At 46.9% G+C, this 251742-nt stretch overlaps 3 protein-coding genes and 1 long non-coding RNA gene across 6 annotated transcripts; 1 reads left to right on the top strand and 3 right to left on the bottom strand.

Annotated features, from left to right (window-relative positions):
- Nucleotides 1-23472: 23472 nt before the first annotated feature.
- Nucleotides 23473-24834, top strand: Ddit4 (DNA damage inducible transcript 4). Its single transcript, XM_051153095.1, has 3 exons — nucleotides 23473-23625; nucleotides 23750-23999; nucleotides 24266-24834. Exons 2-3 carry the CDS (start codon nucleotides 23810-23812, stop codon nucleotides 24757-24759), a joined length of 684 nt encoding a protein of 227 aa, XP_051009052.1. The 5' UTR covers nucleotides 23473-23625; nucleotides 23750-23809; the 3' UTR covers nucleotides 24760-24834.
- Nucleotides 24835-76860: 52026 nt separating this feature from the next.
- On the bottom strand, nucleotides 76861-97717 carry Dnajb12 (DnaJ heat shock protein family (Hsp40) member B12). 3 transcript variants are annotated; one of them, XM_051153094.1, is made up of 9 exons: nucleotides 97493-97717; nucleotides 86451-86631; nucleotides 85177-85322; nucleotides 83341-83526; nucleotides 83180-83259; nucleotides 81417-81526; nucleotides 80025-80197; nucleotides 79215-79312; nucleotides 76861-78137 (listed from the first exon to the last, which is right to left on the bottom strand). In XM_051153094.1, the coding sequence occupies exons 1-9, from the start codon at nucleotides 97623-97625 to the stop codon at nucleotides 78108-78110; spliced, it is 1137 nt and encodes a 378-aa protein (XP_051009051.1). In that variant the 5' UTR covers nucleotides 97626-97717; the 3' UTR covers nucleotides 76861-78107. The 3 variants fall into 3 exon arrangements, with proteins under 3 accessions (XP_051009051.1, XP_051009049.1, XP_051009050.1); XM_051153092.1 differs by having other exon boundaries at nucleotides 79161-79312; nucleotides 97493-97712; XM_051153093.1 differs by having other exon boundaries at nucleotides 79167-79312; nucleotides 97493-97712.
- A 5179-nt stretch (nucleotides 97718-102896) lies between these two features.
- Micu1 (mitochondrial calcium uptake 1) lies at nucleotides 102897-230094 on the bottom strand. The gene is made up of 11 exons (XM_051153089.1): nucleotides 229934-230094; nucleotides 222390-222564; nucleotides 217433-217595; nucleotides 209517-209560; nucleotides 190408-190522; nucleotides 174463-174545; nucleotides 173238-173435; nucleotides 137819-137956; nucleotides 123595-123703; nucleotides 104577-104666; nucleotides 102897-103054 (listed from the first exon to the last, which is right to left on the bottom strand). The coding sequence occupies exons 1-11, from the start codon at nucleotides 230092-230094 to the stop codon at nucleotides 102897-102899; spliced, it is 1434 nt and encodes a 477-aa protein (XP_051009046.1).
- On the bottom strand, nucleotides 133192-133605 carry LOC127195600 (uncharacterized). The gene is made up of 3 exons (XR_007831386.1): nucleotides 133530-133605; nucleotides 133317-133349; nucleotides 133192-133283 (listed from the first exon to the last, which is right to left on the bottom strand). It is a non-coding gene; the product is annotated as an uncharacterized LOC127195600 (long non-coding RNA).
- Nucleotides 230095-251742: the final 21648 nt, after the last annotated feature.

Genomic DNA, 251742 nt, shown 5'->3' with positions numbered 1-251742 from the left:
CCAACAGAGGTTGTGTGCAGTTCTCTTCTTCAGGGTTTCCTGTGGGCGAGCTGAGAACATCGTGTTCTGGCTCTGAACTTAGCCTGTGGGGGCTGCTCCCTTCTCAGCTTCTGGGTCCTAGTGCTGTACCTCACCAGGCCTCAGCCTTGGCATCCCAGCAGAGCTATTTGTCCTGTCACCCGCTATGGAGTGTGGTCCCCAGCCAACTCCATAGCATCTTCCTGGTTATGGTGCTGTCACACAGGAGCACTTCATAACAAACTGTCCTTGAAGTGACAGGGTTGAAGTTCAAGGAAGAGGGTAGAACTCACCACCATCTACATGTTTTCTTGTCTTCTGGATGCTGGGAGCTAATACAGCCTTTTAAATGGTTTGGGCTTTTTTGTTTGTTTGTTTGTTTGTTTGTTCATTTTTGTTTGTTTTCTCTATCTTGGCAATGCTGCAGATAGAATGCAAGACCTTACACGCCCCCAAACAAACTCCACTACTGAATTATACCCCTAACCTCAACAGACATTTTGTTCATTTGTGACAGTTTCATCTGGCCCAGGCTGACCTAGAACTCTAGACAGTCCTTCTGCCTTCGTTTCCGAAGTGCTGCGATCACAGGCACGAGCCACCAGGCCTGGCAATAGGTGCTTTCTTTCCTCTTTCATTTTTATTGTGTGTGTTTAGTGTGTGTGTATGTGTGCACACCACAGTGTGCATGTAGAAGACATGCATGGGAGCCTCTTCTCTCTTTCCACCACAGGTTGCACAGCTCAAACTCTAGTCATCAGGTGTCCTCCTTGGTCACTCCCTTATTCCTTTGAGACAGAGTCTCTTTGAAGCTGTGCTGTGGGTGTCCTTCATACTAGGCTGGTGGTCAACATGTCCAGTGATCCTCTTGTTTCTGTACCACCCCACCAGCACTGGGGTGCACCCAAAACCACACTCAGCTGTCTACATGGATACTGGGGATTTGAACTTAGGTCCTTGTGTTTGCAGAGCAATTGTTCTCACCCACTGAACCATCTCCCAGCCCTAGTAAATTGTAAGGTTTTATTTGTTTGCTTAGATTTGTTTTATTTGTGTGTGTGTGTGTGTGTGTGTGTGTGTGTGTGTGTGTGTGTGTGTAATGCTTGTCTAGCACCCATGGAGGTCAGAAGAAGATGACAGATTCCCATGGAACTGTAGGTACAGATGGTTGTGAGGCCCCATGTGGGTGCTGGGAACTGAACATTTGTCCTTGGCAAGAGCAACAAGTGATCTTACCCCATCAAGCCATCTCCCCAGCCCCAACTTAGTTTTTTGGGTTTAGTTTGGTTTGGTTTGGTTTGGTTTGGTTTGGTTTGGGTTTTTGACACACAACCTCATGTATCCCTTAATGACTTCAAATTGGGTGTGAGGTTGAGGGTAACCTTGAACTTCTGATCCTCCTGCCTTCACTTTACAAGTGCTGGGATTACAGGTGAGTGCCAGCATGCCTGATCTGTGTGTTACTGAGGGTTGAACCCAAGGCCTCCTGCATATAAGGCAAAGTCTACCAACTGAGGCCAACGCCCTACCCAGGCTTTTTAAGTCTAAGCAGCCTACCACCTTATGAACTAAGCTTCCAGGACACAGACTTTAGAAGGCATGCATTAGCCACATCCAAATCACAGCAGAGGCTCTCTAGGTCAGGGAGGGTTTTGCCACTTTTCAGCCTCAGTTCTGGGTTAGAGATTTCTCTCTTAAGATTGTCCCTTGGAGAAATGGCTCAGCAGTTAAGAGCACTGGCTGTTCTTCCAGAGGATCCGGGTTCAATTCCCAGCACCCACATGGCAGCTCACGACTGTCTGTAATTCCAGTTCCATGGGATCTGGCACCCTCATACAGACATACATGCAGGCAAAATACCAATGCACATAAAAATAAATAAACCATTTTTTAAAAAAGATTGAACACCTCCCTTTCAAGTTATTATGTTGTATCTGATCATACCCTCAGCCTTCTGCATGCAGTCTTTAAGATCTCTCACTGGAAGCCCTTTCCTCCAGGCAAGGGGCCAGCTGAGGACTGACTGCACACTGAACACCTGCTCTGCACCAAGCTAGAACAATGGTCATGCAACTGCCAAAGTCAAGTACACAACAGAGAAACACAGCCTTGGACTCTGCCCCTCTGAGACAACACAGTCTGGAAATACAGACATGCAATAAAAAAAAAAAAACCAACAATCCCCGAGGTTCCTGGTGTGCCTGAGGCAGTGGTTCTCAACCTGCGGGTCACAATCCCTTGGGACATCAAACGACCCTTTCACAGGGCTTGCATATCAGATATCCCGAATACCATAGAATTCATAACAGTAGCAAAAGCACAGTTATGAAGTAGCAATGAAAAGACTTTTATGGTTCATTCAGGTCAGCACAACTTGAGGAACTGTATTAAAGGGTCACAGCATTAGGAAGGTTGAGAACCACTGTCCCAAGGGTGCCCAGGGGGTCTGGGGGTGTGCACAGACCTAACACCAGAGGCCCAAGAGCATCTCCTTAAGGAGTCTGTAAACTGCAATCCAAACAGGAAGTAAGAAGTGGTAAAGAGGGATGAACAGAGCATGGCTAAGGGGCCCACGGGGTACAGCTGCTTGGGGGGAATGAAGCCAACATCCTAAGACAAGTAGGGTAACTATGCGTGGCAAAAGCTAATTGCACGTTTCAGAATAACCAGTAGACAGCCAGGCGTGGTAGCCCATGTCTGTAATCCTAGCACAGCACCCGGGAGGCTGAGGAAGGAGGACCTCTCAAGTTCAAGGCAGGCCTGATTATGCAACAAAACAACAGTCTCACAGCACGCTGGCCCAGCATGCATGAGAGCCCAGCACTTCAGAAACTGGGCAAGGTGACCTGTACCTGCAATCCAAGAGTGCAGAAGGTGAAGGCAGAGGGGTCAGGAGTTCAAAGTCATCCTCAGCTACTTCCAAGGCTAGCCTGGGATATGTAAGGCCTTGTCTTTTGTTTGTTTGTTTGTTTTTCTTGGTTTTTTGACACAGGGTCTCTTACATAGCCCTGGCTGTCTTGGAACTCACTACATAGACCAGGATCACTCTGAACTCATCCACCAGACTCTGCCTCCTGAGTGCTGGCATTACTGGCCCTGGTCTTTGTTTATTTAAAAAAAAAAAAAAAATCTAGCTAGACACTGGTGGCACATGCCTTTAATCCCAACATTTGGGAGGCAGAGGCAGGCGGATCGCTGTGAGTTGGAGGCCAGCCTGGTCTACAAAGTAAGTCCAGGAAAGTCAAGGCAACACAGAAAATCCCTGCCTTGAAAAAAAAATCTACTAGAAAGTATATTAAATGTTCTTAATACACACACACACACACACACACACACACACACACACATACACACACACACGGTAAATGTTTAAGGAAACAGATACCTAATTACCCTGATTGAATCAACATACACTGTACAAAGTATTGGAACATAACACTGTATTTCATAAATTATGCACTGATTAAACTTTTAAAGCTTAGGTGGCATACTTTAAAAATGCAGTTTATTATGTCAATTATTTTCTCAATTAAATTGCCTAGCAATGCATTTTTAAGAAAAGAGAATGCCATGTCTGTAATTGTAGCACTGAAAACTAGAGGCAAGGAGATCAGAGATTCAAGGTTAGCCTTGGCTTTTTGAGTTTGAAGTCAGCCTGGACTACATAAGGACCCTGTGTCAAATAGATAAAATGACAAGAGGCAGAAGAAGGAGGCAGAGAAAGGGGTCAAGCTGAGCTGGCATGCTTGTAAGGACCCAAGGGCAGGTACTCCCTGAAGGAACTAGGACAAGTCTGTAATCTTTCAGAACTCCAGCATCAGAAAGGCCTAACCTCATCCTAGGGGGCAACCCAGGCATTGTTACCGCCAGCAAGAAAGGAACCCATAGCCCTTCCCCAATCCCACTCCAGTCTAGGGAAAAAAGAAACTCATAAGAGATGGCGGGGGCACGCTGAGGAAGGCAGTGGATCGCTGGGAGCAGTAGGTTCTAGCTAGATACTGGAACCCTGCAAGAAGACACTCGGCAAATTCTTGCCTCTAGTGAGACTTCAGTTTTCATACTTATAATAGCTACTCAAAATTTAGTCCTATTCCTGCCTTCTTGAACACATAAATGACTCATTTCCAGCTATAAAAAGATTCAGTCTTGCTGGGAGGTGGTGGCGCACTCCTTTAATCCGGCACTCAGGAGGCGGAGGCAGGTGGATCTCTGAATTCAAGGCCAGCCTAGTCTACAGAGTGAGTTTCAAGAAAGCCAGGGCTACGCAGAGAAGAAAAAAAAAAAAAAGAAGAAGAAGCATTACTTTTAGGGGCTGGAGAGATGGGTCAGTGGTTAAGAGTACTTGTGTTCAAAAAATAAAAATAAAAATAAATAAATTTTAAAAGAGTACTTGTGCTCAAACTGGGCATGGTGGCGCACGCCTTTAATCCCAGCACTCTGGGAGGCAGAGGCGGGCAGATCGCTGTGAGTTCGAGGCCAGCCTGGTCTACAAAGGGAGTTGAGGACAGCCAAGGCTACACAGAGAGACCCTGTCTCAAAAAAACAAAAAAGAATAGCCGGGCATGGGAGCGCACGCCTTTAATCCCAGCACTCGGGAGGCAGAGGCAGGCGGATCGCTGTGAGTTCAAAGCCAGCCTGGTCTACAAAGTGAGTCCAGGATGGCCAAGGCTACACAGAGAAACCCTGTCTCGAAAAACCAAAAAAAAAAAAAAAAAAAAAAAGAGTACTTGCGCTCTTCCGGAGGACCGAAGTTCTGTTCCCAGTACCCATATGGGGCAGTTCACAACTACTCCAGCCTACAGGCTCTGATGCTCTCTTCTGGCCTCCATGGACTCTACACACACACACACACACACACACACACACACACACACACACACACTTCTCCTACTTTTAAAACTCTGCGACCCACAATTGCTCTGGCTTAGGATTTTGTGAAGCTCCATGAAAAGAATGAGTCCTGTGGGGGCTGGAGAGACGGTTCTGTGGCTGAGAGCACTTGCTCTTACAGCGTACCGGGTTTGATTCCCAGCACCCACGTAGTAGCTCACAACCATCTGTAACTCCAGTTCCTGGGGCTCTGGTGTGCATAGATACATGCAGGCAAGATATTCACATATGAACTAAATCTTTAAAAAGAAGGAAGGCCAGGCGTGGTGGCGCACGCCTTTAATCCCAGCACTTGGGAGGCAGAGGCAGGCAGATAGCTGTGAGTTCGAGGCCAACCTGGTCCACAAAATTAGTCCAGGACAGCCAAGGCTACACAGAGAAACCCTGTCTCAAAAAACAGAAAGAAGAAGAAGAAGAAGAAGAAGAAGAAGAAGAAGAAGAAGAAGAAGAAGAAGAAGAAGAAGAAGAAGAAGAAGAAGAAGAAAAGAAAGAAAGAAAAAAGACAGACAGACAGAAAGAAAGAAGAGTACACGTGCAGAGCACACTCGGGGCAGATGCTTGCTGAATGAACAGTTGCATGAAGTCTCGGTAAAGGCCTGCCTCACTTTGTGCTTCTCATGGCCGTGTCCCATCATCACCTCTCCTAACGCCACCCGAATGCCTCTCGGCTGTCGACACTGCCTCCGGTTAGTGGTGGAAGTGAACCCTAGATCCTGATGGATCCTTACAGACCCTGATGGAGTAGAGGGCTAGGAGAGAGATAGCAAGGCGGGGTGACACACCCCTGTGGTCTCAAGACGAGGGAGGTAGAGGCTGGAGGATCAGGAATTCTAGATTATCCTCATTACATAGAGAATTTGAGGCCAGCCTAGACTACATGAGACCCTCTCTCCAAAAGGATGAACCCAGAGAGAGAGAGAGAAGAGAACACTTAAGATTTCCCTAGTGAAAACTAACACATGATCTCACAAGGCACTCTGTATCTTAGTTGTTTGTTTGGTTTGGTTTGTGAGACAGGGTTTCTCTGTGTAGTCCTGGCTGTTCTGGAACTCACTCTGTAGACCAGGCTGGCCTCGAACTCAGAGATCCACCTGCCTCTACTGGGATTAAATGTGTGTGCCACTCCAAATCTTAGAATCAGCCTGCTAGGGGTCCTGCCACACACACCCAAAAACACTAGCTAGAACCCACCGTGTCTGAAAACTGCCCTCTCAGTCCTTGGCTTCCCTGAGCCAGGCAGCTCTGCTGAGGGCAAAAGTTCTTGGGCGGGCACACCCTCCCGTGCTTTTGCACTCTCCTGTGGCTTTCCAGGCTGGCCCACAGAAGCCTGATTCATCCACAACCGCACTGAAACATAAAATTAATTCGGCTACAGCCTGGGTGAACTTGGCCACTGCGGTAGCCACACCACTCCTCACAGCACTGTTTTCATGGGAAAATGTGTCCTGAGCTCCAAGAAGCCAAATTATAACAGGATGAAGGCACACCCAAATTCATATCCAAGTCTCTACACTTCCTAACAGGCAGGTCCTGGGCAGGGCACCGTGTTCCCCAGCCTCAGCTCTTTTGCTTTGTAAGAACACCTTCTTTAGAAGGTTCTGGTGCAGACCAGACACCTGTGAGCATGCTTCAGCTGCTCCCAGAAGCTCGGAGACCTTGGAGAGAAAACTGTAAGCATAGTCGCGGGAGCAGCAGCTCCTAATCCACATCCTCCCGGCAGCGACAGCTCTGGGCTCAGAGCAAGTGTTTACGAGATAAATGGGCTGCTGTCTTCGAAATCACAGAACATCCCCCTATCTTTGACCTTCTGCAGGCTCTTACTAGCTTATCTGAGACAAACCCCTCTCCACCCCCACTCAGCCGCCTCCTCCCCCCACCTCCCTTCCCCACCCCCCACCTCCTGCCCCAGCTCTCTGTGCACTGCATTGTTCTGGCTTCCTTTACTCCAGGCCTCCAGCAACAGCGGCCTTTCACCCAGGGCTTGGATGGGAGCCTAGGGCTGCTCCAGCAGGCGGGAGGGGGTGGGGGCTGCATCATCAAGGGTAAAGAAGGCAGACCTCCACTCCAGGCTTGGCTTCTGGCCCCTCCTCGATCTGTTTGTTTCTCTGGAGCAGCAGGGAACGCTCTGTACCCAAGGACTTGCTGCTGACAGCCAGGGAATCCGTAGGGTCCTAAAGGTCGACCTGCTCCCTTTCCTCGCTAGTCTTCCCCCAAATGTCAGCGCTTGCTAGCCTTGGACACAAGCATGCAGGCTCCAGCCCAGGGTAACTAGCCCCTCAGACACTTCAAATGAGCCTCCTCTACCTGCCCTCAAGTGTCACTGTCCCCATAGCCTTTCACTCTTAGGTGTCCCTTCTCTGCAATACTTCACCAACCTCAGCCCACCTCAATCCTGCCACAGTAGGAATGTTCTGGTAAGCTGGGCATGTAGATCTGTGGTAAGAGTACTTGTCCAAGGAGCTGGAGGCCCTGGAGAATGTGCCCAGCACCAAAACAAAAAACAAACAAAAAAACAAACAAAAAAACCAGAGAACAATAAAGAAAATAAACTGTGAGACTAATATGGGCTTGGTGGGGGTCCATGGCTGTGATCACAGCATCCAGGAGAGGGAGATCCCATCCCTAAGAAGAATGAAGCTGGAGAAATGGGTCAGTGGGTAAGAGAGATGGGTCAGTGGGTGAAAAATATGGGTCAGTGGGTAGGAGCGATGGGTCAGTGGTTAACAGCACACTCTTCTAGAAGACCTGAGTTCGATTCCCAGCCTGCACAATGGGTGGTTCCCAATTGCCTGTAATTCCAGCTTCAGGGGCTCCAACACCCTCTCCTGGTTCTTAAGGTATACACAGTATACACATGGTCTACACTTGCATAGACACACGCATGCACATAAGAAAAATACACATCTTAGAAAAGAAGCCGGAGGCAGAAGGAAATGGGGAGGGGAGGAAAGGAGAATAAGAAAAAAGTAGTATTGTTCATGGTGAAACTCCAGCATTGGGAAGGATGGAGAATAAGGGGCCATAGCCCCTCCCTCAGAGATAACGGTCTCTCTGCTTCTTATGTGTTTGTGCAACGTGGGTGGGAATATGTGTGGGAGTTTCAAGGCAATCTAAACTACATACAGTGTGCCAGGCTAGCCTGGGCTATGACCTATTTTTTAAGTGTGTGTGTATGTGTGTGCGCGCGTGAGCATGCAACCCCTTTTCCTCTAAAAGTGTAGCATGGACACCTTTCTCAAATAGACCTTCCCTTTTTGTTGTAATTGCAGTGCTGAGGATGCACCAAGAGCCTTGCCCATGTTAGGTCAGCCCTCTGGCACTGAGCTACATCCCTCTCAACCTTCCCTTTCTTTTTTTTTTCTTTCTTTCTTTTCTTTTTTCTTTTTTGGTTTTTCGGGACAGAGTCTCTCTGTGTAGCCTTGACTGTCCTGGACTCACTTTGTAGACCAAGCTGGCCTCAAACTCACAGCGATCCACCTGCCTCTGTCTCCCAACTGCTGGGATTAAAGGCATGTACCACCACCACCACCTGGCTTTTTTTTGGGGGGGGGGGTCCGAGTGCGGGGATTAAAGGTGCGCGCCACCACGCCCGACTGACCTTTCCTTTCTTAACATCCTTGAGGTTCCCCATCACTTGGACACACTGTACTTTATTGAACAATTCCTCTACAACAAACATTGGGGTGAGTTTCCATTATCACACTCAATAGCTAATTAAACCCACCTCGGGGGTTCTCAAACACCCAATCTGCCATTCACACCCACAAGTCCATCTCCCATCTGGTGTGTCTTTTCAAGCTTTCCCATCTTCCCAGCCTCGGTGGTGTCTTATCTCCCCTTGTACCTTAAGCTCTTCTGGCCAGGGTGTGGCCTTGGAGCTCCTGGCAAGGTGCCCTATAGGCCAGTCAACTCAGCAGTTTTTGAGCCAGCTTTGGGGCGGGCTGCTTTAGAGAAACATTCTCAGGACAATGGATGCTCATGTGTTCTTTCTTTTCCTGCTTATTGCTTGGGTAACTCTGGGCACTGGACGATCAAGAATAAAACAGATGCAGACCCTTGCCTCCTAGAGCTTGCGGTTTGACCAGACAAGCACGCAGGGGCCACTGACCAATAAATACATTTGTAATTATGAATGGAATGGGTGCTTCGAGGTTGGGGTGCATTCTCTGAAGAGGTGGCAGCTGCAACAGAGAGACCATGGGATCTGGTTCCCTGTTCTGTGTTCTTGGGACACTTCCCTTTTAGTGTCCTCAAGTTTAGAAGAGAAATCCCCCTTCCAGTTTGAACTTTCTGTGACTGTAATAAATGCTATCCAAGTTCAAAGGAAGCAGAATTCCCTACTGCTGGGGAGAGGTCACAGAAGAATTCTTGCTGGTTCCACATTGGCCATGATGTGTGGGTGGGCTCTGGCTCCATTAAATAGTGACTGCATGAATATATACTGCATGTATTCAACATGGACAGGTGGTATTAAAGAGAGCTGGGGAGCTGTTAAGGTGTTAAATATTTCAAATCTGTGAGTTCAGGCTGGAGACATAGCCTAGCATTCCATCTCCAGTGGCACAAATATAAATAGGCAAAATACACTTAATCTGGGGCTACTGAAGAGATGGCCTGGTGGTTAAGAGTGCTTGTTGCTCTTGCAGAGGACCACGAGTTTGGTTCCCAGTACTCATGTCAGGCAGCTCACAACCACCTCAAACTGCAGTTTCAGGAAACCTGACGCCCTCTTCTGGCCTTCACAGGCACCTGCACACACGTGCACCTGCACAAGCACACACACATAAATTGTTAAAAACTAAATACATACATAAGCTCTGAAGAAGTTAACACTGGCTCTGGCCTAGGGCAGGGTCATCTCAGTATAAGCTGTAGACTAAGCTTTGGCTCCAAGGCAAACAGGCCTGCCCCACTCTCTCTGCCCTGCTCTCCCCAGTACTGGAATAAATCTGTCTGAGAAAGGCCTCTTGCAAGTATGCCTGGTTCAAGACAAGCTGGGTCGAAGCTATTCCATAAAAAGGACCTCTGGAAAGAACACAACCATTCCTTGGTATCCAGAGGGAGGAAAGTTGTGGCTTCCTCATTTTGCCCCTGCCAACATTCACTGATGCTTAACAACTCTCTTACAACTATAAGATTGCACTTGCATGTCTCTCACGCCTAGCCTCTGAGGCTCTTTATCTCTAGATTGCTCCATCAAAGGCATGGCTACACAGGCTGACTAGCTGATGGGAAAGGAAGAGCTGGCTGCAGAAGAATTGCGATCACAGAGCAACAGATGCCATTGCACAAGGCACAGAAGGTCCTGACAAAGTCAATTATAACACCGATGAACCAAAAAAATCCAACTAAAGGTCGAAATGGCTCAGTGGGTAAGGGTGCTTGCTGGACAAACTCAAAGACCTGAGCTTGCTGCCTGGAAGTCACATAAAGGTGGAAAGGTGAGAACAGAATCAACTCCACAAAGTTGTCACCTGACCTCCACAAGGTGCACTGTGGCATGCAACTCGAGCACACGCGCGTGCGTGCACACACACACACACACACACACACACACACACACACGGAAGAGGTGGGAGAAAACTCAGAATGAAAAAAGAACAATGCTTGCAAATCCTCCCCTACTCCATCCACTCTTCTCAGGGACCAAAAATTTCGTGGGGTCCGGGGAGGTAGCAGATGAGAGAAGACAGAAACCTGCTGTTGCCCAGCTAAGTCTCAGGTCTGATTAAAAATACTGTAATTTATATCCTTGCACTTGGTGTTCCCTTTATGATCCATCTTAGTGGCTGTATTTTTTTTTTTTTTAACATCCACATTACTGTGCAAAGCTATGTGCACAAAGCCATGCATACTGTACTTTATGGAAAATTTAAGAGCGTTTCAGAAGTAATTGGAACCATATGTGCTTTTCCCCTCCTGGGCTCTGGGAGGGAGGTAATCTCCAGATAGGCAAGGGTTTGCCCTGGAGGTTTGCTAGGCTGAGGTAAGGAGCTAGACGTGCTCTCAAGACCAGAAGGAGCTATTAAAAGGTTTGGAGATGGAGGCTTTAAGTGAGGCCGAACAAAGGTAAACAGAGTTGCAGGGGGATGGGGGTGCATGTCCACACTTAAAAGCAATAAATCCTAAACCAGTTTTACCCACAACTCATCTCTGGGCCTCACTTCCTCATCTATAAAAGAAAGCCACAGTTCAGGGCTGCAGACCATAGGGTCACCCTGCCAAGGAACCAGACCCACCACTTTAGGCTGGCAGAGGAAATAAATACCAGTGACACTATTTGTCCAATCTGAACCCGGTTCTCTGCCTGCAGGGCTGGTACAACACGGTCGAGGGGAGAGCTTGGGGAAGCTTCTTTAGGCCCATGGATGCCTTTCTTTTCAGCCCAGACTCTCTTAAAACTTCTGGGCCAGTGAGACAGTGCCTAGTGCTTCACTGTGCAGCCTTCAGCAAACACCATGGCCCCACAGAGTCCTACAGAGAAGCTCCCATAATAACCACGCAATAATAAAAAGATAAAGAGGCAAATAGGTATGTAGGGCAGCTCAAAAATAGCCACCCACCCACTTAGCCTGGGTAACCATTGGTGCCAGGTGAAGACAAAGAGCTGCGCAGCTGACCTGCTCTGTTCTTCTCAAGGTCGCCTGAAAAAGTTAAAATCCCTGTCTGATGGTAGACTGCAGGCCCCAGCTCCTCCCTGCACCCCCACCCCCATCACCCCATCACCAAGTTAATCCTAGGTCAGAGAGCACAGAGGTTGGCCTCTCTGAGGTAAATTATTGGGGCTAAGTGAGGGTTTAGGTGGTGACTCACACAAATCCCCACCCCCACCATCCTTTAGGTTGTGCATGCAGTGTACGCGAGGCTCCCCACCCCCACCGCCACCCCTCATCCCTACAGAGCCCGCTTTGTTAGCACGACCCCACCCTAACAGCCTCAGGGTTGTGAGGGCCTCTTTGGCCTTTCCCTACTTTTCGATCCTTCCCAGACCCTCTCCAGAAAAGCGCAGGCTGTCGTGGCCCGCCCCCCCCAACCCCACCCACCCCCAGCTGCAGCCAGAGTGCTGAGCTCAGCACCTTAGCCGCTTATGCGGTGGGCGGAGCCTGGAAGGCCCCGCCTGTCTCCTGCTCTCTGTCACCAGTCCCCCACCACTACCAGAGGCACGTTCTCTGAGTCACGTCCTCGTTTTTCTCCTCTGTAGGGGGTCGGTGGGGAAAGAGTCCCTATTCCAAGTCAGCTGCTCTGCATCTGTCACCTCCATAGCCTGGGAGCACCTCATGTGTGGGAGAAGGGAGAGTGAACGAGCAGCAACTCCCCTCCACCCCTGCCCCCCCCACACACCCTCACCTCCCCCCTATCGCCTGCGTCCCAAAGTCTGGGCCACTGCACACTTTTGGGAAGTTACGTGTTTGTGGGTGTACCAATATGCAGAGCAGATCCTGTAAGTCTTTGTGTTTCTCTGCGTTTGTTACTTTCTAATTTTTTTTTTACTTTTTTTGAGACATAGTCTCCAGTACCTCAGGCTGGCCTTGAACTCACTCTATAGCACTCACTCTGCAGCTGAGGATAAGCATAAACTTCTTTCTGCCTCACCTGTCACCTGCCAGTTGCTGAGATTATAGGCATGTGCCATCTTGCCTGGTTTATGCAATGCTGAGTTTTGAACCCAGGGCCTTTGGCATGCTGTGCAAGCTCTCTACTAAGTGAGCTACAGCCCCAGCCCTGAGACTGCTTTTTAAATCAAAATTCTTCTTCTTCTTTTTTTTTAATTCTTTCTTGTTTTTTGGCTTTTTTGAGACAGGATTTCTCTGTGTAGCTTTGGCTGTCCTGGACTCACGTTGTAGATCAGGCTAGCCTCAAACTCAGATCTATCTGCCTGTCTCTGCCTTCTGGGTGCTGGGATTAAAGGTGTGTGCCACCAAGCACAGCTTTATTTTATTTTATTTTTATTTAATTAATTTATTTATTTTTGGTTTTTCGAGACAGGGTCTCTATGTGTAGCCTTGGCTGTCCTGGACTCGCTTTGTAGACATGGCTGGCCTCGAACTCACAGCGATCCGCCTACCTCTGCCTCCCGCTTTTGGGATGGGATTAAGGCGTGCGCCACCACTCCCAGCTCACGCCCTGCTTTAAATCAAAGTTCAACTGTGGTTCTTGGGGGTGTATGCCAAATTCTGTCCCTTTGTTACTGAACAACCAGGAAGACCCTCCCCCTTCTCTCTCTCTTTTTTTTTTTTTTTAACTTTCTTTTTCTTTTTCTTTTTTTATTAATTTATTCTTGTTACATCTCAATGGTTATCCCATCCCTTGTATCCTCCCATTCTTCCCTCCCTGCCATTTTCCCCTTACTCCCCTCCCCTATGACTGTTCCTGAGGGGGATTACCTCCCCCTGTATATGCTCATAGGGTATCAAGTCTCTTCTTGGCAACCTGCTGTCCTTCCTCTGAGTGCCACCAGGTCTCCCCCTCCAGGGGACATGGTCAAATGTGAGGCACCAGAGTACGTGAGGAAGTCATACCCCACTCTCCACTCAGCTGTGGAGACTGTTCTGCCCATTGGCTAGATCTGGGTAGGGGCTTAAACCCTCCCCCTTCTCATACACCGCTTTTAGGAGGACATCAGAGCTTTGGGTGGGATGGAAGGAGGAAGTGGACTCCAAATGGGAGATGTGGAGACAGAGTCACTATCATTTCTGGGACTCAGAATGTCCTGCGCAGGGAACCAGCTTGGGTGTCAGCCTGCTTTTCTCACCATTTTGTCAGGACAGCAGTGTGAGGGCCCTGCTGAAGTTGGAAGGAGGAAGAAGCTGATCAGATAGCACAGAGGTGTCTTATGTCAAGAACTCCATGGCTTGCAGGTGCTCACTCCAGCTGTTCTGGGCCCCAGCGGTGCCCCACCCCACCAGCCTCCGCATTCTCCTTTGGCTCACAGCTGAGAGTATTTGGGGCCTAGCATCCAGGACATATCTAGAATCATGATTCCAATCTGTTCACGGTGCAACCGTAGGCTGTCAGTCCACCTAGCTGAACTCCCATTTTCTAAACCCAAACCCTGCCTACGATATTGGTGTGTGTGTGCATTTGTGTGTGTATACGTGCGCGTGTGCGCACACGCGCATGCATATAAGGCTCGAATGTCAACCAACCTCTAGTATTATTTCTCAGAATCTGTTCACCTTGTCTTTTTGGGAAGGGGTCTCTTGATAATCTGAAGCTTGCTAATTAGTCTAGAATTGCTGGTTAGAGCCCTGGGCATACACCTGCCTCAACCTCCCCAGCACTGAAATACCCTGTGCCTGGTTTTTTGGTTTTTTGGTTTTTTACTTAGATGCTTGGGGTTGAACTCAGGTTACCCTGTTTGTGAGCCAAGTACTCTATTGACCAAGCAATCTTCCTAGCCCTGTACTGATGACTTTAATTGACAGATATATAAACACAGCACCGTTGGCTGCTAAAGCCATTGGAGATAAAGACAGACATTTTAGCTGAGCCTTGTGGAACACCCCGGAATTCAGCACTAGGGAAACAGAGGCAGGAGAATTATCTAAGAGTTTGAGACCAGCCTGATCTGTATAGCAAATTCCAGCCCAGCCAAGGCTACAATAACAAGATCTATTTAAGAAATATAAAATAAGCTGGGTGTGGTAGCACATGCCTTTAATCCCAGCACTTGGGAGGCAGAGGCAGGTGGATCTCTGTGAGTTCCAGGCCAGCCTGGTCTACAAAGTGAGTCCAGGACAGCCAAGGCTACAAAGAGAAAACCTATTTCGAAAAACCAAAAAATTAAAAAAGAAGATGCTAGAGAGAGAGATGGCCCACTAGTTAGAAGCACTTGATGTTCCCCCAGGGTCTTGAGTTCAATTCTTGACACCCATGAGCCCCACCCCACCCGGACCCCATCCCCCTCACATTTTGGGAATCCAACACCGCCAATGCTGGCTTCCAGCCTTCTCAGGTATCTGTGCTCATATGTGTGCAGACACACATACACATACGATTTTCTTTTTCTTTTTCTTTTTCTTTTCAAAACGGGGCTTCTCTGTGTAGCCCTGGGAGTCCTGGAACTACCTCTGTTTTTTGGGCTGGTCTCTAATGCAGAGATTTAGCTGCCTCTGTCTCCTGAGTGCTGGGATTAAGGGCAGGCATGACCACCACCTGGCAACATGCATTTTTTTTGTGGTTTTTTTGTTTTTTGTTTTTCAAGACCCTGTCTCAAAAATAAATAAATAAATAAAGTTTATCTTTTTAAAAGAAGATTTATTTATTTATTGCATATGAGTGCCTTATCTATGGAAGATGGCATCAGATCACATTATAGATGGTTTTGAGCCACCATGTGGTTGCTGGGAATTGAACTCAGGACCTCTGGAAGAGCAGGTGGCGCTCTTAACCACTGAGCCATCTCTCCAGCCCCCAAATTTATCTTTTTAAAAAGAAAAGAAAAGGGGGCTGGAGAGATGACTTCCAGGTTAAGAGCCCTGGCTGCTCTTCCAGAGGACCCAGGTTCAACTCCCATCACTGAGCTGGCAGCACATGATAACTCCAGTTCCAGAGGATCAAAAACCCAATGCACATAAGATAAAAATAAATCATTAAGAAAGAAAGAAAGAAGGAAAACTCTGAGCTTGCTCTGCTATGTGGGCAGGTGGTGATCTTTAGACCTCCAGCACGAACAACCTTCTTATTTCCTGTTCACAGTCTCCTGTGTGAGGAACAAGTCCCACCCTGTCCCTGCTCCCACAGATGGGACGTGGCTAGTGGCTGTGGCTGCGATGGCTGTGGCCTCCGCCGCACTGAGACCCTCTATAGGCCAGGCCCCATTTTCTGGCCTGGGATTTTGGGAAAGCAGCTCCTGGCAGTTTGTTATTCCACCTACCCCCAGGCCCACCCCCTTGTGAGATTAAAAACATTGTTGAAAGTCTCTACTTCTGAGTTTTCAGAACAGGCCTCTGAAAATGTCACTCGCATAAAGCAACAGAATAAACAATGGGTGTCTTTGTTTTATTTATTTAATCTCATTTATTCTTTTGTGTACATGGGGTGATTTGCCTGTATGTCTGCACACCATGTGCATGGTACCCTGGTAATCCGGGGGACCAACAAAAGGCCGCTAGATGTCCTGGAACTGGAGCTACCGACAGTTAAGAGCTGCCCTGTAAGTGCTGGGAATCAAACCTGGGTCCCCTGGAAGAGCAGCCAGTGCTCTTAACTGCTGAGCCATCATGCATCTCTTTTGTTTGTTTGTTTAGCTCTTGTTTTTTTGAGCTAGGGTTTCTCTGTCTAGCCTTGACTCTCCTGGACTCACTTTATAGACCAGGCTGGCCTCAGACTCACAGTGATCTGCCTGCCTCTGCCTCCGAGTGCTGGGATTACAGGTGTGGGCCATGCCCCCCCCACCCAACCCCCTGTGGGTGTCTCTATTTTTATTAAAGGACTTTTTTTTTCCTTTGTAAAGCTGAGCATGGCAGCACACACCCCAGTGATCCTTTAACATGGGAGGGAGAAGCAAGAAGATCATGAGTTCAAAATCATTCTCATCAACACAGAGAGTTCAAGGCCAGCCTGAGCTACATGAGAAAAAAATAAACAAAAACATGGGCTAGTGAGATAGCTTACCACTAAGCCTGCTGACCTGAGTTTGACTCTGGGGGTCTACATGATGAAAGGAGAGAACCAACTCCAGAGAGGTGTCCTTTGGCCTCTATAAGCTAACGAACGCATGCACGCGTGCGCGCACACACACACACACACACACACACACACACACACACACACACACACACAAGATTTAAGCAGAGCCAGGTATGATGGTGCATGCCTGAAACCCCAGCACTCTGGCAGGCAGTGGCAGGTGGATCGCTGTGAGTTTGAAGCCAGCCTGGTCTACAAAGTGAGTCTAGGACAGCCAAGGCTACACAGAGAAACTATGTCTAAAACAAACAAACAAACAAAAAGACTTAAGCAATGCTTAAATAATATAGTGAGCAAATTTTATTACTTATATTAACACAGATCAACTATATAACAGAATGCGATGTCGTATGATCTATAACAAAGTCATATGCCTCCTGCAATCTGTACTAGGGGAATAGCCCAGAACAACTTTCACCATCTTTAGCATCCAAACAGCCTTGAAACCAGGGTAGTTGGATTCCTGGTCCTTTAAGGCCCTCCACTAGCTGCAGGAAATAAAAAGCTATTTAGCCTGTCTTTAGGGACTAAGTAGGGAAGGGGCTGCCTAGCCCTCCCCAATTCTATCATTTTCTTTCTGCGTCAGTGTTCAGACCCAGGATGTGAGAGGAGTCCTACGAAACTGGTAGAAGATTAGATGATGAGAGGCCATTGGCATGGGTGGGTGAGGGAGAAAAGAGCCGGTGACCTGGCGTTCCAAGTCTGGCTGGATCCCTAAACTGATGGATCCCTGGGAGCACTCCAGCTTGGTGCGAAATGAAAAGATGGGTGGGCACACACACCAAGGCTGGCAGGCTGTCTGGGTCTTTGCTTCTGTTGGGATAAATGGTTTGGCAGCATCCTGCGCCTGCCCTCCCAGCGCTCAAGATCTCTCTGGCTCTCAACAGGAGTGGGTTTATCAGACCAGCCCTTTGTGGGGGTTCCTATCGCCTCTGCCCTGTCCCCAGAGGAAATGACATCTTGTGAAACTCAGGACCCTGGCAGAACTGGCCATCTGTGAGATCACTGTGGTCACATGTATGCCTTGTCTTTGCAGCTGTGTGCACTCACCCACCCCTGGCACAGCACCCTGCCCCCACAGGGAGGTTTGGATTAGCTGAGAAGCCAGCCTAGCCTCCATCCTTGGCCCTGACCTTTTTCCTGAGATGTCAGCAGATTTGCAGAAATGAGCACAGAATTCCATGGGGTTGCTCGTACAAAAGGACCCCATCTGGACTCACTCCCGCCGAACCTGGGTTTTGAGAGAGGGGCACCTTTATGCTGCAAGTCCCCTCCCTGGAAAACAATCTTTTCTGTTGTTTTGTGTGTGGTGCTGGGATTGAGGCCAAAACGTGGGGCATGCTAAATACTTGCTATATCTCTGAGCTACACCCCCAGCACCTAATGCCAATATTTAATCAGATTCAAAAGCCCCTTGGGGATGGAAAGATTAATGGGCTCTTGGGCATGGGGGCTTTTTCTTTGGGGTGTCTTTTCCAGATAAGATTTTTTTTTTTAAACCTGCTTTCAAAAGCTGTGCTAAATTGTGTTGTCAGTATTTCCATTTCAAAAAGCAGCTTCATTTGCAAAAAGCCTCCCACTGGGTTTTTAACTCTGCCTTTAGAACAATCAAAATCCCACTTGAAGTCTTGAGTTGTGAGCTGTCAACAGCTTTTCACAACCCTCCAGTGGGCCAGGTGCGCCTCCAATCTTGCTATTCTGACCAAGCTGTTTGTTGTTGTTTTAAGCAAAGGAGCCAGAGAAGTCCTAGGGAACACATTTGCAGGGTTATTGCCTCCTCCTCCTGTTCCCCGCTCCACCCTGTCCCTCACCACCCCAGTGCTCCGTGTTTTTTAGCCACCTCCAAGTTAGCATCACCCTGAAGTTACCAGAGCACCGAGGAAGCCTTATTTACTAGCACAGAAGTAAAGGCAACCTGGCTGGTCTTCAGGGATTTTTCATCTCCAATGCTGGGGTTCCCAGACTCACACACCCCCAACCCCAAGATCTGGTTTAACTTCCCAAACCCGATTGGGGCGGCTTGCCAGACTGAGTGAGGCCCTGGGAACCAGTGCTCAGGACAGGCACCGCCTGCAGAGGGAGGAGCAGGTGGCCCGGAGTTGGTGCTCAGGGACTTTAAATTGCAGGCTCTGGTGGGTCCCACGGGAACAGAGCACAACCAAGGGCGAGGCATCATCTATTCTGCATGGTCAGGGCTCTGGCCACAGAGACTAGGGTGTGCGTGGGGCCTGATTGCCAACTCTAGAGGGGCAGGTCACCCAAGATGTGACATTAACCCACCTCCAACTAGAAGTCAAGCCATTTGTGCACTAGGGTCTTCTCTATGTAGGGTGCATGTCGCACAGTGTGTGTGTGTGTGTGTGTGTGTGTGTGTGTGTGTGTGTGTGTGTGACCTGTCCCCTGGAGCAGGACCCCTCCATGCAAAAGGAAGATACTGATGGGAATGACACTTCCATGGCTGGACAAAGGGGCCCACCCTGTTTGCTCTCACTGACAAGGATGCTAAGCCGCCCCGAAAGTGTTCTGAAGGGAGTGCTGGATGGTACCTTGTCTCCTTTGGGGTGGTAGAGACGTTTTGAAACAAGTGGAGGAGGTAGTTGGCAACATTTTGCACCTACTATTTGTTCACCTTGAAAGGATAAGTTTTCAATAAGAATCTCACCTCAGTTTTAAAAACATTTTACTCTGGGGGTGTATGTTAGTGGTGAGAGCGCTTGCCTAGCAGGTGCAAGGCTGTGGGATCCCTTCCCAGCTCCAACATAAAGAAAAATAAAATAAAATACTGTCAGTATTTTCAGGTACTTAAAGGGAAAACACTGCTTTTCAAGACTCCCTAGAAGGGCTCTGGGAACAGGGGTGATTGGTTGCCGGTTGTCTAGGGAAGCTGCATTGCGGCTGGAAGAAGTGGGATGTCCTTGGGTGGTGCTCCCAGCCTCCCTCCTCCCCCCACCCCCACCTGAGGAAGGAGCCTATTCGGCTTTGTGTCCAGCTCAAGTTGCAAAGGGGCAGAAAGGGAGCATGGAAGGTTTCTGAAGCGCCAGTCTGCACGCCCAGCAAGATTTAAAGATTCTAGTTATACCTCTGTGTAGTTCTGGGAACACTGTCTTTTTGTTTCACGTAGCTGATCCCGTCAAAACATTCATTCTCGGGCAGGGGGAACTTCCTGGGACTCTCCTGTGGAGATAGGGCAGTGCTGACTAAAGGATTTAGAAAGATGGGCAGAACATTCTTCCTCAAGCTTTGAGGTGGGAGGATGAAAGGGGAGGACGGAACCTAAGGGCTGGGGTGGGGGTGAGGGTGCAGGGGAAACTTGTCCAGGCAAGCCCACCTGGAAGGCAGCCTTAGCCAAGGGCACTGGGGGAAGGAGGAGTGAATACTGAATGCAAAGTTACAGCTTCTTAAGGGGTTCTGGTTCCGAAGCCAGCAGACAGGGCTGTCCCTTCACATGGGGTCTCTCCAGTTCCCCAGAGAAGCCAGTGGTCTGGAAACTCCCCATTTCTAGGTCCAAATGTTCTCTAAGCAAGTGACGATAGGTCTCGGTCCCTGTCATATCAAGTAGCTATCACACAGTAAGCCAGGCCCCCCTATCACACAGTAAGCCAGGCCCCCCCCATCACACAGTGAGCCAGGCCCCCCTATCACACAGTGAGCCAGGCCCCCCTATCACACAGTAAGCCAGGGCCCCCACTCCAGGCCTCTGTCAGGCCTCCTTGTAGGATAGTCCTCTATCCACCCTCTCCTAATCTGAAAAAAGATCACCAGGGCTAGATTACTAGTTTTTTGGCTTTCTTTCTATCCCTTTTTTTTGGGGGGGGGGCGGTTGAGACAGGGTCTCCCTGTGTAGCCTTGGCTGTCCTAGACTCACTTTGTAGGCCACGCTGGCCTTGAACTCACAGGGATCCCTCTGCCTCTGCCTCCCAAGTGCTGGGATTAAAGCATGCACCACCACACCCAGCCTACTTTTTTTTTTTTTTTTAAGAGAGACTTATAACTGATATTATGGTTTAGTGGAGTACTTGCCTAGCATGTGTGAAGCCCTGGGCTCAATCCTTAGTGCAAAAGAAAAAAACAAATAGCGAACAAAACTCCCAACAAAAACTAAAGATATATGCCGGGCGGTGGTGGCGCACGCCTTTAATCCCAGCACTCGGGAGGCAGAGGCAGGCGGATCGCTGTGAGTTCGAGGCCAGCCTGGTCTACAAAGTGAGTCCAGGATAGCCAAGGCTACACAGAGAAACCCTGTCTCGAAAAACCAAAAAAAAAAAAAAACAACAAAAAAAACTAAGGATATCTCGGGGCTGTTGAGATGGCTCAGTGGCAAAAAAATATTTGCTGCCAAACCCAAGAGCCCGAGTCCCATCTATCTCTGGCACACACACATAGTGGAGAAGGAAGAGGACTGACTCCCATACGCTGTCCTTTGACCTCCACACAGGCGGGCGGAGGGCGGTCTCTCCCACTTGTGCTCCCTCCCTCCCTCCCTCCCTCTCTCTCTCTCTGCACAGAATAGGGAGTGGGGGCTGTCAACCTGCCCCCAGCACAGCACAAACCAGGCTTCCTGGTGCAGGTTTGTAATCCCAGCACTTGGTGAAATTCAAGAGGTCATATCAAGTTCTAGGCCAGCCTGGGATACATGAGACCCTGTCTCAAAAATACACACACACCGGGAAAGGTGGTTACATAGCCCAAGATGGTGTCTGTCGGTTGAATGAGTAAATTCTAGTAAACTCCTTTCCAAACTGGTCAGGGATTCTTTTGCTTATTGATGTTTGCTTTAAAGAAAAACTATTTTGGGGGGCCATTACATCATATTTTTCTGAAGTAATCCTTTTTTTTTTTTTTTCCTATCAAAAATGTAAAAGAAGAAGAGAGGGAAAGGGGGAGAAAGGGCAGCTTTAGCTTAGTGGCATGCCTGAAATACTGGGTTCATCCCCGGGGGTGGGGTGGGGGGGGGTAACAGAAAAGCCTAGTAGGAAGAATGGGCACCCTACTGGTCAGTTGGTCTTTCTCCTTTCTCCCTGGCAGCGGGAAGATTCACTCCTACAGGCTCCCTCCCTTCACCTCTTCGAAAGGAATTATAAGATGATGTCACCTACTCTCGCTGAAGCACTTCATCTCACTATCCTATCCCAGCAAGTGGCAGATCTAAATGTCAGGAAAGGATGCTACCATGGGCCTGGGAGTGCCAGAGGCAAACGCAGTACTCTATTCTGTAGCTGTCTCTAACTGTGGCTCCTAATCTGAGCCCACCGGTCCCCCTTGAGGGGCTTTTCCACCATGAATGTGTTTTAAGGAATGGTTCTCCCACCTGTAAAATGAGAGTGTGGGACATTTTGGACTTTGGTCCTTTTGCAGTTCTAGGACCTGGCTGTTCTAAAAGTCAGGCTTTTAATTTTAATTTTTAAAATATCGGTGGTAGGAGCTATGCTGTGTGGCTCATGCCTTTAATCCCCGTTCTAGGAAGGCAACGGCAGGGTGAGAGTTCAAGGCCAACCTAATCTATATAGTGAATTCCAGCCGGGCCAGCCGTGAGACTCTGTCAAAAAGATGAACCTGAGGTGTGGGGGGTTGGGCGGGAAAGGACGGTGGCCTGACTTCCCCGGCAAGTGTCAGGTGTCACAAGCAAAACTGCCCTGTAGCTAGCTATGCGATGCTCGCCTGTCTGATCTGGTTTGGTTCCTGCCCGCAGGGTAGAGTGTCTGATGTAAGTTTGGTCTTTTCTTCCATCAGGGTCCCAGTGTCCTACATTGATAAAGCTTAAAAAAAAAAAAAAAAAAAAAAGGCCGTCTGAATCTCCTACCCTAAGTAATCGCTCTCTGCCCTCGAGCAACGCTGCCAGGCTAGATTTCCTGTTGCCTCGTTCGCTTGAATGATGAAACCCCGGATGGCTATTGCATTCCGGCTTTTCCAAAGATCTCGGTCCTGAATTCTCCTGGTTTTTTGTTTTGTTTTGTTTTGTTTTGTTTTAACACAAAGCTTCAGAGGAGTTCTAGGACCCCGCGGACGCCAGGGGCTCTGCCGCAGCGGGTTGAGTAGGGACTAGCCCCGCAGTGTTCTATTCCTAAGGCTTGCGGGTGGGTCAGTGTGTCGGTTTCCTGTGAGTCTTAGTTCACTGGTCATGGACCCGGAGCTGTGAGTCTCAGTCAGTGAACTCTAACCCCTACCCAAACCCTCTCGTGGGAGACAACCTCGCACAGGAGATTACTGATGTCCTTATGAACCACCCCCCGGGGGGAGTTGGCTGTAGAGAAATAGGAAGACTGATGGGAGGACGTGGGAGCCATCAGGCCTGGGTTGCCTTGTCTTTAGACCTATTACCAAACGTGCATCGCGTGTCGCCAGCACAGACTGCGTAAGATTGATGCTCGCGGGACAGCGGGGTAACGTCTGTCGCCGCGCCACGGTCCCACGGACATCCCCTTGTGCGTCCGGTAGTGCCCTTAGCCCTCGGGCTCTCAGATTCTGGGGGTACCTGCCTCCCCTGCTCAATGCCTCTCCAGGTCCCCCAACTCTTCGTTCCAGTGCAGTCATGGGCTGTCCCCTCCCCCAGCAACACGACCCTATAATAAACAAGTCTTTCCTTGATCCTCCCCTGCCGCGAGCGCCCTCAGGGACCTTGGCAGCTGCTGAAAGCCGCCTCGGATCCCTTCCAGAAAGGGGGTGTGGCCGCGGCTAAGCTAGGGAGAGGGGTTTGGCCAGGAGCGTTCTGGGGCTCCGTGGGGGCGGGGCCAGTCCGCTGTCACCAGGCAGGAGAGAACGTTGCGAACGTGCGCCCGGAGCCCATTGGCTGAGGAGGGCCACACTCCCGGGTCTGGATTGGGCCTCGACGTGGAGGGGGCGTGGCCTCTCCGGGAGAGCCCTTATAGGCTCCTGCGCTGTGCTGCTAGGGATCGCAGCAGGCAGGGGGGAGGTGCGAGAGGGTTCGAAGGGACAGGCCCGGGCAGCGATCGGGGGTTGGCACCAGTTCGCTTACCTTTCGAGAGGCAGGGCGCGCTTGTCCACAGTCCTCGCTGACCGCACTAGCTGGTGAGTGTCCTTTCTGGGTGTGCATATCTTGGAGGGGGGCGACCTTAGCTGTTGAGTCCCCAGCGCCCTGAGTCCTGTGCAACGCCGACACTGACGCGGGATCCCTGTCCTTCTTGTCTTTCAGCGGCTTCTGTTCTCCTTTACCCGAAGCCCAGTAGCCAGAGCCCTGGCGTCTGACCCCGCCATGCCTAGCCTTTGGGATCGTTTCTCGTCTTCCTCTTCGTCCTCGTCCCGAACTCCAGCCACTGATCGGTCGCCGCGCTCCGCCTGGGGATCTGCGGCCAGAGAAGAGGGCCTTGACCGCTGCGCGAGCCTGGAGAGCTCGGACTGCGAGTCCCTGGACAGCAGCAATAGTGGCTTCGGACCGGAGGAAGGTGAGCAGTCAGCCGGTGCCTAAACAGGACTCCAGGGACCCAGGAGGGGGGACAAACCGAGCTGAACCAGATCAAAATCACCTTGGCCTCCCACCCCAGCACGAAAACCAGATTATCCCGGGATTAGAGGGCACGAGTGGGGAGGGGGGAAACTGAGGCACAGAGTGGGAAGGCACGCTGTTTTCTTAGCAAAACTTGCACCTCCCCCGCCCGTACAGCTCCTGTGGAAGCCGCTCTAATATCCTTCCCTGTGTTCTTTCTTCCAGACTCCTCATACCTGGATGGGGTATCCCTGCCCGACTTTGAGCTGCTCAATGACCCGGAGGATGAGCACCTGTGTGCCAACCTGATGCAGCTGCTGCAGGAGAGCCTGTCCCAGGCGCGATTGGGCTCGCGGCGCCCTGCCCGCCTGCTGATGCCGAGCCAGCTGGTGAGCCAGGTGGGCAAGGAACTCCTGCGCCTGGCTTACAGCGAGCCGTGCGGCCTGCGGGGGGCACTGCTGGACGTCTGTGTGGAGCAAGGCAAGAGCTGCCACAGCGTGGCTCAGCTGGCTCTCGACCCCAGTCTAGTGCCCACCTTTCAGTTGACCCTGGTGCTGCGTCTGGACTCTCGCCTCTGGCCCAAGATCCAGGGGCTGTTGAGTTCTGCCAACTCGTCCTTGGTCCCTGGCTACAGCCAGTCCCTGACGCTGAGCACCGGCTTCCGAGTCATCAAGAAGAAACTGTACAGCTCGGAGCAGCTGCTCATCGAAGAGTGCTGAACTTCCGTCCTGGAGTGGGGGTGGGGAGCGCACTGCCCCCAAAGTGGAGACTAGGAACCAGCAGGCAAGGACTGAAGGGGACTGTGTTAGGAAACTGACAATGGCCACCTGAAGGGGGGGGGTGCAGGGCCAGGTGGGAGAAGGAAGATCTCTAGGTTGTGTGCAGGTGGCTCCTTGTTGGGGGACATACCCCTCAGTACTGTAGCATGAAACAAAGGCTTAGGGGCCACACAGGCTTCTGGCTGGATGTGTATGTAGCATGTACCTTATTATTTTTTTGTATTACTGACAGTTACAACAGTAGTGTGACAGCCAAAAGGGCAGCTGGTCTGCACTGACCTCTACCAGGGGTGTGTGCTATTGAGGAGGGGGTGGGGTGGGGTGTTCTCCAAGATAGTTTGTGTATCTCATGGTCTGAAAGGACCAAGTGTGTTTGTCATTTGTTTTGTATCTTTTGTTTTTGGGGATCGGAGCTTCACTACTGACCTGTTCCAGGCAGCTATCTTACAGACATATGAATGTAAGAGCAGGAAGGGGGTGGGTGTGAGGATCATTTGGGATCTTTGACACTTGAAAACAAACAAACAACAACACCACCCGGGAGCTGCTGCGTCCAGCTCATCCCCCTGCCCTGTGTGGAGGATTGAACTGTGAGGGGATGGGGCTGAGGGGGGATGGGGGCTGGAACCCCTCCCCCAGAGGAGTGCCACCTGGGTCTTCCATCTAGAACTGTTTACATGAAGATACGGTTCGTGAATACACTTGATGTTCAAGTATTAAGACCTATGCAATATTTTTACTTTTCTAATAAACATGTTTGTTAAAACACTTGAGTCTCATCAGTGTCCTGAATTAAAAAGGAGAGGGGTGGGCTGGTGCTGTTTAAGACAAGTTTCATCAGATTCTAGGGGCTACTACCTGGCAACCTGGTAACATGGGGACTGCCAGCAGGGCTGAGAACCCAGGCTCTCTCAGCTGGCTACAGCTACTGGGGGAATGTGCTGGAAAGCACCCCAAGGTGAAGGGTGAGTCAGACCTCCCTGGAAGGCAGAGTCTCCCATAAAGAGGGTTACCTGGCTCTCCTTAGCCTGAGGCCTTGTCCTCTGAGGAAAGTCTAAGTTGTTCTGGGTATAAAAAGGTTTTGGAAAGGACAACTCAAGTCAAACTTCTCGCTACACAAGGAACCTAGACTCAGGAGACTGGCCCAGGCAGGCGCTGAGTCAACACAACTGCTGCAGAGGGATGACTAGGGTGACCCTTGGCTTCCTTACCGGAGAAAGGGCCCAGTCAGACAATGGGCTGCATTTGAGTTCCTTATCAGAAATGTTGGAGTTGAGCCAAGAAGGCCAAGGCCTGCCTTTCTCACTTCTCCCTGACTCCAGGGTCCACCCACACCGACTGGCCTTTTGGAGAGCTGCTGCCTCCTCTGTTTCTCTTCCTGATTGCAGACTGCCTTTGTGTGCCCAAGACAGTAAAGTGGTTCTTTACTTTGCATCCTTTTGGAGGACTTGGTTAGAACAGATCCCTCAGGCTGAGAATATAACGCAGCAGAGAGCACGTGCCAAGCATGTAAGAGGCCATACATTGGATCTCCACAGCCCATAAACCACAAAGGAAAACCAGATCCCTTCAGTAAGTTGAAGGCAGCAATGAAAAAACAAAACAAAACAAAAACAAAAACAAAAACTATTTTCCTCAGGGGCGTTATCCAGGGCCTGGAGTAACTCAGGAGACACACATCTCTTTCATAGACCCCTCAGAACTTACTCCCTGGAATGAATAAACCCGCGTTAGAAGTCAGGCATGGCAGTCAGTGCACAACTGAATCCCAGTACTTGGGAGGCAGAGGCAAGAAAACTGCCATGACTTCAAGGCCAGGCCAGTCTACATAGGGAGTTTAAGGCCAGCCTGCGCTCTACAGTGAATTCTAGACTTGCCTGGGCTACGTAATGAGTTTTTGAGAACAGCTATAGCAACACAGATTCTACTTCTCTCTCAAAATACAGCAAACTAAAATAAAGTAACGAGAGAGAGAGAGAGAGAGAGAGAGAGAGAGAGAGAGAGAGAGAGAGAGAGAGAGAGAAAGGGGGGCGGGGGAGGCAGGCTCAGGAAGGCCCTCACCTCTCTTAGTGTTCCTCTTAGTAGTCACCCTGGGCAGGGTGGGTAAGGTAGGGGTGTTCTGTAATGTTTTACATATGGAGAATGACCATCTCCTCAGACGAAGGCTGACCCATGCTCACTCAGCCTGAGGGTGCAGCGCAGCCCAGCCCTCCCTCTTAGCTGACAGACACTGCTCAAGAAACTGAGGCTGTGCCATCGCTTGGTCTTCTGTGTTCCTGGTCTTCGAGCAGGAGCAAGGAAAGCCATGGCCAGCCCCTCCCCTGCCTTGGTATCTACAGCCCTGAGTGGGATGGTTCAGTAGGCCCTTCCTTTTTAAAGCTGGTCAGGTGGAGGAAGGACTGGTTCCTCAGAACCACTGCGACCATCCAAGATGCCTTCTTCTAAAAGCCGACTCAAGGCCCGGCGTGGTGGCGCACGCCTCTAATCCCAGTACTCGGGAGGCAGAGGCAGGCAGGTCGCTGTGAGTTCAAGGCCAGCCTGGTCTACAAAGCAAGTCTAGGACAGCCAAAAAACCCTGTCTCAAAAAGCCAAAAAAAAAAAAAAAAAAAAATCCAGGCCGGGCGTGGTGGCGCACGCCTTTAATCCCAGCACTCGGGAGGCAGAGGCAGGTGGATCGCTATGAGTTCGAGGCCAGCCTGGTCTACAAAGTGAGTCAAGGATGGCCAAGGCTACACAGAGAAACTCTGCCTCGAAAAACCAAAAAAAAAAAAAAAAAAAAAAAAAATCCAGTTCAGTCCAGGCTCTGCTCTTTCTAGAGGCTTCTGCCAGGGACGTGGCCACCCTCTGCCTTTCCTTTAAAGCTCAGGGAAAAGTATAGGCCTTTCAAGGCTCTCCTCTGCCTACCCCACCCCCACCTTTCACAATGACCATGTTGAAATCTTGGCAGTCACGAGCCGGGCGTGGTGGCGCACGCCTTTAATCCCAGCACTCATGAGGCCGAGGCAGGTGGATCACTGTGAGTTTGAGGCCAGCCTGGTCTACAAAGCGAGTCCAGGACAGCCAAGGCTAACACAGAGATACCCTGTCTCAAAAAAAAAAAAAATCTCGGCAGCCCTAGATGTCACTGTATCTGTTTGCTCTGTATCCTGACAGCCCTATGGGGGTGCTCTTAGGTTTCCCTGCTGTACAGGTCAGAGTCTTCAGCTACCCACTCCCCCTAGACTCAGAGAATACTAAGTCCTTCCAACCTCCGCCTTGTGAGGAGAAAGTGTAGAGACACTTAATTGTTCAGTACGACTACTAGCTAGCTTAGGGAACTATTTCCGGTTAAAGTCTTTTGTGCTGAGGATTGAAATATGTGCAAGACAGTTGTTCTACCAGCTGAGCCTAATTCCCAGCCCCTTAAAGGCTTGAGGCCTCTGAGGACGTATGTCTTTGTGGCTAGGGCCACATGATTTAGAATTGATGCGATCTGGATTCAGACCCTGACTCAGACATTTTGTAGCAGATAAACTAGAACAAGTCACTTGATCTTTGTGATCTGTAAAGAGGTGATAATATTGGGAAATGACTCTACAGAGGACGTCACCAGGGTCTGTGGTGGACAGAGGCAGAGCCAGCTCTGGCTTTGAGCAGTACTGGGACTGGCTGTAGAGCAAGCGTCCCTTCACAGCGGCTCCTTGGCTCTCTTCTCTGCTCTTGCTTTCCTCTAACATCGTTTCAAAAGTCAGTATTTTATTTTATTTTATTATTATCATTTTTATTTTTTATTTTTATTTTTGGTTTTTCGAGACAGGGTCTCTCTGTGTTAGACTTGGCTGTCCTGGACTCTCTTTGTAGACCAGGCTGGCCTCGAACTCAGAGATCCGCCTGCCTCTGCCTCCCTCCCGAGTGCTGGGATTAAAGGCGTGCGCCACCATGCCCGGCTTAAAAGTCAGTATTTTAAAAGCAGTCTGAAATAGTAGTGTGTTTGAAGCTGGGCAGCGGTGGCGCATGCCTTTAATCCCAGCACGTGGGAGGCAGAGGTTGGCAGATCCCTGAGTTTGAGGCCAGCCTGCTCTATAGAGCTAGTTCCAGGCTAGTCACGGTTACACAGAGAAACCCTGTCTTGAAAAACCAAAAATATATAAATAATAATAAAGTGAACCGGGCGTGGTAGCACACACCTATAATGCCAGCACTCAGGGAAGTAAATAACAACAACAATAATAATAATATGTTGGTCTTTTGATGTTGGGTGTTTTATTTACTTGTTTATTGCTATGATAAAAAACCATGACCAAGGCAAGTTAGAAAACATTTGTTTTGTTGTGTTGTTTTGTTTTTGTTTTTTGAGACAGGGTTTCTCTGTGTAGCCTTGGCTGTCCCAGACTCACTTTGTAGACCTGGGGATTGAACCCAGGCTCCCACATGTGCTAAGCATACGCTTTATCACTGAGCTACTCCCCCCTCAGCCCAACCTTAATAAGTTCTCACAGAAAACACCATCTGCCCAGCTCATCTTCTGAGTTAGGCACATAACTCCCCTTTCATTTTACCATGTGGTTCAGAAGGAAATATTGAAGTCCAAGGTGGTTCAGGGAGCATGTGTTAGGGTTCTCCAACCTTCTGGGCTTTCCATGTACCCCACACTCTCCAGGCTTTCCAGCTCAGGTGACCTTAGGTAGGCTGCGTCTGGCCTTTGGGAGGATCCAGGGAAAGGCCAAGGAAGCATCAGCACAGACACCAGAATCCTACAGGGTGTGGCAATAATCCCCAAGGAAGGGATTTTGTTTTTTTCCAAAACAAGGGTTCTCTGTGTAGCCTTGGCTGTCCTAGACTCACTATGTAGTCTTCCTCAAGCACCCGCACTTATGCACATGTCCATTCTGAGGCATGCAAACACACACACACACACACACACACACACACACACACATACACACACACACACGCTGGCCTCGAACTCACAGCGATCCACCTACCTCTGCCTCCCTAGTGCTGGTATTAAAGGCGTGCACTGTCACCACCCAGCAGGAAGGGATTCTTATAACAGAGTCACAGATTAGACAGCAGGACCACTCTATACCTGGACCGGATGAGGAGTCTTCATGTCCATGCCAATCAGGGCAGCTCACGAAGATATCTGGGGCAGCTGGTAGCCACATGGTGGTGGCTGTGAAGATGGAAGCTGCTGGATTGTTGTTTCATTATAGATCTCACTTATTCAACCAGTGTGTGGAGCTGTGGGGAGCATCATGGAAAAGAAGACAAAGGGAGCAGGAATCCTTAGTGGATGACAGCGTAGGCTTCTTCTGCATTCCCCAACCCTGTTTCTTTCACACACATACATTTACAGACAAAAACGATAGGTAGGGCACAAAGAAGACAAAATGGTACACCCTGAATGAACTCTCTCTATGCCTAAGTGCCTAAGAAAAAACATTCCAAAAGTGTAGAGTGATTAAAGGTTTATAAACTGGGGCTGGAGAGAAAGCTCAGACCAAGCTCAATTCTCAGCACCTTCATCAGGTAGTTCACAACTAACAATAAGTCTAGCCACAGAAGGATCCCAAGACTTTGACTTCCTCAAGCACCCGCACTTATGCACATGTCCATTCTGAGGCATGCAAACACACACACACACACACACACACACACACACACACACACACACACTGGTTTTTCTTTTTTTTAAATATTTATTTATTTATTATATACACAATGTACATCTGCAGGCCAGAAAGGAGGGCATCAGATCACATTATTGATGGGTGTGAGGTACCATGTGGTTGCTGGGAATTGAACTCATGACCTCTGGAAGAGCAGTCAGTGCTCTTAACCGCTGAGCCATCACTTCAGCCCCTACACATTGGTTTTTCAAGACACGGTTTCTCTGTGTAATAGCCCTGGCTGTCCTGGACTAACTCACTCTGCAGACCAGGCTGGCCTCAAACTCACAGAGATCCCCCTGCCTCTGCCTCCTGAGTGCTAGGATTAAAGGCATGTGCTACCAAGCATAGCTATCGTATATAATTTTTAATTTTGTTTGTTTGTTTTTGTTTTTCAAGACAGGGTCTCTTCTGTGTTAGCCTTGGCTGTCCTAGACTCACATTGTAAACCAGGTTGGCTTCAAACTCACAGCAATCTGCCTGCAATCTGCCTCCTGAGTGCTGGGATTAAAGGCATGTGCCATCATGCCCAGCTCATATAATTTTGTTTGTTTGTTTGTTTGTTTTTCGGGACAGGGTTTCTCTGTGTAGCCTTGGCTGTCCTGGACTCCCTTTGTAGACCAGGCTGGCCTTGAACTCACAGAGATCTGCCTGCCTCTGCCTTCCGAGTGCTGGGATTAAAGGCATGCACCACCATGCCCAGCCTTAATTTTTATTTATTTATTTATTTATTTATTTATTTATTATTTTTTTTAAAGATTTATTTATTGTGTATACAATATTTTGCCTGCATGTGTGCCTGCACTCCAGAAGAAAGCACCAGAACTCATTATAGATGGTTGTGAGCCACCATGTGGTTGCTGGGAATTGAACTCAGGACCTTTTGAAGAACAGCCAGTGCTCTTAACCTCTGAGCCAACTCCCCAGTCCCCAGCCTTAATTTTTAAAATAACAAAATGTAAACCTTTTAAAAAAGTATATAGGCTTCAAGATAGCCATCCTGGTCTACAAAGTCTAGGATACCTGAGAACTTGTCTCAGACAAAACAAACAACAACAAATGAACAAAAAGCCAAGCAAACAAAAAAATCCAGAAAGAACATGAGTTCCAGGACAGCCCGGGCTACATAGAGAAATCTTGTCTGAAGAAAACAAAACCAAGCCAGGCACAGTGGTGCATGCCTGTAATCCTAGCACTCAGGAGGCCAGCCTGTTCTATAAAGTGAGTCCAGGACAGCCAAGGCTATGCAGAGAAACTCTGTCTTGAAAAAAACAAACAATGCTGGGTGTGGTGGTGCACACCTTTAATCCCAGCACTCGGGAGGCAGAAGCAGGTGGATCACTTTGAGTTCGAGGCCAGCCTGGTCTACAAAGTGAGTCTAGGACAGCCAGGGATACACAGAGAAACCCTGTCTCAAAAAAACAAAACAAAACTAAACAAAAAAACCCCACATTGTTTAATTTTTAAAAAAGATTTATTTGTTTATTTATATATTTTTCTCTTTTTAAAAAATTAATTTATTCTTGTTACATCTCAATGGTTATCCCATCCCTTGTATCCTACCATTCTTCCCTCCCTCCCATTTTCCCCTTACTCCCCTCCCCTATGACTGTGACTGAGGGGGACTTCCTCCCCCTTTATATGCTCATAGGGTATCAAGTCTCTTCTTGGTATTCTTTATTTATTTCATGTATATGAGTGCCCTATCTACATGCCAGATGAGGGCATAAGACCATATTATAGATGGTTGTGAGCCACCATGTGGTTGTGGGGAAATGAACTCAGACCTCTGGAAAAGCAGACAGTGCTCCTACCATCTTTCCACCCTCAAAATTTCAATTCAAAGTACACTATAGGGGGCGGGAGAGATGGCTCAGTGGTTAAAAGCACTGCCTGCTCTTCCAAAGGACCCGGGTTCAATTCCCAGCACCCACATGGCAGCTCACAACTGTCTGTAACTCCAAGGTCTGACACCCTCACACCAACACAGATAAATTAAAATTAAATAAAATATTAAAAAAAAAAAACCAAAAACAAAAACAAAGTACACTATAGGCCTAAATAGAAGCAAACTGTATAGAACCCTTAGAAGAAAACATAGAGGCAGATTGTCCTGAGCTTGGGTTGGCCTTTTTTTTTTTTAAATGAGTGAGTGGTTGCTTACCCATAAGTATATGCACCAAAATAGAAAGACAAATTAGACTTTGCCACAGTCTAACAGACAGCTACTTGAATGGAGCAAGATGAAGCAAGCCTGTATCCCCACACTTGGGAAGCTGAGGCAGAAGTATTTCAAATTCAAACCCTGGGTTACATAGCCTCAGGCCCAGCCTTAAAAACAAAACAAAACAAACAAACAAAAACCCAAGGGCTAAATCAGACTCAGTGATGCACACCTGTCATTTCAGCACTCTGGGAGGCAGAGGCAGGCAGATCTCTGTGAGATCAAGACCAGCCTAGTCTACAAGGTGAATCCAGGATAGCCAAGGCTACACAAAGAAAGCTTGTCTCAAAAACAAAAAAAAAAAACAAAACCAAAAAACCAAAAAAAAAAAAAAAAAAAAAAAAAAAAAAAAACGAAACAAACAAAAAAAAGAAAGAAAAAAGAAAAAACCCACCACCACCACCACCACCACCACCAACAACAACAAAAAAAAAAAAAAAAAAAAAAAAGAGAGAGGGCTGGCGCTATAACTCAATGGTCAAGCAAGCACACATAAGTCCAAGGGTTCCCTTCCCAGCACCACAAAATAAAAATAAACAGACATTTTTGAAAAATGCAGCTACAACTGGCTGCGATAGTGCACACCTTTAATCTCAGGAGGCAGAGGCAGGCAGATCCCTGTGAATTTGATTCTAGCCTTGTCTACATAGTGAGCTCTAGGCCTGCCAGGGATACACAGTGAGACCATGTCTAAAACAACATCAACAACAAAATGGCAGCTACTCAGAAGGCAGAGTCAGGAGGATGACAGCATGAAGGGTGTGTGCGTGCGTGCGTGCGTGTGTGTGTGTGTGTGTGTGTGTGTGTGTGTGTTTGTCGGGGTGGTAATGGTGGTGGTGATGGTGGTGGTGTCAAGTTCAGCCTGGGCAGCACTTGTTTCAAAACAATTACAAAAAGAGAAAGTGCTAGGGACACAGTCTAAAGTGAGCTGGGGGACAGGCCCCATGGAGACCGAGATTGGGAACTGGGCATTCTGCCAGCCATGGAGTGACGAAGCAAGCTCAGCCTGCAGAGGCTAGATCACTCATATTTACCAGCCACTTGATAGTCAAATTACATCATCAGCCCTACAAGGCTGTTGCTGCAACTCTTATCTCCAGTTTACAGGTGAGGAAAACCAAAAACACGGCAGCAGAAGGAGTGGACCCGCAGAGGAGTGACCTGTGGCTTGTGTGATTTCATCAGTGTCCGTGTTTCATCATTTCTGAACGTAGAGGATGGATGACATCCCAAAGTGACTCTGAGGCAGGGCTGGATTGTCAGCTGCCCTAGGTGTTCCTTTTCCCCATCTCTCCTCCAGTGCCTATCCTTCCCCCACTTACCATCCCGCCCCCCGCCCCACCCCCTACCCCGAGTCTGGGGTGGAGGTGGAGAGGAAGAGCTGGAGCCAACCTCACAGGTCACAGAGCAAATGTTTGACTGCTTTCTGGAGAGCGTCCAAGTCGGGAACGACTTCCCGAAGAAGAAATTTCCACGGCCCTTCCCCCCACCCCCCCGCAAGGAGGGATTTTTCCACTCTGCCTAGGCGGACATGCCTCTCAGAGTCCCCAGAGTTTGGCGGCAGCAAGCCTTAGGTCTTGTTGAATAGCTTAGCCCAGCACTGGAGCGGGTGGAAGAGAGGGGCAAGATTGCTGGGGAGGCAGAACTGACCTAGAAAGAGGGAAAGGAACTGGGGGAGGGGAGGGGCGGGTGAAAAATAGTCTTCTAAAAGAATCCCAGCCAGAGACCACAGGGATCCAAGCATCAGGGGAAACGTCCTAGAAGAGGGCGGGAAGCAAAGGAGGAGAGAGATCTGGTGGGCGGACTGGATGAGAGGGGGGACAGCTCGGGGGCTGTTTGACAAGGTTTCCGTGAAGGCGGGCACCATGCAGTGGTAAGCAGTACTAGATGCAAAGAAAGAAAAATTCTGATGCAGCGGATGGTGGACCGTGGAGGATATGCTGCCGGTGCAGGGCTGACTGGGTAGCCTCAGTATCAGCTGTTCCTGCTGCCTGGACACCTCTCCCTCAGAGCTGCACCTGGCTGGCCCCTGAACCGGCAGGTGCAGTTCAACAGCTCTCTGTCCCCCAGAGAAGTGTTCCCCGGCTGTCCCAGCTAAAGCCTCCTTGTTTCTCTTTCTCTCTCTCCTGACTTAGCCAGAGTTTTTTTATTTTTTATTTTTTATTAAAGCAATGGCCTCCCTTCCCACTGGAGAGTGGGAGTACTCTGAAAATCAAGATGTTATTAAGCTTACTCTCCACCAAGTCCTCAGGGCACCCCCTCACACAGCAGGCTCGCAAGATACTGCTGAGATCTACTGGACTGCACTTTAGAGTGTCCAAGTAAAATCTCAACTATAACCATTTTTTCCGTGAGTGCTTACTGCATGCCGGGCACCATGTGGACTCTCTACAGACAATCTTACTTGTTCCTTGATCAGCCCCACCAGGGAGGAACCACCTGTCCTTTCCCCTTCCTGAGAGCTGGCTACATAACTCCTGGGCACACAAGATCTAAACCTTAATGCTTGCCCTTCCAGCAAGTCCCATCCAATTGGAATATAATGTAAGCCATATACGTAAATTAAACTTTTTTCCCCCCAGTGGCCACATTCAAGTGTAGAATCAAATGAAATTAATAATTAATGTGTTTGCTTGATAGAGGGGCTCACTCTGTGGCCCACCTTTTTTCTTTTGTTTTTCGAGACAGGGTTTCTCTGTGTAGCCTTGGCTGTCCTGGGTTCGCTGTGTAGACCAAGGTGGCCTCCAACTCGAAGAAATCCGCCGGCCTCTGCCTCCCGAGTGCTGGGATTGAAGGCGTGCACCACCATGCCTGGCCTATAGCCCAAATTTATGGCAATCATCCTACTTCTGCCTCCAAGATGCTGCAATTAAAGGAATGAACCACCATACCTGGCTCAGGCAAATCAACCTTAATAATATATTTTACTTAATCTGACATATAAACTAGCATTGTCACCGTGGGTCAATAAAAATATTAATGAGATCATTTACATTTTCTTCTTTAAGATTTACTTATTTATTATTATGTGTACACTGCTCTGCCTGCACGTATACCTGCATTCCCGAAGAGGGCATCAGATCACATTATAGACCATTGTCAGCCACCATGTGGGTGCTGGGAATTGAACTCGGGACTTGTGGAAGAGCAGTCAGTGCTCTTAATCTCTAAGCCATTTCTCCAGCCCCATTTACATTTTCTTAGATTAATTAAGCCTTTTTAGTCTAGTACTTTCTTCATGCTTAACAACATTTGTTCATAGACTGGGCTAGTCTCCAACTCAGAGATCTGCCTGCCTCTGCCTCCCAGAGTGCTGGGATTATAGGTGCCTGGCCACTTGTTAAAATTTTATTAAAATCTGGGTGTGGCCGGGTGTGGTAGCACACGCCTTTAATCCCGGCACTCAGGAGGCAGAGGCAGGCAGATTGCTGTGAGTTTAAGGCCAGCCTGCTCTACAAAGTGAGTCCAGGACAGCCAAGGCTACACAGAGAAACCCTGTCTCGAAAAACAAAACAAACAAACAAACAAACAAACAGAAAAAGATAATCTGAAGCTAGGTCCACCTATAATCCCATTTCATAGGAAACTAAGGCAGAAGGCTAGAATTTCAGGCCATCCTGAGCTACATATAAAAAACATTGTCTAGAAATATAAACAAACATAAAAAATAAATGAGTTTATTTTTAGATTTTTAAAATTATAGTTTAAAAAAAGTAGATTCAGGTGGTGACACATGCCTCTAATCCCAGAACCATGAGGCAGGAAAAGGAGGATCTCCCAGTTTGAGAGCAGCCTGGTCTACAGAGCTTCAGGACAGCCAGGGCTACACAGAGAAACAGCGGGGCATGGTGGTATGTACCTGTCATCCCAGTAGGAGTTAGACACAAGAGGACCATGAGTTTGAGGCCAGCCTGGACTACATAAAACCTTGTTTCTTTTTTATTTTATTTATTTATTTATTTATTTATTTTTATAAAACCTTGTTTCAAACAAACAAAAACAGAAAAATGAGGGGTCTAGAGAGATGGCTCAGTGGTTAAGAGCTTTTGTTGCTCTTTAGAGTTCAGTTCCTGGCACCCTCATTGGGGAAATCATCATAACCATAACCACTAATAACTAGATCCAAGGGAGCCAACGCCCTTTTCTGGTCTCTGTGGACACTGTACTCACATAACAGATACCCAGGACATACATGTACACATAAATAAAAATAAGTCTTAAGCCTGGCGTGGTGGCTCACGTCTTTAATCCCAGCACTCGGGAGGCAGAGGCAGGTGGATCTCGAGTTCAAGGCTAGCCTGGTCTACACAGTGAGCCCAGGACAGCCAAGGCTACACAGAGAAACCCTGTCTCGGGAAAAAAAAAAAAGAAAGAAAGAAAAAGAAAAAGTCTTTAAAAAAGGAAAGGGGCCTGGAGAGGTAGCTCAGAGGTTAAAAGCACTGCCTGCTCTTCCACAGGTCCTGAGTTCAGTTCTCAGTAATCACATGGTGGCTCACAACCATCTATAATGAAATCTGGTGCCCTCTTCTGGTCTGCAGGTGTACATGCAGGCAGAACACTGTATACATAAATCTTTTTTTTTTTTTTTAAAGGAAAGAGCCGGGCATGGTGGCACATGCCTTTAATCCCTGTACTCGGGAGGCAGAGACAGGAGGATCGCTGTGAGTTCGAGGACAGCCTGGCCTACAAAGTGAGTCTAGGACAACCAAGTTTACATAGAGAAATCCTGTCTCAAAAAGCCGGGGGGGGGGGGGGAGATGTATGCCTAAGTTTGTCTAAATACAATAAGTTTTCCAATAATTGACTTGTATGTCACTTTTTTTTTGTTGATTTTTTTTTTTTGAGAAGGAGTCTTATGATGTAGCTCTGGCTGGTTTGGAACTCACTTTGTAGACCAAGAAACTACAGCGATCCTCCCACCTAACCCTCCTGAGACTGAAGACATGTTCTGCTATGCCTGGCTGCATAGCTTTTTACAACTCACATGCAAATTAATTGGAACTAAATTAAATGTAAAATTCAGAGTCTCGGCCGGGCGTGGTGGCGCACGCCTCTAATCCCAGCACTTGGGAGGCAGAGGCAGGCGGATCGCTGTGAGTTTGAGGCCAGCCTGGTCTATAAAGTGAGTCCAGGATGGCCAAGGCTACACAGAGAAACCCTGTCTCGAAAAAAACAAACAAACAAACAAACAAACAAACAAACAAACAATTCAGTGTCTCGGCTCACTCTCTCTTTTCAAGAGCTCCGCAATTGTGAGTGGGTGGCTAGCACAGAGCTCCAGCCTTACCTGCCAGAAAGGCTGGTTAGCAGAAGATGGAGACTGGTGCGCAGCAAGAGGAAAGGAATCCTGGTGTGTGTGTGTGTGTGTGTGTGTGTGTGTGTGTGTGTGTGTGTGTGTGTGTGTGCAGGGCAGCTGGGGAATCCTACAGAGCAAGGATAGGTTGTAAAAGGAAGGCTGTGGAGAGAGTGAGAATCTCACAAGACAGCACAGGTTTGGTCCTCATCAGAGGAGGCCAGCTGGCTTTCCCCACAACTTAAGGTCCTGTCTACTAAGGAAATGACAATCCTGAGTCTCTTGTGTAGGACAACTAACAAATGGTGGCTGTTCTGAAGTGTGAGTCCCGTCCAAGGCCAGCACAGAGCAAAAGAGCTGCGGTTCTGGCTGGATTTGAATGGGCCTGGGTTCTGTGGGCAGGGAGGCCTCTCTCTTCACTTCCTGACCCAAGAGGTTAGGTGTGCAATCTCATCAAATATTTCCGCAGTTAGAGCCTCCGGTTCCAGCCCCACCTCTGTCAACTTCTTGCCATGTGTCCTTGAAGAAGCCAAGTTTTGAGTGGTGGATGCAACTCAGGAGGGCTTGCTTTTTGCACAGGAGATCTTGGGCTACATTTTCAGCACTTAAAAAGAAAAAAAAAATCCTTTCTTTAAGGTCAGTTTTCTCCTGTGGAAAGTGAAAAAAAAAAAAAAAAAAAAAGAAGAAAAAGAAGAAGAAGGGCGTGTCATGAGGTCTGTGAAGTGATGTATATGGCCCTGCTAAGTGCCCCCCACCCCAGGTCAGGCCTTTTTTCTATTAGAAATGGGGCATGTTAGGATCATTACTGAGTTATGGGAGTGAATTATTCTGAGTGGCCAGGGTCTCCTGCGTGACATCCAGCTGGTTTGACAGAGGAAGTCATGATGGGGACCTGACACTCCCCAAGATGCTGGTGCAGGAAGTAAGGTGACTCAATCTGAATCAAGATCAGGTGAGGTCACCCTGGTCCCTGGGGTTACTCAGAGGGACACTGGCACACACCTGGCAGGAGTGATGGGTGAATCCAGCTCCAGGAAAGTGGGTGGGGCTGGAAAACACCTAGGCTATGGAAACTGCAGACAGGCAGGGCACTGAGAGCATGAGGCGGGGCCGGGAAGTCACCTGGACAGATGGAGCAGTGCGGAGGGTCAGCAGCTCTGACTTCTCCTTTGAGTCAGCACACAGAGCCAGGCACACTGAGGTCAGGGACCCAGGCTTCCTCATTTCCGATCTGTACTCAGTCCTTTGCTAGGATGGATCCTTCACTGTGGGAGCCAAGGCAGAGCCTGCTCTGCACCACCAAGTCGGCTGACTCTAGTCATTATGACCATCTAACCCAGTGGTTCTCGATCTGTGGCTTGTGACCCCTTTGAGTGACCCTCTCACAGGGATCACTTAGGACCACTGGAAAACATAGGTATTTGCATTACATAATGACTCCTAACAGTAGCAAAGTAGCATTAAGCAGCCTTAAGAAGGTTGAGAACCACTGACCTGAACCTTCCTCCCCATGTGTCACCTCCTCCCTGTGGGGATTGTATTCCTAGAGGTAAGACAGACCTCTCCTGGTCACTGCTATCTCTTAGGTTCATCTTAGCTTATGGCATGCCATGAGGGCTTGGTTGACTCTGTGTGGGGTTAGGGTGAGTCCCAGTTACTTGGGACTAAGGTGAGATAATTGCTTGAATCTAAGGGTTCAAGACCAGCAAGGGTGACAGAGCAAGATTCCATCTCAAAAATAAAATAAAATAAGGCAAGACACAGAGGCAGAAGGATTGTGGGTTTGAGGTTAGCTTGTATTGCACAGATCTGATCTCAAAGGGGGTGGTTGGTGATGGTTTGGTGTAGCATCTTGGTGGATAATAACTTGGGTTTGGCTCCTGGAACCCACGGTGGAAGGAGAGAACCAGCTTCCTAAAAGTTGTCCTCAGCCATAGCATGTGTATAACATTCCCCATACCAATAAATTAATGTAATTAAAAAAATAAAATAAAATTTAGCTGGATGTGGTAGTACACACCTTTAATCCCAGCACTCGGGAGGCAGAGGTAGGTGGATCTCTTTAAATTCAAGGTTAGCCTGGTCTACAAAGTGAGTCCAGATAGCCAAGGCTACACAGAGAAACCCTATCTCAGAAAAAAAAATTGGACTTGTTGGGTGTTGGCTTATGACTATAAATATAGCATTTAAGAGTTGAAATAGGGTGGGGTGGGGTCAGGGGTTCATAGTTTTTTTTGCTTTACAGTGAGCTCAACACTAGCTTGGGGTACAAGAGACCTTACCTCAGAAAGAAGAAAATAATAATAAAAACACCTGAATGGGTACCCCCTCCTCCTATGTGTGGTATGCATACACACATATATGTGTGGGTGCATGTGTGTATGTCTGTGTGTGGAGGGCCAGGGTGGATGCAAGGTATCCCTACTGGTCATTTTTCCACTCTATCTATAAAAACAGAGTCTCTCAATGCACTCAAAGCTCACTAGTTCCAGCTAGTCTAGCTAGCTGGCTTGCCTCAGGGAAGCTTCTGTTTCTGCCTGCTGAGTTTATATGGGATCTGAGGATCTGAACTCTGGCTCTTATGCTCTTTTTTTTCCCCCTGAGACAGGGTCTCTCTATGTAGCTTTAGCTGTCCTGGACTCGATTTGTAGATCAGGCTGGCCTCGATCTCACAGCAATCTGCCTGCCTCTGCCTCCCGAGTGCTGGGATTAAAGGCGTGCGCCACCACACCAAGCTGGCCCTTAGGCTTTTATGGCAAGTGCTTCATCATGAAGCCATCCCACCAGGCCCTGAGTGGGTCCTTGATGTATTTTTTCAAGACAGGTTTTCTCTGTGTAGTCTTGGCTATCCTGGACTGGCCTCAAACTCACAGAGAGCCACCTGCCTTTGCCTCCCAGACTGCTGGGATTACAGGCATGCGCCACCAGGCAAGTTCTTGGGCCTTTTCTATGCTTCTGCAAACTAGGAAACACACTTGCAGTAAAGATCCAGGAAGAACCCTGTGAGAAATCAGGAAGGCTAGACATTTAGTTGACCCTAAGGCGTTTCCCACAGATAACCTTCAGGGACAGCTTGGTGACTGGTCAATTCACAGGGGAGGAAACTGGGGCCCAGGAAAGTCATTTAGAGATATCCTAGGAGACCTTTCAGAGATATCCTAGGAGACCTTTCAAACATTTAGCCCCTTTCTTACTCTGCCCTGTTATCAATTGCTTAAGGGGTTTCCAGGCACAGGTCCTCAAGTCAGACGGCGTGTTCCTGCCCTAAGGGGTGGCCTTCCACCCCCCCTCATTTCCTGCTGGGATGGCTTGGTTCCTGGTGGTGGAAAAGAGCTGGGAGACTGAAAGTTTGGCTGCCTGAGTCAAAGAGTTAGAGGCGCTGTGTGTGTTTGTGTGTGGCACTTGTGTCTCTGTGTGTGCACACACATCAACTCAGAAAGACCTACTGGGCATCTCTAGCTAAAGGTCACCAGCCTGGTGGTGAGAGGCTGAGCTCTGAAGTGAAGTTGGAATTGGCTTTGGGTTGACCTTGGGTCTGTCTCTCTCAGTCTCCTATGGAAGAAATGAAAGGCTTTAAACAGCTATGGACTCAGAACTCAACATAGGCCCCACCCCCCAGACACTCATAAACAGAAACCGGGGCTGGGGTGGTGATCCCAGACCCTTACATAGTCTAGACAATTGCTATACTGCCACTGAGTTACATTCCAACTTGGTTGTTGAGGGACAGTCGGCTCTCTGGGAAGATATCTGCTCTGGTCTTCCTGGGTTCTTTCCTTACTGGGTTCTTAGTGGCTACATTGATGTGTGGAAGGAAGGAGAAGAGAAGAGAAAGTTGGGAGAAGAAACAAGATGAAGGAAGGTGAAAGCCACCATGCTACCCCTGTCTCTGGGACCCACTGAGCCAACTCTGGTCTCTGGTCAGGCTGATCTGATCTGAGCTGGCATTGTTGGGGTGAAATCCTGAAGCTGTCACTCACCAGCCATCCAAGTTTAGCCACCTCTACAGTCTCCACTGTACAATGGGGTGGCCCTAGCAGCCAGCTGCGTGAGCAGGTGTCCTTGCTTACATGAGTATACTAAACAGTCATCAGGGCTAGAGAGATGGCTCAGAGGTTAAGAGCACTGGCTGCTCTTCCAAAGGTCCTGAGTTCAACTCCCAGCAACCACATGGTGGCTCACAACCATCCATAATGAGATCCAGTGCCCTCTTCTGTTGTGCACAATACTGTATAAATAATAGATATTTTTTAAAAAAAAGTCATCAATGCCTTGTATAGTCAGCATACAAAACAGTGACAGACTGTAGGAACTGGAACCAGACTTCCTGCCTTACTGTCACTGCTCTGCTGCTTGGAGACCTTTGGCAAACTCCTTAGCCTCCCCAGGCCTGTTTTCTGCTCTGTAAGACAAGGAAAATAAAAGTATATCTCTCAGGGGCTGTGAGAATTAAATGAGGTGATACACGAGGAGCGTTTAAGGGCTAGTGACAGCACACACCACATGCAGACTCATGGGGGAGGGCTTGAACAAGTGCAAGACAGAGTGAAACGATAAACGGAGCTCATAGTAACAAAACTTGCTCCTGAGAATTCTATAATGTGAGCTGGGCAGTGGTGGCACATGCCTTTAATCCCAGCATTTGGGAGGCAGAGTTAAAGGGCAGCCTGGTCTACAAAGCCAGGACAGCCAAGGTTTTTTTTTCCCCCCCGCAAGGCAGAGTTTCTCTATGTTAGCCTTGGCTGTCCTGGACTCACTCTGTAGACCAGGCTGCCCTCAAACTCACAGTGATCTGCCTGCCTCTGCCTCCCCAGCGCTGGGATTAAAGGCGTGCTCCACCACGCCCGGCAACAAAAGAATTCTGTAATATGTTTTATACTAAAGCATCAAAGAATAACGTCCACTGCTCTAGCTAAGCATGGGAACTAGGGAAGGAGGATTACTTCAGGTTCAAGGCCAGCCTGGGCTACAATATAGCAAGGATAAATCTGCTCTACTATTTTAGGGACGAGAGAATCTTTCTTGTCTAATGACCGAATTTTCAGAAATAAAGGCACATAAGGGACGTCCTAAGGGATCAAGTAGCTGGCTGCTGTGGAATTCCTGCTTGTTGCAGAGAGACTACGAAGAGAAAAAGAAGAAAAAAAGGAGAGCAGCTGGCCTACTGAAGTGCAACTCTGGCTAACTGTGGGAGGGCCTCTCAAGGCCTGTAAGCAAACAGCTAGGCTCAGCTCCTGAAGGCCTCCAGGCAACAAGAGGAGCTGCAGCGAGGTGAGGACTGCTGTGGGAACCGAGAGAAAGAGGGGGACAGTAGAAAGGGAAGCTGAGCTTTGCCCCCAGGCCAGCTCGCATTAAGGACGGGGTGAGCCAGGGTACAGTGCTGGAGTTAGACAGGCCAACACAGCAGCACCCTGGCTCCAGCTTGACAAACGAGTCTGTTTAGGATTTAAGGAAGCCCTGATGCATTTTTCTGGTTCTCCTAGCTGAGAAAGTTCCAGAGTTCTCTTCTTAGCTGTGCCAGTTGAGTCAGGCTTTCTGACATTTGCATCACATTTTTGCAGCGCAGTCTCCCAGTGAACTGTCTTGACTTCTCTGAACTGCAGCCTCCTAGTCTGCAAAATGGGCGTGGCTGGGGATTTCTTTCTTTCTTTCTTTCTTTCTTTCTTTCTTTCTTTCTTTCTTTCTTTCTTTCTTTCCTTCCTTCCTTCTGGAGAAAGGAATGGCTTTTTGGGATGGTCAAATGGTTGCCCAGGCCAGGCGTGGTGGCACAGGCCTTCAATCCCAGCAGTCGGGAGGCAAAGGCAGATGGATCACTTTGAGTTCGAGTCTAGCCTGGTCTACAAAGCGAGTCCAGGATGCCAAGGCTACACAGAGGAACCCTGTCTCAAAAAACAAAAACAAACAAACAAACAAAAGGTTGCTCAGAACCCAGCAGTAAACCTAACAGTGTGAGGCATACTGAGGCCTCCTTGCTTAGTAAGGAGAACTGGCCCCAGGAAATGAGGCCCAAAGACCTCTGGGTAGATGCTTATTTAGCCCTGTTGTGGTCCAGGTGAGCATCCTGTCTGATTCTTGATCATCACAGGCTGCACCAAGAGGCGCGTGCGCTCGCGTGCATGTGTGTGTGTGTGTGTGTGTGTGTGTGTGTGTGTGTGTGTGTGTGTGTTGATGGTGGGAATGATTGAGACAAGGTCATTTTTTTGTTTTTGCTTCTTTTTTTTTGAAGCAACTTAAAAATATATATCTTTTATTTATACAGTACTCTGCATGTATGGGAGCCAGTAGGCCAGAAGAGGACACCAGATCTCATTATAGATGGCTATGAGCCAGCATGTGGTTGCTGGGAATTGAACTCAGGACCTTTGAAAGAATAGTCAGTGCTCTTAACCTCTGAGCCATCTCTCCAGATTTGGCTTTTGTGTTTTTGTTTTGTTGGTTTTTAAAGTTTTTTTCTTTTTCTTTTCTTTTTTTCTTTTTCTTTTCTTTTTCTTTTTTCAATAAAGGGTTTCTCTGTGTAGCCTTGATTGACCTAGACTCACTTTGTAGACTAGGCTGGCCTTGAACTCACAGAGATCCACCTGCCTCTGCCTCCCAAGTGCTGGAATTAAAGGCATGCATTGCCACCACCCGGCAAGATAGCGTCTTATGTAGCCCAGGCTGACCACAAACTCTAAGTAGCTAAGGGTGTCCTTGAGTTTCTGTTCTTCTTTTCATCTCCTGAGTGCTGGGGTCACAGGCATGTGTTACCCTCACAGTTTTTTTGTTTGTTTGTTTGTTTTTGTTTAGACAGAGTTTCTCTGTGTAGCCTTGGCACAGGATGTTCTTCCAAAGGTCCTGAGTTCAATTCTCAGCAACCACAGGATGGCTCACAACCATCAATAATGAAATCTGGTGCCCTCTTCTGGCAGGCAGGCACACACACAGGCAGAACATTGTATACATAATAAATACATCTTGCTGGGCGTGGTGGCACACACCTTTAATCCCAGCACTCGGGATGCAGAAGCAGGCATATCGCTGGGAGTTCAAGGCCAGCCTAGTCCACAAAGCGAGTCCAGGACAGCCAGGGCTACACAGAGAAACACTGTCTCAAAACAAAACAAAAAAAAGAGAATTCAGGCATTGAATTCAATTCACGAATGCTAGATAATCCCACTCTACCAACTGAACTGCATCCCCAGCTGTATTTAACTAATTTGTTAATCTATTTATTTATTTACAGTGCTAGAGATGGGACCCAGGGTCTTGAATGTGCTCGGCAAGGCTCCACCAACAAGCTATACCCCTGGCCCTCAGGGTTAATCTTCATAGCCTTACCTTTTTCCCCTCTGTTTTGTGAGACAGACTTACTCTGCATTCCTAAGTGTCCTGGCACTCGGTATGTAGACCAGGCTGGACTTAAAACTTGTGGCACTCCCCTTTCTTCTGCCTCCCACGTGTTGGCATCACAGACAAGAGCTACTCATGTCCCAGAGTAATCAACCTCATTTTACAGCTAAGGAAAGTGGGGGCTCACACGGAGGCCCTGCCCAATGTCAAGTCCAGGGCTCTCCCCAAGCAGAGGTGTATGGTCCACCCTCTCCCCGGGGAGCACACATGTGGGCTCAAGGACATGGAGGAGTTACGTTTTCCTTTCTTCTCAGGGACCGCATTAACTTTGCCCAGAAGGCTGGCGTTGTCCACTTTTTGATCTTTCACACAGCCAAGGCTGAGCCACCAGTTCCTGTCGGTTAACCCCCCTGAGAGAGTCTGACGCAGTTTGACTAAAGGAAACCACCGGTCTTGGCACGAACCTTCCGGGCAGGCCGCTTGAGGTCAGGGTGGGGTGGGGCTGGGAATAGCTTAGCTTGTCATCCCCCCTCCTCCAGATAATCACCAGTTACAGCCTGGGCACAGGGTTCACCTGAACCTCAGTGTCTTTGTCTATACAATGGGGTGAAGGTAGCACCCCACTACTGCTGGATTGAGTTGAGGGAGTTAAAAAAACATTATTAGACCCAGGCAGTGGAGGCTCCTGCTTTTAAAGCCAGTATTCAGGAGGCAGAGGCAGGCGGTTCTCTGAGTTCAAGGTCAGCCTGGTGTACAGAGTGAATTCCAGGTCAGCCAGGGCTGCACAAAGAACAAACAACAACAAAAAACATTCTTAGGATGTTCAGCCCGAGGATTAATATAAGGTTAACAGGCGTTGACTCCTCCTTCGCCCCTGGGGAACACAGAGAGGAAAGGTGAATGTATAAAGTCACACAGTGGCGGCCGGACGTGGTGGCGCAGGCCTTTAATCCCAGCTGTTGGGAAGCAGAGGCAGGCGGATCACCGTGAGTTCGAGACCATCCGGATCTATACAGTGAGTCCATGACAGCCAAGACAACACAGAAAAATCTGTCTCGAAAAGCAAAAACAAGTGACGCAGCGGCAAGGGCATAAGGATTCAAACCAGTCGTCCGGGCTAGTGAGACCCTTAACCACCTTTCTTTACACTCTCCCACTTTGTCTGGCCTGGAGCTCTCCAACCTTGCAGCTTCATTCATACTCATGGGTCGCTGAGGAGAAATCCAACCTTCTACCCTCTTCCCTGCACCCGGTTCAGCGTGAGACATTTCCCGCGAGATGCCGCCCCCCCCCCCCCCGGCGCCTCACCCCACCCCCGCCCCCTAGCTCCAGGACCCCACTTGACAGCCGCATTATAACTAGTTTGCCTGTGCAGACTCGCTTCTAGCTTGGTTTTAAGTAGTCTGATTTTGATTGGTTCCCTTTGATCGGGTGTCAACTTTACTGGCCAATGAGAAATCTCTCAGGGAAATGTGGTTGCTACAGCAACAGAGCGGGATTACTAAAACCCAAGCCCTTGACAAATGCTAGCTGTGGATGAGCCACCATGCCAAGATTGATCACAGCAGGCTGCGGTAGAGGAGGCACTCAACTTTCCAGGCCTTTCTCTCGGATCAGCTGAGAAAAATGGGTACTCCTGGCTTGCAGGAGGACCTAAATGGGCGGGTTTCTCCGCCCTGCTGACGGTGGGCCTCTGTGGTCCTTGCATCCTCAGCAGAGCTTTCTGAAAACAAGATAGATAAATGCCCTGACCTGCGGGGTTGGACTAAAACTCGGGAGGGAGGTCACCTGTTGAGAAATGCAAGACACAAGGAAGGAGAGCAAGTCTGATTGATCAAACTCTCAAACTTTATTAGTCAGGCAGCAGCTTTTATAAGTCAGAAGGCAGGGGAGCATATTGCTATAGCAACCCAGCTGCAGGCTTTTCTCAAAACATAGGGAATTCCAGGCAGGGTCATAATGTCCTGCCACACAGGGCATCTTGCTTTGTCTTCATCTAGCTTTAATCTAACTGTTGACTCACAACAGGGTCGCTCCATCCCTATCTGTCTTTAGTCTAACTGCTGACTCACAATAGGGTCAGCTACTTTCTGGTGAAAGGCAAGCTCTGGAAAAGACAGACTTAAAGGTGCAGACTTAGACAAGATGGCTGAACATTGGCCATATGGCCTATCGTCCCCAACAGATAAAGATGTTTGCCGCCAAACCTGACAAACTCGCTTCCATTTATTTTTAAGGAATGAACCAGGGCTGGAGAGATAGCTTCACAGTTAAGAATGCTTGTTCTTGCAGGGTGTGGTAGCACACACCTTTAATGCCAGCACTTGGGAGGCAGAGGCAGGCAGATCTCTGTGGGTTCAAGGCCAGCCTGGTCTACACAAATCGAGTCCAGGACAGCCAGGGCTACACAGAGAAACCCTGTCCCAAAAAACCAAAAACCAAACCAAAACCAAAAACCCTACAAAAGAACACTTGTTCTTTCATGGGACCCTGGTCTGGTTCCCAGCACCCACATGGGTGGTTCAGTCACCTCTAAGTCCCGTTCCAGGGTATCCAACTCTCTCTTTTGATCTGTGGGCGCCGGGCAGGCATGTCATGCACATAAATGTGTGCAAGGCAAAACACTTTCACACATAAAAATAAATGAAATTATGTTTCAAGTGGACTAAGAAGCCTGCAGTGGAGCAATAGAGTGGCCAGAGCCACATAGGCCAACACAAGCGGCCATTTTCCTGAAGCAGATGCTTATCAGCAGATCAGGAAGTGCCAGCCAAAACCCACCCAGGGCAGGGCGGGGACAAGATGAACACCAAGGCTGAATTGTAAGCCTTACACTGCTCTCAGTCCAAGGCCAGGAAGAGAGGACCAGGGGTCAGTAAGGCACTTGCCTCAGGCATCTTGCACTGGCCTTACACAGAGTCATGTCCGGTGTTGGGCATTCATTAACCCCACCTTCTTCCCAGGACAAAGGAAGGTGACCAGGTTCATTGTCCTCAGCTCCCAGATGAGGAACGTTGACTAGTGAAGTGGCTCACCCTTGGGCCCTGGGGCCTGGTGCTTAGCCTTGGCAGGGTTGTGGATGCTTGTAATTCCTTGATGTAGATTCTTGTCAAGGAAAATCCTGTACCTGTCCTTGCTGAGGATGCTGGGATTACTGAGTCTCATGGTCAGAGAGATAGAAACCCACTTCTGCTGCTGGTCTGGGGGCCCGAGGCCTTCATCTTCTGTTATTCTGGTGGAAAGGCCTGCTTGGTCCTGGGAGGCTAAGGACTCCTAGGCAGATGTAGCTATTTTTCCCCAAGCCCTCTCTGGGTTTTGGACTAGCTCTGTTAAATCAGATATGAAGGTGGTGGTGCGCGCATTTGATGCCAGAACTTGGGAGGCAGAAACAGGAGGAGGATTTCTGCAAGTCTGAAGTCAGTATGGTCCACAGAGTGAGTTCCAGGACAGCCAGGGCTACACAGAGAAACCCTGTCTCGGGAAAACAAAAACAAAAAATAAAACAAAGTAGTAGTAGTAAAACAAAGTAGGGATGGTTATAACAGGTGGACCATGTGCCTGTGGGTATCCCTGGAAAGCTTGGCCTCTTTCTCTCTCACTGGGTCCCTGCCTCCCATTTAGGGCATAGCAGACAAGGGCTCCAGGGATGTTTGTCTCTGAGGTCCCCTCTTTACCTCCAAACTGAGAGGACAGAGGCGATCTGTTTAAGATGTAGCGAGTTTCTATCACTGGCTGTCAGGTTAACCGCCGAGTGACACTGCAGGTGGATCCAAGGCAGGGGTAGCATTGTCTACTTGCCTCTAGCGTCGGAGAGCAAGCTGCAGGGGAAGCCATGAAAAGGAACAGGATGCTTGGACCTGCTTCGCTGGAACTTGCAAGTGTCAAGCTGGCGGGGGCTGGGGGTGGGGCAGAGATTGTGCCAGAAACCAGAGAGGATCACATTTGAGGTGGATGCCCTCTCCTCAGTTTTCTATGCCTTCCTGATGCTTCCCTCCTCCTTCAAGGCTTTACCTCTCATTCTCCAACTGGCTTGCTCTCCTTTAATGAGCATTTCCTCAACTGCCTCCCTGATTTGTGCCTGAGCTGGAGGCTGCCCACAGCATTAGTTACTCTGTGACTGATCAATTTCAACGTGGTCTTATGTAGTTTTTGGCTGGTCTCAAACTAGCTATGTAGCCAAGGATGACCTTGAGCTCTTGACCCTCTGGCCTCCATCCTCTCCGCCCCCCAGTGTTCTGATTACTATGCCTAGTTTACACAGTGCTGAAAGGACACACTTTCTGGACAAGATCAACTGAGCCACATCCCCAGCCTGGCTATAAGCAATAATATATATTTGTTTTTAAGACAGGGTTTCTTTTTTTTGTTTTGTTTTGTTTTGCTTTTCAAGACAGAGTTTCCCTGTGTAGCCTTGACTGTCCTGGACTCACTTTGTAGACCAGGCTGGTCTTGAACTCACAGCAATCGACCTGTCTCTGCCTCCTGAGTGCTACGATTAAAGGCATGCACCACCGCCGCCTGGCCGAAACAAGGTTTCTATGTGTAGCCCTAGCTATCCTGTAACTTGCTCTGTAGACCAGGCTGGCCTCGAACTCACAGCCATCCACCTGCCTCTGCCTCCCGAGTGCTGGGATTAAAGGCATGCGCCACCACGCCTGGCCCTAAAACACTCTTACGTATAAGAATTAAAACTTTATTTGTAGTGTGTGTGCACTAGGATTAAAGGTGTGTGCCACCACGCCCGGCTGTGGGAGTTGGCTCTTTTCTTCTATCATTTAGGTCCTCAGGATGTAGGATGGAACTTAGGTCATTAGGCCCGGTGGCCTCCACTCTTATGCCTAAACCGGCTCACCGTCCCTGTTCTTGTATTGTTTAATATTATTTCAGTTGGGCACGGTAGTGCATGCCTTTCACCCCAGTACTCCGGAAGCAGAGGCAGGCAGATGTCTGAGTTCGAGGCTAGCCTGGTGTGCAGAGCTAGTTCCAGGACAGTCAGAGCTACAAAGAGAACCCCTGCCTTGAAGAAAACAAAAAGTAATAAAATTTGTCATGTACGGTTACATTGGAAGTGGTCATAAACAATAGCACAGCCAGGAGTTCTGGTTAACGTTTAGCAGTAATAACAGGAGGGCTGCCTGAGATGGCTCAGTGGTGGAGAGCACAGGCAGCTCTTGCAGAGGACCTGAGTTTGGTTCCCAGTGCCCACATGGTGGCTCTCAACCATCTGAAACCCCAGTTCCAGGGAATTTAATCCCTCCTGACTTCCGTGGGCTCCTGCACACATGTGACACACATTTGAACACTCAGACTTGCCATCTACACATAAAATTAAATAAATATTTAAAAAGTAATGCTAGGGGGTGGCTGGAGTATTGCTCAGTGGCAAAGGGCTTGCCTAGCATGTGCAGGGCCCTGGGCTCCACCTACAGCATTGCAAACGGATAGTAAGGAAGACCTCCAGGCAGTAGCAGGCTTTATGCATTTCTATACATAGGATCCTGTTTCTAATCTTTTGAGCGTTGCTGGCCTCATTTTACAGTGGAGAAAACTGAGACTGAAGGGTGGTCAGGACTTATACATAGATAATGAGGACTTTGACCAAGTTGCTGTTGGTTCCTGACCCAGATAGAGGGAAGGAGGAAAACAGCCTCCAACCAGATCAACAAGGCTATAGTGCAGAAGCTCATCATCCTATGAGGAGTTTGGATTAGACTTGAGGAAGGACTTCCTGGCAAGACATGTTTAGACATCAGAGTCAGTGTCCAAGGATGGGAGTGCCTGCCTTTGGAAGTCCTCAAAACAAGATAAAGGCTTGCCCAGTTGGGTTCATGCCAGTACTGCCTGAAGGCAGGGGAATGGACTAAATGACCTCTGAGGCCCCTTCAGCTCCAAAGATTAGCATACTCTGCTATAACCACCCTTGCCACTTCCCCAAAGCAGCTGCTAAACAAGGAAGGCACGTGAAGACTCCAACTTAAGGGGACTAAGAAAACCTTGTCTTGGCCCCTGGCCACAGGAGGGAGAGGCTTAGCAGCCTCAGAGGGCTGGGGAAACAGGGTGTGTGTGTGTGTGTGTGTGTGTGTGTGAGTGCGCGCGCGCGCGCGCGCGCGCGCTTGGAAAGGTCCCTCTTCTGCCCCCTCCTCTGCTCAGTCATCTGTCCCACATCCAAGGCTGTGTGTGGGTCCAGGACATGGCTCCTTGATGAGGTGTATCACTTAGGACTGCCCCTCTTGTGGGACTGTGGTACCTGCACTTCTTACGTATTCTCCGGGGGAGGTCTCCTAATTGTCTGAGCCACAAAAGTAGACACAAACTAACTTCAGTTGTTATCTCTCTGGTCCCAAAATGTTTTGTTTTGTTTTTTCTTTGTTTTGGTTTATTTTTTGTTTTGTTTTACAGGGTTTCTCTGTGTAGTCCTGGCTGTTCTGGAACTCTCTCTGTAGACCAGGCTGGCCACAAACTCAAAGATCTACCTGCCTCTGTCTCCCCACGCAGTGTTGGGATTAAAGGCATGTGCTACCACCACCACCTGGCTTATTTTTTATTTTTTTTTTATTTTTATTTTTATTTATTTATTTATTTATTTTTTTTTTTTGTTTTTTTTTCGAGACAGGGTTTTCTCTGTGTGTAGCCTTGGCCATCCTGGACTCACTTTGTAGACCAGGCTGGCCTCGAACTCACAGCGATCCGCCTGCTTCTGCCTCCCGAGTGCTGGGATTAAAGGCATGCGCCACCACGCCCGGCTCTGGCTTATTTTTTAAAGTCAATGTGTTTATTAACGGAAAAGCAAAAATATTGTCTTCATTTTTTTTTCCTTTTTTTTTTTTTTTGGTTTGAGATAGGGTTTTTCTGTGTAGCCCTGGCTGCCCTGGACTCGCTTTGTAGACCAGGCTGGCCTTGAACTCAGAAATCTGCCTGCCTCTGCCTCCCGTGTGCTGGGATTAAAGGTATGTACCACCACACCGGCATTGTCTTCATTTTTGATTACATAAAAATATACTTTTTTTTTTTTTAGTCAAAGTAGGGCGTGATGGTGTATGCCTGTAATCCCAGAATTAAGAGAGGCAGGAGGTTTGTTGTAAATTCAAGACCACCTTGAGCTACAGAATAAGACACTCCCCATCCCACCCTGCCCCACCCTTCTAAAAAATGGACAAAAATAAATAAACCACAAAAGTGATTCTTTTGCAATGAGACTCTGAGGTAGAGCACTTGCCTAACATGTGTGAGGCCAAGTTCCCAAGAGCCACAATAACAAATAAACACAGTGGAGCCAGGAGTACTGGCGCATACCTTTAATCTCAGCACTCGGGAGGCAGAGGCAGGCGGATGAGTCTAGGACAGCCAAGGCTACACAGAGAAACCCAGTCTCGAAAAAACAAAACAAAAGTCATTGGATGAAGGGGATTAGGTGCTTGAGCAGTTCAGCTATATGCTGAGTCAGGGCCCAGTGTGGAATACTAGAGGCCTTGTCTCAAAAACAACCCCAAGTCCCTCACACAAATAAGCAGGCCCCCAAACAAACAACCCAACTAGTAAACAGAGGTCACAGAGGTGGCAAGCAGTGTGTGGGGTGGGGAGAGTGGGCCGTTGAAGTACAAAGGCCAGAGGTGGCTCTTTTGAGGTGCATGAGGGAACAGGGTCTGGCCGGTGACAGAGAGAGGTAAGGTCCTTTGGCTCTTCACCACAGGGATCAGTCCATTAGGTAAGGACACTGAGACTCATCCTCCTGGTGGGGGCGGGAGGCGCACCTGTGAGTCTCCCATGGAAGCGTCAGGGCCCTGCTTTCTTCCTCAGCTTCCAGGTACCAAACAAGGGTCGAGTTTTGGGTTTTGTTCTCCTGTGCCTTTGTGGAGGGCATGGAACCTAGGGCCTCAAGCACACAGGGCAGGTAGCTGCACTGCTGCTTAGCCCCCCCCCCCCCCCCCCATCTCCCACCACCCCCGTTCCCATCACCACCAAATGGGAACCTCAGCTGGTAATAGACTCTTCCTCCTCTTGGGGGACATAGGCATTGGTTTCAAATGGACACTGAATTAACTGGCCCAGGGTGGCTTGTTTGCTCCTGTGTACTAAAGTCCCTTCCTTTCCAAACCAGGCCTGACAACTCTCATTGATATGCCAGCACATTTACGTAGCCCTCCATTGGTCCTTATCACATCGCTGTGCACCAAGAAGAGCAAGATTTTATTGTAATGGAGCAAGGGTGCCTTTGCGCATGCGTGCATGTGCGCGTGCTTTGCTCAGCCTTGAGAAGCACTTTCAAGTGCTATCCACTTTGTGCTTTGAGACAGGGTTCCTCACTCTCTGAGTTATCCAGACTTAGACATCACTCTGTCTTCACTTCTTCAGTGCTGGGATTATGGATGCAGGGCACCATGCCCAGCATTTTCCATGGGGTTTGAACTTGGGTCCTCACGCTTGCATGCCTACGACTTTATCTACACAGCTCTCTCCAACACCAAGCTGGAAGACTATGAGAGCACTCCCTGGGGCTTCTCCTACAGTCTCTCTCCCCAGTGTCCAGTGTCCTGCAGAAGCTCCTTAGGCAGCCTCTGTAAGATGAGGGCTCTGGGGAGGGGAGGGGGCGGCTCGTTCTGAGTTTCTCCTAGGATAACCTGGAGGGCTTCCAGGAGGAGGTGAGAGACAAAGGCGGCTTGGAGATGGAGCAGAGCTCAGCTAATGGAGGGGAAGTTACTGGAGTAGTTTCTGGGACAATAATGAGGTGAGGTAGAACCCCAGAAGTTTCTCAGGATACAGATGTCCCTTTTGGGCTATCCCTCGTGCCAGATGAAGGGCTTGGGTTACAATCACAAGCCTCACTGGCCTTGGGGCCTCAGCTTCTTCCAAGAAACTGACTTTTGAGGAATCCTCAGGCCTGGGAGGCATGACGTATTTGCCCTGCGTCCAGGTGCCAATGGAATGTGCCATTAGGAACACTGTCTTCCTGACAGAGTGTCCCCACTCCTGTTTTCATATTTATGGGCATCAGGTGGTTGGCACAGGGAGCCACACCCAGCTGAGAAAACAACCTGCCAGAACTTCCAGTCCCTAGGTCACCACTCCTCCTGGCCGGCACTACCAACCTGCCACGCCCCCACTGGCCAGAGCCCCGCCTGCTTCTCTTTTGTCCCTGCTCACGCCACTTGCTTGCTCAAACTGTTGTTTATCAACACGGAGCAGAGCACCCGGCTGCCAGCAGAAACACATACTGGCAATGGTGGAACCGTCCCACACCCTGCCATCAACACGCTCCCACGCGCTGCTTGCCGCTGTCTAGGCTGGCTGCGTACACATTTGCACCAACTCCTCCTGCCAGCACAGCTGGCCCTTCAGCTCCTGCACACACCACAAGTTCCCTGGTTTTGGCAGATGTCCACCTGTGTTCATGGGTTATAGGAACGCCACATGCTCTCCCCTCTGACCTAGGCAGGCCACCCCTTGCTTGCTGCTGTGAGGTCTAAGGCAAATCAGCTTAAACCTTTCTGAGCACCGGAGGCTTCATCGTCGAATAGGAATAATAATTGCTTCCAGAAGGTGGAACATATGTGGCTTTCATGAGGGTGTTATGGCCTCTGTGAGGGCTTTTCCCATAGGCCCTGGGGCTTAGGAGGGAACAGCCACCCAGCTGGGGCTGTGGGGACTGGTGCAGCCACTCTGGAATCTGGTCATGGGGTTTCCTGTCTCATCCTCCTGCTGTTAGCTTTTTAGCAGCTAACAGCTGAGGGCTTTGGGCCAGGCACATCACCTGTCCACAAGCCTTCTCAGGAAGAAGGGGATAAAGCCTGTGGATTGCTGTGACGTGAGGCCTGGGGACTTGGGAATTCTGTCCACAGCTGCAGGGGGTTATGGGGGAAAAGCAGAAGCAGAATTTGAGCATTGGCCACTTCCTGCCCCGCCCCCTTCTTGACCCCTGTGAGCCTATGTTTCTGTTCTGTCTGCTGAAGACCTGCACTTTGACTCAAGGGCCATATGGGGGGGGGGGGGTTGTCCCACTCAAGCTGTCTACCTGCTGTGGGGCCACCTCCTGCTCCTGATGTCCCTTCTCTCTGTCTCAACCTCTGGGAACCTTCCTGGCAGCAGCTGTTGTTGTTGTTGTAATTTGTTTGCTTGCTTGCTGTGTTGTTACTGTTTTTGGTAAAGGCAGAGTCTCAGCTGAGAGGTGATGGCACACGCCTGTAATCCCAGCACTCAGGAGACAGAGGCAGACAGATCTCTGTGAGTTCAAGGCCAGCCTGGTCTACACAGAGTGAGTTCCAGGACAGTCAGGGCTACACAGAGAAACCTTGACCTGAAAAAAGAAAACAAAAGGCAGAGTCTTATGTATCCCAGGATTCGCTATGGAACCAAGGATGGATGCCCTTGGACTGCTGGTCCTCCTGCTTCTGCTGCCTGAGTGCTGTGACTGTAGGCGTGTGCCACCACACCCAGTTTATGATGTGCCAGAGGTGGAACCCAGGGCTTTGTGCATGCTAGACATCCACAATGAACCACACTCCTAATCCAGTTTCTTTCTTTCTTTCTTTCTTTCTTTCTTTCTTTCTTTCTTTCTTTCTTTCTTTTTCTGAGACAGGGTTTCTCTGTGTAGCCTTGGCTGTTATGGACTCGCTTTGTAGACCAGGCTGGCCTCAAACTCACAGTGATCCACCTGCCTCTGCCTCTGGAGTGCTGGGATTAAAGGTGTGTGCCACCACACCTGGCTTCTTTCTTTCCTTTCTTTCTTTTTCTTTTCTTCTTTCTTTTCTTTCTCTTTCTTTTGGTCTTCTCTTTTCCATGGCCAGCTAGTAGTTGCAGCCTTTCTATTCAAGGAAAGGGAGGCAGCTACAGGAGGGAGGGGGACCCAATGTGATGTGAGGGCAGGGAAAAGCCTGGGAAGCCTGCGCAGAGGGAGCTGGAGAGCTGTGGCTGCAGAGGCAAAGCTGGAGACTGGCACTGAGTCAGGCCCTTCTAGCAAACAGGATGTCGGCTCCCCCAGACTGTACTGACGCACACACTAATTCCTGCACGCTGTGTGGAGCGATGGGAAACTGGTGGTGGGCAGATTCCAATCTGACCTCTGCTGAGGTGGTTTTTCCCAGGTCCTTCATGGAGGGGTTTCCAAGCACTAACCACCACAGAGACACCATCAGAGAGCCTGTTGGCCCAGCAGAACCATGGCAATTTGACTACCCTTAATCTTCAGAAACCCAGCCAGAGTACAGATGGGGAGATTCACATGCCACCTGTCTAAATAGAGTCAGCTAGGCATGGTGGCACAGGCTTGCCATCACAGAGTTTAGGAGACCAAGGCCAGAGAATCCCAAGTTCAAGGCCAACCTGAGCAACTTAATGAAACCATCCCTAAAAATAAAAAGTAAAAGGAGAGGCCTTGAGATGGCTCAGCCAGCAAGGGTGCTTGCTGTGCATTGCAAGTTTATGACCTGGATTCCATGCCAGGGACCCACAGTGGAAGGAGAAAATGAACCCCTGAAAGTTGATTTCTGATATCCACATGTGCACTGTGCATGTACCCCTCCTGCCACAAGAATAACTGAACAGTGGGGGTAGGGGAGTGGGGGGGAGTAGCAGTGGGTGGTGGCAGTGCATATGCCTTTATTCCCAGCACTCATGGAGGCATGCGGGGTCTCTGTGAGTTCAAGGCCAGCCTGGTCTACAGAGCAAGGACAGCCATGGCTACACAGAGAAACCTTGTCTTGAAATAAACACACACAAAAAAAATAATAAATGCAACTAATATTTTTACAAGGTTAAAATAGTATATTTAACATTGTTTTTCTCATTTTATTTTTTTGGTTTTTCTTTTTTTCTTTCTTTCTTTCTTTTTTTTTTTGGGGGGGGGTTTTCAAGACAGGATTTCTCAGCTGGGCGTAGTGGCGCATGTCTTTAACCCCAGCACTTGGGAGGCAGAGGCAGATGGATTGTTGTGAGTTCAAGGCCAGCCTGGCTACAAAGCGAGTCCAGCTGTGTATCCTTAGCTGTCATAGACTCCTTTTGTAGACCATAGTCCAAACTGTGGATACTCTGATAGCCAAGGTGAAACTCAACTTGTGATTTTTCAGGGTTTTTCTCTAATTCTTCAAAATGTGTCATGCCCCTCCCCTTTCCTTTGTGCTAAGGATGGAGCCCAGGGCCTTGCCAATTCCAAGCAAACACTCTACCATTTAGTTACATCCTAAATCCTTGACTTTTGGACCCAGGATGTATGTAGCCCAGGCTGGTCTTGAACGCACCATCCTTGTCTCAACCTCTCAACTGCTGGGATCACAAGTGTGTGCCAGCATGGCCTGTCTGGGTGATTGGTTAATTGATTGATTGATTTTGATTTTTCAAGACAGCATTTTTCTGTGGAGCTCAGAGCTCCCGGAACTCACTCTGAAAACCACATTGGCTTCAAACTCACAGATCCCCCTGCCTCTGCCTCCCAGGGCTGGGATTAAAGGCTTGTAATCAATAGCACTGTCTGGCTTAATTTGAAACCAGGGAATTCTGACCCTTTGGGTCTTTCAATGTTTTGGTGAGCTCTGGAGCTCTTGAGAATGCAGCTTAGGTAGGAGCAGAGGGGAGACATCTGTGATACTAGGCTGAGCAGGTGGAGGCAGATACTGCTGTGAGTTTTCGAGGCCTAATGACCATATAACTGAATGTCTACTCCAAATCCTAATTCCATTTTTTTTCTTCCTCGGTTCCCTCCATCCACAAGCTTTTCCTTATTTAACTCACTTATCTGTTTGTTATTATCTATGATTATTGCGGTGTTGAGGATCAAACTCCCCTCCCCCAGCCCACCCACCCCCCCCATCCCCACAAGCTAGGCAGGTGTGGACCCATACAAAGCTCAATTCCTACCTCTATTGTTTTTCTGAGCTAAAAATCTAGGACGAGGCTTGCCCCGCCCCCCGTCCCCCCTCTGCACGCCCCCCCCCCCCCGCCGTCTCCCATCTTGGCGTGGGGTGCTTCTGGGGCTCCTCTTTTGTGACAATGACTTTTTTTCTACAAGTACTGGGCAGGAAGACTTGTTAAGACTGGCCTAGGACCTCCTAGATTTGCCTACATCCGCGGGATGGGGGAGGGAGGTCTTGACCGAGAGCGAGAGCGGCTCGCTTTGAAGCTGGTCCTATTCCATCCACCCCGGTGTGGCTGCCTGCCGCCATGGTCCACGAGCACTTTCTGGCGAGTCCCAGACTGCACCACGGCCCCAAGACTGCCCCAGCCTGCAGAACACAAAAGAGTCCACGAAGAGGGCGGGAAGAATGTGTGGGGTGCACTAATCTGGGTTAAGGGGCGGTGTGGTGCGGGAGTGTGGGGAGGTGGTGTGTTCTTTCCCTCCGAAGCCTTAGGTTCTAAAAACCTCGTCCTAACAAAGAAACCAGAGCATTAACTAGTAAAAAGGAGGAAATATATGCAACCAGGGACCCAGACCACTTTCCTCCCGCAGCCCTGGGCTTGCTCCAGCTTGCCAGCGAGTTCCAGCCAGTGTATTTCTGGATGGGATGGAAGCCAGGGGTCAGATAGAGTCCCAACGTATTTTGCAGCACTGTTGACATTTTGCCCAGTGCCTTTGGTGGTGACAGCTGCCAGGAGAGTTGTTGGGAAAGATTGTCTAGAAGTTGATCTAGACGGGTTAGAGGGAGCCAAAGAATTCAGCACCATGAAATCCCACAAAGTCAAAGGATATCTACCCACCCTTATGCTAGTACCCCAGAATCCCTCGGGTCAAGGTCCAGCCGTAACTCTACCTTATTTCCTGCAAGACAGCGAACCAAAGCACACAGCCAAGTGCTTCACATGTGTTGGGGAGCTGAACCCCATCAGAGATGCAGGAGGGGGGTTGTTATCCCCGCCACAGGGACAGTACCAGAACATATAGAACACAGACACGGTATGTCAGTGGACTCTGATCTCCTCCTGTGCACCGGCTCATTTACTGAGGAAACTGAGGCACAGACGGGCGAGGTCACATGAAACCACTGGCAACTGGGTAACTTCAGAACAGTGTTATCCATGACTTCCCAGATGGGCTAAAACAGGGTGTGAGATGGGCGGGAGGGAGGCCAGGGTGAGGCCAGAGGCTGCTAGCAGCAGGCAGGCCACGCAAGAAGAATGCACAATGAAGCTTGCTGCTCTGTGTGCTAACTTTGCTACTGTTTGTTCGAAACAAAGTCTCCCTGGGTATAGTGGCTCACGCCTCTAATCTCAGCACTCTGGAGGCAGAGGCAGGCGGATCGCTGTGAGTTCGAGGCCAGCCTGGTCTACAAAGCGAGTCCAGGACAGCCAAGGCTACACAGAGAAACCCTGTCTTGGGGGGTGGGGGGGAAGAAGAAGAAAAGAAAGAAAGAACAGTTAAAAAAGAACAGTTTAAAAAAGAAAAGAAACAGGGTCTCAGAAGGTGGCTTCTGAAGTCACTGTGTAGCCAAGGATGTGTTGCAGTTAAATTATCAGACTGGTATAACTGCAACAATGATGCCCTCGAACTTTTTTTTTTAATTTATTTTTCCAGACAGGGTTTCTCTGTGTAGCCCCTGCTATCCAGTACTCCCTTTGCAGACCAGTCTAGCCTTGAACTCACAGACATCTGTCTGCTTCTGCCTCCAGAGTGGTGGGATTAAAGGCGTGCACCAACACGCTCGGCTGCCCTTGAACTTCTGATCCTCCTACATCCACCTCCCAAGTGCTAGGATATGGGCATGCCCCACCATTCTCCGTTCATTCAGTGCTAGGGATCAAATCCAGGGCTTTGTGCATGGTGGGCCAGCACTATACCAACTGAGTAACGTACCCAGCCCTCAAATGCTAACTAAACAGGAATAGGGTTGAGGCTTGCACTCCTCTGCCTCTGGGCCAACAGCTAGCACTGTACCCAAGGGGACAGAAGCCTAGACAGCTGACCCCAGGCTCTGGCAGCCTTTCTTTCCTGGCCCAGTTGGTCTAAGCCAATTGTTCCATGTCCCATGGGAGCCATGTGGGACAGACAGTGGGTAAGTGTGCAAGAAGGCAACATTGCCGTCCTGTATGCCCCCTTGCAGTGCAGCCCAGCTGTGAGCCAGCTGCATTCACCCTTGTACTAGGCCAGCTTCACCACCCGGTGGGGGTGGGGGGTGGGGTTGGGGTGGAAAAGGAACTTTTATTCTTGTGGCTCAATTGTTGTCTGGGAGGCTTACTGCCTCCTTCGGGTAACCTCGGGGCTATCCTGGAAGCTTCTAGGCCAAACACCCCCCCCCCCCATACAATCTAACCTAGGCCTAAAACATTTTCAGCCTCTGAAACTTACTACTTAATAAGCTCACCTTTTCTTGTTCTTTCTGAGCTTTTCTGGCTGGTTCAACTCAGCTGTTCTGGCTCAGAATCCTCTCCTAACTGATTTATTCAATTAGTCTTTCCTCTGAAATGCTGTTTAGCCTCAAACTAACTCCAGCTCTAATCTTCTGGCTCCTTCTCATTTTCTGGCTTGTTCTGCCTTCAACTGAGTCCACCTTGTTCTCTCTCTGGAAACTGTCTCTCTATTACTGTCCGGTCAAACTGCCTCTTCTCTTTCTGCATTGTCCCTTAAGTAGCTTCCCTTTCCTCTCTCTTCTCTTAAGAGTTGGGCATAGCCTATTCTGTCAAATCCTTCTCTGATTTGTCACTTTTCCTGCCGCTTTCAAACATGGGTGCTTCCTCCTACAAACTTTATTGTTTGGGATTAAAGGCATGTACCACTTGGACCTATGCTTTTCTTTACCTAAAATTTGCTCTATAAGTGGCTGGCCTTGAATTCAGATCTGCTTGTCTCTGTCTGCTGGGTTAAAGGTGTGTCTGTAGGGCTGGAGAGATGGCTCAGAGGTTAAGAGCACTGACTGCTCTTCCAAAGGTCATGAGTTCAATTCCCAGCAACCACATGGTGGCTCACAACCATCTATAGTGAAATCTGGTGCCCTGTTCTGGCTTGCAGGCAAAATACTGTATACATAGTAAATAAATCTTTTTTTTTTTTTTTTTTTAAAGATGTGTCTGTATTCTATCTGGATCACACAGTCCTAGAAGGTCTTTGGATGTGATCTCTTGTCAGGGCAGCCATGTTCTAAATTAACATTCTTCTACAACTCCCCCCTTTCTGTTTAAGCTAAAATTCCTCTACACAGGGGCTCAGGTGATAGTCCACAGGGGAAGATGGCCGTCTAGTGTCAGCCTGTCACTTCACAGTTGGCTGTGTGCTCTCACCCACCCTGCATGGATACTCTGGTAATGATGTCACTGCACTCAGAAGCAGCTCCTGGGCCACAGGAGACTCACAAGGAGACAGTCCTTAAGGGAGGTTTCCTGCGCGCAGTAGGTTGTCCTCTTGGGCTAACTAAGCTTGTTGTTTGTTGCTAAAATTCTTTCCCAGAGGGAAACAGACAACATCTACCCCTCCCCGTAAGGTCCCAAAACAAACTGAGTCACAATTCCACCAAAGTTCACTTTGGGGAACCAACAAGTTTATTCGGTTCCCTTACAGGCTTGTGGGTACTCCTCCCATAAGGCCACATTCAGAAAGCCTTATCCATAAGACATGAGGGGTTCCTGTACCCACCCCCACCCCTAGTCTTCCTCTAGCCCCTCCCCTCAGGGTACATGCAATGAAGACAGAGGTGCATGCAACTGGTGGTAGAGAGCATGCATCCTTCTATGGCATGTGTGTAAACCACTGACAAGTCTGTCTGGGATAATCTTTTGCAAGGGGGTGCAGCTGAATGCCCCAAGATGGCAATTGCTTGGCCTGGAGGGCAGTCACTTATGAAACTGTCTTTTTCTCTATTCCCTTCTCTCACTCTGTAGTCGAGGCCTGGTCTTGAACTTACAGAGGTCTGCCAGTATTGCCTCTGGAGTGCTGAGATTATAGGCATGCCCTGCTACACCGGGCTTGTTCTTCTTTTGATACCAAGGTTGGCACCTAGAGTCTGGAGCATGCTAGGCAAATGTTCTACCGCAGTAGAGTGATTAGGTTAATGTGTACTGTCTTATTTTAAAGCAAATCACTTTAAAATCTACTTTTATTATTTATTGTATTTCACAAGAAGGCAAATGCTCTAACCCCTGAGGTATAGCTTTTGACTTTTTGTTTTGTTTTTTTCTAGACTTTAAAAAATTTTTTAAAATTAATTTATTCTTGTTACATCTCAATGGTTATCCCATCCCTTGTATCCTCCCATTCTTTCCTCCCTCCCATTTTCCCCTTATTCCCCTCCCCTATGACTGTTTCTGGGGGGATTTCCTCCCCCTGTATATGCTCATAGGGTATCAAGTCTCTTCTCGGTAACCTGCTGTCCTTCCTCTGAGTGCCACCAAGTCTCCCCCTCCAGGGGACATGGTCAAATGTGAGGCACTAGAGTTCATGTGAAAGTCATACCCTACTCTCCACTCAACTGTGGAGAACGTTCTGTCCATTGGCTAGATCTGGGTAGGGGTTTAAAGTTTACTGCCTGTATTGTCCTTGGCTGGTGCCTTAGTTTGAGCGGGACCCCTTTTTCTAGACTTTTAAAAAGATTTATTTATGTATATAAGCACTCTATTTGCCTGTATGACTGCATGACAGAAGAGAGCAACAGATAGAAGAGGGCATCAGATTTCATTACAGGTGGTTGTGAGCCACCATGTGGTTGCTGGGAATTGAACTCAGGACCTCTGTATGAATAGCCAGTGCTCTTAACCTCTGAGCCACCTCTCCAGCCCCAGCTTTTGGATTTTGGACAACAAGCCCTTTGATTTAAAGGTGGCACATGCCTTTAATCCCAGCACTTGGGAGGCAGAGGCAGGCAGATCGCTGTGAGTTCAAGGCCAGCCTAGTCTACAAAGGGAGTCCAGGATAGTCAAGGCTACACAGAGAAACACTGTCTCAAAAAACCAAAAGAGAAAGAGAGAGAGAGAGAGAGAGAGAGAGAGAGAGAGAGAGAGAGAGAGAGAGAGAGAGAGAGAGAGAAGATGGTTCCGTTGGTGAAATGTACACAAGGATCAGAGTTGGGTCGAAGAATTCACATAAAGAGCCAGGTGTGTGTACCTGCAAGCCGGTTGCTGGGGAGGCAGAGAGAACTAGAGCTCTGGATCTCTCTGGCCTGCAACACCAGCCTAATTGCTGAGCCTCAGGTCCTAGTGAGAGACCTTGTCTCAAAAAAGAAGGTGAAGAGTGCATGAGGAAGACATTTGTCAACCTCTGGCCTGTACACACACACACAAACACACACAAGCATGTGCTCCTCCCCACATAGACACACAGACACACACAAGCATGTGCTCCTCCCCACATGGACATACAGACACACACAAGCATGTGCTCCTCCCCATATGGACACATGGACACACACACACACACACACACACACACACACACACACAGACACACACACACAGAAGCATGTGCTTCTCCTCACATGGACACATGGATACACACACATACACACATAAATACAAGCAGAGAAAGTGTTTTGTTGTTTTTTACAGATATATTCAGTACTCCCCTGACAAGCTGATTGCTTGCTGGCTGGCAGCGCATCCCAGCCCCCTTACCATCATATACGGCAGTCGACACCTGTGGCCAGCTGGGACAAGTTCCATCAGTCAGTCATGTATCCCTTCTTTCCATGGTGTTCACTGAGCCCTTACTGTATCCCAGACACCCGAGGGAGGGCGGAGCAGAGAGAGAGAGAAGGACAACACAGGGTGCCTCCTTTACTGACTTTGCAGTGTCAAGATGACAAAGAGTAGGAAGCTTTGAGCAGAAACCAGAATTCCTGCTTGAACTCAGTTTTGTGAAAAGTCTACTCTGCAATGGTGCAGGTCTGATGTCTTCTTCTGGCCTGCAGGTGTACATGCCAGCAGAGCACTATATACATAATAAATAAATAAATCTTTAAAAAACAAAAAATGAAAAGGCAAACTCAAGCCGGGTATGGTGGTGCATGCCTGTAATGCACTTGGGAGGGAGAGGCAGGTGGATCACTGTGAGTTCAAGGCCAGTCTGGTCTACAGCTGGACAGAGCTACACAGAGAAACCCTGTCTCGAAAAACCAAAACCAAAAACAGAAAAAAAAAAGTCTGCTTTGCAATGGTGACATTAAAAAGGCAATCTGAGGGCTGGAGAGATGGCTCAGAGGTTAAGAACACTGACTGCTCTTCCAGAGGTCCTGAGTTCAATTCCCAGCAACCACATGATGGCTCACAACCATCTATTGCCCTCTTCTGGCCTGCAAGTGTACATGCCAGCAGAGCACTATATATATTGTATATATAATAAATAAATAAATCTTAAAAAAATAAAATAAGCTGGGTGGTGGTGGCGCACCCCTTTAATCCCAGCACTCGGAAGTCAGAGGCAGGTGGATCGCTGTGAGTTTGAGGCCAGCCTACAAAGTGAGTCCAGGACAGCCAAGGCTACACAGAGAAAACCCTGTCTCAAAAAAGCCCAATAAATAAAATAAAATAAAAAGGTAATCTCAAGTAGGGGGGGTGTGGTGGCACACGCCTGTAATCCCAGCACTCGGGAGGCAGAGGCAGGTGGATCTCTATGAGTTTGAGTCAGGATAGGCAGGACTACAAGGGAAACCCTGTATCGAAAAACCAAAGGGTGGGGGGGCTGGAGAGATGGCTCAGTGGGTCAGAGCACTGACTGTGCTTCCAGAGGTCCTGAGTTCAATTCCCAGCAACCACATGGTGGCTCACAACCATCTATAATGTGATCTGATGCATACTGTATACATAATAAATAAATCTTAAAAAAACCCAAACAAACCAAAGGTGGGGGTGGGGGTAATCTCTATAAGGAGTCAATTACCTGAGCTGAGACACGGAGGGAAAAGCATTCTGTGCAAAGGGAACGGCAGAAGCAAAGGCATAAGGAAGCCTGAGACTACCTAGTACTGCAAAAGTGTAGGTGGCGGTGAGGCTAGCCAGGTGAGAGAGGTGGTGAATACCCAAGACTTTAGACTGGATTCTATGTGACTGGGGCATATTTTTGTCACACGGTTTTAAATCATAGCTCTAGGTTGAGGGCATAGATTATGGAGCCCTTCCTTAGAGAAATGCTGGCCAGGAAGGTCAAGAGATTTGCCTAAGCGAAACAGCAAAACCCACAGCAAACGTATGATCCCGAACCAAACGTCAGCTTTTGAGTCCTAAACCTAGCCAGCCCCTCCCGTCTGGAGAAGATTGAGGACACCAGTTCAAACAAGAACTTGTGGACCGCTTCAGCTTTGGCTTACCCCTGCCCCATTCCCCCACCCCTCCCCTCCCGCCTCCCAGTCCCATGCCTGGCTGGCCCTGGGAGTCAGGAAGACCTGGCAAAAGGGTGCCGGCACATGTAGGGGGCCCCATCTCCTCAGCTTTAGAAATCCCTGCAGGAGTCACGTCCCCTTGCACCCCCACTCCTAAAGTTGCTTAAGAACACAAAGGGCCGTTGTTTCCTGCCTGGCTGCCTGCTAACTCCATTTCCCTCGTTTGTCTGCTCCGGCAGCAGGAGCAAAGGGCAGAAGGCATCAGAGGAGTCTGGGTGAAGGCGTTGGCAGCCTGGTTAATGGGCCGCGGGGGATTTAGGCTGAGAAGGGCCATGGGGGACCCAGGCCAACCTCGGCGGCCACGCCCCCACGCTGTGTGCAACGTGCAGAAGGCCTAGGAGCCGACCAGGCTGATGGGGCAATCGCAGGCAAACGTGCTGCCCCGCCAGTCTGCGGGCTCTTGGGCGGGGGTGGGAGGATGGGGGTAGGTGCAGGGATGGGGGAGTAGGTCCAGCGGTGGCGGCCCTACCCTGGGTTTCCACGGTCAGCTGGGGAAAACCCAGAACCTTGAGCACACGGGTGGGGTTGGGGAGGAATACGTGCGCACGAGCCTGACACCCCCACCCCATCTCCGCTTCTGTGCAGTTCAGGCCTTTCTGACATTATTCTGTTCTGCTCCTGTCCCTACAACCCCCACTCCCGCCACCCCCCGCCCCCGCAAGCACTGACAGACACAACCGGACGGGGTGCGAACCCGCAGACACACCTGGGCAGTCCCACGTGGGCGCGCACGCGCTAGGGTACTTCTTTGGAGAGCAGTTCTAAGCCCCTTCTTACTTCCCTGTTGTTTCAGGCATGTTGGAACAAGGACTAGGCTGTGCGTCCTTTTATAAGTTGCTTAACCTTTCTGAGCCTCAGATAACTAAATGTGCTGAGTAGGGTTGATGGAAGTATTACTGGGTTGTTGTAGGGATTTAAATAAGATAGTGGTGGGTTTGGAGAGATGGCTCAACCGTTAGGAGCACTGGATGATCTTCCATAGGACCCCAGTTTGATTCCCAGCACTGACAGGGCCATTCACTAGGTCTATAACTCTAGTTGCAGGGATCTGACGCCCTCTTCTGGCCTCTGCAGACACCAGGCATATACTCGGCGCACTGACATCGATGCAAACAAAACACACACACACGTAAGTCAAAAGAAAAGAGTGGCTAAAGCATCAAGCCCCATAGTTACTAAGACTCACCCAATACATGACGGGATAGCAATCGTGAGCTGTGAGGATGCCCTCGGCCCATTTTGTCACTGGGGCAAGGTTGGCCTTCCCGCTTTTCTTCTTTGGATTTATACTCATGCTTTCTGAACGGACATGAAGACTCGATTGTTCCTAAGGATGGTTGGGAGAGAACTATTTTATCGTAGATACGAGGGAGCACACAGCCAGAGGCTTCTGAAAGGATCCAGACTGAACCAGACCATGAGAGGAGAGAGATGGGGAGAGGAGAATGGGGGTGGGGGAGGTGGTGGTGGTGGGGAAAAAGTAGAGAGAGACAGAGAGGAGAGGAGGGGAGGGGAAACAGACCAAGAGAGGACAAAGAGGCCAAGAGAGAACCAAGAGAATGCACAGCCAAAATGGCTGTTACATGGGAACTAGAAGGTGGGGGGAAGGGAAGCTGGAGGGGCTTTAGGGTACCAGGTGGAGTGAGAAGTGTGCATGGAGCCACAGGTACTGGCGAGACTTGTCCCTTGTTTCTTTGGGACCTGATATTTTCTGCATTAGAGGCATCTGGGGCTGGAGAGATGGCTCAGTAGTTAAGAGGGCCCCTTGCTCTCCCAAAGGTCCTGAGTTCAGTTCCCAGCAACCACATGGTGGCTCACAATTATCTGTAATGTGATCTGATCCCCTCTTCTGGCCTACAGGTGTATATGCAGGCAGAGCCCTGTATACATGATAATAAATAAATAAATCTGGAAAAAAAAAAAGAAACACCATCGTTGATCCAGGGCTTAAAGCTAACTCCTTCCTTCCTTCCTCCCTTCCTTCCTTCCTTCCTCTTTTCTCCTTCCTAATCCATGAGAGGCACCGAAAACTGCTCCTCTGCAGTGGCAGCCTGGGATCTTCCCCTAGTCCCGTGGCTGTACCTGTGGCCTGCCCGCCTAGGCGGCTGCCAGCTCTGGCCCCTGACTCACTGCAGTAAGCCCCTTCCTGCCCGTCTCTGCATCCATGCAACAGGCACCGGAAGCCTGCTCTCTCCTGTCCCCTGGGACTGTTGGGGGATGAGTCAGATTACGGGTGGGGAAAGCCAGAGAAGCTGAAAGAGGCTCTTACCAGAGCTGACTGGTTAGCTGATGAAAGGTCTGGGTTTTTCCATGGAACGTAGTGCGTGCAAACAGGGATGGCTCCCAGCAGATGCCAGAATCCCTATTCCCAACAGACTTCCTGCGGCAAGGTCTGTGATGCCAGGGCTCACTCCTCTAGCCCTGTGACCGGAAGTATGCCCCTGGCCGCTTAGTTCTTCCAGTCTCTGATCTGCCGGAAGGGGCGTGGCTTCCCAGGCTGGGATGTTGCCTGAAGCAATGGGGTGGTGAGTTTTAGTACCCCATGCTTCCCAGCGGGACTTCTGAGAGCTGGGGACGTGAAGGAGGGAGGCTGGATAGGACAGAAGGAGGAGAGCCTCCTAATCAGAGAGGCTATTCTACAAACGCAGAAAGGGGCAGAGATTAGTGGCCCCTCAGACGACCTTGGACATGACTGACCGCTTCTTGGACCCTGTAATTCACAAGGTACTGTCATCATCAGATGTGTCTCACTCAGGCCTCTGTTCCATGTATAGGGTGGAGACAGCAACGCCTATTGAGAAGGCAGGAGGACCCGCTGTGTGGACCCTGTTCACCCAAAATCCCAGTGTTCAGGAAAGCTGAGGCAGGAAGATCGTGAGTTCTAGGCCAGCCTGAGCTACACAGCAGCTGTTGTTGTTAAAAGAGTTCCTTTGGCACCCCTCACTCTGTTCCCGCCCCCACAGGGGATCCCAGACAGATTCTTGTCATAGGTCCCAAAGGTGGCAGTGAGCCCTGACATCTTTAGAACTGTTTATCTTCCACCAAGAACTGCATTGGGAAAGTCACCGTGTATAGTGTGACCTGCTGTGGACGGGTGGATGGAGGTAGGGAGAGAAGGAACGCTTGTCTCAGGTACATGGACAGGATTTGAAGCCAGGTCCACTGAGGCAAATGGTCTACCCCACAGGGTCAGGGACCCTTCGCTTCTCTCCTGTGCAGATGGTCCTAAGCTCAACTCCCTTGGCTACCAGAGTGTGGCTCAAGCAATGGAGGGCCACGTAGGGGGTGGGTGGGTCTTTTTTCTTTTCTTTCTTTCTTTGTGTTTTTCAAGATAGGATCTCTCTATGTAGCCTTGGCTGTCCTGGACTAGCTTTGTAGACCAGGCTGGCCTCAAACTCACAGCGATCCGCCTGCCTCTGCCTCCCGAGTACTGAGATTACAGGCGTGTGCCACCACCGCCCAGCAGGGGGATGGGTCTTATGAGGAGGAAAAAACCTAGTGGTGATAAGCATGGGGGCTGAGTCTGTGTGCCCATGTGGGTGGGGAGGACGGGAGGAGGCACAGTAGAGGAGCCTCTTGTCAGCCTCGGTGGGGGTGGAGCACTGGAGAGTGCACCTCCAGCCTCGAGGTCCTGCCTGCCTCATGCCCCACTTCTCCTCCTTAGTCTTCTTAAGGCCTCACACTCAGCCCACACTGAGCCAGAAGGACAGGGGTCTTGGTGGGGCGGGTTGGGGTTGGGGGGCCCAGCTGGTATCAGTGCCACCCGAAACTGGGTCCTTGCCCAGGAAGCTTTTTGGCCATCTTCCTTAGTCTGGGGCCTGGATATTTTTAGATGTCTTCCCTCTGACCCCTCCCCTCCTGCCTCCACTGCCAGCTGAGGGAGGAAATGACTCACCTCAAACCCAGACAGGTAGCTGCAACCTCAGTGGGTCCCCAGCAGGCTCTGGCTGATGCAGGCCTAGGGTGGCCCTGCCCCCCTTCTCAGCCAGAAAGCAAAGTTGGACTGGGATAGAGGCCAGGGACCTAACAGGCTCCTTTCTGGGCTCTCTTTGCCATTTATTTCCCAGGGCCTAGGGCAGAACTGGCTTAAACCAGTGAAGAGCAGGGTGAGCCTGGCTGCAGGGGTGGTGGAAGGTTCCAGAAGCTGCAGCTGGGAGTGTAGAGGGCCTTTGTCAGTGGGGAGGAGGGGCAGGGATAGCAAGACCTGATGACAAACTTGGGACACGGTAGCTGGGTCCCAGGGAGGCTGCCTCCTGATGCCTCCGTGCTGTGCTATGAATTGGGAAGAGGTCTACCCAGGATTGAGCTCCTTTCTCTGGACCCCAAGACTCCTGAGGCAGAGGAGTCTTGTCTGTTTTTTGGAACCCCTCTGCTGGGGACTTGTGGCTGTGGCGTGGCCTCTAAAGGGGATAACTCACCTTTTGTCTTTGTCACCCACAAGATGACAAAGCTCTTTCTCCTTAGTCCAGAGCTTGGTGACCCAGGCTGTGGCCTTGACACACCTGAGTCAGGTGATGCTGGCAACTTCCTCACTGGTAACTATGGGGTGAGGTCAGGTCTTTTCTGTTTATTTATTTTAGAGCCAGGGGTCTCACTATATATCTGTGACTGGTCTGAAACTTTTGTCGTTGTTGGTTTTTTTTTTTTTTTTTTCAGACAGGGTTTCTCTGTGTATCCATGGCTGTCCTGGAACTAGCCTTGTAGTCTAGGCTGGCCCCGAACTCACAGGGATCCACCTGCCTCTGCCTCCAAGGGCTGGGATTAAAATTGTGTGCCACCACCACCTGGCTTGAAACTTTTTATTTAGGTTTTGCAGGCTGGCCTTGAACTTGAGTTGATTCTCCTCTCTCAGCCTCTCAAGTGTTGGGGTTATAAGCATGTGTCACCATATCTGAAGGTCTATTTAAAATTCTTTTTTTAAATTTACTTTTAGTGAGTCTAGACCAGTGAGGTGATTCAGAGATAAAGGTGCCTGTTGCCAAACTTGATGACCTACCTGACTTTGGTCTGGGATTCACATAGTAAAAGGAGACCCCCATCCTCTGTCTCTACGTGTACACGGTGGCACATGCACACACACACACACAAAAAAAATAATAAATAAAAATGTGATTAAAAATCTGTGTATCCCTTTCAGTCCTGGCACTTGCTCTGTAGACCAGGCTGGCCTTTAACTCACAGAGATCCACCTGCCTCTGCCTCCCAAGTGCTGGGATTAAAGATGTGCGCCACCACTGCCCGGCTTAAACATTTATTTATATCAATGGACTCTCTTCAACAAAGCTCCAACTGCACCAAGGACAGGCAGGGCAGGGAAGTGTTACCAAGGCTGAAGTTTCAGGCTGTCCTGCTCCCAGAGGCCTTGGGAGGCATGGAGAACTCTTTACAGAATCTACTGCTTTCAGCACTCTGTTGCTTAAGCCTGAAAGGTATGGATGCTGCCTTTATCTAATTTTCATGAAGGCCCCAGGGTTTCTGGAACCTTCTACCCAGAGGTGAAATCTTCTGCTTCTAAAATGTCAGCCATTACTAAGCACCTGTCCCATCAGTCCGCTGTGTTCCTCAGTGACTCTCCAGGATGACATCTGTCAGGAAGGCAAAAAGAGTCTGTGGCAACTTCAAGAGCTGCATATGGCAGCTCAAGAGATGGGCTCCACGGTTCTGCCCCTGGGTGCTGAGCTGGGCAGCTTGTCCCTGGTACTCTTCTGGAGGAATAGCCTGGGGCACCTGGCCGAGCTCAGGTTTTCCTGGTTTGTCCCTGGGGTGATGGCACCTGCAGGTACCCATCATGCAAAGCCAAAGTAGGAAAGGACACCAGAGGAAGGAAGGAGGGAAGCTGTCTTCCTGGTGATGGTCAGCTGGGAACAAGCCAAGTAGCAGGGCTAGGGCAGTAAAGGGAGGCCTGGTCTCACTCAGATCGGACCCAGTATAACCCAGGGCACAGGTCCCCCAGGGTTCCATATGCCTGGGCACATGAGCTGACATTAAACAGCACCCTGGAGTGACATTTGGTCTGCAGGCCAGCCTCCTGGGTTCTCAGGACACAGAAGCTATAAGAGGTGAGAGGGTCCCCTCCCCACCTCACTAGTATCCCCACCCCAATCCCTCTGCCCCCAAAAGTTCCCATGTCCCTCCCAGCTGCCTGGCTGGAAACCAAGCCAAGGCCACAGCTCCTTGAAGTGTGCTTCGGCTTTGGCTGCTCCGGCCTAGATGGCAGCCAGGCTCTGGAGCTATTAATAATGGCAAATGTAGGTCATGCCATTTGATCCTCTGGGCTGTGATCCTACCTCAACGGGTGGGCAGTGAATGAATGAGCTGCCGTAGGCTGGGCTCAGGGTCCTCAAGACTGACTCCTGGGCTTTGGGATCTTGGACTGAGGAACCTGAGGGCCCATGTTACTTGAACACCTGGAAACTTCCAGGCTGGCAGAGGGTGGCAGCCTAGTGATAAATGGGGAGGCCCCTGTGAGGGTGAGTGAAGGGTGACAAAATTTTACAAACGCTACCAGTGACAAGTGTTTTCTGTTCCTGCTGGGAATGGACCTTGATATCCACGTGGCCTTTCACACATTGCCTCAGATCTGAAAAGGTGCTCAACAGAGACAGTCTACAGCTTCAGGGAGGGCCCTATGTCTTGGAGGCCGACCCCCTTACGAAACACAACCGCTACTTGCGTGGCACTTGCAGTGCTGCCTGTAGCTCCCTGTTATGGCTAGTGAGGAAGTTTGGGGTCCCAACTGTCAGCATTAAAGTACAAGGCCAAGGGCTGGTAGCCAGCAGGTGGTAATGATGTCAGAAGTGACCAGGAGGTGGTGGCCAGGACAGTACTGGGGAAACCATGAACAGAACTGTTTCTGATTCCAGACAAGGGTGATGCCGCCTGGCACAGGCTGAGTGCTGGAGTTAGTGGCTGCTCCCTGGCCACTGCCGCTCTCAAATTGGTTCCTGGTCCTGAATTTACTCAGAGAGAGGAATTTTGGGACATTTCCAGTAGGAGCCTGCTTCCCTGAGGAGGTGGGGTAAAGGAAAAAGACCCTTCTACTTGACATGAGGTTTACCATTCAGTGGGCCTTTTGCCTTAGACAGAGATACTTTGGTCTGAGTTTGTCGCTGCAAAGTGGCCCACAGGAGCTCCTGGCAAAGAAGACGGTGAGGAACAAGCCCTGTGTAGACAGCTGTCGCTGTGCCCAGGGTCCCTTCTGCCATTCAGCCTTGTTCCTTCCTTAGCCTTCTTCCTGCCCCCCCCCCCCCAGTGTGTAGTAAAGGAAGAGGTGATGCACAATGCTAGCACCTGCCATTCCAGGGGATGAAGACACCGGGGGTGGGGTGGGGTGAGGGGGGACTATGCAGATACCCCTGAATCAACCTCCTCAAGCTGACGGCTGGGGCCTGGGCACCGAAAGCCGAGAGAAGACGTCATCTGTGCATCTCAGCATCTGGGTATTCAACATGAGCTGCGGGTGAAAGGGTAGCACCATGGTGCAAATAGAGGGAGGTGGGCAAGAGGCCAGGAAAGCGGCAGAGGCCTCATGTGCATGCCAAGGTAGGCAGGCTGGGTCATCACTAGAAGTGACATGGTTGGGATATAATGGAGGAGTAAGGCCTCGCTGACACCCTCAGCATCCTTGTTGGTTCAGGACCTGTCTCTTGTGTTTTCTCATCCAGGTCCAACAGAAAAGGCGAACAATGACGTAAGATTTTGGAGCCACCAACAAGACCAAGTGTCTGAAAGCCTGACCCTTGTCCTTCTCAGTGCCAACTCTACTGGGGCACCACTTCCATGGAAAGCCTGCCCAGTATCTGAAGTACCACAGCCAATCCTGTCCTTTCCAGGGACTTCGTTTAGACCAACTCAGATTGGAGGGAAGGGCTGGGCCGGCAAGGTGTGGTACCAGTCGCTCTCTGGCTGAGTAAGCCTACCCAGCGGTCTGCTGCTTCTGACTGGCCTGTGTGCTGGGCCTTTATTTCCTGCCTGGCTGGCTGTGGAAGTGACAGGAGGCCTGAGCCCTGTCCTTGGGGAATATCCTATTACTGGAGTTTTGGGGGAGTGGTATCCCAGTCTCCCCACTTTCCATACAGAATCACTCCCAGATCCTGGCTGGCCAGGAAGGGTACCAAGGATGGCCAGGATGCTTCTGGGAGGACATACGGGACAGGCAGGAGCAAGGATGCCCAGGGACTTGTATTTATTATTGGTGTGAAGCTTTTTTCCCTCTGCCCAAGACTACTGTGAACGGCCTGTGTGATAATTACAGATTGGGGATCTGGCCTACATATGGTTCCCTGGCGGTGCCTGTTTGTCCCTCTTCACCTGCAGGCCTCTGTCACACTACTCCTTCGGTCTGGAACCTCTCCACCAACCCTCTTATCCCAGAGCCCTAGTCAGAGGCCTTGTACCCCGGCCAGACACACCCCCGCCTGCCCCATTTCCTCAAGAGCAGTGCTCCTGTCATTTCTGTGGTGTCAGTGTCTAGAATAGGACCTGACATCAGTGTCAGGTAATCTTTGTTGACAGGACAAATAGCGCTTGGATGGAGCTTGCTGGGACCAGGCACGGTGTGAAGTGCTTCCCATGAGCGAGCCAACTCTTATTTTTGGTTTTTCTTTTAGGTTTTTTTCCCCCCTCCCTTTTGGTTTTTCAAAACAGGGTTTCTCTGTGTAGCCTTGGCTGTCCTAGACTCACTTTGTAGACCAGGCTGGCCTCGACCTCGAAGCCATCCGCCTGCCTGCCTCCCAGGTGCTGGGGTCAAAGGCGTGTGCCACCACACCTGGCTCCATGAGCCAACTCTTAACTCCACACAACTGCCCATAAACTGGGCGTCTGCACCCCTCTCATTGTGTAGGGGAGGCCACCAAGGCTCAGAGAGGTTAAGCAACATGCCCAAGGTCAACTAGCCAGTGCATACGAAGCCTGAGTGTGAGGCAGCAGGAGTCCAGAGCGATACTAATAACTTAAAAAAAAAAAAATGTTGCTTCTGGGGCTGATCCCAACCGAGGGACACAGTCCTGTACAGCAGGTGGACCCCCATGTCTTGATGCTCACCCCAGCTGATGTCTGTCCTCCCAGCATGGCTTTTCACCTTGTTCATGTTCCTAAACTAAGGGGCTGGTGCCATTGCACTTGGAGTCTGGGTTTGGCGTGGAGTAGTAGGTTCATGCCTAATCCTAGCTCTCTGGAGGAACAGACAGGAGGACCACGGTTCAAGGCGAGCTTTTGGAACATACAAGTTTGAGGGCATGAAACTCTGTCCAAAAAAGAAGAGGGCCAGGCGTGGTGGCGCATGCCTTTAATCCCAGCATTCAGGAAGCAGAGGCAGGCGGATCGCTATGAGTTCAAGGCCAGCTTGGTCTTCAAAGTGAGTCCAGGACAGCCGAGGCTAACAGAGAGACCCTGTCTCGAAGAAAGAAAGAAGAAACTCAGAATGGTCATCAAGATCACCAGATACATGGTTTCTACCTGTAATTTCTGGCACTTGGGAGGCAGAGGCAGGAGGGTCACTCTTGTAAATTGTCTACACAGCGAGTTCCAAGCCAGCCAGGGTCATAGAGTGAGGCCATCTCACAAAATGCCAAACCAAGCCGAACCCACATGATGTCAGACACAGTAAATTTGACTTAAGTGACTCTGCAGAATGATCATTTTGCTAGACTCCAAACATACAAACACAACAGCTTCCAGAAGACCCCTGGGTCACCTGACTTCTAACACGTTAGTTTCCAGCTCTGGGAAATGGGCTGACTCACTGCCATACGGTCTGAGAGGGACCTGAGCTGCTCCTGAGGCAGTATCAAATGTCGGCACTATGTACACCTGCCCCAGCCAGCCAGGTGACGTGACTAGCAAAAAAACCAGGCCAGGTGCGTGTTCCTGGTCCCATGGTCCAGCTCCTGGTGGGCAAGGAGATAGCAGGCAGATCCCTGAGGCCCAGCAGGGCTTTTCTTGCCACGTGACAGTGGGCGGAGCAGACTGCTCAAAGCTTCTTTTTTTTTTTTTTTTTTGCTGCAGATGGGTGGCGCCCCACCCTTTCTGGCTCACGTAACTGTTTAGTTGGTCAGGGAGGGTGGGGGGCAGGAAGCTGGCTCCCCCTCTGCCAAGTGAAGCTAACAAGTGGCAGCTTGCAGGCTGGGGGCAGGCTGCAGTGACCCTGCTCGGGGACAGCCAATGAGATTCCAGGCTGCGGTGGCACCACCAGGCAGCCCGCCTGCCTTTGGCTGGTGTGCCTGCGGGAGGGGCCTGGGCCCGCCACTCACCACTGCTGGCCTTGTCTCCGGGAGGCCGGGCAGATCTGCTGTTCACTCACCCGGAGCCCCAGGCTGCCTCAGTGTTAGCTTTCCCCATCTCCCAGGGAGTGGAGGCGGTGGCAAGGAAGATTGCGGACCACAGATGGCAAAACCCACTTGGGAATTTTCCCCATGTTCCAGCTCAGCAGTGGGCACCTGCCTAGTGACAGTGAAAACAGAATGTGTCGGGGTGCGGTGGGCAGGTCCCCATCTAGGACAGCTGTCTGGCAGACCACATACTGCAGCCCAGAGTCATCTGACCTCCATACCCTATATCAGGAGGGTCAGGCATGCCACTCCTGAGGCACAGGCTTGGATTGTGTCTATAGTAACTGGTGGCTGCTCCCTGCCCCATCCCCTGCTCAATGCAGACCCACCACTGCCAATCACATAGTAAACATATATTTATAGATGTACAATATCAGAATTCTAATTCAAGAAATACAGCTTCTCAGGGGGATCCTTTAGGATCTATGTTCTTATTGCACATGGCTCAGCCCCTCTAGGGACAGTTGGGGTGGTGGGAGGCAGAGCACCAGGGCCACTGTGGGTGGGGTACTCGGGCTTGCGTCCAGTTCTTATTATTTCTAGGCCAGGGTGGCCACTTCATTGCAGGGTGGGACCTTGTTAAAAAAGCAAACAAACCAGATTTGACAATTCCTAACCAAACTTCCTTTCCCAGCAAGAATCCTATTGTTAGGGGGTTGTATTTTAAAAGAGAGCGAGAGGAGAGAGAGAGAGAGAGAGAGAGAGAGAGAGAGAGAGAGAGAGAGAGAGAGAGAGAGAGAAAGAAGAGAAGAGAAGAGGGAGAGGGGAAGCAGAGAGAGAGAGAGATGAGGCTAGAGAGAGACTAGATCGAGAGTATAGAGAGATAGAGCGAGATAGTATGACCTAGCCTAGTGTGGGCATTATAAAACCACCTCTTTGCTTTTGGCAGCTTGGAGAAGTAAGGCTTTGGAAGTCCGCAGGTGCCACAGCACACCCCCCACCATAGGAAAACTAGGAGAAATGGCAATTCCCAAAGGCCCATTATAACTGTGGGAGGTCACACCTCCCTCGTTCCCCTGGCAGCAGTGGCTGTTTTGAGAAGAATCCTCATCTGAAGGGGAATGCCATTCTGGTTCTGGTGGACTGCGCATCCAATGAACGGAAGCAGCCTGGTGGAGTCCACTGTGGAAGCGAAGACAGGCGCCCATAGCACTGGCTCCTCTTCACAAGCTCGTCTGCACTCAGGTCCTGGGGCAACTTCTGGAGGAAGAGCCTTCTGGAGTCCTTGGTGCACAACTTAGAGAAAACCTGTTGGCAATGGTGGAGCTGTGCCCTGTGGCACCTGTAAGGCAAACCCACCTGGGGACTTGGGTGGGGAACTGGCTGCAGGGTTCCTGGGCACTAGGGCAGAGAGCCCACCTGAGGCTGGCCAGGGAGGAAACAGCTTGAGGAGCTGGGCTCATCCCAGTAGGCTCTGGGTGGGGACTCTACTGTGGCCCAGTACTGACCAGCTATCTCCAGCTTGCTCCCCCTGCCTTAGCCATAAGCCTGGAGACCTCTCAAAGTTTTCTATGGATTTATACCACCATGATTACTGCTGCCATCTAAGTCAGGCTGGGGCTAAGGGTGATGCTAAGAGCATTTGACTTGACTTTCTGTTAGCTTTTGAAAACCAGGCTGCCTTCCCAAACAGGCCTCATTTTCTAAAATATGGAAGAAATCAGCTGAAAATCTTAACCCAATCCCTGCATAGTTTAAAAAGACTTTATATATATATCTTTATATATGTCTATTTACATATAAATAGATATATATACATACGTATGCATTTCTAAGTTATGTTCTCCGGAATTCTCTCCTCTCTGTTCCTTGGCCCAAAGCCTGCCTCTGCCTGGCTTTCCAGTGAGGTGACTAGTGGTGGCTCTTGGGAGCAAGAGGAGAGACAGTGGGGTGTCCCCTCCCCCAGTCCTTCCCCATAGGCATTTGCTGCAAGTTTTACATTCTACTTTCGTTGCCATGGTTTCGGTATCCTAGGAGCCAGTGATGTGGAGCTTCTTGCCAGCCCTGGGAGGGGAGGAAGCAGCCCCGTAGCAGGCTTTCTGTCTGTCCTAAGAGCTTTCTGCACTCGCTGGCTGAGAGAGGGCGGTTGTGCCATGTTCGGCCTCCAGTTCCATTTAAATGTTTTCTGTGTATGTCTTTCCTTAAATATACAGTCCATCACCTTGGTTGGCTCAGTGTGTGTCACCAAAAATTCTCCAGGGATTTCATAGTCTGTGGAGGAGAGAGGAACAGTTAGGTGAGCCTCACAATCCAGCAGCTGGCCCTGCCGCAACCCCTCTGCAGTGATGAGCTGCCCCAGAGCTGACATTAGCTAGCGAGTGGCCTTGGAGCAGTTTGTGGCTGGCTCTGTGACAAGGGACACAGGCAAAGAGAGGGTGGGCAGGGTACCCATCCAAAGAGCTGCTGGCCCTGCCCACCCTCCTTTGGGCTTGAACCAGGCTACTCTCTCTGGGTATGGGCATGGAGCCCATTACCCACACATGGGAAAGGGTGGGGGTGGGGTGCCTGTTAATAGCACGTTCACTTTTCCCCACCCTTCTAGTGCTCAAGTGGCTGCTTTTGACCCTGAACTTGTGACCTTTTGTTCCCTTCTTCAAGACCACAGGAGAGGTGCCTGGGTGGGGCCGGATGCTCATGGCTTCCAGGTGCAGAGCATTGGAGCCAAGGGCCTCACAGCCTACCAGAGAGAGAGTGGTCAGGGCCCACACCTCTCCTGCCCATTAACGGGCTGGTTCATCTTGCTCCATGTCCTCCTGCCTGGAAGGATAGAGGGGGATGGCCTCCTGCCCACTCACTCCCCATGGGTCTTCTTGACTCCACTGGGGCACTGTATGTGAGGGGCTGTCTTAGACCCAGGAATACGTGAATGCACAAGCAACAAAAGCCAGGCTTGGGAAAGGGCTGAGGGCTTGATTATTGGAGGAGGTCAAAGAACCACAGGCCCTGACTCTGTCTGGCTTTTGGGTACCTCCTTCACTACCCCAGCCATGGAGAGGGGAAGGGAGAACAGGGTCAGTGGGGCAGGGTGCCTGGAGGGTCCACCATAGGTCTCAGTTTCCCAAGGTGCCCAGAGCTGCCTCATCTCTGAAAGAGGTTGGAAGTGTCAGGACAGTGAAGATGAAGAAAGTCTCTGGCATCATCACCAGCCTCCCTCCCTCCCTCCCTCTCTCCTCTGCTTATGACCAAGGCCAAGGCTGCCAGGAGTTGCAGCTAAGAAGCAGCCCTGGCTCATACTTGGACCTGGGTGGTGTGGCTGGCCCAGAACTATCCATGCAGGGAGGCCTGCACCTCTGACAGCCGACTGCAGCTCGGGGTGCCCATCTTCTGTGCTCTGTGGTACATGTCTGTGTCACCAAAGTATCGGGCCCGGTACAGCAAGCCTTCTTCTGCAAAGACACAGGGCAAGGTCAGGGCCCCTGGACCTCGTAGAGTTTACCTGCCTGAGCCCACGGGGAAACAGTTAGATAGGACCAGAACCGGCTTCCTGGGAGGGGACAGGAAGACAGGACCAGGGTCCCACAGACAGACTGGGCACATGATCAGCGGGTGGCCAGGGGTTTCCAATCTGTCTCTCTCTCTTTTTAAAAAAATATTTATTTATTTATTTAATGAGTGCTCTGTTTTCATGCACACCAGAAGAGGGGATCAGATTCCATTACAGATGGTTGTGAGCCACCATGTGGTTGCTGGAACTTGAACTCAGGACCTCTGGAAGAGCAGTTGGAGCTCTTAACCACTGAGCCATCTCTCCAGCCCCCAATCTGTCTCATACATTCACCTCTAACAACTACAATGACAGGTGCCAGTGACTCACGAGGACCTTAATGAAACTGTCAAATGGCCCTGGGTTGGCCGGCCCAGAGGAACTCAGGAGTGGAGTTCAGGTCCTGGCAGGCAGGTGGCTGGCACAGGGCAGTGCTGTGTGTTGGGTCCACACAGCACCAGAGAAGGGTTTTTTTTATTCTCAAGCATGGTCCCTGCTATGCCTCTCCAACTACCACCACCACTACCGCCCCCACCCTCCCACGCTCCCGAACAAATGTCTCCACAGGTACACACAACACATTAGGGCACACACATGCACACACGTGCACTCACTCTGTTGCTTTTCTTTCCAGCAGTTGTTCCGGAGGTTGGCGATATAATCGTCTTCCACATTCCGCTCAACTGTTTTGAGGCTGGAGCCCGTGTACTCTTCAGAGAAGGTGTCGGACACGTAGTACACGACGCCCAGGTGGTCAGTGACTCGCTTGTGGATATGGCCCACCGACCTGACCAGAAACACACCAGGCACAAAGTGGACAGCTGGAAGGGTGATGGCTCAGTGGCAGGAGGTGCCACACAGGCCATAGGAACAAAGGGCTCCCTCCTTCACTGCAGCAGGAACTCACTGGCTCCCCAAAACAAAAGTCTGTGGCAAAGGCAGAGCACCCCACTGCGTGAGTGACCCAGCCCTATGCCAACCCCTCCTTTAGTGCTCTGTTGAGAACAGGGCATGTGGGGAGAGGCCCTGGTCTGGAAAGCTGGTCTTTGCCTTCCATGTTTCTAAGCTCACAGGAGCCTTAGGCTGGCCTGGAGCCATGAGCTGTCTCTCTAATAGAATTGTATGCTAGCACAAGTTAGGTGTTTACTCCTAACCCCACAAAAAAAGAAAACCCAAAAAGGAAAAAAATGTGAGGAAGACTATGCAGCCACAGGGGGTGTGGGCAGGAGAAGCCACAACACCTCACAGGAGCCACTGCTCAGGGCAGGGCAGCCCCAGCATTCTGCAGTCTTTATCTTGTCCTTCTAGCTGCTGAAGAGGGTTAATCAGCTTCAAGGCAAGCAGGGTTGCTGGAGGAGCCGAGGCCAACTCTGGCCCCTGCTGGCGGAGGAGGGGGCTGCTGAGTCTGCAGGCTGTGGCAGGCCAAGGGACTGGAGCTGAGGGCTTGCATCAGCAGAAGCTGAGGACCAGGCACTGACACCTTAGAGTCAACTAAGTCATCCAAGTTAACCATTGGCACTTGAGATTGATGTCTCCTCAACAAACACCGCTGAGCCCTTCCAATGAGCAGGACATCTCATGGACGCACATTACTCAGTAATTCTTACAGGGAGGTGGATGCTATTGTTCCCACTTTACAGACGGGGGAACCAAGGTTACATAGCTTATCTGGGGTCACAGGTCTCAATGCAGAATCAAGGGTGCAAAGCCACCCTTCTCCGATCGACTAAACCCTGTTCAAACAGATTTTAAGAGCAGAGGACATGTAGGGTCAGCAGAGGTGGGGATGGTGGTGGGGGGTCACATTCCTGAAGTCATGCAGGCCAGTGTATGTGAGCTGTTGCTTCAAGGAAAGGCCTGGAGCTTCTTCTGTATTTTCTGAGGGGCCTCTGAGCCTTGACAGTCTAAGGGGCTCGGCTCAGGGGCAGTATGCCCGTTGACCTAAGCCATCTTTTAGTACTATGATTGGGCATCTGCTGGGACCTGGCCCAGAGGCAAGTACTCACGGTCTCAGGCTCAGACTGTACGGTGGACTGGACACCATGAGCTGGCTGAGTGCTGACACGAGGATGAGGATGAGGATGGGCATCAGCTGGACAAACACTCCTAGCCCGCCCTGAAGGCAAGAGAGCTATGGTCAGTGCTCGGACCATAAGGGCACCTAGGTGGTTGTGCGATCCTCCCTTCACTCCCAAAGGTCTCCCCTAGGGCACAAGCTCCTTCATTTGACAGCATTTCCAGAAAAAGGCAAAGCAGCTGCTGGGAGCACAAGGTATATGCAGACAGCAAGGAATGAGTGGAGGTGCGTCTCCTGGAGAAGAAAGGCAGGCCCGGGGAGGCAGACTCCCACAATCCACACCTTTTGAATTTCAAGCCACACAAATATATTGCTGATAGAAAAGAGTACGATTAAAGGGTTGAGATGTAGTCAGTGCTATGGAGCTCTTCCAGTACCCACAAGGCTTTGGATGTGATTCTTAGGGGAAAAAAAAAAAAAGGACAAGCAGAAACAAACAACTCTTCTCTGTCAGATGTAAAGATATGCCTATGGTCCCAGCACTGTGGAGCAGGGACAGCAGAACGGTTGACAATGGGAGGTCCAGAGCAGCCAGGGTTACACAGAAAATTCTGTCTCAAGCAAAACCGGTGCTGGGGGTGGTGACACAAACCTTTAGTCCCAGCACTCAGCAGACACCCAAGTACCGGACCAGCTAGTCTACAGAGCAAGTTCTAGGCCAACCAGAGCTACATAGTGAGACTCTGTCTCAAAACCCAAAACCGAGGGCTGGAGAGATGGCTCAGAGGTTAAGAACACTGGCTGTTTTTTCGAAGGTCCTGAGTTCAATTTCCGGAAACCACATGGTGTTTTGTAGCCATCTATACTGAGATCTGGTGCCCTCTCTGGCCTGCTGGCTCACATGCAGGCAGAACAACATGTATGTAATAAACAAACAAACAAACAAACAAACAAAACAAACCAAAGCCAAGGCCACCTCCAACAAAGCACATATGTTAGGCATTGTGACCCAAGAATAACCCCAGTATTTGTAAGGTAGAGGCAGGGACAGCAGGAGTTCAAGGTCATTTTCAACTGCATGGTAAATCCAAGGGGAGAGAGGAAGGGGAAGAGAGGGAGAGGAGGAAAGAGAGGTGAAGGGAGGGAGAGGGGGGAAGGAGGAGAGAGAGGTGAAGGGAGGGAGAGAGGGGAGAAGAGAGAGAGAGACAGGTGAAGGGAGGGGGGAGGAGGAGAGAGAGAGGTGAAGGGAGGGTGAGCAAATGCAAGGATGCGTCCCTCTGTTTAATGCTCTCTACTAGCTGTTGGCAGTTTTCGGGTCCTAGCCAGATCATCGCTGTGGTGCTCTGTGGCATCCCAAATGCACCTAAAGCACTGCCTGGTATAAAGCCTTAACTCTCTTTTTTAGAAAGCTGAATACCTACGAAGGCCTTTTTATTCTCTCACGATGCTTTACCCCACGATGCTTTAACCCTCCAGTACTCAGAAAATGTTACCTCAGTCTTAAGAACAAACAACTTCATAAAAGCTATTCACACTAGAGCTGCCCGAGGTGGACAAGTTTTATGCTCTCGGATAGAAGCCGAATTATTACACAGCATGGAGTGTGGCTCCCTCTGGTGTCCCTAGGAAGAACGGCACTAGGAAAGAGCAAGGACGGCTTCTTGGCTTCAGAATGTTGAGAGTATTAAGTGGGTCAAAACTCCCTCCTCCAGGTCCATCCCCTGGGGGACCGGGTGTGGCCTTGTCACTCACATCGCCCTGGTTCTCCCTGCGGTCCTGCCTTTGCTGGTAGGTGTACCGCATTCGGCCATTGCTGTAGACGTGGACGTTACCTGAAAGGTGGAAACATGCGTTAGGGGCTGCGGCGAACATACCCCGCCGTCACCGCTGGGGGGAGCTGGCTGTGGACTTACTGGAAGGAAAGCCACCACCAAAGAACATGTTAAAGAGGTCTTCAGGGGAGATGTCGGCCTCAAAGCCTCGGTGGAAGTCCCCATGGCTGTGGCCATGCCGGGCAGCCTGGCTCTTGTCATCACCAAACTGGTCATATTGCTTCCTTTTCTCTGGGTTGCTGAGAACCGCATATGCTGTGCCGATGGCTGGAAGGGGAGAAAAGATCAGGCCTTAACATGGGCATGAGCTTGCTTCCTTCAGGTCTCAGGGGAAGGAGGACTTAGAGGCAGAGGCAATTTGCTTGTTGGGCAAGGCTGGGGAACAGATGAGCAGGAGCACCCCTAAGCAAGGCTGTGAGGAGAAACCTCACCTAAACGGCCAGAATGGCCCATCAATCACTCAATAGCCCAGTTTGCCCTCCAATTTGTTTTGCTTGTTTGTTTCTTGAGACAGGGTTTCTGTGTAGCCTTGGCTGTCCTGGACTCACTTTGTAGATCAGGTTAGCCTCGAACTTACAGAGATCCACCTGCCTCTGTCTCCTAAGTGCTGGGATTACAGGCGTGCACCACATGCCTGGTGCCCTCCAATTTTTTATCCTCCTGCATTTACGCTGAGTTGTAGGCATGATCGCACACACCTGCTGCAGGTATGTTGTTTCAGGTCTTTCACTGGTGTTACAGAATGTCTCCTGTACACTCTCATCTCGTGGGGTGCCCATGGGTAATACAACCCTGAAGTCAGTGCGACCCAAAATAACAGACACACGAGGAGGCCCTTGTTGTAAACAGGAGAGCAGGAGATACTGCTTCTGGTGGAGACTCCTGTGTCTGGTGTGTGGCCAGGATGAGCCTGTTTTCCCCAGGGCCTAGGACCCAGCTGCTATTTTCTATCTGGCACTGGGGCCTCCTCACTAGAGCTCCCAGGGCCGAAAGCCAGTGCCTTCCAGGGCTTGCCTTCCCTGTGCTCCCTTCGCGCACAGCAGTGGGCTGCAGGCTTGTTTCAGTGCTGGTTGTCCATGGGAGGGAAGGTGGAATCCTCCTTTCCCACCTGACAAGGCTGTGCCGCTCTGTCACAGGCTTCCTACTTGACCCAGTACCACACAACAAGGCTCCCAGTCACCCACAGTATGCCCCAAAGGGAATAATACCTAGGGACCAAGAAAATGCAAGGCCCAGCAACACAGGGCTGGCATGGAGGCAGGGCACATGAGTGCCAGAGAGGAGAGATGAAAATCTAAACACCTAAAACATAGCTTATGATTCTGGCCAGAGGTGATACACCCACTCCACAAGTCAAAAGGTGGGTGAGCTCAGTAGATGCTTTGTCCCCAGTGCAGGCCTGGGACAGGTTGTGGAAAGTGGGAAGCTGGCTGCCTGTCCTGAAGAAGCCCTCCTGGGAAGGGGTGCCCTGCCCCTCAGTACAGGGATTGTTGCCAGATGACCAAGTTAGGAGTCTGCTTCTGCCCCAGGTGCTGCCACCGCAACCCTTCTGACTCCTCTACTGTAACTCTGAAAACGAGGAGGAAAAAGACACAGGTGGGCACTGTGTGAGACCTGCTAGTCTATATGCCTAGAGGCGGCTACTGGAACTTTCTCAGGGAACAGTTGTACAATTACACGTGAGACCACATTCTTCTGCCCCCACTTCCTGGGAAAGCCTCTCGGCCCTGTGTTCTAAGACAGGAACGAAAAACACCAAAATGGCTGGGCTTGGAGGTACACACACCTTTTATTCCAGCACAACAGAGGCCGAGGCCAGAGGGCAGAGGCATCATTGTGAGTTGCAGGCCAGGCCAGGCTACACAGAGAGACGAGCAAGCAAGCTAACAGAGCCCCCAACACCGCAGGCTGGCTTACCTTTGAAAGCTTCGGTGGCACCGGGTGCACGGTTCTTATCTGGATGGAACTTGAGGGCCAGCTTGCGGTAGGCTTTCTTCAGGTCCTCATCGGAGGCACTTCTGCTCACCCCTAGGATCTCATAGTAATCTTTACACTGCTTGACCCTGGAACAGGAAGACGACCGTGACAGGGTGCCTCAGTGAGGTGTGGGAACAAGCAGCGTGAGGCACATTGCTGTGGGCAGGGGTGGGGACCAGATTCGGGTCAGCTGTTCGACTTGAGAGGCAAGGAAGCCACGGGGTGCTCCTTGGCCTGGAGAGCTGGGCAGGGCCCGCTGGAAAGGCTAGGAGTACACTGAGGCCTTGATGTGGTGACTGCTATCTTTGCCCAGGCCAGTACCCGTTCCTTCTACCGGCTGGAAGCTGCCTTTGAAGGACTGTGCTTGTCTTTTAACTGGGGAAGGTGTGTCCTGCCCATGGCGTCCCAAAGCACAGGACTCTAAAGAAAGGCCGCTTCGCCAGGTGTGGTCGTGCACGCCTTTAACCCCAGCACTTGGGAGGCAGAAGCAGATGGATCGCTGTGAGTTTGAGGCCAGGCTGGTCTAAAAAGTAAGTCCACGACAGCCAAGGCTACACAGAGAAACCCTGTCTCGAAAAACTTAAAAAACAAAAGCAAAGACAAAAAACCCCCACGAAAGGCCACTTTCTCCCCTTCTGGCCTTGGAGGACCCACATTTGGGGGGTTCTCTAGAACTTCCTGACCCTTAAGTCTGCTTCTATCCGCTGTAGCTGTTGGGTGTGTATAGTCGAAACTGCCTGCTTATGACAAACTACTTGGTCACACTTGGTCATACTCAGCTTACTTGTCAGGAGTGAGCTTGACCTCAGAATAATTCTGAGGTGAACTAGTGGAAGAAAGGACGGCTGAGAGGGAGGGTCTAATCCTGAGTGGTCCTGGCTGGTGGTGTCAGGCCTGGGAGAGCTTCACTCTGCCAGGCTACCCCGCCTCGGTGGCCTCTTGCCCACAGGCTCTGGTCTGAAAAGGTCTTTGTTTGAGTGGGGGGTGGGGGCAAGATGGTGGTGTCTGTATGTGACAAACAGAGCTGTGGGAGGCTTAGGGCTGGTGGCCAAGGGCAGAGGAAGGCAGGGGCTGGCAATATCTCTGGTTTGTACTGTCAGCAGTTATGGTGAGGGGTGGGTGGTGAGACCTGGCTCCCACCCTGTGGGAGAAGAAGCTGGACCTCCTCCATCTCCCACGACCCTCCCCAGTTCCCGCCATCCCATGGCCTCTACCTTTTCACAGCTGCCACCTGCTCTGAGGTATAGCCTTTGGTGCTCTCTCCTCCTCCTGCCTCGCCGTTGGCTGAGGGGGTTTCAGTCCCGCCTGCCTTCTTGTGGGTGGTGTGGGCTGTGTCTGTGGGTTGAGGTTGATCACCGGCAGACTGTGGTTTCTGGTTGAGGGACTCGATCAGAGCTACAAGGAGAAAGAAGGCACTGAGGGGTCATTTCCAACAAGGCCACTGCTTTCCTGATGTGGACCTGTTCTTTTAGGAGCCTCAGCACTCAGAAATAGGAAGAATATAACTTTTAACATATTAGCAATATTAATTTTATAATCAATCCATGTGATTCATGTAACTAACTGCCTTCCTCATTTTCTGATGCTCTATTTATATATGCATTCATTTTTTTATTGTTATTTTTTATTATTATTATTATTATTTTTTTTTTTTTTGGTTTTTCGAGACAGGGTTTCTCTGTGTAGCCTTGGCCATCCTGGACTCACTTTGTAGACCAGGCTGGCCTCGAACTCACAGCGATCCGCCTGCCTCTGCCTCTCGAGTGCTGGGATTAAAGGCGTGCGCCACCACGCCCGGCTCTGCATTCATTTTCTTAAGTTTACAAAACCCACTTGCCAGTTGGTACGGTGTCTGCTAACATGCCTGAAGGCCCAGCACTACTACATACATTATGGTGACGACACACACTTTAACCCCAGTTCTTAAAATCCTGGCTCTTGGGTTTCCCTCGTAGTCTCAGGCCAGACTAGGTGTGTGAGAGCCCCTGGCTCAACAGACAGACAATCGAAAAACAAGAGGAACTGGGGGGTGGAGGTGTACGCCTTCAGTTCAAGCACTCAGGAGGCAAAGGAAGGGGCAGGGGGACCTCTCTGAGTTTCAGGCCAGCTTGTGGATTTGGTGAGTTCTAGGCCAGACAGACCTACAGGTGTGAGACTACACTCAACTGCCTTCCCACCCCCCAACCAAAACAACAAAAGAAACCCGGTGAGATTGGCTCAGCAGGGGTAGGGGAGGGAAATGAACCTGCAGCCAAGCCTAAGGGAGGACCGGAACTTGATCCCCAGAATCTATATGAGAGGAGAGAGGAGAGGAGAGGAGAGAGGAGAGGAGAGGAGAGGAGAGGAGAGGAGAGGGGAGGGGAGAGGAGAGGAGAGGAGAGGGGAGAGGAGAGAGGAGAGGAGGAGAGAGAGAGGAGAGAGGAGGGAGAGAGGGAGGGAGAGAGGAGGGAGAGGGGAGAGAGAGAGAAGAGAGGAGAGAGAGGAGAGAGAGAGAGAGAGAGAGAGAGAGAGAGAGAGAGAGAGAGAGAGAGAGAGAGAATCATTCCAGGCCAGCCAGGGATGCACAGTAAGACCCTGCCATAAACAAACAAACACACACTTTTGAGTCTAACTAGTGAACCAAGTAGGATCTGATCTAGAATTCAGTTACCTTTATTTTTGTTTTTATTATTGTTGGGGTTTTTTGTTTTGTGTTTTTACTCAGCTTCCCAAGTGCTGGACTATAGGAGTGTGCCACCATGCCAGGCTTGACATTTCTTTCAGTGTGCTTGTTTGCTTTACTAGGCTCTTGTTGTTTTATGAACCATTTTGTTTCTCCTGACCCAGCCAGACCTATCGCTCTTTGCTTAGCACTATATCACACGGTCTGGAACACTTGGTCCTCAGCATCGCTTCCTGTTGTGTTTTCTATTTTTATGCTGCCTCTTTAAAATGCTTTAATATTAAATGAGTACTATTGGTACAGAACTAACACTAAGTTGAAGTTAATGTTAATCTTAATGTTTCCTAGTTTAAATATTCTATTTGCTTATTAACACAGTACATCAGAATTATAAAACTGTTCAATGTTCCTAGTTTAGATACAATAGTATTATTTCCTTTAGTTGAAAACACAATAGTTTTTTTTCTCATTGTGGTAAAAACATAAAACTTACCACCTTAACCTTTTGTGTGTGTAGGCCAGAGGTCGACCAGGGGCGCCTTCTCTTCTCCCCAGTGTTCGTGTACAACCCTGCTTTGTTGGCTGCTGGGGGTCTGAATTCAGGCCCTCATTCTTTTTTTTTTTTTTTTTTCTGGTTTCTCTGTGTAACCTTGGCTGTCCTGGACTCTACAGCAATCACCTGCCTCTGCCTCCCAAGGGCTGGGATCAAAGGCATGCGCCGCCACACCCAGCTCAGGCCCTCATTTTTTACATGTGTAGCTCAAGCTGACCTTGAACTCCTGATCTTATTGCTGTGTGCCACCACAGGCCAGGTCATCATTCTTAATGGCCAGGACTTCACGGACTTAGTAGCTATCCCCCAGCTCCCAATCTTTTTTGAGACAGGGTTTCTCTGTGTAGCCTTGGCTGTGCTGAACTCACTTTGTAGACTAGGCTGGTTTAGAACTCACAGTGATCCACCTGCTTCTAACTCCTGAGTGCTGGGATTACAGCCACCATGCCTGCCTCCAGCTTCCAATCTTAACGCTTTAAATGTATAATTCTAGAGAATAGGTGGTCTTATTTATTTTTGGCCATTTTTGAGACAGAGTCTCATGTAGCCCAGTCTAGCATTGAGCTCCCTATATAGCCAAGAATAACCTTGAATACCCTTTTTCCTGTGAAGTGATTGCAAGCACGACCTACCTCACCGGGATCCATCTTAAATCAATTTTACTCTTTACATATTGGAGACCAACATGCTGAGCAAGCACTCTACCAAAGAACAACACCTTGGCCCACATCCTCTGCTGGGAGGGAGGGCACAGTCTTCTGCCGTGGGGCCGCTAGCAACCTGTCTGATTCAGTGGGATTGGTGGGGAGGAGGATTCCTGGAGCCTTTGCTTAGCAGTGATGAGGAGTGGGGGAAGTGAGTCTGTCCCAGAAGACCTGGAAAGATCCCTGGGTGCTCATTTCTACTGCTAGGTTTTTCTTTGTGCTACTAGGGATTGAACCCAGGACTTTGACCCCAAGAGGCAAATGCTCTACCATAAAGCTATTCCCCCAGCAGCTGTTATTTATAGTTTATTTACTTAGACAGGGTCTAATGTAGACCAGGCTAGCTTCCAATTCTCTATGAAGCTGAGGATAGACTTCCTGCTTCCACTTCCTGAGTGCTGGGATTACAGGTGTGTGCCACCAAGCCCCCACTATTATTGCTTATGCATATTTATTTTATGTGTTCAGGTGTTTTATCTGCACATATATCTTGGTATCCACAGATACCCTCGGACTGGAGTTACAGATGCTTGTAAGCCACAATGTGGGTGCTGGGAATTGAACCTGGGTCCTCTGCAAGAGCAGCTAGTGCTCTTAACAACTGCTGAGCCATCTCTCCAGCCCTGTTGTTATATATCTTAAATAGCTGGCCATGTCAAATGATCTACTTCGCTGGGGTCTATAGGAGATGTTTACTGTCACCCTAAAATGGGATCAGGGTGACTGAAATCCAAGCTTTTGGTTCCTCCTGACTGAGCATCCACAAACTCTAACAAATGTGCAGTTGTGTGAGGCTGCAGTGTCCTGGCTGGTAAATTCCAAAGCTGTTGACAGGCCCCTGGGAAAACATGTACCTAGATCCTTGTTGAGACCCAGGATACCTGTGAGCCAAGGAAAAATGGTGGTACTTCTCAGACAAGATCCAGCCTCCTTCTCAGGTGTCACGGCGCTGCACCACCACACATCCCAGTGCTCGCTGGGAACTGAGCACTGAGCACCCCAGCTGTGGCCGTCTCAGTGCAGAAAACTTGTGCCATCTCCCTGGGATTGGGCAATTCAAACAGAGGAGCTGACAGCAGGGTTTGCGGAGTGCAGGCTTGGACTGAGAAAGGAGTACCTGGAGACGCATTAGTAGCTGGCATAGTGGTGCAACCCTGTAATCCCAGCCCTTCCTCACACCCTCCAGTTTCTCTGTGCAGCCCTGACTGTCTTTGAACTCAGAGATCTGCCTGCTTCTGCCTCTTGAGTGCTGGGATTAAAGGTGTGCGCCACCACTGCCTGGCCATGATCCTAGTTTTTGGGATGCTGAGGCAGGAGAATTTTGTTTTTGTTTTTGTTTTGGTTTTGGTTTGTTTTTTTTAAGACAGGGTCTTTCTGTGTTAGCCTTGGTTGTCCTGGACTCCCTTTATAGATCAGGCTGGCCTTGAACTCACAGTGATCTTCCTGCCTCTGCCTCCCAAGTGCTGGGATTAAAGGTGTGCACCACCACACTCAGCTCAGGTCCCCACTCTGTGGCTGTCCCGGAGGCAGGATTTTGAGCTGGAGGCCAGCTTGGGACTACAAGGAGAGCCTGGGCCACAGGACAGGATGTTATCTCAAACAAACGCGATTAGCAACAATCATCTTTTTTCTTTCCTGTTTTGGAGGCAGTTTTGCTATGTAGTCAAGGCTGGCCCCAGATTATGATCCTCTCAAGTGCTGAGCTTACCAGTGTGTCAGATTCAGCTGACTTTAAGAGCTGTTTCTGTTACTGTGCGCTCAGTCTGTGGCAGGTAGGCACCACCACAATGCTCTGTAAAAATTAGTTCACTTAATAATTACAGCAGCTTCAGAGGAGCAGTGTCATCACCCACTGCCAGGCCCCTCAGGGAGAAGGTGTTGTGCCAGCACTACTGTGGCAGAGGTACACAGGTCCCCACTCTTTTGGTTTGTTTTATTTTTTTGAGACAGGGTTTTGTTTTTGTGTAGCCTTGGCTATCCTGGACTCACTTTGTAGACCAGGCTGACGTCGAACTCAGAGATTTACCTGCCTCTGCCTCCCGAGTGCTGGGATTAAAGTCAGGTCCCTACTCTTTAACTCTGTGGCTGTCCCAGACTGTATCTCGTTTGGGGGACCTCTGTTATGTTCACAGAGGCCAGATCCTGTTTACAACTCTGCCACTTACTAGCACAGTAGCATGACCCTGGCTCATCTCTGATACTTGTTGGCATCTCAGTTTCCTCAGAGTGATGGCATGAGGATGAAATAAGATAACATGTACATATGGTCTGGAGACTGGCAGGGCATCAGATTCAAAATATCACAACTTGGGTGGCCAACTGGCCAGGAGCAGCTGGCTGGGGAAGGAGAAGGAAGCTATGGGTCGGGCTGGGGGTGCCTAGAGTGGCTCAGGCCAACAGAGAGGTAGCCAGATCTCAGTCCTGAGCAATGTCACAAGACACGAGGCAACAGTGGAGGCAAAGGAAGAAACCAACAGACGAAGAGGGGCTGGTTCTGAAAACCGAAGGAGGAGCTGGCTCCCAGTAGTTTTGAACCAGGCAGCCTGTTTTTGATCTCTTGGAAGTTGTCTGTGGTCCTAGCCCAGCCTGCTGCGCATGTCCTAAGGGCAGTATCACTAGTGATCTAATCAACACAGCTGCACAGGTCGGAGGGCAGAGGCCTGCACGTGTACTCCTCAGCAAAGATTCTGGAAGCTTTTGAGGCAGTTCCATTGCTCAGCCACTTTAACTTCCCCACACTGCAGCATCAAATGCTCAGCATTGTCCAGAGGGTTCCGGGTTGAGTTGAGAAATGGAAGACTTCTGATTGCTACCAAGCAGGTCTCCCTACTGGTCTGGATACCCCCAACAGGCCTGCAGCATGTGATGGTCTCATCCTGACTCATCGTGACATCCCCTGTGACACAGAGGCTGATAAGATGCAATGACACAAAGGAGTTACGTAACAGGCCAGCTTAATGTTAGCCTTAGCTTTGGCTGTGCCTAAGACCAGTGAACCACGGAGGTGTGAACCATGGTCTCTGAAGCATGAAGACTGCTGAGGTCCAGGGGTTTGAGGCCAGCCTGGCCACCACAATGAGAAGCTGTTGTTTCAGCACTAATTTATTTAAAGAAAAAAAAAAAAAAAATGGTGAGGCAGTGGTGGCACATGCCTTTAATCCTAGCACTGGGGAGGCAGAGAGGCAGGAGGATCTGTGAGAAATCCTGTCTTGAAAAACCAAAAAGTTAAAAGCCAATCAGACAAAGAGCCTGGTATGATAGCTCATACCTTTAATCTTAGCACTCGAGAGGCAGAGGCAGGCATATCTTTGAGAGTTTGAGTACAGCCCAGCCTACAAGGCAAGTTCTAGGACACCCAGGGCTACATAGAGAGACCTTGTCTCAAAAATAAAAACAAACAAAAGGGTTAGATATCAGTAAGAGAAGGCCATGGGGCAGCTGACAACTAGTGGAGGACTTATAGCTGCCAAGACTTTCTGCCTTCCTCATGACAGTGTGGAGACAGACTCTGACTGGCTATTTGCTAGCAGGGTGGTACTGGATAAATTAACATAGCTTCTCTGGACATTTACCTCCTAAGGGCAGCAGAGAAGGTCTGCAGGTGTCCGCAGGTATCTACAGGGCTTAGCAAGTGGCTAGCAACTGTCATAAATGACCTGTTCCTGACCCTTTAGTGCCTGTGGCACTCAAAGTGAGTCAAGGAAAGAGTTCAGAATGGGGAAAGAGCCTTTGGCATTCAGTGGTGTGCGTTGGCAACCATCGCTAGTTCCTCACTGCATGCTTGACCCCTGCCCCTGGGTGCTTGGAGGAACAAATACGATTCAATAAGATAAAGGGCACGGGGAGACTGGGGGTGACAAGGGTAGACTGACCTAAGCGGACAACTCCACCCTGCACTTTGCTGGTACTAGAATTCTCTTTCCCACTGACCCGGAAAGCCCAAACCCCTTGGTGATCAAGCTTCTCCTCTTCTCCCACGGCCATGTCGGGGTGGCCTTTCTGATTGCCCAGACTGCACAGGAGTCACTTTATAGAAGCTTGGGTAACATGAACTGCAGGTCCTCACCCAGCCAACTCTCTCTTTGCAGGGGAAACTGAGGCCTAATTGTATTCTCAAGGCCTCCCAGCAAAATCTGCTATCTTCTATTTTCTTTGAGACAGATCCTCACTGTGTAGTCTACACTGACCTGGAATGTAAGGGCCTCTTGTCTCCTGGCCGCCCCCAAAGCTCTGTGATTACAGACATATGCCACCATGTCTCCACTGTGCCCAGTTCTTTCAGCCACTTCACTAAGTATCAGGCGAAGCCACTGGCCATCAGGCCAACAGATGCTGGATAGAACATCCCAGAAAAAAGTTGGACATGGTGACATAGGCTTAACCCCAGCGCTTGGGAGGCAAAGGCAGCCAGACCTCTGAGCTCCAGCTTGGCCTGGTCTACAAAGTGAGTTCCAGGCCAGCCAGACCTTTTTTTAAAAAAAGGAAAACTCCCAGAAAAGACACTGTCACTTCTGCTGTGGCCTCCCAGCAGTCTTGTTCCTGTTCCACAATGCCGTTACCCAGTTGTGGTGTCCTCCTTGTCCTGCCCCTACAGCAGAGGTTTCAAGGCCTCTCCTCTTCTCCATGGAGAAAGGTACCCTGGGAGGGTCTTCAGCTTCTGTTGGGACACTTTTCCCAACCCCTCCCATCACCCTCTTTTACCTTTCAATGACCAACAAGGCCTCTATTCTGGCTCTCCATCTTTTCTCACCTGGCCCTTGCACACCTGACATCTCCATGGCTACAGCCTCCGCCTTCTCTCAGGACTACTCTGTTGCTGCTGTCTCATTCCCACTGGCTGAGGGCAGGTGTGATGCATGGCTGTCCAGCAAAAACAGCCTCTCCATGCTCCACACCTTCCCACAGTGACCTCAGCAGTACACGTTTACAAAGAGTGTCAACAAGCTGGTGATAACATCTTTCATCTGGAACCTGGCACTGTCTCTTGGGTTCTAGGCCGGTGGCTCCCCAGAAATGTCCCACTGGCATTTTCCATCCTGTCAACCTCTGCCGATCTACTTTCTCAGCTTGGGCTTTTTTAGGCCACAAAGGTTGACTCTGATTCCCAGCACCCATCTAAGTCGCATCATCACCACACAATGGTGCTTTATCTTTTCATCCCTCCTATGTCATCATGTCCTAACCTATTTGGGCCACTGTCCCTCTCATCAGCCTTTTTAGGCCTGGTCCCCCTCCTTTCCCCCTCCCTCCCTCCAACAGTCTCACTATAATATAGTCCATGCTTGTGTCAAACAATCTACTGCCTGGCCTCCTCACTGCTGGGATTCGAGGCATGCACCACCATACCTGGCTTTGTCCTGTTTTCTTTTAAGAAACTTATTCCTTACCTCTTTTTGGCCTCTCCCAGACCAGGCTAACTCCAACGCATACCGGCTACATAGCCTGCGTGGGCTTTGTTATGCCTGGCACTCTACCTTCCAAGTGGACTTGTCAGGTACGACAGACCTCAGCAACAAACCAAACCTCTTTAGTTTCCTCTAGGTAGAACAAAGTGAGAGTATCTTGTCCAGCAGGGATGGAGGCCACAGTCTCGCCTCACTTCATTTTCTCACTTCAATCCTCTATATTATAAACTCCTCCCTCACTTGCCTCTAAATTACCTTCTACACAATCACTGCCCAAACCTTTTCAAACTTCTGGCCTCCAGGTCTTCCCCCGGCGGGCCTTTCCCTCTGTGAGACAAGACTGTTTGTGCGCCCTCCTTGCCGTGCTCCCAACAGCTTCTACTATGATGGTCGGGGATTATCCTGCACCCCCTCCCATCCCTCAAGACTGTGAACTCACAGGTGCCAAAGACTGGATTTTTAAATAATTTTTTTTATAACCACCCTTACGTCCTCAGCATCTAAATGAACGTGGCTATTTTTTGGGGGACAGGGTTAAGTCACTGTTATCATGTGCCTTGCAATCTTTTTCCCTGTAAGCCTGCTTTCTTGTGGATCTTGCCAATCCTGCTAATACCACTTGCCATCAACCAACGAACTTTGCAGGCAAAAACAAAATAGATTCTCAACATCAGCTACTTTTTTTTGGTTTTGTTTTTCAAGACGGAGTTTCTCTGTGTATTCTTGTCTGTCCTGGACTCCCTTTGTAGACCAGGCTGGCCTCGAACTCACAAAGATCCACCTGCCTCTGCCTCCCGAGTGCTGGGATTAAAGGCGTGTGCCACCACACCTGGCCCTATTTTTTTTTTTTTTCTTTTAAGACAAGGTCTTGCTATGTAGCCCAGTTGACCTCAAACTTGAGGCAATCCTCTTGCCTCACCTCCTGAGCTCAGGGATCACAGGCATGGGTCACCATACCTGCAACAATCTGTTGTACTGAATGAATGCTCTGAACGAACTTCTATCCAAACCCTGAGTATAGACAGCCACCTAATACTTTTTAACCAAGATTGCCCTATCCCTGGCCTAAAGTAACCTTACATCTTTGTCTGCTCAGGCAAGGCTGCTGTTAGTTTATGAGACATATATTCTATCCAGCAAAGACATAACAATATCCAACAGGTGGGCCTTTGAGGTGGCTTAAATAGGGAAGGTACTTACTGACTGACAGGCCTGGGAGCTTGATCCTTGGGACCACACAAGATGGAAGGATACAATTTACTCGAGTCACCAAGTTATCCTCTGACTTCCACATAAGCCTGTACACACACACACACACACACACACACACACACACACACACACACACACACACACACACGAAGCCCTGGAAGGACACCCTGTCCACGTTCCTGAACTAGCACAGGTGGCTTCTGACATGCCCTAAAGGCCCTATTTTATCAGCTTTCTTAACTACTCCTCAGCTCCCAACAGTAATCAGACGGAATTCTGACAGTTTGCACACTGCCAATGCTCCCCATTTATAAAGAGGGAATTATCCTATAGCAGGGGCACCTTGAGCAAGTTATCAGAGCAGGCTGGTAAGTTCACACTGCAGCTCTCTCCTAATGGAGGCAAAGAGGCCAAAGATCAACCTGCAGAGTCAGGAGGGAGGAAAGTTCAGGAATTCAGCCGCCTCTTCGGCTGGCACTCCTCTTTCTCTATTCCCAAACGTGGTCAGGGAAGGTGAGAGGCAGGTTGCTGCTCCCCGTTTCATTTCAATAAACATTTATGGAGTCTCAGGGCTTTCCAATTTCTAGCTGTGTCATATCCTAAGTCCCTTATCGCTGAGGTATTGCCTCATCTACAAAAGATATAATGGCCGTGTTCTGTCTTAACAGTGCAGGATCGGTGACACAACAAATGAGAAAGAACTCACTACACTGAAAAGCTCTATGGGTATTCGTGTTATATGCATTATCTTTTCCAACTCCCTAAACTGCCAAACGAAGAAACCCAAGTTCAGAAATGTCACAGCGCGGCAGTCATGACGAGACGTGGGTCTCAACTCTGAAAGCCTGCTACATGTCAGAGAGTTTACTAAGCCCACAGGCATAAACCCTGTGTCTTTCTCCTTTCCGAATGGTATGAAGATATTTCTTTGAGAACTTAGGTTACCGACGCAAAATAGGGGGACTACCAGGTAAAGTGGGCCGATGGGTAGCGGAGAGAAGCTCACTATTCTCTCTCTGGTTTGGGAGGTCTCAGGCCCAGGCTCCTCAGCTGCCTGGTACTCAGCAGCCATAGCAATCCATAAGACCCGCCACCCAGGCCTGTTGGAGAAAGAAGGTCGGATGGGGTGCCTGAGACCGGGTTCTTCAACAATTCATCCACCCCGGAACTCTGCGTGCAAGAGACTGCAGGAAGAACTGCGAGTTGGAGTGGCTTATGTTGCCTAAAGGTTCTCTGGTTCGAGGGAATGAAGATCCGAAGGTCCCTTTCTAGGAATTTTTTCCCTCTCTAGAACCCATTCTCTCTTAGAATAGTTATGTTTATTTTCCTGAACTATAATATTTCCCAGGCCGGGCACTGGCCCTGGGCCACCGAACAGCCCCCTGGGAAAAGTAGTTTGCTTTCGTTTCCACTTGAGTTCCCTTCGTCTGGTCTCCCAGCGCGTCTCCTTCCCAGAAACCTCATATATCAGAGGGTTCCACAAACACTGGAAAGGATTGAGAGCCACGTCCTCAGGGGCCTCCAGGGGTACAGCATCCTAGAGAGTACGAGACCGCGGGACTACAAATCCCAGCAGCACCCGCGCGCACCAGTGCGCAGGCGTAGCCGCGCCTCGCCGCCCCTCCCCCCATCTCCGCCAACTGCTCCGGTCGGTCCGTTCCCGTATTCCCCCCATTCCGTGCTAATGTCCCCCTCGGTCCCTGCGGCGCCTCCCACTCACCGCTGACTCGTGGCGTCGGGTACAGCCGCTGTGCCTTGTCTAAGAAGCGCAGCGCCCGCTCGGGCTGGTTGCTTTGGATGGCCTTGAGGGCGATGCTGATACAACGCTCGGCTTCATCCTTGTTGGATTCCATGGCGGAACCCGAGCGCCGAACCAGGGAGGGGGAGGCCGGGCGAGCGAAGGGCTGCGCCAGCCGCCGGCGCGTCGCGGGGCAGGCCGGCGCGGAAGGATGACATAACCCTCCGCCCCTCCTTCCCGAGAGTTGAGTGAGGGTTGAACCCGGGCGGAAGCCCTACCGTATGTCTCCTAAAAAGGGGGCGTTCGGTTAGAACGCGCGGGAGCTCTAGAGCGCAAACTCTGTAGTTTGATTGTGCGCGCACGTTCTTGGTGGTAGCCTTTGCGTTTTAGACTGTTAATCGTACAGATGTTTACCGAATATCCATCTTTGTCGGACGCTGCTCTTTGACGTTGCAGTGGCGTCAAAACAAAACCCTGTCCTCACAGAGCTTTCGTGCGTGGGGAGAAGTCCAGTAGACGGAAACATTCAGATAGTGACACAGTTAAGCAAAAAGCGAAAAGTAGGGGGATAGACGGGAGGGGCTACTATTTAAATAGCTTAATATTTCAGAAGCTCATTTTACAGACATCTGAATTCCGGAGAAACAAGAACATATGATTGCCTGGAGGAAGGATTGGTCATGGGGAAGAAACTACAAATGTAAAGGCTCAGAATGGGAATTTCGTTGCGAGTTATTGAGGGACTAAGGAGGAGTTTACAGGAGTCACACTACAGAGCGGGGCCAATCGGGATGCCGCTCAGCTGAGCTCTCACTCCAGTGGCTGCAACTTCGTGAAGGTTGCCAGTGACTTCCACTTGGCCAAATCTACCGGCTATTTCTCTTTCTTTTCTTTCTTTTTTTTTTTTAAAGATTTATTTATTATGTATACAGTGTTCTGCCTGCATGTAACATCTGCAGGTCAGAAGAGGGCACCAGATTTCGTTGTAGATGGTTGTGAGCCATAGTGTGGTTCTTGGGAATTGAACTCAGGACCTTTAGAAGAGCAGTGAGTGCTCTTAACCTCTGAGCCATCTCTCTATCTCCCGCCCCCCCCCCCCCCCCCCCCCCGCCCCCCGGCTATTTCTTACCCTTTGCTTTATGGTCTTTCACAAGAAACTACAACAAGCCCAAATGAAAGTTAGAGAGCACTATGCGGTGGTGGCACACACCTTTAACCAAACACTTGGAAGGCAGAGGCTGAGAGATCTCTGAGTTCGAGGCCAGGAAGAATATTAAAAGTTTGACCTAGGGAAGATGTATTGGTGATGTGCATGGAGGCGAGGGTGTGCAAGGAGAATGCACTGAAATGTTCTGTGTGGGAAGAAAACGAGTTACTTGGGGGCCAAGTGACGTGGATGTTTCTTAGGGAGGAAGGAAGCGTTTAAACTATCAAACTTTATATTGAGGCCAAGCAATGTAAGATTAAGAAATACAGCAATTTTCTCAATATGAGAAATGATGGCAGTATGAAAGGCTGTGATCACCGTGATGTGACTGTTTCTAGTGTGTTCCCAAGGGGTTCTGTGTGGTCTTAACATGGGAGATATATATATATATATAATTTTGTAGTACAAATTATTTAATTGGATTAGAAATTTTAATGATGCAAAAAGGGGGGTCTGGGGGTACAGAGACACTTGGCCTTGGAAAGACAGATTTTTATTTATTTATTTATTTATTTATTTATTTTATTTATTTATTATGTATACAGTGATCTGCCTGTGTGTACACCTGCAGGCTAGAAGGGGGCATCAGATCACTGTAAGATGGTTGTGAGCCACCATGTAGTTGCTGGGAATTGAACTCAGGACTTCTGGAAGAGCAGACACCTTCCATCTTCTGCTAAGTGTCTTAGTTCTCTTTCGTTTTCTGAGTGTCAGGAGTCCCCTCTTCTGCTGATCACAGGTGCTTCAGTAAGAAGGGCACTGAATGTGTGTGCTCGGGGATGGGGGAGGTGGGGATGGGGTGGTTTTGTCAGTGTGCGAAAGACCTGGATTATGTCTGCTCTCTTACCACCTGACAAGCCCTCCCCCTTTTCCTGCAGATAAAATGGCAAAGTCTTTTTTTTTTTTTTTTAAGATTTATTTATTACATATACATGTATGCCTGCACACCAGAAGAGAGCACTAGACCTCATTATAGATGGCTATGAGCCACCATGTGGTTACTGGGAACTGAACTCATGACCTCTGGAAGAGCAGACAGTGCTCTTAACCACTGAGCTATCTCTCCAGCATGCAAAGTCTTATTTAAAAATTTAGCCTAGAGTCTGGTTCCTTGGCGGGTTGGCAGGTTTCTTACTCATTGTTGCATTGTGAAGACACCAGACCAAGGCAACCAAGCCAAGTGGGGCTTGCTTACAGTTTCAGAGGCTTAGAGGAACAATGGCCTGAGCCTGAGGGCTAGCCTAAACGGCCTCTGTGTTGCCATCCCTGCTTTGGTCTCAGACTGAAGCCTGCAAAAATAATCACATTCCTCGGTTCATGCTAAGCATTTTGGTTCTTGGTTTCAGATTTGTTTTAAAAAAAGTAGCCGGGCATGGTGGTGTATACCTTTAGTCCCAGCACTCGGAAGGTTTCAGGGAGGCAGAGGCCGTCAGATCGATGTGAGTTCAAGGCCAGCTTGGTCTACAAAGAGAGCCAAGGCTACCCAGAGAAACCATGTCTGGAACCGCTCCCCCACCACAAAGGTATGTGCCACCCCCCAGCTTTGCATTTGTAATCCTATTACTTGGGAGGCTGAGGCAGGAGGATTGCTATGAGTTCAAGGCCAGCCTGACCTACACAGGAAATTCCAGGGCAGCCTAAGCTACAGAGTGAAATCCTGTCTCCAAAACAAAACCAGAATCCAATGTCAGGGATAAACTGCAGTGACACCCCTTTCTCCTTTAAATGCAGCTGCTCTCCCGGTCGCCCAGGCAAGCCTCAACTTGCTGTCATCCTCCCACTTCAACTGCCCAGGTGCAGGAACTACAGGCCTGCACACCATGGTGAGAATGTCACAGTTTTGTTCAAAGCCCATGCTCAACGCCTGGTCTGCAGTAGCTGATCAGTGAAGGTGACATAGAACAGCCCAAAGAACACACGCTTACTCATTAACATTCATGTTCTAAAGCCAGAGATTGGTACACTAATATGCTCTCCCCCCCCCCCCTTTCTTCATAGTTGCTTCTGCCAAGCCACTTGCTGGCAGGCTAGACTCCCTGCACTGAGCTGTTCTGCCAGTAGGTGGTACTAGAAGCCCACAGCTGAGCCAGCCTCTTGACTTCCTATGGGCTTGGTCTGTGCAAGGCTTGTAGAGGATGCATAGCCACAGCACCAGGGTCCCAAGACCCATGATGTCCCTTCTTTACTGTGTGGCAGCAGCCATTGTCTCTCCTTTTTCTAGAGTATGTTCCCTTTGCTTAGCAATAGTCTCTAAGACCCTGCTTCTTGGTTTCTTGTCTCCGTGGACCACACTGACCCTTAGCTTAAGAAGGCCCAGCTGCTCCCAAGAACCCTGTAGAACTGTTCTTGTAGGGAGAAGAATGTTCTGCCCAGGCCGTGGATGGACTTCTGGGGACAAGGCGAGCATGGATTCCTGGACTTACTTATTTGGGGTTTTTTGAGGCAGGGTTTCTCTGTGTAGCCTTGGCTATCCTGGACTTGCTTTATGGACCAGGCTGGCCTTGAACTCACAGCAATCTACCTGCCTCTGCCTCCCCGAGTGCTGGGATTAGCAGCGTGCACCACCATGTCTGATTCTGGTCCAAGTTTAAGAACTGCTTGCACTGCTTCAGGCTTAGAACCAGCACAGCAAAGCCTGCACCCAAGGCCAGGCAGAGTGTTGAGGACAGAGTCTAAGAAGCAGGAAGCAGCTGACTGGGTGAGTGTGAAGCTAGCTCTCAGGGAAGTGGAAAGGAGACCCCGGAGAGGAAGTGCTGCCTCTGCCTCAGGTATGGGCAGAAGCCCCAGCTCTCTTGCTGCCTACTAACAGCAATGTTCTGAGTTAGGGTTGAGTGCCACACTGAGGCAGAACCGGGAAGGAGGTGCGGGGGGGGGGGGGGGGGGGGGGGTGTGTGTCTCTGGAGAGTTGAAGCAGAGGCTCATGGGAAGGAACTTAGGGCTTATTCAGCTCAACTTGTCATTGAACATAGGAGGGAACAGATGGGTACCCGACAGGCTCAACATCCCACTGGGTGAGTGTAGAGCTGAGTCCACCAGACGCTGTTGCTATGGATCTGACAATGCAGGTCCACCATGCTGGATGCTCAGTCTATCCAAAATTAAGATTCTTGTCAGGGACTATGTACTATAGTCCCAAATAAAAATACCACTCCAACTGTGATGGGAAAATGCCACCTTAATGTCCAAGCACCTTCGCCCCCCCCCCCTTTTTTTCTTAGTTTTTCGAGACAGGGTTTCTCTGTGTAGCCTTGGCTGTCCTGGACTCACTTTGTAGACCAGGCTGGCCTCAAACTACAGTAATCGGCCTGCCTCTGCCTCCTGAGTACTGGGATTAAAGCTGTGCGCCACTAAGCCTGCCGCACCTTCACTTTTTGTGTCTGCCTCAAGTTAGAGTCTACTGCTTCAGAGACAAAATGAAAAGGGCGCAGAGGAAAAGGCTAAAAGAACGGATACAAGAGCCCTTGCAGTTATTTACTGCAAACTTATAATTAAAGTGATTTTTACGAGGGTTTTAGACAGAGGGCAGAGGGCTCTGTAGGAGACACAAGGAACAGAGGACTTAGCCACTGCTGCTAGTGAGGCAAAGTCCAGGAGGAGGCACCACAGGGGGCCTGGGAGGGAACCGAAGAAGGAGCGGAGGGGACCGTCAAGCAGCTACTTTCTATCTGGAATCGTGCTGGGAGCACTGGAGCCACCAGCGTCTGCCACAGATCCTTCCTCTGGCCAGGCTTCCTGCCAGCTCAGGGTGCCAGGGTCGGCTTCATTATCATCCATCACAGACTTCCTTTTGCCTGCCAGAGTATTTTCAAACTGGCGGCTTAAAGACGGCAGGAGGAAGAGCAGGCAATGTGAGAGACTGGAGCTGGGATGCCTCCCAGGGCTGGCAGGTGTGGTGTGGTGGGGGGGAGAGGGGGCTCCCAGCATTCGTTCTTTACCCACAGGGCACTTGTTAAAGGAGCTAAGGTCTCCACTTTTAAGACTTGTTCATGTTCTTTTAGGACCTTTGATCTAACTGCAGACTCAGAGCCTAGAAGAACAGTGACCAGGGCAGGGAAGGGTGGAGAGGGAAGCCAGCTGAGCCCAGAGGTCACTCCCAGAAAGTGGGGGGCAGGGGCACTATTCCCAAAAGCAGCAGCAGCAGCATGAAGGGCCGCTCCAGGGGCTCCAGGAGTTGGGGTGCTATTTGGGCAGAGCAAAGTCCCAGGCAGTTTCTTGGGCACATTTCCACATGGCTTGCATGAGCCGGGTGAAGCCCATGTCCTTGGGCTTCTCCAGGCCTCTCATCAGCCGCTGCTTCATGATGGAGACGAACTCCTTATTGCTCAGCTCCCCGTTGCCTGGAGGGTGAGGAGACACAGAGGTGTGAGTAGAAACTCCTGGGGAAAGCCACTGAGACAGCCCCACCCCTCGCACGCTGTGGGCTCTGCAGCCCAGCACACACTCAGCAGAGGTCAGCTCCCTTGGCTTAGGATGCTCGGTTCCTTCCTTGATGTTTCCAAATGCTGACACTCTGAGACTACAGAGCAGGTCAGGTCTTGTGCCGAAACAGAGATGGAGGAACTTTGTGCACTGGTCCTTAGAATACTCTCAAGGATGCAGGAGAGACATGTGACATCACCAGTGAGGCAAGTGCTACCCGGAGGCAGAGAGAGGGTGATGTGGTGCAGGGGAGCAGTGTGGTTGCTGGAGCACTTCAAGTAGCAAGTTATTAGGACCCCTGGTGTGTGTGTGTGTGTGTGTGTGTGTGTAAACATGTTCTACCTGCTTCTTACCTCCAAGGTGTCCCTGCTGTCCTTTACTTGGCCACCCTGCTCATCCTTAGCTCTGGCCCTTGAACCTTGACTGATCTGAGTTTATGCATCCTCTCCAAGATGGATCAGACTCTTTATCTCTTCTTTCTTTTTGGTTTTTAAAATTCTGTGTGCATGAGTGTTTGCCTGCATGTATGCACTTCTCATGTGTGCCCAGTGCTGAGGGTCAGAAGGGAATGGATCTCTTGGAACTAGAGTTACAGACAGTTGGGGGCTGCTATGTGGGAGCTGGGAACTGAACTCTCTTCCCTGCTGAGACCAGCTCTTCTCTCCGTTCTCAGCACTTGACGTAGCCTGGCCCTTATGATGTTCTGTATGGACAGAGCTGTGCCATCTTCTTTCTAGAGCCGTTGAAACATGTGTGCCCTTCATCTACTAGCAGCACACTGTGTGTATGTGTGTGTATGAGGAGGGCTGCTAATATTTTTGTTTATTCTCCAGAGAAAATTGTATTTCTTTGGGGATCATCAGGATTGTAATTTGGGAAAACACAGTTTCAATCAAGCCATCTCATGAATGTGATTCCTGTTGTCATTCTCGCCCCCCACCCCCCAGACAGGGTTTCTCTTGTAGTCCTGGCTGTCCTGGACTTGCTTTGTAGACCTGGTTGGGCTCGAACTCACTGAGATCTGCCTGCCTCTGCCTCCCAAGTGCTGGGATTAAAGGCGTGCACCACCATGCCCAGCCCTGTTGTCATTTTGAAACCTATGTGGTCATTAATTTAAACCTACAGGTGAGGTGGAATTATAGGAAATGGAAAACGTATTGGGTGTGGCAGTGCACTCCTTTCATGCCAGCACTCAGGAGGGAGGCAGAGGCAGGTGGATCACTATGAGTTTGAGATCAGGCTGCCATATACAGTGAGTCCAGGCCAGCTCATATCAACAAAACAAAACAAAAAACAACCCAAGGAAGTGGAAAACGCAAAGTGGGGCCCAAGGAGGGCCAGGCAGCTGCAGAGGCAGATGCAGACATATAAAACCCTCATTATAAACAGGAATACAGGCAGGCCCAGCGCTCCCTTTACACTCTGAGAGACCCCACTCACCGTCGCAGTCAAAGAGGGCAAACACTACGTCGCACACGTGGTCTGAGAGCTCCACTTTGGCCACTGTCCTGGCCACCTGCTGCATGGTCACTGAGGGAAGGAAATGCTGGGTTAGTGCTGCACAGACACCTCCAATAAACCATTCAAAACCGAGCAACTATATTTAGGTCATATTTGAGAAAATGAGGCCAGCTGTGGGGGTGGCACCCCTGTAACTTCAGCTAGTGAGGACCATGAGGAGGAGGATCAAAAAGACTCAAGGGCAGCCGGGGCTACACAGTGAGAACCCGTGTTGATGAAGGCCACGTTAGGGCACTGAGACAGTCTCAAACAATTGAGATGGGCCGGGCAAGTGCTCACTGATGGAGCACATGGGTAGCATGTGCCAGGCCTGGGTTTTAAGCCTCAGTACCCAACAATGAAGAATTAAGGAACGCAAACAAACAAAAAACAAAAAGAAAGAAAATGAGAATTTATCCCTCCCCTTTCTTACACCCCAAGATTTTGTTTTGTTTTATAGACAGGGTTTCTCTGTGTATCCTTGGCTGTCCTGGAACTCACTTTATAGACCAGGCTGGTCTCGAGCTCACAGAGATCTGCTAGACTCTGCATCCCAAGTGCTGGGACTAAAGGTGTGAGCTACCACGCCTAGCATGTCGTGTTTTAAATTTTTAATTTAATATTTTTATTTATTTAAAAACATTTATTATTTATATAGTATTTTCAACCTCTGAGCCATCTCTCCAGCCCCAGCATGCCCTGCTTTTTATGTGGATCAGAACTTGGGTGCTGGGATCTGAACTCAGGTCCTCAGGCTTGCATGACAGGCACGTTACATCTCGCCAGTCCCAGACAACTTAATTAATCTATTTCTACCAGAGGACTTCCTTTAAGTCAAACCAGTAGCTAAGGTCTCTGTGGTTTCCTTGTACTGCAACAACAAAGTGGCAAATGTTAAGAAAACAAGCAGGCGGCAGGAGGGGTGGGTGTGGGGCCTTAACAGAAGGCTTTTGTTCCTTAGTACCCCACCCCCCACCCCAAGTCTGGGGTCTGCGTGTGAGCTCTGCTCCAGCCACCTCTTTTACCTGTAACCCCTGGAGACGCAGCACTCCGTCTCACTAGACCATCACACAGCTTTTATTTATTTTAACTTTTTTTGGCCTCAGTAGAGAAGCTCTCCTCTCCTGCCATTTCCCTCCCTGACATTTGCTATGAAATACTAGCAATCATGTGGAATTGGTTTTCCATGAAAGACAAGGCAGGAGGAATGAGGTAATTTCCGCTGTCTTCTCTCTCATTCATCCTCACGCCTGGCCTGCCTCTGCCTATAAATTATGCTTGCCTACAGTCAGCCCCAAAGTGAAGTAAAACTTGCAGGAAGGAAAAGAGGCTGGAGAGAGCACTTGGTGCTCTTGCAGAGGACCCAGGGTTGAGTCCCAGCATCCAACATGATGGTTCATAACCATTAAAACTCTAGTTCCAGGGGTTCTGAATGCCTCTTCTGACATCCTCGGGCACCAGGCACACACACGGCACACACACACACACACACACACACACACACACACACACACACTTGCAGACAGAATATTCATATACGTAAAGTAAATAAATAAGTGAATATAAGAGAAGACAGTGAGCTCTGCTTTGGACTATAGCTCGTGCAACCATTAGCTTAGACCCCACAGAAGCACCGTGGGCCAGCAATGGCATCAGTGTGCCTCAGCTATTTCATACTTTAGTGTCAGTCCCTCTTAGGGTTTGTCCTGCCATTGCTGTATGTTTTCTCACTTTGCATCTGTCACCTCCATATATATCCGGCACACTGCCTCCGAGGCAGAATTGTGCTGGGTGTCAGGAGCCAGCGCTCTGTGAGGCTCCATTCTGACAGCCACTTGATAGCTTAAGGTTTGCTTTTCTCACATTCAAATCAGAGGGTGCCACAGGAGGCTGGTGAGGTTGCTTGGCACACTGAGGAGTTTACTGGTGTTTAGAGTGTGAGGGTGATGACGATGGGGTGGAAGGATTGGAAATAGCTGAGGCTCTGGCATGGCTGTGCCTTGGTATTCAGAGCCTCTAGTTTGAGGAGGACACGGCTGTTGAGGAAGGTGGAAAGAGCCAGTTTCTCCTTCCTGTAGCCTTGGCCACTGTTCAGATCACCCTTATTTCTAGCCCGTGACTCACAGTGAAGGAGAGGCCAATGTGTTTTGGAACAACAAGATTTAGGCAGAACCAACTGTGGTAAGTTTTCCTGTGCCATGTGCTGGAGATGGACAGAACTACAGTCCCAAGCTTGAGAAAAAGCCCCACAGGAAGAACTGACAGCTTCTGACTCCAGGAGTCAATTTGCAAGGAGAGCAGGAACTGCCAGGGGAGCTGCCCTTTACAGGCAGCTCCTAAGGAAGTTTGTTTGATTTTGGGGAAATCCCTTGGGGAGAACAGAATTAGAGTGGAGAAGTGGGTATTCTCAAACACTCCCCCCCCACCCCCCCACCCCACCCAAGGACAGGATTTCTCTGTGCAGCCTTGTTTGTCTTGGACTTGCTTTGTAGACCAGGCTGGCCTCAAACTCACATCGATCCACCTGCGTCTGCCTCCCGAGTGATGGTATTAAAGGCGTGCGCTACTACACCGGGCTCTCTTTCAAAGACTTCTAACTGCTCAACTTCCTCCCCCAAACCTGGTGTATGCTAGAGTGCGCTTTCTGCTGGCCGCACTGGTTCCTGCAGGTCCCATCAATCTCAGGGTTTAACTGCTCTAACAACTGCCTTCCTGTTCTCTCCCAAGTCTCCAATTCTCCGCGTCTTGCTATTCTGTCTCATCTCTCTCCCCGTGCAGACAGCATTCTGCTCCAATAAACCAGCAAGCAATACCTGAGCGTGCCAGTGAGAGCTCTTAACAGTTTCCACAGAGAAGCTCATTAGGCTGGCATTAAGTGCTTGTAGAGTGGGGATTCCTGGGGACTGTAGCAAGGGCATTCATTACAAGTGCCACTCCTCACAGGGAAGAGATAGTGGTGGTGCACACCTTTAATCCCAGCACTCGTGAGGCAGAGGCTGGTGGATCACTGTGAGTTCAAGGCCAGCCAGGTCTACAAAGCGAGTCCAGGACAGCTAAGGCTACACAGAGAAAGAAACCCTGTCTCCAAAAACCTAAAAAAGGACAGGACATAATGGGCCAACCTGCTGGTGAGCTGTCAAGTTGGGAACTCTTGGGACAAGTGAATGGCAATAGATTACAAGCCACTGGGGAGTCGGCTCATTCATATTGTTTTCAACATCTCTGAGTCACAAAGCCATAATTAAATCACAGCGAAGGGAACCTCCCTACCCCCACCCTCTCGGACCTTAACTTTCCTGTGCAGACCTGTTGTTGGTACTGCAACTTGGCCTCCCCTATTTGGTGACCATGATTCTGAAACACAGACTTGGTCTTCTCTGATGTGACTTCCTAGGGCAACCCCCTGGTATTTTGAATCACCATGGAAACAAGCCCCACCCTCCCCATGCACATCTGTGAGGATGTTACTGGTTGAGGTCAGAAGACACACTCCAAATGTGGTCAGTATAATTCCATGGGCTGGGGTCCTGAACTGAATAAAAAAGGCGAACTGTGCATAAACATTTATCCTTCGTCTACTTCCTGACTGTGGAGCCAATGCTGCCTCAAGCTCCTGCCCCCATGCCTCCCTGCCCCATAGACTGTACCTTCAAGCTAGGCCAAAGCAAGCCCCCTCCCCATCCTTATATCTTTCCCTGCCCCTGCTTTCATTTTTTGTACATATGTGAATGTGGTGTGTGCATGGAGGACAGAGGACAACGCTATGGTGTTGGAGGTTCTGCTCTGTTACCCTCCTTATTCTGTTGCGGCAAGGCCTCTCACGGAGCCTGGAGCTAGGCTGGTGGCCACTAAGTGCCAGCAACTCTGTCTTTGGCCTCACAGTGCTAGGGTCGCAGGTGTATGTTGCCATGCCCAGCCAGACTGAAATTCAAGTCCTTGTGCTTGCACAGTGGGTGATATTACTCACTGGCCATCTCTCCAGCCTCTGATTTCTCTTGACACGTATTTTGTCACAGATGAGACAAGTAACTAATATAGTCTTCCATGGCTTCTCTCCTCTCTGTCTCTCTGTATCTGTCTTGAGATAGGGTTTCTCTGTGTAGCCTTGGCTGTCTTGGACTCGCTTTATAGACCAGGCTGGTCTCGAACTCACAGCTATCTGGATGGCTCTGCCTCCTGAGTGCTGGGATTAAAGGCAGCTTTTTTCTTTTTTTCTTTTTCTTTTGACATAAAAGTCCTAATACCCTTGCAAGCAATTGCCAGGCAGGTGTGTCTTTCTGTGTGCTAGTGAGATGACTGGTGCCAACAGCACACAGGTAGTTTCGAGATGCACTGTGATCTCAGGAAAGATCTGTTGGCATTTTCCAGCTCTGTCCTTTAACCCGTTGAGTTGGTCACCACTGGCCATGGAGTCGTTTAGTCATGGCTGTAGAACGAAGCCCCCTAAGATCCTCAGAGCACAGGGTTTGGAGAGCTTTCAGACTGCTGGCATATGGACTTCTCCCTGTGTATCTGTATCTGTGGCCTTTGAAACAAATCAACAAACCTAAGTGCTTCGACTCTCACAAATTGGCTGGACCTCGTCTTTAGCAGAGGGCTGGGCAGCACAGATAAGGCAATCTGGGGCTGTGACTAGAGTCTGAAGGCAGCATCAGTCTCAGGGGATGGAGACCTCAACCAGTGGGGCCTGACACTAGCTCCAGGGAGACACATCAGAATGAAGGGGAAAGAACAGGCTGGGTGTCCAGGTAGAACTGACTGTTTACATGCCTTTCACCTTTTAATTCTTAGTTATTTAGTTTTCCAGACAGGGTTTCACTATGTAGCCCCAGCTGGCATGAACCTTACTATGTAGACCAGGCAGGCCTGAAGTCACAGAGATCCTTCTGCCTATGGCTCTTGAGTACTGGAATTACAGGCGTGTATCCATGTGCTAGGTGCCCACATCTATTGAGCTCACACACAGAGTCCTCTGCGTTGGTCAGTCTGGGGTTAGAACAGAGGAGACAACTTCCCCCCTCAGGGAATAATGCTGAGGTGGCTGGGATTTCAGTTTCTCAACTGAAATATGTCCACATGGAAATAAAGGCCCGGGAAAGAGAGGCTCAGGTCCCTAAGGGTCACCGATGACATTTCTACTCATCTTCCCAGGGGCCTGTGTCCGCTGAAGATTGGGCTAGGGAGAATCAGTAGAATTTTGCCACTCAGAAATCTGGTACAACTCTGGGTAGTATCTGAGCTGGGCCAGGTTCCTCTGCAGTGGAAAGAATCTATACTGTTTGTATGCTATAATAATATGTCAGAAATTAGGCTACATATAATTTTTTTCAAAGATTTATTTATTTATTATGTATACAATGTTCTATCTGTATGTACAGAGGGCACCAGATCTCATTACAGATGATTATGAGCCACCATGTGGTTGCTGGGAATTGAACTCAGGACCTTTGGAAGAGCAGCCAGTGCTCCCACCCTCTGAGCCATCTCTCCAGCCCTAAGCTACATATAATTAACCACACAGTGGCCATGTGGGAGAGCTCGGGAGTGACAGACCTCACATTTACACACAGAACCAAGGACCTGGAGCTGGATGAGACAGAGATGAGGTGATGAGAGCTCCAGGGACCCTAAGTGACTTGCCAGGGTCACAAAGCTAGTGGCCACTGGGTCTATAATGTCCCACTGCTCTTTCCCTGTACACACTTGACCTCTTACCTGGCCAGCACCAGTTCCTTACTAAAGGGACAGAGCCCAGATGAATGAAAAGTTCAGTTAGGGCTTCCTCAGCACTTTTGTCAGGTATGAGTGACAGCCAGGACAGGAGGGTCCCACTGTGCTCTGCAGTGAGGGGCTCTAGTCATGCCCTTGGAATGCATATTGACAATTGAGGGCACAATGAAACAATGGCATCCTGGAGAGCACAAGTCACAAAGGTGGCCCAGGGAGGGAGGCTGTTCTCTTGGGTGGTCTCTGAGTGTGCAACCCATCCTCCTGGAAAGGTGTGTGGAAAGGTGACCCCCCCCCGCCCCCCCCAGGTTACGATGATGTCCTGAGCTGTTCTGTCATGTGATTAGTCATGCTCTACTGGGCTGCAGGGGAGAAAATGAAAAGAGCTGGCTTGTGGTTGCCAAGGTTAGGTGGGGGAGGGGAATGCTGCTTCAGCCCTGGGAAGCCTTGCTTCTTTCTACACAGGATTCTTTTTGCATGACTTTTGTTTTGCTTTTGTTTTTGTTTTTGGTAACTTCTTCCAAGGCACTCTGGTAGCTATAACACACACACTCCAACACAGTTTTGGGGTGAGTTGTGGGGAGAAGGATAGCCTTTAGGAGAGCTAATGATGGAAGGTGCAAAGACCAATGCAGCATCGCAGTATCCTAGCAATAAGAGGACCACTCCCCGCTCTGCGTGGTACTGCCAGCTCTGCATGGTACTTCCAGCACAGGCTGCTGTGTGGTCAGGCTGCCTGCCTGTCAGAGGTGACACAGTTGGTCCTGCCCCTTAGCTAACAGTGAGTGCTACCAAGAACAACTGCAGGCCAGTTTCCTGAACCTCAGGTGTGGTCATGTCAGATGCCTGCCTCAATGGATTCCTTGCTTTGAAATTGGCTCAGACTAACTTAATTGTAAGGTTTATTGTGCCGTCCAGTATTGTGTTGGGCTTCCCTGAGAATCCTATCACATCTTATCTAAAAATGGCAAGAGGTGGTTTTGTTGTTGTTGGTTTTGTTTTATAAAGGTGTGCTGTTGGGTGGTCTCAAACTGGTCCCCATGGGCCGCCTGCCTTAGCCTTCTGAGTCCTGTGACTGTAGGCATGTTCCATCCTGCCTGGCTCCAGACAAGTGTGTCTATGAGCACCGTTAGGCAGTCAAGGTTTTCAGCTGAAACACTAGAAGACAGTCCCAATTTAGAAGGGGACAGCACATGCACTAGAGAAAAGAGAGCGGGGCGTGGTGGCGCACGCCTTTAATCCCAGCACTCGGGAGGCAGAGGCAGGTGGATCGCTGTGAGGCCAGCCTGGTTTACAAAGTGAGTCTAGGACAGCCAAGGCTACACAGAGAAACCCTGTCTCAAACAACAACAACAACAACAACAACAGTGGAGAAAAGCCTGACGAGCTGACCCACACGGATCACAATGACACACTAGTGTTTGGGAGGAGGTGTATTTTGTACGCAAACTAGAAATGAGTGCCGAGGCAGACTGCTTTACACCTGTGGGGGTATCACGTGATGCAGGATGGAGAAGTCAGTGTGACTCAAAGCAGAAGGGGGCAAAAGCCTGACTTAAGAGCTGGATCTTACAGTGTAGAGGGGGCAGACACTGGGAGGGATTTCATTAGTGGGCAGTCAAGTGCTCTTAGTGAGGGAACCTAAAAAGCCAGGTCTTATTTTGAGCCCAACAGATACCTGCAACCCCCAACACACACCGAGATGGGGCCTTGCAGGGTAACCTCAAATTCCTGGATCACCCTGCCTCAGACTCCTCCTCCTCTTTTCTTTTTTTGGGACAGTTTCTCTGTGTAGCCCTGGCTGTCCTAGGACTAGCTCTGTAGACCAGGCTGGCCTTGAACTCACTGAGACCCATCTGCTGCTACCTTTTGAGTTCTGGGATTAAAGGCATGCACTACCACCACCTGGCTTGCCTCAGCCTTCTGCGTTCTGGATTAGAAGTGTGAGCCACTATGTCTGGTTAGAAAGTTATTTTTGGTGAGGTAATACATCCACCTATTTCAAAATTTAAATGGTGTGAGAAAGGAGTCTCTCAGCTCTGTGCATCTCTTTACTGCTGAGAGGCAACCAGCGGCACCTCTCTCTGACATATATATGCACATAAAAGATTTACTCTTCCTCTCCCCCTCTCCATGAAACAGCAACATAGCCAACAGCACTGTGCTTGGCTCACTCAGCACCTTACTGAGGTAATTCCATCCCAGAATGTGCAAACAGCACCCTGTGAGGGCTGCAGAGTGAGCATTCCACCCACAGGATGGCTGCAATTGGCTGAGCGAGTTCCTCCTTTATTCTATCCTCATCTGCGAAGGTTCCTCCTTCATAAACTGTGTCCTTGAGGGACTGTGATTCTTGCTTCACAGAAGTCCGACTCTGATGGCTGAACTGGGTACAGACACATTTTTAAGGCAGTGTGTTCAATCAGCCCGAAGGACTCCTGCTGCTCACGGTGGTAAACTTTGACATCTCCAGGAAGCAGCATGATAGAACCTAATCTCCGTGCGCATGGCACCCCCCACTGTGTGTGTGTGTGTTTTAGTGCACATGCCTTCAGAGGCAGAGGCATCAGATCCCTGTAGAGCTGGAGTTACAGGTAGTGGTGACCCTCTGAATATGGGCTCTGGGAATCAAACCCAGGTCCCCTGCGAGATCTCTAAGTACTCTTAGTTGCTGAGCCATCTCTTCAGCCCCTAATAGATTTTGTTTGTTTGTTTGTTTTTTTGTTTTTCAAGACAGGGTTTTTCTGTGTAGCCTTGGCTGTCCTGGACTTGCTTTGTAGATCCGCCTGCCTCTGCCTCCCAGAGTGCTGGGATTACAGGCGTGTGCCAACGCACCTGGCTCCCTAAAAGATTTTTTAAAACATTTATTTGGCTGGGCCTGGTGGCACATGTCTTTAATCCCAGCACTTGGGAGGCAGAGGCAGGTGGATCGCTGTGAGTTCAAGGCCAGCCTGGTCTACAAAGCAAGTCCAGGACAGCCAAGGCTACACAGAGAGACCCAGTCTTGAAAAACCAAAACCAAATCAAACCAAAATTTATTTATTGTGTGAATGTATGTGTGCATGTGTGTGAGTACGTGTGTGCATGTGCGTGCGTCAACCTTAGCATGTGTGCAGAGATTGAAAGAAAACTTGTAGGAATTGCTTCTCTTAGTAGCCCATGCCTTTGATCCCAGCACTTGGGAGACAGAGGCAGGTGGATTGCTGTGAGTTTATGGCCTACAAAGCGAGTCCAGGACAGCCAAGGCTACACAGAGAAACCCTGTCTTGAAAAACCAAAATAAGAATCCCTTCTCTCTTTCCATCATGTGGGGTGGGGGATTGAACTCATGTCATCAGGCTTAGCAGCAAGCACCCTTAACTCTACATGTCACCAGTCTTTTCTGGTCTGCTCCTCAGTGGACTATAATGTTGGCTGACTTTGCCTTCACCTCCTTGAATGTTGGCAGTTTACTTTCCTCTACTCTCCCATCAGGAGTAATGAATTCATCCCTGAGGCATCTCTTCTCCTCGGGGCTTATAGCATCTAAAAAGCCATCATAGATGCACAGTGATGTAGTTAAGGCAGAATCAATCTTTAAAATGCTAAGTGACTTTAAATTTGGGACAATAAGCCAGGTCTTTGCATGGCAAATGCCTCCTAAAGCAAACATTTATTTTAGATTCTGAGCTTCTTTGCCCACACTGTGAATAATTTTACTTTAAAATTTGATGACTTTGTCTTAGACGAGTGGAGTCCTGGCCAGCGTTCCCCTTCACATAACAACATTTTCACAAGATGCAACGATGAGGCCATGAGGGGACCCCTTCCAAACACTGCAGACTTTATCAGCAGTGGTTCCTTTACGTTCATGATCCCTTCCCCACGCATGTCTGTGACAATGCCACCTCCACGCTCCAGCTAGGCTGTGTGGGAGATCCCTGCTCTGAATTTTCTTCTCTTCCTGGTGTCATATGAAAGTATTGTGCCTCTTTTTTTTTTTTTTAAATAAAAAATATTGTATTATTACACATGTTTGGGTGTTTTGCCTGCAGATCTGTACACCATATGCATGCCTGGTGCCTCCTGAGAAGAGGGTGTCAGGTCTCCTGGAACTGGAGTTACAGATGGGTGTGAGCTACCACATGGGTGCTGGGAACCCAGGTCCTCTGGAAGAGCAGCCATCTCTTCAGCCTGGAGTCCCTCCTCCCCCTTCTTCCTTCCTTTTTGATTTTGGGACAGGGTCTCTCTGTGTAGCCTTGCCTGTCCTGGTCCCTCTGTAGACCAGGCTGGCCTCAGAGATCAACCTGCCTCTGCCTCCCGAGTGCTAGGATTGAAGTCATGCGCCACCACCGCTCAGCTTGGAGTCTTTTCTAACATCCCAGGTCCTTCTGATTTCCACGTGCTAAGGAGAGCACTGGTGTGATGTTCAGAGCCTGAGTTTCTGTCCTGTTTTGTACCACATTAGCTGTGATTTGGGTAAGTCATTTTCCTTCATAGTGAATGAATTTTTATTGTAGGTTAAGAGCAATAAAGTAGTTTAAACAAAACATTTTTAAAACTCCCAGTCCTAAAACTTTATAACTGCCATGTTGTTTTCTTTTTCTTTTTAATGATGTAATAGTTTTAGTCCATTACAATGTCCATATCTTAGGAAGCCTTCAAAGAAGAAACTAGGGGGACGGCTCAGCAGTGTGCACTGCTCTTCCGGAGGACTCAAGTTCAGCAATAAGGGATTGGATGCCCTCTTTTGACCTCCGTGGGCATTTACTCACATGCATATACCTTTCCCCACCCTCCATAATTTTAAAAAAGTCTTTTAAAAGAGGGCTGGAGAGATGGCTCAGTGGTTAAGAACACTGTCTACTCTTCCAGAGGTCCTGAGTTCAGTTCCCCAGCAGCCACATGGTGGCTCGCACCATCTGTAATGTGATCTGATGCCCTCTTCTGGGATACACTATCATATACATAAAACAAACGAATAAATCTTTTTTTTTTTTTTTTGGTTTTTCGAGACAGGGTTTCTCTGTGTAGCCTTGGCCATCCTGGACTCACTTTGTAGACCAGGCTGGCCTTGAACTCACAGCGATCCGCCTGCCTCTGCCTCCCGAGTGCTGGGATTAAAGGCGTGCACCACCACGCCCGGCTCAAACGAATAAATCTTAAAAAAAAAAAAAAAAAAAAAAGATCTGAGCAGAGGGGCTGGGAAGGTGTCTCAGTGGTTGAGCGTGCTGGCTGTTCCTCCAGAGGATCCAGTTTTAGGACCCAGGTTCGAATCCTAGAGTCCCCATATGGCAGATCACAGATCTCTGTACCATAGCCTCTTCTGACCTCTATATGCACTAGGCATGTAAGTGGTGCAGAGACATTCATGCAGGACATACATGCAAGCAAAACACCCGAATCCCGTAAAATAAAATTAAATCTGAAAAGCAAACCAAAACTATACGACAAGATCTGAGCAAAGCCCCAGAAGGCTGCACCTAGGCTCCTGACGGCTGCAGCCACCAACTGTGCTGACTTTCAGCTGCAGAGCCAGGGGCACAGTATTTATGACTGGGAATGTCCCAGGCTCCTCCAGTCACACTTTATATATAGCTGCCCTCAGTCTTTAGGTGTGCTTCATACCTTTGTACAGCCAGAGCACCAAGCTGCAGAAATGAGATGGTAGAGGTACTAGCCAAGGTCTAATTACGTTTTAAATTTTCTAAAAAGGAAATAAAAGCTGCCACTTTCTCTTTTGGGAATCCAATAGCTTTTCTCTGACTTTAAATACATCTGATAATTATAAATTAGTCCATTTTCATGTGGATTCGCACATGACTCTGGGCTATATCACGATGGATCTTCATTTCATCGTCATTCCCTCTGGATTTACAGTCACCTAGGAGACACAGCTCTGGGTGTGTCTGTGAGAAGGTTTAACTGGAGATGGAAGACCCGCCCAATAGGTTGGGCTGGAATAAAAAGTCAGGAGGAAGTGAGTTGAGCAGTTGTACTCACCCTTTCCTGCCTCCTGACTGTGGCCTTGATATGACCCTTCCTACCACCACAGCTAGAGCCCCCACTGGGACTCACTGCATCCTCTCAAACTGTGAGCTAATAACAAAGGACCCCCCTTCTGGCCTCTGCGGGTACTGCACGTACACACATGCAGGCAAAAATGCCCATAAAACAAACAAACACATTAAAAAAGTAACTATAGATCTATTTCCTCAAAGAACAAAAGTAGGCTACAACTGCTTCAAAATGGTCTTTTAAGACTTTTAACAATTATTTTTATTTTTGTGGTATTGAGGACCAAACCCAGGGTTTCTGGCATGGTGGTAGTGGTAGTGGTCCACTGGCAAATTATATCCTTGGTATTTATTTAAGGACTTTATGGAGCTGTCACAGCAGGGGGTGGTTTTTCTGGTCACCCTTGATAAGTGTGGAGATGGGAAGAGGGCCAGGTGACGGTACCCCGGGCCAAGCCGCCCAGTCAGCATCATCTCTTCCATTTACCCAGAGTCTGAGGGATAAGGTCTGTAACATCACCATCCCCAAAGCAGGGACCTAAGGTTTTAAGAACTTAGATGACGGCGGGTGTGGTGGTGCACTCTGGAGGTAGAGGCAGGTGGATCGCTGTGAGTTTGAGGCCGGCCTGGTCTACAAAGTGAGTCCAGGACAGCCAAGGCTACACAGAGAAACCCTGTCTTGAAAAACAAACAAACAAACAAAACAAAATAAAAAACAAATCCAAAAAACAAGAAGACTCTGTGTGGTGGCACGCATCTGCAATCCCAGCACTTGGCAGGTCCGGGGAAGACCGGAAGTTCAAGCTCAGTCTTCTTGGCTATATAATGCATTTGAGGTCAGCCAGGGCTATGTGAGACTCTGGGTTAAAACAAATCCCGCTTCTGTGTCCTGTGTCACACGCTGGATGTGCTTTTGGTTGTAATCTGATGGCTCTCCAGTGGGCTACCACCTTTTCCTGGGACACGAATGTAGGCAGCTATGTTTTGGTTGCCATGTGAAAAGCGACAAGGTTAGAAAGACAAGGAACATAGATAGATGTGTTGACTGAGGTATTCCTCTATAAGAAATGAAGGTAGACTAGGCCATCCCCAGGACTCTACCACTGTAAGGAGAGCACTAATGGTGCCCGAGAGTAGGGGAACCTGCTCCTGGGGGAAATGACAACTCCCAGACTTGGGAGAAGGACACCACTTCCCAGGAGGGCTTAATTCTTACCCTAAAGGTGGCTGACTTATTTGGAAGGCCGAGGAGGCACAGGGACTGTCATGATATGAGGCTGGTTCGGGTTAGAGAAGAAGGCCTAGACTTACCCTTGCCCCACTATGTTTGCCCAGCCAAGGCAACTGGAGAGAAGTGGCCGAGAGCCTGTCTCCTGGAGGCTGCCATGACTGCGGCTCCCAGTGGTGGACCTGCACTGTGCTCTGTACTCAAGACTCCAACTGAATCTTGAAATATGCAGAGAGGCGAGACGATGGTATGGGGTTTAGGAGATGCCATTTTATGTCTTGACTCTACCATGGCTTCGCTGGGCAGTCGTGAGCAAGAAGTTTCCCTTTTTATTCCCATACCCATCGAAAGGGGGTAACAGCATCTCCACAGTCTGGGTTTTAAGGACCAGAGAGAATGTACACAAAGTACTTAGCACTGTGGGTGTCATGGAAGCTGCTGTGAACTCCTGATGTGCGGCGTTGTCAGAGGCCGTGAAGAAGCAGCACTACAGAGCACCCTCGGTCCTCATGAGGTACCAGCGTGTCTGTCTAACACGTCTGCACAGAACGCGAGGGCTGCTTGTGAGCTAGGAATTGCTTACTCCACCAGTGATGTCCGACTTCCCCAACAACTCAGGAGGGATCTAAAGTGCAAAAGATTGAAGTCTTTACCCTAAATATTAGATTCACAGAGTTTGATGGCACAGGGGTTCTCAGAGGTTATCCTTGTGGTCCAAGTCACTTTAGACACAAAAGAAACTGGAATCGTTTGATGATGAGAACGGTACTTCAAAGGTCACCTTGGGGCTGCCAAGAGCATTGTGGCAGAGTTACATGATGGTCTTGATATTTATTCTCTTGTCCTACAGAGTGATGGGGAGAGGCTTGGGGTGGTGGCAATGCACACCTGCAATCCCAGAACTTGGGAGGCAGAGGCAGGTGGAGCTCTAGAGTTCGAGGCCAGCCTGGTCTATAGAGTGAGTTCCAGGACAGCCAAGGCTACACAGTGAGACCTTATCCCAAAACAGAAAGATGGAAAAAAAAAATTAAGGATAACTTTTTTGTTGTTGCTTTTTGTTTGGTTTGTTTTTTTTGGGTTTTTGAGACAGGGTCTCTCTGTGTAACCTTGGCTGGGATTAAAGGTATGCACCACCGCGCCCGGCAAGGATAACTTTTAAATGAGCTTTCAATCTAAGGAGGTATGTGTAGAGTCTGAGCAACAAAGGCAGTAGCCACTATTTGTGATTATTTTCATGTACATGGGGGACACACAGGACTCACATGATTACCACGTCTACTACCCTGAGGGGCTTGCTAGCGGCTCCTGTACCTGGAAACCTTCTCTCCTGGCAGAACGGACATGCTTTGAGATTAAAGAGGCCATAGCTCATTTCTACGCTTCAACTTGAATTCATCCACTTCATCACAGGGAGGCACGGGAGTGGAGGGGATGGGGGGGGGGGGTGAGAGAAGGCATGTTCGCTTTCCTATGACCTTCCTCAGCAGGTAACTTACATGATTCACACAGCCCGTCAGAGGCAGTACAGCTAATCCTATGTGTAGGAAGGACAAATAGAGTTGGCTGTCCATAAGTGCTATGAGAGATGACCCACAGAGGAAATCCAGTCTTTCCTGGAGACCATGTGCTTGTTCAGAAGGTCAGAAGTCACTGGGGTCACCTCATTCTTATCTGAGTTGTTACCACATGGCCCACACAAGCCAGAATAATGACAATAACCTCAGCGAAGCTTCCAGCATGAGGACTGGATCGTGTTCTTTGATGGTGCATCCATCAGTGTCCCTGCTGCCTGTCTGCACCTCTGGAACTGTTCAGGGGAGCTTTAATTTAATCTGTAAGGTACTAAAGGTATTCTGGAGCAAATCAAGCCTGGAACCCCTCCTTTGGGGATGAGTAGCAAATATTAGCATATTAAAAGCCAGCAGGGGCAGCGCTTAGGGAGAAGTTCTGTGCTATGCTGGCATTTTCCAAACTTATAAATTTATACCGTGGAGCACTTTTCTTTGCAAAGCTAGGGAGGACTCATTACCACATCGATTACAGTGGTGCTTGGGAAAGTCTGCTCAATTATGTTTCAGCGTTGGCTTGTAAGCTCTAAAGCTGCCAAGGAAGAAATGGTGCCAGGGCCTTGGAAAGATGCCAGTGTCTGAAGGTCGTGACCTTTCTAGGAAAAAAAAAAAAAAAAAAAAAAAAAAAAGAGGACAGCTGCATCGAGGGCAGTGAGGAATGAGACGAGGCTGGGCAGCGAGCGCACCTTCGACCCTGCTAGGTTCCTGTGTGTCAGGGCTCCACTCCTGTCCCCACATCGTATTGCTCATTAGCACTCACCACACTGACTGGAATTCCTGTGAGCTTCTTGAGGCTAGAACCCCCATGCCTAGCACGGTGCCTGTGCTGCTGGCAGAATAAACAAATGAGCAGCATCAGACTGTGGCCATCTTGTCCAACTTCATAACATGACCTTTTAAGCAAATGTGCAAGGTGACAGTGTTTTCTGTACATGTTGAGAGGACCCGGGCATTGCTAAAAGGCCTGTGGTTACATAGACTCCACCAGCACCAGCAATCCCATTTGGAGTCACGAAGCCACAGATAGGATTCCCTTAGAGCCCTTAAAGAGCCTGCGAGTTCTTCCTCAAGGCTGCCACCATTTTGTATGGATGGCTGACCCTTGCATGCAGGCTGTTTCTGCAGAATACACGCTCTGTTTTTACATACTATTTGCCCCTTACAATCCGTCCTTACGACACCCTATGACCCATATATCGTCACCCTTACTTTCTTTTTTTTTTTTTTCACATTTTTAAAAATATATATTTTATTAATTTATTCATATTACATCTTAATTTTTTTTTATTTATTCTTGTTACATCTCAATGTTTATCCCATCCCTTGTATCCTCCCATTCCTCCCCCCCCCCCCATTTTCCCATTATTCCCCTCCCCTATGACTGTTCCTGAGGGGGATTACGTCCCCCTGTATATTCTCATAGGGTATCAAGTCTCTTCTTGGCTACTTGCTGTCCTTCCTCTGAGTGCCACCAGGTCTCCCACTCCAGGGGACATGGTCAAATGTGAGGCACCAGAATACGTGAGAAAGTCGTATCACACTCTCCACTCCATCCTTACTTTCAACACATAGAAAGAGCCCAGGGCTACCACGCTAGGAAATGAATGACAGCAGCCAAGACAAACTCAGGCAGCATGACATCAGTGCCTGGGTTCTTGGGAGACAGGGTCTCCTGTAGCCCTGGGGGTGGGGGTGGGTTCAAACTAACTATGTAGCCGAGGTCGACCTTGAAATTCTGATCCTGACTGTACTTCCAAATGCTGGGATATCACTCATGGGTTACCATGTGGTGCTGGGGACCAAACTCAGAGCTTGGCACCTGGTAGGCAAGTACATCCCCAGCCTTAGAGGGTGTTCTTAACTTAAGCTCCACACCATTTTTCCTTTTTTCTAGGGTTCATCTCAGTACTAGAAGTTACACAGTTCTGGGTGAGAAGAGGAAAGGCCTGTAATTCATGGTGAGTTATTGCCCTAGACACGAACATTACACGAGGAAGACACAAGAATTTAGCTGGGCAGTAGATGTGCAAGCCCACACACAAGCTCAGCGAGAGATGCTGCAACAGAGAACGGGATGGTTTGACACCGGGTTTTTCTCTGGGCAGCCCTGGCTGTCCCGGAACTTGCTCTGTAGACCAGGCTGGCCTTGAACTCAGAGATCTGCCTACCTCTGCCTCCTGAGTGCTGGGATTAAAAGCATGCACCACCGCACCCAGCTGACATTTAAAAAAAAAAAAAATAGCAGTCCTGGGACACAAATGCATGTGGTTTATTTTGTTACTCAGCATGAAGCTAGGCCTTATCCCTTTGATGTCTACCAATGTATGTTCAACGGATCCAATGTAGAACATATAAAGCAAACCAAGGAGTCAATGACACAGCACCACAGGCCTGAAAGCTAAGTGTATGCTGCATGTCAAGCACGGCTTCCAGATGTAATAGTGAGTACCAGAGGCCCGCCATCTTACTCAGGAAATGGCCCAAAGTCATTTGAAAGGAACTCCCCCCTCCGCCTTTTTAATCACGGGGTTGCATTTCTCTTCGTTACCACTACCCTGAATCATTCTATTTTGTACACCCTATAATTTAACACAGATAGTGATTCATCTGTACGGTTTTCTTTAAGTGGCTCTGTTGGCTTTAGTTGAGGGGGGGAAACATAGAGGCACTTATTAATTCTATTTTTGCAACTTCTGACTTTAAATCTTATGCCTTTGGATTTGCACACGCTATCTAATCCAACCCTGCCTCGGGAGACGGCAGCCCAGCCAAAGCTGCTCTGGAAGAAGGAAGGGCTTGGTACTGCCTCGCCATGACATCCCCACCATGCTTTCCCAGAGAGATGAGAGGAGGCGTTATTTTAAGCAAACAAGTGCTATTTTTTTTTTTTTTTAAAAAGCTCTATGGATAGATTAAAATAAAAGGCATCCAGATCAGAAAGAGAAAAGTAAAATGAGTTCTGGCTGCAAGTAGGGTGATCTCATTTGTCTCTCTAGCTTTACTGACATATAGCTGACACAGAATTGTGTATTTAAGGGTCTCAACACAACGCTCTGGCAGGTAATACACCGTGAAGCACTACTGCAATTAGCCTAATTAGTGGTTTTTTTTTTTTTTTTTTTCCTTTTCTTTTTATACAGGGGCTTGCTATGTAACTTAGGCTGGTCTTGAATTCATGATCCTCCTGCCTCAGCCTACTACAGGTGTGGGCCACCATGTTCACCTTCCAAATCAACATTTTTATCTCTTTAGGGGTGTGTGTGTGTGTGAGATCAGCATTTAGCATTTCCTTTAGCAAATCCAAGCCTATGATAGAGTGTTAGTGACTTAGTCACCACTAGTAACCAGCTCTCCAGGACCCTCATGCTGTGTGTGACTCGAGCTTTGACCCCTTTGACCCCTCTTCCCATTTAGCCGACTCCTGGACCCTGCAGCAACCACCATTCGATCCTATTCCTATGGATAGTTTTCAGATTTCGCATGTAAGTTAGAGCCATGATCTCACAGTAAGAAAAAGTAAATGTGAAGGGATCTTCTGAAAGGTGCTAAACAGGCAAGACTGTGTTCTAAAACCTAAGTTGGTGCTTCGGGCAGACGTAAGAGGATGCATCGTGGCACCTGGCAGCGCATGCGCAGTCTAAATGTAGCGAGAGTTTATCACAGTACAGTGAGAAAGGAACTTCAGGAGCCCAGATGAACATCTAGATATTCAAGAATAGATGAAAAGCACCTGAAATGGTAAATATGTGGGTAAATTTAAAAGACATTTTTTTCCTTCTCAATTCTTTTTTGTCGGGTGGGGGGTGCTTTTTTCGAGACAGGGTTTCTCTGTGCAGCCTTGGCTGTGTTGGACTCGCTTTGTAGACCAGGCTTGCCTAGAATTTACAGAGATCTGCCTGTCTCTGCCTCCTGAATGCTGGGATTAAAGGCGTGTGCCACCACGCCGGGCCTCCTTCTCAATTCTTAAAAAAAATGTAACTGTTGAAAGCCTGCTCCTTCATCAAAGACCATGTCCGCTGAGTGACTCCGGCTTGGAGGAGAAAGGTTTTAAAGCTCTGCCTTGCTTCACGCCTGCTTCTAGGCTAACCACAGCGGTAGTCTCCCCTGTCGGCAGCACAGCCAAATGCATGTGCTGAGCTTGGGCGAAGTGCACAGCTCATTTAAGGCCAACACAAGAGGACAAACCACTGGTTGCTGGTGGTGAATGCCTGTAGTTGCAGCACATGGGAAGCAGAGGCAGGGTTCTCAGTTCGAGGCTAGCCTGGTCTACAGAGTGAGTTCCAGGACAGGCAGGACTACACAGAAACCCTGTCCTGAAACAAAATGAAGAACAAACCAAAGGACAATGCTAAGGAAATCTGACATTTTAAGGCGAAGCATTTATCCAGTAGGTACACATTAGTGCTCAGAGCTTTGAAAGACAAGTTCCGGTTCATTACCTTTATCGAGAGATGCTCCGGCCATGTGGTAAAAGCTCAGGGCAGTGTCCACGTCATTAATGTTCTTCAAGAAAGTGAAGAAGTTCTCCACCTCCTGGAAAGTCAGGCCCTGAAAGAGGAGCGACAGCAAGATAAAATGGAGCCTGCGGCAAACAAAGCAAAGGCAGTGTGAAACCCAGCAGGAAACACACTCCCCATCTTACAGACACCAGCAGCTGTGCACACCATAGGACAAAACTGTAGAGCAGGGGGTCTCAACCTTCCTGATGTTGCGACCCATTAATACAGTTCCTCATGGTGTGGTGATCCCCAATCATAAATTTCGTTGCTACTTCATCACTGTAACTTTGCTACTCCTATGAACTGTAATATAAATATGTTTTCTGATGGTCTTGGATGATCCCTGTGGAAGGGTTGTTTGACCCCATAGGGTGAGAACCCTGAGGAGAGCGGCTGGCTAACTGCTTTGCCCTCCCATGTAGAACCTGACAGAAAGCTGTTTGCAGTGATGGCTGGGCATGCTTAACCGTGCTTTCCAATCGGCCACATTGTTTGCTGAACTTCCTAAGTGTGTTGTGGCCATTTTGCCTGATACACCTCTTTAGAAGGAAAATCTAGTCAGGACTTCCGTCTAACAGTCTGCTCACAGAATCACCAAAGGCAAGGACATATGAGGGAGGGAAGGGTTTGGTACTTAGTGAACCCCCAGCACTGACAAAGGAAAGCGGTTCATGATCTCCATTTAAAAGCTGCAGAAGATGCTGGGTGGTGGTGGTGCCCAGAGGCAGGTGGATCTCTGTGAGTTCAAGGCCAGCACGGTCTACAGAGCAAGTTCCAGGACAGCCAGAGCTAAACAAAGAAACCCTGTCTTGAAATGGTGCATCATGGGACCCTGATGACATACACTGGATGAGGACATTCTTCTCAAAAGCTGGTCAAAGCTGTGCTCATCTTAACAACTCTCTCTATGACAACTCAGGAAAGCAGCTCTCCGCAGCAGGACCACCTGGAGCTCCTTCTGGGGTAGCGGGGGGGGGGGGGGGGGGGAGTGGCCTACTTGCTTTCCGCAATGTCTCACATATCATGTGTGACAACAACGAAGGCAGAAGTGGAACACTGGGAAATGCCCTGAGCATTGTCAAAGCAGCCACAAGGCCCCAGCAGACTGCACATGTTGGCTAGCTTCTATGCGTGCTGGTACTTCAGGTCTCTGTCCCTGTACTACAGGTCCCAGGACCACAGTAATGAGGAAGCTGGGACACAGATCATCTTTCCTAGCACTCTCCAGGCTGGGCCAGCTGGGTCTTTCTTATCGTATCAGAGGGCTGCAACTCTGGGTGTATGACTATGTCACCTGATTTTCTGTAATTGTTTTCCTTTGGAGAATCAGAGAATTTAAAGATATCTTACTATACAATATGATGACTCTTAAGGGTGCATAAAATATAAACATCTAAATTCAAGAAGCTGTTATTAAATTAGTACCCACAGGGTCTCCATTTGGGTCAAGGAACCTATTAGATTCCTCCCCACTGCATGCCATTTTCCAGTCAGGAGTTTCCACCACCTGTATCCCTAATAACAATCACCATATGATTTTAGGGGATTCCTTTCCATTAAAACAAAACAACACAAAACAAACAAAAACAAAAACAACAAAAGCCAGTGCTGGTGCCTTAAACAGAACTTCCCTTAGACTATTTTTGAACTTTATTCCATGCTTTTGCTTACCTATAGTTTATTCTTTTGTTTTTTATTTCTTTTTTTAATTACTTACTTACTTACTTACTTACTTACTTACTTACTATTAGCTTTTTGAGACAGGGTTTCTTTGTGTAGCCTTGGCTGTTCTAGACTCACTTTGTAGACCAGGCTGGCCTCAAACTCACAGTGATCCACCTGCCTCTGCCTCCCAAGTGCTGGGATTAGAGGTGTTCACCACCACCGCCTTATAGTTTGATTATTTACTTATTTTTTAAAGATTTATTTATTTATTTATTATGTATACAATGTTGTGTCTACATGTACAACTATGCACCAGTAGAGGGCACTAGATCTCATTATGGATGGTTGTGAGCCACCATGTGGATGCTGGGAATGGAACTCAGGACCTCTGGAAGAGCAGCCAATGCTCTTAACCTCTGAGCCATCCCTCCAGTCCAGTTTTATTCCTATTGTATAAGGTATTATATCATTTAAAGATGTGACATTTTTCTTTTTGAAAGGACTCCCTATGTATCTGAGTTTACTACAGTGACTATGTGTCTGAAAGTGGGTATGGAGGTCAGAGGGCAATGGAGTCAGTTCTCTTCTTCACTTTTGCATGGGTTTCTGGGGGCACACTCAGGTCACCAGGTAGTAAGTGCTTTTACCCACTGAACCATCTTGCTGGTCCTCACAAATTGGTTACCTGTTTCAAACGGGGGTGATCTCCAGCTTTGGGGAGTTATGCACATAAGTGTATTCATACGCACTTGCTCAGTCAAATGCTTACCTACCTCTATGCACCAAGTGGCACAATTTTTGCAGACCCTGATTTCAGGTCATTTTCTCCTTCAGAACTGAGGCTCGCCCCCGTTATGGATGCTACAGTGTGCTGGCTGATGTAAGCATTTGCTTGGCATCCACCCTGTAGGTGAGTGTCTCACTGGATTAGAAGCTCAGGTTTACAGTATCACTCTATCTGCGTTGGGTATACACTGACGCCATCTGTCTTCTTCTGTCAAAGACCAGTGAAGATGAGAGCAACACAAGTGTGCACGGAAGGGTGAACCGGCTAACCTAACAAAGAAACCAGGTCTGCCCCCCCACCCCCCATCTTTCCAGGCCACAATGGCGCATGTCTGCAGTTCCTACATTCTGGAGGCTGAGGAAGGAGACTTTTGAGTTTAATGGTTGCCCTGGATACTTGGTGAGACCTTGTTTCGAAAACAAAACAATAACAAAGGGCATGGGGGAAGGACTTTTTTTTGTTTAATTTCATTTATATGAGATACTTGGTTTGTTGAATTTACAGAGAGATTGTAGAATGGTGGTTACTATAGGGATTGGGGAGTCATTAACTGGAAAAGGGTTTCAATTTGGGAAGGTGAGCAAAGTTCTGGAGATAGTGGTGATGGTTGCCCAACAATAGGAATGCACTTAAAACCACTGAGTTAGACAATTAAAAAGGGTTAAAATGGCAACCTCGGTGTGTATTGGGACACATATACAAAATACAATAAAGATTTATAGCTTGATAAAAATTAAGAGATGGATAACTCTGGGGGTGGGGGGCAGCGGGCAGAATTCGTACTCTTCCTCCTTTTCAAGAAAACTTTACAAGGCTGAAGAGATGACTCGGGAGTTAAGAGCACTGGCTGCTCTTCCAGAGGACCCAGGTTGGGTTTTCAGCACCCATGCATTGGCTTACAACTGTCTGTAACTCCAGTTCTAGGGGACCTGATGCCCTCTCCAGCCTCCTCAGGCAAGAGGCGCACATGTGCAGGAACTTAACACACAGGCAAAATACTCATGCACATAAAATAAAAATAAAATCATAAAATACAACTTCAAGCAGGGTGTGGTGGCACACTCCTTTCATCTCAGCAGGGAGGCTCTCTGAGGCAGGTGGATCTCTGTGAGTTCCAGGCCAGTAAGGACTACATAGTGAGACCCTGTCTCAGAAAACAAAAAAGTAAACGCAAAAGCAACGATAACAAAACCCCCAACTTTTGCTTATTAGTTACTGTGTGTATGTGATTGTGGGCGTGTATCACAATGTGTATGTGCAGGTCAGGGGATGGCTTTCAGGAGTCAGCTCTCTCCTTCCATCTTACAAGGCAAGAGCTCTTGTTTCTGTTGCTCTGTGTGTTTCAGTAGAGCTGTCCTGAGAGCTTCTGAGCAGTTCTCCTGTCTCCACCTCCCACCTTAGCATCTAAGTGCTGGGATTACGGTCCACGCTATCTCATCTGGCTTTCTTTACATGGGTTCCTGGGACTGATCTTAGGTCATGACGCTTGTGTGGCAAGCACTGTTATCTGCTGAGCTAGCCCTAAATTCATATTCTTTTTTTTTTAAAGTAGGGTCGAGGATTGACCATGGGGACATGTGCATGTTAGACAAGTGACCTACTACAGAGCTGCACCATCATCCTCACACTGGAAAAGGTTTTGAGGACTAAAGGCTGACTTAAAACTCCTAAAACAGAGAGGCCATGTACAGAAAACACTTCGTAGTTTGATAACGAAGCTCTAATGTTTACTTGTTAATTTTTTGTGAAACATCAAATACTACAGAGCAAGAGCGACTTCTCATGCTGAGCTTACTGGAGGGCAGAGAGGGGGCGGGGAGGTCAACCTGCACCAAGTGCCTATTCATTATGATTTAGACAAACAGTGGGATAGAAATCATCCGACGATGCCCTTAAATCTAATATATAACGCTCTGTCTTTATTATACAGACACAATAAAGAATATTTATTGAATGCTTACTTGCCATTCAGCACTCTGCCAAGAACAGCAAGAGAAATAAAACTACACTGGACAGAGGACTTGATGTTATGGGGCTTATAATTAACATAGACCTCCTTAAAGATGAAACCAGCCACACAATTCTTATTTCCTACTAACTGCGTTATGCATGCATGCACACACGCATGCGTGAATCCCAGGTGAAGTGGGAGTCTGCCTCGAAAATATATAGAGGGTGATAGAGCAAGACACTTGATGTTGGATTCTGGCCCCCATGCAAACTTGCGAGGTCATGAATGGATGTGCATGCAACACACACACACACACACACACACACCACACACCACCATGATGTTTGTGGAGGTAGAGTAGAGGCTGAAGGGCTATGCTATGGTGAGCTGAGCTGTTCAGTCAGGAAGACTAAAGCTCATGTATAATATATTGGTTGTGAATGGAACTGGTGTCACAGCAGCCAGGGAGTGTCCCCTGAGTTTGGGGACAGTAGAGTCTTCTTGATGGTCTATGGGGAGGTAGAAAATCGGGATGTTATGGAAAACTGTTTTGTAAACTAGTTAATTAGTAAGTGTGGGGAAGACACACTTACACAGAGGCTGCTCAGAGATGAAGAGAAGTGGAGGACATTTTCTAGGCGCTGTGGAAGCGCGCCTAACACCAGAGGCTTGTTACTGAAGGGAACAGACTTTCTTCTTTTCTTTTCTTTTTTTGGTTTTTTGAGACAGGGTTTCTCTGTGTAGCCTTGGCTGTCCTGGACTCGCTTTGTACACCAGGCCAGCCTCTAACTCACAGCGATCTGTCTGCCTCTGCCTTTGCTGGGATTAAAGGCGTGCACCTCCACACTTGGCCCGGGGATAGACTTTGGAAAGTCAAAGCAATCAACACAAGTTTAGAAGAAAACAGTGGGGGGTTTTTATGGTCGAATGAGGCAAGAGTTCTTACATGGCAAAGCTCAATCTACACCAAAACCAAAACACCAAACCAAACCAAACCAAACTAACTGGTAAATCAGAGCTCATTCAAACCAAGAGAAAACAGCCTCTTTTAGAGGCTAAAAGAAAAGATTTGAAAATCACTCTTTTTAATGAAGGACTTATACCCAGATTGTAGAAAGAACACGTACAACTCAATAGCGAGAAGACTAAGACTTGATTTAATGAAAGGTTTGGTAGTGCAAATGTAGGTGACGAGCATGACAGCACTTGTCCTATATACACAAGGTTTGACCTCAGCACTATAACCAAATGAATAAACATCCAGTAGACATTTTACTAAACAAGATACATGAATGACAAACACATTGGGAAAATACAAACTAAAACCATAATGATAGCTGCTAAAATGACATTTCAATTTTTTGGCTTTTTGAGACAGGTTCTCTCTCTATGGCTTTGGCTGGCCTGGAACTCACACTGTATATGAAGTTAGCTTCTCCCTCCCAAGTGCCAGGATTAAAGCTGTGCATCACCATGACCAACCTAGTTTGGATGTCTCTTAAAAAGTTAAACACAAATACCCATATGACCCAGCTATCTCCCTCCTAGGAGCCTTCTATAATAGTAACAACAACAACAACAGGTCCAGGGGTAGGAGAGATGGCTTGGTAGTTAAGAGCCCTGGCTGCTCTTCCACAGGACTCAGGTTCAATTCCCAGCACCCACATGACAGCTTATAACCATTTATAACTCCAGTTCCAGGGGATTTGACACCCTCTTCTGCAGGCACTAAAGCACACAAGCAAAACACCCACAAACCTAACATAGTAATAATAATAAAATTAATGGACGACGATGTCAACAACAACAAAACATAGGTCCATGTAAAACCTTGCACATAAACATTGAGAACAGCAGTATTCCTAACAGCCTAAAGTGGAAGCAATTTGGTTGTGTATTTGATGGTGATTCGGTGAAGAAAACACATGGATGATGGAATGCTCTTTACTACTCAGCAATAAAAAGCAAAAGAAAAAAAAAGATTAATATGTGCATCAGCACAGATAAATCTTCAAAGCATTATGTTAAGTAGAAGAAGCCAGAGGAGAAACACTAGACTAAGATGCTGCATTTATTATGAAATGCTCAGAGCAGGCAAACTCTCTGGAGAGACAGGGTAGATTTAGGGGAGTAGGGCAGAGACGCACACTGATGGAGGACTGGCACTAGGATCTTTGGGGTGAGGGTAATGTCTGCATCCTGGATAGCAGTTATGTTGCATAACTGTGCATTTACTAAGAACCACTGAGCTGTACCCTTGATGACTTTTATGGTTTATAAAATATACCTCAGTAAAATTGTCTAATAAACTAAAGTGCAAGACTGGTGAGAGGGTTCAGAGAACCAAGGTCCTTGCTGGCAAGCCCAGTGACCTAAGTTCAATCCTTGGACTGTATATGGTGAAAGGAGAGCACAGGCTCCTTCTGTTGTCCCCTAACACACACACACACACACACACACACACACACACACACACACACACACACACACACACACGCTGTCGAATATTCCAGTTGTCCTCTGACCTCCACACACATGCTGAAGAATATATGCTCTTTCCTCTGCCATTTACATTAAACTTTACATTTAAAAAGTAAAGTTAAAAAACAAAAACAAACCAAAACCAAAACCAAACCAAAACAAAACCAAAAAACCCCAACAAGCCACGGTGGAGCACGTCGCAGAGGCAGGTCGCAGAGGCAGGTGGAGCAGCATGTGGGAGGCAGAGGCAGGTGGAGCTAGCACGTAGGAGGCAGAGGCAGGTGGAGCTAGCATGTGGAAGGCAGAGGTAGGTGGATCTCTGTGAGTCTGAGGTTATCCTGGACTACAGAATGAGTTCCAGGACAGCCAGGGCTACACACAGAAGAGAAAGCCTGTCTCTAAAGCACTAAACAAATGCAGCTGGAGTAGCTAAGCATGAAGGTGAGGAGAGCCTGGCTTCCTCCGGCATCAGCTGTGGCCAGACACCCACACCAACGGTGAGGGGCCACAGATGGGCATAAGACTTGACTGAAATTAGATGGAGAAAATTCATCTGCAGGGAGTGCATCCCACTGCTCAAGGTGTCTTTGTGGCTCACTGAAGGGTCGCTGTCTTTCTAATAACGTGGCTGTCACTCATCTTATCGTCTACTCTCTGCCCTCCCTGCTTCATACGATGCTCTCCTGTCCTACACTCCAGGCCTGTCTTCAGCTGCAGCCTGACGACTGGGGAATTACAGACCTGTGGCTCACGTTCCGCAAGCATCTATTCTTCTTGGAACATTACTTTCATCTCTTCAGCTCTTCCTGCTCACATAGTGTCAGGGATTCCCTGCTGTCAGAGGACTGGCTCCCGGACTTTGTGGTGGAGGACGTAAGGCCCCCCCGCCATCCGCTTCAGTAAGCGGGTTTTTCTATTTCCCTGGCAACCTTAGCTGGAATCTGGTGACAATGGCTCGTGGTTTCTCCCCAGCCTGTATTTACTCTGATCATAGGGAGTAAAGAGTGGCAGTAGGGGGCTGGAGAGGTGGCTCAGAGGTTGAGAGCGCTGACTGCTCTTCCAGAGGACCCCGGTTCAATTCCCAGCACCCACATGACAGCTCACAACTGTCTGTGACTCCAAGATCTGACACCCTCAGACATATATGCAGGCAAAACACCAATGCACATAAAATAAAAATAAATTATATTTTTTAAAAAGTGGCAATAAGCCGGGGAGTGGTGGACATGCCTGAAATCCCAGCACTTGAGGGCTGAGGCGGGAGGATTGAGAGGTCAAGGCCAGTGCAGGCTACACTGTTAATTCCTTACCAAAACCTAAAAGCAAAACTATGGCAATTAACAGGGCCACCAGCAGGAAGATTATAAAATCTTCTTGGCTTTGGATATTGATGTTATTTCTTACGATAGTGTATGGTTTCTGGTCAGTAGCTACCTTTTCAAAGCCGGGCGTGGTGGTGTACATACCTTTAATCCCAGCACAAGGGAGGGAGAGGCAGGCCGATCTCTGAGTTCTAGGCCAGCCTGGTCTACAAAGTAAGTTCTAGGATAGCCAGGGCTACACAGAGAAACCCTGACTCAAAAAGAAGAAATAGAAAAAAAAAAAAAAAAAAAAAAGGGATACTGTTTCATCTCAACAATGGTTCTGTCTACCAAGCAAAACTATGATAACTGGGCACAAGAGTGGCACATTTAGCACATAGAGGAAAGCTGTCAGTATAAGGCCGGGCATGGTGGCGCACGCCTTTAATCCCAGCACTCAGGGAGGCAGTGGCAGGAGGATCTCTATGAGTTCAAGGCCAGCCCGGTCTACAAATTGAGTCCAGAATAGCCACGGCTGCAGAGAAACCCTGTCTCAAACCGCCCCCGCCCCCCCAAAAAAAAGAAAGAAAAGAAAGAACGTTGTCAGCATCACGTCCTGCCCTCACTGTCTTCTCGCCACTCGGACCAGCTCTGTTGCTCTGGTTCTCCTGAAGATGTAGGTCTGTTCCAAGTTCATCTCTATGCGCTCTGTGGGCAGAAGCACCTCATAGCTACTGCGGCTTGGCAGACCCACGTTCCTCATCTCAGCTGCACTGAGCTGCAGCTTCCAGACCTGCATCATTTCAAGAGACCTGGACAACGCAGCCAAGCTTGCTGGCCCTGGGCTGGGCTGTCACAGCAGTGGCTGGCTCTGCTGCTGCGATGGGACCACCTAGGAAGCCTCCTCACTGGTGGTTCCAGGACGCCTTCTCTGAAGAGCAGCTCTTCTTTAATGCAGTTCTAGGCTGTGCCCTCTCAGCCACCATGGGGCTCTGTTGTCCTCACCATGTGAGCAAGCTGTCTCCACTTCCACCCCCAACAGTTCTATCTCCCAGGTCTCATCTGCTCCTTATGTGGGTTTTCCTGGACCTCCCCAGGAAGTCCGGGAAAGTGGTTGGCTCAGAGTTTGACAGAGAGAAGACAAATGAATATTGTATTAACAAGATAAAAAAGAGGCAGCAGCCAGTAACTGGTGGTGGCCAGCTGTAAGCTGCTAGGCTCACCTCTATAGAATTAGATTTATTTGCTTAAACTCTAAAGAGATTCTTTCTTTGTGCAGCATCTTGAGGGGAGGAAAAGGGACGAAGGCTGGGATAAATGAAGCCACGGAGTTTAAGACACACAACCCTGGACCTGCCAGTGTGAGAAATACACCCCTGGACTTGCCAGTGTAAGACACACGCCCCTGGACCTGCCAGTGTAACACACATATACAAACCTGGACCTGCCAGTGTAACACACATACACACACCTGGACCTGCCAGTGTAACACACATATACAAACCTGGACCTGCCCTGCCAGTGTAACATACATATACACACCTGGACCTGCCAGTGTAACACACATATACACACCTGGACCTGCCAGTGTAAGCTACACATACACACCTGGACCTGCCAATGTAAGACACACACACACACACACACACACACACACACACCTGACAGTATAAGATACACATACATGGACCTGCCAGTGTAACACACATATACAAACCTGGACCTGCCAGTGTAACATACATATACACACCTGGACCTGCCAGTGTAACACACATATACACACCTGGACCTGCCAGTGTAAGCTACACATACACACCTGGACCTGCCAATGTAAGACACACACACACACACACACACACACACACACACACACACACACACCTGACAGTATAAGATACACATACATGGACCTGCCAGTGTAAGCCACACACATCTGGACCTCCCTCTGATCTCTGACTTATTTGGTTTGAAGAAGTCTTGCCATTTTATTTTCTGTAAGGTTTATTTATGTTTTATGGGCATGAGGTTTTGCACATATGTGTGTGCATACCATGTACATGTCTAGTGCCTGTGGAGGCCAGAAAAGGGCACCCTGGAGCTGGAGATCAAGATGGCTGCAAGCCACCACATGGGTGCTGGGAACTGAACCCAGGTCTTATAAGAGCAGCAAGCACTTTCAACAGCTAAGCCAGCTCTCCGGCCCTTACATTTTCACATTAACGGATCCAAAGTGGAATGAAGGAGGCAGCTAAAAACAGATGGAGATTTCTCCTTAATGGAAAGTTCTGGAGAGATGGACTGGAAACATTAGGAGCAAAGGCCCTTTATTAACTCTCATTTTGGCTAATTGCTATGTTCACAACCATTTAATCAACACAAGAGGGCAATCAATTCTAATCTCCTAGCTAAAGCAGCCTAGAAATTTTGGCCCAAAGTAATTTTGCACCCAGATTTTCAGTTTCTCAAAGTTTGTCCTTTCACACCAGAGCTCTTATTTTGCAAGGTCTTTGGTCCCAAATTAACTCCTATACAAGCTAAAACACTTTATGCCTTCAAGGGAGATGTCTCCAACACCTCATCCATTACTCTCAAATATAAATTCAGGATAAAATATGAATTAGGCTATCATGATTGATAGGTAACTTAAGGTCAGGCCAATGTCTGCAGCAACCTTTAAAATATAGGTCTGCTCAGGCTGGGTAGATAGATCAGCATAGCACATCTGCCTAGCACGCATGAGGGAGCTTCAGCACTCCAAAAACCTAACAAACAACAAACAAGAAAATCTCTCAGAAAACAAAGATGAAAAGTCTGTCTAGAGAAAAGTGGGTTTCCTGGATGCAAACATCATGTATCTAGCAAAGGGTTAAAACACCCACCTACACACATGCGATCAATATCTTAGAATTTCCACAGACACGAGCTGGGTACCTGATAGGGAAGAAATATTCTCTTCCTTCATGAATGACAGGTCTGCCCCTCAGCCAAGAGAGCACCTGCTGTGGAAACAGGCTGGACGAGTTGCAGAAGAACCTAGCCTGGTTCTGAGTCCTTTCATCTTTTCAACATCCAAGGCAAAGAGGAAAAATGTCCAGCTGAGAGGCAGTTGGAAAGCAGTGGTGTTCATAAAAGAGCTCTTACTCAAACAGCAAGGAAACTGGGACAAATACTGGCCATTCTATTTCTTCCCCGGTTATTGGCTTTTAAAAGCTGTGATGGTCCAATGGCAGGCAGATAGGAAAAGTGCAGTTCTCAAGGGTAGTGAGGTCAGGGGTTTACTCACGGGGATCATGGGAACCGCTAGGGAGGTAGCTGAACCCATCTTCAGAGAAGCTTTGTCTTGATCACATCAGACTACTCTGGCCATCACTCACGGGACATTTGCAGTGCCACACTGGTGCTCTGATCGTGGCCACGTGACTACTGCTGTCCAGTGGAAAAGGTTTGGGGCCTGCACTGAGCGCCTCTGAGTAGATAGCTCTAGGCCCGGCTTTACAGTGGGTCTGTGTACCTGAGCAGTTAGTGGTCAGGGTCTGCTTCAGTCTGGTCCGCCTCCAGTGCTGTCCGGACTCTGTGACGGGCTCACACTCCTCATCTCCCTAATTCTCTAACAACTTTATCATCAGTCTATTTGACCCTATTCTCGCTCACCCCCACATTATCATCCACAGTGGGGCTATGACTCTCTTTACGTAAACAACCTACCATGCCACTTCATCCTCAAGCCTTCAAGTACCCCCTCACTGTTCCCGGTAGGGCCTCGGCTTCTTCTGTGTCTCTCTGACCACATCTGTCTTTGGTCTGGGATGCTCCAGTCACGATAGCTCCTCAAATGTACTCGGCTTGCTTTATAGCTGATTTTCAACTCAAAGTTTGTGCCCTTGTGTTGGCAGGATATTTGATTGTAGAGACCAAACCAACGCCACTTTGTGTTCAGGCCCTGAAATCTTGAACCGCAGCTCCCCTTCTACCCTTTCACCGCCCCCCACCCTCCGGAGTTTCCAGAGAGAGAGCCACAAACATACAGTTAGTAACTGTTCCTGGGAGCTTGCACCCAGGACCAACCAATCAGAGCTATAGGTCATAGTGACCAGAACAAACAAGAAATTCCCCCCTATGGTCTGCACCTGATCCCTCAGCCAATCAGCTTAAAGGACAACATTTCTGTACCCCCTCTGACCTATCATATAACAGCAAAGCTTGGAAACACCCCCTACCCCTTCAGTTTTTCCTTTAAAAATCCTGTTCCCCTAGCACTTAGGGACAGCCATCTTCCCTCCTCAAGAGGTAGCTGATGGTCCAGGCTCTGAGTTTGACTAATAAACCAGACCCTATGTGATTTGCATCCAACTGATTCCTGGTAGTTTTTGGGGGTTTCATGACTTGAGCATTACATTATCCCATTGTGAACCTTGAGATTGTGAACTGGAAAATCCTGTTTCTTGTTTGGAGTGTCTCAGCCCTAGCACACACCTTTAATCCAAGAGCTTTCTGTAAACAGGATTAAATAAGGTGAGCAAGAGGGGGGAGCAAACAACCAGATTGACAGGAAGTGAACATGGAAAAAAAACCATAGAGAGTGAGAGGAAGTCCAGAGGATAGAGAGATGCACAGGAAGTAGAAAGGAGGGACATTGAGCTGAAAGGTATTTAAGACAGCAAGAAGGAGAAAGGGCTTTTTCCTTCTGGGACTTCGGCTAAGTAGGCAGGGTAGCTGGGTGCTTTCTCTGCCTCTCTAAGCTAGGATATTTTTACCCCAGCATCTGGCTCCTGAGTTTTGATTGGCAAAATTGAATGATTGGGATTTTGCATTTAAAACAATACCTTTATGAGGTAACTTTTGTCAACTTAGCATTAAGTTATCATCATCTGAGAAGATAGAGCCTCAACTGAGAAAACTGCGTCATCAGATTGGCCGGTAGGCAAGTCTGTGGGGGGATTTTCCTGACTAATAACTGAAATGAAGCGAGTCTAGGACAGCCAAGACTACACAGAGAAACCCTGTCTCGAAAAACAAAACAAAACAAAACAAAACAAACCTGAAAAGAGAGGGCACTACGGCCACTGTGGGCTAGGCTATATAAGCAGACTGAGAAAGCCTTAAGCAGCTTTCCACCATGGTCTCTGCTTTAGCTCCTGTCTAAAGGTTCTGCCTTGGCTTCCTCTGACGATGATTATAACCTGTAGGCCCACAGAACCCTTTCCTCTCCAAGCTGCTTTTTTGGTCATGGTTTTTAGCAGGGAATTGAAGCCTGGACCTTTTGTTTCACAATTTGAAACCTTGTCAGTTGAGCTGCTGGGTCACTCTTTGGTCGTGGTTTTTATTGTAGCAGAAAACAGACTGAGTAAGTCCTTTCCCCACCTTCTCAGGCCCCACTGGATTCTGTCTTGGCCCACAGTTTTCCTTCTGTGTGAGACCCTCCTCAGAAGATCTCTCCAGGTGTCACGGTTTTAAGTTTAACAGTGTCAGTGATTACCAGACCCGGCTCAGAGCTCTGAGGCAGGCCTGGATACTAAGCTGTTGTGTGGTCATCTCCATGTGGATAGCCTATATTTATTTTAAACTCAAGACATCTACGACAGGCTCTATCTTCCCATCCAAACTAGTTTTGTTTTAAATATATATACTTCTCAATCCCAGTGCACAATGCTACCTCTGTTTAAACAAGAAACCTGGGGTTCTTCTGTCCTCTCTCCTGTTCTTTGTCCACTGTTCATTGTTTTTCTCTCTTTGGACATTAGGTATGAGAGATATATTCATTATTGATTTTTTTTTCCCCTCAGGACAGGGTTTTTCTCTGTGTAACAGCCCTGGCTGTCCTGGACTCCCTTTGTAGACCAGGCTGGCCTCAAACTCACAGCGATCCGCCTGCCTCTGCCTCCCGAGTGCTGGGATTAAAGGCGTGTGCCACTGCCACCCAGCTGATATTTTTATATTAACTGGATAGTCCCCATGGTCCCTGCACCCAAGGCAGCCTACCTTCCCATCTTTGAAGTGCTTCTTCAGCTGTCTCTGCATGGCGGTCAGCTTCTTGGATTGCACTCCGCTGTAGGCCAGCAGCATGCCACCAAACTGCCTCTCAGTGATTCTCCCGTCTATTGGGTCATGGCGTTCAAACTGGGTAGGAAGCAGACAAGAGTCATTCCTGGAGTTACAGAGAAGGGATTTTGATGAGGACTGCAGAATGATCAACTGTGTTTGATGGGAGAAATGAATTTCGGTCTCAGTTCCCCACAGATAAACCAGGACTACTTATATGCATGCATAAAATTATCACAATGAAACTTATTACTGAGTTATTAATATGTTACTAACAACAACAATAATCATAAATGAACAGTAAAACCCAGGACAAGGCTCCTCACACCCTGCACAGGTCAGGTGCATCCTTGAGAGGAGAGTATCAATTTAAAATTCTACAAAAATTCATAACATTTTCTCTTTTAAGACAGGCTCTTAGTATGTAGACCAGGCTGGTCTCAAACTCACAAAGCTCTGCCTGCCTGCCTCTGCCTTCTAGGCACTGGGATTCCATACATTAATAGTAATGACCACTCTCTAAGATCACTCATACCCTTGCTTCTCAGAGAAGACTGAAAGACCATTACACATTTAATCAATTATGCATATGCAAATATGTACAGTCAAATATGTATTAGCAAAATCAAGTATTTTTATGCACTTAGATCTCTAAGGATTTTCAAACAAGAGTAATATATTTACAAGTTTTCTCAAAAATGGTAACTGAATGTTAGGATATCACTAGAGCTTAAGGAAAATATGCCTTTAAAAAAAGATGCATACACCATAATATGCCTTCAGTAGGCTTGCTAACTACAAAGCTACTGAGAAATCATTAAAAATATTTAAATATGCAGATAAAAGGCTAAGAGAAGAAGAACCTTGATCTAAGGGTTACCAGAAAATTAAGATTTCATTTAAAGACAGAGACAAGGGAGCTCTCTCTTGGTCCCAGCTGCAATGTTAATTTTAATGTACAAACATATAACATGGTGGCTACGGGCCTAGTGGCCAAGTAGGGAGCGATATGATGTGAAGATGGTAGAATTTCTCCATGGTTTTATTAGGCTATCACAGATACAGGGACATGCTCACATTCCTACACGGCAGGGCTAATCTGTTCTGAGAAGGTAAACACAGATGCCAGGTGGCACTAAGTAAGCTCACAGCCACACACACTCCCCAATGCCTTCTAGTTGTCCAGAATTTGGGTTAGTCATCATGCGACATGGAAAAGAAGGAGAAAACTGAGTCCTTACGGACGTCTGGTAGGGAGGTAAGACATGTGAGGTCTGCAATGAAAGTGGAAATAGCCACGCGTGGATCCTTTCCGTCCTCAGTTGGCCTGGTCAGTGAACAGGTCTTACCGCCCCACTCACTAGCTATGGGAGTGGACGGGCCACAAGAACGACACTGCAATAGCAACTCTTTACTGCGCATGTGCCACGCCCAGGAGGCTCACCTATATGTTCTTTCACTTAACCTTTGTCAGGGCTATGGAGCTTATCAGCTCCACTCTGCAGATAAGAAAACCAAGGCAATATGCAGGTACATGTGACTAAGCAGCCCATCTGGCCTCACACCATCTCCTTTTCTCAGCAACCTTCAGGGCAGTGCCCTGTTGTTCTGAATAAGATAGAACAGCTGGGGGAGGGGGTGGAAGAAGGAGACTGAGAGGCATATTTAAGTGAAAGCAAAGCAAAGGACTCAATGTCATTAATATTGAGTGAAAACCCCTTTCCCACTCAGGCCCCCAGTACTTCACATCTGTCGCTCCATCACTTCAGCAGAACTGATTAATTTCTGACAAAACTCAGTTTTCGGAATTCGACTTAAGTTTGATTTATGGCTCAATTTACCATCCTGAAACAAAACAGAGGAACTGATACAAAGTCTGCAAGTGGGCAATTTTCTATACTGTCTAAAGCAGATTTCCACTGGGCTCAGATGGTACAGAATTCATCCACAGGCTGTGGCTCCAGCTCTTTAAGGGTCTGGACATTCAGACTCCCCGTTTTGGATTCCCCATCCTGGAGGAGCAAGGCAGACTTGAGGTCGAAACGCTTAGTTGTAAACCTGACAGCAGCTGGCTTGCTCAAGGCTCATGAAAGGCCTTCAGTTTTCACCCTCCACAGGCACAGACACACCTCTGTTGTGTTTCAAGGGCAGTTTTCAGGTGGGAAATCCTCAAGTAGCAATTGCAATGCTCACATTAGCATTTTTTTCCTAGTGTTTGAGGAACCAAAACTTGGATTTCGGTAACATGTTCCATTATTACTAAGCAATTAGAACAGAAATAGCTCCAACAGTAATATTTGTCCTTTCTGCAAAGTCTGGCCTCCTTTAAAACTCATGGCTTTAGCTCTGTGATTTGACGTTGGGCAGCGTCTCTGTTTAGCCTACTGGGTCTTCTGAGGCAAAAACTACCCAAACAATGAGTTTTTTCATGCTGCAGAGTTACAGGGCCTCGAGCATGCCAGGCCTGAGTTATAGCCCCAGCCGGTTCATTTCTGAGGTCTTAAATATGGCGGCGGCGGCGGTGGTGGTGTTGGTATTTCACACATACAACCGCTAACAGACACAAATGATCTGCTGGTTCAACATTTTAAAGTTGAAGACCTACTAAGTGAAGGTTTGGGAGTTTGGGGGATTGCATTTCAGGGATTTTCACTAGCTTAAAATGTCAAGGGCTATGGTTAGATGTTACCTGGCTGTAGTGATCACATGTGCAATTAGTTATTTTTTTTGACATAGCCTCACTATGTAGCCCGAATTAGCCTGAAACTTGTGATCCTGCTGCCTCAGCCCTCTAAGTAAGCCATGCCTAACTCTCATCCTGTATATCGTATTACATATTGTATATTAGTCAGGGTTTTCTTACTATGAAGAGACACCATGACTGTGGCAACTCTTATAAAGGAGAACATTTAACTGGGGCTGGCTCACAGTTCAGAGGTTTAGTCCATTATCATCACGGCAGGAAGCATGGCAGCGTGCAGGCAGGCACGGTGCTGGAGATGGAACAGAGAGTTCGACATCTTGATCAGCAGGTGTTGGACCCTGGCTCAAAATGTTGGACCCTGGGAGTCCAATTCGGGAAGGGGGTCGCCGCGAGAAAGCACTGAAGTCACACCAGCTGAGAGGTATAGGTAAAATTTATTACTGACATACCAGAAGTCCCAATTGTTGATGTGTCAGGGTCCCGAGTAGCTGTTACAGGCTAGTTTTAAAGGCAAAAACAACAAAGCAGGTGGGGTTGCTAATCACTGGAATCCATATGGATATTAGGACATCTGGCCTGGGGGAACTTCTTGTGAGGGCGTCTGATATCTGTAAATTTGTTTGTAACTATTCTGGGAATTAGGGTGGAACTCTTGAGGTTAGCAGTTCCAAGAACTGGGAGAAGCCTCTGGGGTTAGAAGTTTAGGTTTTACAGTTTCTCACAGGCAGCAGAAGGGGACTGTGTGCCACACTGGGCATAGCTTGAGCGTATGTGACCTCAAAGCCAACATCCACAGTGACACACTTCTGCCAACAAGGCCACACCTAATAGTGCCACTCCATATGGGCCAAGCATTCAAACACATGAGTCTATGGGGGCCATTCCTGTCCTAACCACCATATATATTAAGTCTTGACGATCCTGCAAGTGTGCCCTTGGAGTGCTGTAGCGTGTAATCAATCCTCAAGGTCAAGGATGGCCTCAAGGAGAGACACAGGTTGGTACAAAATTATCATAATGTAGAAAAGCGTCTGTGTATCTGGAAGCGGTCTGAATCACTGGCTTGCAAGACTTAGCAAACACACGTTCCACTAGATTGGGGTCCCTTAAGTTCCACTTTGGTGACAATTAAGGGATTCCATTCTATTTAGTCCTGTGGCAAAGCACTTGTGTGGCCAGCATGTCACTCACCATCTGTGCTGATTTTCTGGGTCTCCCTGTTGACCCCCAAGAGGCTGCAGGGCAGCCATGGTGGGGCCAGAAAAGAGAAGCCAGCAAACGCTGGAAGATTTTTTTCCTGGCTTTCTAAACACAGTGTACCTTTTGTTCCCGCCCCTGCTCCTGGAGGAGAGAAGGAACGGCCTTTTGGAAGGACAGATGGTCTACGTTTATCTATAGGAAATGATCTGAGGAAGATGAAAAGCTAGGGAGAGAAGAAAATATGCTTTATTACAAGGGCCAAAAAATAAGGTTGAAAAATAGTGAAAGGAGAAAGAAATCGGTATTTGAAAGTGGGTCATCATTTAGCAAAGGCATTGGGAGTTACTCTGGGACGTGTAAAGCCCGGATCCTGTTCTTACATACAGTGACAATCTTGTGTAGCCCTAGGCAAATCCCTCCCTTACACAAACATTTCAGAATGACAAACATCCTGAGAGGCCTGTCCCGGCTTCTGAATTGCACAGTGCCAAGATTGCACAGTGGTCTCAGGCCACTGAGCTTGAATGAACATGGCTATGCTTTGCAGTGGGACAGAATGGGGCCTCTGTGCCACTGCTATTACTGTCAGGAGTTTCATACTATTAGGTTCATGAGAAGGAAAAAGGATTACAGGCTCCATTTTCTATGGGAACGTTTGTGCTGAAATCTGTTTTTGTAATTGGATGGGCATCTTTCACCGCCTCACTCACGGCTGTCTTCTGGCAAGTTGAGAAAGAGGCACTACGATCTAGAATGGAGGCAACACAGCTCAGGGCTCGGCAAGGGCTAACTCGATCATTAGACTCAGACTGAGAGATCACAGTTAAGCTGATAGACTTTTTGATCCTTGTGCATGCTGGAAAATTATTTTATCTCTGAGTGACATGCCCAGCCCAAAGTACTGTACTTTTCAATTTCAAATCTTAAGACATTACATTTTAAACGGCTTGTTGGTTTAGCTGGAGGCTGGAGTGGTGGCAAATATCTTTAATTCCAGCACTCAAAGGTGTGGGGCTGGGTAGTGGTGGCACATACCTTTAGGCCCAGCACTCAGGAGGCAGAGGCAGGCAGATCTCTGTGAGTTCAAAGCCAGCTGGCTCACATAGTGTTCCCGTGTCTTTTGTTGTTATTTTGTCTTGCCTGGGAAAGGTGATATGCACCTATAATTCTAGCTACTGGGGAGGCTGAGGGAGGATTATTGAGCTTGTGAGTTTAAGATCTGTTGTAGGGGATCAAAAGAAAGTTAGGGCTGTGGCCAAACCATGTGTCCCATTTATATAGCCAGACAGCCCCATGTGGTGTACAGTCATACCTGCAGACAAAACACATACAAGAATAGGGACAGTGATATTTATTATAAGAGAAAAATGCTAATGTACGGTAAATTTTTTGCCCAGTTTAACTATCTTTTGTTTAGGTGTGTTTTTGGTATGGAAATCTTCATTACAGTTAGATATATAGATTTTCTAAAAACTGGCTATGCCTAAAATATTAAAAGCAGTGCTTAACGACAAGGATTAGCTCCTCGGAACTAAAGAGCAGATCACACCACATGGCTCCCATGTCACATTCGGAACCTAAGGCAAGAGGATCCAGATTTAGACTTTCTGGCTAACTTTGGCTACATGGTAAGTTCCAGGGCAGCCTGGGCTACATAAGAAGACTTTGTCCTATGGAAAAAAACCAAACCAAAAAACCAAAACAAGATGAGGGAAGAAAGGCTGTACTGTGGCTCGGCTGACAGAGTCCCTGCCTAGCACATATAAAGGCCTGGGCTCAGTCCCTAGTGTACAGGAGATAGGACAGCATATGTGGCACCTGTTATCCCAGCACTCAGGGAGGGAAAGAAGTTAAGGGCTATCCTTGGCTACACAACATGGGTCATTCTGAGCTACATGAGACACTGTCTTAAATAAACGAAAAAAAAAATAGTAATATAAAACAGCAGGTTACCTGCTACATTTGCTGTAACTTCTGCTGAGTCTTTAGTTAGAATATCTGGGAGATTTTGTTTGTTCTGAGACAGGATCTCACTGTGTAGCTTTGGCTGTCCTGGAACTCACTCTGTAGGCCAGACTGGCCTCGAACTCACAGAGATCTGCCTGCTGGGATTAGAGGCCTGCGTGCGCCACCATGCCTGGCTCAACATCTTGTCTGGGAATTTAACTATCCTTTAAGGATCACATGAGCCTAATTAACAGGCTGCCTCTGACAAAGGAAGTGAGAGTCTTGGGTTACTTTAAGCCAGTTAAGTTACCTTCTGTTCAGATGTGCATGGGGGTGGAGTTAGGAAAGATCTGCTTTCAAAGAAAAGGATGCCAGGAAGAGCTATGGCCTTCAGAGGGAAACTTGCAGACTGCAGGAACTCAGCCTGCACTCTGTCCCTGTAGGCTTAGCACTCACATAGTGCTTCCTGGCCAGATCTGCGACCTCCATACCCCAACCCACGAACACCAGCATCCTGTAACAGTTCAGGTCGCCCTTCCTGAGGCACCTGAGCAGTACACACTCCTGAAAGTGACTGCTGTGCAATAATGATCCAATCTGTCAGTGAAGTTACCATTGCCACACATGACAGTTAAAGAATGCAGGGTGCTTCCCCTTTAACATGACTTGTAGCAAGCAGTAGATGCTATATGCAATTTTTGCTTCCAGTATCGTGAAAAATCCCTAGCTTTGCGTTATATATTCCTGTGAGATCTGAGAGGCCCAATGTTACTCAGAGTTCAAGGACACCTTTTCTTTTCATGTGAGATCACAAGAGTTTTGGAAATAGAAAGACTGCTGTGGGAAAAACAAAATAAAACAGAAATGCTCCAATTCCAGGAGATAAATGAACCAAGAAAAATGAACCTAGACGGTAGAGAAAGCTTTGGGATGGACCTGCCGAGGCAAAAATATAGCACCTTCAACCTAGTGTTGCTGACGGCTCAGTTTTATAAAAGAGCTACAGATTTGGCTTGTTCCTTACTTGACATGACACACACACACACACACACACACACACACACACACAAATATGTATTTCTTTGTTTCCTTCTTTTGTTATTTGAGACAGGGTTTCTCTGTGTAGCTCTGGCTGTCCTGGAACTAGCTCTGTAACCCTGGCTGGCCTTGAACTCACAGAGTCCACTTGCCTCTGCTTCCCCAGTGCTGGGGCCATCGCCATCCAGCATGGTTGTGATTTTGCTTGTTTGTCTGCTTATTTAATTTTAGTTTCATGTGCATTGGTGTTTTGCCTGCATGTATGTGCATGTGAGGGTGTCAGGTCCCCTGGAACTGGAGTCACCGACAGTTGTGAGCTGCCATGTGGGTGCTAGGAACGGAACCCAGGTCCTCTGGAAAAGCAGCCAGCGCTCTTAACTGCTGAGCCATCTCTCCAGTCCAGTGCAAGAATTTTTAAGAAATAATAATGGTAATCAAAATACAGAATTTACCTTGGGCTTGGTGATTCATAATCGACTGTCTTTTCATCACAGTGACTGAGACAAAAACATTGCTGGGTGTGTTGGTGCATGGCTTTAAACCCAGCACTCAGTAGGAGGGAACGTGGAGAGCTGGAGGTAAGCTCAGTCTACATGGTGAGACCCTGACCCAGCACAAGGAAAAAAGAAAACTATAAAAGAAAAACACAGAAGAAGAATGCATTCACTACCCTTCTCCGTGCCCTAAAGCCGAATGCCTTTAAGAAGCGACCTGTGGGAAAGACATGAAGGCTTCTTACTAATAAAGAGAGAAAACCCGTGTAACTCAGAATACACAAGCCATCCAGTGGAAACGTACACACACTTGCAGAGGCCCCAGAGCGATGTGGATTAGCCATCTCGCCAACACATACAGCTAACTCCCCCGGCTGTGCTGCCCACACGCCTGACGACTTCTCATAACACTGAAACAGAAATGCAAAAGCCACCAGCCGCGGCTGGGAGAACCCAATCACCTTTGCACACGCTGCGTTCCAAAGGAGACGTTCATCAGTTGTGACAGGACGTGAATAACTTGTGACTGAGGAGGAAGGCTTGTTTTATGCTAAGGACCTGGGTAATTTTTCTTCCTGTCATTTTTCCTGTCTGGGGTCGCCCCTGCTCCATCTACTTGTATAAAGCCTGTCCTTCCCTGAACTTTATGGCCCTACTAATCCCAAACACAGTTTTCCAGAATCTTCTGAACTCTTACAACAGGTAAGGTCTACCAGGTGTGTGTAAACTGTAGCCTATAGGCTACTAGTGGCCTGGGATAGCTAGGAATGCTGCCCAGTACAAAACTGTCAACTAATTGAAAACATGAAGTATTTTTGCTTTTTTTTTTTTTTTAATTTGAACACGAGTTCTGTAGATAATGATGATGTGTCACAATGTCAAGATTCTGGACAGGCCTGGCTGATACAACACAACAGTATATTCTGCCCTGTGTTAGGCTTATTTGTTCATGGTGCCTATATCTTTCACAACATTATACACTGTTTAAAAACACGTGTGTGTGTGTGTGTGTGTGTGCATGTGTGTGTGTGTGTGTGTGTGTGTGCTGATGCATATGTAGTTGTGAGAGGATAACCTTGGAGGTGGTTCCTGTCTTGCTTTTCATAACATTTCTTGTTTCCTGTTGCGGAGGGCAGGCTAGCTGGCCCCAGAGCTCCTGGGTATTTGCTTGACTTGACCTTCCATTTCCCTATTGGAATGCTGGGGTTGGATTGGCATGCTGTCTGTGTGTCTGTGGGCTCTAGGGATTCAAACTCTGGTCCTCCTGCTTGCATACCAAGCATTTTACCTACCATGCCATCTCCCTGTCCAGTATCATGTACTCCTTGAAGGAAGAGTCTGTGATTTGTGTTATTTGCTCTGTCACGCACAGTGCTGGGTCACATAACATGTGTTTATTAAATAATTTTGGTTGAACTAGTCTCTGCTTCATTTATACAACTTAGCTAACAATTTATCATCAAACCGACAGCTAAGATACACTTTACAGTAGAGACTGCGGTAGGCCAAAGGGACATGGCATAAGTTCTTTAGCATTAGTATTTATTGGGCTGGAGAGATGACTCAGAGGTTAAGAGCACTGACTGCTCTTCCAAAGGTCCTGAGTTCAATTCCCAGCAACCACATGATGGCTCACAACCATCTATAATGAGATCTGGTGCCCTCTTCTGGGATGTAGGCACACATGCAGGCAGAACACTGTATACATAATAAATACAGCTTTAAAAAATCGTATTTATAACAAAAAAATTAAAAATGGTATTTATTGAGGGTTGGGGCGTGGAATTTTGAAGTAGCCCCTAAAATTTCACACAGATGCCTAGGTATGGGCTCTGCTGGCTAGAAAGGACTCGTTGCTTTTGATGGGTCAGTTCACATAACAACAAGACCTGAAGAAACAATACAAACAGCCAAGTACAACAACAAGCTTATGGGAGGGTGCGGGCAGAAGGGCAGTGCTAAAGCAAGCCAAAACAACTTGTACTAAGATCTGAAAGCAGGCTGGAGTGATAAATTAAGTGACACTGGCAGGAACATTTATTCATTAAAATGGGAACCAAAAGAATCCATCAGCAAAGTTCTAGGTTTTTTTTTTTCTGTCACTTGCTATTAGAACACTCTACCATGTCATCAATTTTTATAAAATTCATGCAAAGATAGATATCTATAAATCACTAGCATAACACTATAGCCCATGAGGAAGTAAGAATATTTTGATCAAAACACAGAAAGACCCTGTCCTCTAAGCCAGAAGTCTGAATCACAGGCTCTCTGCTCAGCTGAAGACATCCGTGGGAGTCCTTACATTCAGCGGCTGAACTGGTACCCTCTGGAGAAGACTTTATGCAGCTCCATGCCCTCTGTAGCCTGTGTGGAAGAACCAGGACATCCCTGGCCCTCTTGCATCCACTTCAAAGATGTTGCTTGTCTGGGGACCAGAAATGAATCCAATATAACATGGCAGCAAGAAAAGAGCTTTGGCAGTCAGAGGGACTTGATTTGTTTCTCCCTTGGAGAAATACCAACTGTGTATCTCTAGGCAATCTGCTTAACCCTTTCAAGCCTTGGTTACTTCATTTATAACGGATAAAATGACAGTATCTCTCTCTTAGGATTACTGTAGCAGTTAAGTTAGATAATAAATGTAAAATTACCTCAATTCATTTTTTTTTCTCAGATACATTTATTTACTTAACTTTTTATTTTGAGATTACATTTCATTAGATAGCCCAGGATAGTCTGAATATTTTTTATTTTATATTGCTGGGAACTGAACACAGGGCCATATGCCTCTTGTGGCAAGCATTCTAGCACTGAGCTGTGTCTGCAGCTCCTTTGAGATAGTTTTGTTTTTGAGACAGGGTTTCTCTGTGTAGCCTTGGCTGTCCTGGACTTTCTCTGTAGACCAGGCTGGCCTCCAACTCACAGTGATCCACCTGCCTCTGCCTCCCGAGTGCTAGGATTAAAGGCATGTGCCACCACCACCCAGCGAGATAGTTTTTTTTTTTCATTTAAAAAATTATTGTTTTGAAATCGTGGGTGTGTGTGTGTGTGTGTGTGTGGGTGTGTGTGTGTGTGTCCAGCAGAGGGCACACCCTAGATCTGGAGTTATAGGCAGTTAGGAGTCACCTGATATGGGTGCTCTGCAAGCCCAGTGCATGCTCTTCAGTGTTGAGCCACTGTCTGAACATAGAATTCTGAGGGCTTGTAAGAAAACACCAAGAAAATAAGATAAGAGTTCTGTAACCTCATTGTTTTCAAAACAGACTTGTTCTTGGAATGTGTTTTCAAGCTTCTGTTAGGTGTGGCAGACAGGAGTGAGTTTACTTCAGCTGTTGTTTATTCATGTGCCTCTATGGAAAAACAAGTTTTTGCCACGTGTGGCTTATCCTTGTCACTGTACACTTTATTCAGGTGACTCTTCTCAGTTCTCAGAGTATAAATTGTCTGATGCTCTGAATAAAGTTGGGTATTACATAAGTCTTTAGTCCAAGCTCATTTTTAGGCCCTGCTTTCCCAGGATCACACCTCCAACTAGAGTGGTAAACATGCTGCATCTTCCTTAAAAAAAAAAAAAATTATTATTATATTAAACTGTGTGTGTGTGTTTCTGTCTGTCTGTCTGTACATATGAGTGCTTGCTTAGGCCAGAAGAGGGTGTCAGATCCCTCAGAGCTGGTGTTCTGGGTGGTGTGGACTGCCTGACATGGGAGTCAGGCTCCTGACTGCTGGGCCATTTCCCAGGCTCACATTTTAGGTGAGGTCAGCCCAATAACAACAACAACAACAACAACAACACAAGAACACAAGAGGGGACATACTGGAAAGAAGGGGTCCAGAGGGAATAGGAAGGGGATACAGAATGGAAAGGGTGCCGCTCTAAAAGATGGTAGCACCCAGCACTCAGTGTCTAGGTAGCAGGAAGTTAAGCTCAGTCACTGCAGAGCATACGAGAAGCTGCCCTGCTGACTTTGAAATGCCGGCCTTAGTGTTTCCCCAGCAAACCCTGGGCTAGCCACCTTCAGAAGGAGGGTTCCAGGGATCCAGGATCAGCCAGCCCCTACTCCCAAGTGGGGCTTTACCTGTCTTCCTGAGGAGATCTGCCAGGACCCCAAATACACATAGTTCCAGCATCCAGTCCCCAGCAAACATTCAGTGGGACTATCTGCCTCCCCAAGGAGGGCTCCTGGGCTCCAGGATCACTCAGCCTCTGGCCCCCAGGCTCTACCTGCCTTCCAAAGAAGGGCTCCAGGGCCCAAGGGACACCCAATCCCAGCCCCAGGTCCATGGCTCTACCTTCCTGAGTAGATCAGCTGGACCTCAGGGTCATCAGGTTAGAACGCCCCCCAACCCCTGCCTGTGGGTGCAACTAGAACACAACCAGCAGAGGAAAGCTGCAGGCTAGTCCCTGAGGTCTAGCCTCCTGCCCACGGCTGTACCCACCATCCTGAGGAGGGCTGCTGGACCCCAGGAACATCCAGCCTCCAGCCCAGGGCCCTTCCTGCCTTCCCGAGAGGGCCGTAGGACATCAGGAACACCACCCAATTCCAGGGACAACCAGATAGCTAAAGGCCAGTGTAAGAACATAGTCAATCAGAGCCAGAGCAATATGGCACCACCAGAACCCAGCTATCCTACTACAAGTCCTAGATATCCTAACACAGCTGAAACACAAAAAAAATGACCGTAAATCTGTTCTTATAAAGATGATAGAGGCCTTTAAAGAGGAAACAAATAAATCCCTTAAGGAAATATAGGAAAATATAATAACAAAGAGGTCTTTAAAGAGGAAATGAATAGGGCTGGGTGTGGTGGCGCATGCCTTTAATCCCAGCACTTGGGAGGCAGAGGCATGCGGATCACTGTGAGTTTGAGGCCAGCCTGGTCTACAAAGTTAGTCCAGGACAGTCAAGGCTACACAGAGAAACCCTGTCTCAAAAAATAATAAAAATAAGCCGGGCGTGGTGGCGCATGCCTTTAATCCCAGCACTCGGGAGGCAGAGGCAGGTGGATCGCTGTGAGTTCGAGGCCAGCCTGGTCTACAAAGTGAGTCCAGGATGGCCAAGGCTCCACAGAGAAACCCTGTCTCGAAAAACCAAAAAAAAAAAAAAAAAAAAAAAAAAAAAAAAAGAGGAAATGAATAAATACTCCAAAGAAATAAAAGAAAATGCAAACAGGTAAAGGAAATAAATAAAATGGTTCAAGATCTGAGCATGGAAATAGAAACAACAACAAGGAAAACACAAACAGAGGGCATCCTAGAGATGGAAAACTCAGGGAAGAAAACAGGACTGCAGAGGTAAGCATCACGAACAGACTACAAGAGATGGAGGAGACAATCTCATGCCTGGAAGATAAAATGGAAGAAATTGGTATATCTGTCAAACAAAAATGTTAACTCTAAAAAAATTCCTGGCAAAAATCATCCAAGAAATCGGGAATACTATGAAAAGGCAAAACCTAAGAATAATAGGAATAGAAGAAAGAGAAGATTCCCAGCTCCAAGGACCAGAAAATATTTTCAACAAAATCATAGGAGAAAATTTCCCCAACCTAAAGTAAGAGATGCTGATAAACACACAAGAGGCGTATAGAACACCGGATAGATTAGACCACCACATAATAATCAAGATACTAAATGAACAGAACAAAGAAAGAATATTAAAAGCTGCAAGGGAAAACGGCCAAATAACATATAAAGACAGACTTGTCAGAATTACACTTGACTTCTCAACAGAAACTCAAAAAACCGGAAGGGGCTGGGCAGATATCTCTCAGACTCTAAGAGACCACAGATGTCAGCCCAGACCACTATACCCAGCAAAACCCTCAATTACTGTAGATGGTGAAAACAAGATATTCCATGACAAAACCAAATTTAAACATCATCTATGCACGAATCCAGTCTTATAAAAACTATTAGAATTCCAACCCAAGGAGGTTAACTACATCCAAGAAATCATAGGAAACAAATAATTCCACTGAAGCAAAACCCAAAGAAGAAAAGCTCACACACACACCACCACCACCAGCATTAGTAAGAAGACACAGGCTAACAGAATGGATACATAAACAGGATCCATCATTCTCCTGCATAAGAAACACACCTCAGCAACAAAGATAGATATTACCTCAGGCAGGACTTCCAGTAGAGGGAGGTGGACACCAACCCACCCACAAAATCTTCAACCCAAAATTTACCCTGCCTATAAGATGTACAGAGAGAAAAAATGGAGCAGAGATAGAGGGAATCACCAAACAATGACTTGCCCAACCTCAGCCCTACCCCATGGGAGAGCGCCAACCCCTGACACTATTAATGATACTGTGCTATGCTGGCAGACAGGAGCACAGCTGTCCTCTGAGGAGCTCCACTGAGCAGTGGATAGAAACAGATGCTGAGACCACAGCCAAGGGTTAGGCAGAAAAGTTTGAGGAGTCTTGTGGAAGAGTCAGCGGAAGAATAGAAGGACTCAGAGGGGACAAAAACTCCACAAGAAGACAAACAGAATCAACTAACCTAGACCCCGTGGGGGCTCAAAGAGACTGAAGCACCAACAAAAGAGCATGCATGGACGGGACCTAGGCCCCTGACACATGTGTAACTCATGGGTAGCTTGGTCCTCAAGTGGGTCCTCTAGCAAGTGGAGCAGGGCAGGCTCTGACATGGACCTTGTTGCCTGATTCTGGATCACTTTCCCCTAGCTGGGATGCTTTGTCTGTCCTCAGTGGAAGAGGATGTGCTTAATCCTGACAAGAATTGATGTGCGGGGTGGGTTGGCATGGGGCGGGGAGGGGGGGCCGGCTCTCCTGTTTTGAGGAGGAGAGGGGGCAAGAGGAAAGGATATGGGAGGGTTGGGACCAAAAGGAGAGGAGGGAGGGGGCGGTGGTCAGAATGTAAAGTGAATAAATACATTTAATAATAAAAAATGATCGAAAGAGTGTGTGTGAATATGATCAAAATACATTATACATATGTGTGAAATGATCAAAGAATAAATTTAAAAAGGCAACAGAAGAGCTGATTGAGAAAGGAAAGAAAAACAACTAAGTAATTCTTTTAATATCCCCCTTTCCACTGCCCAGACAAAGTCCTTGACTGTAGGAGATGGAGAAGAGATGGGCAAGTGTGAACCATGTTTGGGAGTAAATGCTGAATTATGAACCCACTTTCTGAAAACCAGGCTTTGACTTTAAACCAGAGCTGTAAGAATGAACCACACCCTCTGCATTTACTCCAAGTAGGGCCCAAATTAGTGGGGTGTGGGACAATAAGTAGAGATGCTTCTTGCTTGGCTCTCCTCCGTGCTTTACAGTGCTCTTTGACAGTAGCACAACTGCTAGTGTCTCCACTCACACAGAGGACCTTGCTGGCTGCACACTTACTAAGAAATGGTTTTACTCATATTCTTGGTGGTCTGGATTATTTTACACGGATGTATATTACTGGATCAAGCCCATAACAGAGGCTGGGAGACGATGCAAGTATACATGCTCCTAATAAATGAGAAGGGGAAAGAAGAACGGGGATTCTTCCTCGGTCGTTGTAAGTCAGGCTGCCTGTTTATCTCCAGGAGGAGGCAACAGTATGAAAAACAGCTCTCGGTCGAAGCTTTCTACAGGGATAATTTCACAGAATCAATCTCACATGAATGAGATCAATTGTTGTGGAGATAGAGAAATGGTGGTATGCAAGCAATCAGCCATGACAGCTTTCTGGATAGCTGGGAGAAGCAGAGGTCTGCTGTGCTAGAGCCATGGGGCAGCTCAGGCTGCCTGATTTTACATATGCGGGTGCAGCTAAATATCAATTTGTGTACCTTAAAACAGCACTTTACTTTGAAAACACTAGTTAGTTTAGTAACATAATTTGTTCTTTTGTTTTCAGAGCACAAATCTCAATTGATCTCACTTCTTGGGATGGCTGATACCCCTCCTCCATTTGGACAAAACCATTTATTTTTAGTTATGGGTATGTGTCTATGTGTGAGTATGTACATGTGAGTGTAGTGCCCATGAAGGCCGCGGGAGACAGATCTCCTTGTGGCTGAACTTACAGGTGGGTTTGAGCTGCTCGGTGAAGGCGGTGGGCACTGAGCTGGGATACACGGCAAAACCAGTAATCGACCTTAACCATGAGACATTGCTCCAACTCCCCACAACCCTTCTTTAACTGGTTTGATCTTTGATTTTTGTTTTGGTGGTGGTAACAATTGAACCCGAGACCCTGGGCATAGCTGCCTGCTCTGTCACTGAGCTATGCTCCCAGCCTAGATTTTGCTGGCTTAATCCTGTCATTCTCTCATCAGCCCCCCAACAGGTTCTCACTATGTAGTCCTGGCTGGCCTCAAATTCAGAGATCCGCCTGCCTCTGCCTCCTGAGTGCTGGGATCAAAGGCGATGTGCCATTACACTAGGCTAACCCTCTCATTCTTACTGCTGGCCATCCAGAAAGCCATTACAGAGGTGGTGAGCTCATTCTGGGGCTTTTGAAATAGAGAGGATCTTGGGAGGAGATGGGCCAGAAACAGGAGGAGAAGTGCCAAAGGATAGGAAAAGAGCCAGAGAAGGAACTCTGAAGTTCCTCATAGAAAGAGATGGAGAACGTTAGCAAGTATTTTGGGATTATTGATGGAAGGTAAACCAAATAGGCGACTGGAGTTATTGGAAGATGGCTTAGGAGGTAATATCTGCCTTGCCCCAGGTAGAGGCTTGTTTTAGTTAGATACATCAGGTGTCTGTGTCTTCACTGATTGTTAGTGGGTTAGAAAATACCACCATTGTAACTGTAGCTTAATAATAAACATTTATTAGGCCATATTCCTAAATTAACCACAGCACACAGGCCCACACCTGTAGACCAATCCTTGTTGGAAGCTTCACAATATCCCCAAAGGTGCTCTGGGCCACTGAGGCGCTAGACAGGGAGTGTGTCTGTCGGTGTGTGTCTATCTACATTTGTCCACATCTGTTGAGATGTTCCTTAACACTGTTCCCAGAGCACATGGTTCCTGTCAGCCATGCCAGACACTTAGGCAACATTGGCAAGTCTAACGCTTTCTCAAAGGTCCCCACAAAGTGTTTGTAGACAGGCCTTTAACAAACAGTTACACAGTTATATATCTGAGTGACGTGAAGAAAATAGGCATGGTGCTTTGGAGCTGTGCGATTCATCCTGGGGTGGAAGGGTGGTGAAGCAGGACAGGCCTCTGTGAGGAAGTGAAGTTGAACTTCTGCTGAAGGAAGGAATAAGGCGAAGAGGAAAAGAAGAAGGCAAGAGAGAGAGGAGGAAGGGAAGGCAGTCCCGCCATTCAATACAATACAAACATCTTTAAGTGGAAGACTGATGGGTAGGAGATGAATCAGGAGGAAGAGGTAGGGTTAAATTAAATTACACAGGGCCTATGGCCATGAGTTCAATTGGTTAAGAGCAATGGAGGGGCAAGTGTGGCTATGGTGAGACAAGGCAAGAGGCAGCTGAAGTGGTCCATGTGGAAGTGTTGGATCTGAGATCCAATGGCGCTGGAGGTCATGTGACACTCTGGTGATTATAGAAATGGGTAGACTGAAGACACCAATTCCTTTCTGCTTCATGCACAGTTCTGAGAGTGTGACTGATTGCCTCATATTTGCACTGCTAACCCTAAGGCTTTCCTGAAGGGACATCAGGTAACTATTTTTTTTTTCTCAGAGAGTTTTCTTTTACTGGTTCTAGAAGAGTACTTTCATGTATGAACTAACACTACCTTTGATCCTCAGGCCCTTTCAATGTCTTCCTGGGGGTCTTATTAGACTGGCAGCTGCTGCTATGTCAATGTGAGTGACCGGTACAAGGAGACTAGAGCAGTGATGACTGTTAAAGACACTCCCCTATCTCCTAGAGCTCTCAGCCCTCTAGGCTGTCCAGGGATATGATCTGAAGAGCTGGCTGAGACACAAAGGATGAAGACACTAGTCCACCATGCCACATCGTCACTACACTGCAAATCCCTGCCTTTCCGCTCTGGCTGACACACGGCCGCGAGGCAGTAACAGACCTTGTCACCTCCATGGCCTACATCACTTGAGGGGACCGGCACTCTTTTTAGTCTGGAGACAGAAAGGCTGCTAATGAGTACATTCCAAAAGGACCTGCTGATAAACACACTAAAATGATGTCCCCGTGGCAGCGAGAGCACAAGATGCTTGGTCTTCTGTCACATATTTACCAGCTAATGATGGCACACACAGAGGTAGGCAGTTCAAGTGTGTAAGGCTGTTGGTACCTGGGGTTGAACATATACTTACTGTAGCTCAGCAGCAACCATGTAACTTGTACTCTGATTAGCATCTTCCCGAGTCCTCTAACAGAAAGGGTCTGGGGACCACTGAACAGCCAGGGTTGAAGGTAAGATTTTTTGGATGGATGGCCTCTAATGTCTGGTTTAGCAAGGCCTGGAAGGTTATGTCCCATTATTCTAGCCTGAACTTAGCTTTACTGAGCAGATCGAGCTTCTGGGTACAGCTGACAGTGCACATGTAAAACCTGGTTTGCTCTGGCCAGTTAGTGACTGCATGTTCAGATAGATGGGCTTACACACACCCTCCATCAAGCAATGTCATAGTTTATTGTCTCTCTGGCAGAAACTGAATGCAAAAACCACACTCATGTCACACCTGTGGTTAAACGCAGCAGGAGGAAGAGCAAAGAGATTGCTCCCTGGGGTATCCTAACTGTCAGACTGTAAAGCTATGCATTGAAAGTGAACTACATGGGCTGGAGAGATGGCTCAGTGGTTAAGAGCTCCCCCTGCTCTTCCTGAGTTCAATTCCCAGCAACCACATGGTGGCTCACAACCATCTATAATGTGATCTGATTCTTTCTTCTACAGATACAGCACTCATATACAATAAATAAATAAATCTTAAAAAAAAAAGAAAGTGAACTACAGAGCCAAACTCAGATCCATGCATATGCCACAGGATTCTTGAAGACAGACTCAGAGATAATCTAGGAGAGAGACTACTGCCTTTCCTGGTGGAGGAAATAAAGAAGCCACTCAAGTGATCTTTGAAGTAGAAGATGAGATTAGTAACCAAGAAAGGCTGAAGTATCAGGTACCCCATGACAAAACCTACGTCGGTGTGTGCCTGTAGGAATTCCTAGTGGGCAACACCCTTTGCTTCAATTTCTTGGGCTAGTATCCTAGACATGTAAGGGTTTCCATTAGACAAATAACTAGAAATAATACAAGGGAATAACCAAACAGGCAACTTCTAACTTAAAAATTGGGAGTCACCAGGCCAAAGAAATAATTCAGACATCCAGGGCTGTCACTAAATGATATGCTATGTGGTTTAAAAACCACATTAACAGTATAATTCCTCAAGCATGGAGTTGAAAGGGAATCTACTGGGGTTTAAATGCAGTATGAAGGTGTCACAGTAGGAAATTTCCCAGACTGGCTACAAAATATTGCAGAAAAAAAGAAACCTTGCAATTGCAAAGTAGTCTTGGTATATTCTTCATATTGACAGAACAAATTACAAGCATGAAAATTTTCACATAGTATGTATTGTGTTGATTGTGAAATGACATTTGTTTACAATGCCCAACACTTGCGATGTAAATAGCAAGCACAAACCAGGTGTGTAGCACACAATAGGGCTTGCAGTGGGGATGTGCAACGCAGAGATTTAGGGACAGTTTCCTGGTGGATGCAAAAGCTGCAGAGGAAGACATTGTTCTTGGAGAAGAAAGGGGCTGGGCCTAAAGTATAAACATGCAGACAGTCTGGACCACAAGCACACACGGCTGGGCTTTTCACACTGTAGAGAGAAGTGAGTGATGTGCCGTGCTTAACCCCTACAGAGCGGCATCTGTCCTCTAGGAGTGAAGGAACACACTTTGCTGTTCACTAAACTCAAACTTAATGAGACATGGGGGAGGACTGCGGTAATTCTGAGCAGTGCAGGCTCCCAGACAGGCCACTAACCATCTAATAGAAAATCACCAGGAAGAGCTGGGCATGGTGGCGCGCGCCTTCAATTCCAGTACTAGGGAGGCAGAGCCAGGCAGATGGCTGTGAGTTTGAGGCCAGCCTGGTCTACAAAGCGAGTCCAGGACAGCCAAGGCTACACAGAGAAACCCTGTCTCAAACCCCCCCTCCCCCAAAAAAAGAAAGAAAAGAAAATCATCAGGAAGAAAGAGAAACTTCTAGGAAAAGGAGGGGTGGGGCCAAGTGCATAGAACAGCAGTACTGGAAACAGCACGCCATTGGAACTGGCTGGTATTGGCTTGGCCTTCCAAGGCTAACCTTAACCCTGGGGAAGATGGTAAAAGATATAGAGATGGCCTCCAGCCTTCCCCTCCCCCCAACACTCATGAACTTGGGTAGTTCTCTCCTGTGATGAACCAGGATCAGTCTGAGCCCTGTGAGGGGCCATGACCATAGCCTGAGATTCTATGAAGAGGTCCACAGAGCAGGGAACCAAAGCCTCCTGCTTACAATGTGTGTGTGAGCCTAGAAGAAGAGGAGCCTAGGGCTCAGTCAAGCCCTCAGCTAGGCTACCTCTGGAGTCCCGTCCCTTGGAAATTCTGTGATAAATTTGCTGGTTTTAGGCAGGCAAGACAATCGATTTTTATCTTCCACAATGAACTCAATATACCTCATTAATTTTCTAGCTGATATATGATGCAAGTCACTGGCTTCCGATTAATTAGGGTAATGTCTCGTACAATAACAGTTAACTAACATGGAGTCCCCAGCACTTTGACTCTGGAGGTTAAGGTGTTAGAAGCCATTTCCTTTCCTGTGTGGGAAATGAGTCTAAGCAGGACCATCTACTGGTGGTGATCCCAGAGGCACAGCTGGTGCCCCAGCATCACTGACACTGCCCTGGACAATATTAAATGTATATATTCATTCTATCGTGTGTGTGTGTGTGTGCAGGTATATATGTGTGGTGTGCATGTGCAGATGGAGGCCAGAGGACAAGTGCAGGTGTCAGAAGGTGCCATCTACCTTGCTTTTTGGTCTCTTACTGGCTTGGAGCTTGCCAAGTAGACTAGGCTGGCTGGGCAGTGTGCTCGAAGGGTCTGTCTGTCTCTCCCCACTTAGTGCTGGGATTACATGCATGTGCTCACCAGGCCTGACTTCTTTACTTGGGCTGGTGTGTGTGTGTGTGTGTGTGTGTGTGTGTGTGTGTGTGTGTGAGAGAGAGAGAGAGAAACTTAGGTCCTCAGCGTTAAGAAGCAAGCACTTTCCTGACTACATTAACTGAGTCCCAACAATCTCATAACTAGCATTTTCAGAATGAGAGTGAGACTTCAAAAACCACTGCCACCTTCCTGCAGGTTAAAGGACATTTTACAATGTAAGTGGGACACGGCAAGAATATCTCTGTGCTGTTCCCATCCCCCCACCGGTGGTACCAGGAATTCTACTCAAGGTCTCACACATGCTAGGCAAGTGCTCTACCACTGAGCTATACTCTCAACCCTCTCTTTGGCAGAGCTCAGAGCAGAAAACTCATTAAAACAATGTCACTGAAGGCAGAACAGGGTATCCTGAGCAAGGATAACAGCAATTTTGTATTGATAATTCTATACGATGTCCAGCAAAGAGGAAGTGGCTATCATAATCCTGTATTTGAAGAAATACATCCCTTCCCACTGTATTTTATTAACCTTTTAAAAACTTAAGCCTGTGTGTATTGTGTTTGCATGCATGTCTGTGCATCATGTATATGCCAATGGAGTCCAGGAAGAGTGTCAGAGCCTGTGAGCCTGGATGGTTGTGAGCCACCATGTGGGTGCTGGGAATTGAACCTGGGTCCTCTAGAAGAACAGCCATTGCTCTTTATCAGTGAGCCATCTTTCCAGCCCCTATTTCTTTATTTTAGAGATATGGTCTCATTGTACTGTTCCAGCTGCCTTGAACTCCTGGGCTCACACAATTCTGATTCAAGCTTTGAGTAGCTGGACCACAGGAACACACATGGCTCCTTAATTTCTGGTGTCATTCATCACAATATATCTGCATGGAAATTTGAAAATACTACTAAAACAGGTCACTGACGGGTACCTGCCAGAGCAATGAGTTCAGTGTACCTCGTTTACTCTCTTAATTGAATGTACTGAAAGTCACTGATATCGCATTATGTTGAGTTTGTTTCCAGCATCCCTGCAAATGTGAAGAGGAGCTGGAGCTGAGAGCCGCCACAGACTGGAGAAGTCAAAAGAAGAAAAGAGGAGGCTCAAGATTTTGACTCTGTATTCCATGCCAAAGGGTCCATTTCTACTTAGGGTCATAGAATTCTGGAGTAATAAAAAAAAAAAATCTTAGAAATCCTTCAACATAATGGCTGCAAAGTGGGCAATTTTTGGATCATCTTTCCAAAAAAGCTGCAAAGCTGCAATGACTAAGAATGGAGAGCAATGCTGGGAAGTCCAGCCACCGATTCTTCCCTCATCTCCTCTTTTAATAAAGAAAGGCATGCTGGAGACACGAGCAGGCTGTGGCAGGGCATTCTGTGGAGCAGAGAGTGGTCTGCATCAGAACGACAAGTGGCCATGACAGGATGGAGAAGCAGGCAGACTTGGGAGAACGCAGTACAGAGGCTGGATACGATGTTAGGTGCTGCCATCCCTGCCTGGGAGGCCAGCATTACTTCTTCCATCCTGGAAGGCAGCATTACTTCCACCCTGTACCACAAACTAAGGCTCTCGTCTTAGTCAGGGCTCCTACTACTGTGATAAAACATAACTAAAAGCAACTCAGGGGGAGAGGGTTATTTTAGTTTGCAGTTTGATATCACAGCCTACCACGGGGAAGTCAGGGCAGGAGCCTGGAAGAGGCGCTGAAGCAGAGGCCAGGAGATGTGCTGCTTCCTGGCTTGCTCAGCCTGCTTTCTTTCAGCTCCCAGGACTATGAGCCCCAGAACAGCATCACCTACAGTGAGCTGGGCCCTCCCCCATCAATCATTAATCAAGAAAATGCATTGCAGGTCAATTTGGTGGAGCCATTTTTCTCAATTAAGGGTCCCTCTTCTCAAATTAGTCTAACCTGTGTCAAGTTGACAGAAAATTAACTAGCACAGCCTCCAAGGTCCTAGAGGTAAAGTTAATATTTAAACCCATCAGAAAATACAACTATCACTACTGTATGCACTATTCTAATAGATCATTCCGCTTTCATTCAAAACACTTATCTTGTACCTATTTGGTGTTAAACATGGTCTGGGGGTAAAAAGGGAAACAAGTTAGGCAGTTGGCTGCCTCATCAGTCAGGGGTGACCAGCTTTAAACAGGTGGCACGTGCCTGCCATAGGCTCTTGGGACATGACCAAGACATGAGCACCACCGCAAGTTTAAGATGAGCTGGGCTACATAGTGACACCTTGTCTCAAAACCCACAAACATTGAGGATACAGAGTCGGCTTGGTGGTTAAGAGTACTGGTTGTTCTTCCTAGAGACCTGGGTTCAATTCCCAGCATTCACAGGGTAGCTCACAAATACATCTGTAACTCCAGTTCCAGGGGATCTGATGTCTTCTTTTGGCCTCCAAAGGTGCCAGGCATGCATATTATACACAGACATAGATGCAGGCAAAACACTCACACACAATAGAGGATAAAATAAAACAACGCCCACAAATATTCATGGGACCCTACCCTTTGCCTCTGAGCTCTGGGAAAGGAGAAAAATTGCTGTTTTTGTTGTGTGCCCTGTGCTGTGTTCACCAGGCTCCAAATGGAAGGCACCAAACCCATGGTCACATGGATGGCCTCTGGTTAATCTTAGTGGGTTACAAAACAAAGTAAAGACATGTGACTGTTTAACAAAGATTTGTGGAGGGGATGGATAGGGAGGGGAAGGGAGGTAGGTGGGAGGTGAGAGGGGTCAGCACGCAAAGTGTATATATGTGAACTTTGTAAAAACAATCAAATAACAATACTCACCCACAAATGAGGGCATGAGTGGACGAATGAATGCAAAGAGGCTGAGGAAAGCCACTCTAAGCATGTGACATTGAAGCTGATCACATTTCCCAGAGTTGCCTCTGTACAGCTGCCTCACCAGCTCTGTCAGGTTTTTTGTGTCTCCCCTCCTGCACTGCAGCTCTCCCCATGGAAACAAGGGGTGCTCTGATGGAGCCTCGCCCATCTCACGCCCCTCTTCTCCATTCTGCACAACAGAAGCTCTGCCCTGGGCTTGCTTTCTGTTTTTCGGGTACATTCACCATCCTTGCATGGGCTCCCTGCACCCACAGAAGCCACTCACTGGTGATCCTCTATCTATGTCTCCGACGGTATTACTACCCTGAACGCCAAGCCCGTGTGTCCAAGAGCTTCCCGACCAATCCGAGGTGTCCCATCAGGACTTCAGCCTGAGCCGAACACTCTGGCACATCCCTAGCAGCTCAGCACTCAAGGAATGCCGTGAGTCTGAGGCCAGTCTGAGCTACTGAGGGCGATCTTGTCTCATGCCCACCCAAAAGCCCCATCGAACTCAGTGTGCAAAACAGAACTCAGTGCCTTTTTCAGAACCTAGCTGTCCCTTCTTGGCATGACTCAATGGCATCACCTGGGCCTCTTCTTTCTCGATGTCAAATCCGGAAATGCCCTTTACTTAGGATTTCTCAAACTAACCCCTTTCCTTCTCTCTTTCCTAAGACTACCTTATTACTTTCTCCTTGGATAAACATTATAATCATTTTACTAGGCTCCCCCTTCACTAAATCTCCACAGCACCGGTAGATGATCTTCCAGAGATCCAGATCTCATCCAACTACCCCCTTTTTACATCTTGGTGTGCTTCCTGGACCACCGAGCATTAATGATGAGGGGCCCACACCCCTACCCAGCACACAGCACTCTGCTGGCTTCTGCTTTATTCTCTGAGCTGCACCATCTTCTCTTGCTCCCATCTTGGAAGCTGCTCTGTTTCCCTATGATGCATTTTCTGTTTCTTCTATTTTCACAAATCTTTCTCTCTCTAAGAAACGACTGAAGTAGTTTGTATTTCATTAGCCCAAGCTTTAATAAGGAAGCCCACTCAGGGCCTCGTGGGGTCAACGTCAGGAAGCAAACAGTGGAGTGTGGGCGTGGAGGGAGAGGACACTCAAAAGAAAAGTAAGGAGACGCGAGAGGGACTTGAGGAACACGCATTTCTGGGCCATTAGCTAAACTCAGAAGGTGATATGACCCTCTAACCTGCGTGGCATTTGCTCAGAGCATCGAGTCAACAGGCAGTGCTGAGTGTATTATTTATTCATGAGTTACCACAAAGCTGGCTCCGACTCCTAAGACGCTGTCTAGACTCCAGAGACTCCTCCAACAGACTAGAGGTTAAAGCTTGCTTCTTTCTTCTAAGCATTTCCTCTTGAAATCTAAATACTCTATTCCGAAAGGCATCTGCAACTAAACACTTCGGGGAGAGAGAGAGAGAGAGAGAGAGAGAGAGAGAGAGAGAGAGAGAGAGAGAGAGAGAGAGAGAGAGAGAGAGAGAGAGAGAGAGAGAGAGAGAGAGAGAGAGAGAGAGAGCGAGCAAATCATATATCCTAGACATTTTGTTTTACTTGAGAAAGGATGTATAGCTCATGCTGGCCTCAACTGAGTGGCTGCCTGCCTTAGCCTCCTGACTGCTGATATCACAGGACTGCGCCACCACTCCTAGCAAGATCCCTCACTTGAAGGCTGATCAGGAGGTGGCGAAATGTAGTCTGCCTCTAGGCCCAGCTAAGTCTTGGGGGAAGCCTACAGGTTTCTCTTCATTAATCTTGTCCACTAGTTTTCCTCTTTGTCTGTCTATTTGTCTGTCTGTCTGTCCACCTGCCTTGTATTTCTGCAGAGCTAGCCTTCGGGGTACAGGAGAAGTCCCAGGAGAGTCATCAATTCAAGCCTGGTCTGGGACAAACAGGATAAGGAAGGTCATTCCCTCTGTCACTCTTTGCTGGCTGCAGTCCCACAGTTACTTGGCACTCCCTCGCCTCATCTCTTTGTTTCCAGCATAAAGAACAAAGGACAGCAAGCCAGCCTGTTCTTCAGACAGAATGCACCTCAGAGTTAAGCGTGACACATAAAATGCCTCTGAGCAGACCATGCCCTCTTACCTCACAGACTGTTTCACACCTCCCTGTGAGTACTTGTACCAGACACTTAGCTCTGCCACTAGGGACTACATGTGACACCGTGAGGAAATGTCTGGAATTGAGCATGGTGGTGCATGCTGACAGCGCCCTTGGGACGCTGAGGCTAGAATTACCAAATTTAGACTAAGCAGGGCTACGTAGTGGGGCCTTGCCTCAAAATAAACAAACAAAACCAATTCGGGTCCATTCCTCCCACTTTCAGAAGCTTAGAGCAATGTCTTGCTCATTTTTGTATCCTCAACATGCAGTACAGATCCCGGGAAGCTAGTTCAGGTTGGAAGAGCTTGACTGCCCGGAATCAAATCTCTGGCCCACGCCCTGTATGTATGAATCTGGGGCAGGTTGTTTGACCTCTTTCTGCCTCAGTTTCCACACTTCTTGTTTGTTTATTTGTTTTTGTTTTGTTTTGTTTCGTTTTTGCTTTCTGAGACAGGGTTTCTCTGTGTAGCCTTGGCTGTCCTGGACTCGCTTTGTAGACCAGGCTGGCCTCGAACTCACAGCGATCCGCCTGCCTCTGCCTCCCAAGTGCTGGGATTAAAGGGGTGCGCCACCACTACACAGTGCTCACACCCACAGCCACAGGCTGCTGCAGCTAGGAGTGTGTGCAGCTGATTGATGAACTGCGAACTTGTAGCTTTCCCTCGTGCTGCTCTCCATTTTCTGTGCTGCATTTCAACTCTGTTATGTTAAAATTCATTTGTAAGTGAGAGCAAATATCTAACTGTGGGGCACTGACAGTTCCAAATGAATGACCTATGGATTTTAAAAACACTGGCACCGGGCTCCTAAGTTGAGAAGGACCTGTGTTCTACTGGAAAAGGCCTGCTAAGACTGTGAATGAGAGTCAAGAGACATTTCCCAGGAGGAAGATCAAATCTTCACGATTTATTTATGAGATTTTTTTTTTCTTGTGGCTTGTTTAAAATGAATTTAGAATGTAGCATTAAGGATACTGGATGTCAGAGAAAGCCCAGAAACTGCCAGATATTCTAAAGTTACCAGTGCCATACCATTGACTTTGGAATTGCAAATTCTTTGTTTTGTTTTGAGACAGGCTGTCATGTAGCCCAGGCTAGCCTCAGATTCACTATACAGCTTAGGGATGACCTTGAACTCCTTATTTTCTTGCCTTTACCTCTCAAGAGTTGAGGTTATGTGTGTACATGATCAAATCCAGCTATGATCTATTTTTTAAACAACAGTGATCAATTCTTTAAAATCCTCCAGAGCCCGGCGTGGTGGCTCATACCTTTAATCTTAGCACTAGGGAGCCAGAGGCAGGTGAGTCTCTGAATTTGAGGTCAGCCTGGTGTATATAGTGAGTTCTAGGACAGCCAAAACTATGTAGTGAGATGCAAACCGAGCCAGGTGCAGTGGCACACATCTGTAATCCCAGCACTCAGGGAGGCAGAGGCAGAAAGATCTCTATGAGTTCGAGGTCAGCCTGGTCTACAAAGTGAGTCCAGCACAGCCAAAGCTACATAGGGAAACACTATCTGGAAAAACCAAACCAAACAAAAAACCAAAAGCCAAAACAATTAAAAGCAAAAAACAACCAAACAATAACCCCCCCACCCCCCTCCACACACAAAAGGCTGCTGGCTCCATAACCAACCAGTGGTGTGCATGTGCTGACTTTTTTCAATGAAGTAAGCAAAATAAAGAGCTTGAAAGAGACAAAAAATAAAGCTGCACACACATATGAACACATGTGCATATATGTAAGGATGCATGATGCGTGTGTATTATGTATTTTAGTTTGGAATATTGTTATTGCTTAAGTGGCAAGAAGAGTTTCCTAGGGTGAAGACATATTGGAATTTTGATTTTCCTATTTCCGTACAATTGGCTTTTGCTTTTAATTTTATGTGTATGGGTGTTTTGCCTGCATGTATGTCTGTGTACCATGCATGTGCCTGGCATCCAAGAAAGCCAGAAGAGAGCATCAGATCCCTAGGAGCTAGAGGTAGGATGGTTGTGAGCCACCCTGTGTGTTCTGAGAACTGAACCCAGATCCTTGGGAAGAGCAGCCATGTTCTCCAGCTCTTGCCTACAGTGTGTTACTATCTCAGTTCCTGGTGAGAGAAACACAGTCCCCCTTTACACTTAAGGACTTGTTTGCTCTGCTTTTCTCTCAACACTTTGACAAGAATAAAGACGTCATGTTGAATAAGTGTGTTCCCTCACAAAGAAAAAGGTATTAGTAAAAATACTTTTATTTTTATAACCAAATATACAAGTTATATTTTATAAGAGAGGAGACTGCTACTATTATCATCTTAATAGGTCTTTTTTCTATTTTTCTTTTTTCTTTTGGTTTTTTGAGACAGGGTCTCTCGGTGTAGCCTTGGCTGTCCTGGACTCATTCTGTAGACCAGGCTGGTCTCCAACTCACAGCGATCCACCTGCCTCTGCCTCAGGAGTGCTGGGATTAAAGGTGTGCATCACCACACCCGTCTAGGTCTTTTTTCTTAAACAAACATCCTTTAAGTATATACTTTGCTTGTTAAAATTATAAATACTTATAGGAGAAAAGCACCTTTTACTGAATAATTCAAGCTAAAAATCAAGGATGAAATAAGAAACTATGAATGTGTCATTACCTATATTCTGCTTTGCAGAAGCAACGAGTAAAAGAGAAAGCATTCCCAATGAAAACTCCATTCTGTTTTCTTGCATGTAATTAAAAGTCAGCTCTGGGGGGCTAGAGAGACTGCTCAGCAGTTAGGAGCACTGGCTCCTAGCACCCACATGGCAGCTTACAACTGTCGGTAACTTCAGTTCTAGTTCCAGGGGTTCTGATACTCTCACACAGATAGACATGCAGAGACAACACCAAAGCAAAATAAATACATAAATAAATCATAAGGGGGAGAAAAGGAGTTGCCCTTGGACCTGGTGCTATGGTGCAGGCCTGGCAACACATGTTTATAAACCAGTACTTGGAAGGTAGAGCCAGAAGAGTAAGTCTGAGGCCAGCTTGGCCTGATAATATGTATCAGGCCATTCAGGTCTACATTCAGAAATCTTGTCTCAAAAAGCCAAAATTAAAACAAATAAAAAAGACACAACTTTTATCATAAAGTTCACATATGAAGTCTCTTCCTCCAGTGAAAAAAAAATGGGACACCGCCCCCTCGCCCCCTCTGCCCCCCCTACCCCCGAACAAAACAAATGTGAAGTCTGCAGAGAACATTCTAGTTTCAGAAAGTACCTGACTGAGAGCCTTCTATTTTGGTCTCCTCTTCTGTAACCAGCTGGCCTCTGTCTAAGTCTGTCTCTCTCAGACCATGGGCTCCCTGTCCCGTTAGAACAAGAGACGGGTACACAGAGGTATGCTTTGATGGACTTAAACATGTTTCTAGGGGCTCCTTAGGCACGCTGAGGTTTTTTAAATGCTCTTTACCTGAAATAACCCCTCTGAGCTGGGATATAACACAGCAGAACAGAGTGGTAGAACACTCACATGGCTTGGGTCAGATTGAAGACAGTTACAACAGCAATAGGCCAGCAAGGCAGCTTGTATATAAACACATTTGCCACCACCAAGCCTGAGAACCCGAGTTTAATCCCCAGAGCTCATACGGTAGAAGGAGACTCACTTTGTAGACCAGGCTGGCCTCGAACTCACAGACATCTGCCTGCCCCTGCTTCCCAGAGTGCTGGGATTACCAGCATGCACCACTGTGCCCAGCTTTTTCAAATTTCTTTCTTTCTTTCTTTTACTTTTTTTCGAGACAGGGTTTCTCTGTGTAGCCTTCAAATTAATTCATTTTCTGTAATCTTTTTTTTTTTTTTTTCTTCAAGACAGAGTCTCTCTGTGTAGCCTTGGCTGTTTGGCTGTCCTGGACTCGCTCTGTAGTCCAGGCTGGCCTCAAACTCACAGCAATCTGCCTGCCTCTGCCTCCCAAGTGCTGGGATTAAAGGCCATTTTCTGTAATCTTAAACAATTTAGTTATTATGACTTTGTGCGTGTATGACTTGTGTATGTATGTGTCTGTGTGTGAATGTGTGTATGATGAGTGTGTGGAGACCTACACACACACACACATGTAGCAATCAGCGGACAACGCTGCGGAGTCAGTGCTTTCCTTCCACCTTTATGTGGTTCTGACAGTTTAACTCAGGTCAAAGGCGTCTTTACTCTCCAAGCCATTTTGTCAGCCCTCTCTCTTTTTACTGATAGCTGTGAAAAATTAGCATATTTCTTTATGCCCCAGTTTTATTTTTTCCTATTAAACAAATGTAGTTAACGTCTTTTTTTTTTTAAATGAAGCCCAGAAATATAAGACAGTCACTGTGATTCTTTGACCTATAACTCATTTATCTCCAGGTAACTGGCAGTCATCCTTCCTGAAGCATCACAGTGATTGGCTGCTTACACAGTATCCACACAGACCCCCAGCTTATTTTCCAGTTCCTTTGTTGTATATTCTAGTTTCAGCCTTTATTCTTGCATAAATTAGTTTTTACTTTTCTTTGACATGACAGTTCCTTTCCCCCACCTAACCTCCAAATTAAAATTAACCACGATCTTTCAAAGAATTTTCTAGTATCTTTCATTTTGAGTGACATTTTTCTTGCTATTGTCTTCAAGAAATCAATGAATATATTAAGTGGAATTAGACTCGGCACCTGTCTCCAAGGAACTCAAAGCACTAGTTTCTGGTAGCCTTAGATGGAATTCTTAACCTAAAAAGAGTTTTAACAAAGCAACTTGTATTCTTCTCTCACTCCTTTAAAACCATGGTTTTGTTGCTGTTGTTCTCAAATAGAGAAAGGGGTGTAAAATGAAACAAATGCTGTCAGAATATAAGAGCATTCAGACATTGCAGAGTACATGGGCTGATAGCTAGCTTGGGCAATAGCTTACAAAAGTATGCAACAGGGCATTCCTTCTTGGCCCTAAGAGTGGCACCCTGGGTAGCAGAGGAGTCAGGAAATGAACTGCTGGAAAAGGCAGAATCACAAAACTTTGGTCTTTTTCAGCTCTCCAAATTCAAACTGTTTTTTTTTTTTTTTTTTTTTTTAGTCCCATAAAAACCTTAGCATAGGCTAAAAGAAAAACAAACAAACAAAAACCATAGTCAAGTAGTGAGCAGAAATAGCTCAGTCTGAAAGTAAGTGTGGCTTGGACCCCTGACACTACCACAAAGTGGCTGTGACCTTGACTCCTCTGACCTTCAGTTTCTACACCTATGATATGGTACTGACTCTGGGAGAGTGGATGGGAATTTAAAAAGCGTCAGCTGGGCATCGTGGTGCACGGTTTATTCCCAGCACTCAGGATGCAGCAGCACGCTGATCTCTGGGAGTTCCGGGCTAGCCAAGAGAACCTGTCTCCAAAAGAAGTTATTATATGCAAAGTGCCTTGACCAGACCAGATGCTCGGATAATGCTCATTGGCTCCCCTTCTCTCGGCCTTCTGCAAAGGCAGAGTGATGGACCAAACATCCTTTATTCTCAAAACTGCCATTCTGAGAAAAAGGGCAGAATAAAAGACCAGGTAAGCGGAACCATAAATCTCTGCGATCTCGAGTTTTAAAGGAGATAAGCCATGAAATAAACTAGTAAGAGACAGCAAGAATGATGGGATTACAAAGCCCACACCAAAGGTACTGAGATTTATTAATCATTTCCACTTGCCTCTTCGCTGTGATGATGAGATTTTATTTCACGCTCAGTGAAGGGAAAAATCACCCAAACTTGGAAAAGTGAAATTAAAAGTGTTTCATAAAAACAAAAATTGCTGCCATTTCCAGATGACTTTTCAGAAAATGATCTCAAAATCTGAGTAAAGCCTCTTGGTCTTTCATCTGGGATGACTTAGGCATAGCTGCGTAGGACCTGTCCAAGGCCATTGGGGAAAGGAGCAGGTCAACAAAACAACACGACAGTGGACACCACGGCACAACACTGGCCAGGTGCTGTGGGGCATGCAGCCTTGTGTCAGTGCGACAGGGCTGCCCAGCCAAGACTCCCTAACTGGGTGGTTGAAATATCAGAAACTCACTTTCCCACAGTTCTGGAAGGTCTGAGCGGGGCCCTCTACTCGGCTTGTAGGTGGCTGCCCAAGGCTCCTCTATCATTGCGTCTCTGCATGTGGCCCTGGTGTCTCCTGGTGTGTCCACGTTCTTTTCTCTTAAAGGCTCAAGTCAGATGGAGCTGGACCACATCCAGTGGCCTTCTTTGAACGCAGTCACTTGTTCCGAGACACCGGTGTTACTTTCCCATCATGGTGGGAGATAACCTGACAGAGACAACTCGAGGGAGTGAGGCTTTGGGTTCACAGTCTCAGAGCCATTTCTGCTCATCATGGTGTGGGGAGCCAGTGTCAGCAGAAGCATAGGGTGACACCTGCTCACATGGTCCAGGCCAGGAAGCAAAGTCAGGCTGGAACCACAAGTGGGTGTAACCTCCAAAGGCTTGCAACGTCTGCCAGCCAGGCTCCAGAGGCTCCACAGTGCCCTGAGCTGGGGACCCAGCATCCATAACATTAGCCCACCGAGACATTCCACAACCCAACTGGAATACACTACAGCATATGAAGTTTGGAGGGACGGGATTCAGCCTACAACACAATGCTGACTCATTTAACCACTTTATGAATGAGTAGCCAGGCTCCCCGAGAATAACTAACTCATCGCCTCAGTAGTGCCCAAGCCAACGATCTGTCCGCTAGGAACACTTCCTCAAAGGGAGACGATGTACGCAGTTGGGAAGACGGCACTGACGGATGAAAGTTTGAGAACGCGAGCTACGGACACAGAGGCTTTAGTCACTGGGCAGCGTCGTTATGTGGAGAGAATGGATTCAGGGTGAATAACTGGTTACACAACACTAAATGTTAGGCTGGGACCCCTGCCCCCTAATATGAGGAATTTCTAACCAGGAAATAATAACTGTGTTGGAACTTCAAGGGCCTACAAATAACCCTAAATTAACACCAAACACAACAGAAAGGTAGAGAATAAGTGTCATGATAGGGTTCCCATCGTGTCTCTATAAGGGACATATGTATGAAGTCTCATCTTTTTTTGTTTTGTTTTGTTTTTTCAAGACAGGGTTTCTCTGTGTAGCCTTGGCTGTTCTGGACTCACTTTGTGGACCAGGCTGGCCTTGAACTCACACTGCTCCACCTGCCTCTGCCTCCTGAGTGCTGGGATTAAAGGCGTGTGCCACCATGCCCGACTTATGAAGTCTCATCTTTTCGGTGAGTTTTTATTCCACTGTTATTGATATGTCACATTAGCGGGCTTTCAGCTCTACTGAGCCCCAGGATGGAAGCCCAGAGTCCTGTGCTCTGTCCTCTGGACTCCCACTGGTATTTCTAGGAGTGCTCAGCTAGACTGTGGTCATCAGCTGCCTGCTCAGCTCTCTGTGTTCACTCTGTATTGTTTTTTTTTAACTTCACGAAAGTACCACGGTGCTCTGAGCTTTAGCCTGTAACTGCATTTCATGCATCTATATTCTGTGTTAAATTGTAATTATAAAGGTAAGGAATTAAACTGTTTACATTCCCAGATGTTATGATGTTTGGAAACACCAGTCTTGTATACATTCCAGGGTTCTATATATAGGATGTAAAGTCTAGAATATATAAACTCATTTACAAAAATTGTTGGACAAGGTCTACTATTTCCTTCTATACTGAGGTATAGACTGAAATATTCCAGTTAGAATACAAATTTCATGAAGGCACACAACGATGCATATATAATATAGATGAATATATATAGTTGTAGCATCTTTATATACACATAAATATGTATATATATGTATGTATGTAAACACACACACACATATATACATACACAGAGGTTAATGTAAACTTCTAGGCCCAAGATACACATATGAAAGCATTCCAAAATTAAAAAAAGAAAAAGTAAATTAAATGCTCAGGCCGTGCTAATGTGAGCATTTACAAACAAAGTTCTAGAGTCCTGAGTCTTAAATGCTCAATTTTCTCTATTCTGGGAAGTTCCATTTTAAACGGCATTGTCTGCAAGTTTACTGTGGCAAGGAAAGGGGCAAGAGCCAGAGTCCTGAGGTTTTTCTGAAGACAGTCCTCCATGTACCACCATGTACCACTAAAGAAAGCAAACTGTTGGCAGCCGTGCTGGTGCACACCTTTAATGCCGGCACTAGGGAGGCATAGGCAGGTGGATCTTTGTGATTGAGGCTACCCTGGGCTACAAAGTGAGTTCTAGAGTAGTCAGAATTATGTGGTGAGATCATTTCTTTTCCCTGAGACAGGGTTTCTCTATGTAGCCTTGGCTGCCCTGGACTCACTTTGTAGACCAGGCTGGCCTCGAACTAAAAAAAAACCAAAAACACAAAAAACAAACAAACAAAAAAACCCAAAAAAACTTTTAAGCAAAATGGCACCTAAGTAGAATATTATGGGCTAGGGAAATGGCTCAGAGGGTAAGGCACTTGCCACGAAGCCAGATGACCTGGGTTAGGGGACTGGGATCACATGGTACAGAGGGGAAAAAAAAAAAAAGCTGTCCTCTGGTCCCTACCTCCACAAACGCATAAATAAATAGAGTATAACAATTTAAAAAACAGGTATTATGACTAATTTTGTGATTAAATGAGAGCTGGTTATATAATTGCTTTGTGGACTGCTGCGTTCCTCTGCATGCAGTGGAGAGGCACTTCGAGATCTAACTCGGCTCCCTCTGTTTTCTCTGCCGTGTGCGTTCCCGGCAGGGCAAGGGAGCTGGAGCAAGTTAAGTCAGAACATCTCTGCAGCCATTCTGTTGAGCTGTAACGCAGGTGCTGTGCTTGTCAGTTATTACAGGCCTCCATAAGAAGCCCTGGCTAACTGCAGGAATCTATGCCCAGGTCTCACGTAGCGCAGGATGACTCTGAATTTTCTACGTAGAGCCACTGATGGCCTTGAGTTTCGGATCCTCTGGTCTCTATCTCTGAGTGCGGGCATCCCAGCTGCACCTAACGTAGTCCAGATTGGTGTTTTGTTTTGTTTTTGAGATAGCGTCTCACTACGTAGTCCAGGGGATGAGAAAGCACAGTAACAGGAGAAACCCAGGGTGCAGAGCATGAACACGCAGGGTTTAAGAAAAGCAGTACCTTTCTTTTTGTGTGCTTTTAATGACATTATGTAATGTGTTGGCATTTTAAATAATATTAAAGTAGGGAACGTTGGAAAGTATTAATGTTGGAAACGAGGTTTGTAAAGAAATTTTTTAAAATCTCTAAAAGTTAGGATTAAAAAAAAAAATCTCTAGACAAAGGCATATATAGGTGTTTGATAAATTCTCTGAATAGAGTCATTAGCCAAAAATCCCAAACCCTCTTGGTCAAGACAAACTGTGAAGACATTAACACTCTGGGGCCCAAACAGCACAATTATCTACATTTGTGAGTGGGAAGTGAGCTTGTAAATCTCCAAGCACAGCGAGTCGCCGCTGCAACTCTGAGCACAGAGATTTTCACTCAGGCACTGTATGTTTCCAGCTGTTAGCGCCTTTGCAAACTCTCATAGCAAGAGTTATTTACTATCCCCTTTTCTCTCTACATTCTGGTGCCTTCCATGTAATAAGCATAAAACTGGGAAACATGCAGAGAGGTAAGTCGGCTCTCACACCCAAATTTCTTTGCATCCAGAGACAACTAAGATTTATAATCTTTTCATTTTTGTGTGTGTCCTAGAACCATGCCACTCCAAGACAGTATTCCTGCAGAGTAGTCATTTCCCATCTGCTCCTGGCTCAAAGACCAACCAGAAGGCTCAGACCCGTCAGTTCTCACGGCCCCTGAGCCCCTCCACCGGTGTACACGGGGGACTCCATCACCGCGTCCAGGCAACACCTACCTCCAGCTTCAGAACGTCATGCTGAAGTTTACGCTGGAATTCCAGGAAGTTCTTGATGGTCAGTTTCCCTTTGAGATCAGCTCCAAAAAAGTAGGTCGTGAGGGCTGAACACAAGCCAGACTTGAGGGTGTTCCCGGTGGTGGGACGATCTCGGTGACGCATGCCCATGCTGGTTTGGGAGCGAATGATGCTCTGAACCTAAAACAGAACCATATCCCCACCCTTAGATTCATGTCGGTGAAAGAGTCTGCAGACTCTGTGTGTGCACTGTAATACACGCAGATAACAGGAGCGATGTCCTATTATGCCCATTTCATAGATGAGGAGACAGAGACACACAGTTGAATAGCTGACTCGGGAAGCCTCCTGGAGAGCCTGTCTTTTAAAAAAGGGGGATTTGGTTTAAGGTGAGGGTAGGGAGAATGGTGCAAAACCTCTCCTGCGAGCAGGGCAGTCATCTTCACAGCAACACTGTCTGCATCTCAGTAGGTTTTAGCACTCCACATTTCTCAGTCTGCTCTCTACAAGTGGCAAGAGGTAGCATGGCTTTACAAAAATTCTGTTCTAAATTATTTTATTATGTGTCTGCGTTTTGCCTACACATATGCCCAAGCAGCACATATGTGACTGGTGCCCAGGGAGGCCAGAAGGCGGCCTTGGATCCTCTAGGACTGGAGTTATAGACGATAATGAGCTACCACAGGGTTGCTGGGAAGTGAATCCAGGTCTTCTGGAAGCGCATCGAGAACTCTTAACCGCTGAGCCATCTCTCCAGCCCTCTACGCAAATTATTGACATCTAAATATAATAGAATGACTTATGATATACAAAGTTGGTATAAAATAAGAAAATGCAGGGAAGTTGCTCAATCTTTGAGAAAGGTTCATCTTGGGGACTAGTAAGAGTGGCCTCTAGCCAGGCGTGGTGACGCATGCCTGTAATCCCAGCAGTTGGGAGGCAGAGGCAGGCGGATTTCTGTGAGTTCAAGGCCAGCCTGGCCTACATATCAAGTTCCGGGACAGCCAGGGCTACATAGAGAAACTGTGTGTGTGTGTGTGTGTGTGTGTGTGTGTGTGTGTGTGTGTAGGGTAGGTGAGTGGCCTTCACATGCAAGTCAGCTTTCTGAGGCAAGTCTGTGGTTGCCAAGGCTCTCCCTAGGGCCTGCACTCACGGCTCACTCCCCACTGGCTAAGAAATACTAAAAAGGGAAGTCAGCACAACTTGCCTGCTCGAACTCCTCCATGTCTACTTCTCCGTCTCCATTCAAGTCAAACATCTTGAAAGCAATTTCAAAATTCCTCTGAGGAGCTGCACAGAGAAAGGGAGAAAGGGGATCAGGATAGAGGGGGAAGGGGAGGGGAGGGGAGGGGGAAAATGGGAAGAACATGTCAGTCAAGACATAAAATAACGCCAAGCCATCAGCTGACAATGTCTACATCAAGTGTTAACTCCTTAAAACCCCAAGACAATTTGTGACCAGTAAAGACAGCAGTAGTTTTTTTTTTTGTATTTCCACAATTTTGTACTTTTACATTTTTTAATATGGTAATTTTATGTGTATGGGTGTTTTCCCTGCATGCATGCTTATGCACCACATTCATGCAGTGCTTGTAAAGGCCAGAAGAGGGCGTAAGACTCCCTCCGGTTCTGGAATTACAGCAGGTTGTGAGCTGTGGGTGCTGGGAGTCAAACCTGGTCCTCTGCAAGAGCAGCCAGTGCTCTGAACTGCTGAGCCGTCTCTCCTGGCCCTGGGCTTTTCTTCTTAAACACTTCAGCTTTGCCTTTTAACCTGCCACACCGTCAGCTGTACGATCCTCTTCTCTGTTTCTTGGTTGCTACTGGTTATACATGCTAAGCACGTGCAGCATGCTTGTTTGAATGCACCACTATTTACTGAGTCAGGAAAGCTTGTCTACAGTGAGACATGCTGCTGCAATGCAAGGGGGCTAGGCCTTCACCCTTGCCTGTAAACAAGTTAGCTTGCACTCTGCTTCTCTAAGTGCCTGCGATGTCTCTGGTAGGACAGAATGCCATCCTGCTCCCATTTCAACGTGCTGGCTCCATACACAAATTACTAAATGAAGAAGCAGCCTTAAATATTAAAATTAAGTGGGAGCTCAAAACAAAACAAAACAAGAAACCTAGATAAAAATACACAAAGCTTGCAGTACTCATTCCCGGAAGTGAGAGGCCAAAGCTCCTCCCATCAGCCTTAGTGTCTCAGAAGCAATGGAAACGCAACAAATGCACTCCGTGGGTTGTAATGGAGCACAGACTGATGGCTGTTCTCCTTCACGCTGGTAAGTGCTCTGATGAAGAAAACCAAGATATTTACTCCCTTCCTTTTTTTTGTGCTCTGAACATATGGAGCGTTGGAGACTAATATAAAGTCCTGTCCCAATACCACAAAATATGCCAAATTATTTCAGCAAATACATTTTTTACTGGTGGGCTTTGTATAGCACACATTAATCAGAGTCATCATTAGCAGTATTTCCTGGTGCTGACTCTCCTGGCCAGCTGGCTGGGAAGTTCCTGCTTTCGGTCGCTGTGGTGAATGCTGTGCCTGTTTGCTCTCAGCTGTCTCCTTCACTTGATGCTGGCATCCAACAGATCTGTTCCTCTCACCTTAGCCTCCCCAGTGCACTGCCATCCCTGGTCCATACCTGTCCCTCTTTAGAATTTGCTGGGGAAAACACCACTTGGAGAATTCGATTTTTATATGTTTATTGGCACTTTTCTTTCTTTCTTTCCTTCCTTTTTTCTTTCTTGAGACAGGGTTTCTCTGTGAAGTCTGGCTGACCTTGAATTTGCTCTGTAAGCGGGGGTGGGGGGGGTGGGGGGGTGTTGAACTCACAGAGATTCACCGGCCTCTGTCTCCCAGGTGCTGGGATTAAAGGCGTGCGCCATCACCACCTGGCTATTGGCACTTTTTAAAAAATGTTCTAATCTTCCACTGAGATTTAGTATGTGTCAAACTATCGTTTTTGTTGTTGTTGCTTTGTTTGTTTGTTTTGTTTTTTGAGACAGGGTCTCATGTTGTAGACCATGGTGGCCTCAAATGTACACAGATCTACCTGCTTCTGCTGGGATTAAAGGCAAGAGCCATGATGCCCAGCTTGAGTCAAGTGTTAAGATGGATAATTTATCTACTTATTGGTGGATTTTGTACTTGCAATCTTAAAGGTTTACAGAACAGAACAAAACAGAGGGGACTAAAGAGATGGCTCAGTGGTTAGGAGTGCTGGCCGCTCTGGTACTGGCCCTGAGTTCAGTTTCCTGCACCCACATGGCTTGCTGTAACTCCAGCTCCAGGGGGATCTGATTTCTTCTTCTAGCCTCTGCTGGTACCAGATTTGTACAGACACACCAACAGGCAAACACACATACACATACTATTAAAAAAAAAAAAACAAACCAAAACTCAAAAAACGATTGGTCAAGGTGCACATGGATGCTGAGAGTGGTCCAGGCTGTGAACATGTAAGCACCTCAAAGTCCAGGAAGTGATAAAGTAACACAGGTTTTGGAAGTAATTGTGTCAAGGGCCAAAGATGGTTGCAGATGAGCTGAAATTTTTACCCCAACTAGGCTGGACTGGAAAAGCGTGTTAGGATTACCATTCAAAAACCAGGTCACCCGAGTGGATGATGGCATGCCCAGAGTACCCCACACCTTCTGTATACTCTGGGCACGTGGCTCTCCATCATGCTCGGTGATGTGCATTTGTTCTCTTGCTATCTTTCAGAATGATTTCCCAAGACTATGGCTGTGTGAGCACACATGTGTATGACGCGCACATGAGAAGGCCTGGCAAAGTAGAAGGAAGTGGTGTCCCATCACAACTGCCAAAGACTTCCTGCAGAGCATCTACTGACAGCGTTCTGCCACTGGAGCCCAGCAGATCAGCCTTGAGTGACTGGGACTTAGGTACAACCTGAACTTCCTTTTAGCCACAGGAGGAAGAGATGCTGCCACTCTGAGCAGCAGTTCTAGATTTTTTTCTTTCCTTTACAATCATTTTCTTACACCTCTTCCTTTATTTCCTTCCCCAAAACCTGCTTCAGATAACCTTATGAGATTGGCAGAATCCGAGCCGTCTCCAAGCGGCTGCCTAAGTCACTGCCAGAAGGAAAATTTGGATGTTCAGGTCCATTGCACTATTTCTTCCCTTTAAAAGCATTTTGTTTTCCTCAGTATCTGTTAGTGGGGCCAGCGGTGAGCCTGGCCTTTAATACCATCTCTGCAGACTGACTGGCTATAAGCAGCATCTCTCTTCTCTCTCCTCCTCCTCCTCTTCTTCTTCTTCGCCCCCCTCTCTCTCCTTCCCTCTCCCCCTCCCTCTCTCTTGCTCTCTCTCTGGTGTTCTGAGACAGGGTTTCTCTGTGTAGCCCTGGCTGTCCTAGAACTCACTTTGTAGACCAGGCTGGCCTCGAACTCACAGCGATCCGCCTGCCTCTGCCTCCCGAGTGCTGGGATCAAAGGCGTGCGCCACGCCCTGGCTGGACAGCCTATCTTTATGATCATATGTCACTGGAATTAAACTTACAGCAAAAAGTTACTCGTTTTTGTTTCAATGACCTCTAAAAAACTTTGAATGACTTCTACTAGGCCACCTGCTGGCATCCAGTGCGTGACAGACGTGGAAGAAAATGGTTAATTTCTATGAGTCAGAGGGCTAAGTAAAACCTTTTCTAATTCTTAAAAGAGCCACACCTGAGCCTCCTTTGGCACAGAAAAAAAAAAAAAAAAAAAAAAAAAAAAAAAAAAAGAAAGAAAGATAAAAATGGCTAGATTTTATCAAAGATATAGCCACCTTACTGACTGGAATATAATAAGTCAGTAAAATGTCGAGTTAAAGACGCGCGTGCGCACACACACACACACACACACACACACACACACACACACACACACACCCCACCCAGAGCACTGAACTGAGGCCCACAGTAGTTAGAAGTCTAGGTTAGCAGCCAGTTAGCACGTGGCAGCTCTAGAACCTGACTTAGACCAACAATGACTCCAGGCCTCCGCGTCTCACGCTGTGATCCAGTAAGAACACAGAGGCACAGGCATCAGGAACAACACATTCTTTTTATGTTGAGATGTTCTGACCTGAAAACAAACAAGGGAGCGTGAGCCTCTACAAAGCTGAGAGCTCAAGGCGCTCATCTCAGTGAAAAAAATCTCACAGAAGCCCTGCAGACACGCTGCTCAGCAGGTTAGAGTTGGCTGTACCTCAGACCCACCGAGACTCTCGGTGAGGCATGCCCACAGACGCACCGGCCACGTGAGGCGCTGTCTCCCACTCGGCCCACGGCACTTGCCTATGCTATTTGCCTAGTTTCTGAATGCCTGAGGGTTTCGTGGCTGAGGGCAGTATGGAGACCCTGAGGAGTAGGGCATTTAGAAAGGATCTGTCTGGCCAGCTTTGGAGGATGAACTGCAGGACAGCAGGTTGCGACAGCAGTGCTCATGGAGCGGGGTGGATGGATATGGAAGGCCCGAAGAAGGCAGAAGTTGCAGGACTTAATGATTACTTAGCTGTGATAGGCTGAGAGCGAGAAGGGGCGACAGACAGCGCGGCTGAGTAGCTTACACGTCACTTAATGGAAGAAATAAAACTCGTGTGAAGGAGGTGATGGGGTGAAGTTGGTGCCATTGGAATCTGCCAGATTCAGAGACTCCACAGCAGTGTTCTGACGGAGATGTTGAGGGAAGCACGGAAATGGGGACCGTAGAAGGTTAAACCTGGGACTGGCTGGGATGCCGTGGTTAGCTACTAGGAGTCTGATATGAAGCTGTGCCCCTTCCCCGCTCCCCCAAGAATTGAGGGGTAAAGGGATGGCTGTGAAAGGGGCAGGACAATGGGACAAAGCTTCTACTTAAGGAGCAGGAAAATGGGAAAGCGGCAGCAGAGGAGGAATACAGGCCGGGGTATAGAAACTGGCACGAGAAAGCTCAGTGTGCCCATGTGTGCCCATCTGCCGCTACTGATGACACAGTAACACAGAGTGCTGGCAGTTTTAGCTTTATCATAGTCTCTTATTCTTTTTTTCTCATTACATTTATTTATTTCACATGGGGTGTGTGTGTGTGTGTGTAGGTCTGAAATCAACTTTTAGGAGTTGTGTCTTTCCTTCTAGTATGTGTGTTCTGGGGACTGAACGCCACTGGCAACCTTGACAGGAAGCACCTTTACCTGCTAAGGAGTTATCCCGTCAGCCCCATTTTAAAATTTATATTTATTTAGAATGTCTATGTGCATGTGTGCACATGTGCTAAGGTACACACGCGGAATCAGGGGGCAACTTTGTAGGACTCAGTTCTCTCCTTACGCCATGAGGGGTGCAGGCATCTAACTCATGAGGGCGGTGGCAGGTGCCTGTGTAAGCTGCCCTTTTTCTTACGGTCCTTTTAGTTTTGTGAAGGCATATGAACAATTATTTAAGTGACTAAATGAGTTTTCTGCCAACTCATGGTTAATCTTTCTTTCTACAGCTAAGGTTAAATTCACTTTAGCAACAAGAGAGTGAGCACATTATATACACAAGTCCCCGTGACCTTCTGTCTTGCTTGGGTCCTCTGAACCAAGCATGGGCTGTCTATGGAAACTACTCCAAGGGCTTATTAGGGCACAGGCAAGGGCATAGCAAGGGTGCACTGCTGGCCCTGGGCACCGCGGAGTTCCCCACACTATCACTGGAGCCTCCCCAGCCCATCAGTGTATTCCCATCAGGAGTTCCTTTAATCCACAGACCACCTCAAAACATGAGAGACAAACAAGCCCCGGCCCAGGGTGCCCTCAAATATATGCTGTTGGGGAATTTTCTGCTCAGCCTCTCTGTGTCCCTTCAACTGTAGACTTCACAGTGACTTGAAAATCTAGCTGTTGGCAAGTTTCGGGGCTCCTGGGTCGATGGTGACGCACAACCTGATTCCACAGGCAGCTGGGAGAGGCTTTCTTTTGAACTCGAGGCCACTCACAGAGTGAACAACACCGCTTTCCCTTTCCAAAGCAGCAGGACCTACCTCCTACATGATTTCTATGGCCTAGCCGCATGTTGGAATGGATTAAAATGAACATGACAATCTTTTGCTGCTTGGGTGCAGAGCTTTCATTGGCAAAAATCAAAAGATTGGGATTTTCTTTCTTTATAACAATCACCACTTCTGAGACCCAAGCTCTGCCGACTTTATTAATTAAATTTCTTATGCAGGGTCCAAATCTACCATGTAGCTCTTCCATGGTAGCACAGTTTCATTGCTACACACACACACACACACACACACACACACACACACACACACACACACACACACACACACACACACACACACACACCCCTGCTTCCTTCTGGATGAATGCAAACCCCCAGAACCATTATCCTATCTCTCCCAGGACTCCCACACTTTCCTCAAGATCTTCAGCATCCCAAAGGTCTATTTGTGAAACTCCACAAGTGGCCAATGCCTCACATAATACAACATTCTAAGAACAGTTACTTCTGGACTTGACATGCTTTTTACAAGACTACATTTTTTTTTTTTAATACATTAAAAAAATGGGCTAGGTTATCACATAATGCCAGACAGACTAATTTTTTTTTTTTCAAAATAATGGGCTAGATTATTACAAGATGCCCTGGTGTCTTGCTTTCTGTAGGGCTGGGGGAGGGGGGATTTCTGTAAGAGGGACTGGACTGGACAGCCTGAGTTTGGTTCCCAGCATCCATAACAGGGAGCTTACAAACACCTGTAACTCCAGGGGAGCTGATATCTTCTGGCCTCCACAGGCACTTAGATACATGTGGCACATAAGTGCACAGACACACACATAAACAAAAATAAAAAGAGCTAGTGAGATGGTACATATTTAGAATCACAGCACTTGGGAGGCAGAGGCAAGCAGATCTCCATGAGTTCAAGGCCAGAGTGGTCTACACAGCACAACAGAGACCAGCAAGGGCTATAGAACAAAACCTGATTTCAAAAATAAGTCATTTAAAAAAGCTCTGTTTGGATTAGATCTTCATTTTGTTCTCGTTCTCATTCTCATTGAGGCAGCATCTTTTTCTAACATAAGCTAGCTCTGAACTTGCAGTCATGCTAGGCTGGTCTTGAACTTCGGTATCCTCCAGCCCTGCCTCTGGAGTGCTGGGATTCCAAACACGCACCAGCACTCTTGGAGTAGATTTTCTGGATGATTTGGGTACTGGCTGGAGGACGAGGAACGCTTTCTGTCCTTTACAGGGTAGGGCGCATTCCCCCTCCAGTGTGCTACAGCTGTGGTTCCGCACTGCCTCAGGAGAGTGTGGCTTCTGAAGAAGCCTTCCCATAATGCAAATAGCCTCAGAATGATTTTTAAAAACAATTAAGCAGCAGCAGATGGCTTCTCTCTTCATTGACCTAGGCTGGTTGTTTTACTCTGGCTTTATTTCTGGCAGTGAGTGCTTCACAGGTACTGAAAAACCCACTGGGTTTTTTTTCCCCCTTAGAAGCAGGGAGTGACTCTGCAGGAAGGGGCCTGTAGGGGGACTCTACAGATGGTCATGAGGGGACCAGCAGGGTGGCTGCTGCGCTGCTGCTATGCCTGCAGAGCTTCACAGTCACTTCCCTGAATAACACCTCAGCTTTCCCTCAATCCAGGACAAAGTTCGGGGCCCCTTTCTTCCCTGAAGTAAAACAGAAAGAGTGCACCTACGGGGTAGGGGTGGTGGTGGTGGTGGTGGAGTGGGGGGTGAGGGTTAGGGGGTGGGGAGTGGGGGGAGGGAGAGTTACCTGGTCCTTTTCCAAGCCTTAAAAGCAAAGAAAGCGAACTTTTTTAAAAAGAGAACTGAGCTGGGTTCTGCTAAGGCCTCAGCAACCTGTACAAGAGCCAGGCATTGGCTCAACTCTTGATGGGTTGGTTCCTAGTCATCTAACCTGTATTACTAGCAGGGCTGGGAGGATGCCTGGGTTCCAGTGCCAGCGTGGAAGAGCCCTCCAGGCACACCATCCAGATGGCATCTGGGCCTGTGCTATCCTAGTATCACTTACACAGTAAGGAAGCAGCCTAAGGGACAGACAGAAGTGGCCATGGAAGAATGGCTCAAGAGCTTCAGAGGCAAATGGACACAGCAGACAGCCACATTCTTTCCCAGAAGGTTCTGAGCCTAGGGTTGTCACCTGCAGGGCCACATGCAGGCAAAGGTGGCCACTGTAAGAAAACTGAGTGGTCTAGCTGAGTTGCACCAGTCCTGGGGGCTGTCTTATGTGCTAAGCAACAGTGATGAGGTCACCTACTATAAATGCACTGCTGTAAGGGTTGGCGCAGCAATGAGGTCACCCACTGTAAATGCACTGCTGTAAGGGCTAGCGCAGTGATGAGGTCATCAACTGTGGACATGGTGCTGTAAGGGCTGGTCCAGTGATGAGGTCACTGACTGTGGATATGGTGCTGTAAGGGCTGGTGCTCAAGCCCTGCTTGGAAACTGGGACTGCACCCTGCATGATTAATTTGCAACGCAATCTCCCTACAGGTCAGTAAGCTGACAGATCCTCACAGGACCCACCTCCTACTCCTGGGCACCTTTCTCAACCACCAGACGTAAACAAGCTAAGGGCTAAAGCTCTCTGCCCAGTCAGTGCCTTAGGCAGCCTGTGGACTCTCATCTCTGCTCTGCCACTAGTGCAGGAGTTAGGGCCTGCCAGAACAGAGAATCCCTTCTCCAGAGGTGATTTCGGTTGTTCCTGAACTGCAGTGAGCCAAGTCATGCATGGAGTTGGAGAGGGCCTCACTGCTAAAGAAAAAAACCAAAGCCTCCAAAAAACAAAACAAAACAAAACCCAAAACTAACTTGTTTAATTTCTTTTTAGTGGCCATGCCTCTAGTTCCTTGTTCTTATATATGAAGACTCAAGAGTCTTGAGACAGGGTCCTTCTATGTATTCTAGACTGGACTCAATTGCAATCCTCCTGCCTCAGCCTTCTAGTGCTGAGATCAGAGGCGTGCCTCATTACACTTGGCCCCACTATCTGAACACCACAGGAAGTTCAGTATGCTCAGGAACCCCGGGCAAGTTCTGCCGGGACCCAGGATGTCCCCATGTCTATCCTGGGGCTTTCAAGGCTCTAGAACAAAAGGATTAGCGGGATACCTTTAATCCCAGCACTCGGGAGGCAGAGGCAAGCGGATCGCTGTGAGTTCGAGGCCAGCCTGGTCTACAAAGTGAGTCTAGGACAGCCAGGGCAACACAGAAAGACCCTGTCTCAGGGGGAGAAAGGGGGGTGGGTGGGTGTCAGAGGGATTCGCAGGAACAGAGGCTGAAGAAAGTAAAGAAAGAGAACTGGGCCAGGTCTCCACACTGAGCTCACAGCAGGAACAAGGAGATCTGTGGCTTCCTTGGAGTTCTGCTGGAGAGTCTATAAAGGACCCGCCCAATGCAGGCTTACAGGAGGCTTTCTTCTGCAGTGTAAGCTACCGTTAGCCCTGTGTGCAGGTGCTTCCACATTTGTCCTTTCGAACTGCTCTTCCTAGCTCAGCTGACTTCACCTCTGAGGCTGAACAACCCCACACGGTTTTGCATATGGTCGTTTACTGCACCGCTACTGCCCATGAAGGCCGGAACACTAGAGCTGACCCAAACACTTGGAAAGTGAAGCAGCCTCTACAGTATGAACAGTGGTGGCGTCATCAGGTGGCCAGCGATGCTGTGATTTGCTGCTCCGAGGACGAGGAGGAGCTCATGGTGCTCCAGACCCACCTGGAGGGGAAACCAGTGCGTGCGCCTCGGGAGCTGCCCTAGCTTCCGCTTGTCTGCATGCTTTCCCATCTGGTCACCCTGATCTGAGAGCTATGGGTCTGTGGACAAGGATGGAGGACCCGGAGCCTTCGTGCCCCTAAGCCCATGGCAGGAGTTTGGATTGTGGAACTATCCGGGATTTGTTCCTTTGCTGTCAGGCACTTCCTCCCAGAGCATCAGTTCTCTCTCTCTCTCTTTTTTTTTGTTTTTTTTGGTTTTTGGAGACAGGGGTTCTCTGTGTAGCCTTGGCTGTCCTTGCCTCTGCCTCCCGAGTGCTGGGATTAAAGGCGTGCACCACCACGTCCGGCTTCTTTCTTTCTTTTTTTTTGGGGGGGGGGGCATCAGTTCTCAACCTTGGGGTCGCGAGCCCTTTGGAAGCGGCATATCAGACATTTACATTACGATTATAGTGGTAGCAAACGTACAGTTATGAAGTAGCAATAAGATACACTTATGGTTGGGGTCACCACGAGATGGGGGACTGTATTAAATGGTCGCAGCGTTAAGAAGGTTGAGAACCACTGCTCTTGAGCCTTATCCATTTCAAGCTTAAAAAGAAACCAGCACATTTCCACTCAAGTCCCGAAGGCAGCGGGAGGAACTAGATGAACTTCTCTACACTCAGAGCTTAGTCACTCAGAGCACAGCGTGTTATCTAGGAGTCATTGCCAGCCTCTCTCCTTAGCACGCGGCCTTTGAGTGTGCTGTCTCATGCCTCAAAGACATAGGGGATAAGAAAGAAAACGTAAAGCGCAATAAACATAAAACCCATCCAGACTATAGTTTGTTATAGAAAGACATTGTTGTGAGATAAAATTTGAACTAAAGCTCTTCCTTTGGGCTGTGATGGAATTATAATTAGAACCACGTTCCCATCGTTGTCACTACACCACAAGTTTTAGCTTCTTACCGCTCAGTAATTTAGTGTGTCCAACTAGAGTGGATTAGATTATTTCCTGAATATTTTTGTTGTGGCTGTACAGCTGTGTATTCTCATTAACCATACTTAAGGAGAACCAGACCACATGATGTGAAATAGCATTATGTCATTAAAAACATCTTGCGGGGCAGTGTTGGCACGCACTTTTAATCCCAGCACTCTGGAGGCAGAGGCAGGTGAGTTGCTGTGAGTTCAAGGCCAGTCTGGTCTACAAAGCGAGTCCAGAATAGTCAAGGCCACACAGAGAAACGGTCTCGAAAAGACCAAAACAAAAACAAAACAAAACAAAAACACCCTCATTTCTAGACTGGGAGATGGTTTAGTCAGTGGAGTGCCTGCCACATGTGTACACTCGCCCCCCCCCCCAACACACACAATTTTTCACGTTACATAATTTAAAATGTTAAAATAAAAAAATAGTTTCTGATTTTGAAAATACAATATTTAGAAATTTCCTTGGTGGAGAAACAAGACTTAAACGTCTACCCAAAATACCTAAGTTCACAACATGTGAAAACATAGATATGTTTTCTAAATATGGAATCATATAACTGGTAGATCACTATGGCCATTTTCATTGCTAACATCTCTGTGTTCCATATATTATATTAAGAATGGTATTGCGCCTCAGAGCATAGATTTATAGTACCTGGGCCGGTCCACTGTTTTATGGCTCAACCAACAACTCAGCCCCCTTGAGTTATTTTCTAATTTATTTTAAACATCAACATTATTATATATATAATTATTTCATTAGTCTAAACTCATGGAAAAGGGTTGTTGTGCTTGATGGAAACTGTCCAGGCTCTAACGAGGTAGCCATCAATCAAACATAAAGGTCAATTGCAGCAGTTAGTGTGTTGCACACATGGCTGGGGAGCACTCTAAGGATTTGGTAGTCAAATGAGGAGAGAGATAACAAATTGCCTCTCACAGAGGTAATCAATACTAGGTGGTTTTGTGTGGGGGCTGGGGATGCGACACAAATGTTAGCTCATCTGCACTTCCTGCAGCCCTTTAGACCTCTGGGAAGTTATAAAAGACTTTCCCTCACATAGGAGGGAAAGGAGGATGGAGTACAACTCCAGACAGTGAAACCTTTACACAGACCTTGAGGGGCAGGGGGGACGCTGTCCTAAATGCAAGGTATGGTCATGATGCATGCATTCTGCATACTGCCAGACCAACCCACGCTCTGGGATTTACAGACTATCCAAGATACCCTCAAGATGAGAGGGTGTCAAGCAGCAGTCATTGGGGGGTTCCAGTCAGAAGAACCGTGTATCTGCTCTGTTATGTTCTAAACATTAAATTGCAAATTTAATGTATTCTCAGAACAGACTTAAAATCGATATTGATCCAGTTTTGCTGGTATCTGGAAATCCTAAGAGGAAGAGACCTTTATTGCTCATTGAAATTCAGGGTGGTTAATTGAGCAATTGCTGAAGTGTTCTAAGTATTAATAGTATGAAACACAACTTGTCAAGAGGTTCTGAGCTTTACGGCCTCTTAAAAAGACTTTGATTTTTTTTTTTCTTCATTTTTTCAGCTTCCAGCTGTAGAGACACCCACTCTATCTACAATCTTCTACTGCCATTTTCTGTGGAGAATACATTCCAGCCCCGATCTGTACCACCAACAAAGCCTTTGGATGTGAAGAAAAGCCGAGTGACTGATGTTCCCGGTTGGTTGGCAGGCCACAGCCTATCTTTGAGCTTGATCCCAGAGGGCCTCTGTCTTTCATTTGCATACCCCGGGCTTCCTGACACTGACTCTGCTGTCAAGAGTGTTCAACGCCAGAGATGTCAGAGAGTTTAGATTTCTTCAGCGTGCCTGGAAGAGGGCTTCCTTCTGTGAGGCAATCCTGGGTTGTATCTGCATAAGGTCATGTTCTACAGTATAAATAGACGCTCTTCAAGTTCATTGCTGTTTTATTCCTCAACTACATCTGCCCACGTGACAGAATCCTAGCTCTGTATTCAGAGAGCTAAAAGAAAAATATTCACCTACTTGGCCTTCTTTTCATCTTGTGTGGCTTCATTTCAAAAACAGAAGTTTAATAACCAAGGCAACGGCTTGTGCCGGGCTGGAATCTGTCACCTCACTGCTTGGATCTAGCTGACTTAATAAAGGAATCGGAATTTGTCACTTAACCTTTGTCAGTCTGAAGGATCTTCTTTACATGTAATTCAGTTTGCTATTCATCCAGAAGCTATTTGGTTTTCAATTAAGTGTCCCAATGGGGAAAAAAATATGGCTATTACAATTAATTTTCTACCTTTGTTTATATAAAATAGAAAAATAGAAAAAATGTAAAATAGTTTAAAATGTTAATCAAGAAGCTGAAGGTATGTTCAGAAATATAAAATTTTAATATATATAATGTAATAGTTTATACAATTTTATTTAGCTAGCAAACATATGTGCTATAAACTGTGCTGGATAGCTTTCTAGACTAGGTGATAGCTGAAGAAAACATTCAATGACAATATTCTTGGTCTTGATCCTTTTGAACACGATTTTGCTATGTATTCCAACCTGCTCTTAGATTCACTATGTATCCTGGCTGATCTTGAACTTGTAGCAATCCTCCTGCCTCAGACTCCCAAGTGCTGGGGTTATAGGCATGTACCACCACAACCAGGTTGCAATGGCACCTTAAAAACTTGTTTCAGGAACAAGGAAGCAGAAAACAAGGAAGCCTGACAGCCTACAAACACTATAAGCTGTGAATTTAATACGGGTAAAGGCTAGGTATACAGACAGGCGGGCGGAGGTACACAGCTAGGTACAGACACTGCATTCCAGTCTAGCCTCAAAAAGGCAAACAATACGAAAAGCGGGGCTTACAGGCCATAAGCAAACATTAGCAACTGCTGAGAATTAAGTTGCCCAGCTACCAGGGGAAGGCAAACAGGACAGGGGAAGCCTGGAGGGAGGGACCTGCAGTTAAAAGAGGAAGGTGAGACAGGGAGGACACCGAAGTCCATGAAACACTGCCTGCCATCAAGGACAACACAGAGGCAGAGTTCTTCCTGCAGAATTCTATCTTGTTTATCTGAACTAAATACCTTTGAGTGGTTGCTGCTACAGAGATGTGAATATGGCAACTTTCTGGAGTGGCTGGGGTGACTGAAATGACACAGTGTTCTCACACACACCTGCTCAAGAATAATCTAAGATACTGAATATTTAAAAGCATTAAAAAATATTTATTTACTTATTTTATGTATGTGAGTGCTCTATCAGCAAGTTTACCTGCAGGCCAGCAGAGGGCAATGGATTACATTACAGATGGCTGTGAGCCACCATGTGGTTGCTGAGAATTGAACTCAGGACCTCTGGAAGAGAAGCCAGTCCTTTTAACCACTGAGCCATCTTTCCAGCCCTTAAAAGTATTTTTAAAATTGCCAACTTTATTGTAATTTTCCAGCAAGTGTCTGTATTTGTAATACGTATGCAAAACAATGAAGACATGGTTTAATTTTTCACTCAGCCAAATTCAGCTACTGTGAAAACACAATTCAATTTCTTTACTAATTGCCTGAAATTTAAGAGTCAAAATTGGAACACGCTGACTTCTGCCTGACATTTATTAGCTCTGCACAAACTTTCATGCCACGGGGTCTCTCTGATGGCTTTTCGATGCCTAATAACGGAGAGTAAGGAAGAGGCTTAATCACGGGCTTTTACAGATGAGTTATTACCATTGCCTTCCCAGCTAAGACCGCTCCGTGTTATTAGCTCGCAGGACTAATCATTTCAATTAGGACACATATGGAGATAAGAAGGCAAAATAAATAGTCATTTGTCAAAATAAAACCGATTAACAATAGGCAAGAGCCAGGTTTTAAGTTCTATTGTCATTATGTAGTGATTCTTAGCATTGGTAAAAATGACCCAAATTAATAATATTCGGCATTCTAGATAAACCCTGATGGCATTTCTCTGTACTTTGTTATGAAGAAAAACCTTCCATCTTAAGACAGTGAGTAAGTGCTGCAGTTGGATACTGCAGATAATGAGTCATTAATAACCACACGGTGCCGCTTCACTCGATTCTCATTAACCTACTTTAAGGATCAGAGTCTCTTTGGAAGTTATTTAATAATAATTATTAATCATCTTGCCTAGTAAGACTCTAAACTTATTCTATTGATGAATAGCTATCTAGTAAATATTTTAAATGTATTTACTAGATAGTCTACTTATTACAGATGCTCATGGTAGATAGTCTACTTACTACAGATGCTCATGGTAGAAAAATTTCAAGTGAATCCATCGAAGCAGATCAGGGAAATGAAGTGCAAACAGCAGCATTTGTGTATCTGGCCCAGGGGAAGATACAACACACAGATTCTGGATTGGCCTAAGGAATCACATGTGTTTTGAAATGTATTAATTTAAAAACCATGTTCCCCTCACTCAGACGGCACAGCCGCAGACTGGAGACATTAACAGCTACAGAGAGTATTCCTGGCCTAGGATACCAACAGCAAGGCTGCTCTGGGGAGAAACAAACACACCAACCCCAATACATTTTATATTCTTGCTCTGCATCTTTGTTGTAATTTTTCATGTACAACTATCTGTAGCGAAAATCACTATAAATTTGAGACTGCAGTGTTGGGGCTGAACCCAGGACTGTTCACAGCTAGGCAAGTACCTTCACCACAAACCTGCATCCAGCTCTCATCAGGTATAGCTTAACAGACTATACACAGAGAGCTAGGAACATTTTGTTTCATTTTTCTGAATGATTAAAATTCACACTAAGAGAAAGGGCCACAGTTATACATCTTAGTCTAACTTTTAAAAACCAAACATTTACCAGAGTTTTACATAAGTGAATACTGAATTTTGAGTCTACAGAAATATTCTTCCAAGATGAAAAAGTGAGTGGTCAACACAACCAAGACAACTGAACCAGTTTTCCTTAGTGGAAGGGATGCCGAATGAAAACGGTGTGTGTGGAGTGTCACAATGCTCCTCACAGGACACAGAGGCCGGGTTACAGTGGCAGGGGTAACCTAGCAGGCCACCTCAGGGGTGTTGGAGAGATGTCTCAGCAGTTAAGAGCACTGCCTGTTCTTCCAGAGGTCCCCAGTTCAATTCCCAGCAAGCACATGGTAGCTCACAGCCATCTATACTGAGATCTGATGCCCTCTTCTGGCCTGCAGGTGTACTTACAGATAGAGCACCATACACATTAAAAAAAAAAAAAAGTCTTAAAAAATTTGTACCTTGACACCTTAAGTTTTCTTTTCCTTTTAAGTAAGTTTACACATGAATTATAGAAAAGAACAAGTGAAATCTCGTAGGGTTTATAACCCACTAACTGTAAACAGATTAAACAGATACTATTTTCCAGCCAATCAGTTCAGCTGTTTCTGCATTTCTGTGTGTTCCTTAACAGACAAACATCAGATGGGACGTTCATACTTACTGGAAAGAACAGTTGTAAGGAAAATGTAGTCGGAGAAGGAGATGAGCCCACACTCTCCAAGGGTGTAGAAGATACTGCCTTCATCAGCAAACTTTTCGCGTTCCTGGGCAATTTTCTAGTAAGTGCACAGGTCCCAGCAGGAAACAAAGAGGACAGGACTGATTAGAACACAGACAATAAGAACGGACGGCATCTATTCCACAGTTCACTCACACCCTAAGCATTTCTATGATGGCCATTCAAAAATCAATGGATCCTTTACAGTTTTTAAGCTAATGAAAAATCCAAGTCAAAAGATGATTTGTTTCTCACTTAAACACCGGGTAAAAATGGAAATTTCAACTGACCAAAAAAACCACACCAAACCAAAACAAAACAAAAACCATACTGTTAGTGATCTGAAATGGAGGGAAAGCAGCTGTTTTCAAGGCCATACAGATGCTTCTAAAATACTAATTTTAATCTTTCCTTTTGGATTCTTAATCTTAGTCTGAAATATAGAAGAGTATTTAGGATAAAGAATATTCTGAAAGGTAATGCCGAACCAGACATTCACCCCAAGGCTCAGACACAGCTAACCTAACTGTACTGTGCTAGTGGATACTTCTGAATCGCAGCTGTTTGATGAAAACAGTTTCCTGACTCAGCTCTTACTCCAAATGCATACCCCCTTCCTCTACTCTGTAATCTCGAAAGGCCAGTTCTTAGCTTCAGGAACAGCCTGCCTGCCGAGTGGACTCTTTCCAGGCATCTGGCTAAACTTTGCCTGTTCTCTGAATTTCTTACTGATGCACATCAGTGGGTGAAGAGAGTTTCAAAAACTGCAAAGGATCCACCAGAGAGTTGCCCTTGAAACAAAGTCTGTAAGTTCTGGACCAACCATGGGTACTTAAGGAAATATTTATTCTGCACACTAAAAACATTTGGGGGTGGGGGGAGGCAAGAAAGAAAGAGGTTTTAAGAATTCAAATCAAGGAAGCAGAACCAAAGAAGCAATCTCATGCAAACAAACAGCAAAAGGCAGCACTGCAGGCGGGAGCCTCATGAAAAACCAACAGGCACCACCACACCAGCATCCAGGCACAGGCCACCATGGGTTACCTCTGTCTAGTGGCGATCCCATCAACATCACAAAAGAAAGAGAGATGGTTAAGCACTGAGAGCACAGGCACCGTGAGTCCGCATGATGTCACCCGCATGATGTCATCCCGCATGACCTTAGCCAACTCTGCTGGCCCACAAACAGGTACAACCCCCCATGCACAGGCACAGGGTCTATGTGGGCATGGCAGACACTATTTGAGAAAGAACTTCCTGGCGCTGGGCTGCTGTCCATGCTAGAGCTGCTACCTACAGTGTGAGTTCCATCCTCAGCAATGCAGAAAACAAACAGAAGACAGAAAGCAAGAGATTCTCTGACTTCCGTGGCTGACAGTGATTTAGTGATTATGTCTTTGACTTGACAGCTAAGATGGACACATAGCCTAAGGTGCTCTCAGCTGGATCTTCTGCCAACACTTGGTTTTCGACCCAGAGGTTAAACATAAATTTCGGGAGGAGAGCCTACTGGAGGAGAGCCAGGGCAGCAAGGCCACTCTCGGGAAGTTGACATGTAAATTCCTCACATATATATGTATTACATTATCTGATATGTTGCAAAACAACGTGAAACGGAAGACTTAGACGAAATGAAAATCATTTCAAAGGTGTATGCTTGCTAGCCAAAGCAGTAAGTGTAAACAGAAGCCGAAGAATTAATATCATAATCATTTCATGGAGATGCTGTGCTGTGTGCTAAAATAAATAATATATTGGAAGCCAAAAGCAGAGGAACAGGTGAGCGTTTACAGGTAAAGGAGGCAGCTGGCTAGAGGTAGCATCACGTCTATGGTGCTGCTCAGGAAGAATAAAGACAGAAGCCAAACCTGGCTGGCAACTTTAGATGTTCATTCAATTTCAGAGCAAGAGAAAAAAAAAAAATTAAAACCCAACTGTAAGGAGCCAGCATATACTTTTTATGCAAGTTTACTAGCACACAATTCCACCAGCTTTGTATTTTATACAGCCTTCGCATTGCTCTGAGTCAGCTGGAGACCTGGTGCTATTTTACATTATTTTAAATATATCAGAATATATTTCTTCCTGTGAACAAAGACATTCTCTTAAGCACTGTGAAATAAACTCAATAGAAGCAGAAAATTTAACATTAGTACACACAATATTATCTAATACAACCCACTAATAAAGAATCTTAGAACATTATTTTGTGTATGTCACTGTGAGAGTGTGGCAGTCAGATGACAACCTGAAGAAACCATTTCTTCTACCATGTGAGCTCCAAGGATCAAAGTCAGGCTATCTGGTCAACCTGCATCCTGTCCATTTTCAGACTTAGCCAGCTATCCAGCAATTTCCTTTACACCCAAGCCCCTTCTTTCCCAGTGCAGATGTAGCAGCACAAAAATGCATCCATTTGCCAGGTCTCTTTAGAGCCTGTTATCTGAAGTAGTTTTTCCTTTGAGGGAAATATGTTTATTTCATATTATTGCAATGGTATTTCCATAGAAGTCACCATTTTAACAACAAATGAATGTTTTGTATCTGGCTTCTACCATTAAATGTTCCCTAGTTTCATCCATGCTGTAGTGCAAACCAGTGCTTAATTACTTTCTGTTACCAAAGCCACTGCACTATGTGCGTCTACCAGGGCTGGTTTACCCATCCACAGGCAGGGTGCTCAGATGACTGCTGCCTTTGGCTGCTCTATGCAGCCATTTACCAGCAACTAAGCTATCAGAGCAGTTTAACTTTTCTCAACATATACCTAGGAGCAGAACTGCCCTATTATGCAGCAATTACATAGTTAAGGTTTGAGGGACAGCCAAACCATTTCCTTCAGTGGTTTCTTCACATACACCAACCCTCACCCCCATCTATGTTAGAGGCTCCTATTTCTACACATCCCCACAGCTATCCTCATGGATGTAAAATGGCACCTCACTGTAGGGTTTCCCTTTTTTCTTCCAGACAGGGTTTCACTATTTAGCCCTGAATGCTTTGGAACCCCTCAAGCTTGAGGTGAACTTGTCTCTGCCTCCCACATGCTGGGATTACACTCCCACACCTGGCTTCACTGTGGTTTTGATGAGCATCTTCCTTGTGCCCAATGTCATCTTCTTTATGAGCTTCTTGCCATCTGAATGTCTATTTGATGCCCGAGCCATTTTCTTCGCTCTGATGACTTGTAAGAGTTCTTGACACATCCTGGAGGCTGTGGCCTTCACTCCTTCTTCATATTGGTCTTCACTGTCCTGATAATGTTCTATGAGTCATTTGAGGATTTGCTGGTAAAATTCAATTCACTTTTTTTTTTAAATTTCATGTTGTAATTAACACTCCATCACTGAGGCCAAGGTCATGAAGCTATCTCTACTTTCTAGTTTGAAAGCACTAACTCCTTTTGAATATTTACTGGTCCAGCCTGAGTTTTTATATATATAGTGAGATTGGCAGCTCAGCATAATTTTTTTTATTTATTTTTTTCAACTTCATTTCTTACATTCATTTATTTAATGTGTTTGTGCCATGGTGTACATTTGAGAGTCAGAACTTTTCTTCCATTCTGGATTCTGGAGATTGAACTCAGGTCATGAGGCTCGGTAGCAAGCATCCTTACCCACTGAGCCATCTTGGTAGCCCTCAACTTTACTCTTTTGTGCACAGCTATTCAGTGAACTCCATTCTATTTGTGGAAGAAACTACCCTTGCATTACTGAGTGCTCTTAGGCTACTGTTGAAAGTCAATCCATCATGAGGGCAGGGTTATTTCTGGATTCTCAATTTTGTGCTATTTTCTGTAGGTCTGTTGGTGCTACTATCACAATGTTTAATGGCTAAAAGGGCAGCCAAAGAGGTGCATGCTAGGCACGATTCAGACCCGGCCTCTTCAATCTTAGGACAATTATACAGTCTGTAGACATAATAGAAATGTCACCAGACAGAAATATAGTAGACTCACTGTGGGTGACAATAAATCTCCACAGCACCTCATCACTGCCCTAGTAATGCTACTCCAGGTTGCTCACTCAACAGTGCAGGTTTGGGTTTGGAAGCTTCTGCTCCTTGGGGGGAGGAAAGGGTTTTTGTCAGAGTAGCTGTATGCGAGACTTCTGCTCTGCTGAGTATCGTGGGAGGAAGCAGGGAGACCCAGAGGAAGGCCAAACTGCTTTACCTAAGAAAAAGTTAAAGACACCGGAAAGAAAAGAAATGTAAGAAACAAGGGCTCACAACAGGAGGGTGTAGGTAGCCAGGGAGAGTAGAAAATTTCAAAGAACGGAGAGGCGGGGGAATAAGAACAGACTGCGCAGGTGCGCTTGGGTGCTGGAGAGCCAGCAAGCCTCACAGCACCTCCTTGAAGGTGAAAAGACCGAGCTATGCTTAAAGAGGGTTTGCCAACAGCTCCTGCCCCGTGATGCAGGTGGTAATAGAATCGCTTCACTCCTCAGTCAAGGGCCATACTTCATCCGCACTTCCGGAGTTGGGTGGGAAGTGGGGAGAACGCAAGTCATCTGGGTGTTTTCTGAGTATTCACTTGTTAAAGAGTAGCTTGGGTTCAAGTAAGAGGGCACATTCACCAGCGTGTCGTCACACCACAGGACCACCATTTATCAGTGCTACGAGTTTGTAAATACCCAAAACTCTACAGAAGATCTGTACAAAAGCTATGGCATTTTAATCTTAGACACCAAAATGATCATGAAGCCATCAAATCTGATCCCTTAAATTAAAGTGAGGAGAGCATCAAAGCTGTGTCAGAATTTTGGAGTGGGGCTGGGCGTGGTGGTACAGGAAGACTCTACAAGCGTGAGGCCAGCCCGGTGCACATAGGGAAATGATGCGTTAAAAGTGTGTGTGTGGGGGGGATGAGAGTTACCAGGAAGCCAATTATTAGAATATTTTGTGCATATGGCTCTTCTTAGCTGGCTTAAAAAAATCTAATTTTAATATAGATCCTCAAGCCAATTGCCCATGATATGTAGGGAAACTATGAAAACAGAGATAATGGGTTTGAAAATGAAAAATTTAAAGTCCAAAGTATGGTAAAATGGGAAATAAAAATTGAAAGGCTGGAAGTACAGAGTGGTTTGAGTTAGTGTCTCTGACTCCAAAGGTCTCATTCATGTTCAGTTTCGCAAATGGAAAATGCAAGCAAAATGTTGCCTTGCTTAATCTCTGGGTGATGTTTAATGCTGGACTAAATCCTAATTTTTTTTTTTTGCCCTGAGTAAACATCATCTGTTTGCTCAAAGAACTAAAGGAAGGTACAATTTTTAAAAAAAGGAAAACACAATGGTCTTTATCATTTTCTCTTTGAAATGTAATTTCTCTAAGAACTATGCATTAATTCAATATACGTAAGAAATCAATATAAGTATCAAAGATAATGGGCAAATTGTAAGGAATTGAAACTATACTTCCAAGTGCAAAGAACTATGTCTGAGCGGCTTCAGCTGTCTTCTAAGGGCACGTGCTGTAAGGTAGGTGTATTTTAGTATGAACTCTGTGAGCCTCGTCTGGGAGAAATGTCTTTCATCTTAAGGTTCCCAAGGGAGAGCTCCAGCTACTTCAGTGTTTGGTGAAAATCACTGAGAATATTTTAAAAATGAAAATTGCAATTGCAGGTACCTTATGAAGTACCAGGCCCACATTATCCAGCTCAGGTATTACCTAGAAAATTCTACTCCAATAGCTTTGATGTCTGAAATTAAGTGTGAGGCAGGATGCAGGTCAATTTAGAGCATCATCTCTAGTCAACTTTGTGACAGATATCTCCTTTTGGACAAAAAAATTTTGCAGAATACCTCAAAGCAATGAGTTCACTGACATACATGAACAAATTATAACTTAGAATCTAGCCTAATTTCAAAATGTAGAATAGGGCTATGGACCTGAGATCAGTAAGACACTGAAGTTACAGACTTTTAAGTAATGAAGACACACCACCACAAACGGGCTGATTTGATTTGACACATACTACCATACCATACTTTTTTTTTTTTTTTTTTTTTTTTAAGGAATTGAAAACTAGAGCTTTGGGCTTACAAGGCAAGACTTTGACCACTGAGCTGCATCCGTGGAGCCCTGGTTTACATGTCTGTATAGTTACCACGGTGTGAACTCAGAGCTTTGTATGTGGGAGGCAAGCCCTCCACTGCGTGGAATCCCCAGACTTGCTTTTATTTTTTATTTTAAGACAGGGTCTAACTAATTTGCCAGGCTGCCCTTGGCCTCCAACTTGTGATCCTCCTGCCTCAGCCTCCTGGGTAGCAGAGATTCCAGGCCTCCATCACAGGCCTAGCCTTTTGGGTCGGTGGGAAAACTTGTAAGTAAACTTACTATGTGGCACATCGTTTGCTGCACATGTGACTGCTACACGTCCCGGTGAATTAAAAGACCCGAGAGCTTTGCTGGCTTGCATGGCTCTGTGCTCATGTGTCTGCCCTTTTGCTTCTGACTAGTCTCATAAACTTACCGATCCTGTGGTTAAAGTCGCACTAACAGTAAAGGCCCCGAGGCTGCGTTTCCAGTCAGGATCTCACGGATGTGGGGAATCCCAGCCAGTTAGTTACAGCGTTGTTCAAAATAGAGTGGGTGATTTTCCCTTTCTGGACTCAGTTAGATGGAGTGAGTCTCATCTTATCATTCTTTCGACTTCACACCAGCTTTCAAGTTCTAAAGTTTAAAACGAAAGTAGCTTCTGGCTTTCAACAGACTTCACAAACTAAACGTTCATTCATCAATCATAAACTAAAAATATGTGTGGTATGCAGGAAAGGAAAAACAAAAACCAAAAAGAACATAGACTGCTCCATGAATTAAGATGCCATCTTTCATGAACCTCAAGTTTTGGGATTAATACTGACACTTACTAAAGATTACTTTATTATCAATGATTGTTGGCAAGTATGGTGGTACAGGCCTGTAATCTTAGCTACATGGAGGCTAAGACAGAATATGAGTTACCCATCTGGACAACTTAGCAAGACCATATATCAAAATAAAATTGAAAAGGGTCCTGGGAGTAATGGCGCATGCCTTTAATCTCAGCACTTGGGAGACTGAGGCAGGCGATCTCTGTGAGTTCGAGGCTAGTATGGGCTACACAATGAGTTCGTGAGTTCCGGGACAGCCAGAGCTATATTGTGAGACTGTCTTGAAAGATAAATTTAAAGAGGCAAGGTTTGTAGCTCAGCTGCCAAGTATGTGCCTCGAATGTGCAAAGCCCTGGGTGCAACCAACAGTACTGGGAAAAGAAAAGAATCAATATTTCTCTATACTGCTGAAAAAGATTTCAAATCCCTCTAGTAATGTTTGAAGTTGTGCTTTAAAAATTAATGACAGTAGTATCCTCCTTCCAGAACGCTGGGTTATGGCCTATCGCTTCCAAATGGCGAACAGCATCGCTACCTGGAGTTACAGTGGGGAGAGGGGGGGTGTTAGAGGAAGTCCATCTCTTTCTCATGCAGCGACTCCCACTTCATTGTCTTCTCCGTGCACAGACAGCTGCCAAAGCCTTCGGAAGACGTTCATCTTAAACAGTCACATTATTCTCAATCAAATTGTTGCACAGCTAAACTATGCCACTCTTGATTTGGTCCATACCCAATTGGGAAGAAAGGTAGAATTTGGTGCATATCAAATACAAATTAAATTTAAATGTTTCCAATTTAGTGTGGTTTACGATTTTCCCTCTTCGGACTCAGAACCTCTTCCAAGCTTCTCAAAGGTCCACTGCATTGGAGGCCAACATAAATTACTGTGCAACAAACTGAGGTGGGGGAGGGGGAGCTTAAGATGAAGACCATGCCATCTGCGGAAAGCAATTAATTCTCTTTTCAGTCCCAATTCTAACCACCTGAGCTCTGAGAACAACCCAAGTATCCAGGATGAAATAATCTGCTCATTTCATTAGTCAGCCTCTGAGAGAATGTGGTCATGCAGATGCTTAAAATGTGGCAGGTGACATGATTAAAAGCAATAGTAACAATTCAAACAAATCTGCTGGAATGGAATTAACTTCAAGCAAAGGACAGAACTTTATTGCTTGAAGTGACTTATTTGAATCCTCAGTATCTGCTGAAGTATCATCTAAGAGGGAAAAACAAATCTTATGTTCTGGCATCCCGTCTCTGATATTTGCTTCATAGCGGCTCCGAGTGGGACACACTATATGTGACTGTTACTGATAATCTGCTACCTAAATCTAAGAATTTAATTCTGAACTCTGGTCACACAAATAGAGTAGTGCTAAACACAAACTCCCTAGAAAACAATCCCTGCCTCCAGCAGCCCTAAGCTCCACAGCCATCTCGGTCACAGTCACTTGGGTATTATAAATGGCCTCCTTATCACTCAGGGTAAAACAATCTCATGCACACATTTTGAAAGAACAGGTCAGCAGAGTAATTTCATCCTCTCCCATTTGGAAAAAGATACAGCAAGGAAAATATATATCATAAGGAAAGACAAGTTTCATTGCAAGAATTTCTGCTCACACCCTTGACTGACTGCTACAGTCTCTCAGGGAGCCCTGGGAGAAAAAAATTTAATATCAAAATTGAGACCAAACACTAAGAACTATTTGTGGAACACCACTGAGCATTAAAAGTATGCCAAGAATTTACAAAACTCAGGGAGCCGGGGCAGGGGCTGGGGAGCTCAAGTGGAAGAGTGCTGGGTTCAATCCCTAACCCTGCATAACCTGGGCATGTGGGCTACCCCTGTAATCGTTGGCACTTGGGATCCCGTATCAGACGACTTGGGTTTAGCGAAGTAAGTGCCCAAGGTAACTGGACTACTGTGCTCTGACTCCAGGACCCTTATTACAAACCACTGCACTTCATATGCTATGAGGAGCGCAGGGCGCACAGTGTCCACGTTTGTAACTTCTGAAAATGTTACTGAGGGCTGCAAACTTGAAGGACAGCTTAACTCACTATTGTGAGGCTCAGCTGGTCTCAGCTGACTGGAGGAGAGTCTGAGCCAATGATTGAGTATGCCTTTCCTTAGTCAAGTGTGTATTTCATTCAGTTTCAAAATATGCATCTCTTCAAAAAAAAAAAAAAGCTTTTATACTCTTACTAGTCTCACAGGGCCAGTTTCACTGTTCTCTATGTCCACAGCGCATCAGCAGACACCTGAACAGGCGAGAACTGTGTCTACAGAATGCAAGATGCTTGCTTTGAGTAGCTCTCCAGAATCATCTAACTGTGGCCTTAAAACATGCTTGTATTTAAGTAATATGAAAATAGAAGTTAATCTAGAACAAAGTCTCTTACATCTGAGTGAACTGTAAACATTGTTTTATGATGAAAAAGCCAAGAATGAGGTGTTGTCAGAAATGTAATGGCCAGTTATGTTTATGCTTCAAATAAACAATGGAACATCAAATGGGTTCGGTTGATCTCAAGTTCAAACATAAAATAACCTAAAATTAAAAATGTATTAATAGGAGTCCGAATATTTGAGGCAAGGAAGTAAATGACATCCTTTTGGGGGCATTTAATGGTTACATTATTATTTCTTTTGTCAACCTGAATAACCAAAACATGTTAAATCCACAGACTTTAGGAGTGGTGGAGCTCGAGAGACTGGAAAGAGACCTGGGATATTCCTCAGTGCAACACACTGAGTGTATTACATCATTAGTAAGCTGGCCTGAAGAACAGCGTACTGTGCTAGCAGGCCCTGGCGCTGGCCTTTCTACAGGCAGTAGGAATGGCATGCAAACAGATCCTGCAAAAAGATAGCAAGGGTCCACCTCCTTTACCCAAGTGACTGCTGCTTGCTTGGGGAGCTTAAAACATACACAATGGTGTCACCAAAACAAGCACCGTTCCTGGTAACTAATATGAACAATTCCCTCACCATCTATTAAAACAAAAGCTTATCACCAGCCAAGGACAATACAGGCGGTAAACTTTAAACCCCTACCCAGATCTACCCAATGGACAGAACATTCTCCAAAGTTGAGTGGAGAGTGGGGTCTGACTTTCTCATGTACTCTGGTACCTCACATTTGACCATGTCCCCTGGAGGGAGAGACCTGGTGGCACTCAGAGGAAGGACAGCAGGTTACCAAGAAGAGACTTGATACCCTATGAGCATACACAGGGGGAGGTAATCCCCCTCAGGAACAGTCATAGGGGAGGGGAATAAGGGGAAAATGGGAGGGAGGGAAGAATGGGAGGATACAAGGGATGGGATAACCATTGAGATGTAACAAGAATAAATTAATAAAAACAAAACAAAACAAAAAACAAACAAAAAAACCCAAAAGCTTATGTTTAATATATAGTTACAAGGTATTTTTGAAGGATGCAGTAAAAGCTAATTTAAAAGTATTTAACATCTCAAACTTTAATTTTAGTTAAAATTTATTTGTTTTTGTTTTTAAGAGTTATTTATTTATTACATACACACTGTTCTATTTGAATACCAGGAGAGGGCACCAGATCTCTTTATAGATGGTTGCTACTCCCATGTGGTTGCTGGGAGTTGAACTCAGGACCTCTGGAAGAACAGCCAGTGCTCTTACCCTCTGAGCCATCTCTCCAGCCCCAAAACAGTTTCTTTGTAATATACTCAGCTACTGATTTGAGAAAACCGTAAAAGGTTCAGGGAAATATGAATGATAGAATACAGACTGCTTCAGAATTTATGTAGCTTCCTAGCAGAGGCCATGGGCTAATCTCTGTTTCACCCCAATTTCAGCATATGTGCCACTGAAGCAAGTGGCGTAATGGTTGGTTCCCAATCTCCAACCAACCAAGAATAGTACTGAAAGCCTAAATGACTGGCACTTACTGCTTCTAGTGCATCAGCACTCAAGGCTGTAGGCTCCAGAGACTTGCTAGCACATAAAAATGTTTCTCTCTTCTCATTAGTCCTCGCTATACAGATCTCTTTGGGAGTCAAATCATCACACGGTTATTAATGTAGAGTGAGGGATTTTGAGCTGCCTCCCACCTTTTGTCCTATAGCATTGAGAGCCATGGGAAGGGCATTCTCTTGTGACTGACCCTCATAATGCAGGGCTTGTTCATGGTAGGCAAGTGCCCTACCAAGAAGAGCATAACTCTGTTTTCATGTGGACAGCTAGCTACTCTAAGACAGAACCTCCAGAATTTGAAGCATTGGAATGGGCTTATCAATGAATTCTTTTGATGCAATTTTAAAAGCACTGGTTTGTTTCAGAACACAGTTTATGCCACAGTTATTTATGAAAGGTAACATATTCTATCAATAACAGGGTGAATGGTTTGGGGAACTACTAAAACACATCCCATTTTTAAATAGGAGCATGGGGAAAATGCACGATAAAAAGAAAGTACTCATGGTTTTCATTAATCATGTCACCAATTATTTCAAATCAAATGATGCTACTGTTTAAGTTGAATTAATATTTTTTATTACAGCTAACCATCAAAAATGAAAGAGTAATTTAAAATGAATCAAATTTAAACATTTATAATCTGTAGTTAGAGAGTCCCTGAATCTGAAGATTAATTTAAAAAGCACTTGTTCTGAGTGCCCTTGGAAATCCCCTTGCCAGTCATACCTGTATATTATGACCATGTGTTCACTTACTCTCCCAAGTGACAGGCATTGCCTGGCTCAAAAGGGCAAAATAATAAAGCCTAAGGGCAAAAATAAAGCTACCACTTTCCTCTTAAGCTACTTGATTGGGCAATAATAAAGCAACCAAACAACTGCTTATCTTCATTTATTAAGAAATTTCAAAAGAGAAATAAATCTATTAATCTAGACTGTCTTCCATTCCTCTGGTAGTTTACGAACAAAACAACCCACACAGTACTACCATCTACACGACCAACTGACTAAAATCTGACGCAGTGTGATGACTACAGCTAAGTTTCTCGTCCCTTTGTGTTAACAGCTACTGATAAGACTTCCTTTTGAGTTGTGCTGGGTCCTCTGTTCTCAAGGACTGTGCAGTGTTGAGATTGTCATATTAGAGCTAGAGCCAGTGATTTAAAGTGACTGACAGGAACGGAACCATTCTGCAGGGAGGGGAGCACACGGCATGCACAGAACCTTCGCCTCTGAAGCACTAATGTGGATTCCAGAGCAGAGATTAATTGAAAGCACATGCTGCCGAGTCAGTACCTGCCAGAAATCCTGATCAGAAGATGAGAAAAAGAAAAAACAAATTGACATTGATTATATGAACAACCCCCCTCAAATCAAACATACATATCACAAAACGCAACACATAGAGGAACAATTAAAACCTGTAAAGATTATCACTGAAAACCCGGAAATTAAAAAAAAAAATGAACACATACAAACACTCTAGACATTATCCATTAGGCACAATAAAACATAGATCAACAAAACAACCTCCCAGCACCAGATCACACAGCTGCAGGACAGCGGCACACTCTACAGCGACAAGACATGAATCACTCTGTGTTTAAAGAAGAGATGCAAAGATTCCATGTCTTTCCCTGGGGCAGTCACGGCGATTCTGGAATCAAAGTCTCCTATTAAGATGCCTCACAGTTTTAGCCTCAACTTCATGGCGAATTGCCTGTTTTGCTGTTCACTCAAACACAGACAACCAAATCCGGATGAGGTCAGAGGATTGAACTCAGTGGAGCAGTTGAGGATGGAACATGCGCCCTCTATTATGTTCCACTAAACAGGGCTGTCCTTGGGTAATGAAGACTGTCACCATGTCAGCTGCCATCTGAAGGAACAGTTCAGGTTAGTTAACTTAGCTGGGCTCCACTCTAAATATCAAGTGGTTTAGAAAAGCTTTTTACGTAAGTAAACTTCATTGGCTGTGAAATAAAGTTTGACCTAGACTTACCAGCATTTTCAAACCCAGCTCAGTATCGTTACTAATGTTCTTCAGTGAAAAATAGGTGGTACTAGCGATTTACAAGTTTTCTGTGGGGCCCAAAGGATTCCACAGCAGAGGGGTGCAGTGAGTTCCTATGGACACAGAGCATGAGCTCCTTTGGGTAAGTAGAGTAACTAGTTAAAATGACTCAGGGAGACTCCTCCAGATGACCGGACTGAGAAGAGGACAATTACGCACAGGGTATGGTGCCGCTACAAACCGAGAAAGATAATGTACACGTTAGCAGGTAGGCAGTCCGTCCCTTCCATAAAGTGGACCTGGGCTCATCATCCTGCAAAACAGTCACAAGCACACGGCCAGAGGCTGCACTCACTGTCCCAGTTCTCTATAAGGAAGAGACGCGAGGTTAATGGTGTTTTCACCCATTAACTGTGCAGAAGAGCCTATATCTGAGTGACTGTATGGGGATTTGACACATTTGCTCTGTTACACACCATGTTGCACTATGACACAGAACAACCTAACAGGGCTGCACTTCTCATCCCAGCTCAGCGTTATAACACTTCCTGAACACATGGCTATCAGATGTGGGAATGCACACTGTGGGAAAAAATGCCTTGGAAAATGAAGAGTTCACATGCCAAAGCTAGATAACAACAACAACAACAACAATAATAATACAACAACAACAACAAAAACAACAACAATAATAATAATATTATTATTTACTATGTGGAAAAATAAATGAGGTTAGTTTGTAAGAAAAAAACCCAAGGATTTTGAAAGTGATTTAAAAACCTTTGAATAGGAAAGATGACAGGGAGATCTCTGAAAAATAAGATGGAAAAAAAAATTTTTTTTTTTTTTTTAAGATGGAAATTTTAGCAAGTGTCAAAGTAACATTTTTTTTTCCCCTCTTGTGTCAGGGACTGAACTCAGAGCCTTGCCCAGGCTCAAGCACAGGCTCTACCACAGAGCTTTACAGCAAGTCCAGAGGCTTTCCGGAAATGCTGACTCAGCACCCGAGGTCACTGTAGTAGTTTAATTACACTCTGAAGTCCTGGCTCATGAGAAAAGGTTATAACCAGTCCTATTCAAACGCTCCATCCAACACATAGCAAACCATTACTAGGAAGAAAAATGCCTGGTTTTGTTCATAACAGAAACATTTTACTCAAATAGCCAGATTACAATGAGCAGAGATCCGGTCTCTCATATACACACTTAAGGAGTGACAGGGTCAATAAAAAGACAAGTAATACTTTCCAAATTGCCACTTGATCATATGATAACACAATCGAACATAAAACAGTGAACTGGACTCTGGTTCTTAAATCCAGCTATTCAATTTGTATACCTCATATTTTCTTTCCTCAAATGAAATGTTATTATTTATTTATTTTTTGTTTCTGTGTTTTATCTAGAGGGCAGAGGCAGGACAGCTCAAGTACATACATTCAAAATCAGAATGAGCAATCCTTTGAGACTCTCCCTCCAAACCCACCAAACCAAAACCCCATCACTACCAACTCCCACCAAACAGAAAGTGAAAAAAATATGGGGTGGTGGTTTTTGCTGTTTTTCGTCTTTTCAAACAGTAATAAGGCAAGAACGTTCTATGAGAAAAAGGTCCTACTGATGAACCAGCCTGCCGTCATCTTAGGCTTAAAAACCATGATTAAGTCTGTTTCCACAGGATTGGGCTATGCCCCACCTGCAACCTTAAACTACAAATGGCTCTCTCTGTATTGCCTGCTCCAGGAAGCGACAACCATGCCTGTTTCAAAAGGTTGTGGTGACCACCTTGTTATGCTCTGCTCCTGTAGCCCTGCCTATTTTGTCCTCCAAACCTCCCATTTGGAACTGCCTACCCCTGAGGTATAAAAACCTTGCCTTCCTCATGTCCAAGGCTGACCTCTTGAAACCTGCCTTAGGGGGAGGCAGGCTGGGCACAGGAATAAATATGACCTCTTTAATTAATGTGGCCAAGAAGATTTGAGTTGGTGGAAAAATGCGCTCAGGACAGCTCGATGGCACCCTCCTGAGTGACTCATCTGGGGATTAAAAGCCTCAAGGGGATGCCTGACCCACACATGTTTATTTAGCAATTTCATTTTAAACTATAAAAATAACCACTGACAAACAGTCAGTGACTATGTTATTGGGGTTTTATTACAAAGTTATCAGGATGATAACTGGGGTGCCTGTTTAACATGAGAGCAGACTCTGGCTGCCAGTCTCCCTCCGATCCTACTCACAAGCACCTGCTATAGAGTTACTGTGGCGGGCACACTTTGTCCCCTACCTTAACCCTCTCTGGGCGTGAGCACCCTGCTTCTCCTTGTTTCCGAGTGCTCTCTTTGTTCCCGCGCTCCTTTCTTCCTCTCTTGCTCCCACCACCCGTCCTCTCATGGCCATGGCAGTCTGGACCCTTCCAAATGCCTCTGCCTGTGCTCTCCCTCATATCTACAATGAACCTTCTCAACCATAGCTAGGAGTGTCATGCCCTCATTTCTCATTCATACCCTAGAAATATCTGAGTGAAATATCTGTGAGAGCTTCAGGCTTCAAGAAGCTGAACAATCTCATTCATTGTTTTGGAATCTGGCTTTTCCTTCCTCCCTCCCTCCCTTCCTTCCTTTCTTTTAAAAAATTTTCCCTATTATAAAAGAAAGAGAACATAAGTAATATATCCTATTTTTATAAATGGCATTAGGGGATAAGCAAAAACATAAATCAGAAACAAAAATATTAAAATTCTGTCTATTTTTGTCTTTATTTAGCATCAGTAAGAGCTGAATACATATATTAACAGAATTTGGACTTGAGTGATTTTAAGTCTCTCAAAGGTGGGAAGGTGAAAATATTAAGGCCAACAATTGACAAGTGGGACCTCATAAAACTAAAATGCTTCTGTACAGCCGAGGAAACAATCAACTGAGTGAAGAAGAAGCCTTCAGAGGGGGAGGGAACCCAGTGACAGGCCAATAACTCTTAAAGAGCTTTTTGGGCTGAGGTTGCAGTTTAGTGGTAGAGCATCCAATTTATATGCAGGAGGCTCTGGGTGCAATCCCATCATCAACAAGAAAGGCAGGCAGACTGACAGATGGGAAAGAAGGAGATGGGGGAGGAGGGGAAGGTTGAAACTATGGGGAAGGGAGAGCACGGAGACATGGGGTGGGTGGTGATGAACAGTTCATTTCAATGGGGACCTGCTGCTGCTGCATTTGGAAACAGGGAGAGAAGCCCAGGGTGACATCAAAGCCTGGTGTCAGCATGTCAGCATCCCTGCATCCCTGCTCAGGAAATAATCACATCTACAGCACGCAGTTCTCCGCTTTGATGCCTGAAAGAAACATGGTGGTATCTGATTCCAAGAGCGCTGCTTACAACATGTCACAGGAATAGACCATGCAGGGTACAACTTCTATGTTTAGATTGCCAAGAAAAAGGGGTAAGACAAAATGGGCAACAAAGACTGTAAACCACACGAAGTACGTCACACCAAGGAAAGAGAGCAACTAAGATTAGATGTTTCACTAATAAGGCTCCACTTGGAAATAAATACTTTGTTTTATAGGCCAAATACTAGATGCTAAAAACATCAAATGAAAATTATATGGTTTTTAATAAAACATAATGTATAATACACGAAATGACTACGTTAACAAACCTCGGAAATACATGTGTAGTAGGAGGGTACACTAAAAAACTCTGTTCTGACATATTTCCACATGCTATATTATCATATTTCTAATAGTACTAACAAGTTATTGATTAGCTATTTAATTTTTAAAGGAATTTTAAATTTTTATTTATTATTTTTTTATGGTTCATATGTAGGTTGGTGTGCATGTGGCAGTCAGAGGACAACCTGTAGCAGTTGGTTCTCTTTCCACCAAGTAGGTTCTGGGAAAGGAAAATAAGGTCATGAGGCTTGTTGCCACGCCCCCGTACCCACTGAGACACACTATCTATAAAAGTATTTGAAAGGGCAGGGCACATCTCGGTAGGTGGTGCACTTCTGGTAGATATCCAACGCTGCAAAAGGTTGTTTTTTCAAATAGATCATCAGAGAAAATCTGAAGCCATCCAAAACTTGAAGTTTTGAAACTTTTAGTCTTAGCCTGAATATTAAAAATATCCACACTCTTCAAGCAATATTAGCTACAGATGTCAGCATTTGTTACTCAGGACCTTTTAGTAGACAGGGCTGAAATGTAACAGGTGACAGAGGAGGCTGGTGTGCTCTGTGACTTTTCTCCAAAGACAAGAGCTAGCACATATATAAGTGGATGTTAGCCCATTGGGAAAGATGCTGGGACTCGCTGCTGGACTCAGGGTGGAGCTCTGAGAGTGGTATGGAAGAATGAGGGGATGAAAGCACGCAGAGGGTTTAGAAGCCCCACAGGGAGACCATCAAGGCTGGTGGATCTGGACCCAGGAGCCCTGCACAAACTGATGCACCAGCCAAGGACCATGCATGCAGTAAACCTAGATCCCTTTTTTAGATCCAGCCAACGGACAGCTCATTCTCCACGGCTGTGGGGAGAGCGGGGACTGACTCTGACATGAACTTTAGTGCCCCGATTTGATCACTTCCCTTGGTGGGGAGGCCCTGTGGGCACACAGAGGAAGGGGAAGCAGGCAATCCAGATGAGACCTGATAGGCAGTCGTCATATGGTGGGGGAGGAGGTCCCCTCTGTCAGAGGTCTAGGGTAGGGGAGTAGGGAGGAAGAGTAAGGGATGGCGGGAACAGGAAGATACAAGTGAGGGGATAACAATCGGGATGTAATCTGAATACATTATAATAAATTTAAAAAACGAAAACAATTAAATAAGCTAATGTCTGTCAGTGGTCAGATGATGGCTTTGTTAAATGCTGAGTTAGACGGGTTTTGTTTTTGTTTTCCAGAGTATTTTCTCTTTGAGAACCTGTTCCTTGGAATCATAAAACCAGCTTCCACACTTAATCTTTGCATCCACAGATAAGCATCTCTGACCCAAGTCAAAGAGTTTTCTTCTTCGTCAGACACAAAACATCTGGTCAAATGCAGAGAACAACTGATTGTAGGGTGCCTGGACCAGTGGATGCATCTACAACCGCTGCAAAAGGCTCAGATAACTAGATGGAGGAGGGTGCAGAAAGACTGTTAGGAGCCAGAGAACCCGGAAGTCCACTGTGAAGTTGTGTCTCCTAGAAATGACAAGGGAGTTACACACACTGTGTCTTAACCCATGGCTGAACACTGCGCACACCAAGAGGTGAGCTTTCACAGGAGGAAACCTCACGGAGTTCTACCCCTATGAAGAATGACCGAGAGGAGAGTCAGTGGTCCCACAGGGAGGAGCTGGTAGTTGGTTTTCCAATTCTAAGTGGTCAGCCCTGAAGTCACCTCCATACAAGCAACTCTAAACAGACTCAGCAGACTGTATTTATATATGTACGCATTTATATATACATGGAACAGTATCAAAGAGAGAGGCCTGGTGTGTGGGAGGGATTGGAGGAAGGAAAGAAAGGGGGAAATGATATAATTTTATTTTAATTAAAAAAATATTTTAAAAACTGGCCCCTTACTTTCATTAGAACACTGTGTAAACTTTTCTTTTCCCCTTTGAAGACCTTATCGGGAAAGGGAAAAGCATGTTCAACTGGCAGCTTTATGAGATAATAAAATTGAAAGTTTCATTCCAATGCCTAAGAATGATGTGTTATAATGTGATTTCTTCGTCAGGTACCGAGTATTGAAAGTATAATGCAAACACATGCACATTGGGAGAATCCTTCATAACTGTTATAAAAGCACTACAGAGGTTTTCATGGTGTTATATTTAGGATTACCGCTATAAGCTGTCAGAAGGCTCAACAGTGAGAAATGTGAATATATAGTTACTCATTTATCTTTATGATGACTTTTACATCCATGTTCAAGCATCAGTAAACACTGGATTTAGCCTTAATATATGGAGTAAGTAAACCACGAGTTACCTAACATGGAAAAACATTAGAGAACAAGTCAACCAACCCAGCAAAGGCCCCCCCACCCACCCACCACCCCCGCTTGATTTCCTGTGTCGGATCTCCTGAAGACGCAGGCCTCCGAACCTAAACACACTTTTCTCAGCTAAGAGGCATTCATGAATCTGTCACACATGATTTTAAAGGAACCCGGAAACCTTAGTAAACTTAGGACATCTGTGCACCAGTTGGCTCACCTTTCCATCAAAGCGCTTTATGATATACTGATCCAGGCCCAAGTCTGAAAAGGAGAGAAAAAAAAATCAGTCTCTGATTGTAACTCACCAGAAACACATGATGGCCCCTGGTTCTGGTTTAAATTATTCAATTAAGTAAACTAGATGGCTTAGCCACAATATTCATCCAAAGCCACAAAGGAATGAAAGTTTTGCCCCATTTTTAGACTCAAAGTACAAATGCTGGCAGACAGACAACAGCGCTTTGCTTACATATCAGAACAGCAAGGTGCTTGTGTGAACGGTGGTGCATGCATGGGTAAGGCAGTCTCAAGTCTTCACACTAGAGCATGGTGCCAGCATCAGAAGCTTCATTTTGCTTTTAACAACTTGGCAACTGTTCTGAGTGCCTGTCCTCCAAGCTGAGCAACTGCCATCTTGGGGTTATCCCAGCTGGGCTTGTTGACATCTATGTCCCCTCATGGAGTGGTAGGGAGGATGGGGAGAGCCTCACCTGAATCTCCAGCTTTTCCTGACCACCTGTTACATGCAACTCCGCCTCAATTACACATGACCTCCTGGAGATGCTAGAGTACACAGGCCAGGGGAGACAGGGAAGTGGGGCTCCATCTAAGTGGCTATGGGAAAGCCTTCACCCTCACTGAGCGTAGCCTGTTGGGATGGGAGGAATGCCCACACTTTTGTAACTAGCCCCTCACTTATGCTCTAAGGACGCCCAATAAACTCAGAAACTCAGAGTGAATTCTGACAGAATTGAGCCTTGGCTTATCTTTGGGACCTTATGAGGAAAGGTGTTTACATCTCTCTCTGGGAAACAAACAAACAAACAAAAGCAAACATAATCAGAACAGATAAGAAAATCTGAAAACAATTGTAATTTGAACCATCACAGTATTTAAAATGGCATTATTCAAAAAGACAGAGAAAACTTCTACAATAAAAGAACTGAAGCCAAGGCTAGTGGTGCACATCTGTTAACGGGCACTGCTTCCATGCCCAGAGCTCATGGTCCTCCACAGCTACCCATCTGCTTCAAGACCAGCCTGGACTGCATGAGATCCCAGTTCAAAAACCAACCAACGAACAAACCAACCAACGAACCAATAGAATGAATAGAGAGCAACAAAGATAACTAAAATGTTGCTTATTTCCCCTTATTTTTTGATTGCCTATAAAAAGAGACTACACACACACACACACACACACACACACACACACACACACACACACACACCACACCACAGACAGACATGTAAACTGAATTTTTCAAAAAGGCAAAAACATCTAACTACTAAAAAAAAAAAAAAAAAAAAAAAAAAAGACAAAGAAAAAACTTTGAGGCAGCCGCTTCAAGTACTGAAAGTAAAGAACTCCAAGCATGCATTCCTTTTTTAGTGAAAACATCCTTAAAGAATAAAGACAAAATAAAGCATTCTAAGATGAAAGGAAATAGTGACTCCATGTGCAGGGGACCTGTTCTCCAGCGACAGGAAATGACAGTGGATGGAAACCAGGAACTAGAGGATAAAAGAGCAACAGGTATGGTTCAACAGTCAATATCTGAGAGAGACAGAGCCAGAGCGAGAACCGCCTTCTCTTAAGTCCTTCTCATAAGCAGTTTGGGTGGAGTTTTCAATATCTACATAGAGGTGATGCGTACAGCATGAAGTGGGAAGGCCTTGCCGTGGTAAGGCGGCTATTCACCTGAAGCAGTAAAACTAAATTCGCACAGAACACTGTGAGAATTGTGGATAATCTCCATGCTAAATTGCTAAATATAGTCAGAGAAATATAGTCAAGACACAAAAAGATCACTTAAAATAAAATATAGTAAAAATGTTTAAATAGTCCACAAAGCAGTCAGGAAGACCTAAGGACGAGGCGGAGGAGTATGGTAGTTTGACAGCTAAGCTAATGGCAAGTTCTTAAAAAGGACACATGCAAAGGGCCCATGGGAAAAGGCCTACGCCTTCTGCAAAGCATTCCGCCATCCTTAGCTGAAATCTCTCCTCTGTCACCTGCTTAGACAACTAGCTAGGAGGCCAAGGAACCCTAGTATGAGAGTCACCAGTTCACGAGAACACAGGGTGGCCGGTCAGTGACCACGCCACCTCTACTGGGAGGTGCAATCTGGACCGCGACAGGGCAGCACATTCACACACAAGCTCAGCTGTTATACACATTTCAGTTAATTCAAAGGCCAGACTGCTGAAATAGGTCATCACAAGTAACCATTTAATAAATTCAGAATGTGTAAACTGTGACAAACTTCAAGGCCTTTCATAATGAGACAAAGCCAGTTTTCTGGGTTCACACAAGATAGCTTCATTGAAGAATATAAAATCTCAACATTCCAAATTTTTATAAAGCATGCGGAACACTAAGGGTTTTTTGAATAATCTTAACTGTTACAGCTTGTCCGCCCTTCGTCGGCTTGAGTGATGGTCTATCTAGTTTCTCTTCTATGGGCTTTCACAGTCTTTAATCATACACTTTGTGGCCTTTACTGTTAATCTTTTTATAATCAAAGTTTCCGATTTCAGCAATATCTCATGCATATTAAACTTCAGGTGTGGGTCTGATACTTTGCACTGGTATGCAAAGTCCAGGAGCGTTCTGATGCTAAAGGTAGGCGTGGCGGCACAGGACTGTAAGCCCACAGTCGGCCAAGCTGAGCTGGCTGGATGAACTCTCCAAGATCTAGATGAAGCAAGTGGACGGAGCACAGCTGACTTCTGGTCTCTACAGCATACGTACTCTATGTGCACACAAATATGCCCACATATGTATATATGTTCACATAGTAAATACACACAAATAGAAAAAATGATAATGCTTAATAAAGCTAGGCTACAATGGCCACTTATTAAAATTCAATACTTTTCAAAATTAGAAAAAAAAAAGAGATTATAATTTAATTACCACATTTTCCCCTTCCCTTTTCTCCCTCCAAACCCCTCCATGTACCTCTCCCCATTCTCCTTTAAATTCTTGGCTGCTTTTTTTCACTGATATTACACACACACACACACACACACACACACACACACACACACACACACACTCCTAAATATAATCTCTTTCATCCATATAATGTTACTTGTATGTATGTAATCCCAGCTGACCTTTGGGCACAGGACAGTCAGTTAGTCCCGCCCTCCTCAGTCGCCTATAGTTCTTTATGCAGGGTTAAGCCTTGTGGGCTCTTCCCCACCCAGTTTGGCATGTCCGGGTGCCATCCTTTAAACTCAATCCTTTTATTTGAGTAATTAGGACTCATCAGTTGTCTGTAACCATAACAGAGCTTCCAAATTGTCTAACTTATACCACTTCTCTCCTTAAATCACATTTGCCAGAGGCTTTGAGGTCCTTCATACCCGCAGGCCAAGCAAATCACAATGTGAGAAGCGCCAGCACTGGCTGAACACCCAGCAGTTGCTTAGATGCTGTCTTTGTCACCGGTCGCCTCATCACTCAATCCTAACAGAAGGGGCACTTTGGGAGTGACAGCCTTCCTCCTCTCTGTGTATTCCCTTTTCTTTTAGTTTTTCGAGACAGAGTTTCTCTGTGTAGCCCTGACTGTCCCTATTCACTCTATAGACCAGGCTGACCTTGAACTCACAGAGATCTACCTGCCTTGCAGGCAGGAAAATATGCCTGACATCTTTCTTTTTTCTTAAAGCCCCAGATATAACAGTAGTATTTACTATTTGCCTTTCGGCCCTCTAAGCCTTAAATATTTACTAGTTGGTCTTTAAAACAAAACAGACTTTGTTCTAAGTTGAACCTGGTTACAGAGTGAGACCCAGTGCCTACAGCAAGTTAAAAAAATACTGGCTATCCTCTATACAATAGCATATCATGGCTTTAAATGTCCCCAAAAGCTAGTGCTGGTTTGAGAGTGCTTAGATTTCTGAATCCTTTTACTAGATGTCCAAGGTAATATATGATATGTAGAGTTTGTGAAAACACACACACTCAGGCAGCCCATGTTTAACTTCCACACAATGCTCCATACCGAGGGCTAGCACATTTCCTTTTTGAAAGAACATAAAAACTTGAGGTTTATAAGCCAAATGCTTATGGTCTCTGTCACAGTTACTCCACTCTGCTCTTCCAGCTCCGAAACTGCCACATAGGAAAGAGCATGCTGTGCCATAAAACTTCTTATCAACACTGAAATCTGAATTGCATGTAATTTTTAAATGTCATAAAATATTCTTGTGCTCCTCCTCCCCCTTTAAAAATGTACAAATTGTTCTCTATTCATGGGCCATGACGAATGGCTACAGCTGTTCTACTCTGTAGGAAACAGTACTGTAGGGGATCAAAGATAAAAAGCAGACATAGTGAAACCCTGTAAACAAACAAACAAACAAAGGCAGAACTCAGTAGGTATATGGAGAAAAACAGTACTACAAAAATACATTTAAAACAACTGATCAAGAATAAAGTCTGTGTCACTAACTGAAGTGCTCTTTATCTGAAAGATCATTTTCACATGGTGAAGGGTGATCCTAAAGGGAACATGGAGTCCAGGAGACCTGATTAGACAGCGAGACCCGCTTCTCCATTCACGCAAGATGAAAAGTCAAGCTGTGCTCTGCACAAAACTCCTTTGTTTCCGGAACTTTTACCCATCCCATGCTTCTGATTACCTACACCATAGAATGGCTGTGAGAAAGATGTGTGGTTTTGTTTTTTGGAGACAGGGTTTCTCTGTGTAGCCCTGGCTGTCCTGGAACTCAGAGATCCGCCTGCCTCTGCCTCCTGTGTGCTGGGAATAAAGGTGTGAGCTACCACGCCTGGTGAGAAATGGTGTTTACTACAACAGTGAGAGCCACTTCACACCCACAGCTTGAGCGGCCACCTGAGTCACCATCCTTGTATCCAGGGATGGTGGTGACACATCGACTTCATAGAGGGGGACGAGATGTGTGCAAGGAGCACATGGTGTTTTTTTTCCCCTTTTACTGTGTTTCACATTTAACTGTGGCTACTTTCGCTATATACATTTTCTGATATTTAGTACAGAACTATTCTTAATCATCTTTTCACTCTGAAATTTATCAGCTCGTTTCAAATTGTTTAATTTGAGGGCCTTATGTAGTATGCGCTTCGTGATTATTTTAAACAGTTCTAAAACTAAGCTCACAGATTTAGATCTGCTGGGTATCCTGGGATAGGATGTGTGAAGTCATGACAAAACAAAGCTGAAATAGGAAGGGCTGCCTGGAGACCAACCGAAGGCAGCAACTTAAACTACAGAAACCGACTGCCTGACTCCTCTTCTTCAAACCACCCCGCACAGGAGCAGCATATTTTATTTTGCTCCATCAACATTCTTGCTAATGAATTCTTGCTAAAGAGCAAATGAAAATGAAGCCAGTTTCCCATTAGATCTCATTTTACCATTACAGAATTTCCCCTCATGATTCTCATAAGAGAGGCACTTCTCCATTTATTCCAGCTTCCCATGAAAAGGAGAAGGTGGTGGGCACGCTCAGTCACTGCTCAGTTTATGTAGTATATCTTTAAGTCATTAAGCTGGGGGCGGGGTGGGGGTGGCGGAGGCTGGGGGCATGTAGCTCAGAGGTAGAGTGCTTGTATGGCATGCAGAAAGCCTTGCATTCGATCCCCACCAGCGTGAAAACAAATAAACGAACAGCAAAGTGATACCAAGTTAAATGGCAGAGTATATGAAGGCAACCGGAAAATATAATTGTTTTAAACGGGATAAAGATAATACTCCTTAAGTGAGGAAGCAGTCTTTGGTGGCCTGCCTTGAACTATTGGCTCATTTTCACTGTCATACTGGAAGCAAATTACATTCTTTCAAGTTACTGATAGAAATGAGATTTTTATCTGGATGGCAATTGCCTTGCAGGCAGGAAAATTCTTTGCTATCATAAAAAACGGGAAAATACTCGCAAGCCTCTTTCCTCTGCACACAAGTCTGCTTTACTTTCCTCCTTCACATGTCACAAAACGAGCTGCTGAAGCAAGTTTAGAAGGATCTAAATCTTGGATTGGATGGCTCAGTGGTTAAAGGTGCTGGTCATTAGCCTGGCCACATGAGTTTGATCTCCAGGACCCACATGGAGAGAGCATCAACACTCCGAAGTTACCCTTTGGCATGTACACCCCTATTAAATAAACAAACATTTAAAAAGGATCTACATCTAAAGTCCAAAGCAATTAATGAAAAGTTTGGTATATTTTATTAGAAAACTCTTTGAGAGCAGAAAGCAACTCAACACTTCTTGAATGAATATATAAAAGGCCTGTTAGGAAATAAAGGAACATTTGAGGAAAAAATAAAATATGTCCTTCTGATTTCAACATTCATAGTTATTTTGGTAGTGTCCTTTTCTAGAACTTTCTCTGTATTTTTTACATAGAGGAAACACAGAGGACCTAGAAACATAGCAAACATCGTAGGGATACAACCAGTAAAATGCAGAGGAGAGACATTCTGCCATACAGGTGACCTACATTCTTCTACATGTAAATGGCGCCTTGTTCAGGCTGCTAAAAGGCAGGGGATTGGTGTGGAAGAATGGAGGGCAAATGGAGGGGAAAAAGAAAGCCTAAAGGAAGGTGTGTTACTCAGCTCTCAACTCTACACAGCCAGGGCTCACTTCTTAGCCATTCCAAGAAGCCATAGTTTGTGTAGCAGATGCCACACAACAGAGCGGAGAAGGTACAACTTAGCACCAAGTACATTTGTGTTTCATATGCACCCTATACACATAGCCCACTGATCATTTTACCTGATTTTTTTTGTGCACTGGTGTTTTGACTGTAATTCACAAGCGGTGAAATAGGGAATTATCATGCCCAGTGTCAGACTGACAGTCCAAACACGTCAGATTTTGGAGCATTTTGGATTACAGATCACAGATTCAGGGTGTTCAGCCATTACTGGTTTATATGTCTGCTTGGTTTTTAATGCTGTTTATGTGGCTCTGAGTTGCTGCCTCGTGCATCCTTTGACTCTGTGCAGGACAGGTCTGATAGCCACAACCTATGGAAGCCTCGGTTATCTGGAACCATCTTCACTGCTCTTCTGTGAACTCTGACTGCCCTCATGCTGTCCACCACAGGTGTCCTCCCTGGGCAAACCAGGGACAACTCCCGTCAAGCGCTCTTGTTCCTGTTAATGGATTCAACTTTCTTGTTTGTTAGTATGGCTGTGTAATTTCTTGTTAAGGTTGGTTTTATTTTTTTTCATTTATTTTTATTATACTGAGGAAAAGAGAAATCAGATTCTCTCTTCCCTGGGGTTCGGCTGCTGTTACAGACTGCAGTCACCAGACCTTCAGTTACTTTCCTAAAGCATTTGTACAAAAATTACATTCTTTGTCATGCCCTTCTCTCTTAGATGCTGGAGGACTGCTGAGTAAGCCAAAATGCACAATGCAAACATTTTGAGAACAAGGTCTGCGCTGGCCACCTCCCTCCCTCCCTCCCTCCCTTGCAGGCAGCCAGCCACACCAGGATCAGGGCTGCCTGCTGAGCTGGAAAAGTGTGGGAGGCAAAACCAGAACAGTGCTGTCACCAAAATCCAGCAGACTCGCTGTGCGGTGAGCGCCTGCCCGCTTGTGCGCTGAGGAGACTGCGGCTCACAAAGACGGTGAGCCTTGTCCTTTTTTTAGTGGTTGTTCTGAGAGACAGTCTGAAGCTTGGAGTGCCCTACTTAGTCATTTTCCTTAACTGTTTACTCAGCTGCCGTTTCTCTTGGCTGGCTCCCCTAAACAAGACATCCACACTGAACTGTGGAAGTTGAGCACGATTCCCAGCACCAACAGTCAAATGGTGGTTTTAATTATTGCCTGGACCCGTGACAGTTCCCAAGTCCAGTGAAGGAGGCACAGCGGGGTTTCCCAAGCCTGCTTCCCACGCTAGTGACTTACGTTCTGGTTGCTTTTCATTGGGTGTGATGGAGCGCACAAAGTCCTGCGGGGTCATAAACACTTCCGTTTCACCAGGTTCATTGATCACTTTCAAGGTGGCAAAGTATCGGAAGATTTTGTCTGGTGTGGAGTAGGCGCGGATCCTGTTCTCATATTCCATCACCTAGAACGACAAAGTCAGAGAATGTTACTACGCTACGCTTGGCTCAAGCTCATCGATTCTCTCATGTTGCTCAACTAATTTTTGAAATAAGTGCATTATCTCTCAGTAGTTGGATTTTTAAAATAATAAATAAGCTCAATTTAAAAAAATTTTTAAAAATTTCTTTCTGGCAAGATATCAGTCACACCCTAGCTGAAGCAAGGCTCAGTCCATCATTTGTCAATCTCTCTTAAGCATCATTACGTTAGGGCGGATCTCCCAGAAAACTGCTAAGCATAACTGGATCAAACTCAGGGGTTATTTTTCCCATGTGGACTATATCAATGGGTAGCCAGAAAGGACTTATAAGCAAGGTTTCTCTTTATGAAATATTCAAATTAATAAGTGAGAAGGAGTTGCCAGGCACGATGGAGCCTGCCTCTAATGCCAGCATGTGCTGGTGGAGGCAGGAGGATCAGAAACTCAAGGCTGCCCTCAGCTGCACAGGGAGCCAGAGGCCACCCGGACTGACACGCTGCCACAAAAGGAAAAAGGAGGAGGTGGGGGAGCAGGGCAGGGGGAAGAGGAAACATATTAGAATATTACTATTTTACAATCACAATGAATGGAAAGATCTAGACATTGAGTATCCATAGCTAAAAGGAAAAATAAGGGGCTGGAGTGATGGCTCAGTGGTTAAGAACACTTTCAGAGAACTATTTCTACCAACTACATGCTAGCACACAACTGTTTATAACTCAAGTTCTGGGGAGCTGGTACTCTCCTGTGCCACTGCCCGCCACAGGCACTGCACACATGTGGTGCACATACAAACACACAAGCAAACACTCTTACACATAGAAATGAATTTAAATATACACAAAAATAAGTAAATCTAAAAAGGAGGAGGAGGAGGAGGAGAAAAAGAGCCAGACATTACATGTTTACTGATGACAGGAGATCCCACCACCACTAGTGTGGCTACAGGGACCACACACAAGTCTGATTAAGCCTCAGAATCCAACAGCCAACACTCAAGTAATGCAGAGACAGGAGGGACTGAATGAGTGGCACTTAAAATAAGTGTCAATGAACACCATCCACAGCAAACTTTAAAGGTTCAATGGCCTTGAGCCTGTCCCCTGTATATCAAGAGAATTAAAACACATCTCATGCTTGGTCCTAAGTCCAATCCTTAGCATCAAAGGTGCAGGGGGAGTGGAGGGGAACTAACATTAAAACAGGAAGCTAAAAGTATATACACCTCATGGTGAACACTTGATTCAGGTGGTAAAGGGAATGTGCTCACTCTCTCACAGGCCATGATGGTGAAAGGCAGACAAGGGAAGGAGGGAAGCCCTTGCCCTGCTGGTGGAAGACCAAGGGGCCAAGAACCCAATAAGCCCCTGCGTTTTTATTGGCCTAAACACTCCTTTTCAAACACCCCCCACTGCATGCTGCCAGCTGCAGTGCACAGAACTCTCCTATCTAAACTGCTGAAAGTGCCTGGCCATTAGACGGTCCCTCTAGGCCCTGCGCTGCCAAATAACTACCCAGCTGTGTAAAATGGCTGACAAGCATGGACCAGAAATGCAGCAAGGGAAGCAGATCAACTGTTGGCCTAGACTGAGAAGAAAGCGGCCAGTAAAGGGTGTCCCCACTAAGAGGCTGCTGTCCTGAGTTGGGTGGAAACTGCTCCTGCCTCAGGGGGAAAACACAACACAGATGCCACCGAGCTCATTGTTTGGCATGAGCTAGGTTTCCCCTAAGGCTTCCTCAAGGGGAAGGCCAGGCTGGAACATCTGGTCCACAGCAAGACTTGTACCACTCACCTTCACAGAGGTTAACTCTGAAGACAAAACTAGCTAGCTATCAGGACCAGTTATAGTGACTTGTAATGATGAGCTATACTGTCCCTGGGGAGGCAATGTCCCCGGTCCAAAATTCATGGCTTGCGTTGCCAATCTAAAAACACAACGTTCTAAACAATTGCCTGCTAAACTAGATTAAAAATATATTGCCGAGTTTTCTATACATTTCAAAACAAAAGGAAGTGATTATTATAAAAATCTACTTTGTATTGGGGCATGGTGGCATACAACAATCACTCAGGAGGCGGAAGACATTGGGAAAAAAAGACAAAAACAAAACACACACACAAATTCCACTTGTGAAGCCATGTGTGGTGGCGCACGCCTTTAATCCCACCACTCTGGGAGACAGGGGCAGGTGGATCTCTGTGAGTTCGAGGCCAGCCTGGTCTACAAAATGAGTACAGGACAGCCAAGGCTACACAGAGAAACCCTGTCTCAAAAAACAAACAAACAAACAAACAAACAAATCCATTTGTGGCACCCCACATATATGTGAAAAGCATAAGTCGAGTATAAAAGCTATACATAAGATTTTGGCCAAGTAAGAAAAATCTTTGTTATAGTAAAACAGGAAATAAGGATGCTTTGCCTCGTACATGGGAGATACAGTCTCCTTAAAAACAATACAGACTCCTGATCTCAGAATAGTGGTAGAGATGGTTTTTAATAAGTTTACAACTTAAAAAGCTACACTTTATCACACAGTATTTCTCCAACTTCTCTCTCTCTCTCTCTCTCTCTCTCTCTCTCTCTCTCTCTCTCTCTCTCTCTCTCTCTCTCTCTCTCTGTGTGTGTGTGTGTGTGTGCCCATGTGCGTGTGTAGATAAGTACGTCACAGTGCACACGTGGCGGTGTGAGGATGGCCAGTGAGAGTCAGTTCTCTCCTTCCATCACTTGGTTTGGATTCTAAAGATCAAACTCAGGCCCCCAGGCTTGGCAGCAAGGGCCTTCTTCACTGAGCCATCTCGCCAGGCCTAGTCTTCTGCTTTAAAGAAGTGTATCAGTAAAATTTTTGGTTTTACTTAAAAGATCTCATTTGTCTTATTAGATGTATCTGTTCATGCTTCAAAAATCTTGCTTTTACAAACTGTGTACTTTCTGTTTAAAAAATAAATAAATTTGGTATTAGTAAAATGTGGTTATGATTACTAAATCATGGACAGGATTCTTACTATGTTTATGTTACTTAGAAGAATAAATAGTGACTGAAAAAAAAATCCAACAAAACAGATGTGAGTAAGTAATGAAAAGGGATGTTGGGAAGTGACACACACGATGACCTTTCAACAGAGGGAGGAGACCATCTCTTCCTCTGATCCTAGAGAAGAAGCAAGGACTGACCCTGACATAGGTCCCTTAGGTTTTATAACTGCAGGAGTTAAAATTCATAAACGGCAGTGACAGCTTTAGTGTCACTGCGAAGCAGGAGGCACTGTCATCTGCTAAGGGGAGGAGTGGAGGCGTGTCCGTGGAAGCAGGCTAGTAAATGCTGACTTGAGCCTTTTGATTATTTCTAAAGTGGAAGCGTATAAAGGAAACTGGCCGCGTGAGGCAGCACTGAGCTTTGAACTTACAGAACTCGGCAGACACCTGACCAATTGTGATACACAACTTTTGTTGAAATTCACCCCAGTCACAAATGGGTTTAGAAGTTGAGAAGATACATGTGTAATTTCATCTACTAAATCGCAGTACTTCTCAAAGGAGCGACTCTTACAGACACACAAGGCATCACATGTGAGAAGTAACTTGATCTGCCTTAGCATTTGTAGTTCTGCAGCTGAAAGCAGCTGAGAATTTTAATCCGAACACGCAAGTTGTCTCCCCTTCTGAGTGTCCTTGCTCATGCCTGAGAACTGCAGTGTCTGATGTCACAGACGTTACTACATTTTTACATTTCTGAGGTAAATGGCACTACATGAGGCTGTGATCACAGGTCACACTGTCAACAACTACTTGGCTTTCTGGGAATTGTAGGCTCCGCCACAGTATTATTCCCCCTTTACAGTGTGACAAAGCAAAGCAGAAATATCACAAACTCAGTCTAGCTATGACAAGGGTAAGCAGTAAGATGTGGTGGTGCATGCCTTTAATCCCAGCACTTCAAAGGCAGAGATGGGTGGATCTCTGTGAGTTCGAGCCTGGCCTGGTCTGCAGAAGGCGTTCCAGGACAGCTAAGGCTACATAGAGAGTCCCTGTTGGGGGGAGGGCGTGGGAGGGAGGAGACCCAGAAAGAACAAAGAGTGGTTCATCCCGAAGACCAACCCTAGATACACTGTTCTGCGCCCCTTGATTTCACTTTGCATAGCAGTTGACATCAGAACACATTCCAGGAAGCCCCTGAAGCAACTCTAACAGCTCCAGGATGTCCCCGAAACTGAGCAGGTTCACCAGGCCCCTTCCTGCCAGGAGGCAATAGTAAAGACTGCTGAGATTTTCTCACAGACCAGCCACTGAAGCAGCAAAGAAGTAGAGACCAGCCAAGTAGCCTGCGGGGATACAAACCAACTGAGCTATCTGGCAGAGGTTTGGACTACCTGAAATACTCGGAAAACACATCCTTCCAAAACCCAGTGAGCTGCCTGCAGGCTGTGCAGGGTGCTCCAGGGTTCCAGCTGTGTGAACTGGGTGATACACCTGTCTGAGTAATTTTCACTCCTGCAAGTAACTCTTCACTCATGGTCCTGTAAAAAAAAAACCTCAATAACACACTTTAGTCTGGTGTGTGTGTGTGTGTGTGTGTGTGTGTGTATGTTGCAACTCCCCAGGAAAAGTAGTCACATAACACTGCACACTCCTAGGGTACCTTTGGCTTACAACCTTAGTAAAGAGGTGAAGAGCTCAGGAGAGACCAGGACCCATCTGAAAGGCAGAGTAGGGGACAGGGCAGCCCGACTCCTTTAGGACACAGTTCTGAATCAATACCAAAGCTGTTCCATACTTTTCTGTCTCTGAACCCAGAGCGCTTCTTCTTCTTCTCTTCTGGGTAAGGCTCGGCCTCAGAGTCCGCAGCCCTTCCTTCATGGCTAGAGACTTCCTCGTCATCTTTAGTCTTCCCTTTGTCACCAGTGTCAGTCTTTCTGCCGTTGACACAAGGTGGAGATTCTGCATGAGCCCTGGTGATGCAAAAGATAAGTCTAGGTTAAGTCTGATGCGCCGTGACACTGACACTCACACACAGCCTAGCAGAACAGCAATTACATTTGTCAGGATTCCTACAGGAAGAACTTCCTAAAAAATACTCAGCCCTCCTTCCACCCCCCAATGCTGTACACATGACAGGAAGCGGAAGCAGCAGCTTGCTCAAGTAAAGTCAATCAGGCACAGAAGGCAAATGCTCTTTAATTGCATCTCCAGGAGTTAGCAAGATCAGTTAAGCCGCAGAGCAGAATGAGCAATGTGGCACTATTACTTAATGGGTGGAGTTTCAGGTTGTGAAGGCAAACAAAGTTCTGACGACGGACAGTGGTGGGCACAGAACGTTGCTGTTCAGTGGGAATGTCATCTCATTCTTTACAGTGGGAATTGTCACCTCATTCTCACTGTTCAGTGGGAATATCATGTCATTTTCACTGTTCAGTGGGTATGTCATTTCATTCTTTACAGTGGGAATATCAAGTCATCTTACTGTTCAGTGGGAATATGATGTCATTCTCACTTTTCAGTGGGAATATCATTTCACTCTTACTGGTCAGTGGGAATATCATGCCTCAATGCTTGTGAGATTTTGTTTACTTTTGTGTGTATGCATGTTTGCCCGAATGCATGTCTGTGCATCATGTGTTGGAGTGCCAGCAGAGGCACCCACTGGATCTCCTGGGACTGGAGTTGTAGATGGTCATTAGCTGCTGTGTGGTCACCAAGAACTGAGCCTGGGTCTGGATCCTCTGGATAGGCAGCCAGTGCTCTCACCCTCTGCGCCTTCCCTGCAGCTCCAGGGATAGCACCTCGTTCTTACTTTTCAGTGGGGATGTCATGTCATTTTTACTCTTCAAGAGAATACCATTTTATTTACTTTTCAGTGAATATACCAAGATGAAGAAGTTCTAGAGCCCTATTTCACAATGAGAACATATTTAATATGACTAAAATGTTTTAAATGGTTAAGACGAAAAATGTTATATGCTGTTTACAGCACTAAAAGTAGAAATAGAATAAAAGAAACAAAAAACAAGTAATAAAATCTCTGTCTCTGTGTGTGCATGTGTATATGTGTGTGTGCGCATGTGTATATGTGTGTGTGCGCATGTGGAAATGTAGACGTGTAAACAAGCATGCATGTGCCACGGCTATGCGTGCTGGTCAGAGGACAAGCTCAGGCACTGATCTCCATCTTCCACCTGTTGGAAGCAGGGTCTCCCCGCTGTCTGTGGCTATGAACATACTTCAGGCCGGCTGGGCCACAGCTTCCAGGGATTCTTTGGTCTGTTTCTCGCTTTGCCGTGGAAGTGCCGGGATTATAAACGCGTGTCCACTTTTGGCTTTCTGTGAGTTCTGGGTTCAAGCCTAGGTCTTTACACTTGTACAACAAGCCCTTTGCCCACTGACTAACTCCCTAGACCCACTGTTGTTTTTAGAAACCCTAAGCTGTCAAGTCTGCCAGGTGTGGTGGCATCTGCTTGTAACCCCAGTACTCCTGCAGGGACACCGAGGCAGGAGGATCACAAGAAATCCCAGAGCAGCCTGATGCCTGACAAGTTCCAGGCCAATCGGGGCTACACAGTGGGATCCTGTCTCAAAATACCAAATCAGAACAAAGCAAAACACATCCAAGATGTTTCCCCCTAATACCGTATCTGTATTCTGTTAAGTTTACTGGTACCTTTTACAAAGAGAACACAGGATGTGTCATTAATGAAGGAACACCAACAGGAGCCCACAGCTGTGCTCACAGAGAGGGAGGAGCAGGAGGAGGGCGGAGAGGAAAAATATGCTGCTATTGTTATACTAGAACAATGGGAGGGTCTTTTTCTCAGATTTTTAAATTTAAAATAATTATTTTTCAAATATATATTCTTTTTTTCTTTTCTTTTCTTTTCTTTTTTAAAGACAAGGTCTTTCTACTTATCCTTTGCTATCCTAGAACTTCTATGTGGACCAAAACGGCCTCCAATTCATAGAGATTCACCTACCCTTGTCTCCCAAGTGCTGGGATTAAAAGTGTGTATGGCCATGCCCAGCTCAATGTGAACTGTTCTGACTTTGGTTTTCCCCACTTCCTCTCCTCTCAGGCTCTCCCCACCTTCTCACCCTTCCAACTTCCTTCTCTTCTCTCTCTCTTTAGAAAACAAACAAGAATAAAACAAAAGAAAACAAACAAAAAAGAAAAAGCAGAGAAACACCTACATACACACACTCCATAAAAAAGCAAAATTGGAAATCATAATATGCAAGCAAAGACCAGTAAGGTAAAAATGCCCAAACAAAGCGATAGGAGGCCTTCCTTCCTGCAAAAATAATAAATAAATAAATAAATAAACAAATAAATAAATCCCCAAATAGCTTGAGTTCATTTTGTGTTGGCCATCTACTACTGCTGGGCATGGGGCCTGCTCTTTTGTGTGGTTTGTATACCCAATGAGACTTCCTTGGAGAAACTAATTTTTCTGTTGTGAGACGGTTTCTGGGTTAGTTTTTTGAGACAGGGACCCTGCCTCAAGGGAAGACCTGCAGGCAGATCAGGGGTGTGATTTGTTTCAATAAGATTCCTACAAGTGCATTTGGAAACAGTATTATGCTCAGCTATATTGTAGAATTTGATTTATCTGTGATGGTGTGGCTTCTCGTGATTTAGAGCACAAAGCAGGGAGTATCTCACCATGTGTCACAGTGAATCCTGACATGACAGTTTCTGGCTTGTTGTTTCTTTTTAAATAAAGCCATGGTCAAGTAAAGACATAAAAGCACCAGGCATCCCACTAGGGTTGTTGACACTGCACAGAGTTAAGTGGCGATGAAGGCAAATGCAAGTGGAAGGAAAAGGAAATGTGAGCAACATGGAGGAAAGGAGAGCACCAGAAATGGAACAGGGTAGGTAAATGCAAAACTCTTTCTCCTTTAGAGTTCCTCAGGCTGGCAGCACAGCTCAGCACATGTCACCAATCCTGTGACTTCAGCCCAATCCCTGGAGCCCACACAGTGAGAGGAAGGAAGCAGCTCTAGCATGTGCACACGCGCGCATGCACACACAGTTCTCTGACAGTTTCACATACTGTAGATAGTATACTCTCCATCCCTACACTGCCACTCCCCCCTCCCCCCCACAAATTCCTTTTCTACATTCACATCTTGTTGTTTTGGGACCTACTGAGTTTAACTAGGAACATCTGTGTGGTCTTGGGCTTAGAGCCAAGTACACAAATGAAGACGATGGCTGTATTATTATTATTATTATTATTATTATTAGTCTCTCTCCATAGTGCTGACTGTCCTAGAACTCACTCTGAAGACCAGGCTGGCCTCAAACTCATAGAGATCAACCTGCCTCTGTCTCTCAAGTGCTGGGATTAAAGGCGATTTGCCACTATGCCTGGCCCTGCTCCTTTCTTTAAAATGTAATTTAAAGCAAAAGTAACTAGCAATAACGAAATTCTCTGAGGTGTGTATAGATACAGCTATGGAATGTATAATACAATAATACCAAGATTCAGTGAATGGAAATAAAAAAATATGCCATTGCAGAGTTCTTACATAAGTGACAGGACACTATCTAAAGGTAGGTTATGACAAACACAAAATGTGTGACATAAGGTTTAGAGCAGAGATTGACAAACTATGACCCATAAGTCAAGTCTAGCCTCTCACTTGTTTTTGTAAAGCTCTTGACCTAAGAATGATTTCTACATTTAAAAAATGGTTGAAAGGAATCAAACCAATAGTATTCTGTGATACACAAAAATGCTATGGAATTCAAATTTCCATAGCCGCCAGGTTCTGCAGAGACTCAGCTGTGGCCTACTGCTGCTTGTGCTCTACAACAGCAGTAGCAGAGATCTATTACCTCTTACAGCGACATAGCCAGCTAGCCCCTTAGGAAAATGCCTGTCAGTCCTGCGTTTATAGCAATCACAAAGAGGAGCGGGAGGAGGAGGGAGGAAGAAACAGAGGCAGGCGGAGTAGGTGCCTAGCACAAGGTGTCCTTGGGCTTGATGTCTGGAACCAGCCCCTAAAAGAGAGACCAACACACAGTGCACGTGTATAGGGAAGCACCACACTGGACACCGTTAATACTTGCAGTTAATACATGCCAATAAAAAATAAGAAAATGGCCTGAAGGTGTGGGGGCACACGCCTGTAATTCTAGCACTCAGGAGGCAGAGGCAGGCGGATCTCTGTGAGTTTGAGGACAGCCTGGTCTACAAAGTGAGTTCTAGGATAGTCAGAGCTACACAAAGAAACCCTGTCTCAAAAAACAAAACAAAACAAAAACAGCAACAAAAAAAGAAAGAAAGCCATAAAAACAAATGAAAGGGGGTGGGTGTCGTCATGGAGGTGTATGCCTAAAATCAGAAAGTAAACTAAGGTAGCTGGGTCTGAGCCGGAGGGCAGTCGGGGTTACAAGTTCTAAGCCAGCCTGGGATCTATGGAAAGACTGCTCCAAAACCTAAACAAAACCCTTTCAATTATTTCTTGGAGTACAGTGGATTAAGCTATAGACAAACCCCAAACAAACAAAAAGTATGGAAAAATCACCAAATATTTTTAAGTGTTAGTTACATACTTCCAAATAACTAATTAGTGAAATAAAGACTAAATAATAATAACTAAGTAATAATATGAAGTGAGTGAAAAACAGTATGTTAAAATATGTGAGACACAGCTAAAGCACTATGTGGAGGGTAGTATTAAGTTCCTGTATTAAAAAAAGAAATATCATTACTGGGTGTGGTAGCGCATGCTGAGGCAGGCGGATCGCTGTGAGTTTGAGGCCAGCCTGGTCTACAAAGTGAGTCTAGGATAGCCAACGCTGACACAGAGAGACCCTGTCTTGAAAAACCAAAACCAAACCAAACCAAACCAAACCAAAACAAAACAAAAAAAAAAGAAAGAAAGAAATATCAAATTAATGCTATAAAACTTTACCTTAAAGTAAATACTAGAAAAGAGCAAAACCCATTACTATAAGATGGAGATAACTCTCTTCTGGAGTCCAAGGGCGTCACACACATGTGCTGTGTACATACATGCAGGCAAAGAGTCATATGCACAGAACAAAAATAAATGGACAAATAAATAAATCTAAAAGACAATGGTACAGACTACTGAACCCAAACACTTAAAAAAGCAAAGGCCTCTTGCACTGGCAACTGGCACTGCTGAAGAGTCAAGTGGTGAAAGAGCCGCTGCACTTCCTCAGTGCCATTGTAGTAACCAGGTGTGGGGGGCAGGGAGGGCATCTCAGCACTGGCCTAGCATGCACAAGGCCCGGGTTCGAGGCCTAGCATCACAATAAGAGCAAACCTCTACCTCACCCCAGTCACAAAAATTAACCCACAGGTAGCCCTAACGCTAAAACTCTAAAACTTAAGAGCACAGAGAATATACACTAGGGGATAAACAAACACTTTCTCAATAAGAAGCAAAACCCATTAAGCTATAAGACAGCACCAACAAACTGGACTTCCTCAAAATTAAGTTTTTGTTCTTTGAAAGACATCATGAGAAAGGTGGGATTGCGCACCATTCACCAGGAGACAATGTCTACAAGTGTATGTCTGCCGGAGGCTGTGTACAGAAAGAACTTTTAGGATCCAATAAAAATAAACAAAACAAAACCCAATTTGGGGCTGGAGAGATGGCTGGGGGTTCAGAGTATGCACTGCATTGTGGAGCGCCCCAATTCAGTTCCCTGCACTCATGTCCGGGGCTCACAAACACCTGCAACTCCAGCTCCAGGGGCCCCAGTGCTCTCTTCCGGTCTCTGCAGGTGCCCTCACACATGCGCCCATAGCCACACACAGATATATACACGTATATGTAAATAAAAATCTTTTAAAAGTAATTTAATTTCAGTGGCAATTTGAATAGACAATTCAGAAAGGAGGCCGGAGAAACGACCACTCATTGTGGGAGGAAGCTTGGCATCACCAGCTGTTAGGGAAATGAAAAGCAAAGCACGACAGAAATGCCGCATGCTCTGACCAGAATAGTTAGTACCGGAGGAAAGGGAACAGGATCACTGCCCAGCCAGTCCACAGCTGCGCACAGCCGAGAACCCGGTGGAAAAGCGGATAGGGCTTTATTTAGTCTCAAAATAATTTTTATCTTATTACCCTTATGCCTGTGTGGGGAGGTGCACACCACAGTGAGTGTGGAGGTCACGGAGGATGACTCTCCAGAGTCAGTTTCCTCCTCCCACCACGGGGGACCCACCTTGTTTGGTGGCAGAAGCCTTTGCCCTCTGAGCCAAACCTTGCTGCCTTGGTTTGGCAGTTTTCAATCAAGTTTACACTTTGCTAGCAAACTTATTCCTAGGTATTTAGTCAAAGAAAATGAAGATTTACATATGAATTTCAAAGCCATTTTTTATCAGTGAGAACAAAACAACCAGAAACAAGCAATTGCTAAGCAGATAAACCGGGGTGCTCATATGAAAGAGGACTATTTGATTGCAAAAGAACCCCAGCTTCTGATGCATATGGGTTCATTTCAAAAACACGAGGCTAAGTTAAAGAAGACGCATCCAAATATGCACCCTGTTATTCCTTTGCCACTATATGTTTTAATGACAGGCTGCCCTCAAACTGCCAATACTCCCATCTCTGTGCTCCCTAGGGCTGTGATTTGAGGCTATGCCACCACACCGGCCCTCCAAGAAATAAATTCTTTATGATCCCACTTACCTCAAATTTCAGAAATACAAAGTGACAGTGATAGAAACCAGCGCAGCAGTCGCTTGGAATTGTGGGTAAGGTGAGACTGGCATGGAAGCAGCATGGGGGGACATTACGGGTTGGTAGAAATGTCCTGTTTCTTGATTTGGGGGGGGGTAATCACACAACTATATACATTTGTTAATAATCAAGGGACTGAATGTTTAAACTGGGTACACTTTATTATACACTTATTCAATAGAATTAATTTTTAAAATGTACTGCTTTGGAGAGCCGAGCATAATGATATCAACTTGAAGACAGGTGAATGAGATGGAAGAGAAATAAACACAAAGGATGGCAGAGTTGCACAGAAGTCTGCGGGCTCACTACATCTCCCCAGGGAAGGCTCAATAACTAGTAAGAAAATAATCAGGTGACACGAGAGTAACAAGAATTACTATTTCATTTGGCCACTGAAACCTGAAGCTTGAGAAGCCATCCATTCCCTAAAGCCATCCCTTCATCGCTAGGAAACACACAGCCGGGAAGACAGGCGTGAGGTGCGGGGTAGGCAACTACCGGAAATCCTTCTTTCACAGACCAACATTGTCAATACCAAATGACTCAGCAAAGAAATTCTGACATAAAATCAAGGAAGAACAACGCTCACTTCTTCCATAAGAGACCGGTACTGGCAGTCACTGCAGAGGCGCCCAGGAACGCCACCATCATGAGTCTCCGTTTGCTCTGGGCGGGCTGTGATGCTCCATGGTACCACCGAGAGCCCAAGGCTAGTTCTGCCAATGCAGAAAGGGCGTTAAGACGAAACATCCTGCGGACAAACAATAGAAATGTCACTTTTAGCTGCTGGTGATGATGATGATGATGATGATGATGATGACGGTGACGACAACAGCAGCAGCGTCACTGAACACTGATGAACTCCTCTGTCAGACCCCATCTAAGTGCTGTGCATGTACTGGCCTCAGAACAGCTTATGAGATGAGAACCACTGCTTATAAGTCAGAGAAATCGGTCAAGGTTAAATTAGGACAGAAATTACACACTAACTTAAACAGAGGAATCCTGATATAAAATACTGTGGCTCGTAAAGGCTGAGTAAGTACTCAGATACAAAGAGATGGCAGCTCTAGGATGCAGTCAGAGAGCACCCGAAAGGGCCAGTCTAGCCAGGGATGACTCCCAGATCTAATGAATGGAACTGTGGGAGCTTGGGAATTTTACTAAGGTATCACATCCACAAAAATGTACTATAGGAAGCCACTCTGGGGGATACGAGGAAAGCCATGGAGGACTCACGGCAGCAGGATGTTGGTAAGGTGCCCTTCGGGGGGTCCGGGAAGCTACTGAGGTATGGATGCCACAGAAACCCCAAGCGAAGAGCACATGGAATCACAAGAGACAGCCCTTCCTCCTGCAGTGCCCCTCTCCTGACAAGAAACAGCCACTGCAAAGGACAGTACAAGGCAGACCTGGCACTGAAAAGCAACAGGCACCTGAACCGCTCGTCCGTCACACAGGAGTAAGTGCAACTTGGGGGAGAGGCCATGCTACACAGCAGTGGGAGCCGGAGCGTCAAGCTGGACGGCACCACATTTTGGCTGGAAGCCGTTGTTATTTCCTGTGTCAATGCTGAGAGATGCTTCCATTAACGAAATTAAAGTTTTAATTAAATCTTTCTCACTCCCAGCCCTTGGAAACCTTCCTCCCTACCAGATTCTTTTCATGTCATATTTAAAATATCGCTAAAGAAAAAAATTCCTTTAATGCCGTGGTTCTCAACTTTCCTAATGCTGCAACCCTTTAATACAGTTCCTTGTGCTGTGGTGGCTCTCAAGCATAAAATCGTTTCATTGCTACTTTATAACTATAAGTTTGCTACTGTTATGAATCATAACGTAAATACCGGGCACGCAGGATGTCTGATATGCGATGTGACCCACAGATTGAGAACCACTGCTTTAATGTTGTGTTTTGTATCAAAGACACCTGGGACCTCACCAAGACTAAAGTGAAGTTCCTGCCCTTTCCAAAACTATCACCAAAACAAACGTTTGGGGTTTTCTTATTGTTGTTGTTGTTGTTGTTGCAAAGATTTATTTATTTATTTAATGTATATGACTGCTTTATACCTGGAGGCCAGAAGAGGGCACCAAATCTCACTATAGATGGTTGTGAGCCACCATGTGGTTGCTGGGAATTGAACTCAGGTCCTCTGGAAGCGCAGGTGGTGCTCTTAACCTCTGAGCCATTTCTCCAGCCCAAAACAAAGGTTTTAAAGGGTGAGAAAAGTGTGCTGAAAGCCACAAAGCAGGCCAGACATGAATATTACCCACCGTCCTGGCAGCCAGGACACCACTAGAAGCAGTCCATGTGCTGTAAGAAGGCCGCCCTCGAGAGAAATAAGCCTGAGCACCAAGTACCATCACGTTTCCGCTAAGGAAGGAACACAGAAGACAGCGAACGTGTTCCCTACAGATGCCAAGGACACTTGACAAAGCTGGGAAGAAGCTCTGGTGACACTGCTGAGGCCAATGTTACCCTGTGTCCCACTGAGTCCCAACTATGCTTCCGATTGGGTTTGGCCTACTGATTCTAAATAATTTTTTTTTTCATTGTAAGAAAGAGACATCTGCATTTGCTCATATTACTGTTCAACAGACATTCACCCTCACCCCCCATCCCAGAGGCAACTCCACTGTCCTGTTCTTTTAATTTGGGGTGTGTGTCTCAACCACGTTCCTCATTCCAACCAATGGAATGCGGACGAGTTCTCCAAAGTCCGTTTAGGACAAGCAACTGTTAGTCTTCCTCTGCTTCGCCCAGCTGTCACTCTAGAAGCAGGCAGGGGCCTTCCACCCGGGTTCCATGAGAGAAAGCTCCCAGCCTGAACAAACCACTGTCAGATCTGGCTGAACCGGCTGAGGACAGCGGACTTCCAGAATGCTGCTGAGAAACTATGTGGGAAAGCCACAAAAATTTGGGGGTTCTTTGTTGGCATAGCAAGAGCTAATTCAACATTCAAGAGAATTGCTGAGGCATTTTTACTGAAAATGAACTTCTGCATTCATACTGCATGCCCAGCCATGTGTGGGATTTAAATGATCTCCAAAGAGTTTAGATGCTAAGAAAGCAAGACACATTTGAAATGTTCTTTTAAGTTTTTATTACATGCTTGTGTATTTGTGTGTCAATTTGCATACATACGTGTACACACATATATGCACAAATGCCATGGTGTGTGTGTGTGGAGGCCAGAGGACAACTGGCAGAAGTCAGTCCTCTTCTACCTCAGGGTGTGTCTCAGAATTTGAACTCAGGGTCTTAGCTTGGTGGCAAGAGCCTTTAACAGCTGAGCCACGTTGCTGGCTCCTTGAAACATTTTTAAAATTATATTTTCAAAGAGGCACCTAAAAAAGTACAAATAAATTATAAATGGGAGTGGGTAGCCTCCATGGCACTTTACAAACACAAAAATCTCATCCATTCCCAGAGCCCATGTTAACTCTCCTTAAGCCTTAGCATAGTGTTGCACACCTTTATTGTTTTTGTTTTTGTTTTGTTTTTTTTTTTTTAGTTTTTCGAGACAGGGTTTCTCTGTGTAGCCTTGGCTGTCCTGGACTCATTTTGTAGACCAGGCTGGCCTCGAACTCACAGCGATCCGCCTGCCTCTGCCTCCCGAGTGCTGGGATTGAAGGCGTGCACCACCACTACCCAGCATGTTGCACACCTTTAATCTGAGTTCAAGGCCAGCCTGGTCTACACAGTGAGCTCCAGGCTAGTCACGGCTACACAGTGAAACCCTGTCTCAAAACAACAACTAAAAAACCTAACAAAACCAAACTAGATCAGGGTCTGTTCAAGTCTCCTAAGGAGACCAGGACAGGCAGATCAGTAGGCAGCTTTGCCAAACTCTAGGCCAGGGACACCTTGTCTCAAAACAACAACAACAAAAATAAAAAACAAAAACAAAACAACAACAAAAACAAAGGAAAAAAAAAAAAAAGAAACACAAAACCCCATAACACAACGACCACTCCACAGCCAAACAGTGGAGGCTGTCCTCTGCCCCACGAGCATCAACACCAGCATATGGACGAAGATTATAAATGACAGAGACAGGCGAGTCAGCTTTTATTTCATTTCATTTTCAGCTCCAGATCAGCACAAAATTCTGATGAAAGGGCAGAAATGTACGGGATGTCCCCCAAACCTTGGGGTCATTTTAGGCACTTCCATCAGGAGAATTAGTGGGAAATGACTTCTGCCCTTTCACCAGTGACCTCGAGGACACAGCTGGCTTTTTCACTCTTCTCCTTCTCCAGGCAGATGTGGAAGGAGACAGAGCCCTGACTTCTTGTAGGGTACCGTCATTTGAGTTACCATCCATCTACGCCCCCTCTGCACCCTGCATATTCCTGTTTTCCCAACGCACAGCACACTGCTTCATAATTTAAATTACCTGTACTGGGCGTGCATCACCCACGACAACAGATCTACCCACACATCTGCTTCCTCACTTGGTTCTGAATTTCCTTCAACTGTTTTTCCCCTCTGTAGATACACAGTCAGCCACAGACAGGGCTTATAATACTTACCTATTTTATTTTCACATGAAAAGCATCTGTATAACATAAATTATACAGTTCCTTGCTCCTAAGATTTATGAATATTATGTGATTCATTTTTAAATTAACATTTCCCCAGTGTACAAATGTGTAGATATAAATAGCATTGCTTTTGGCAACAGTAAATATGAGCACAAACAACACACATGTCTGGAAAGACTGTGGTCATCACTGACAACCAAAAGGAAAGGGCTCTGGGGGATTTTCAATGTGACAGGAAGAAAAAAAAAAAAAAAAAAGAACACAACCAACCAACACCTAGGCTGGAACAAGCTGAGCTGATAAGATCGGGAGAATAAGTAGGTAAGCCACATTCAACTGAGAAGATCTTTGAGTTCTTAAATAAGAAAAGGTCATGATAAAAATGGCATTTCTGGGCTAGAGAGATGGGTCGGTGGCTAAAATCATTGCTGTTCTTCCTGGACAGGAGTTCAGTCCCCAGCACCTACATAGGGCAGCCTGTAACTCTGGCTCCAAAGGATCAATACCCTCCTATGGCCACAGTGGGATTACACCCACCCATACAGATAATTACAAAGACAATCTTTCTTTAAGTGTTTCAAGAATACCAGTGTACTCACTGGTTGTGTAGGGAACAAACGGCCAAGCATCCAAGGCAGAGAGAGCGCTAACCAGGAAGTTTTAGCAGTCCGGAGTTTTGTTAATGTGTCGGTTCGCACGTTAGTGCCTGAGTTTTGTTAATGTGTCGGTTCGCTAGTGTCTATGCCTCATTTTACCGCTGGGTTACATGAAACGATGTATGTTAATATCTTCTCTAGTGGGATCTCCATGGACGCCACTAAGAGAAACACCACCAAGACCAGCCCCGTTATAACTTGGCTCTCTGGTGGAGGGAAGTGTGCGGCATTTTGAGGAGCAATAGTTTCCCATGGTGTCTGGGAAGCTCAACAGGCCAACAGGGGCATTCAGGCAGCAATGAAGATGACTTTCAGATTTAATTAAGGTTAAACCAAATTAAAGCAAGAGCATTTTCTTTCTTTCTTTCTTTCTTTCTTTCTTTCTTTCTTTTTCTCCTCCTCCTCCTCCTCCTCCTCCTCCTCCTCCTCCTCCTTCTTCTTCTTCTTCTTCTTCTTTTCTTTTTTTTTTTTAAAAGGCAGGGTTTCTCTGTAACAGCTCTGGCTGTCCTGGAACTCACTCTGTAGTCCAAGCTGGCCTCGAACTCACGGAGATCCACCTGCTTCTGCCTCCCAAGTGCTAGGATTAAAGGCGTACGCCACCGCCAGCATTTTCTTTCTGAACACCTGGCTCCCTCCACTCTCTGCACTGTCACTAAGAAAGGCTTGCTTCTTAGAGAACATCTGTGAAGACTGAAACACAATGAAAGAAAACAGGCAGATCATTTCTGACTAAAAAGTGCGCAGGAATGCAACTGAAAAGCAAATTTGTAACCAAATAAAACATCACCTCTCCAACAAGACACTTTGAGAAGGAGATTGCAAGAAACTATCAGCAGAGTATCCCAGCGCCCAGGGCAGTGGAAGGTGGAGCCTAAAGCGCTCTGCTTTGGGGAACTGCCTTAAGGTCACAGAACTAGGAAATCTTAGCACAACCTTTCTCTGGTTTACAAATGAAGGACTAAGGTCCAGGTGAGGCAAAGCTTGTTCAGAACTACTTACAATAGATGTCAGGGTTTGGTTTTATTCCCAGAAAAAAGACTCTAAACAGGAAACTGCATTGTGATAACTGTTCTCAGCAGATTAAAGAGCCACCCTCTGAAGGGAAATCGGCAGGGTGCTCTGAGCTAGGGCGCTTGCCTAGCATGCAAGAGGTTCTAAATCCAGTCCTCAGCACCTCACTAAATATGTACTTGTATAAGTAAACAAGTAACAGGTCCAAATACAGAAAGATAAACAACGGTGTGACATAGCAAATATTAAAAATAAAATCACAAAACATGGGAAGCCCCAACTCACAAACCAACGGACAGCTGGCCTACAGACAAGGGAGCAGAGCTAGCTCAGCAGTAAAGTGCTAGGTTCAGCCCTCAGCACCTCAGTAAGTACGCACACAAAGAAGTAACGCAGATGTCCAGCCACAGAAAGGCAAACACTGACGTAAATACAGGTACAAGCTCAGTGATGGTGGCACAAGCCTTTAATCGTCGCACTCTGGAGGAAGGGACTGGTGGGTCTCTAGCTTGAGGTCAGCCTGGTCTACAGAGAGAGAGAGAGAGAGTTCCAGGACAGCCAGGGCTACATAGAGAAACTCCATCTCGAAACAAAACACAACACTCGAAGAGTAGGGACAATCTATGGAGAGCAATTTGGTAGCATCCACAAAAACTGCAAACCGCCCAGTAGTCCTCCTGACACCATACTCCATAAGCATTTACACACCTGTGAAAGGCTGGGCACACCTGACTCCATACCATGGTTTGTAACAGAAGACTAAGAACTCCTTAAGAATTGCCAAGGAGGACTAATTAAACCATGACACATCCACACAGGCAATACCGTGCAGCTGTCACTAGAAAATGAAGAAAAGTTTATGTATGAATAGAAGAGGAGGCTCTAAGAATAGGCTTTCTAAAAGGGCAAGGTGTGAAATACAACGTGCTAATATAAACATGTTTGAAAGTACAAGAATAGGCAGGTGTGGGACACAGCTGTGATCCCGGCACTTGGGCGGCAGAGGCAACAGGATCAAGTGCTCATGGTCATTTTTAGCCATACAGCAAGTTCCAGGCTAGTCCGGACTAGAAGACCAAAGCATACCTTGAAGACAGAATGAAAGGCTGGGTCTAAAAATGTAAAAGAAGCAGCACCAGATGCAGTGCTGTTTTTCATATTCCTCTTCAGCATCTACTCGGTGTCAGGATTCTGCAGTGAGGGCCTGGAGAGATGGCCAGTGGTTAAGACTTGCTACACAACCATGGTAACTGGGTTCCAGCACCCTTGAAACAGGCAGACTGTCCCACACAAGGCTGTAATCCCAGTTCTGGCCAAGGGTTGGGGAGGAGAGGGAGATCACTGAGGTTGGCTGGGTTCCAACCCAGCTGAGAAAATGAGAGCCCCAGGTTCTGGAAGTGACCCTGCCTTGGTGGAATAGGTGACGAGGGAGAGAGGGGACATGGAATGCTTGCTTCCACACACAAACACACACGGTCAAGCGATTTTTTCTTTAAAACAAACAAACGAACCTCTTGTGATAAGAAAGCATGACCTGAGAAAAACAGCCATGAAGAATGAAAAGGGGGCCAGTGAGATGGCTCACAGGGCGGAAGCCTACAATGCAAGCCTGACAGAACCCACATGAAAACAGCCAGACACGGTGGCATGCACCTATAATCCCAGCACTACTACTTCAAGACAGGAGGTGCACACGGGAGGTGCACACAGAAGAATGCTTGGTTTCAGCGGGATCACATTTAACCTTAAATTCTAAGCTACCTCTTTTGAAATGTACTCATTTATATGACATATACACATTAATAAGCTTCCATTTTTTCCCCCATTAATCTATTTTTTTTTTGTTCCAATGAATCCAATTTAAGACCTCTGTGAAGGCAAAAGAATAACAGTTTTCCTTCCCCATACTTCTTAAAAAGTGGTCAGCTGAGCTGGGTGGGCGCAGTGGCACACACTTGTAATCCCAGTACTCAGGGAGGCAGGGGCAGCAGGATCTCTGTCAATTTGAGACCAGCCTAATCTACAAATTGAGTCCAATATCGCCAAGGCTATACAGAGAAACTCTGTCTTGAGAAGAAAAAACAAGAGTGGTCAACTGAAAACATTAAGTTGCATGTATAGCTCAGTATACTTTTATTAGCATTACGCCCAAGTCCACCTAGCCTGATCTGGATCCGGGTACACAAGTCTACCAAGAGAGCAGGAATACACTTGTTTGACAGAATGTCTGTCCTTGTGTTGAGATGGGACCTCACTATGTTGTCCAGGCTGGCCACAAACTCCTAGAACTGAAGGAACACTCTTGCCTCGGGCTTTCTGAGCAGCTGGAACTGTAGTCAGTATTTCACCAGACAAGCACGGCAATCTTGAAGGCAAAGCCTAGTCAATAGGAAGCCGCCTCCAGGGAACAGCAACAAAAGAGAAACTGTAAAGGAATTAATTACAGGCAAGGGAAAAGAAACTCTTTTTCTTTTTTATTAGATATCTAAAAATATTACTATATAGACATATTCTGTTACATTTCAACCTTAAAAAAAAAATCCTTCCCTGGTCTGACAAGATGGCACACAGCAAGGGCAGTGTCTGCTGTACCAACCTGACGCCCTGAGTCTGGTCCTCAGATCCCATGGTGGACAGAGAACCAACTCCCAAAAGTTGTCATCTAACCTCCATATGCACGAGGGAGCACTAGCCTGCCCACATAGCTGACCTAATAAATAAAATAAAAAAGACTTAAATCCTAATGGGAGCCCACATCTCTCAACCTCTGCCTTACTTCTCGCCTTCTGCTCCCCTCGGGCTTATTCGACGGAGTTTTATTACAGTTGTGTCCGCAGATTCCATTCTCTGTTTACACACCCCAGTGAGGTTTTCAGCCTTGCTGATCCACCCGAGACCACTCTTACTGTTACCACAGTAATCTTAACACTCTTACTATAATTTTAACTCTCTTACTGTAATTTTAACACTCTTATCGGAGTAATTTCCATGTTGCCGAACCCTAGCTAATTTCTGTCCTTGATCCTGCTTGATTTTTAAGTAGCACTTGAAAAGATAATTACTCCTTCACCATCAAAATACAGTCCTGCACCACTCTGGGTCATGGTCTGATGGCATATATGAACAGTTGCGCAAACTGCACTGGGGAGGCAGAGACAAGTGGATCTCTGAGTTCAAGGTAAGCCTGGCCTATATAGTGAGGCTTTTTTTTCTCCCTCTCAAGCAAAGGCCTAATAATGCCTGTGATTATGTAAATACAGCTTTATAGTGTTCATAGATCAGCAAAGTCTTCTAGTGACCCATTTCTTAGAATCGCCATACTTACTATGACCTCTCTCTCTCTCTCTCTCTCTCTCTCTCTCTCTCTCTCTCTCTCTCTCTCTCTCTTTGTTTGTTGAGACAGGGTTTCTCTGTGTAACCTTGACTGTCCTGGGCTCGCTTTGTAGACCAGCCTGGCCTCGAACTCACAGCAATCCACCTGCTTCTGCCTCCCAAGAGTTGGGATTAAAGGCGTGCGCCACAACCACCCGGCAACATCACATTCTCTTAATTTTACTTGAAATGTTAAAAGCCAAAGTGAGGACAGTCCCTGAGAGGCTTTGATCAGGTGCAGCTGCAGTCCTACTTTATATTCTAAAGCAAGAGTTTACCAAAGCCTACATGGCAGGCACGTTACAGTTGACAGGTGTAAGCTTTTGGGGTCAGGTTGTTAAGGGCAACTGCCCACTGTTTCAGCAGTTTCTCCAGGTCATGTCTGCAGGCAGCAAGTGAAGGCATGCTTGGCAATGAACAGGCAGCATCGGCAGTGCTTTCGGTAAATCCAGATATTTGCTTTTTTTCTGCCGTGTCCCACTTTACTACATCTGGCTTTTTTTTTTTTTTTTTCTTAATACCTATTTACTGTCTAGTTTTATGTCAACTTGACACAAGGCAGAGTCATCAGAGAGGAAGAAGCCTTAACCAAGAAAATGCTTCCTTAAGGTCAGGCTATAGGGCATTTTCTTAATTGGTGATTGATGGGGCAAAGCCCAGCCCATCATGAGCCCGTGCCATCCCTGGGCTGGTGGTCCTGGGCTCCATAACAAAGCAGCCTGAGCAAGCCACCGGGAGCAAGCCAGTAAGCAGCACCCCTCCATGGCTTCTGCATCAGCTCCTGGCTCCAGGTTCCGTCCTGTCTGAGTTCCTGTCCTGACTGCCGCTGATGATGAACAGTGCTGTAGAAGGGTGAGCCTAATAGAGCCCTTCCTCCCCAAGCTGCTTTCTGGTCATAGTGTTTCATTGCAGCAATAGAAAGCCTCACTAAGACACCTACTTATTTAAACTCTCCAAGACTTTGCTAGGAAGAAGGTTCCCTTTCTACCCTCTCATCCTAGGTAAACTCCTTAAATCCTACAGCTTTAAGTTGCATTTGTATGCAAATTCTTCTCAAAAGGTCATGTCTAGCCTGTACTTCCCATAAGGACACAGCCAGATTTCAGGTCCTACTTGACAGACATCTCCAATTTAGTTTAGTCCCAAACAGAAATCCCAATTTTATCAACTTACTCTGTTTATCTCTAACAATCAAATGTCTAGTCATGCAAGCCCAGAAGCAAGAGAAGGCTACTTTTGGTTTCCTCCTTCTTAAATTATCAGGCAGATTCCACCAGAAAATACTTTGGACCCCCTTTCTAAAAAATATGTAAATCCATAAGTTTTATCCCCAAGCCAAGTATTAGACTGACAACTCTTAAAAGGTCAGGCAAAGTCTTCAACCTGAATCTAATTAGGTCAGCTGCTTGCTAAAAGCATGTGTATACACACACACACACACACACACACACACACACACACACACACACACACCATTATTCCTATTATTCAAATAACAGTTCTTTTTTTTTTTTTTTTTTTTTTTTTTAAGACAGGGTTTCTTTGTGTAGTCTTGGCTGTCCTGGACTCCCTTTGTAGACCAGGCTGGCCTTGAACTCACAGTGATCCACCTGCCTCTGCCTCCCAAGTGATGGGATTACAGGCGTGTGCCACCAATGCCCAGCTTCAAATGACAGTTCTAATACCTATAGTGTCAAAGCATGGTTATTTAGAATCATCTGTCCGTGGACATGCTCTAAAACTAAAACACAACACACAGCCTGCTAGTGTTCTTCAGATGGAAGAACCATAGAGGAGGAGAACGGGAAAGTCAGGAATAAGAGAACAACAGGAAGAGATTTTCATCATTCTGACTGCATCAGGGGCCCCAGGTCTGATCACTGCAGCCAGTTATTATGCTGGGAGTGAAACTGGCCCATCCCAAGAGGCCTGGCTCATCTCCCAGGAGGACGGCTATCCATCCAATCCTGGTACCTGGGGCGCACAGTTATGTCTGCGTGTGCATATCTGCTGGCTTTGGCATTATCTTTTCTGTAAGTTCTAATTCGGCTGTGGGCAAGGTGACAGATTCAGAGTGTCTCTCCAGTCTTGGCCAAAAACTGCAAATAAATTCACTTTCCCAAGTCAGTATACATTGTGCTGTTTTCTCCTACTGTGAGTGAGCAGACCAGAGCCAGGCGCAATGGCTGGGAATGTTGGTAACATGGCCAGATTGCTGTAATTCTTATCCTTATCACCTCCACCCTTCAGGAGTTCTTGGCTGGGACAAAGGAAAACACAGCTGCCTCGTACACAGAGGATAATTCAGGGACAAGCAGATTCCTATCACAGATCTCAAACGTTTGTTTCGGATTGCAGACAGACAAAAATCTTATTCATTTCTGGTACAAAGTGACCCTTTTAAGGAGAAACGAAGAGCTGGAGGTACAGCGTAGCAGTCAAGACATGTACAACGTAAACAAGACCCTATGCTCGTAACTGAGGTGGCCAACTGCCGAAGAATGGATGAAGAAAATGTGATTGGCCAATATGATGGAATTGTGTCAGCCAAAAAGAACGAAGTTATGTTGTTTGCAGGAAGATTGATGCAACTGGAGATGATCAAAGAAGTGAATTAAGACAAATACTGCACGCTTTCTGTAATTTGCAAGTCTTATGTCTTATGTATATACAAAAATTATGTATATGTATATGGTATCAAAGCAAAAGTAACCCCTACCTCCACGTTTAGAGACAGGGTTTCACTGTGTAGCCCTGGCTGGCCTGGAACTCACTCTGTAGACCAGGCTGGCCTCAACTCACAGAGATCCGCCTGCCTCCTGAGGGCTGGTGCTTAAATTAAAGGCGTGTGACACCATAACTGGCCCTTTGTCATTGCAAAATGATGTCGTCTACAAAAAATTTTGATCAAAACCAGTGCAAATTAAAAAACAAATCACACACACTCACTCACACACACACACACACACACACACACACACACACACAAATCACATAACGTTTGAAGTTGACAACTTTGCGTTAGGCTGCACGCATAGTTATACTGTGGTGTGCAAAGCCCACAGGCTGGCCATTCCTGGTCGAGGGACACAGGAGACAATGGGAAGAGGGAGAGGGAGGGAGGAGGAAGGAAGGACAGAGGGAGAGGGAGGGAGGAGGAAGGAAGGACAGAATCACGCAGGGCAATGTGCTCAACATGCAATATATACTCCTACAAAACCTGAAAATACTTTGAGTTCAAACCCCACTACCACACAAAAGCGCCAAGAGTCCCGCTAGGAATGCAGATTTAAGTGGGTGCTGCCTCCATTGCTAAATCTCTGGTGATTTAGTCAGCCCCCTCTACTCAGAGACGCCCCACGAAATGGAGATTTCCTTTGTAAATATAAATGTCTTACAAAATTCAGTTTTCAGACCTTCTTTTGTAGCTGTAGGTTCTCAAAATAACCAACTTAAACCAATCCTTATATCCAAAGGGCAGATTTGGCATGATGTATTCTGACCCCCTAAAGTCACGGGGTCCTGAACCCCATCGTTTTCCTATAGACACCGTGTCATTTTCTTCTGTGTGCTTGTTACTTGGTGTGTACTAGTCTGTAGTGGGGGAGGGGTGGACTCTTGCTATCCTGGAGAAGCCTCAGTTTTCAACAGGAAACAGTATTCTTGGTTTTCAACTGACCCTTGGGCTATTTTCTTTTGTGGTGTACAACATGATATTCTGGCATGCTTACGCAGTCTGCAGTGGCACCCCAATCTTGCTGGTGAATACCCGGCAGAGTTCCCTGGGAAGAGCATGTTGTATAAACTCTCCTTGTACTCAGGGTTCCTCTCTTTCTTTCTTTTTTAAAAGATTTATTTATTTATTTATTATACAGCATTCTGCTTGCATATGCACCTGCATGCCAGAAGAGGGCACCAGATCACATTATAGATGGTTGTTAGCCACCATGTGGTTGCTGGGAATTGAACTTGGGACTTTTGGAAGAGCAGATGGTGCTCCTTAACCTCTATGCCATCTGTCCAGCCTGGGTTCCTCTATTTCTACCTAAAACTTTTTTCACGATTAATGAAAAGTTTAATCTAAATCTTAGGTATTTACCATAGAAAGGCATGTCCACAGGAAAACCTAGAGATGAATGTTGGCAGCAGCTCCAGTCACACACAGCCACATGAAAAAGTATTTAGCATCTTTGGTCTCTAGTGAAGTATTAAAAACACAACAAGACACCTTAGCACACCCATCTGAATGCCTAGGAGAAAACCAACTCACAGTACAGAGAGGATACAAAGCAAAGAGAGCCCTCGTGCATCCTGCTCTGATGATGCAAAACGGTACAGCCCCTCTGGAAGACATTCATGTTTTCCGAAGTTAAACATGCTCTTACCACAAGACTCAGCAATCCAGCTGAAGGCATTTACCCCCGAGAAATAAAACTTCATGGTAAAAAAGAAGACGCTCTGCATAAATGTTTATACAAGCTCTCTTTATAGATTTCCCAAAACCCCAACTTCAAATGTCTTTCAATAGCTGAATGGATAGACTGTGGTCCGGCTATGGGACCGAACACAACTGTAATCAAGGACAGATTCCTAAGGGCTGAAGAGACGGCTCAGTGGCGAAGACTTTGTGTTGCTCTTCCAGAGAATCTGAGTTCGCTCTGCAACACCCCACACAACAGAACAAAACCAACTGTAGCTCCAGCTCCAGGGGATCCAATGCCTTCTTCTGGCCTCCAGAGGCACTGGGCATGCGTTTAGTGCACAGACATACATGCAGGTAAAAACACCCAGATATATAAAACAACAATAAAAAAAGTAAAAAAAAAAAAAAAAAAAAAAAAAAAGGATTTATAATACCTGCATTACACTGAATGAAAGCAGCCCATCTCAAATGGTGCACGCTGTAGTCCCCGTGGACACAGAGGGAACAACAGTGATAGAGAGTGTATCAGCGATGTCAAGGAACAGAGGCATGCACAGCTCTAGCTAGACAAAGAGAGCATGAGAGAGCTGTGGCGAAATGAATCTGTACTATTGGAAGTCACGTATCAAATTTTGTAGAATTGCACAAGAGGAAAAGAAAGTCCATTTGAAGGCTTTTAAAAGCCACAGTGTATACTGTAGGATCTCATTGATATTACATTCTAGAAAAGGTAACAGAAAACAGATCAAAGGGTGTTAGGGGTCGGGGTGGGAGGGAACGGAATGACCTCAGAGAGGCACAAGGTACTCTCGGGAGGTAAGGGAGCTATTCTGTTCTTGACTGCTGCAGTGATTACATGACCGCAGGTGTCAGAATCCAAACACGTACAAAATTAGACACAGTCTCAGCAAGAAAAATCACACTTCTGGAATCAAGAAGATAATCGTTTAGAATTTAAACATTTATTTATTTATTTTTACTGTATGTGTGTGTTTGCCTGCATGCATACGTGTGCACCATGTGTGTGCCTGATGCCCATGGAGGCCAGATGGTAGCTCTAGATCCCTGGGACTGGAGTTATAAATAGTTGTGAGCCAACATGCGGGTCCTGGGACTCCAACCCGGGTACTCTGGAAGAGCAGTAAGTCCTCTTAAGCCCCTCTCCAGCCCCAAAGGGCATTTTGCTCTGTTTTGTGGGGTTTTTCTTTTGTTTTGTTTTGGGTTTTTTTGTTTTTGCTTTTGTTTTTTTGGCTTTTTGTTTTGAGCCCTAACCTGGATGACAGTTGCACACAAAGTATATTTAAAGTGTGTGTATCTGTGGCTCAGGCAGAAGATAGCCAGGATAGCTTGGGCTACAGAATGAGATCCTTTTTCTAAAAGAAAGCAATTAGGAAGTTTTACCCAGCCTACTCTCAAGATATCTTTCTGTTTCTGCCTCCCATGTAGCCGGACTACAGGCCAAAGCCACCAAGCCTGGCCAAAATCCCTATACAGTGCATGTGAAGAGACGTACCTTCTCTTCCACGCAAGGTTCATGGTAATGTCTCTACAACAAAGAACAGTATTATTAAAATACTACACAAATGTTTTAAATTTGAAAATTATTATCTGTATGATGTGCCTTAGTCAGGGTTTCTATTGCTGCAAGGAAACACCATGACCAAAAAGCAAGTTAGGGAGGAAAGGGTTTATTTAGCCTACACTTCCAGATCATAGTCCATCATTAGAGGAAGTTAGGACAGGAACTCAGGCAGGGCAGGAACCTGGAGGCAGGAGCTGATGAAGAGGCCATGGAGGGGTGCTGCTCACTGGCTCGCTCAGCCTGCTTTCCTAGGACCCAGGACCACCAGGATGGCACTACTCACAATAGGCTAGACCCTCCCCCATCAATCACTAATAGAGAAAATGCCTTCCAGCTGGATCTCATGGAGGCATTTCCTCAGCTGAGGCTCCTTCCTCAATGATGTTCCTAGCTTGAGTCGACATGCAAAACCAGCCAGGACAGTATGTATGTGGGTATGTGGGTATGTGGGTATTGTGCATGGAAGTCAGAAGGCAGCTTGGTGGAGACAGTTCTTTCCTTCCACCTTTACGTGGGTTCCAAGGATAGAACTCAGGCTACTGGGCTTGTATGGCAAGTACTTTAATCACTGAGCCATTCTGAGAAATAATGTAACTCGTATTCACAGGAGCCCCTAGAACAGCGGTTCTCAACCTTCCTAATGCTGAGACCCTTTAATACATACAGTCCCTCAGGTTGTGCTGACCCCCAACCACAAAGTGATTCCATTGCTACTTCCTAGCTGTAAACTTGCTGCTGTTACAAATCGTAATGTGAATATCTGATATGCAGGCTGGTCTTAGGCGACCCCTGTGAAAGGGGTTCCAACCCACAGGTGGAGAACCACTGTGCTAAAACGAGGTGAAAATCTGAAGACAGAGATAAGCCTGTCTGATGAAAGGTGGACAGCCTTGTACACAAATGACTACACATGATATATATAATATAAAAATGCTTAAGGCAGGCATGGTGGGACATGCCTTTAATTCCAGTAGTAAAGACGCAGGCAGATGGATCTGTGTGAGTTTGAGGGCTACAAAATAACATTGTCTCAAAACACAGACACACACACAGAGACACACACACACACACTTTAATGACATCTAACCACATGAAAGTTATTAGGTAGAGCTAATTATGATAAACCAATTAAATGGCTCACATCAGTGTACAGCCGTCTCTTCATGTGTGATTTGTGTATCAGTTAACTCATTCAATCTCTGCGACAATCTGTTTAGGATACACGGTCTTTTGTCAATAAAGACGTCAACATCACTGGGTGGCTAAAGCTAAACTTCAAAAAAAGCTGAGACTAACCCAGGAAGAGTTCGTTTTTAGTAATAGGAAAAACACGAAGCCCTGATCCACAGCGACGCACTACACGCACCACGGATCACCGAGTCAGAACGCTGTATGAGTTCCCCTGCAGGCAAGAGCTCGGACTCCGTCTGCGGTATAGAAATGGCACAAGAGGACAGACTGAAGGGGTTGGTACTGAGTCAAGATGGCGCCTTGCACTGCCGAGGGCTCTGCTTGTCAAGCGCTCCTCTAAACATGTTCTCATCTGCCATTTGTCGTAGGCTCATTTTCCAGAAGGGGAAAAGGGTGCACATCCAGGAAACACCGTAACAATTTCCCCAGAATAAATGTGAGAGCCAATGACGTATCGCTCACAGTCACATTCAGCACTGAAGAATTATTTGCAGTAGAGGCCAATCTGTAAGGATAATGTGGTTATAGACAGCCACACGCGTAAATCAGGTCTCTGTCTGCCAAATGAAGCCTTTTGCTATATAAATAATCATTTCAATGTCCCTTCCCTAGTATTCACGGAAGTAAACATTGTTAAACATGATCCCTTACAACAATTTTCCTATATTTATGGTCTCTCCCTTAAAAACAAACATGCCATCTTGACAAATAGTCTCAGGGATTTCACAGGACAGATTCCTGCCTGCTATCCCCACGATCCCTCAACTTTGACTCCAACTCCTAACTTCCCACGTACTTTTTCTTTAAAAGAAGGGGGGTGTAGGGAGTGGTCCTTGCTATGCTAAAAAGCTGTTCTTAAAATCTTGGGCTCAAATGGTCCCCTTCTGTCTCCTATGTCACTGGGGCCACAGCTCTGGCCACACTGCATTCCTGGGCACACCCCACTCTTGACCAGGCACTAATTACAAGGACTTTCTCCTGCTCATTCAAAGTGCTGTTCTACTCGGGAGGCAGAGGCAGAGGCAGGCGGATCTCTGAGTTCAAGGCCAGCCTGGTCTACAAAGGGAGTCCAAGACAGCCAGGACTACAAGAGGAAACCCTGTCTCGAAAAACCAAAAGAAAAGAAAGAAAGTGCTTAGAAGAAGAAGAAGGAGAAGAAGGAGGAGGAGGAGGACAAGGAGGAGAAGGAAGAAAGAAAAGGGAAGAAAAAAGAAACAAAGTGCTGTTCTAAAATCTGAGACTTAATTAAACTCCAATGAGACGGTGAGAAACAGAACACACAGAACAGTATGAGCTGCTGTTGAGTTTCATTGTTTTGCTTTAATAAGCAGAGGCCCATAAATATCCTACTCTATAATTAATTAGTTCTAGATATCAGCCTTAACCATCTTGACCTCTTAATGGACAACAATTTTTCAGTAAGTCAGGGCTATGTTTCATTACTGCGGGCAATTTTGTGCTTGCAAAGGAAAAGATGAATACTAAGTTACCACAAATGTCCAGGATGAGGGCTGCAGAGATGGTGCAGCAGGTAAGAGTGCATCCTACGAAAGCATGAGGACCACAGTTCAAATCCTCGTCACTCACATAAACAGCCAGGCATGGCTACTAGTGTGAGTGCCTGTACCACCTGCCCCAAACACAGTGACAACAAAGACAGGGGGGTCACAACAGCTTGTTCACTGCCAGCCTGGCTCCAGGCTCAGAGAGCGATGTACCCTGTCTCAAGGGACCAGGGCAGAGAGTGGTCCAACGGGATGCCAGGATGCTGATGTCTTTCTCTGGTCTCTTCAAACACACGTGTACATGCACCAGCCACAGGTGTGGACACACACACACACACACACACACACACACACACACAAATTCAAAGATAAGAAGAGCAAGAGGATAGAGAATATGAGATTAGCCTTGGGCAGGAGAGATGGCTCAGAGGTTAAAGCCACTGACTGCTCTTCCAGAGGTCCTGAGTTCAATTCCCAGCAACCACATGGTAGCTCATAACCATGTATAATGAGATCTGATGCCCTCTTCTGGCCTGCAGGTGTACACGCAGATAGAGCACTCACATACATAAAATAGATAAATAAATCTTGAGAGAGAGAGAGAGAGAGAGAGAGAGAGAGAGAGAGAGATAGAGAGAGAGAGATATTAGCCTCACCTACATAGTGAATTCTAGCTCCAATCTGGCCTACATATCAAGGTTCTGCCTCAAGCAAGCAAGCAAGCAAACAAAATAGAAAGAAGAAAAAAAACTGCTGATGGTTCTAATTTAAAACTCCGTTTGTTTTATGAAAAATAACTTTAATAAAATATTACATAAATATATAAACCTAAATAAATATTACCTTTTTAATGCAAATAATTTAACTAGAATGCAAAGTAAGACTAGATTTTTTTGTGGGGAGGGGGGTGCCTCAAGACAAGGCTTCTCTGTGTAACAGCCATGGCTGTCCTGGACTCACTTGGTAGACCAAGCTGGCCTCGAGTAAGACTAGACTTTTAAAAACATCTATTACCTATCTTTGCTATGCGGTAATTTATGATGAGCAATGATTCCTTGGTCTTGGGCTGATTCCTGGCACATAGCTTCCTAAAACTGTTGGGCTCTGAGTGTGCTCCTTCATGATAAACATGTGAACACAGGGGAGCACTCCTAGGGGCAGAAGGGCGCTCCTGGGCAGCTTCAGGATGGGAGCTGGCTCCTATCCCCGGGGAGGGGAAAGGCACTAATGGTTGAGCCAATCACTGCTGATTACTTCATCAGCCATGCCTCTGTGGAACCCGCAGAGGCAGGGTTCAACAGCGCTGGGCTGCTGACCACCTGAGAGATGCTGAGAGGGTGACAAACCCTAAGGCAGCATGGGAGCACTGCACCTTTTCCTTAAGGAGCTCCTCCACCCCGCCTGCTCCCAAGCTGTGTCCTTTACGTTAAGGAGTAAGGGCCGGGGAGATGCCTCAGCTGGTTAAGGCACTTTGCCACCAAGCCTAATGACCTGAGTTCAATTCCGGGACCCACATGGTGGAAAGGTGTCCTCTGATCTCTACAATACCTGTGTGCACACTCACATGTGTATATGCATATGCACATGTGCGCACATGCACGCACGCACGCACGCACGCACCTGTTAAATAGTAAGTAGAACATTCCTGGGACCCTGTGAGTTCCTGCACACATGATCAAATCTGAGCAGGAGGTGTGGGCCACACAGAAGCCGTGGGGAACGTGGGGGTTACTGCAGTGAAGGGCAGGGGCCAGGCCAGGGGGAACCGAAGCCTTATCCTGCGGGAGTGCCTGCACCTACTGCAGTTAAGTGTCACACTTGAACCAGATCGTAAGACACCTAGCTGGTGCCGGAGACTTGGTCAGTATGGGACGGTGTGAACTATACTGTTGAATCCAGGAAATAAAATAGGTTTTTTGGTTGATTTTCTTCTAATGCAAATTCCACTGTAAGCCCATGGAATCACTCCTGTCCCTAAAAAACTGTATATTTTTACTTACAAACTGTCTCTTTTCCACACACAACAGTGCTCATTTGCAATCTCTGAACCTCAGACATAGAGAAAGGAGGATCCAGAGTTCGGGGCATCCTTATTTACATGCAGAATTTAAGGCTAGCCTGGGCTACAATGGGATTATGTCTTTTTTTTTTTCTTTCTTTTTTTTTTTTTGTGGTGGTGGTGGGTAGGGTCTGGGTCCAACAACAAACCATCCAATTAAAAATGAGCAAAAAAGGGGCTGGAGAGATGGCTCAGCAAGTAAGAGCACTGGCTGTACTTCCAGAGGTCCTGAGTTCAATTCCCAGCAACCACATGGTGGCTTACAATCATCTGTAATGACATCTGCTGCCCTCTTCTGGCCTGCAGGCATACATGCAGGCAGAGCACTGTATACATAATAAATAAATAAATACTGTATACATAATAATAAATAGTTTTTTAAAATGGACAAAAGGCTTAAAAGACAAATATTCATCATGAGTCAGGAAAATGTACATCAAAACTACAGTGAGACCCTATATCCACTAGACTGTTTACTAGCAAATCACAAAACAAATGTAGAAAAGAACTGGAATTCAGATGCACCACTGGTAAGAATGCAAAATGATGGGAATTTCCAAAATGGAAATTTCTCAAATGTGGAACACTACATTACCTCCTCCTCCTTTTTATGTCTCCTTTGTGAAAAGTGCACTTGTGCATAATGTTGCCAAGGCTCACTCATGTTGTGGCATATTCCATGATTGCCTTTCTTTTTAAAAGTGAAGTAACATTCCATTACAGGCACAGCCCCCAGTTTCTGAAGTCCAACGCCTCTTCTGATCTCTGTGGGCACTGCATGAACATGCTGCACATACATAAATGGAGGCAAACACTCACAGACATAAAATAAAACGAAACAAGTCTAAAAAAGGAAAGAAAGAAAGAAAGAAAGAAAAAGAAACCCAGACAATGATGACAAGAGAATTTAGTATATGGTAGGCCCTAACCCTCTCAAACATTGATTGGCACAGAAGGGGGTGAACAAGGGAATAATACACTAAAATATTAAGAAAGGAAACTGATCTCAAAAATTGTCACAATTTCAGCGTGAAAGGCACAGGCCAGAGAGGAGACACCAACTTCAAGAACAGAAAGCTAGCGAGCCACAGAGTGGAAAACAAGCCCAGATATGGCAACTCCTTGTCTGATGGTCTTCCTACCCTATGCTGCAGAAATAAATGTGAATATTCTTAATGATGAGCAAAGTACATGGTGTGGCGCTGCACACTTGTAGTCCTAGGCAGAGAGGAGCCGGAGCAGAGGCAGGAGGATCACTGTTAAGGTCAAGGCCCGCCAGGGGACACAGTGAGACTTCTCCTCAAAAGCAAACAAAGGCACAGTAATACACATGTATTATATACATATTCACATATGTGGAAAAGAAACGAATACAGGCTTAACCAAATGAAATAAAACCCAGATTCCTAAGGTCAGAATAGTTAGCTAACTTCTTAGAGTAGAGTAGAGAGAGATTTCCCACAGCAACATTCAAGACTCTGCCATCCAGTTTCTTAAGCAATAAATAAACAGCACTTCATCTTAACATGGAATACATAGTACTGTAGCGCCGACTTTAATCTGAGCCTAAAGAAAACGGGTAGTCAGAAAGAGACTATTAATGGAAAGATTGTTTTTCTACAGAGCATGAAATGAAAACCTCTAGGCTAAAAGAATGATGGGAGCCGTGCCAAAGCATTGACGTCTGAATTGCTTCTTCAAATGCTGGTCCAATAGGGAACGCACACTCCGCAAAGCCTGTAAGATTAATTGTAATGAAGCCAGCGGCGTTGACGATAAAACGACTAAAGGAGACCAAGGGATGCCCTCTATTATGGACACCATCGTGCACAGCGCCTAGATTGAGCGTGTCTTCCTATCTGCCTCATCCATTTCTCGCTCGGGCTGGGTTTTTGTTGCTCTGTTTTGATTTTGAGGCATGCTAAGGCTGGCTTTGTGTTTACTATGGGTAACTTAGCTTCTGAGCTTCCTGCCTCCACTTTCAGTGCTGGAATTACATGCCTAGCTATCCACCTATTTTATTCTGAACCTTCCAAAGGAAGTTCCAGT

Source organism: Acomys russatus, chromosome 11, assembly GCF_903995435.1.
Source record: "Acomys russatus chromosome 11, mAcoRus1.1, whole genome shotgun sequence".
In the NCBI taxonomy this organism is placed as follows: domain Eukaryota; kingdom Metazoa; phylum Chordata; class Mammalia; order Rodentia; family Muridae; genus Acomys; species Acomys russatus.
Note: the sequence above shows the minus strand (reverse complement) of the source record. Positions and strands in the feature narration are given on the sequence as shown.

Excerpts from the sequence above, each read along its gene's own strand:
- Ddit4 (XM_051153095.1), top strand. The coding sequence starts at position 23,810 with ATGCCTAGCCTTTGGGATCGTTTCTCGTCTTCCTCTTCGTCCTCGTCC. Across the intron at positions 24,000-24,265 it reads TGGCTTCGGACCGGAGGAAG|ACTCCTCATACCTGGATGGG; the intron begins GTGAGCAGTCAG and ends TCTTTCTTCCAG.
- Dnajb12 (XM_051153094.1), bottom strand. The coding sequence starts at position 97,625 with ATGGAATCCAACAAGGATGAAGCCGAGCGTTGTATCAGCATCGCCCTC. Across the intron at positions 80,198-81,416 it reads TACAGTCTGAGCCTGAGACC|GTCGGTGGGCCATATCCACA; the intron begins GTGAGTACTTGC and ends GTTTCTGGTCAG. Across the intron at positions 78,138-79,214 it reads GCTGCAGTCGGCTGTCAGAG|ACTATGAAATCCCTGGAGAA; the intron begins GTGCAGGCCTCC and ends TCTCCTCCACAG.
- Micu1 (XM_051153089.1), bottom strand. The coding sequence starts at position 230,094 with ATGTTTCGTCTTAACGCCCTTTCTGCATTGGCAGAACTAGCCTTGGGC. Across the intron at positions 209,561-217,432 it reads CAATGAAAAGCAACCAGAAC|ACTTGGGCCTGGATCAGTAT; the intron begins GTAAGTCACTAG and ends TCTCCTTTTCAG. Across the intron at positions 190,523-209,516 it reads TAAAGCGCTTTGATGGAAAG|AAAATTGCCCAGGAACGCGA; the intron begins GTGAGCCAACTG and ends TGCACTTACTAG.